The 243,793-nt window shown below is 41.5% G+C and overlaps 5 protein-coding genes and 1 long non-coding RNA gene across 11 annotated transcripts; 4 read left to right on the forward strand and 2 right to left on the reverse strand.

Moving 5' to 3' along the window:
* Window positions 1–8,704: 8,704 nt before the first annotated feature.
* LOC306823021 (guanylate cyclase activator 2B-like) lies at window positions 8,705–9,861 on the forward strand. Its single transcript, XM_079342387.1, has 3 exons — window positions 8,705–8,838; window positions 9,068–9,260; window positions 9,400–9,861. The coding sequence occupies exons 1-3, from the start codon at window positions 8,764–8,766 to the stop codon at window positions 9,456–9,458; spliced, it is 327 nt and encodes a 108-aa protein (XP_079198513.1). The 5' UTR covers window positions 8,705–8,763; the 3' UTR covers window positions 9,459–9,861.
* A 4,676-nt stretch (window positions 9,862–14,537) lies between these two features.
* Window positions 14,538–17,200, forward strand: LOC306823143 (guanylin-like). Its single transcript, XM_079342518.1, has 3 exons — window positions 14,538–14,657; window positions 15,001–15,190; window positions 17,015–17,200. Exons 1-3 carry the CDS (start codon window positions 14,589–14,591, stop codon window positions 17,083–17,085), a joined length of 330 nt encoding a protein of 109 aa, XP_079198644.1. The 5' UTR covers window positions 14,538–14,588; the 3' UTR covers window positions 17,086–17,200.
* Window positions 17,201–19,274: 2,074 nt separating this feature from the next.
* Window positions 19,275–27,476, forward strand: nmur3 (neuromedin U receptor 3). The gene is made up of 3 exons (XM_079341592.1): window positions 19,275–19,506; window positions 21,974–22,891; window positions 26,943–27,476. The coding sequence occupies exons 2-3, from the start codon at window positions 22,048–22,050 to the stop codon at window positions 27,374–27,376; spliced, it is 1,278 nt and encodes a 425-aa protein (XP_079197718.1). The 5' UTR covers window positions 19,275–19,506; window positions 21,974–22,047; the 3' UTR covers window positions 27,377–27,476.
* A 1,943-nt stretch (window positions 27,477–29,419) lies between these two features.
* On the reverse strand, window positions 29,420–57,789 carry lactbl1b (lactamase, beta-like 1b). 2 transcript variants are annotated; one of them, XM_079341974.1, is made up of 8 exons: window positions 57,686–57,789; window positions 50,121–50,196; window positions 47,300–47,474; window positions 43,954–44,057; window positions 40,203–40,360; window positions 35,698–35,945; window positions 33,512–33,617; window positions 29,420–31,956 (listed from the first exon to the last, which is right to left on the reverse strand). In XM_079341974.1, the coding sequence occupies exons 2-8, from the start codon at window positions 50,178–50,180 to the stop codon at window positions 30,978–30,980; spliced, it is 1,830 nt and encodes a 609-aa protein (XP_079198100.1). In that variant the 5' UTR covers window positions 50,181–50,196; window positions 57,686–57,789; the 3' UTR covers window positions 29,420–30,977. The 2 variants fall into 2 exon arrangements, with proteins under 2 accessions (XP_079198100.1, XP_079198101.1); XM_079341975.1 differs by lacking the exons at window positions 50,121–50,196; window positions 57,686–57,789 and adding an exon at window positions 47,677–47,893.
* A 23,413-nt stretch (window positions 57,790–81,202) lies between these two features.
* Window positions 81,203–89,008, reverse strand: LOC306822791. Its single transcript, XR_013778952.1, has 2 exons — window positions 88,720–89,008; window positions 81,203–81,773 (listed from the first exon to the last, which is right to left on the reverse strand). It is a non-coding gene; the product is annotated as an uncharacterized lncRNA (long non-coding RNA).
* Window positions 89,009–89,170: 162 nt separating this feature from the next.
* On the forward strand, window positions 89,171–241,377 carry ephb2b (eph receptor B2b). 5 transcript variants are annotated; one of them, XM_079341947.1, is made up of 17 exons: window positions 89,171–89,362; window positions 143,467–143,546; window positions 157,293–157,977; window positions 193,096–193,251; window positions 196,418–196,753; window positions 215,700–215,824; window positions 217,388–217,550; window positions 220,438–220,546; window positions 221,615–221,713; window positions 222,326–222,393; window positions 224,650–224,772; window positions 224,933–225,180; window positions 232,165–232,380; window positions 233,479–233,628; window positions 235,248–235,441; window positions 236,258–236,413; window positions 238,886–241,377. In XM_079341947.1, exons 1-17 carry the CDS (start codon window positions 89,311–89,313, stop codon window positions 238,992–238,994), a joined length of 3,069 nt encoding a protein of 1,022 aa, XP_079198073.1. In that variant the 5' UTR covers window positions 89,171–89,310; the 3' UTR covers window positions 238,995–241,377. The 5 variants fall into 5 exon arrangements, with proteins under 5 accessions (XP_079198073.1, XP_079198074.1, XP_079198075.1 ...); XM_079341948.1 differs by having other exon boundaries at window positions 224,659–224,772; XM_079341949.1 differs by lacking the exon at window positions 221,615–221,713 and having other exon boundaries at window positions 89,172–89,362.
* The last annotated feature ends 2,416 nt before the right edge of the window (window positions 241,378–243,793 follow it).

A 243,793-nucleotide genomic window follows, 5' to 3' on the forward strand; every position in this document is an offset into this window, starting at 1 on the left:
GAATGTTCTGCTCCTGCTAAAATTGCAAAAACAATTATCAAACTGTTTAAATTTGACATACATCTAAGTTCTCTATTCTAGAGAAAAGTATGTAAATGATTTTATTTCTATTAAGAAGGAATTTATCAGAAGATGCACCTCTCAGATTTACAGTAATAGCAAGAAGTACCTCCCAGTTTGTCCCATTTGTATGCAAAGTGCATACTTTGAGGATGCAGTGCTGTATGCTCAACTGATTTATGAAATTAGCCCCTGTCTGTATTGATCAGGTTTAAATGTTTTTCAATGTAAGAGGTAGACTAGAAAATGCCCTACACTGTGTCTCGGCTATATATGTTATCAACCTATAATTTATTCACTGCTGTGGAAAGTCTCCACGATCTACAAAGGAGACCCAGATTACTCTTCACATCTTGCACACTCTTCTTGGTTGCTAAATTGGGGCTGAACAGTGATATTTGCATCTACATAACAAATTGTAATATTTAATTTTAAACAAACTGTTTTTTTTAAAGTCAAATAATTTACCATCTTGACCTGAACAAACTACAAACAACAGTTACGGCAATAACGTATTATTCTGCTGTTAAAGCAACAGTTTTTTCCCCCTCATCTTTTACAACTTGTTTGGATCTTTCAGACGAATCAGCTGAGAAACCAACTGATTCACTTTTAGACTGGCTGATAATTAGGGGCAATGAATCTGTCAAGATCTGTAAAACGCTTCCTGATCGGTGGTTATACTACAACGCATGAACAGCTGCATGTGGGTGTTATCACTGTTAAGTTGTTTATGTTTTTTAAATGACGTTGGGGGGGCAATGAAAAATCTCACTCGGGTCCCAAAGGATACGAAGCCTGACCATGGTTATATTATTGCACAGTTTCTGTCAGTTTAGTTCGATGTTACTGGACCCAAAAGTGAAACTCAGACAGAGGGAAGTAGGTTATGTGTTGCTGTGGCACTACATAATTAGAATTCTGATGCAATTTTTTTTTTTTTTTAATCCCTCAAGGCACGTCTATGTGACATGAGAGTTTGAGTAGATATACTACTCAAGCAATAAGGACAATCTGGCAGCTTGCTGGGAGATGAGGAGGAGGAGAATATGAGCCTCTGGTGATGAAGCCAAATGATCCACAGCTGTGTGACTGAAAGCCCCAGTCCTCCAGAAAAGCCCCATTCCTCTGAAGCAACACAGGAGGACAGAGCCACAACACAGAACTACCTGAATAAAAGCCTCAAACGACACACCAGCAATACTTAAAAATAACACCAAAAACTAATTGAGAAAACGTAAAATTCTAATCAAAGAGTACACAATATGGAACATTAGCTTATAACCATACCAAATGAGGTCATTGTGGTATAATAAATATATTAAGAAACAGAATAAAAGCAGCAGCATATGGACACGTCCACACCATGAGCAGTTTTACTTGAGCTTGATTCTTCTAATCTATGAGGCCGAATGTTATGTTCCTTCACTTGATCAAACAAACACTGCTCTAGTTGTTTGATAAAGGCCCCATATAACCTACTGGATATACTCTTTATTAATTATAATTACTGATAAGATATCATAAAAGGAACCAAAGTATGATGAAAACTAGATCTGCCAGTAGTCAGCCTGCCACTGCCCTGTTTCTAACTTCCAGGCAAAGAAAAACATATTTTACTCGTCTCAGGGCAAAATGAGGGCTGGATTCATGACCATTCAACACTACTACCATGTTTCTAATGATACAAAGCTTCATGCAAATGGGTGAAGTATCCCTTTAAGTATTAAGTAAGCAGCTTCTTCTGTGGTTAAGAATTGGAGCCAGCGTCTAAGTTTCCAAAATTGCAGTTTATGTTATAGCCATTTGAGGCTAGCTCAAAAAGTGATTTCCCACTCTATACAGGACTGCAGCATTTTCATCTCCAGTCCCACAAATGGAAATGTTCCTTTCTAAAACCTGCACTTTTTCCAGTGTCTGTGTAGAAGATATCAGATATCAATCAATCAGTCCACATGTGGGGTGAAGGGCTCCCCAACCTGTCGCCATCCCTGTTGCCTAGGTAACAACCCATTGCCACAAAATAAAGAGACTGGATGCTTCTTTTCTGCAGTTTATGATAAAAACTATGTCAAAGAAAGGGACAAAGTCAGTGAGAGTACTTGGCAGGATTCACTCTTGTTGAAAGCCGGTTAGGGGTCAGAGTCTTTATCATTTAATTGTGTGATATTGAACTGACGCACTGTTTGTGAGACTCACAAGAAAGCTCTGACACATTGAGCAACGTTGACCTATGGACACAATCAACCTGAAACCGAAATATGACTGCACAACCGTTTAGGTCACTTCAACAAAAATAACGGTCACGACGCTGCGCAGCACTTACAATCATACAGGTGGATACAGACATCAGAGAGAGTCTTTTTCCAGACTCAGAATTTGTAAAAAAAAAAAAAAAAAAGAAGTAAATTAAAAAAATCCTTTTTGGATGTACCCAAGACGCATCCATAGTGTACATCTCTGAGGAGAAGTGCATAATCTGCATAGTGTGTCACCATATCAACTTGTAGCAACCCATTTAATATGTTTTAGCTAGTGTGTTTATGGTTATTTGGAAATGATATGAATATCTTAACTGTTAGTTGACATGGCTGTAACATGTCCCACATTGTTCCACACAAACATACTCTTTGAACCAGTTGGCCTGTTGTCACCAGCTCACTCTACCTGCAGTTAATTTATTAACAGACCAGGAAGATTGTTCTTAGGCTGAGATGAGATATTAGTGTGACTTTATTTGTATTAGCACTAATAAACAGAGAGCACGTGTACCTGGCTTGTTAGCCTGTTCAGGTTCATACATGAATTTATTTATTGGTGCCAGCTGGCAAATGGTGGACAGGATTATTATTGTCTTCCCTCAACTTGTTTTCTGGCCTACTGGGAAAATGGAAACTACTACAATAAGATCAGTCAAACATAGGGTTAGGGTAAACAGACCTATATTAACTTGTATTATCTTGAATATTACACATCTTTAATATAAACTAACTTAAATGCTGTCAGAATTTATTTGAAAAGAGTTTCTATTTAGCTTCACCATCCATCCATCCAACCAACCAACCAACCAGCCAACTATCCAGCTCATCGACTAAATCATTCATCCAGCTCATCAATTAATTTATCATCTATGCAGCCATCCCATCAACCTACAGCTCATCAATGAATCCATCCATCCAACCAACTAACCATCCATCCATCCATGCATGCGTCAAACAAACCAACAGCTCATCCATTAATCAGTCAAATGATCATCCACACAGTAAAAGAGCATAAATCGAACACCCTCCATAAATGTACAATAATTGGCCGAGCCTTCATGGGTCAATATATGGCTTAGGGATAAAGCTGCCATTGTTGATCCCCCATCTAATAAAAAGTGTCAACTACAGTATTTAAAACGTGAGACTTTTAGTGGTTAAATTAAACTGTATTTGTAAATTGCATTGGCCAGAATTGAAAGTTTTGAGCGTAGGGTTTGGAGTTTGAGAGGCGCAACGTTGGTCTTTTATTAAGCCAAATGTATGCAACAGTAAGAACAGTGTTTTTTCTACGGTGCCTATGATGCTTAATTTTAAATATTGACATTTTTAGATTCCCTGTATATGTAAGCTTCTTCACTTAATTGTTCTGTGGGCCTCATTTTTGAGTTGGATATTAAATGCATTTTTTCCACAATGTGGGGCAGCCCAGCATGTCATGTTCTGACTTTCACTTTATCTGCAGATATCTTTTGTGACCACATTCACATTCATAAGCAAGGTTCCCCAACCGTTACCATTGTTAGTAGGCTCAATTACTTATTGATGATTGATATATTATGGGGTATTTTTCTTTCAAGCTTGTCCCGAAAAATTCTTTTACTTGTTCACTTTTTTTTCCCATTTCTATCATAAACCCAAATTACTAAATGTTCTGCATTGACTTCTCAAGTGGTTTGACATTTCACTCTGTAATTACCTTCTGAGAGTGGTTTATTATATCTTTTTGTGGTGCGCTATGACATAACATGTTTGAGGACGATGATTTGTTGGGTTAACAGCTTTAGATGATATGGTTTAGTGTCTCTTTTACAAAGCATCAGATAAGATAACATATTCCAAAACTATATGACGCCTGGATAACTTCATATATCTCACTTTTATATGTTTGACACTCGATGACTTTACACATCCAGCAGTTGGATTTGAGGAGCATAAAGTTACACAGAGATGACATTTTATAATGTCAGATTTCAGACTGTCAAGGAATAGTTCCACATTATGCAATCAACATGGTTTGTTTGCTTTTCCCCTAAATTAGGTGAGAAGATAAACATTATACTCTTATGTCTACACTGTAAATAAAAAAAAAATGAAGGTAGCTGCTGGTGAGCAAACAGGAGAAAACCGCAACAACGACTTTAACCAAATAAATATTCTATGTTTGTATTTTTTTTTTGCTAAAAAGAAACTGCTAAACAGAAAAATAAGAACGTTTATTTTCTCAAGTTCAGGCTCTATGTTTTATGCTAGGCTGTGGCTTTGTATTTTTTTTTTACCCAGATATTGGATTTGTGTTGGTAGTCTTACCTTTACAAGAATGTAGACATTACTAACATTTCTTCAGCCTATTTTTTCAGCCTTTTACCTTTGATAAAGGTCTGCAAAATATGAGAACAATTTGCAATGTGTTTGCTTTGTTTGATGTTGCAATGAACTTTGATGTGTGGTTAACAAATATTTCAGTGTACATACATTTTTTAGTCTCTGTGCTGTTACTAGTCTAGATAGACTCGAAAAGAAATCATTTTTATCATCCGTTTTATTTAACACATATTCTTCTTTCGCTCAAGCCATCTTGATTGCTATCCCTAAAGCCTGTGAGTGGTGTGAATACTTTCCCAACTTATCCTGAGTATATTCTGATATGTCACGTTTAAACATAATGAGCATGTGCAGCATTCAAAAAGAAAAGGATTTCTTGTTTTTGCCTTTGACACCCTCTTTTATTGTTGTCATTGAGACCCTTATTGGCCAAATTATCCATTCGATAGGACAGTGGATAGATCAGGAAACCAGGGCGAGCGTGTGGGGAAAGACGTGGGAAAGGAGCCAGCCAAGGAGGCCGGACTCAAACCAGCGCCTCTATCTTAGAACTGCGACAGCCTCAGCACATAGGGAACGACCAAGCCGCCAGGCCATCTGCACCCCATGTACAAGGTTTTTAAATAATGAAGTTTTAGTTATTGTCATGGTTGAACCAAGTCCCAAAAATCCCCAAATGAATTTGAAGGTCTCCAAAGTGATTTAAATGAACAATGTATTAACGGCAAATATCCAGACATAAACCATGAACTATCTTATCAGAGCATATTTACGCATGTGGCAGTGCACAAAAGACTAGCCTTTTCCTGGTGAAGAAACTGCAACTAATGACAAAGTGTGCAGTCTCACAATTTATCTAATCAGCTACTTAATTACTGGAAGCAGGTTATTATTGTTCAGACAGCTTTGGCCTTTGAACAGGAGAAAACAACCGCAGTCTGAGTGTTTGTAATAAACTTTTTTGAGAGAAGAGTTTGGTACAATTTAAAAAAAAAGAATGTGTCAAAAAAATACCAGCTGTACTCTTGAAGCTTTATTTTGCTTTAGAGGTAAATATCTGTCTCTTAAGATCTAATAAATCCTCCAAACCTTTCAACAGCTTGGCGATTACTTTTCTGGCATTCATATTTACTTCAAGAGTTGTTAGTTTGCATCCAGTTTGTTTTTCTGCTCCATGGCTGAAAAAAAATCCTATGCTTGAAAAGGTCAAAGGTTCATGTTTAGACAAACAGAGCTTTATGAAGAGTCCATAATGAGCAACTATGCTTGCTAAGCTTGAATGTAAGTGTTGAGAGGGGGTCAGTTAAATACTTCAAGGTATTTTGTTCACACTCAGGCTGAGGAGTTACCTTTCTTCAGTCTAAAATAATACTCATCACTCTTCCCTGTCTGAATAATTGGCCTGCAGACTATTTTTCATGTCTTGGCTCAACAGAGAAATGTGGACAAGCACCAATTGTTGACTTCAAATCAATCACTAATGAATACACAGCTACTGAGCAGGGCAAACGGTTTTTATTTAAGGTGAGCTGAGCGAGGTTACTGAGTGCAGTCAAATGCTCGGCTGAGTCTGTAAGTTTCAGTTATAAAATTTGTCACTATTGAATAATTCAACAAATTCAATTATCTAAGGGCATCACCTCTCCTAAACCTTTTTCCATCTCTGCCGTATACGTTGTACCCCGGCCCACACACGTCTGCCGGAGAGCCCCTCTGCTTTTGTGGCAGCCTGTTAGCGTGATTCAAAAACACACGATTACAGCCTTACCTGCCTGGAGTGAGGGTTATTAATTAACAATTCATTATCAGCCTTTTCTAACACTCCCACCCGTCTGCGTGGACTGCATGATGCATACTGTGCAACTGTGATGAGTAATAAAGGATAGCACAGGCTTTTTTTTTTTGTTTCGTCTTTTCATTTTTTATCCAGCCATTCCTTTTCCCTGCTTATCCTGTGTGTAGTCACTGGTGACTGGAGCCTATCCCATCATACACTGAACCCAGGGTGGGGTTGACCTGGGTGTTTTAGGCACAACTGTTCACACCTAATATGGACATCTCTGGACTCTGAGCAGAAACCAGAGCGAGAACTAGAAACAAAGGATGTAGGCTAAAAATGAAACCACATGGAGCCAAAGGGGGGAAATTAGATCACGATGGGTTGTTTATTTACCCGTTAATGATTGGTAATTAGTTTATGGTCAATTAATCCACCAAGCAGGTCAGGACAATTTTTACATGGCCTATTTATGAGCAGAGTTGTGCAATTTCATACTGAAAAAGAGCTTAATTTTTTAAGCTTAATAAAGCTACTTTCTGTCTTTTGAGCTTTCATGATTAACATTTACTGCGGTTTGGTTTCACCTTCAGACTACAGTGCTTAGCATTGTTGCCTCAGTGCAATAAGGTAATTGTCCCAGACACAGCCTTTCTGCGTGTAGATTGCGTGTTCATCCGGTCGAGCGTGGGTTGTTTCAAAGTACTCCGACTTCCTCCCTCAGTCCAAATACAGGCTTGTGTGAATGTGAGTGTGGCTCATTGTCTGTGATTGACTGGCAGAGTCAAGGGTGAAACCCCACCTCTCACTGACAGCTGGAATTGGTAACAAGTACCAACAGCTCTTCCTGCTCTTTATCATTAAAAATTGATTAATTGCACCATCCTTTATTGGCTGAATTCACCTCATAAATCCCATGGATAGAAATTACTAATTAAATAATAGGCAGAGAGAATAGAGCCTACGCAAATTAAAGTTAGATGACAGCAGCGCTGTTCAGATGCAAAGTGCCACTCTGGGTCAGTGGCATTGATAGATCCTTCATTTCCTGCGTAAAGAATTGAGTTTAATAAGCTCATTAAAAATCTCATTGATGTTTTGCTGGCCTGCCACCTTTGCACCGCAATGTGTGTGTGTGTGTGTGTGTGTGTGTGTGTGTGTGTGTGTGTGTGTGTGCATGTTTGGTGCCACTTTCAAGTGAAAGTAATTGATTTCAGGTGTGGTGATTGGGGTTGCTATGCCATTACGTCAAGGTCACAGGTTTGATTCCTACTCCTACTGCAGCCAATATCTCTATCTGTGTTTTTGACCTCATTACTGAATTTGCCAGTCGGAACCTTTTTTATGCCTTAAGGGCAATGCATCTGTAGGTCGTCATGTTATTTGCAGCACCTACACGATCTCAGAACTCTTTTATGAGTGTTGTAATTCGACCCGCATCTTCCTTCTCTAAGCCCTTTACAAATATGGCGCTACACACCGAGTGTCTAATGTCAAGTTTTCTCACATATCGTATTTGTTACACATGATTAATTCACATCTGTCTCGGCTGAGGGGCTAAGTAAATAAACTAAACATCATGATTTCTGCAACAGAAGCAGAAGTATGCTCAATTTGCACTGCTATTCAGTAAAAATCAACTAATTATTCCACAGCAGGAGGTAATGAGAACTCTGCAGGAAACTCACATGGGATAAAACAAACATATTTGCATACAGATTTAATTTTTTTTCAGCCTCATTACATGCAGTTGGAAGTGTGGGAAGGATTGATGAAATCCAAGGCAATGGCAGTTCTCGACATGAACTAAGCATCTGACTGCAGTATGCAAAAAAGTACATAGAAATGAAGCATTAATAGATGAAAAAGGAGTTCCTTGTTTTCTTTAATATGACACACAAGCATGAGAAATCAAGTTACATTATTTGCACAGGTGTGAGTACCTGTCTTTCTAACAAAAGGGTTGCTGGGGTTTCATTGTCATCAGTCGAGCTGATAGTAACTGTTTAACTCAGCAGAGGTGGGATCAATGCTGACAGACAGCGAAGCCAAGTTAGCCGGGGAACACAATCAGACAGGTGATGAGGTCAGAGTAGGATTTATGAATTCCCGTTTTACACGCCTGTGAAACACCCATCACTACTCATTAACCCGTGAGAAATACTTTGCTCACATTCGTAGCACCTTTGGTCACATGGGCGCGGGGCTGCAGGTCTGAACTGTTTAAAAGGAGACGTGTGGACAGAGGGAAAGCACACAGCGAGCTGAGCACCTGCTGAGCACATCGACAACAAGAGACAAAAGACACTGCAAGACAAAAAAAACCTGTCAACTCTAACCATGAAGGCCACACTCGCAACCATCGCTGTGATCGTCCTGGCTCTCAGCTGGACCTCTGAAGCTGTGCAGATTGAAGTAAGTCGCATTATTTCTGTACTGCTGGAACAACGGTGTGCTCTTTAGAATAAGTAGTCAGAATATTTTTTCTACATATTTTTTTTTTTTTATGGGTTTGAGATTGAGTGCAAAAAGAAACTGGAGACCTCAAACAAGTATTTTTGCATTTTCCATTTTCCAAGCTGAGCGAACAAAGCCTTTGTTTATGTTGCATTTCTTAGCCCCCAACATCTTCATTTTCTTCCAGGAGAATGGATTGTCTTTCTCCCTCGAAGCCGTCAAGAGGCTTCAGGAGCTTTCAGGTGAAAGCGCTGCAATTGAGCTGCAAAACCCACGCCTCAGAGCGAGCAGCCTGTCCCTGTGTGCCGACCCCATGCTCCCTCAGGAGTTCCTGCCTCTTTGCAGGCAGAAAGGAGCGTCTGCATCCCTCACCAGGCTAGGTGAGAGCAATCACACAATACAGATTCAACCACGAGGTTGTGATGGATTGAAAGGGCACATGTGAGGTCACAAATGTTATAATGTATGATTCATGAGTATAGCTAACGCCTATTCTTCAATTTCATGTGTCTCCATCAGCTGCAGTTCCCATGGACGTCTGTGAGATCTGCGCCTTTGCCGCCTGCACTGGCTGCTAATCAAACAAAGCCAGTAACATCTCGCCCAGCTTAAGACTTGTGATTTTTCTTCCTTCCCCTCAAAACAGTTTCAGGGAACTTCGAAAACAACAGTACTGCCAGTAATGATAAGGGCATGACTTTTGTTCCCTGAATACAGAGGTTCTGACTCAGGCCCGTAAGACAAAAACTAAACCCAAAATGAAAAAAACAAACAAACAAAAACAACCCAGAGAAATCTGTTACTTTGTAGACTATTAACCACTTTGACGATTCCTTATCATTCTTTTTTTTGTTTTTTTGGAATTGACATTCTTTGTTACATTTCTGTCTGACCAAGCTTTGTATATGTATTTAAAAAAACCGTTTCTTTTTCATTTTCCTTTTATATTTGCATTGTTTAAATAAAAAGCTTTCATTGAGAGATCATGCGTGCGTTGTGCTCTTTTCCTTAAATCAAAACGCTTTATTTTTTAACCCCTGGTTGAGGCCTGAATTGGTTTCCAAGTATTAAATTTTTTTTTTCTGCTTTCAAGTAGATGCTAAATTAAGTTGAGAACATTTAATTGAAAACAACACATAAATAGATTACATAAAATAGCACATACATAGCACATCAATCGGATGTTGTTCAGTCTCCGACTGGCCCTATAACAAACTAATGCTTGCAAAAGGTTCCTAGGTTTGTATTGACAGTGCATCAACTGGCAGTGGAGGAATACAGACCTTATTTTGGCTGCATTTGGAGCGGAAGTGGTTTGATGCAAATTTGCGACAACAGGCGTCAAAGGGTTAATGACTTTATCAAAGTAGCTTTCCAGCTTGTAGCAAATGACTATGTGTCAGTGTGTGGTGACAATATGATTATTGAACTGCTCCTGGTGGCACTGGAGTCTTCCTGATCTCAAATCGTAAATATCACCAACCACCAGCTTCGACAGGGAAGCATCACCTACCACATGTTGCGCACCTTTACAACTCACCTCCAGCTCGCACTGCAGAATGCATCATGTCCTCCATATTTGCTTTTCTTCTGAGGCCTCGGTCAATTAGTCGAGTTGATAGTGACTGTTCGGTTCAGCTGAGATGGGATCAACACTGACAGCTAAGCCAAGTGAGCCAGGGATCCATAAACATAATTATACAGGTGATGAGGTCAGAGTTCTGGAGTCTCAGTGTCTGTAGGTATAATTTGCTTCCATGTCTGGGAGATATTTTCTGTCTTTTTGTGCTTTTTGGTCTCCTCATGTAAAGCCCATGAATGTCATTAGGAGCGAGTTTGCTCTATTTGTTTTACGAGTTACACATGTCTCTCTGTAACTTTTTGCGAGGCACCTGGGGTCTTATGTGAGCTTGAGTTCCTGAAATAGTTCCCTAATGTGTTTTAAACTAAATATTGACGTGTTCATTTAAAGCAACAAGCTAAAACTAATTTAAAATTCAACAACATTATGCTTCAGCGTTAATTCCAAACACTGTAATGTCCCTGTTGGGAGCCACGTGCATTGCTATCCCCAGCGCTTTGTTTGACAACATCAACTTCATTACAAATAGTTGAATTTGTTATCAGTGCAAATGTTCTGCATTCTCAGCGATGATCATTTCCCTCATTACACAGCAAAGATAAAAGGAGTGCAGTGACTTTAACGTTATCACCTCTTTTAAATGCCAAGATATTAGTGAAAAGTTTGTGTTTTAGAACCGTATATCTGTTCAGTTCTTCTCCACCTTCGGTTTGGTTTCAGATCTACAGTTTGTATATAAAGCACATCACATTCACAGTTGTGAATTATTTAATCCATGCATTTAATCTGAGTCAGCTAAAGAACGTCATTAAACAGATATACATTCAATCCATGTACTCAGTGCATATCCCCTCTGACACCTGCAATACACTCACAACCTAGACGCCTGAAGGCAAAGAATTAACATAATGATGAATGTGTATGACTGATGGTTTCCATAGATGCTACATGATGTACAGGATGGGTTTTTTTTGTTGATCCCCATAGATGTTTAAGGTTAAATCCTGATGTGCTCAAAGCCAGGACCTACCGTACTTACTCATACAGTGCAACAAAAAAACATCCATTTAAAAAAAACTTTTCTAATTCTGGTAGATTTTAGTTTATGTCGCTTTCAAAGGGAAAATAAAATCACCATTTCTTTTTTATTGTGTTTGACTATAAACAGTGACAACATACAGTATTTCTTTTTGATCAGTTATAGGCTAACCTGTAGGCGATAAAGTAGAGTACATGAGAGGATGTCAAATAGATTTCAACAAGCAACATGTTTATTTATGATTAGCTGGGGGAAAAACAAGATCAAAATCTTTTTCACCTAACAATTCACACACTGAGCAGAGGCTGCTGTGTAATGAGATTCATGAGATTCATCATAACTAATCCTGTTCACACACATTCATACACCGCTAACGAAGCAGCAGAAGCAACTTGGGGTTAAGCGTCTTGCCAAAGGACACGTCATGTCGTTGCAGGAGCTGGGGATTGAACCCTCGACCTTTCGATTGAGAGGTGTGACCCGTAGTGTAAAAATCACTGAGTAGTCAGAGGACGATAAAAAGTGCTTTACAAGCTCAAATCTTGATGTTAATAAAAATAAATCTTGGTGTTATGGAATAAAAATAATGAACACAGATAATAAAAACAATATCAAACAAACCATAAAAGTCGTGATCGCTATGTCAAAAAAAAAAAGTCAAGCTTAACACAGAGGATTGTTGATTTGGTTTCCTCTCAGTTCTTTATGGAGATTTCATACATCACTATGGCTGAATCTGGTCTGATGATCACGCTCAGGTTTCATTACGGTATAAGTGTCACCACACACTATTCTTTTTAAAGCCGGTCGACCTTTGTGAGTAACACAAAAAACAATGGGTACTATTTGAGTTAAATTACACATGTGATTTGTGATAATTGGCCCTTATTTAACAATGCTGGATTGATGCTCTAAGAGCCCCAATGACGACTGATCTAGGAATAAGGGACTTTGGTTTGTTTTTTTCAGTGGTCACTTAAAGTTTAAAACCCAGACACTTCTTTTGATGGTTTCAAATACATCTTTATCTCTGTCAATTTCTCTGGTATTAGCTTTCTGCCTGAGCTTTTGTTACTTTCATTGCATTTTTCTTCTTAAGGATTCTGTTTAAAGCTTGTACTGAAAAAGAATAATGTTAATCTCTTTGTGAGCTGCAAGGGCAAACAAGACCGGATTGATTATTTCCATAAAGATATTTTGAAGGCCTTTGACAGCATTAAAAGATTCACGGTGATGTTTGAGTTTGTCTCTTTAAAACTACAGTGATGAGCTTTGATCCTGTTGTTGTTCCCACTGACCTTAAAAAGGTTTCATTATTTCTATAGCACCTGAGACGACGGCTGTGGCAGAGGCGTGAGAGGAAGAGGAAGTGACAAAGAGTATTGATGACTGCATTAACCTTGAAAAATGTTGTTTATCTCTGTGCAAATCTGACACAAAGAAAGATGTATTCAATCTATTTGAAGATCTCTCGCATTGTGTCATCAGAAAAAGCATCTGTTTTTTTAAAACAAGTCTTTGGATTTTTTGCTGTATTAAAATGGATTTGCGTCTGCCCTCTGTGGTCGAGTTTGATGCAGCTGCACTTGCTCTGCACGTAAACAGTTTAATATTGACAAACCCAAATTATTACTTAATTGATTATGCAAAAAGCCACAGTGCTCCTTTTCACGAACTCAATGATGTTGTTTGTGTCAACGTCCTGCTGAACATCTGTATTCTTTTAAAGAGTTACACAATGCACGCCAAAGGAAAATCAATGACAAGCTTATTGATCTTACGAACAATGGTGTCTAGTTAGTGTGCGATTTTTATTAACATATTTGTTTTTATTAACAGCTATTTGTGTGTGCACGTGTGTTTTCATGTATTAAAAAAAAAGATTTAAAAAAACCCAACAGAAATTGGAGCATTGATGTTTTTGAACAGGGGTGTCAAACTCCAGTCCTCGAGGGCCGGCTTCCTCAGACTGTTAGATGTCTCCCTGCTCGGACGCAGCTGGATCCAATGAGTGACTCGTTATCAGGTTTAATGACAACACATTGGTTTAAAGCAGGTGTGTTAGAGCAGGGAGACATCTAAAAGTCTGAGGAAGCCGGCCCTCGAGGACTGGAGTTTGACACCTGTGATTTAGAAAATGTAACTTGGAAAAAAGTGAAATGTGAAAAGTCACACATATTTCTGGGCTCATTTGTATTTTCTTGGTCAACCATGAAACTCTGCATGAACAAAATCCTCTTGGGGCTGAAATAGTTCCTTATTATCTCAGGCATCTTTGCACGCAGTGGGCCAGACAAAGTCTTTCTGAAGAGTTTGAAAATAAAGAAATAAACACGTCGGTTGAGTCTTGATTTTGTTTTTCATCTCAGCAGCAAAGAAACCAGCCAAAGTAGGTCGATTTATTTGTGTCTTTGATCTGACTTTGAAAAAAAATGTCTGTGAATTCACAAAGGTTGAAATATAATTGACGGTGGAGATCCAGACTGTGAGTCACAATGAGACCAGAGGCTGACACTTTTCTGAGGTCAAACTAAAGGAAAAAGGGGCCCCTTATCTTTCAAAGCTCCAACTTACCACTTCCATCTGGTTTGAACACATTAATTCTAGAGCAAGAAGTGTTCAAACTTAGTTTCCTTTCAATTAGTTTAGCATTTAGAGTTTACAGAAGAAAAAAGTTTGCATCTAAGTTGAAAAAAGGCAAATATAACAGACAGCTAAATCTAGTGATTGCTGCTTTATCAAACAGCTTGGTGATGCACATCTGTGGGAAAGAGACAAGAGATTAGATTTATTAGATGCCACTGAGGCTTAGGATGTGTTTGCACGAACCTCAAAGTAAATAAAGCATCCTGCAGATGAGGGACACAACAGAGATAGAGGCAGATTTACAGGGTCAGGGTTATAAACTAAAAAAAATGAGGATCCAATGCTTTTTCATTACGCCGGTTTTTTGAAAGGTCAGGATGCTCCTACTTTTGCTCTCACTGTCATTGTGTGATCGCTCACTAAACTATCCAGACACCTTATAAGAGGCAGAGCAGGTACCCAGTGGCCTCATACGAAGAACTCCAGTTTACCTGCGGCGCAATGGGAGGGCTCAGTGTGGCTCTTGTTCTGGTGTGTGTGTGCTGGGGAGCCATAGGTGTGCAGGTTAAGGTGAGTTTGAATTCTTCTCAGAACATGTGATTGACATTTATCAAGTAGGTTTTTTTTTTTTTAATTATTATTTTCTTGAAAAATCTCCTTTAAGAAGATTAATTTCGAGAGGTTTTGTCTTATCATTATGTGAAATAACATACAGTATCAAAGCCAGCTTCTCAGTCCAGTCATGTCCTTTCGTGAAGAGCTTAGTCTTAAGTGGCTATCCAGTCCTCTTAAGATTGTGAATACATGAAGCTAATTTTAGCCCTTGCACATACTTACTTACCATGCAACAGAGAGCTTAATTATGTTAGGTTTTTTTCCCCCTCAAAGCACCCTGTTGTTCTTTCCCCACCAGGCTGGGGACAGAGTCTTTCCTTTAGAGTCAGCGAAGCAGCTGAAGGAGCTGATGGATTTGGAGGACGAAAACGTCGGCCTGAACCTGCCTGAGACGACCGTTGAAGCCGCATGCGCCAACCCTCTTCTTCCGCAAATTTTCCGTTCAGTGTGTCGAGGGAGGAGAACGGGGATTGTTTTCTCCACACTGGGTAAAACTGGATAAAGGAGGAAACAACAAACAAATAGATTCATGCATAGAACAGTCGAGGAATATAGAACTGATTAGATTGCCCAAACACCATTTACAAGTGTTCTTCTTCAAATGTGTTTCCTGATCTGTATATGAACACAATTCATTTTTTGAAAAGCACCCCACAGACAGCACTGCATGAGAGGAATTCGTGCCGCTGAGAAATTTGCTATCTGCTACATCTCAACGAGTAAATTACACATCCAAAGTAATCTTTAGAAGCTAGATATGATACTAAAATGAAAAGGTTATGTTTTTACGTCTGAAGGAAGACATTGTCCATTAAAGGATAAATGTGGAAATATTACACATGTTATTGCCAACAGATTCGGTGAGAATAGCAGCCATCCTTCATGTTTTCCTGCTTTCAAATCCTGTTTTATTTTATTGTGCTACAGGACTGACTGCAGCTTCCCTTGTTATCGTATATTTTTTATGCAGAATGTAAAGAATTGGACTGTGATACTTGAACTGTGGGAATCTTAACTGCAGCACTAACCCATCAGTTGGGCTTTTGGGTACCAATTATGCAACAAATCCTCCCATAGAGATCTTCAAAAGGGAGAACTGTTTTCATTTTCTAACAAAAGTCTGCAAATGTAGTTTTTTAAATTTTTTATAAAATACTCAACCAGGATTTAAATAGACATTTCTCGGCTTTTGATTTGTTACAATCTCTACACAATTGAATATTTCTTTACTTTTGTATTACAATGCTAATTTTTTTTTAAATTCAATTCCAGCTATTAATAAACAGAAAATAGTAATGATCCATCAGTTTCTTGTTACCAAAGATACCACTTATTTAATAGATATAGAAAAGGTAAAACTTATTTGAAAGTGAACCAAATCTTGTATGAAATTAGACTTGAAATATATGATGAATTTGTGACAGCAAGTCAACATTAGTGTAATTGATCTAATTGGTTGTTTAGTAAGTTTATGGTCATGTTAATGAGTTTATTGCTGTGTTATATAATAGGCTGAGTTATGATCTATCCAGTGGTGTAGTGGTGGCTGAAGAAGTGGGTATATCCTTAGCAGAAGACAAATGGCCACTAGTCACACAGGAGAGAGGGTCATCACTTTACCATGGGTTAGGGTTAGTTTTTTTTTTTTTTTCGCTATATCTTGGTGTTGGTTACAACAACATCAATTACATTGTATTTTTGGTATATTGATGGATTTGTTAAATCTGCCTCCAGCCCGTATAAATGTTACTCAGTCAGCTAAATCTCAGTTGTTAGAGTCTTAAAAAAACAATTTGGACATCTGGATTGGATAATGAGTTTATACATACCTTTAGTTATTCCTGGTATTTTGAAATGTAGCCTAATTGGCAATAAAAGCTAATCCTGGTAAGCAGAAGGCATCCCCCAAATTCTTAAATTTCATGGTATTCTTTTTTGTTTGTTTTCATAATTTACACAGGAAACAATCACACAGGCGGTGAGAAAAACTGTTTAATCAGCAGTTTCATTACTCAGGCACAAACTCTCTCTCAGACCGGACACACAGACAATAACAACAGGCTTCAGTTTGTTGACACAAAATGGACAACCGCTCACTGTTTACACATCTTATAATCCACATCCTGCTACTGCTGCTCCATAAAGTGTCTCTGAAAAGCTGAGCAAACAGTCTTTAGAGACCATTACAGTTCATGAGACACAGACTGCTTATTGCAGGCAGATACGGACACAGATCCCATTATCAATATTAGTACTAAAATGTTTTTGAGGTCAGATGAATATTCATGTTTCATTTTTCTTGCACTCTACAGTGAAAATCATCACACCTTTGGATCCTTGTGAAATATGCGCCAACCCTGCCTGTTACGGGTGTTTGGACTGAGGCGGCCATCTGTCAAATACAGACACACCTGGCGACCTGGCAACCATGAGAGTCAAGGCGAGGAGGTCAACAGATTGATTTTAACAGACACGTTAAAAATGTTAGGGTATTTCATTTTCTTTGTTACCAACTCTGTGTGTACACTGTCAAAATAGAAATATTGCAGAGTTTTAATAACATCTCCGTCTCTCGAATGAATCTGAGTTTGACCTTTTTATTTTATCGGATCAAATTAAGCTTCTCAGTAAATAAAGTTTTGGGTCCTCTCTTCACAAATAATTCCAGTTTAATTTCTTTTGGAAACAGGTCTCTGTCTTTATTCAGTTGTTGTTTGTTGCCTTTGTCTGATTCAGGCGTTTATATATATCTTTAGGTGACATTCCCCAAGGTGGCGTCGTCAGTTCATGAGTTCATGAGTTTCATATAGCACCTTTCAGACACCAGGTAATTTAAAGTGCTTTAGACTTAACAGTAGATAAAAATAAGATTTAAGTACAAATAAGTTTAATGAAGAGAAATTGATCAAAAGAAGACAGAAAAAAATTATTGTAAATACACACACATAAATCTGTCGGTAAAATGATGTAAAATGTCGGCAATAAGCAACAAGGTGGTTTACATATAGAAAAAAGAAAAAAAAGAAAGCAGCAATGCAATAAGTTTAAGATGAGGTAGTGCTGCAGACTATAGTCTCTATTAAACAGAATATATTTTCTTTAACTTATTTTCAATTTTTTCTTTTTTTTTTCTTCAAACAACACCCTCTACCTGCTTCCAAGAACGTCACATAAGTTTATTAAAACAACATCACGAATGTTAAAAAACATAAGACTTACTTTACAGAGTAAACCTTGTGACAGTTTCAAATGCATCCAAATAGTGAAGCATCACTGCTATTAACCTGTTCATGATCGTAGTGCTTGTTTAAACAGATCTTGTTCTAAAACACATGTGGGCCTGTTATTAAAGGAGGCCTGAGCTATGAGTTGATTTACCCTCACGTGTAAAACTGAGTAGGTTTACTCAGAGTTCAGCATTCAGCACATTAATGGAGCCCTGATATTATGATTCATCGTTGCAAAAGGTGACAAAACGGTCCACGTACTCGACACCTCTCAAATCAGAAATCCTCATGCAGACACATATGGTGTTTTTAAAAAGAACACTGCTGCAGCAGCAGCAAAGGAGACAGGTGCTTGTTGTAGTCTATTCATTTAATGTTTAATCACACCTATAACATCACAGGTAAAAACTGGTTTGCACACAATTTATTTAATTTTAGATGAAATTTCAGAGGAAGAAAAGCAGACTCAGAATCAGCAAATAAGAATTTAACAACATAGTTCAGACTTCTAAAGAGTAGGTGTAAAGCAGGAAAGACCTTATGCAATTTTATCTAAAAACCTAATTTTATTACAGGTTACATGTGCTTAACAAGCTATACTCCCTCTGGTGGCGCAAACGAGTAACTACGGCGGAAGAAACAAAAGCCCAAATCATCCCAAACACAATATTTAACATAATATGACTTCAGTTTAACAGTTGTGACTACACATTTGTGGGTGTCACATATAGGTATCTGTTCAATATTTTACATTCACATTTTAATGAGGCAAACTTTTTCACAGGACTAATTTATCTGATTTTATTTCAGGTTTGGGGTAGGCTAATCCATTTATATGAATGCGGCTAAAAAAACACAAGCTATGAACAGGAACACAAACCATCTTTTTTGAAGCACTTCATTAACACTGCAGTAGAAAAGCCAAAACGGCCTTACAATAGTTTAAGGATTCAATTTGTAAACTCCTCAATAAGTGTGGCTCCAGCTGTGTTGAAGCACAGAGGAATCGCTGCTCAAACTGTTCCAAACAATTGTCTGATATTTAGGACAGCCTGTGTTGCATCAGTGCATTTCCCAGCTGTATGCACATCAGATTATAGCAGAGGGCAGTGTGTAACGGAGGAGCATCCAAGAGGGCACTTTGAGTCGTTTTTCAAATCCAATAGGGAGGACAAATTGAATAAACTGCAACCTATGAGATTGATAATGATTTTTTTTCTGTACTTTGTTATTGAATGACACGATTTGAGCGCGCACATGTCTCTCTCTCTCTCTCTCTCTCTCTCTCTCTCTCTCTCTCTCCATCTTCACATGTCAGCGGTTTGTGAAGGGGGGGGGACGTGGCTGCAGCTCAGTTCTCCTCTTTCCTCCTCAATAACCTCATCATCTTATGCGAAGCCCACAGTCCTTTATTCCTCTGCAGCGACCAGAAGCACATGCAGCAACTTTTGCAATCGACGTATTTTTTTTATTTTTTTATTTTTGCTTTTGTTCTCGCATTTTTGTGTGCTCGTTCTTAATCATGAGCACCCACAGGGAGAGGAGTTAGCAGCGGGTTGCACCCCACCAATGTCAAGGTGAGGTTATTGTTTATATTCTTAACGCAAAAGTTTAGTCATCTTTCTGATTGTTGTAAAGTTTGACATATTTAGCATATGATAGATTGTATTCGGGATACTTACTTTCAGTGCAATGCAGTGCTTAATTCAACTAACCTTATTAAATAAAACATGTTGACATGTATCATTTTACAAAGATCACATTCATTTTCATGATAAAGCATCTACAAATCCTAATTATAATAGTAAAGATCAATAAAAGGGATATCATTTTGATTTCAGGTTAGGCTACTGAACAATGCAGCTCATGCTTATAATAATCACCTATAGCCTTGAGTTGGCAGTGTGAACAATAATTAACCTTTTAGACAAAGTCATTAGCATCCATTAATGTGTGTGTGTGTGTGTGAGTGTTTGTATGTGTGTGTGTGTGTGCGCGTCCATGTGTGATGTCAATTATTCTCTACAGGCACCAGTTGATGAGGATTATTTGAAGCGCATTAATGGGGCATTAATGGCAATAATGCATCAACCCACAGGGGGAATATAATGCTATCTCAGTGCATGACAAACGTGTTTTTTCATCCATGATGACCATATTTTGCCACCACGAATCTGAGAATCTCTCAGGCAAAACAACATCACTTAGACACAATCAAGAGTCATTTCTTGGCGCAGGGAGAAGTTAATAAGTCAATGATAAAGTTGAAGCGTAATGAATATAATACAATGTTATAGTCAATTTATTTTCTAATCAAAAATGTGTCCAAATGAACCTGTATTTATAGATACTACATCATTAATAAAAACACATTTGATTGAAGTGATAATTTGTGTCTTTCTGCACCAGCTGGTCCTGTCATAATCAGATCCTTATAAAGCTTGAGTGGCCACAACAAAAGGGAAACACAACAACTACAATAAGTCTCTGATCCGATGGAATTAACCTAATAAAACAACACTGAAGTGCCACGTCTTATCTCTCATCAAGGGAATCATTGGTGCGTGGTGTGAAATAATGTAGAAAGTTCAATCCAACCAGGATTTAAAGCGCCTTCACAGAGGAGCAAAGGGGGAATGGTTACTGCAGCCCTTATATGTAATGGTTATACATTGAGCTGTAGTTACACAGTTTTAGTCCTCATCATCCCCTCCTTTTTTCTTTTGCAAAGTTGAACCTGCCTCCACATGACTTCATCCACAGCAGCCAGCCCATTTGAAATCAGAGGTGTCAAATAAAGATGCTTTGTCAAAGCTCTTGGCAACCAGACCAATCATGCAGTCTCTAGCGTTTCCTTGAGCCCCTTCAGGCTTTCAAATAAAAGAGATGTAAGCCTCTCGACTGCAACATACCGTAACTCTAATCAACGAAGGAGGAATACCTTTAGAATCCACTGGTGGTATAGAGTGCAGTGGACGGTCAAAACAACCCACCGCCATCACCCAGGAAACCTTGACAACTAAATGTGTTGCCTAACTCCCAGTCTCCACATACGCCGTAGTTCGCTTCGACTGTTAGTCAGTCATTGTGTTTTTACAGTGAAGGTCTAGGGTTCGATTCTCAGCTGAGCAGCAACATCTCCAATGTGTCCTTGGGCAAGACTTTGAACCGCAAAATTGCTCCCGCTGTGTACGAATGTGTATGGATGGAATTAGTTCTGATGGTCTTACTACACAGTAACAGTGTGTGAATGTGTCACATGCTGTGTGAAAGAGCTTTGAGTAGTCTGAAGACAAAAAAAGTGCTATAAAGGATCCATTTACCACCAGCGCCACCACGCTCTGCTCCATTTCAAACACGCTGCCGGTCTATTTTTCGACAGAGTACGCTGCAGGCAAGCATCAAGCTGGACAGAATATAACATCCCGGACAGGAAGTCACATAGAGAAACGCACAGATCGTTCAAAACAATGTACAGACTCAAAATCCTGTTTTGTGTGTGTGTTCCCTGAAAATGCTTGGTGTTAATAATTCCTGAGGGTGTCTACCCATCTCATTAAGTCACAGTTGATGTCATTTAGGATGTCAACTATAAGCTGCATTTTAAAATGTAGAGTGAGAGGAAAATGTTCAGTCAGTCAACTCTGAAGTCTGCAGGTTAATTAATCCCGGAGTAGATTTATTTATTTACGTCTGATTAAATGTTCGAATGATTTTGAAGAAAGAACAACTTTTTAAATAAGAAGTTTAGCTGACTGTCGGACTCATATGTAAAGATCATATGCTGCGATGATGAGCGATGGTTGGATTAAATCAGTGTAAATGGGGAAGACATTTCTCATGAGTTCTGCCATGTAGAATCTGTTTAAATATAACACTGATTTAATTTATAGAACCCCCTCCATGTTTAAGAGCGTCTAAATAAAAATGTGATTTCTGTGTGATCTTTAATGAAGACATAATGAGGATTTTAGTTTTGGGAATATGTTCAACACTGAGTCTCTGAAAGCACTTTTTAATTCCTCTCTGTTTCTCTCTTCCTAGCTGGCCTCCACTGTTGAACAAACCAACCATGTGTTGACATCTCCTGTGGTTCCTTTAGTTTCCACCTCTCGGAAATGGAGCTCTATGTGCAGGGCTCCACTTTAAACATATCAAATCAGACCCACAACACAAGCTTTCCATTGAACGCCACCTGGAATTACACCAGCGACCAACTGGCTGATGTAAACCTCTTTGAGATCTTGGGTCCAAAACGATCCCCCTTCTGCCTCCCTGTGACCACCGTTTACTTCTTCATCTTCCTCGTTGGCTTGTCCGGAAATCTGCTGACATGTGCGGTGATCATGAAGCACAAAAAGATGCGAACACCTACCAACCTCTACCTGTTGAGCCTTGCTATGTCAGACCTTCTGGTGCTTTTGTTCGGGATGCCCCTGGAGATTTACGATCTTTGGCAGAACTACCCGTTCCCGTTTGGCGAGGGCGGCTGCTATTTCAAGACTTTCCTGTTCGAGACGGTCTGCTTTGCCTCCATCCTGAACGTCACCGCTTTGAGCGTGGAGAGGTACATCGCTGTGGTGCATCCGCTCAAAACTCGCTACCTGTCCACCAACCAGCGTGCAAAGCGGGTCATCTCTATCTTGTGGTTGGTGTCGATGATCTGCGCCGTCCCAAACACCTCGTTGCACGGCGTGTTCTACCTGCCGGAGAAGATGAAGGAGTCAGCCATTTGCACCGTCTTGAAACCCCTGTGGATCTATAACATTGTCATGCAGATCACCACCGTGTGCTTCTTTTTCGTGCCCATGATGGTGATTAGCATCCTGTACCTAGTGATGGGTATACATTTGGGCCGAGAAAGGCGTCAACCAAGCGAGAGCCTCGGTAAAAACCGTGGCAGCTTCACCCGAAATAAGAGCAGCGTGATCGGACGAAGAAGACAAGTCAACAAAATGCTCAGTGAGTTTTTCTCTTTCATTGTCCGTCTTCAGAAAATAAAAGGCTTTTCCTTGAAAGGCTGCTATGATTTGAAAGCAGATCCTCTCTAATCTGTGATATCAATGCTAAGACATGTTCGCAGAGACAAAATGTTAGAAAAGCACACAGCAGATAATGACAGAAGACCAGGCGTCTCTTGTATGGATTATTTGTATCCTGAAGGGTGTCTATTGTAACAAATCTTCTGAGCGTCAGGTTCCGATGAGATGTTTGCACACATCTCTTTGGCCTGCTGTCAGAACGCTCTGTATGAGGCGTTTCGGTCTTGGCGGACACATCCATCAGAGCACATGTCCCTTTATGGAGTAAAATAAAAGAAAGTTTTTTCAGTTCCAGTCGGAGAAGATATTCATTCAATATGCAAAATGTATTCACAAACCATTTTCTCTGTGAAAAGGTTGAAATTGCACAGAGAGGTAACATCAAGATGTCAGGTGTCTTGAAAGACACGATAAAACTTTGCCTTAAAACATTCATAAATCTTCGTTTTCTATCATGACGAAATAATGAAGACCTTGATTAATGAGTGAACGATCTCAATGACTTAGTTAAGGTTCAAACTTAAAGAGTCAAATAACAACCCAGTGCTGGTTTTCAGTTCTTGTTGGTATCACTGTCTTCCTTTCAAGACTAAAAGCAAAAAAAAAAACAGAACAGTTGCCACTACTTTTTGTAAAGGTCATCCATGTTTAGTTAGGGCTGTTGTGAACTACTGACCTTTCCCCTAATTAATCAGTAAGTCGATCTTTATTTGTGTAGGAAATACTTGTTTTAATGATCTTTGCAGGAAACCCAACACAACACTGCATTCAGCAACAATAAGCAAAGTTACAGTGGCAACAAAAAAACGTCCTTTAAAGAGGCAGAAATCTGGGGCAAAAATTACACTCATGATGAACAGCCAAAAGTGTGCTGGTCTTAAAAAATGGGTTAGGGGGAGACCGGATTCAGGAAGAAGGATTGGGAGGGACCGCTCAGATGTTACCCCTGGGAAATCCTGTGGTTAGTAACTAAGATTAACAGACGGTGACATGCAGTAATATGATGTGCGTGCACAGAGAGGGAGAGAGAGAGAGAGGGAGAGAGAGAGCGAGTAGCTCAAGGTGCCTGTTCTGCTGGTGGTCTCAGTCTGAAGCAGCATGACTAAGACGATACCTGTTTCACAAAGGTGTTGGCACAAGAGCATGTCTCCACCGGCAGCGCTCGCTTTCTCTTCAAACCAACGCCGTGCAGCCTTTTTAGTGCTCAGCATGTATATCGGGAAAGAATAATATTGCAATGTCTATTTTAGAATACCTTTCAGCTTGAACAAAGATGGATGAAGTCCACTTGGGCTGGCACTCGTGGTCTATGGAAAGTAATCTATCAACACACCGGATTTATACTCAAAGAGGTCCGAGTGTTGGCAAGATAAAGCAAAGAAGTGGTGCAGAAGTGGTGTTTTCACTTTGTATCAGTTTGAGGCTGGATCCAGGGATAGTGAAAGTCACATGACTGGCAAAAAATCTGTTTGATAGACTGGTACATAAAACTAAAGAGGTCTGAGCTGAGGGGGGGGGGGGGGGGGGGGGGGGGGGAGTGTTTTAAATTTTGTAAACGATAATTGTAATCCATAGTTGGGCAGGTAGCTGACATGACTGACAGGTGGGCGCGATGTAACGGTTCATTAGGAGGCTTAAAAGCCGCTCCAGCTCTGAGCCGGTCATTAGATTGACTGTAAATAAGGTGGAGACATGATTTCCAGCGTGGTTGCTGCTGCTGATGAGCCTCCTGCAGTCAGATTCACTCCATCATGTTTTTGCTAAAGATGGCCGTATATTTTTTTTGCCTTTTTGCCTGTGCAGAAATATGAGTCATTGCTCCTTAACCTACCCAAACAGATTCAGGGAAGGAAGAAAAAATCAGCTAAGGGAAATGGTAAAAAAAAAAAAAGAGAAGGAATAGAAACATCATTAAAGTCCTGGGGATGATTGCATGTTGCTCATTCATATGCTGAAGGATACTTTGTGTGTCTGAAGGAGAAGCAGAGGAGCGAGGAGGATTATATGGGATACACATGAGTTATGTTGCAAAACTTTTCAAAGAGTTCACAGTGAACGAGAATGGTCAGCAAAGAGAGTTCCCACATAAAACTTTGTACAGTATATATTAGTGAGTGAGTTTGTGGCATCTTTAGGGATTTTAACCATGTGATGATAATATACCACCATGTTTACTGAACTAAAAAATGCATGAAGGGTGCATCATGGGAGCAGTTGGGGCTTTCTTTTATTTCATTCACATCTTGGACGATCGGGGTTTGGGAATAATGTGTTTTTGTTTAGCAGGCTCTAGCAGGCTGCTGAACAAATAAGCTTTCGGTCCGTTGACTTTGTTTCAGCCTTTTGGGATTTAGAAATAATGGCCTGTTGGAACAATGGTGTGGCTCTGTGACTAGATGATGGAGAATATAAATGTAACGGGGTTTAACAGTGTGGAATAAGACATAGGAACCATACGAAGAGAGAGAGATAATGAAATAACTGTTTGTCAAGCGCCTCAAATGGAGGCTTTGATTTGGAAATCAGAGAGACTACATCTCAGACATTCTCCACCCTCTCCATACGCGCATCTTTTTCTTTCTTTTTTTCAGTTGGAGTAAGACCAAGCTTTCAACAAAGCGACCTCGTCTAGTTTGATGCAATATGTCCACATATTCAACAGCCAAACTGCGTCTACCATGTCCTTCACATGCAGACCCTGAAGGCACTAAGTGTTGTTTATTAGGAGAAAAATACGTTCTTGTGAAGGGATGTTGAGTAACGTCTGTGCATGGATGGATGGATGGATGGATGGATGGATGGATGGATGGATGGATGGATGGATGGATGGATGGATGGATGGATGGATGGATGGATGGATGGATGGATGGATGGATGGATGGATGGATGGATGGATGGATGGATGGATGGATGGATGGATGGATGGATAGATAGATAGATAGATAGATAGATAGATAGATAGATAGATAGATAGATAGATAGATAGATAGATAGATAGATAGATAGATAGAAAAGTCCTGGGCGGAGAGTGACACAAAACAATGTTGGCTTCTTTTCTTCATTCAATATGCTCGATAGTCTATCTGCTTGTTTGTTTGTTTTTGATTGTTTGATTCGTAGTTCTGTCACAACATATGTTACGTTGAAGTTCCCCACATTCAAAGAAGACTTATCTGGTGATAACACCGTTATATTTAGTTTATTTTCAGATGCAACAAAGTATCAAATCCTCACATTTGACAGCTTGGAACCAACACATCCATTGTGTTTTTTCTTCTATAAGATGTGAATTGTATATCAGAGTTCAGATGAATGTAATCATTGGTACAGCTCTACAGAGAACAGACTTAGTAATGTCGTAAAAGCCAAATAAACATTGAGTATACTGGAGATACTGAACAATGCTTTGTTTTGTAAGCTTCTAACTTTTCAGCTTTATTTTCTCTTTATGCATTCATTATAGGGAAATCACGCCGGATACAGTTGCAAATCAGGGACAGAGAGACAGAGTGGTGAATGACTCACGGTAAAAGAGCCAAATGTTGGGTTCGAGGCTGCCCCTTTGAGGGCTGGAGCCTCTGTGGATGGGGCGCACGCACTGACCACTGCGCTACCGGCGACCCCCCCCCCCCTTTAATCCTTCTAAATTATTCCAACTCACTTTTATATGACTAACAAAGACAATTAATCCTCTGTCTTGTTGTCATTATTTACTGTAGCTTGAGCTGATACATTGGCTATTGAGTACAGATTTGTTTTATACTGTATCTATTTTGTGTTGTGAAGTTTGGTGAGCTTAAGTTGTTAACATTGTCATTTATGCTCTACTCTTTGTTTAAATGTGTGTACATTTTTACTTCTTTTGAAAAAGTAAGATTTTCATTACACTGTGTTTATTTTCAAAGTAAGTTATAATGGAAAAAACATGGACAAAGGGAAATAAACTGTTTTTTCTCTGTCTAATTCTCCAGCCATTGTGGTGGCTGTGTTTGGGATCTGCTGGGCGCCCTTCCACATCGAGCGGCTCCTGTGGAGTTCAATCAGCCAGTGGACCGACTTGATGCACAACATATATCAGTATGTCCACATCCTGTCCGGGGTCTTCTTCTACCTCAGCTCAGCAGTCAACCCCATCATCTACAGCCTGCTCTCCACTCGCTTCAGGGAGTGTTTCAGAGAACTCGTGTGCTCCCCCACGGAGGACACGAGTTCTGTCAGGGACTCGCCGCCCTTCCCTAAGATATTAATGGATCCCTCTGTGTCATCAGGCTCGAGATGTCAGTCGGAGGGTAAACACTCGAATGCTGCCATCCCTCTGCTGTCTCCTGACATGACACTGAGCATGGACTCTGCAATCCTCACATGTGCATATAAAACGACGACCTGCCGAACCTCTGTGTTCTGAGATTTGATGAATCTGACAGACATCTGATGCATAAAACTGTTTGAGGGAATAATTATGGCATTTGGGGAAATATGCTTGTTAGAGCCCGAAATTTAACAATTACCCAAAATGTAACAACAACCCGAGAAATATATTTTTCCTGCATAATAATGTACTAACTAACCCAAAAAGTATCAACTTGTTACATTTTCGACCAGTTATTACATTTTGGGTTTTGTTGCATTTTTTATTAATCACATTTTGGCTCGTTGTTACATTTTGAGTAGTTGTTACATTTTGGGCTCTAAAAATGCTCTTTCGTTTTTTTTCGTGGAGCATGATGATAATAGGACAGGTACCTTCATGAAACTATTGCAGAGTGTCTGCCTAAGTCGTGTAAGTATATAACAGATGACAAACCGGAGCAAGCTGCAGCACAGCTGTAACTGGTTACAGAGCTGCTGACTCAGATCTTATGATTGTGTAAATAGAAAATCTACATGTAGGTGTCTGTGCTCCTATGGGCATATTGGTAACTAAATGAGGTAAGATTATTGTTGGAGCATTGCTACCTTGAGTCAGCTTAAAGTTATTGCACCTTGAAACAGAAGATTGTTTTGCTCTCTCTTGGGCCAAAACTGTACATCTAATGTTTCTGCTGATTTTGTCCTGTACATTTGTAAGTATTGATTTAAACAAAAAAAATCTCATTCTGTCATTTATACAAATGATTAATTGCTGCTGGTCTTGTTTACCTTTATAGGTTACATAGATACATCAGCTTAAAGCTACTTACATCAGGTTTTAATGGCGCGTTATTCAAAGGTAGGCTGCATCATCAGGGGGCTGACCCATGATCCACATGCACCTGTGCAGCAGTGCTGTGGGTTAGGTGTTGCCATCATTGTGAGTTGCAAGTTAGAATTAAGTTCTTTTTTTTTTTTTTTTTTTTTCAGAAAACACACACGCAGGGACAAAGTCAGAAAGACGACATTTTGTCCTCCCACTTTGTCCGAAATCGAGGAATCCCGAAAGTTCCTCACGGGAGCTTTAGAGAGAATGAGAGCTGCCTCTTTGATTGAATTGATCCATTCTACACACAAAATGTACCAACAACACACGAAGGCATTACATAAAACTACTTAGCATCTTGAATTCCTTCAAGAGTTTAAACCTCCTAACCATCAGAAGTGTGCCACTGCTTTTGAAAGAAGCACGCGAGACATTGTGCTATCAATCATATAAATGGGGTCCTTCATGTTGTCTGTTTATTAGGGACACACATTACATTCCCCAAAGAAATAAAAATGTGCCACATACTTTGAACCACTGCACTGCCACAGATGCATTTCAAATGCATGAATTTATATCCATGAAGCATGGAACATCCCATAACGGTTTGAACTCCTCCTGCAGGAAGAGAGCGACTTCCAGCCGGTCCGACTTTCCGCCTGAACAATCCCAACTATTTAAGATGCCTTCACAGTCTTATACCAATATGAATGCCACCCACATAAAGTGACATTAATATTTGATGAGTGTCTCATTTCGAGGAGGAAAAAAAAAATCAGATAGCATCAGATAGCACTGTAATTGCTCACTCAATTATCCTAGTGTTGGCAATAAACGATAAAGACCAGACATTTCTCATCCTAATCTCAGAGACATAGATATTGCGCCAATTTACCTTTACTTTTGTTTGTGAATATGATGCACTTTTTTAAAGTTTATTCCCTAAAAAACAGCTGTGATAACAGACTTGAAGATTTTACTGGAGAGCTTCAACTAAAGAAGAGAAGGTGAAGAAGGCTTTTTTTCAAACCCATTTCATCATTTGGACTTTTCACATGCCATCAAGGAGCTTTGATTTAAACTTGATTCAGATGTTGTGGTTTATTTGTTTCTATAGCGTACATTGTTCAACAGTGCCTGCATATTCCACCTGCTGTCTTACTTTGCTGCTGAATGCCTTAGAGGGGAACCCAGAGAGAAAGTTGGACAATTTGATCTACGATTTAACTTGTTGTGCTTCATGTTCTCGATGTTATTTGGGGGGAGTTCATGTGATGCTGTGGAGCAAAAAAAAAAAAAAACACACGTCAAACTGTTCTCTTTGTTTCAGTGGAATTGTGAAATGAGAATGTGATGCTTTACTGCAAGCTTTTTTTTTTTGGTCTTGTTTTCGTGGCCAGCAATCGTCCTGTCTATGATTTGACTGATTGTTGACACTTGTAGAAAGACTGATAACGGTGATTGTGTCTGTTTGGGGAAAAAAAAGCAACACAAATAAATGTTGAAGCTGTCAATATGTAAGGCTTTTAAATGTTGGTGTCGATCGTGTCAAGGATTTTATCGTGTAAAGCTGAGAAGTTCAGTACTTTGCTTTGCTGCTGTAACACTGTACATTTCCCTGTTGTGGGATGAATAAAGGAGTATCTTATTCATGACTCCATAAGTTGCTGTATGAGTGTCAGCTGACATTTTATTCAATAACAACCCTTAAAGAAAAGACAATATATAATTTCCATTTTTTCTCAGTTCAATCAAACACAAGCCAAATGATTCTTTCTTCCCATCATCCACCAGATTGAGCGTGTATCCCTTAGGTGTAACAACAACAAATTGCTAGCTTGACTGGCTGCCTCGGTTAAATAAATAGTCTTTTGAAGCAGATAGATTGTTTTTTCCAGAAGATAACCTCCTTCACTCGTCACACTTGATGCTTCAAGACAAAACCATTTTCTGTCTCAATCACACCCTCAGAAGGCCAATCTCACATCAGGGGTAATCCTCGTTCTCATGGAAGTTATTTTTGCGCTCTTGGATTTGTTGTTTTCCTGCAGCTGTCTGGGCAGTGCATTAGTCGCATTGGTGTGAGAGTTCACGGCATTTGGTGTCCATTTTTAGGGATTACCCTGCAGAGAGTCACAGAGGCAGCCGAAAGCCTCTCTGTCCTTAATCGCTTCTTACTGGGAAGCCAAAATATTTGGCCTTGGTTTCAGGATTGTTGACGTTTAAGTAGTCCAGTACCTGTGTAAACGGAAGTGTTTTAGGGATGCATATTCATGTTCAGCATGAAAATGTCCTTATTTGTGGCCATTATCGTCATTTATTTCAACACAAACATTTTAAACAAGTCGTTCTTTCACCAGAGGAGGATAAATATGGATGAGGCGCTGAATTATACAATGCTCGTCCAGAGAACCCCAAATAAAAAGAATGTAAATAATCACATCCAAGACCACAAGATGAGTTTGCTCTGAGCCAGTGTTCAGCAGTTCCTGCCGTCATGAACACTCAAGGACACAAGAGACCGAGACAATGTGAGAGTGGTTGAAAGGAAGGCAGGAAAAACACAAGCACTGGTATCACCATAATGTGAGCATTCAATTAGGAGGCGGGATGAAGGAGTGCAGTGACAACCGTTATGAGACATTAAATCAAGCTGTGAATGACAAATCTTTTTTCTCTCTCTCTGTAAATCCAGAGCCCAATCTAATTTTTGACAACTTAGATAACCACACTTTTCAATTTTGTCGCTCAACATCCACAAGTTTGATTACAGATTCTCTGACAGCCCAAGGAGACAACATTTGTCTTTAGGCTTCTGCACAGCTGCAGATCAGCTGGAGAAAGTTGGCTTGCGGGCTATTCTGACAACATTATACGTGTTCAGTCCTGGTGCATCAAAACCAGTGGACCGTCCTCGCTTGTCAAATGTGTAGAAGTTGAACAACTGTCCGTCTTGTGCTTCCAGAGACACAGAGGCAGTGCCGACTCTCAAAACACACGGGTACTCCTTTTCAAAAACCACTCTGAACACCCGATCAACCAGGTAGTTGAGCTTTATTGTCCTGAACTTCTCTGGGATCAGCTCTTCAATCTGAGGTCCAAACTGCTGCATGATAAGAACCCCGTCCTGCCCGGCTTTGATCTCATAGAAGGTGATGTTGCTGTAGGTGTAAAAGCCAATGTAAGGTTCAGGGTTTGGCGGGGGAAAGACGACCTTCCTTGCCTCCCTGAAGGCTTTTTCTACAGCCGGGATGATGTAGCTGTAGGCCTTTGCAACCACATCTTGGTTCTGGGTCCTGCTGCCGGCCATTAGCACCACCAAACCCAGCTTCAGTCTGGGCACGAGGGAGAAAGTAGCGGAGTAGCCGTCTAGATCGCCATCTTTACGCACCATTTCATACCCTAACAGCTCGTTAACCTCCCACGGCGTCCCAGTACGGTTAGCAAAATAGTCCTTTTCACACTTGAAGACTGGTGTTAGCATTATCTTCAGCGAGTCTGGTTCCAGCAGCTTACGATGGTATGCGCCCAGAAGCATCATGGCGAGCTTGGCGAGGTCTGCAGCCGTGGAGAACATCTGACCCGAAGGACGGTACCAGCCCAGGTCATACAGAGGAGCTGGTTTTCCATTGGAGTAAACTCCCACGGCCATCTGGGCCTGAAGTCCCGGTGTGATGTCAAAGCTGGTGTCCTCCATCCCCAGTCGGTCCAGGATGTTGTCTGTGATCCATCGCTGATAGTCCACAGAGGCCACTCGCTCGGCCATCACATGAGCCAGCAGAGAGAACGCCAGGTTACTGTAGTGGCATCTGGATGGAAGAAAGTTAAAGCAAAGGAGAGAGTGTTTAAAATCTGGTCGGTGAAGCAGAAAGCTTCAGAATTATTTGTTAAGAATTGAAACATGACAAAAACTATGTAAGAAGAAATCAATCAATATCTCTCGAGCTTCCTTGCTGAGGGTTAAATGAAAAGGTGAATACCACTTTCATAGACGTATGATATGGTATTTTGTTTTCCAGGTGAGCTCTACCTAACTCTCCCCTCACGAGAGTGTCCAGGCACAGGACATTCACCAAGGGGACATCTGTTTGTGTCCAACGCAAACATCCAATTGGACTTGATATTTTAACCCAAAATCAGGATCTTCCCCTGAATTTAACTAAGCATATACAGAACTCTTAATATAATGTATACCGTGGGTAACATGGTGAATCAATGAACTTTAACCCAAGTAACTAGATTAACATTGGGTAACAATGTGAAACAGTCACACAGGGGTTAAATCTAGGCCCCATTTGTTTTCCAGTTGGAAAAGGTCCAACTAGCACAAGCAATTAGGTAACATGGACTTGTGTACACAGGAGACACAGAGCTATCTTTAAGCCTTTGGGTGATGAGTAAGTGACAACAACAACAAGCATGGTCCATTACGACGGATTAGAGCCAGCTCTTTCATGAAAAATTTAAAAGGGAATACAATTTGATTGTATTAATGATTTCTAAAACACCGGGCATCAGGGCCAACACTGAGTTCCCCTGAATGATATAAAAAGCTTGAATCCTCAAGATACCAACATTTTATTTCTACATTTCTTTTATTAAATCAACTATCTTCCAGTCAGAGAAATATGTGCAATCATGCTGTTTGCTTTGAAAGATTTCTCCCTATTAGACTTGACATTCAGTCTGAAAAAATATTGAAGGTAGTTTGAAATGAGTAAACATACGATATATTAAGCCAATCAAACTGGTGCTGAAGGCAATAGTGCACATCAGCGCCTCCATATGTTAATCAATCGGCTGACTAACAGAGAAAGAATTAAAGGAATAATGGGCGACATGTTACACATAAATACAGCAGAAATCAAGTCTGTCCTCTGTGAATGTATCAGAGTGAGTGTCTTCAATGAGAGTCATGCTGGCTGTGTTGTTCTTTCATATTTACTCCTGTTTGAAGCTGTTTCAAGGACATGAGAAAGGAAGTATGTATGTGAAATGTAAAGCTTTGAGTTAGCTTAAGTGTGCTAACATTAGTCTGCTAAGACAACAATACAGATTATGCTGGTGCTCAAGTGCGGATTGAAAAGGTTGCACATTCTTCCTTTAAGACTTTATACAGTCTGTTATTGAACTCCATCACAGAGAGAAACAAGTATAAACGTAACAATTAGTTTTATCACTGTGGTTTTTTCATCTTTCATCTGTATATTTGCAGGTTACACAGTCATTCTTGCTGTTTGAAATCTGGGTGAATAAACAAGCAAAGATAAATGAAGACAAAATGAATTTTCACAAATGTAACTGTGTATCCTCCGGCTGCAAGAAAATGATGAATGTCTAAGTACTGAAATAAGCAGATCCTACTTTGTGCCTGGGTCTGCCACGAGGACATCATCCTGCAGCAGGTTGATTGCAGTTTGTGTTTTTCCTTTCCACAGCAGATTCGTGGCCCTCAGTCTTCTTGGTAAGCCTGGACCAACACCCAGAAAAAAACAAATCAGAAAAACATTAAAGCTTCAAAATTAAACCCAAACTTTAACAAGCAGGTTCAATAGACACACACAACGCACTTCCTGCTTTTCCGGCGAAAGGACAAATTCATTAACTATTAATGGTAGCCTGATGGTTATGATGTTTTATTTTATTGGTTCGTGACATTTTCTCTGAACATGATCACTATGATCATTCTTTGCCTCAATGATGACAGAGGGGAATTAAAGATTAATAACTGATCTCGCCTCAGGCATTTCTCTCATCGGTTGTATTAATTCTCCCTGTATGAAACATTGAAAGCCTCATTCAGATAAACAGGTGCTATGCATGACCAGCTCTTTTGCGTCTTTAATATTTGAATGTGACTTCGGCATAATGTCTTTTTGAAATGTGCTCAGGTATTAAATGTTTGATAGAAGTATCCATTTCAATCTCTAAGATTATATTTTCCTCTTTTGCCATCATCATCAAACCTCAGTGGATCTTCTGATCACAGACGATAAGGAGGATATCTTCCGAACCTTTCACAAACTGAGGTTCATTTTCACATCAAAAAGATTGATGCATTCATTTAATTCAAATACGTACACTATAGCAATTTTCAAGTCTTTTATTAATGTGTCAGATCTTTTAAGGACAAGTCCTTTTAACAGCGGAAAAATCAGGTTCTATTTAAAGTACTTATAAAAGAAATTCTTCACTTTGTCCTCTAGAGCCGTTTTTACAAACAGTGGAAAATATTCAGACCCCTTTACATTTTTCATGTCTTTGTTTCGTTGCAGCCATTTTCTATATTTTATTTCTCATGAATGTACATTCAGCGCCCCATCTTGACAGAAAAAAAAAAACGAAATGTAGATTTTTTATTTTTTTTCCTGAGCTCTGAGCAGTTCCTTTGGTCTCATGATTCTCATTTGCTCTGACATGCACTTTGAGCTGTAAGGTCTTATATAGACAGGTGTCCTAATCAAGTCCATTCAGTCTAATTAAACAGCTGGACTCCAATTAAGGCGCAGAACCATCTCAAGGAGGATCAGAAGAAATGGACAGCAAAGGGTCTGAATACTTATGACCATGTGAGATTTCAGTTTTTCTTTTTTAATAAATTTACAGAAAATTCTGCATTTCTGTTTTTTTTTCTGTCAAGATGAGGTGCTGAGTTTACATTAATGAGAAATAAAATGAACTTTTTTGATTTTAGCAAATGGCTGCAATGAAACAAAGGGGTCTTAAAGGGGTCTCTATACTTTCTGTACTCACTGCTGAAATGCACTGATGAAAATGTCATACAGGAGATTCTGCTGATCTGGCTGTTCACATATTATGGAGACTCAAAGCTGGAGACTATCCCTGTCAGATGGGAGGGGGCGGGGGGGTCTCCTGAGGTAAGATGTGAAAAGTAGCGGACTAAGCAACCGAGTCTGCTGATGCTCTAATGAGTGAGAATATTCGCCTTTACATCAATGTTACTGTAAACATCACTGCCCCCTCCCATTGGCTGGAGGTGAATTATCCGGAGAATATCGCAATGCGTTCTCACATCAGCTCATAGTGAAGAGGACAGAGGCAGAGACATCTTTCACTTAACCACAGAAACAGGAACTTGTACTGGATGGAAAATGACATAAAAGTGAACGGTAAATAAGTGAAATGTTTGACGTCACGACATGGATATTTCTTTTTTTGGGGAGTTTTTCAAGTTTTATTTAAAAAACGTGTAAAGTCGTTGCTACTTTTTCTGACCATATACAGTACATTGTGTCTAGAGACCAATCTCTCTCTCTTTTAAAAAAACAATTCTGTTAGTTTTTTAGGCAGTTTATGTCCATAAGCAGCAAACCAAAAACAGAAGTGAAAAAAAACACAATTTCCGTTATGTAAACCCAGCCCTACTTTTGATTTGGTCAAATTGATTTTTACCCAAACAATTGACCGAAGATGTTCTGTAGACATCTGTACACCTAAGGGAACCTGTGTCGGATTAAATCTTAAATCCTTGGATCACATCACAGCCGCTGAATTAAAAAGTTGCCCCGGGTAATCCTCTGTTTGTTTACCTGAGAGCTGGCTGGCCATCCTTCGCAGGGTGACTGACGAGGAGCGGATCTGAACCTCCCCGCTGTCCAGAAATATCAGCCCATCTGTCACATATTTCAGCTCGGAGTCTCTCGTCTTCCCCAGAGGGTTTTTGATGGTGAAGTTCTCCACATATTTCTCGAGAGGGTCGTCGAGCGAGCCGATCTTTCCATCCTCCCAGAGTTTGTAGAGCATCAGCGTCGGGAAGATTTTGGACAGGCTGGCAATCCTGAAAAACAAACAGCAGAGCGTGATCGTCTTATAATCTGCAGTTTTATTTACTGCAAAATCAAACGCACACGTGTCTTCCTTTCCTGTTTTTATTTCAACTTGATATCAATTGGTCACGATACATCTCCCTTCTGTCTGACTGTTGCCTCATGAGAATAGCTTGAAGGGGAATTGTCTCCGAAAATCGAGCAGTGACATCAACACATTGAATAAAAAATCCAATAACTGCACCCAAAGCTCCACTAACACCCATGCTCAATTTCTACCTCAGCATTAAACAGCTTTTCAGCCTGGTATAGAAATCAGCTTTGATCTGACTGGCTCATTTCTTTATTCTACTAACAGTGAACTGGTGAGCGAGAGCTTCACGTACACAAAGTGTGTCATGCACAAACACACAGAGCACTGTTTTCTCCTGCTGGCTCTGCCAATCACATCTTGCCTATGTCTTGCCTCTGTTACTACCTCTTAAGCCGGCACCAATTACGCCTCTGTGGCATTTATATTGAACGCAAAAAGGGGGGGCTTGTACATCACGCCTTGTAACGTAAGTCTGAAGAAGGCTTACAACATAAAAGAACTCAACAGTTTGAAAGAGCACAGAGGAAAAATCAACATTTTATCTTCTGATTTGATCCTGTTTTAGTTTTTCCCAACGAGCTGTTTGATGACTCCACCGCTCAGATGCACTCTGAGGTCTGTGGGCTGTTACCTGAAGCTCAGCTGAGGTCATAAGCAGCCCTGAGCTTCTTACAATGCCATAATAAGCTTTTCTTTTTTGTACATCTTAGGAGGGAAGTTTACACAGCACACAATGGAGCGCAGTGTGACCAAGTCTCAACCATTCAAATGTATCGCCAACAATAACATGTACGCTCTGAAACAGCACTGAAAGAGTGATTCTCCAAGCTCCTCTGTGATTTTAAGCCGTAAACATCAATTTCAAACATGGCTGGTCATGTTGAAAGCTCATGCATGTTACTTTGACTGTGACCTAAGTTCTGTTGAAAATGATCAACGGGGGAAAAGAAGAGCAGTATTAGTCCCTTCAGGAGCAGCTGTGAATAAATCAGACCTTTAGTTCCTTCTTTTAAATGCCACAATTACAAATGTTAATGTGCTGCAGATGCACCAAATCCCGATAATCGTGGCTGTTCAGACGCAGATTGAATGGAGCCGATTGCTGCTCAACACGTGTGGTCATACTGATGAGGACGCCAGGTTTCTTTTCACGTCCGCTGCCTTATCAATCAATCTTGTACGGCATCAATTCAGTGCTGTCTCAAGACACTTTACAAAAAGCAGTAAAGGACCTTACTCTTTGTCTGTTAACGTTACAAAAGAGCAGGTAAAAAGACCACGCTCATCACTGTTTACAAAAAGCAGGTTAAAAACTTTACTTATTACTAATCATTGTTAAAGGTGATAACTTAAAGAAGCATTCCAACCGGGTTTTTTTCACACAGCATTTGTTGTCTTCCAGGCGTCTAAAGGAGCGTTCTGAAAATAGTTTGCATTTTGCAATCACAGTTTTCCTTGTTGTAGGGCTCAGACAGAGGAAGCTTTAACTGACCGTCTACTCTGTGAAAGGTGGCGCGAACATCTTGTTTCTTCTTTTGAATGCCACAATTACAAATGTTCATGTGCTGCAGATGCACCACATCCAAATAATCGTGGCTGTTGAGATGCAGGTTGATTGGAGGCTGATTGCTGCTCAACGCGTGTGTTCATACATTTACATTGTTAGGTGGCATTTACCTAACAAGGGTGGCATTTATGAGGATGCCATGGTAATTTGTGTGTTTCTATTCACGTCTGCTGACGTAATAATCAGTCTTTCTTTGTATAGCGTCCATAAATAACAAGCGTTATCCCAAGACACTTTACAAAAAGCATTAAAGGACCTTACTCTTTGTCTGCTAACATTACAGAAGAGCAGGTAAAAAGACCACGCTCATCGCTGTTTCCGAAAAGCAGGTTAAAAACTTTACTTTTTGCTAATCATTGTTAAAGGTGATAACTTAAAGAGGCATTCCATTTCTTTTTATACAGCATTTTGTATCTTCTGCGAGTCTAAAGGAGCTTTCTATACGCTGAAAATAGCTTGGATTATGTAATCACCATTTTCCTTGTTGTAGGGCTCAGACAGGAGAAGCTTTAACTGTCTGCTCCGTGAAAGGTGGAGTGGACATCTTGACCTCTCCTGCATGTTTTCTGTTCAAACTAAAATGTCAGGACGTGGGGGTGTCGGCTGTGTAGTGGTTAAGGCCCAGGACTGAATCCCACCTGTGGCTCCTTCCTGCATATCGTTCCCCACTCTCTCCCTGATTTCTTTTTTTTTTTTGTGATCAAGTGTTTTATTGAACAATGGAGGCATAACATCATAAATCATAGAAAACCATTAAGTCTTTTCCCTCCTTTCTCAGACCCCTCCCCTTGGACCCCACCCCGTATCGAACCTTGGTCCAATGAGTAAACGTGTATACATACATACACAATTACATTTATATGCACACACACTCAATAACAACAAACAAAACTAAATGAAAAACGTCAAGTAAATAAATAAAAAATAAAAAATAATAAATAAATAAAATAATGATCATTCGACAGAAAGATCGCAGTTGTGAATCAAATTTGAACAGAATGTTTGGTATAATAAAAATTAATTTTCTCCAGAGCACTGGACAAAGTGTGCTTACAGCTGTCCATTACTTCACGCTATGGAAAGCTCCAGGGCAATTACTTCACGCAGCAAAAGAATGCAATGCTTTATCCCCAGCTTGTATATGTGTCACAGTCTGCTCTGCTCCTCCCCCGCTCTGCTGCTCAGTCACACACCTCATCAGTCTAACAGCTCTCACCTGCTGCTCAGCCACACACCTCAACAGTCAAACTGCTCTCACCTGCTCGTCATCTCCAATCAAGCCAGTATATATGCAGCTTCACTTCACTCACTCTTTGCCAGATTGTCTTCGCTCCCATGCCAACTCTCCAGCACTTATTCCTGGATTGCCTACCTGTTATCGACCCGACCTGCCTCCGACCATCGTCTCTTGTCTCAGCCCCGGTAAACCTACTAGCCTTCTGTTTACGACCACGAGTATTGCCTGCCTGTTCCCTGTTCCTTGTCTACCTGTGGCTGGTTGGCGATTGGACTGTTCCTGCTCAACCAGACAGACTCAACAGATCAGCTTCACCTCTCCAGCTCACTTCTTCTGGTCTGTTGTCTACATACGTGAACCTGATAAATAAAGACTGTTTTAAAAAGAAAACACTGGTTCATTTGTGCTGCAATTGGGTTCACTCCATACCCGTTACCGTATGGGCTTCCATCTTAGCACTAACATTTTTTTAGCGACTGTCAGCCCTAAAAGTAGTAGTCTACGCTGAGATTTTGAAGGAGAAGGATGATGGGTGAAAAGGGAATAATTGTTCCTGTAACATCCGACCACACATGCAATACTTCTAACCAAAATAGCTGTACCTCTGGGCAATCCCACATCGCATGTAGGTAAGTTCTCTCCCTGATTTCTGACTCTATCCACCATCCTATCTCTACAGTGAATTCAGTAAGTAAATCCTTTGTGAATCAGTACCTCAAACTGTTATCTGTGGAGATTAGCACACTGTAGTTCAGCTGAGTTGTTTTTTTTATTAAAAATGTTTCTTTTAAAAAGTAAAAACATCCATAAGCTCAAAGCTTGTTTCGTATATGTCGCGTTTCCATGGATACACCCACAGTGTTACACACTCCCAGCTGTCACTTTTGTCTTTTTCACGTACATGTAGTCATCAGACATCCAGGGGAAACACGATCCCCCATCAGACTACAACATCAATTACACATCAAAGTCAGGAGCGTCTGTGCAGATACAAGTACACGGGCTGTGTAATATTCACAATCGCAGCCTATGTCCCCATAACAAGGACTGAAGATGATGCAATGAAGCTCATCATCTGATTGAAACACAGTTCAGACTCAGCAGCACATGAAAACATGTTCCACTGGGCCGATGCAAATTAGTTTGAAAGAAAAACAAGCAAAAATGAAGAGGAAGCTCAATATTATTAAATTGATTAAATTTTTTTCATTTTCTTGTATCTTTCTTTGCAGAAGCAAGTTATGTGGAGTCACTCGTTGAAAAATTGCAGAGGAGATACCCATAGACTCCACTGGACTAAAAAGCCTAAAAAAAAAAGTCCACAGGCTGAGTTCCGAGAAAAGATAGTTTGAGTCCAGAAGCTGACTCACCTGTAGATCGTGTACTCGTTTGGAGCTCCTGAGAGTGGATCACTGATGTTCCTCTTCCCAAAGTTCCCGGTCCACAAAATGGTGTCGTTTAGGATAACGATGGCTGACAGAGAGGGAAGGCTGATGGGGTTTATGTTCTGTCGGAGTAAAACATCCACCTGAAAGATACACAGCAGACAGTGAGACTTGTTGCTATTATTCAATAGGACAGTTGAAAGAGTCAGAAACCAATAGCGGAGAGTGGGAATTGACAGGCGCGGAAAGGAGCCAAAGGCCGGATTTGAACCCGGGACACCCGCTTGAAGGACTGTAGCCTTCTGTGGGCCATCTGTGCCCCAGAAAGTTAGAAGTTAAATCTGATAAGATTAAAGTAAAATCTCACAGAGTTGTTTTTTTTAAACTCATCCCTCACAGCGGGACATCATTCCTGTCAGACAGGAGGGGGTGCAGCCTCTGGCCCGATCTTAATGTCCACCCTAAAGCCTGAGCACTGGACCCTCTCTGACTTCAGTGGCGGCAGGTGTGCACTGCATGAGTGAGTGTGAGACCGCCAGGCTTTGGGACGGTATAAAAAATGAGCAATAGGACACACTCATCAAATCTTCACCTGTTGCCAGGAAACGAGATGCCCCATTAAATAGAATAGATGAAGGCCTGACTCCAGTTTGTGCCTTAACGTCTTTCATCACAGTGTCTATATTTTACAGCACACTAAGTATGAAGACTTGTTGAATATTTGTGTGAAAAAAACAAACAACTCTTCAATGGTGCTCTAAATAACACAGTGTGTCTGGTTGCTGAGAACTGACTTGCTGACGGTTTAATTGATGCTCTGTGATTTGTTTTATTGTGTTTTGTGTCTTGTATTTTATTTTAAATGTCACTTTTATGTTTTCATGCTGCCTTCTTGGCCAGGATATATACATGTATATATTTTTTATCTCAATGAAAATATTCCTGGTAAAATAAAGCTTATTGAAATAACCACAGGAGTAATAAACTCGGCTGCATTTCCCCATCACGTTCATGAATGTTGTGATTTAATGTCAGGTTTTTGATTTCAAACCTAAATGAATTCTGCTTTAACAGACGTATATTTGTTGTCGCCGAGTTTGCAATGAGCTCTGAAACAGATTAATGGAAAGTGCGTCATCTGAAATGTCTGCATCAGAGCCGTCAGGCACTGAAAAAGATCCCAATGGGGCAGTTCTAAATACTCTTAAAGAACATGCCTCAGAGTCTATGGTGCTTTAATATCAATGCTACTTCAAGGTCAACATATTCTAAATGAGCGGAGAAGAACTTTCTGGATAATAAAAAACACCATGAAGCAATTTCATAAAATGTATGAAGATTGCATCGCTATAAAAAACACATCACAGACGTCAAGCTCTGCTCTACCTCGTATGAGTCAGCTTGCACATATAATCAAAATAATAATAGTAAGAGACTTTATTTTTCCATGTCAGATGAAAAACTTGGGCATTATGTTGAACTTGCATACTCTCGATGCAGTCAGCTCAATAACAGCTACGCTTTTATTTTGGATTCAGTTGACACATGGCATAAAACTTCAAATAGAAGCTTCACATTAAAAACGTCATAGCAAATATATGTATTCTATTTGTATTTATTACACTTCAAATCGAAGTTTTAAACGTTACCTCACACTCTATATTGTTTTCAAATTATGCAAGTACTCAACTCACTTAAAGCAAAAGTCTCATAACGTTCAACAATAAAGCGGACAAGTATTTAGCATTTTTAAAATATATACAAACAAAGACTTAGAAGTATTTCTATGTGGGTTGGACTTCAAGCTTGATGTAATGGAGCTTTTTAAACCATCAGATGAAAAGGTGACACATCTTAAAATGAGTTCAAAATAAAAGCGCCGTGGAGAAGCTTGTACTTTTATTTAGAAATAAATGTTATTTTCTTATTTGAAGTTAAATCCCATTCGTTACGTTAGCATAGCCACAATGTGTTGTTCTGTTTTAGACTTCTGACCCCCCGTGTTCTCCTCCTGTTTGGCTCTAATTAGTCACAACATGACCTTTCCAAGTTCCTCACACCATCATCGCGTGAGCTGCTTCAGGAACTTAAATAACGACTTTAACCTTGACCTGCAGCAGTTATGTCGACATGAAGAGCTTTCTGTCATTGTGTCTTTGCTGGTGGCTGTAAAGCTGTTTAAATCTGTATTCGCAGGAGGAAAGGTTTAATTCTAACAACGTGTGACAATTAAAGAGTCAAGCTGTGTTAACAACTCTCTGTTTACACCGACACATGAATAAAACTCTGCCTACTTAACCTTGAAAATGATCATGATGCAAAATGTCGCTGAGAATAATCCCTCCTTCGGATGTTTTGGAATTGAGAAGAAAAACAATGATGATGAAGATCCTGATGATGATGATAGTGAGAATAAGGAGGACGAGGACAATGATATGGATGATGAGAACAAAGATGATCATGATGATGAGGACAAGGACGATGATGACGGGGATGATTATGATGAGGATGAAGATGGTGATGATGACGAGGATGAGGATCCAATAAAACTGACGTCCAATTTTACGGGACAGTCAATCGATGATCAATCGTCAGTTTCTCTAAACCTAAAGTCATATTGATGCTGTCGGTTCTGGTTTGTGCTTGATGAAATGTAATTTTTACCTTGATGTTGAAGATATTTTCTCACCCAGTGGGCAGAAATAAATGAAATGAGATGTATACTCTCACTAACGTTTCTGAAGTGAAGTTATTGAAAGCCATGCAAACACAGCTTGTGAATAGCTCCCAACTGACCTCGATGTGTGAAAGGGTTCATAAGGGTTTCTTTAAGTGCTGGACTATATTGAAGTTTCTTTTTGTATTGTAACTCACATTTTTAATGCCTACCTTTGTGTTCCCTCTGTGTGATTGCATTCAACGCTCTGATTGTTCAAACCCTCGCCTGAGGTCTGATTACTTTCAACTTTTTTGATTTCCTTCATTTAAGCACATTGTCCGTGATATACAAGCTCTCCAGCTGCTTAACTTGTCTGAACCTTTGTTCTCTTTTTGCACTTTTGATTTTCTGCCTGAGTCTTTGATTAGTTTGCGACTATTGTTTGTTTTCCTGACTGAGCCTTTGAACACATGCCTGGGGTTAAAGACTTGATTTCCTGTATTAAACTTTGTGCTGCACTTATTCTGCTTCGACTGCTTTTTGCAGCTGTTTATGAACTTAAAACAAAAGTGATACTGGTCTCTTTATTTACAGCACTGTCAAACTGTATTCTCATTATTTTGATAACCTTGCAATGTCTACAAACTGTATTCTCATTATTTAGTTTAAAGGATGCATGCTGCTTGTGAAGAAAAATCTGCAGGAGAGATCTGAGAGAATCGCGAGATCTCTCCTTTTTTCAAAGGTACACACAGGAAAGACATTTGAATAAAATGGATATTTTCACTTAAATGTATGAGTCGTTTTGATGCTCATGGTTTTTTTTTTCTAATGTGCACTCACTACCTCTAACTCTGCCTCATGTGCACAGAAGCTTGACCTTTTCCTCTTACAGACTCGGTTATTCATCTGACATATCTTTAATCTCCTTCTGTCGAGTGCAGCGGCATTTGGTGTGAAGGATTATTGTGCTGGGCCTATAAATGTTCTCAGACTCAAGTGTGGGCTGGACGGACGTATTCTGCACGACCACAGGATTTAAATCTTCCTGCACGATGATGAACGACTCCCTCTCACCTTTTCCAGAGCCTCTTTCAGACTGGGGATGGGATGCTCCAGCGGAAGCGGCTCGGGGAAACGGGGACACATCATCTCTGCTTTGGCGTTGCGACCGTTCTCCTCTTCAGGGCCACATGGGGAAATGAGCAACGAGGGAAAAGAACAGTGAAAGGAAGCACAGGCTGCTGTAATACCCTCTTGGCATTTGCTATAATAATGTATAGCTGCTACAAGACCAACATAATGTGGTTTCAATGGCAGGCTTAGAGCTTCATTAATTTTCTAATGAACCCCATTGTTAATACACGATATAATTCAACAGAATGTATGAAACATGAAAATGGGATGAAAAGAGAGGCATCATGGTCTCGCTGTGAAATCTGCATGAACTCGGACATTTCAATAATTACCCTGGAGCTTCAGGCCACCATTTGCCCGTTCATTGTAAAGGACGACTATAAGAGAAAAATTTGATTTGGGAACATAAAGGATCATTGAATTGTCTGGAATATGAATACGAGCCTGCAGCTTTTTACTTTTTCAGCATCAATACTGTCACCTGATGTTCCTCTACTCTCATCATGAATCAGATAATACACCTGCAGTGATGTGGGGAGTAAAGTGTCTCCCTCTTTGTGCTCTGATCAAAAGAAAATGACACCAAAGAGTGTCCTTCGATAATGAACTTTGGAGTTAACAAATTAATACCAGACTCATAATACCCGAATGAAGAGGAACAGCAGGTAGACTGATGTATTTTAGCTGTGTCTGATGTTTACGCTTCTGGATCGTGTTGAAATCCAGACAGCTAACCGAGACCAAGTAATACAAGAGACCAGAGTGCTCAGAGATCAAAACCAGACCAAGACATTTAGGGACAGAGATTCAATAAAGGCCATGGCGAAACCGAGACAAAAGAACAAGACCACTGATTTCCCCAAAGAATCCTCCTCTTCTCCAAAGTTTTGAATTTGGACTGCAGTACCCATTTAAACGCTACGTGAGTTACATTCAGTGTTTCGATCAACCAATTTAGAATTAAGAAACTTTAGAAAGTTTGCAGACTTCAGGAGCTTAAGTTATTATTTAGTTATTATCTAGAAGCTTCTTAAACTTGAGTGAGTGGATATGACGCTCCCAGCAAGTACAACTACTGTTGTGCTTTCTATCATTGTAGGGAGCGGACGCCTTGTGGTATCACCTGATAAGATCACATAATTAAGTGATTATTTTATGTCTTAATTAGTGTCTTATAATTATAAGATTATAATAATCTAGTGGTAATCAAAGCTGTACAAATTATATGTTTCAGATAAGGAACAGCATCAAGTGTTACTTACGTGTTGTTTTATTATCCCACACAGAAGCGAAACGTCTCATGTTCACAAACTCAGAGACACTTTGAATTTTTTTTGGGTTTTTTTTCTGATAAGATTATACTGTAGATAATAAATAGTTTCCTGGGGGTGGAGATGTTCACTCGACTAGATTGCGTGCGTGTTGACAGAACTGATTAAAGTGTTGAGGAGACGGACAGCCCTCAACACAAGTCAAACTCATCTCTAACTTTTCACCTCGGTGTTTAAAAGATTGGAGTCAAGTGTCTGAAACACGAGCGCCCTGAGTGGACACTCATCCTTGGATTTTGTTCACACTGTTTTCCTGTGATAGCGAGTACTTTTTTGGTAGTTTTTCTCAAGATCTCAACTTATTTAACTCGTATCCCTGGAGTAGCACACGCACAAAACAAACTGAGCTATATGTTAAGCTCTGTGGGCAGCCTGGCATGTCTCCATCTGTTGTTTGTGTGTAAATATATGCCTGGTCTGGTCCCACTGTGGAACCGTATTTCCCTCCAAAATAAAAGTTTTCTAAGTCTAAGTCTAAGATACTGTCTCACAACCTGAACGTTTGGCTTTTTTAACAAACGAGCACAAATAATAAAAGGAGCAAAAACTTTTCCTGTGATCGTCATTTTTTCACATTGTTATGATGACACTTATTGTTAAATTTGATGTCATGCTGCACAATTGAAGAAGAGCAGATTTGGTGCATTTGCCGTAAAGCAGCTCCTAAAATGATTAAATTGTCAACATACATTAGATTATAAACAGGACTACCACACCGTCCATCCAAGTCTTACGATCTCAGCTGTTCAGAGAGATAATCAATGTCATAGTTTAAAAGGAGAGGTGACAAAACTCCACCCTGTCAGACCCTGTTAGTTACTGAGAAGCATGCTTACATCCCTTGCTTTTGTAGTTTTTTTTTTAACAATTCATTATCCGTAATTATATCTAAATCTGTTATTATATCCAGAGAGCACATTATGTTATGTTTCATTTACTCGCTTTCAACTCCAACATGATGTTGCTGACCGCAGAAGGCAGCAGCCAGCTGGTCCGTGAAGAAGTCTGAGTGCAATCAAAGATCCCAGATATGCCAGTTTCAATTTCCAGACTGGAAGTCTCAGATATTTCCCCCCACAAATATCCATATAGGTGACATCGCTCTATTACAGCTGATGAAAAAAAGGAGCATCTGACTCTGTCAAACTAAATATGTTTCAAGCGCTAGGCCGACGATTACTTCAAGTTCCTCTGGAATAGCTTTAATGCTGTGTAATGTTTAGTTACTGTGATCTTGGCTGCAATCAGATGATTAGTTTTAACACTTTTTGGACATTTTCAAGCCACTACAATCGGCTTGTGCTGTAGTCCTCCTTGCTTGATATCAGCTTGTGTGATCAGTTTTTTTTTGCTACACCATGAGCTAGCAATCCAGAGAAACGCAAAACAAGCAAGACTGCAACTTTAAGATTAGCACGCTCCAGATGTTCTGCTGTGATTTAGTCAAGACCACATGCTTTGATTACTGCCAGTTTCCCAATGGCATAGCACACTTCATCCAGTGGAAACACCAACGTCATACTCATCACTCTTAACACTGTTAAAGTATCATCTGAGGACAATGAGATGAAGCAGTCGATAGCTCAAGAAAATCATCCAGGGAGTACAGGTTATAATGGAAGATGGAGTTAATCGAGGTATTGATGCAGGTCTGCATTGAAACACACAGCTGCACACATGTTTTTATCCACAGAGAGATTGGAGGTCAAAGGGAAACATAATGGCCTTTTATAAAGTGTCAAAATATGGCTTGTGTAAAGTGCAGAATTATGGCATTCAATTTTCCTCCTCAGTAAAAATATGCTCTGAAAAAATGTGAGGAAGTTGTGTTACAAAAGATTCCACATCGAAAAAGATAACAAGAGCGTTCATCGCATTCGGAGAAAACCTTTCCCTCTTCTTCTCACTCAAATATACTGCGCTACATCCAATGTTGTCACTGCGTTTGTTCTCACCTGTCGGAAGTTTTGGGAGCTGATATTGCCAGATGAAACATCCTGTCATCACCAGAGAGAGAACCAGGAAGAACACAAATCCCAGCTGGCTCCATTTCACCTTCATCTTGTTGTTTTTTGTGATTCCTTCAAATTTGACGGTGGGAGCAGCAGGAGCAGCCTCGGCAGGAGCCGGCTTCCAAACGGAACAAGGAGGAAAAAAACACACACAAAGCAGGTTAGCAGGAAATGTGTAAAACAGTCGAGTTATACTCCATTAAATCTTCCACTATCCATCTTCTCTCTGTCCAGATAGTCTCCTTCATGTTATCTGTTGCAGAAAAGCAGAAATCCCTATCACACTTACAAGTGATCCTGCTGCACTTAACAGTACTCACCACCTGATGCTTCACACACAGAGCTGGGAGAAATGGATTACCAGTAAAACCAGAAATCTTCTTATGACTCAGGCGTCATCCTGCACATTCACAAATAGTGAGATCTACTACCGAAGGGATATGTGCATCCCAAATCGGGTAAATGGTGTCCTGTGGAGTTTTTTCCAAATCAGGAGAAAGGCACAGGCACGGAGTCCCATCTCTGATTTCTCACAGACTGTGCCGTAATCCCAGGCCCATCAGCGATCCCGTCTCTCACAATTCAATTTCCTCTCCTGCAGCCACAGGCCGTTGACATCATAATCCCCAGATTTACTCCACCAAAGCGGTCGGGGGGGTGGGGGGGAGTCTTAATCCCTAATCCCCGAGAATCAATTCACTCCAGTCCAGCCTCTCCTGCTGAAGCCCACCAGAGAGCCGCACGAGCTCGCTCAGATGGCACACAATCAGCAGAGGCGGGCGAGGGGAAACAGGGCGATCTGGTGCTCCTTGTAGCCTCAGCATGACCTGAAAAAGTGCAGTCACTCGGGCGCAGAGAATTTGGATCAACTGGACGAGGGAATGAAGGATGATTCGGGATGTTGAGGGAAATTCAGATAATGATCAAGGAAATGTACGAACATCTACAAGACTGTCAGTCTGACTGCTGCAGGCTTACACACAGACTGCACGCAAATACTCGAGTCTCAGAAGATCACAGCCTTGTATTTGTATCCTTATAGCCCCACAACCCACCGCAAACTGCTTGCTTCTCCATGTAGCAAAGACTTGAACATTATTGTATAGCATACTTAAAGTAGAGTTGATAAAGCATTAAAATAGGTGAATGTGTTAGCAGTCTTTGTTGCTCTTATTGGGGCACCTTTGAAAATATTAATACAAACTCTCTAAAGCATGAGGTAATTTATAGTTTACCAGACTTTTTTTTTTTCTGAAGAAGCCCCACACCAGGAAAGAATGATTATACTACACACACATTAGGGATGCAAGGATTCTCAACGTAATACGATGGCATCCACAGTTCATACTCGCGACATTGTATTTCAATGTATCTTCGATTTGACTCTTTTTGTGTGTGCCTTTTAGACCATGCGCTGGGATAAGAAACCCCACCTCCCACGACTTCATGTTCAATCACTGTGCGCTAAAGTTGAGGAAAGCCGACAACACTGGAGTCAGAATTCACACATGACTTTGACTTGGCGAGCTCTGAGGAGAGGCTGCGGGATGAGAAATGGTGATGGTGGTGTGGGGGACATGTCAGTTCAGCGTCGAGTAAAGAGACAAGGGAGAGAAAAAGGTAAAGAAAAAAAAAAAGACTTTCTGCATACATTAACACGTGTCGCCTGCTCAGATGGAAACACTCGCAGAGTTCGGCCAAGTTTACTGCAGCAGATTGCGTCACGCTGAAACGTTACAAACGGGAAGCTGCGGATTGTTGTCGCACGTTGACAGACTGAGCTTCGACTCTAGAGAGGAGGGGGGCAGACAACTCTAACCAATGTTTTAAATTTGGTCTGCAGTACCCATTTTAAACACTAGGTGGAACAGTTACATATTGCTCCTTTAAGGTGAGCTCAGGTGAGATAAAAGTGACTAACATTGGGCAACATTTATACATATTTTTGGGCATTTGAGATGCTATAAACCCATGAGCCCGAAACTTTTGGAAATAACTGAATTTAATGGACTTTTCCACATTTTACAAATACCTTCAGACAGGTGACGTGACAGGTATTTAATTCACTGTGTTAGTCAAAACATCCAGAGTCCCCTAAGTCCTGAAAAATGTGATTCCTTTCTGACACATCATTATAAAATACCCCCTTTCAGGCCTTCAGGGATGCCGCTTTAAACAAAGCAGATTGGAATCTGTCGTTTCTATAAATAACTTTTTGATTGAGTTTTCAGAAAGTTATCTATCCTAATATCTCTGAATATTTAATCCAGCCACGTCTACTGGTGAGTCTCTGTAAAGAAAACACTCTGTGGATGACTGTTAGACTTTGTACCACCGAGAACATCCAGTGACCGTCAATCCGTCACTCGGCTTAATCACAAGATATTAACTGTGGGTCCAGAGGTCACTCATGTATTCTGATGATGATACTGGAGGTTTGATGTTGCCATGTGGGAAAATAAAGTGTGAAAGCATGCTGCAGCTGATCCTGGTTGCATAACCTGTTATAGCTGGAGGGCACAGCTGTCCCATTGCACCAGACACATACAGACACACACACAACCACCTACACACACACACACACACACACACAGTCCTCCAGAGCACAAGGTATCATAGAAATGTATACTAATTTCTTTTGGTGTAGTTTGTGGTTCATTTTGTGCTTCTCTCTGTGCGTTTCTGTGTGTTTGAACGTGTGTGTTTGTGTGTGTGCGTGTGTGTGTGTGTGTGTGAAGGCAAGTTTTTTTGTGAGCAGTTTTACCTGTGCCTGAACCCCGTCCACTGAGGCCTCCACGAGGACTTTACTCCCGGCCTTGCCCATTGTTTCTCTGCTCCAGCTGTTGAATGATAAATTAAAAAAAGTAGTTAAAGATTCTGCACAAAGTCTGATTGGGTTTTATTTATTTTTCTTGTACCGCAGAGCAACCTAGCACATCTTTTTTCATTTACACTTTGCAAGTTACAACACCTTAGGAACTTTGCTTGTTAGTAGTGAATAGACAAACACTGAAGAACCATCCCTCGCTGTGCCTAAAGGCCTCGGCTTACATGAAATCGAATGAAAAACAATTTTCTGCCACAATGTAAAGATGTATAGAACACCACAACAAGATCAACATTTTAGAGGGAGGACTTGAAAACTAATGAGCAAAACAACTCAACTTGTAGGCATCAGACAACTTTTATGGTACAATATTCAGTGAAAACAATGCTGGACATTTTATTTCCTGAATGTTGTCTTCCAGCGGTGTGTAGGTACATGATGATTAATGTCTTCTTCCAACAAATAACCACACGAAGCTGCTTCTGTTTCCAACTGCTGTCTCTGCAGCAGTTCTTATTTTGATGCTGTATAAATTAAATGTTTAAAGGGCAGGTATAATTAGCCTCGGCTTCATCCTCCACCTTTTTGACCATTTTTTATTTATTATTATTGTTGATGAATAGGCTATGTTTTTTGTTTTGTGGTCATGGACCAAAATAGATATTTACTTCTACTACTATGGCTACTTTGTCTGAAATGTAATGCAACAGTATGTTGTTGTACATTTCCCCATGTTTTACCTTCTAATGCATTTATTCACAAATGACGCTGTAAATCTCAAGCTGTCTCAAAGTGTAACCTACCTACCTCGAGAGACACTTTCTGATGCTCATTGTGAGGTTTTATAATCAACATTTATGACTCTTGCCTCATCGCTCTTATCTCCTCATATTTATTTTTCATTTTCACATTTTTCTGTGTAATTTTCCCTCGAAAACTCAAAGCGAAAAGCCTCATTCGGCATGTTGAAACCTACTTGGCATTAGACCTGAGAAACATCACTCTCTGGAGAAGGTGAGAGCAATTTTAAAAAAAAACGTACAGTGTGGTTGTCTTTTTTTTTTTTTTTTTTTGTAAAATCAGGGTAAACTTTGTACACACATTCAAGCTCAGATATACTGATAAGCGCAGAGGTAAAAAAGGTAGTTCAGAAATAAAGTGCAATAACATGCAATGTAAAGAATAGAGAAACAAACAACACAAAAAACCCACCCGACTCTTAACCCAGACAACCCTGAGAGACCTTCACTTTATAGGGACAAAGTAAAAACAGTTTCCAGCATACACTAAAGAGTCACAAAAGGTTCTTTATCATGTCTGACTCTGTGTACCTCTACATAGTTAACCATCCTAAACCCACACTCCTACAAACTAAGTATAATGAATGTCTTTTTTTCTCACAGCTCACTGTGTGACTGCAAAGTGAAACCTGCCGGGTGAAGGTCGCTGCTCTTGAAAGAAAAGTTGCATTATATGTACTATGAAGTGTGCATTAGTCACAGAGTCGTGCTGCCGGGTACGTCATGTCTTTAAAAGTTCTACTTGAAGTTGAAGAATGTTTCAAAGTTGTCCAATCAAATGTGGCAGCTGCTTCAAGTGTACACAGGAAATGATTCAGAGCTATTAATTTGGTAAAACCTTACCACATTCCTATCAGATGACTCCAATGATCAGAAGACCTTTTCAAACAGGAAGAAGAAAAGCTCAGTGTACCTATAATGGTATGCTTAAATTCTCACTGTTAAAGACCTTGGAGGGTTTTCTTTGAAGAGCTCTGTTTTATTTCAGACATTAGAAAGTGGGTAATTAAGGGTTAGGGTCATAACTCCACACTTGTCCAGTGTTTCACAGGCTCAGTCATTGTAACTGCTATAAATGGCCGACTTTCAACGCAGCGTTTCAAAGACGATTAAATAATCGCCATGAACCTAGTTTGTTCTTATATATATACAAATGTCCGCTTTTTTTTCTTTTTTTCTCATTGATGCTCCTTATGTAGTCGCGTGTGGTGCACACGCTGAACTCCGAGGGAATCTCAGAGTTTATTAAATAAACTCAATTCAACTGTTCTGAAATCAGTGAGTTTCCCACCTGAGGGTTAAATTGAACTCAGCACTCGGGGTTAGGCTGAGTTCAACTATCTCTCTCACGGAGGTGACTGTTTTTATCATGGAAAATTCATTCTTATTCAGTGCAAAGATAGAGTCTCCATGAAGAGTCTTTGTTCTGAGGCAGAGAGTTAATGAAAAAGAAATCTCTAAAATCTCAGAGCAGTGAAGCTGTCTGCTTCAAAACATCCAAATGAAATTTCTTGCATGCTGAGTCCCACAAAAATAATAATTATAATTTATACTTTATTAATCCCACGAGGGGAAATTTGGTTTAAACTCTGTTTAATGAACACACACATGGGCCGAAATACCTATCATGCACAAACAGGATTCTAGTGACATGTGTTAATGGAGAGGTCTCAGAGTGAAGGGGCTGCCCAAAGCGAGCGCTCCAGAGCAGTATTTTGGGGTTTGGTGCCTTGCTCAAGGGCATCTCGACAGTGCTCAGGAAGTGGACTGACACCTCTCCAGCTACCAAAACCAATTTTTGGGTCCATGCCCAAATTTGAACTGGCGACCCTCCAGTTCCCAATCAAGTCCCAACAGACTGAGCTACTGCCGCTACTGCCTAAGGACAGAAGACTGCACCATTCACGCTTTCTTTTTCTTTTTTTTTTTACAACAAGTTCATTTGGTGGCTCTTACTGTATGACTGGGAGTCATGACTGTAAAGTGGGTTTGTAATTGGATCTGCCGAAGTACGCCCGTTGTGCTGCTCTGCAGGTGCCCGTTGGTTGGACTTGTGCTGTAAAATTTGTTGTAGATCATCTTTGGGGATGAGGTAGCAGAGGGTCCTTTTTATGCTAGGGCTGGTTTCCCAGACGCAGCATAAAAAAATGCAAAGTAGTGACGTCTTGGTACAACTGGAAAAAAGACGGCAGTGGTACATTAATATGTTTTTGGCACCATTTACAGTTCTACTCAAATGCAGGTGCCAGATTATGAATAACATCTTGCCTCCCTTCATTAGCTTCCAGTAAAATTCAGACTACATGACCTCGCCCCCAGCTACATTTCTGACCTCGTCGTTCCTTATCCCATCCCTCGTCCACTCAGATCAGCTCATCTCATCCTTCTTTTTCATCCCATGCTTTAATTATAAAACAAAGGGTGGTCATGCTTTCGCTGTTTAAGCCCGCAATCTCTGGAATCTCTTGAATCGACTCCCACAAACCATCACATCTGCAGAATCTTTGGACAGCTTCGAGTGTACAGATGAGCCTTCATGTAACTCCCAGAGTCGTCCTGACCTTAGCTCTGCCATGCAAATTATGATCTATTTAAATGTTAATGTTCTCTCCATATGAATGGTTTGCATGCTTTGATTTGTGAAGCACTTTGAAAACCTGTTTTATAAGTGCCATATAATTAAAGGTTTATTTGCTTACTAATACTATATATATATATATATTTGATCAAGTCATTTGATGGACGTTTCATTTTTCATATGACTACTGGCATTCTCTGGTTTTGTGCTTTTTTGCCAAAGGATGAGGCCATGTCGACTGCGTATGAATATCTGATATCCATAAGTGCAAATAAGGGTCAGCTAGTTAAAGTACTGTGTAAGTGACAGATAATAATGCATGTTTACTTTTCATTCTGCTGTTGCTGCTGCTGCTGAAAAAATCATGCTCAAAAAAAAAAATGTTGACATTTCGAGGCCTTTTCGAACCAATTAATTTTCCATTGGATATTCATCACGTTGTTTAAAACCTGACCTGGCATTTCACTTTTCACTTTCACTTTTCCAGAGCACAGGAGCCAGTGAGCTTAAGTAAGTTCCTGCTTACAGAGCAGCTCCTGATGCGCCGACGCTTCATCTGCACTGTCACCAAGGTTATTAGGGGTTATGTTGTGCAGCAGAAAACTGGCTGTTTGCAGCTACATTGTGTTGTGACTGAGTCTGACAGAGATCATGGTGCACAAAGAGAACATTGTCCTGCGTCATTTATTGTCTAGTCTGGAGACTAAGGCACGATATTAATGCTAAAAAAAATGTTGTCACTAGCTTAGATTAGCCCAGAGCCTCCTGCAGATGGCTCAATATGAAAACGAGCTGTGTTTAAATTTAGATTTTTGTCTCAAGAAGCTGTAGAAGAGATTAATGTTATAATGTTGTGATACTTCTTTACTTTTTGATTCCAAGTGTTTTTAAAGGATAACATCTACGTTAATTAAATATATAGAGAGAGCACTGTATGAATCACAGAGATGTCTAAAGTGTACAGAAGTTTACTTGCAATTTATGCTGATTAAAAAACAAAAGAATACAGATAATTGTGTATCTATTTTGCTGTTGATTAAAAACAGGTTTCCGTACTGTTTGAAACCACAAGAGACAGTTCAGAAAGTTGATTAGACTTGTTGGTCTAGTCCACATGTAAGTGGGTTTTTTTTTTCTTCACAGAGGTCTTTCTCTGCTGTTTGAAAAAATAACATACATTTTCAAAAATACCCTTCCACCGAGGCTTTTGTGTGAGCGAGATCACACAGGTCACTCACTGAGTGTCTGGAGGCAATCATCTCAGCGCCATGTCAGGTGTGAGTGAGACTGATTGGTCCAGGTTTGAGAAGCTGATATATTCCTTTCTGTGCTGATCCAGTGTCTCACTGTCAGAAATCAGAGCTTGTGTGTGTAATTCTGCATTAGAACTGCTTGATATGCTTACAGCTCTACGAGGGCAGTTCGTTAGTATTGGAATTAGTTAGTTAGTTAGTTTCTTTTTTTTATTTGACAAACAACAACAACACAGCCCAAACAAAACAAACAAGCAAAACCAATCTGACAGTTCGACAGAACAAACAAATTAAAATAAATTCAATTATCAGGATCCCTTTAGTATTCATAAATTCAACAAAACATTTCCAGTCCCAGTACATTTTAAACACAAATCTACGTGACATGCTGAGCTCGCACCCAGCAGAGGTGGCTCCGCCCACACAAGACCCGTCAGCCTTCTAGTCAACCAACCACCAAGTCCTCGGTCACAGGATCTCCCTCTCCCTCTTTAGCTGGATGACAGACCTGTGCATGAACACCTGGCTTTGTCCCACCCAGGACACCGGCCAGGACCCAAGTGTGCCGGACCCTCCCTGCTGGCCTTGCTCTTTATTTATTTATTTATTTTAAGTATCTTATGACTGCGTGTGTTTCTTTAGGGCTGGTGGTCCTCATGTCTGAGTCTTTTTCCTTCTGTTAGTCTTTTTTCTTCTCAGCTGCAGCAAGTTGTGGGTGTTACGACTGGGCACTAACTCACAGCCTAACACTTTGAGTCAATTACTTATCCAAATTTACATGGGTTTTAACAACCTGTACGTTAGAAATAAATAGTTCAATTGTAAATTCAACCATTTTAAATTAGTCAACATTTTGTGGACTATCATTTTGAATCCCCAAGTTTGGCCCTCGGCCCTCCCTGTCTGGGTCGAAAACACATTAGCGTGACTTCACAGTATCTAAACTTTCTGGAGGAGTTCACCATAGCTGATTTAAAATGCTGACTGGCCTCTGTGAAAGGAAGCACATCAGCCCTGTTCTAGCTTCTCTTCACTGGCTTCCAATTCATTACAGAATTGATTTTAACATTGCGTTGTTTGTTTTTAAAGCACTAAAGGGCCTGGCACCCTCATGAACTACAGATCTCTTGAACTCCTACACAACAGCCAGGCCTATCAGATCCTCAGACATGGGCTGTACCTCACTCTCGCTATAAACATCAAGGTGACCGAGTCTTCGCAGTCAAGGCCCATCGCTTGATAAACAGCCTTCCTTCCTCCCTCAGTCAGGTCTGCACCCTCTGAGGAATCTTTTATGTCACACCTCAAAACATTCACAACCTTCACACGTTGACTTGTGAGTCCTAGCTCGGTTCCTCGTAGTTCTTTCTGATGTACTTTCAAGATTCATTTATTTGTCATTATTCTGCACATTAAAAAGATGAAATGCGGTTCTCCCGCAGTAAATGTCAGAACAGACTCGAAGAAAACGTATTTCAGGTTAGTGACTATTTTAGGTAGAAATGTGATATGTAGAATGTACACATACAAAAATGAATAATTAAACTGCAACAATCACATTTTCATTTTGGTATTGATGTCTTAATAATGTGATGAGCGCCCTTGACCTTTGCTGTTCGTTGTGTGTTGTTGTTTGATTGGTCTGTTCATGTTATAGATTAGTGCTCACAGGATGACATCAATGTCATCATTCTTGCAGTTTCAAGTCGATCATTTTCCACAAAAACTCAGTTATAGCACGAGACATTCTTGGTTTTTTTTTTAGATGCACATAGTTTGGATTATTCTCATAAATGATGTACCATGTGCTATTTTCTTTGCTATATTTGTTACTATGAAATGCTTTAATTACCCTGTTTTCATATTCTATGTGTTCTGTGTTGTCGGCTGCTTTGACCCCAATTCTGTCAACGATTATGAAAGCTGAATTCAAGCAATCTAAAATTATAGTCAGCCATTTTCTTCCTTTTTTCATATTCATGCAACGCGTGATAATACTGGAAACATTATTTTGTCTTTGCATGCTGCAGACAATACCTCACTGATATTGATTATAAAAGACTGATCCTGAGATGAGTTTATCAGCCTTTAATGAGCATTCACGATCAAATACTTTTGACAACGTAATTTGATGAAAACAAATGTTTAAGTACTTTCAGCGGTGTGCACGTTGCATTGAACTGAATAATACATGAGTTCATTAACCAGTGTGTTGCTTATCTTAATGTCAGATATTCAGTGATGTCATGAAATCAGACGTCGACTTAATGAGACGTTAATGGAGCATGTGTCCACTGATAAGATGCAGGCTTAGAAACAAGTGATCTTATTAGTCTCTCACCCCAAGTAACCTCCAGTCAGTCAATCGGTTACAAGAAATGATACATTATTATTTGAAAAATGCTTATTTATCAGAAATGTGATTCCATCATTAGGACGTCATTTCATCATAGCAATGAAAAAGAAGCTGAAACTATTTCTCGCTATATGAAAATAATAGATGAAGATTTGGTAAAACTTCCTTCTAACCCCTAGTCTAACTACAAACTGACCAACCTGTTGTTGTTTTATTTTATTTTATGCTCCAATGACACTACAGAAACAGTAATTTGCAGCTAAAATGATGCTGTTTTCTCTGCAGTGTATCCAATCCTTAAATATGCAAACAAATCCCCTCTGACAATGACCTATTTAGAGTAAAAAAAAATTGCATCATTCTTTCAGGTCAATGCAGGGTGTTTGTAAATGCATGCAAACTCAGCGTCAAATATCAAGCCTGTGGACAAAAAACTGTTATATAAGCTGATGAATCTTGAACCACTTTTCTCGGCCGTGAAACATCCTACGTAGATGAAGTCCTTGAACACCTACCTCAGGTCCTGAACCTATATGCCGCTTTTCCGTTTCCTGTTCATCCGAAGGACACGACTAACAAATATTCCCCTTTTGTTCCGTGTGGGTTTGGGAGCTCGTCGCAGGATCCTGACAGATGTTGGAATCATGGTTATGACTAAATCCTGCTTGTATCAAACCCAGCATTCTGGATTAACCATCGCAGCCAATGGCCACATCTGCCATGGGACAAAAATGGGTGCCCTCTTGGTGTGTGCGGTGCAGGGTTTTGTGTGCGTTTGAGCTTCTTTTTTGTGTGTTGGTGTGTGTGTGTGTGTGTGTGTGTGTGTGTGTGTGTATTTGCATGGCATGTGGTTTTAAGAGGACAAGTGGTTTTATAAGGACAAGTTCATTCTACAAAACTGAATCCAACGGGTGTTTTGTGCTGAAAGGAGTGCCAACCACTGGGCGAAACGCTAATGAGGTAAAGGGTTTGAAGTTGGGTTTATCCAGAGACTTAATATTTATACATCACAAATGCCACATATTGATTAATTATGGTGTTTCTAATAGAGTTCTGGTTTGTTTAAACTTCCTGTTCTGGGAGAACAACACGACTTCCTTGGACATGCAACAAAAGAACAAATACAAAACTTGCCAAGCTTGATTCCTGAGGCGTCCAAACTCGCTCTCTTCCTCCTGACTCCAGCTGTGTTTTTGGATTCACAGAAGACGTCCGACCCATTTATCTGCATCGTCCTCAATAAGTGCTGAATAGTAAAGTGGAAAATCTTCTCGTGGGTCGGATGCATTTTAATTCAAACCAATAGATATCACACGGCTCAGATTGGATTCTTGTGGGTGTCAACAGTGAAGCAGATAGAGGTCGACTATGATGCTGTAATGCTGCAGTACAGATATGTTGTTTTGAAAGCCTGCAAGCATTGAGGAGCCTGACACTGCAGATCTGTTCATCTTTGAAATAATGAGATAGTCAGGGCACAAACAGAGGAGGTGAAGGTGAGGGAATAATTATGAAGATGGTTCACTTTAGTTTAGTGTGCATGTTTTATTGCATGGAGGCGCAGGCTTATTGCAAGCAGCAGCTGCTTCATGAAAAAGTCTGCTGTATTAGATCTTCTTCACAGGTAAATATTAGTGGCACAGCTGCGTCACATGTATCTGTTATCTTGTGTTACACAAGGACAATAAAGACTCAAGTCCTTTGACCCATCTAACACAAGATGCCTGTTAAAGACAAAACTTTTTTTTACTGTTATTCCATCCAACTGGTCCTATAAGAGGGAGGGAGAGGGGGTTTCTGATGTTTGAAGGTGCAGCATGATACAAGAATGTAGCTACCACACAGTTTGACACAAATATGGAGGGAAGAATGACAAGCAAGCTGTAGTCCCTATACTGCAGGGACAAGTCTTCATGCAGAGTAGGTATGAATATGGCGCAGCCAGAAACAGGGGTTTGAAATTCTACCAGAATAAATTGCATGCATTTTTTTAAAAAATTTTAATAGGAAACATATTCATCGCATGCATCTCTGTTTCATCAGTGATTAAAAAAAGCAGCAGCTCCTGTCCTGGTTGAATAAAAATAAAATAAAAGAGTCTGGGGTAGATTATAACAGGGGGAAACAGGAGCGAGACCCCAGGTATTTCCCATATCCTTCATTTTGCTTTTTAATCATTACCATTAATCCTCTCCGTCCAACAGCTGCACTTTTAACCTTTCCTGTTCCTGATATCCAGTTTTTTCTCAGCTGCCCATGAATCCTTTTTTACTATTTCACAATCACTGAACAGTCTTCTTTGAGGTCCACTTCCCTGCTGCGTCATACATAAATCAACAACGACTTACTTAAAAACAAGTTAAACCTGGATAGATGTCATGCGGGCAAGTCCAAGTATCTATTTTTAAAAGTTAGACAATAAAACAATGTCCTTACTCAACTTTGATAGAAAGCTTTTGTCTTTCCCTTGGCTGCATTTTTCCTGAGGTGCATTTGCATATTCATCACATCCAGCTGATCTTCTCTCCATTTAATTAATTCTCTATTCATTAAATCTATATATATATATATATATATATATATATATATATATATATATATATAATGTATGATTACCATCCACTCTCTCCCTCTGTGCTGTCACTGACTTCAGTAAGCCTCAGACTATAGCATTAACAGACGGATGTGACTGGAAATGGAAATCCAATCCTTTGTTTTTCCATCAACAATCAGAGACACTGCTGGTCCATTAGTTAAAGGCTTCATTGACCTGTTGTAGGGGAATCAAACAAACTATATATAAAATGTGGGATAGTATGTAGAAGAATAAGGTTTCTGCTAGATTCACAAAAACAAACATTACCTTTGGAAACAAAGCAAACCCTCCTCTTTTTACAGATTGTGTGAATAAATCTGGATCTGTAGCTGTGGTCAGATTGAGTCAGATTCAGTTTTTTAGTCAGAGGAATTCTGTGTGGTCTAACAACTCTTTGCACTGGCATTGGTCCTTGTGGAGAGCAATCTGCCATCGAACCCCGTTGAGCTTTCATCACTCACTTTAAACGGATTTGTGCATGAAGGTGCAGCTCCAATCTATTCTTTGCTGTTTTTTCTCAACCAAAAAAACATTTTTGCTTCACAAGTTCCTGTTATAAGTGTAAACAAAGGCAAATAGCTATTAAAAAAAGTCTTGGCTGGAAGTCCTTGGTCACTGTCCAATGGCTGCACCTGAATCCTGAAGATTTGGCTGTTTCCCCCTGTGGCTTTGTCTCTTTACATCTAATCTTGTTCCCAGATTGGTCTGAAAATAACGACTTCAACACAGTTTGTGATGGAGCGTCACTTTCTCCCTCAACAATCAGGGCAAAACTCCAGTATTCATCTCTTTTATTCCACCTCTGCTAGACGCCACGTGAATCATTCCAAGAAGTTCTTAAAGCTGTTGTTTCGTCCTCACCATCTTTTGGTCAGTCGGCTGTAAATCCTTTTCTGAACTGTAGCTGACATCCTGATTTACAGACTTTTGCTCCACACCTGAACACAGCTTAGCACTTAAACCATCATGAACTCATTTCATGGCCTACTCCTGTACTGTCAAAGCTCAGGAACATGAACATTGTTTTGTCTCTCTTCAATAGTCAGGTTTTTAGTGTCGTGTGTGAAACAATTAAACAGACCTTTAATTCAGAAAAGATCAGCAGAATTAGAGCTAGAATAAATAGCAAATAGATGTCAAAGGTTCATCAATAACTATAAATGGATAACAGAGTAAAAGTAAGAATCAACACAGATATATAAAAACAGAAGCCACACATATTGTTATGATTCAGTGATATGTAATAACTCGTGTGACAGGCGTCTATAGCAGAGGTTCCCAACCACTGGGTCTTGGAGCAGTACCGTACTGCTTTACGTTTGGTTGTTGACTTCCCTGTAAATGGTCAATCTTTTTGTTACATCACAGGGGAAGTTATATTTAGGTTGTAATTGTACTTTTAGTAACATGCCATTAATCGAGTGTTGCCAAGAGGTGTGTAATAATCCGGTCTGACAGACGTACGACAGCTGCCGTCGTGTAGATAAAAAGGTTGGGACCGCCTGATCGATTGTGCAAAGTCTGCTGGTGCAAGAATGATGATCAGCTCAGTTTGTCAGTGACTGTCCGGGTGGGAGGGGCATGAACAGGTGGGAGCTCCTGCAGCTCTTTGCTTCACTGAACCTGTATCATGTCAGACATGTGATGAGCTTGTGATGTGATTGGTCACTGAAGATGCTGCGTGATGTGTGCGGGCAGCAGGAGGCGTGGATGGTGGCGATGTGCGATGGATGGGTCCCAGTGATTTTCCCTGTAGTTTTTTTTATGACTTGATCTATTTCAAATATACAACACTGATGATTCATTCATCTGATTTGAGAAGAAAATCCTAAAAAGACCAGACATGTTTGTACAGAGGCTCTTAAAGAGATCACGTTATTGGGCTTATCCGGCTTTGCAGAGTGCTTCATGCAGGTCACACTGCTCTCTAGTGGACGATATAAAAACTACATCTTTATCTTGGTGGCGTCCCACCTCTCGTCAGAGTTTGAAATGATTAATTATGATCAAATGTCCGTCTTGCTGGGTGGGCCACCTTTAATATGACAATGTTTCTGTGAAAGGTTTTTGATGTGGATGACCGTGTGGTCTGATATCTTTGCATTTATATTTATTTTCCGCACCAAAAGGTTTCTGAAGATGAGTGAGGCTAACTTAAGACATGCTTTAATGACCACGCTTCATGTGATAACTTTGATGAACTTCAAAATAAATGTCAGATCCAGTGAAGCTTCATCCGTTTGAAATTAATGACTTCCTTTAAAGCTTTGCACACACTAATTGATCTGTGGATCTGTTTGTGCTTCACTGATCATCCCCCTGATCTCGGTGACACATTAGTGCCATCAAAGGTTTCACTTGAAGCACATTAATTCACATTTTGATCCTCACCTTAAGCTCGTCGTCAAACATGTTGATCTTAAGGTAGAAATGACAAACCTATGAAAAAACATCTCTAGATTTTGTATGGAAATCAAACAGCAATCGTCTTCAGATTTCAGTATTTATGAAATGCAGGGTGCCGGTGGTTGAACGTCAAACATGTACAGAGGTTGTGGTCCTCCAAGCAGGTGGCGAGGGTTCGAATCCCACCTGTGACTCCTTTCCCGCATGTCATTCCACATTCTCTCTCTCCCTGATTTAATGCACACTTCTTATCTCTAATAAAGATCCAAATAAAACTCTAAAAATGATTCATTCAAATCTTTATGTAACTGTTACTGTTTTTTTGGGAAAGCTTCAGTCATGCTCAGGACGACCTTTCAGATCAGACTGTTATGACTGTGAGTCCTAAGTGTATTCAAACGTTATTTTTCGGACTTTTTTGGTTTGTGTCTGTATTCGTGCGGCGTTGCAGGGGTCCACCCTTTATTGGGGAAACGCTGACGGTGCACGCCGGCCTCTGATTGGAGGGTAGCTGCATCTCAGGATCCCTGAGGGTGCATGATTTAGAAAAGAGAGCTGAAGAAAGCTAAGCGCTGCCCTCCTTCTTCTTCAACTCCAACGAGAGAGGTTTGCGAAATAGTTAACTGGGTGTTTGTTGAATTGAGATGATTGTTTATGTCGTGCAGTCCTGATTATGGAGGGGAGAGGAGCCCTCTTGTTTTGATCATCCTTTTCTCCTGTTTTTCTGTTCGGGAGAAAGGAAAGATGCCTGTTTCTTTTCTTTATTTGAGCTAAGGCAGTTTGAGTTGGACAACGATTTTCTGTTTATTATTTCGCCGGCGCTCTCCCTGAAGTTAAATTTATTGCGTTTATTTCTGAATAAATAGCGTATTGGACTGAAGATTTGGTATATTTGTGATTTTTCATTGGGAATGAGGAAGGAGAGGGTCATGTTCTTGCTACAGCTGGTTTCCCCATAGGCTGGTCATAACAAGACCAAATTAAAAAATATTCCTTTTTTTAAATGTCTTGATGAAGTCAATGAATCCAAGGTCATCATCATCACATAAGATAAACACACACAGATTGATGAGTGACATGTTTAGACAGACATACTGTACACGTCCTTAGGGGTAACAAAGCGCTGACGTTAAACAGCCTTTGAGTGCTGATTTAATGAAACACTGACGACAGAAACAGCAGCAGCCTGAAGATACTCAAATCTATCTGGACGACTTCACGGTTAGTTAACGGAAGGTCTGTTCTAACTGAAGACACCCTGACATCGTAGTTTCTTTCTTCAGGCTTGTAAATGTAAATAAAGACATCAGTGGAGCTTTAATCAGCTAAGAGCATTAGCCGCATGAAATCAGTTTAATCTTATTACAACCTGGAAACACTTAATCTTGATCGTATCACCTCTTGGCTTCGCTACTGGAACTCCTTACAGTCATGATAACAATAATCACAATAAGATTTATAACGTAGAGAACTTTCTAAAAACCCAAGTTTCAAATTGCTTCACAACGAGAGCAACAACATAGAACAAAAGATATCTTCAGATGGGTTCAAAAAGTCAAGAGAAGGGAAATCAAAATCATTCCAGAGATTAAACATGGTGCTCCACTGTCCCTCACTCAGACCTTTAAAGTATCGATGTCTTTGCCCAAACTCTGGCGTTCACAACAATGTCGCTATTTCTTCTTTTTTTTCCATCATTACCAAAATTCTTTTTGAGATGACCCCCCATTCAACCTTTCTTACTTTGCATACCCACTTGCATATAAGTATCTGCTTCTTATTTTTATTTCGATTTGATTCACAATTTAATTTTATACGATTTAGTGCTAATGAGCATCAGCATAATCACACATTTTATATATGTACACACACACACACACACATCCTCATGCATAAACATCCATATGCATATACTTCACCTACACATTTAAATACTTGAACTACACCCCCGATTTGTCTCAGCTTCTGTCATTCATTAACAACCTTTTACATTTATATAAGTCATAAATACAACATGACTAAACAAGCGTGTAGCCTGCCCTCTCTTGCATTTCACCTCCCTCACAACCTGTTGTTGAAAAAGGATCCAGATGTTGCTAAAAAACCCGGAAATGAATAGTTTAGCTAAAGGTTTTGGTTTCCCATGGAGATTAAAGATGAAGCTACGATAAAATTATCAAAGTATAATAAAAAAAATAAAAAATAAAAAATCTCTCTAAAACCAATTAATAGCCTATTGTAAAAAAAAAAAAAAAAAAGTTTATATCAAAATTCGAGGTTTGTTCTTAACATACCAAGTGGAAATTTCAGGGTTTTTTGTTTTTTTTTTGACAGAGAAAAAATAACTTCTTTTAAACGTTTTGTGGAGCAAATCAACAGACAAGTAAGCGACACGACACACAATAGACAGCACAAGGGGCTCGCCACTCAAATCTGCAGGGGCACCAGCAGAGGGCGCGCATGTCACATTTAAAGGAACAGTCCCAGTGAAACGTAACATGAAAACATCATAATACAGGGATGGGAAACTTTGGTTACAAATAACACACATCACATTGGTTTCATTCTCACTGTCACAAGACCTAAATACAAAGGATAATGCTTAATTTAAAGAGCTAAAAATATGGAATTAAAGCCAATTTTCACTAGCCTACTTTTTCTATGAGTTATTTCAAGCTATTAAACCTTTTTTTCCCCCAAATGTATTTAGTAATGCTAAAAGAGTGTTTAAGAAATGGGGTGCAGATGGCCTGGTGGTTAGCTCCCATGTAAAGGGGCTGTAGATAAAGGATTTCAAGTTGCTGATGTTCTTGGTTATATTAAGGATATTAAAGGATAGACAGTCTTGGGCTTCAGCCTATTCCTTTTTTGCTCATTGATTTTTTGAATGTTATTGTGTGAAATGTTTTCTTTTTTGTAATTGGAGTATTTACCCAAATGTTTTTGACTCTACTTATTTTTTAATTAATGACCAAAATAAGATACATTCATCCATTCCTTCGTTTTCTCATCGATACTTCAGTGTCTTGTATTTATGGTTATTGTGGTTGCAGTAAAGGTTATTAGTCAGACATGCTTAGTGGTAATACGCAGTGACAAGTACTCACCACTTGATGGCGTTATTGCTACACTTAGTTTTTCATTCTCTGCATTAACTTTGATTTAGGAGTCTGTTAACCAGCAGAAATGAACAGCTTCACATGTGAAGTATTTTGAGTGACTAAATACCTTGGAACTTGCTCTTGTTCAATCTAAGAGTGTTCAGTGTGACAAAAACGTGATGAATTATCATGGGACTGTGATATAAACATGTTGGTAATCCTCGATTGTCTACTGTTTACCGTCATGTGTTTCCATGCAGAGAAGAAACTCTGTTAAAATAAATAGCTCTGGTGGCTTGTGTTGCTTCTTGGCCTCCCAGCTTCTTATTTATTCCTTTTATTTGATATTTGTGTGCCAAGTCTCTGCAGGCTTGCCAACAGTTGCCACCAACTCAAAACCCTCAAGAGTTTCCATCAATGATACAAAAAAAAATGCAATCAAGTCCAGTCCCTGGGGAAAAACCAGGGTGCATGAAGTGTCCTGGTTGGAGATGTTCACTATCATGTTGTGCAGCCTGCCAGCATGTCATGCCAAGAAGGAAAAGTGGAAATTTAACTGCTGTGTGCTGCCAAAATGGGCCACGAATATTTCTGCAAATGTACTGACATGTGACATTTAATTCCAGTATCAAGTCATCCATTTTTTTTTTTTTTTTTTGCCTTGACCATTTTTGAAACTATCCACTCAGCAAACTGAAGGTTTAAAAAGACGATTAGAAAAAAAAAACAGTGAGTTTGAAGGCTGTTCCTACGAAGGGCAAACCCCTTGAACATCTAAAAACTATTTGTCTTCGCAACATTTAAGGACAAATGAAAAAGCCTCGACAGAGGAGCCGAAGAAAACCAGTTTTCCTAAAACAGCCGAAGCCTCGTTAGACCATGCATCGAGTTTATCTTTTATTTATTTACACAGTCAACCCTACTATCTCACTCTTACCACTTTAACTATCTCTAATGAACATCTCCGAAGCAGGAAAAAAAACAGGGGGACTGCATTTTACTTATATGCATATTTTTTATTTAATTCTAATTACTTAAACATCTTTTTAAGTGCTATTGGGTCGTCAAACAGAAGCACACATCACCCTTTTGCCCCTTCATGAGACACACTAGGCCATACAACAGAGATCGAAGCTATTCTAACATTAATTAAGTTTCAGGAGAGAAGAATGCACCAATGGACGAAGGCGTCAGTCCTCAAAGCTAACCGCACAGGTTCTTTATTCCCCTCTCTCTTTCTCTCTCTTTCTCTCTCTCTCTCTCTCTCTCTTTCTCTCTCTTTCTCTCTCTCTCTCTCTCTCTCTCTCTCTCTCTCTCTCTCTCTCTCTCTCTCTATAGTTTCTACTAGTTTACCTGTCCACTGTGCTATTTACAGAAATTTTAAAATCATACATCTCTCTAAGTTTCAAAAAGAAATTTGGACACCCCCCCTCTTTTCTTATTTAACACAAGTACCTCCAATTGATCACTCACAGACTTAAGATGTAAAAATTCTCATTCATTTATTTGATCATGTGTGTGAGTCTTCTCTTGTCATCGTTTCTGCTGCTTCATATCATAGCGTTGGACATCGGTCCTCATCTGCCTGCGTTGCACTTTCTTCTTACAATAAACAGAGACACAAACAACAATCCTTTCTCCCACTTATCTAAACCTCTTATTATTTCTGCTTTACTTACTGAATGAAAAGTCTGAGAAGAATCTTTTGATCAATGGTTTTGTGTTATTTTCTCCATTTTGCAGTGCAAACCAAAAGATTAAAGAGAACACAGTTCAGAACTTTGCAAGAGAAACTAATTCACATGAAATACATGCTCAGTGCTCAAGTGAGCACTAAAGGTCATCTTTCATGATAAAAGAGCATCACTCCTAACATCTGCTGTATCATATTAAAACTGTTTCTGCATCTGTAAAATGTGTTGCATTAAGTCGTGTTTATTTTACCTCATTACAGAGCAATCAAACCACACTTAAAAGAAATAATGTTGGGCTAATGTAAAGCCGAGTACATAGTGACATGTCATCACAATGTTTGCTCAATGACTCTGCTATCCTGCTTTGCTGCTGTAACACTGTAAATTTCTCCGCTCGTGAGATGAATAAAGGATTATCTTATCTTATCTTAGTTCTCGTTCTTATACCTGACTAAAGTGGCCTTGTTCATATCTGTTCTGCCATCTAATATTGCTTTAACTCATCACCAGTCATAATAATAAGATAACTGAGTCTATAGGACGCTCTTCAAGGACTCCATGTCAGATCCTCATATTTGACCCCATTTAACGATTTCACGCCTGTGGTGTTCAGTGTGTGGCCACAAACACCGCAGAGCACTGCAAACACGGTATGAACGACCAGCTTGGCCTTTTTGTTCTCCTGTTTGCAGCCCGTTGATGAATGTGTGAATCCTCCTCTTTTTATTGGTCTGCTCCTGACCTCTGACCTATTTTCTCTCCGGGCCGAGGGAAGGGCATCTGGATGCAGCGTTCCCACTGAACGCAGAGGTCTATGTAGGTCAGCAAACTGCCCTTAGTGTCACTCACAAACAGATCGAGAATGCACATGAGTGTGTGCTTTATTGGTGTGTGTGCGTGCGTGTGGTTTAAGATGACAACTAACTGCAGGGTTGATGTGCATTTCATGGGATGTCACCACACTGAAGGAAAATCCATCTGTTGTCAATGCTTCCTCATGCGTCATGCTTGTTCAGCCACTCATAAGGTTCATGTAATTATTCCATTTTGACATGCAAGGCAACTCGATCAAACAAACAAAAAAAAGTCTTTAACTGTTGTAACCGTCCTTTAAGGTCCTCATTTTTATGATTCTAAAACAAAGCTGTTTGTTATGTTTATATATTACTGAAAAACACGAGGACAATGTCGGAAACATTTGGTTGGAGTTGGAGGTTGATATAGCAGAGTTGACCAGTCGGTGGAGGACAGAGCCTATAACAAAACACATTTGCATTAAAAGTTTTACTCAACCTTACATTTATCCGCTCATCAATTAAAAGCAGACTTTAAAAAGACATCAAACTAAAAATAGAAACCTATGACACTGTAAATACTCGTTTATCTTGCAGCTGTTTCTTGTGACCATCGAGTGGGCATGACAACGAGGTCGGACTGATCCAAGCTCCATAAACTGATACCTCAAGATGATTCAATTCAAATGACTTTTTTTTAAAACAAGCTCTTCCTCTGAGTATACTGCTCATATGTCAGATATCATGTCTCCACTGTAACACCACTGTCCCTCTTCTGCACTGTATGTGAACTATGATGCAGGAGGTGAACTCACCTGTGTTGTGACTAACATTAAAGTGTGTATTCTGTCAACACTTCTAATCGTGTCTGCTTCTGACTGTTAACTATGTTGGCCCTGAAGATTCACCTGCTGCAAAATAAATCTTACAAACTCTAAAGCCTGTACTACTTGTTTATGATATAACACTACTACTACCACACTACTGACCGCACTCCAAGTTCTCAAGGCTACACACACTTTTCCAAAAACTACTGTAGTGTAATTTAAAACATCATTTTACTGTTTAGGGCCTTTGTCCTGTTGCTACAAGGTGAGCATCCCACAATGCATTGCTAACTAAAGTTCTTTACTGTTTAAAATCAGAACATTAGTGTTGAAAATGGTAATTTGCCGTAAATTAACAGCAATTGCTGACAGTATAGTTTAAAACGGTTTTGACTCCAGGGAGGAGCTTAGCGAGGGGCCGGGCTTGGCCCCAGGTCTGCGCTGACTGAATCTCCACTGAGGCCTCTACAGATGGACGCTCACAGATAAAGGAGGACGAGGAAGTGGATTTATCATCACACAGACTAACACCACACGGAGCATGTCCCGCTGTCTGTTGTGCACAAACACGACTTCATAACATATTGAGAAAAAAAAAAAAAAACACACAACTTTAAGAAAAGAGGTCTGATTGACAGGTAGCTGCATGTTTCTAATTGAAGTGTTGTATTGCTCCTTAACCCGAGCAAAGAGTCTAAAGACTTCCTCCGACGCTGCAGGGTAATAATGTTTATTTCATGTCCTGTATCCATCATTCTTTTAAGTTAAAAAGATGAAGATCATGTTAAATATTAAAATAGGAAGCGCTGCGTACTGAAGCTTAAAGGTCATTCAGAGTGCATTGTCATGCCGCGCAGCCCTGCGGTTTCACACTGATCAGATTGTGTCGAATGTCATTTACACAGACTAATAACTGCGGTTGACCCGTTGATCACTTTCCAACATCACAAGCGGAACAACCGATGTCTCTCGTTGTTTTGTCCTGCAGAGGAGAGGTGGCGGGTTCATGTAGTTTGACACAGATTTAGCGGGAAGCGGAGGCCTCCGGGGGGAGGGGGTGGGGGGGGGGCCGTTTGCATCGATGCATCCATGCTTCAGCTAACATCGCAGAGTTCAGGCAACCAAACTCTTCATGACCCCTGAGTGACTCTCCTCACACAGCCCGGGCTTATGGTGAGACTCTGAACATGAACACGCCAGCGCCCAGGGTCTGCTGTCAACACATCAAGACGCCGCCCATCCGCACATACACACAGACCCACAGCTAAACCTGCTCCTCCTCCGTATTCAGCCATTTTATCAACATGTAAACATTAGTTTAGAATTGTTTGTTATTATTGCTGTTTTATTTATACACTGTTCATTAATATATGAACATAATTTACTCAGTCCCTATGACCTGCGATTTGTTCTCTTAGCACATTTGTTCTGGGTCTGAGCAGGAGAGTGCATGAAAACCAGCACGCTCAGCTGCCGTCTCCTCGTGCACGCACAGATCTGAGCGTCCTCGTCTGCAGGTCTCACACCAGCCTGTCAACATTCTCGCCGTTATCCGAAATGGCATTGTGTTGACAGCGATCGATTGCAATGTCAGCAGCTTCGCAGCATCCTCCTGAGAGAGGAAAAAGACATCATTGGAGGAGGAACACCGGCTGAGGAGCCACTTAGTGAAGACAGAAACGTGTAATCCCTCAAATCCCATTGTGCTTGTTCAACTTAGGTCGTGTAGCAGCTCACGATTAAACGGTGAGGAGACAAAGTTACAACAATTAATCTCGATGCATTTTGTCTTGTTTGGACAACATTTTTTAAATGTTTAAATTTTTGGCCAAAGCATGACCAACAGAAGCAGCGATTGTTATACTGTATAACAAGTCCAGTCAATGCAGTGAGATGCATGTTGCATGCATCCTGATCATCCTTCAAAGCCAAGAGTATTAATAAACCAGTGTTCATCATGTCTGTCAGTGTCCTGACACTTACTCCTCTTTTTAGCCCCCCTCCTGGTCTGGGGCCCCAAGCAGTTGCCTGACCTGACCTCTGTTCATAAAATAATAAACGTATCTGATTTCTACGTGGGATTAATTGTTAGATACAAAAATAAAACCTGCCCATGTCTTCTCCACATCGAAGTTAATGCTCATACTCAAAGGGATACAATTGTTGCAAACGAAAGAATTTCAAAATAAGAGACTTGTTATAAATGTTTAAAAATTGGCATCACAGCCACATCCTGTAGAGGTTTAAAGTCCCCGGAAAAATGGAAAGGGTTAACTCTGAAATTCAAATCTTCATATCGTCCTTGTCCCGGCTTGAAGTATTTAGGGTCTGAAATAGACAGAACAGAACAGAACAGTTGAAGAGGGACAGGAAGTGTTGGGAGGAGAGCTTGGGAACGTGCAGCAAGGGGCCAAGATGAGATTTAAACCCACAGTCACTGCTACGAGGGCTGTACTATACATAACATTAAAGGATGAGGGGGAAAGCAAAACGCTCACAAAGCTTGAGCTGGATTTTATTTTGGGGAGGGGGAAATTTACAAAAACCAGAATTTAATCCAAATGACCTATTAGGGACAGCTTGAGCTTTGTAGACATTTCAAAACAATCAAAAACACAACAACACAGCAGAAGACAGACAACATGTCAAATATGAACCGTTAATAAAGACTGTGAAGTAAACATTCAGTAAAAGTATTCAGAGTGCTCAACGAGTGAGGTGGAGAGATGTTGATTATTATAGATAATAATAAATAAACTGATCACTCATAAATGTGGCTTCGCAGAGGCTCTGAAACCAGCCTTCAAGTAGTTTTAATCCCTTTTTGATTGTGTCTGTGACATAAAAAAAATGATTTTGACATGTTGAGAAATCCAAAGTTTGACAGGCCTGCTGTGCCCCATTGTTCATATCTGTGGACGACTGTTACCTCGGGTTTATCAGACGGTCACTTGTGTTTACATACTCGGTTAATCTAAAGGCGGCGACACTCTCATTGTGTTGGATCTGCCAAATGTGACCGAGCAGATTTGTAATTTATGAAGTGAATTCAGTTGACACAACACAGCTGTCATGTTTGCTGAAAGAAAATAAAATGAAAGACAAGCTGTAAGAATAATGAAACTCAATGGAAACATTACAGCTGGTGGAAACATCTCAACAACCGCTCTTAAACACTTTCACTCTCTTGTTGTGCTTTCCCTTTCTTTAGATGCTGCTCTATAGTTTCAGTATACTGCATTTTGCCTGTGAAATAAGATGAAGGCACAGTGCATTTGAAGGATGAATGAAGGTATATCACAGATTTTTGTGCGAGGGTTGTGTCATTTTGTGTATTTGTGGTGTTTATTTGATCATTTTTCAGACTTTTTGTCTTCTCAGTGTCTGGCCCCCGTCTGTGGGGTCGATAACGTCCCCTCATCAGAGGCGCTAACTCGTTAAGAATCTTTCAAAGCGCAGCTCACAACACACCGTGGCCTTCCCTGGCCTTTGAAATAAATCCAATAGTTGATTAGAAATGGTCTTTCTTTTCTTTGTTGTTGTGTCTGTTTTGTGATATCAATTTGCGTCTATGATCCATGAAGCCTCGTCTGTGAAGCATAATGCTCATCTGAGGCTGTTTGAAATCTGCTATAAAAAATAAACCTGACTTTTAAAAGATATTTTCACCGTCAAAAAGTCTGCCTATATTTTCAAAGTTTCAGCTGTAATCAGCATCTCTTTTTTGTGACTTCCCTCGTTTGTTCACTTATGTGACATTTCTTTAAGCAGGTTACTTCCTTACTTCAGTTATTTTGCTTTTGAAAAAAAAAAAAGAACAAACAATTGGAGCGGATTTTTTCATTTCCAAATCTTTCAGAATTAAAGAATTTGATTCCAACAGTAAGTGTCATGAACTAACGGAATAATGTTCTCTTTCTGCTAAATGTGCACTTTCATTTGAAATATTTAATTTTTTACACTTTTTAAATAAAGAATGATGACAGGAGTGCTCTCTGGTCCTTACACCTCTACTCACTGGTCTGCTCTGTTTCCTACCAAGAGTGTCACAATGCTAAAAGGGTATCGTGCCTAAAGAGCTGCAATGGCATCATTCCAGATTTGATGAACTGTACAAACAGTTACTCACAGCTGACTGACGGTCCTGTTTGGATACATGAATATCTGCTCCGAACACGGGATCGACATGTTCCCTCGATGCGTCTGTGAGCTCCACAACTCTCAATAATTCAATAACACATGAGCTGAAGCTTGTGTGTGTGTGTGTGTAAAAGAAAAGCCAGATATGATGCTGCAGGTTTTGATCTCATGTGAACCTTCTAAACACCTTCAATGTGCCGTTCGGTTTTTCCACTCACGTTGGGGAGCAAAGGTTTGAATGTTTCTCTTCTTTCAGTGGACCGTCTGTTTACTGCTCGTTAAGACAAACCGCTACAGATCCACAACAGCTGCTTCGGAGTACTGTTGACTTTGTCATGTGGATATAATTTGTGCTTAAGGTTAATCATACATGAATCAAGATGTTAGTATGTTTAGTTTGAGATAGACCCACTTTTGAACCATACAGCAGCCGTGATGAGTAACTTCATGTGGAGATGAATTATGTATGCTGATATAGTCACTTCCACTAAGGGGCCTGTAGCAGTGTGCTCAGTGATAAGACAGAGTTTTTAAAGGTAGTGGTAAACTTAATCACCCCTGAGCAGCCTTGGAGTCAATTTGATGTCGAGCATTAACTGCTCATTGGTCTGCCCTTTTGCCTTTGTCTTCCTCCTTCCTCCCAGATCACTGTCTTTATCCCGGCCGGCATCCTGAGTGGAGCGCGCTCCCCTGTTCCAGATATTAAATTACTCATGAAATATTTGCTTGGCCTCCAGGGTCTGCTGCAGCTTGCTCACAAACCTCCACTTAGCCCCTGAATGGTCTCTGAGTGCGGGCTTGTGTCACCTCTCGGAGGAAGGTCAATTTTTCCAATTTAGAAACGAGACATTACAGGACCAATCAGATCAAATTATCTGTACGTTTCTGCTCTTCCTTCAGTCAGTCGTTTCATTTTTCTTATCTTTGCCGACGTCCTTTCCTACCTTGCGCTCAAACTGTCCTAAAAAAAAGAAAAAAAGAAAAAAGTAGCAGACTGAGAGGTTGAACATTGCATGATTCAGTAACAGGAAAAGCCCTGATCGCTCACGCTGTGTGCACTTGACTGTACCAGAAAGTTCCATCATGCTCGGTGAACCTCGAAGGCTTTTTAAAGACACAGCCGCAGAGTTCAGAAGGACAACATGAGCGAGTGTCGGCCGACGTGTTGTGACCAAACCTGATGGCTTCTTGTGAAAAAGGTCAGGCCATAACACATGACACATAACTCTTTTTTTATTTTATTAACTCATATTTAGGATCGAATCCATGTCAAACATCAGTCTAATCTGCCACTAAATAAACTCAAAGATGATCATACCAGGACACAAAATACAGGTTTGAGATATTTTCTGAAGGATTGTTCTTTTAATAAATAAATTGTAACATACACTGTACAACCATGCATTGTTGTGTGTGTAAATAAAAAAAAAAGATTGTGTGACTTAAATTTTCAAAGTAGTGTAGTTTAGATTATTACAGCTGAATTGTGCCAATGAGGAGTTTATCAATTTAATATTAAAAAAAAACAACATTTATACAAGAAAAAAAAAAAAAAAAAAAAAAAAAAAAATATATATATATATATATATATATATATATATATATATATATATATATATATAGTGTTGCAATAATTTGCAGAAAATTCTCATGCGAAAATTAAAACAAGGAAAAACACATTTTCTGGAAAATATGAATAAATAAGTGAGAAGGTAACACAACTTTTTAGCACACGTACAACTAATCTTGTTTTTAATCTACAATAAACATAAAATCCTCGCTTTATGTGGATATCAAGTTTTAGTCTAAAGAAACCAGCAATGTTCATGAATATGTCATTAAATTAAATATTTAAGGAGGCCATTCTCAAAAATGTAAGGAATAATCAGAAATACTGGCGGACATTCAGTAGTTAGTTTCCCTTATAAACAACTTTCCAGTTAGAAATGAGAATAAATAAGAAGCACATGTAATTGTACCAAAGTGCAGAGTATTAGCAAAGTTCAATAAAATACTTCATTTGTTTCCTCTCCTGAAAACGATTGATTTCATTCTGTCGTCTTTGTGTTGTCATGATGTCGGTTTTCTTGTTTCCTGTGTTGCTCTGTTGTTGTTGGTTTCTTATGCTTCTTTATATTCTCCTGATTTATGCTCCTTCATGTGTCAAAGCACTTTGTTTAAAAACATTATCATGATTGCGTGATCATTTCTTTCATTTATCCTGAAGTCTTAAATCCGAGAAGAAGAACATCTGAATATAATTTATTCAAAGATGTTTAAATAATTTGAAAGCATCAGGGAAATAACAAAAAGATTAAAAGATAAACAACATTTACTTGAGGTGAAATAAGTGAGATAGTTCGCTTTCATTTTTCTGCGTGTGAGTGTGTGTGTGTGTGTGTGTGTGTGTGTGTGTGTGTGTGTGCACAGCGTGAGGCAGACAGAACGGCCTGTGAGGTGAGTAGCTACTGTCTCTTTAGGGACAGACCTGCATAAAAAAAAGCCTCATGAAGAAATGTTGAACTCCAGATTGCAGATGTTGAATCATTTTATTAAAACCTGCAAGAACTTTTCATTAAATATTTCAAGATGTATTAAATGCTCTCAGGTTATAAATGCTTCTTCTCTGGCAACATGTTTCTAAGTGATCCCTCAAACATCACGACTATCTGCTAACTGGATTTCACTACGACAATAAGTCACGTTCACATTTTTGTAATAATTGCATCAATTCTTCCAGATGTGCACCTCTTTATTTCTCTAACTTGGAAGAATATCAAAAGCAGATAAGTCAACGAGAAGCAGATGTAAAGATTCCTCCGACTTCAGACCTCGAGTGTTCCCATATGGGCAAAAAAGTGTAGCCGCGCCGTCGCTTATAGATCCCAGCAGAAAGGTGAGAACCCAGTCACCCGTGATTATTACCAGCTCATTCATGAAATCAGCGACCACGGGGCAGCGACGAGGCGCCGAGAGGCGGCCGGAGATCAGGAGCTGCTTCTTAGGAGACACAGGCTGAAGGACGACACGGACAGCAAACAAACAAGGAAAAATATACAGAACGTTTGATCTCAAAATGTAAATGTTGGAGAGGAGAAAAATCTTCCGTCGCCCACCAAAAACACTTTATATTCACACACATTAAATATTTATATTCCACAGAGGAGCTTCTCTTTTTCCTCCAGCATTGTGTTTATTGCATCCAGTGTTTTTTTATCAGCCTGCAGGAGTTCATGTTAAAGTGGAATCTGTGTGTGAAGAACGTGTAAATCAGAAAATGAATGCTCCTCCTCATACAAACCAGGCTTTTATTAATGCATAACTGAGTGTAAAGAATTTAGATGATCCCGACACGAAGCTGACTTGACCTAAAATAGGATTTAACAGCTCTCTGAACCTGAAGAAAGTGGGAGTTTTTATAACGCTGACACATTTCTGTGTGTGTGTGTGTGTGTGTGTGTGTGTGTGTGTGTGTGTGGAAACCCTTTATAAAAGCACATCACATTAACAGGGTCTCTCAAAGGTCGACTGTCCGCGTCTCAATACTCTACAATCATGAGGTATGAATAATTTAAAATCTGTGTTTCTGCAGAATCTCCCTTCCTCACACTCTCAGAGTTTCTCACACAGGATACTCAGGCAGTAAGGTTTCAGTCTTGATAAAAGTTATGGTACATGTATAAATGTATTTTCTTCTGACATGAAGGACCACTAAAGTCAGACTCTTGCTTCATTCACTTTATGAAAACATTGAAACTTCACACAAGAACTACAAAGTGGCAAATCCATTTAGGAGCTTCTAGATTTCTTTGAATTGTTTGACTTATGACATCCCCCTTTAATGACATTTTAGGAGGCTATAAAAATCATTTTTTTTCAAAACAATGATGTGATATAAATCCATTAATATGTAAACGTTCTATATCTTTGATTTGCTTTGATTGAAATTTCCATGCAGCGTTGCCTCTCTGGAATCCCAAATAATCTTGATTGATGTTGCTCATCTACTGGAAACCGTGTCTCTGGGGTCTAATTTGCACCTAATAATCAATGACTTCATGTGAAATTAGCTCGCTATAACAATTTTACTCGTTGCTCCCTCTGTTTCCTCTCACTTTCATTCGTCATTGGACAGCCAGGAGAAGAAAAACACATCACTGCAGGCCTTTAAGTGAACAGATGATTAAGTTGTTACCGATGACACAGCCGTGAGCATCTGATGAGTTACTTTTGATCTTACATTTGGGGAAATTCAAGTGATATTTATATGAATTGTATGACATATAAAGCTTTAATGTTTAAGTATGAGAACAAATTAGAAGAGAAACATTTTGTTTGAGCGCTCATATCTTCACGTCCATCTCTCCGCCGTACAAACGTTATGTGACGGCAGCTCTAAACTCAGCAGGTTATCACACACTCCTGATCTGCTGTTGCTCCTTGCTACAAGGCAAAACATACATTTGTTGACATGTATATTTAATGGGTCACTTAATCATCTCGTCATAAACACGACCATTACATACAGAGAGTCTGCTGCTGCGCTAAGCCGCAGTGTAAACCAGCTCTCCAGTACAATTTATGACCCACAAGTCAAGCCAGATTAGGCCTGATTGGATCGCTGGTGCCATATGTGACCTACAATCTGTGCTCTGCTTGTACCGCGGGGCGGGAGGGTCAACCATCTCGCTGAGCAAAGGTTGCCATGGGAACGACCTCTGGATGCTGGGCTCCTGCGTTGCTCTTTGCAGCCCTCGCACTTCTCAAGGCGGAATTATCCAGGATTTCTTTATATTCTTCTGCTCTATTTCCTCACTCCGCTCCGCTGTTCCAGCTCCCTCTGTTTCCTCTCTGCACACACACACACACACACACACACACACAAGCACACGTGTTTACTGTACATGCAGTGGCATTCAAACACTTTGCATGCAATCTTTCAGAGTGTGCACACATCGACAAACTCACAGGACAAACACATCACACTTTGCATCCAGTTTCTCCACATCAATCCAGAATGTTGAATCATTTCATGTGGTCCAAGTAATGTCCTCCAACGTAATCTTCATCTCTTCATATAACTAAGCTCAATCAAGGAATAGTTTGACTTTAAGTTTCTTTACATATACAATACAAAAACAATATCTACTGTAGTGGAAAAAACAATTGCTATAAAAAAAGAAGCCCATCATTTTCTGCACGTATGAACCATGGATGCAAAGGTGCAGAGAAATGGAAGAGTTTGGTACACTTGGGCCCTGGCCCGTATTTGTGCACACAACCTTCATCCAGCAGAAGAGGGAGAGCGGGGTCCTGTGACCGAGGTCTCGGCTGTGGGTTGACCGGGGAGGCGGGGGGACTCGGGTGGAGCGTTTTCCGCTGGGGGCAAACTCTGCATGTCATGTAGATTTATATGTAAGCTGGACTGAGATTGAAAATGTTTGGATGAATTCATGAATAAGAATCCTAATAATTATTCCCCCCCCTTTACTTTCAGATTGATTCTCTTTTGTTTTTTTGTTGTTTGTCAAATTGTATACCGTCATGTGGATGTTGCATGCCTCTATTTAATAAATAAATACAACATCTTTATCTTTTCACGCTAGTTTGAATACCTAAATACCAGATTAATAAAATGGTATTCTCTTCTTGTTCTGGAGAAGTCAACTCTGCTGAATGTCATCCGAGGATCCTGAAGCCCTCCAGACACATTTCTGGTCCGTGGTGACAAAATTTGTGCTAGACTACAAAGAAAGATTGTAGCCACAAGCTATTGGCTGCCGAAAGTTACCATGTCTGCTCAGGCTGAAACTTCATGGTTGAATTCAACGTGAACTGCAGGGAAAAAGCTTACAAGTGAATTTAAAAAAGTGCCTCAGAGACTCAAAAGACAACAACCTATTGTTTGTCGTTTCAGCGCTTTGAATAGAAGGACTTTCCGCAAGGATCTTACTGCCGGAATTGACTTCTTAGCTCCATATTGGTTTAACCGAGATTCAAAGTGTGAGACGATCGAGTCCAGGAGGAAAGGGAGAAGGTCTGTCAAAGGTTTCCAAATTAAAGTCAAGCTCTTTAATTAAGTCCTGAGATCAAATCTGAAGCAATAAAAAACAATAAAGCTGAACCCGATCGTGTTGCAAAGCCATTATCTTGCAGCAAACACGGGAGAAAATATAATTGGATCCCTCGAGAGTCCCGGCTCCTCCTTTCCGTCCTTTCAGGGTCGAGGTTAAACACAAAGGAAATAAAATAAAGAGGTAATATCCTTCAGAGCAGGGCACAGGCTAAATCGAGCGTTTATATTCTTTACATCAGTAAAAACATCGACGGCACAGATTTCATGAAGTCATTACACGACTGCACAGTTTTTATTAGATCTTTATTGAACCGTGCATGTGTGAAATACCTGTACAGCGCACTTTCAAAATCACTTACACAACATGGACATAAATATCCAACTAATGCTACAATGAGAGAGTTTGAAGTATGACCTCACAAAATAACCAGGAAATCGCGACAGCACGACTCCTGTAATCATCTGAACTGCTCGACTACTCTGAGTTAACTGTACGAGTCGTTTTATTGACACCGTAAATCAAAACTAGCATCAGCTGCTAACTAAGAAGGTGTGATGGATAAATGCTCATAAAATACATTTAATAGAGAAAAACCCCACAAGTTCAAAACAGAAATATATTGCCTGCAGCCATCCTCCTGTGCAAAAGGTACGCTCTCACGCTAATGCACAGATTTAATAAACTATTGTACCGTCACAGTGCTGCAAAGGACTGGATGGGGAAAATAAATAAAAAGATGGACGACAGCACCTGGAGTCCTTCAAAGAAAGCACTGTGCCGTGCAAAATCATTTCAGAGGATTTATCCTTTGCATAAAATACATGAATGAACATAACTCTGAACCTTCATGTATAAACTCGAAACCAGACTGCCTCCACCATTTATTGACAGTGTGTGTGTGTGTGTGTGTGTGTGTGTGAGAGAGAGAGAGACAGAGAGAGAGAGAGAGAGAGAGAGAGAGAGAGACAGAGAGAGAGAGAGAGATTGAGTGAGCGCGGGGAGAAAAGCATCTCCTCTTTCAGGAATTTCCTGGAGATAGCAGAAAAGTCACAACGTCAGGGTGCTTTGTGTGATGAAGGAGGAAGGATCGGCACTACATCGGTTTTTTTACAGGCATCAAGTTGCAGCTTTTTTTCCCCCCCCAAAGTTTGAATGCTAACTTCTTTCTGTTACAGAAAACGTTACTTGCACAGTTATAAGATGCCGAATGCTCTCAAAAGAAGATGAACATTTTTTAACCTGTGAAAGATTACGGCTTTTATTGAAAAATCTTTCTCTTTGTTTTTTCAGGCTTTGCAAATGTGAGGACGCGTTAGTTTGTAATTTAGAGTGTAACCACAGCCAAATATTCAGAAAATAACATGTGTACTGTCTCCACTGGACCTCTATGTCGATCTCTCTTTTGTTCACTGCAGCCAACGGTTGGAAGTCTGATTGTAAATGTGTGAATGTTTAAAACTGTAAAACTTCTTTAGAGCATTAAAGTAGTTTTCTAAAACCTTTTCCTTACATCAAGCTGTTGTTGATATGAACATTGAAGTCATATTTCTGAAACAATAAAACAATGAAACACTTGTTCTTCTAAATCATAGAGTAACAGAAATCTGCCTGTTATGAAATCTAATTAAATCATGTTTTAGTTAGACGCACTCGAAAGCCTTCGCTCTTTCTGGAGAGGCTAAACCAATCTCTGTTCTTCATTTTAGCTTCGACAGATTCTACCTCGATGACCGGTGACATGCAGAAATAATTACCATTAGACGCAGTCCTCTGGTGAGCTTCTGTATTTCAAATAAAGACATCAACTTTAATTTGTGGTCATTCACAACTGGATGGAAAGTCCTCACAGTCGCGAGAAATGACACACGTTACATTGAAAACATGGATTTAGGTACTTTTAGTGTGATCGTTTGGCTTGTTTTAGCAGGTTTTTTTTTAATATAAAGTTTTGATCCTTTATTGGATAGACCGCTAAAGAGAGACACGTTGAGAGGAGAGAGAGGGGGGCAACGCGCAGCAACGATCCGAGGTCGGATGCCAACCCACGGGTGCTGCGATGAGGACTCTGGGGACGTTGGGCAGACAAAATAACCGGCAGGTTATTCAGCGCTCCTTCAGCCAGGCTCTAAAGCACCTCCATTTATTCAATTGGGACACACTGCTATAACTCCTAAAATTACTTTGGTGTTACACCGGCTTTGACAATAAATACTGTGTCAGAAAGATTAGTTTAGCTTGTAATAAATGTACTGAACTGAATAATCTCATCACTCCTGTAACACTGTGGTTTATTCTTTGTAAAAGTAATATTCTGAAACGATGAGAGATTGTGTCCCAATCTGTGACTGGGACGTACCTTTAAACTCCAAACACAAAGAAATCCAACGCTCCCTCAACAACAGAGGACATGCTTTATTTATTATGATTTCATGCTAATCAGGTTTACAGAAGATTCAGCACTTTTCAGATTTCTCGATTTGTAAAGTTTTGGATGTCGTTCTTCTAGTTTTATAACACGCATGAGCTCCCATGTTGAAGTTTACACACTGCCTCTTGTGTTAGCGTGTCTCTTGACAGGTGAGTGAAGTTGACACCTCGCCACACACGGAGCCGGCACATACCCTCTTGAGTTCTGATCAAAAGGTTGTTCTGTCAGAGATTCAAGACACAGGGGGGAACTTTCTAATCCCACCTGGTTGTTACTTCTTTAAATGTAAGTCACGGCGGGCATCGATTGAGGATTTCTGTTAGCTAAGCAGGTCAACACTAGTAGTGACGGGTTTCAGAAAGCTTAACAGACGACTCGACACCCGTTCCAGTAAGCCAGAGGAGCTGGGTCATGATGAAAGAGTCTGTTCTCACAAAAAAAAACAAAAAAAAACGTCCACAGTGACGGGCAAAGGAGGACGAATCCTCTTATCGGGAGTATCCTGTTGTGCTGCTCCATCTGTTGCTCTGTGATGGACGACTGACAAGAAGGAGAGAGGAGAGGATGGAAAAAGATCAGAAGGAGAAACAATAACTGTCTCGTTTTCAGCAAGAGGCAAACGGTTCAGCAACATCCAGGATCCTGTTTGAATTATTCAAATCTTAATTCTTAAATAGTATTTTCTCTCAATTCAAACAGATTTTACTCTTTTGAAGACTTAAGAATATTTTGTGCAATTATTTCTTGTTCCTTTTTTCTAAAACCATGAAGTTATCTTTTCACAAGCTACTCTATAAAGTTTTATTTGTTAATATTTTTTTTAATAAACTATATCCCTGCTAAAGTAAAGGTTTGCATTACATCAACAAAAAATGAGTGTCCTCTTGGAATAACACATTATCATACTGTTTAAGGTGAACGCATTTTCCTGATGATTACCGCCAAATTTGCTTTTTTAACCACTCGCATTTAAAATACAGATTTTAAAGGTCAACAAGTATAGTGGCGAATTTCAACGGGATGTGGGGAAAGACAATATTGTTTATATCAATCTCGTGTTTGTTGCATTAAAATAACGGGCCGTCTGTAGAGCCAATTTAGTTCACCAATTTATTTTATAGTCAGGTCTTTGTTCATGTCCATCTTGACATCGACTATTATTAAAAACAAATTTAGCATTTGGCCCATATAGTTTTGTCCAAGAATATATGTTATATACTTTGATTTTTTTTAATTGAAAAAAAATCTTGATAAATATGTTGAATTTCGCCATTCGGGTATAAACATGGTGATACGAGTTTTGGTCCACATCGCCCAGCCCTACGTCCTGCTCTAAAGATGGAAACAGAAAGCTCAAGCCACAACAACGTTGACCTGAGCTGGATCATCAAACAATCTACGAGGGAAACAAAGAAATGTGTCAAGGAAAACATTTTAAACTAAACTTTGGTCACAAATCCTGCGTTACGTCTCGCTGATTTAAACAGGATAATACACAAATACTAGTTTTTGACTGTCCAAAAATCTAAGAAATAGAACGACTTTGTAAACCGTCACACATAAAGGATTTTGATAAATTCGGTTTCCATTCTTTAGACTTTTTCTGCTCTCATCAATGTGGCCATAAATGATTTATCTAAATAGTTGATTCATCTGTTTAATTTATTTATTTATTATCAGCAGATAAAATATTCAAACAAAGCCCAAAGTGTTGTCTTTAAATGTCTTATTTTATTTGAAACTCTAAGATATTTAGCTAAGCTTTTCCGTGAATAAATAAGAAGAAAATAATAACAGAATAATCACATTTAAGGAAAAAATCCTGAATTTTAACTTTTTATTGGGGGGAATATTCTCAAAGTTGAGAACTACTGGGTTAAAGGCAGCAGCTCAGGTTGAAACACAAAAATGATCCACATCACACACATGCAGAATGACACATGTGCTCTTTTGTACGTAAGATGGGGAAGTGTATATCTGTGGTTGTGCAGACCACAGCGACAACGACACCCAGCATCTCCACACGGCGGCTGATTTATGTCCACGGTTCTTATCAATTAGTAGAGAGCTTAGACGGGACGTTAACATCCAAAACCGACGCCATGATTGATGACTGCCATTTCATCAAGGCATTCATTTCTTCATGACTGTCAGCTGAATCACGGTTTTACTGGGCCTCTGTTTTATGGTGCTGAGATTTATTATGATGATAAAAAGTCTTGTCTGCCCTGCGACAGGCGCGCACCATGCAAACACATTTCTTTTTTAACTGTCACCAAAGTCGCCATAAACCAAAGAAGACAGTGATTTCTGTCTGAGCCCAACTGTATTTGTCAGTGCAAACACAAATTAGTGCTCGGAACTTGTCTGATTTAATTCTAACAGGGGAAAAGTTGAGGCGTTCATCCTTTTAGGTCCCTGCAGTTTGCTAGCAAAAGTTCTACTGTGTCTGTAAAGTTCACTTAACAAGGAAGTAAATTAAATCCTGCCAAGGCTTTTGGTCGATTTAATTAAAGCCCGAGCAACTTAGTGGGATTGAATTAAATTTTTGGCAGGGGTAAACCAATATGCTGGGAAGGTGGTGGCGAGGTCGGGTGCAGCGGACTATTCAGGAAAGATAAGCAGGAAGTCCATCTTTCTTTTTTTTTTTTTCAATCTGCTACATTCTGGATAAATATCTTCTTTTTTATAAAACATTCAAGAATGTCTTTGTGTCTTCAGCAGCAGTGTGACTTAATTAAAGAAAAGTAGGTGACAACAATGTTTAATGCCTTGTCTGGTTGGACAAATACAACAGTGAATGTTTAAAAAAAAATTTTTTTTTTAAAATGAGGTTTGGTTTGTGTGCTTCTTCAACACAGGAGACTCTCCTCCTCCTTGTGACAACAGGCTCTCAGTGAAGGTTAATCCACACGCTAAAGGTCCCTTTAGATTAGTGGAGTCCGTGGCTCTTTCTCAGCGCAGGGTCAGAGATCACACACCAACTTTTATGGAGAGCCGGCCCATTTTATTTCCTCGCCAGTTTGTCCAGCTGCTGATGCCGGGCCGGGCGCAATTCTTCCCCGTAAGCCCACTGAGGCTCAAGGTGAAATCGATTCCAGACCAGGGGGGGCGTTCTGAATGGGTTTAAGTTCAAGCTAAATATGCTAGCGGATAAGAATAGCTTAAAGACCGCAGGAAATCATTTTCACCCTCGTCGACTTCTTTTCATCCTGATGTGACGTAGCGTGTGTTTATCTGCAGATAATGGGGGTCACTGATAGGACGGGCTTCTAAATTAAGTGTTTTTCTGAGCTGTCACAGAGGTCCTCCGACACTTCACCCAAATGGATTTGAACTTTGAAACTTGTTTGACTCTTGTTGATTTAAAAAAATTCTATTCTACAACAATAAACATAGCTGAATGTTTTTGTTTCCTTCTGGCACATTAGGTTTCACTAAAGCCACATCAACTCTATGACACTAAAGTCAAAACTGTATTTCAATGAAGAAACCTTCTTTTGAGAGCGCATTTAAACTTCACTTAAAACAATTTATTCAGCATTATTTTGTGAAATGGGGGGAAATAAACACTTCTCTTGCTTTTAGAGCTGTCAATTATTTTTCCATGATTTCCTTCTTTAATTAAATTTGACTCAATTTAAACTTTGCCAAAACTAAGATTGCATGAATCTCAAAAACAAAAGCTCTATTTCCAAATGAGTATTCATAAAAGAGGTGACCTTGAGCTGGTTCACAGTAAGTGAATAATGTTTGGAGAAGATTTCTTGTGCACTCTCTCCTCAGACAAACATGACTGTTCTTTGTTCAACCTCTAGGTGGCAGTGTTGATGCAATGACACGTCACACAGCTTTGCAGAGGAAGTCCTCACCTCCTCCTCTCATACAGACCAAACATTTCCATACTTTACTTCCTTTTTCAGATGTATTTGTTGTAACACATGCTACTGATTTTAAATATAAAATGTGTTTGTATTCATTTTCATTTTTCTCACCTTTCATACAAACACACTGAAGACTCGCTTCCACTGTTTGATGAATGATAAAAGAAAAAATCAAATTGTGTTAGATGTTTAAACATCATTTTATCCCTTTATAAGCATAATAAAATTGATCAATTAAAAAGGATTTTTTTTTAATGTCACAGATAAAATTATTGTTTAAAGAAACGTAACTATCTCAGAAATAAGATTAATAATAAAAAATAAATATGTGATATTTTAACAAATTTATAAAAGACAGATAAAATAACTAAGAGGCCATCTTTATAAAACTCAAAGAACTTTAATTCAATTATCATATAACTTGCACACAATGGCTGCTATAACAGCGGCTTCTTAAATTTAAAATGATTGTTTCTGGGTGTTTTTAAAGTATTATTATTCCAATACAACCATACATTTTACGATGCTAATTTAAGACAAAAAACAACAATCATTTTATTTGTCTTATATTAAATTAAAATGTGCCTTTTTTGAGACTAATTTATCATTCATAGTATTAAAAAAAATAACCAACGGGTTCTTGTATAATTATATATTTCAAATAAACCTGCACATGCAGCCGTACGTGCAAAATACTTTGAAAAACCTTACAGTTAATTCACTCGCAATATCAGTGCGTTGTGCAGAAATGATTTGCTGAAAACACATAAATACATTAAAATGACGATGCAGCATTTGTAAAGATGCTAAAATGCTAAATGCGTCAACAATAACCAAACAAGCAGCTCTGCACTAGTCCTGCTGCATATTGTTGTTATTATTACCCAGCATGCAGCAGGTCAAAATAACGCCCTCACATCATATAATTTACTGATGAAGTTGATAATTTTTCAAGCATAACTGTGGCGAAACGTATTTCTCCTCGGTGCACCTCGTGAGCATTATTACGAGGTAGTTTAGCAGAGATCTGTGTTGTGCTTATTACAAGGTTTATTTTGTGATTACTGCAGGTTTCTTCAGCCGCTGTTATTCTAATAGAGGCTGTTTTGAATCTGCTGTGTTCAAGGGAGCATTATAGGAACAGTATGTTAGTGTATGTTTTTTTTTGGTTGCATTAAGGAGCCTCAGAAGAACAGGAGAGGATTTATTCCACATTCAGACATCTCTGCTTTGCATTACACAGGTTTTATTACCCTGCCGCCTTTATAACATAGTGTGGCAGAAAGATCTCTGTGGGCAATATTGGAGGCGTATTAATATCATTTCTTCAACATCTTTCACTTCTCTTCGGGCTGCACTCAATACTGACTCTGTATGGAACTCATTATAGGAGAGGAAAGCTGTTCTCTCGGTGCCCCGCCGTTTTGTTCCATCTGTGTTGAAGTCACCTGAACACGATCTGAAGTCAGCCAGTCAAGTGACCTGGAATCAATACAGTCAAACCCAGCGGAGGCAAATAAATCAGGCCGGCTCGTTTAACCCATGAGAGTCCTGCTGCTTAGCTTCAACGTGGCACGTAACAAGAAAGGCATGTTTGATGACAAATAATTTATTCTGAATTCTTCTTTCTCTTGCAGCTCTCCATACTTATAAATGCACCCATGAGGCATCTCTCATACTGTAAATCCTCCAGAGTGCATCCGAAGGCCAGTCTGAGTTTATGTCCACCACTGTCTTTGTGCAAAAACACATTTTGTGTACATTGGAATTTTTCAGCATATTTTTCTCTCTGGGTATCTCTGTATCTCAAACAAAGCAGAAATGTTTTGGCATATCTATCACTGCAGTCTGCTGCAGCTGCTTCACTGTATCCCTATGGCATCTGTCTCTGAGGCCTGTCATATAAAAACCAGGCTGTGTTTTATTCTTTACCCGTCATAAGCCTGTGCTGAAAGATACCGAAAAGCTTCTTGAGCAGGAAATCTGTTTAAGAGACTCTAAGAAAAAAAAAAAAAAAAAAAGTGGCTCAGGCTTAAAAGATGCACAAAACATGGATGTGCAGTTCAGTGCTGATTTTGACCATCAATCTATTACATTACAAGAGAAGAAGAAATGTTGAAAAGTTAAAGGTCTTATGGCTCCTACTGTGCATATTTATTGATTGTTGGAAAATGATTGCTAATAAAGTTGCTGCCAGAATTCATCGTGCCAACTGTGCAAACACAGCTCCAATTTAAACAATTTCTGAAGATTAATTATGACATGACTCAAAGTACTTTGAGCCAAAATCACATCAACTAATTATTATGATTCATGCACAGGACGGTAGGGTTTTTTTTTTTCTTGCATCCTAGGGGAAGTCACATTTCATTTCGGCTTTACTTCTTTGGCTCGTCATTGAAAACTATTTCTGCTTTTCAAGTCAACCTCACTGACAACGAGGTGAGTTTAATCACATGACACCGTCCTCAGTGACGCATGAGTGATGGTCAGCTCCTCGGAGATATGCTTGAAGTTAACTGAATGTGGTCCTAAAGTTTCCTCAGCTTCACTCGACTGTTTCAGATGCAGTTCATCATGTAGTAGTTTATTTGTATTCAAATGACGGCAATGGAAGAATAAATGCAGCGAGGAGCGATTACTGTAAATGCCAAGTCACCGTTAAATTTAAATGTAATTTCCTGTTATGAATAGACATCATCAGATCCAAACCTATGTACCCTGCATGTAGAGCTTGTTATTGTGTCTCACAGTCATTAAATTGACCTTTCAATCCTTTTTAATCTCAATCAATGCTTTTGAAGTGTGTGGAGCCAAACTCATCGACACAGACTTTTATTATCAATCATGGAATGAATTGTAAATCCTACTCATATTTTTCTGACCTTACTTAAATAGCAGACTGCACTCTTTAATCATACTGCAGGAAAAGAGCGTCACAGCCATGATCAAGTAATGGCCTTTATGAAATGTTGTTTTATATATTAGTAGGCCACTTCAAGCTGTATGACTTCTTCTAAATGTTTGAAAAGAAAGAAGAAAAGTTTTGATTTCTGAATGAAGGCTTAAATTAACTTTTAGCCTTTCTAAAAAGTTTCTTTATTTGGCTAGTGTTTTTTTTATTCATTGGGCATGCTGTTTGCATACACACAGCTGGCAGACAAGGGACATAATATACATTGCCATGCTCATATACCATTGCCTAATTTTGAATATTGTATTTACTTTAATTAGGAGTCAAGGACTTAAAAAAAAAACTCAATGAGTTTAAGTTTAGTTTAATTAACCTCAAATATGCCACGAGATAAAAATGTAAATATGGAAAAACACATCATCACAATGTTATTAACCAAATAGGAATATAAAGGCCCAATTAGCAACATAAAGAAAAATAATTTAAAAAAAACCCCCAAACATTGTCATATAAATGGATTTATGAAAGTTTACTGTCTTTTTATGCAGTTTTGCATCGCTTAAAAAAGAAAAAAAGAAAACAAGATCCCACGGGTTCATGAAAGCCATTGTGGGAAAAAAGGTGATATGGAAACTCATGAAACTAGAAATACAAAAGGCAAAACGGGAAAAGAAAATGTTTGACTTACTTTAATGGTTCTCTCGAGTTCGTCACCTGTTACTGCGCTCACACAGCGCACGTGCTATCATTCCCCTGATATAAGAAAAAAACTCCGTATTTCCTTTTGAACGGTGTGAGTGTGAGAATTAGTCGCTCCATCTTTTATAAATGCTGCACAAAGTCCCCAAACACTTAATTATCGCTAGGTAAGGTAGCGTGGACTGTCCTCTTCTGTGTGATTGACAGCGGGGTGAATGGAAGTAGCTTCGGAGGGGGCGACGGATCCTTTTAATGAGCGGCTGCGTTTATAATTCAAATCTGTTATACATTATGACATACATTACAACTACATCAATATGTGTGCTTTCTTATAAAGTACTGACTGGATATTTTTTTCCCGCTATAATACGCAGCTGTGTCTATGTGTTGCTCGGTGCTCCCCTCTGTCTGTTGTTTTTTTGGTTTCGCCCAAACTTGGTTGAGATTTGAGTTGCTTTTCTCTGCTATCTGGGATCGCTCTGTTGGAGGTGAAGGACCGCCTGTCCCCACTCTGTATTTGCTGTCAATGGCTTTCGGGACTTATTTTATTTGAATGTCTGGACAATTCAAGTGACCAATAATGGATATTCTATGGATATTATGGACCATACCGGCCGTAATAGCTGTTGAAGGTAAGGCAAATGTTTTTCATCACAGCGGTGTAGAGCCGCATCATTTTGCCGGCTTGGAGTTTGAGACAAAGCGCGTGCGTGTGCGTCACTATATCCCATCCACAGGAGACTGACGCAAAAAAACGAAATGCATTTAATCTCTTTTAATATCAGTTTTTGCTTTTTAATTATGGCGTTAACAATGGTTGAAATGCTCAAACCGCGTCAAACCCAGCGAACAAGGGTTTGACGCGGGGACACAAAAACGCGCACCCGCATCTTCCGCAGGTACACTGGATGCTATTCAGAGTTAATAGCCTTGATTGCGGGATAAAAAAAAAAAAAAAAAAGCGTGGTATTCAACGACGCCAGGTTGGACACGTTACACCTTGTCACATCATGTGTGTCCGCGGAGGTGTGTCACCGGTGTCCTCTCAGTTGGTGGTACAAATGTGAAAGACAGGAGCACGTCTCCTAAATCCCCTTTCAGTATTTCAGAGAGTGCAATGCTGATCATTAGTTTGCTGTTTTTATTTTTCTTTTAAAGCCTCTGTTTTTTTCCCCCCTCAAAAAGGCAATTATACGCAAAGCTGGCTGAGCAGTAAACAGCCAGCAGCGTGGCCAAAGCAACAAGAACAGACTGAATGGTGACAATAATCTCTTTTTTATGTGTTCACTATTAGCCCATGTCTGTGCTGCTCCAAAGTAGGCCCAACTGTATAGCTGTTTAACTATAGGCTGCTCATACAGTCATTCAAAAATATCCCATCTGACACTGGAAGTACATTTTACTCATAATCTTTGCAGAGTATAACAACTATCCATACTTTATTTTAATTTAGGCTTTGCCATCCTGTAGGCTGCGTAAATGATTAATTTGGACTCTGTTTACCCCTGTTGACAGGATAGTGAACATAGGCCACTGACCAATGGAAAGTATAATCCCAGTCATACATTATTCTGGCTATTTTGAGGATGTTGTCAGAAAACAAACATGTCTTCTTCCCCTGGTCAGTTTAACTAAACCTCATAATTACAGGTGGAGCTAAGGAAATATGTTCGAAGCTCAACCGAATCTAACCACATGGATAAAACACCAACAAAAAGGAAAACAAGGGAAAAAAGCTTAAGCTGCCTGCTTGTTGTAAAATTTGCAGACGTGTAAGTACTATCACTTTATCTTTGTAAAGTGGGAACAAACAGGACGAGCGTGTTTGTGCAGACGTCGGCTGAATATTCCTGTTTTTAATTCAGAAAAAGTCACAGAGAAAAGCTTACCGTTCATTTAAAAATGACTGCTTTAAAATATGTGTTAAATGAAACGTTCATCCTCACTAAACGTTATATTACTACTGTTACTTTATTAAAATATTTGATAGCGCTAAAATCTCAGATTGAACAATTTTTAAACATTCACGCCCCCCCAATTTAAAAAAAATAAAAAATTTCACGTCCCGAAGCTTTATAAAAGCATATAAAACCAAACATTTTTAAATGAATTAAACCCTTTAAATTTTTGCCATCGTATGTCACAAGGCTTTTTTATTAAAATAATAAATATGCATATAACCCATAAATATGAAATTTTTTTTTTGCCATTAAAATATACCAACAATTGGTCACTTTTTATTGTTGTGTATGTGCGTAATATTTAGTATCTCAGATTTATTTTCTCTTCATCACTCATATTATGCGTTTCGTTTAAATCTATTATAATGGTTGTTTACTTTTTGATTTTATCCCTGCTGTTTGACCGAGAGCAGAGGAACCACATGGAGGTGAAAACAAGCCAACGATAATAACAGATCCACACCGCACACAGCGCTCCCCTCCCCGTTGTTTATCTATTTTCTCTCGAAAATGCAAACTTGGCCATTGTTTGTGTTTCTCTACATTTACTATGAAGACATATGTGTGAGCAGAGCGCACACAGGGCCTCAAACACTGATCGGCATGTTTTCTTCAGTGTTATTTTGAAGAACAAGTCTCACTCGATTAGGAAGGTGGGCTTGTATTTAGTGTTGACAGTATGCATGTCACAGTGCTTCACCTTTCGGGCCTTTCGCTTTCTTTCCTTTTTGGATTCGGGAAAAAAAAAAAACCGAGCGAGTCCCATCGCCAACCGAGAACAGCCCCCCCTCCATTTTACCCTGTGAATCACCCTAGTCGCCCATCCAATGAAGTTGCGAGGATGGCTTACGTATGAGAAATAAAGGGTTGAAAAAGAGGTCACTGCAGCTCTAATCCAACGGCAAAAAAACCCCGTCCCAGCATGCATCAGAAAAGAACCCTCCAGTGGATCGTTTTGACACGTTTAGTACTGGGACTCCACATTTCCTCCATTGTTGTTTTGGTTTAATACAAAGTGACATCTTCGCATAGCTTTGTTTTTCATTAGAGCCACGAAAAGCTACTTCTGAAATATGAATTTAATCATTCTCTACTATCGTGTTGTATTAACCGTTGAGTCGCCGGAGTATTTTCGGGAACGGTTCGGTAAAAGAACATGTTATTATGAACCTTACTACTGTTGAGCCAACACATCTGAGGGCTACAAATAATCAATGAATCAGGCAGGGACCTTACTTGAGAGGATTAGAGGATTAAAACTTGGGCCAAAGGTAAGAAAATCCTTGCGTTGTCACACGCATCCATTTAGCCAATATAGTGGTAACACAATGCAAAGCCTGAAACACGGTTATGGAGGCCAAACGTTTGCATTTCCCTCTTCATTTTATCTCTCCTGAAACAACTGTGTTCCCCCTCTCCAGAAATATCCGAATTGCGTTCATTAATCAGTGGCATTATTTACGCTGTGGAATGTGAAACAAGTCTGAATCGTTGATTAGCGTTAGCGTAAGCTGCCATTGATGCCACGTCTTATTGGTTCAGTTAACAGGAACAGGCAGGCCCTTATTCGAAAATTAATGGAGGTACTACTGCCAGGGAAATTAGCTTAGCTATGTCAAACATGTCTATGAAAACACAGTGTGGATTTATCCCTTCATTAGTCCACCCATTCATTGTCATCAGCACTCAGTTGACAGCCATGCTAAGAACTGCGCTCATCTAATTCTGTTGAGTGGAAATTTTTCCAATTCATCTCCGGCCATAAAAGTGAAGTAGCCTGTATTGTTCGTGGGAGATGAAATTTACGAGACGGATCATTTGGCTTTTCCCTATTCCCTCCCGTCCCCGCTCTTCTGTTGTGGCGCTGCAGTTTGTGCTCGGCTAACGTCTTCTAGGCGATCCTCTCATTCAATAACGACCTCCTCCAGACTTGTGGACTAGTTGTTGTTGTTAGTAAGATGATAAATCACTTTGATGCAACATTTGTTCCTCTTTTTCGGAAGCATAATGGAACAAAACCCACGGCCGAGGATGGTGAAGTGGGGTGGAATGAGATCACAGCATGCAGTCTTTAAAAAATGTCCAGCAGATTTGATTGCATTTCAATATGACTGCATTCCTTCAGCGCTATGTACAGCACTGGAGCCCATTCAGTTTGAAGTTGGCAAACACCGGCCATGCTGACGTTCTTAATTTGACATTTTGCTATTTTTATTCAATTTAATCAATGACATATTTCTTTTGTATTCTGCATAACCCTTTCTGGTTTTTTTTTTTAAAAACCTTTTCAAGCAATATAAGGAAGTCTGACAATTCAGGACATACCATCAATGTTTTGAAAATCCTGCCAAGTTTGGTAAAGTTGCTTTTCATATGTAAATCCAGTTGCTGTTTTTGACCGGAATTTGTTTTGTAAGGAATGGACGTATCGAGCGTAACATGGAAGCATTCTGTTTTGTGGAAGAGTAACAAAAGGCAGACGGAGGCGGGCTCTGAAATGGGATTAGATAAAGGTAAAACGAGCGAGCGTATACTATCCAGTGTTTTCTCAGTCCATCCAATGAGCAGATGCAGGGAGCTGGCCTGCACGCCAACCGCCACAGTAGGCTTTCACAAAGAATCTGTCTCTATTCAAGCCTTAATCCATGCTGCACAGGGCCCGGGCATTGTCACTTTGCATGCACAATTTCAATTAGTGCTGGTACCAGTTGTTTCACTTGAAGGGGGGGTGTCGCATATCAGAGATATCTCCGGCTACCTTTAGGCTCAGATTGAGGCAGAAGTGTCACCGCTACGTTTTAAGAAAACTTTGCATTGCATAAGGTTACTGTCAGCGAGCCGCAGTGCTTCATCCAGCCACTGAAACGCTCCAGACACTGACTGAGGTCGACATACGTAGACGTTATCTCAAAGTGAAGATGGACTCAAAATCAAGGTGCATGCTTAAGGTGCCTTTAAATGGACTGTGTCGAACCCTTTAGATGTCCGATAGGATTTCACTGATCTACGTTTTTGTCTCATTTGCTGTGCAAGCAAAATAGTTTGTGTTTCTGCTGAAGCCAGTTCATTTTACACTTCTCTAAAGTCAGGAGGCCAGGGTACTTCTCAAGGATATTTATTGGCAGCCAAAAGCACGTCGTTTGAAAACATTCAAAGAAAAACAAAAATGATGACGCCTGACTGCTAGCTAACTCAGACGTCCTGGAGGAGTAAATTAAAGGGGAGCGACAGAAGATAACAACACTTTCCCCTGGACAAAGAATGAGTGCTTTATGTCAATGCAATTTCTTCTATTGTTCATTGAGAATTACAGAGAGAGAGAGAGAGAGAGAGAGAGAGAGAGTGGGGAATGACACGCAGCAAAGGAGCGACAGGCTGGACTCGAACCCAGGCCACCCGCCTCTAAGAACCACAGCCTCTACACAGGGGCCGTACAAACTAACCACAGTATCCCATCGTAGTGGGTCTGTTCAGTGATGACCAAGTGACAGTCAGCCTAACAACTATAAAAACAGCAGCTTTAAATAAAGAAGTGTCTCTCTCTCCTGACAAACTCATGTGTGGAGTCTGTTTATTTTCACAACAGATCTGGAGTGAAAGGGTCAGTGAGGTCAGATTACTGCAGTCCTGGTCTTCACTGCACTCAGGGAAGTATACTGGTATATATCTTTCATTGCTTATTGACTAATTCAAACACACAATCTCACAGGTGGCTCACTGAAGACTTAGTTAAGATAACTGCAGACCATGAACTCTGCATTGTGTTGTATTAGCTTCACGTCTTCTCTCTTCATCTCCCGCAGGTGGTTTGACTCGCTCTCACTTTTATTTTTTCTGATAGCTTATTATCACAACGACAGGTGTTTAATCTTCGCTCTCTCTGCTCTGTAATCAGTCCTGCTGAGGCACGCTGGACAGATACGGCTGCAGCTTGATGCTATCACAAAGTCCAAATATTTCCAGAGTCAACAGGTGTTTCAAGTCTTTCAGAAGCGACGTGAAGCTGCTCGAGCCCCGATGAATCAGCATCTGAAAACAGTGAAAGTAATGCTGGTGTGCTGCAGGGGTTTTTTCTGGTCCTTGATTTAAAGCACACGTCGTCGAACAGACATATTTGACTCTTCATTCATTTAAGGTTTGTGAAAAAATGACACTTCAAATACGAGTCCTATTTTCCTCAGCGTGATGGATAAACAACGTTCACGTTTAGAAACGGTGTTTGTTTACGTGTTGGAACAAAAAGGGTCACGTTGTGTTTGTGCTGTTCAACCACATTTTATTTGAAGCAATTTTCAGAATTAAAAAACAAATATCAGAGTGAGCGCCATCACCTGTGACATTGCCTCAAACGTGCTGCCGTTGTGCAAATTATTTAAACAGCAAAAGAAAAAAAAAACAAAGAAAGCTGTTTTTACCTTATCACACAGATATTTTTATGGATGCAGAACTATAACAAAAAAAATCTCCCAAGTGCGAACACGTCTCACTCTGCAAAGAGAGTCTGAGTGGATATCTTTATCTGTAATCTAAAACACACAGATTAAGGAGTCAATCCACCTACTTTCCCTTAATATGAGGTTTGCTCATTTCAGACTAAAGCCTGTGTGACTTCAGTGATAGCTGCTCATTTCTTTTAGCCTTTGATGTCGCTCTCTTTCCGTGTCCACTGGGGGGCTTTTTACCTTCTGTGGAATCATCTCACCTGGAACCCAAACACTGTAGGTTCATGCTTCACAAGCGTGACAGTAAGTTCAGGCAGAGGTTTGATTTAATCATCATGTTACTACAATGTTTGCACAATCAAAGATCCGTACAGATATGAACTTTTGTTTTTTTCACACACAACCCAATCTGTGATCACACAAGAGTGTATTCATTCTTCCTTCTGAGTTAACACTGTTGCTGCTGTGGGCAATGAATGGTGAAACGATGGATCAGGTTGAATTAGTGAGGATCAGGTGAATTAGGGGTTCTGGAGTTCTGTGTTTTTCTTGCAGTGCTTTAATGATGGGTGTGCTGTTTGATTTCAGGGCGGTCATTGTTTCAGTCTGGAGTTGGGAAAAGCTCATGATCCAAAAAAGTGGAGGAGTTGGAATAAAAGTATAAAAGAATAAAAGTATTAGAACAGCATTATACTTTTTTTTTTTAATGTGTTTTGGGCTTTTGATGTCAGAGAGAGAGAGAGAGAGGGGGGGGGGGGGGGGTTATCACATGCAGGACATTCAGTCCGAGCACTTCAGCCTCCGTACTTGGTGCGCTCGCACTAACCACTATACGCCACCTGCGCCGCATGAAAATGTATTTTTAACTCGATACAAAGACATGATTAAACGTAATTAAAAAAAAAAAATAATGGAGACTGTTTACTTCCTTTTCACATTATTACATTTTGTTTATAATCCAATCAAGTGTGCCGGCTGATGTTATAAATGAATTCAGGGAGCGTAATTCTGCAATTAAATGAAGTTCCTGACCAATGGGCTCGTTTCAGCCCCGTGGGATGAAGTTTGCATCTGCTGTTTTCTTGCTGACTCGCAAGCGAGTCGTCAGGATAAATAGACCCCCGATGAAAAGAAGCCGGCTTTACCTCCACGTAACCTCGCTGATATTTCACACAGGAATCTAGATCAAGGATGTTCTTATATCCTGCTATCTTAATTAGCACATGTTAATTGGGAATGTGCAGTCTCTCGGTAAGTCATATTTATCAGGAAGAGCCGGATTCATCCTAAGCTGCTGGGAATAGAAATCCTGAGGGGACAGAGCGGTGTGTATTTCAAGACTTAATTCATAACAGAAAACGTGCAAGAACTCACAATCCGAGTGGTAACATCACGATGTGCAATCCTAAAATCTTTCTGCAGTCTTTACAGGAGGACCTCCATCCTTTGTTATAGTTGTCTTTATTGTCTTTGTATGTTTCTGTCCAATCAGGATTGGGCATTTACTATCTCCCAATGGCCTTTCTCAGACGGCCTGTGGCAACCAAAACAATGAATCACAACAGCGACATGTAGATATTAGAGTTCTAACTGCGAGTCTTCGTCAACCGACCGTCAGGGTTCTTCAGATATCCCTTAAGACAACTCGCGTTACGTGTATGGCACAAGATCGCTGACGTCAATACTCCATACTGACCGAGGTTTGAAAGCAGTGTGAGACGTTGGAGCTGCTTAATTATGGCAAAATTAAAAAATGACGATGCATGTGATGTAAACTGAGAACATGATATGACATTAAGACGCAATGGGGGGACGCTGGTCTCATGATATGAAATTGAGACACGATGGGGGGCGCTGGTCTCACAGTGGCTAGTGCGCGCGTCCCCATGTATGGAGGCGACAGTGGCCCAGGTTGGAGTCCGGCCTGTGTCTCCTCTCCCGCAGGTCGATCCCCGCTCTCTCTCTCTCCCTGATTTACGTCTCCGTCTTTTGTCCTATGGCTCCAATAAAGGCCCCAAAAACGTGAAACCTGAAAAAAAATCTTAAAATAAAAAGAAAATAAAAAATTGAAATGCGATGAATTTCCCTGTTGTGAAATGCACCTTTTATCAAGCTATCATGCTAGCATTAGCGAACGCAGATGACCTGACACATGTATCGTACACTGTTATCGGACTCTGCGTTCCTTGCGCTCTGCTAGTTGGTGAAAAAGGATCCATTAAACAAACCATAATCAGCCTCAGCTTCACTCTTCCACCTCGATAGTCTCACCTAACATGATGAAGTTTTTATTGGAGAATCACATTATCAAATACGTCAGCTTACATTTAAAACATTTGTTTTAGTATGAATGTTGTTAAGAGAGGGTCAGGAGGGATTACGATCAGTCTGTTCGTGCTGGTGGAGACGTTGCTGTCCTCAGGTCTGTCAAAGATAACTGAGCCTTCTTGAGTAATGGACATCAGCTGATCAGCGTGTCACATCCTTCAGGTGAAGATTGAGTCACACGCATTAACAACATGGCGCTTACAATATTCCACCCAGCAACGGAGGGACGTCCACAGTGAGAGGGAGACAGGAGGAGGAGGAGGAGGAGGAGGAGGGAGCGTTTACCCTGAGAGAGGTCAGACCTCGTTTCAGAGACCCCCGTCCACACACACCCCAGGTACTGTGACACTGCCTTTATGAGCGTGCCTGCAAAACACAAACCCTCCGGATTAGTGTCTGGCTCTCAATGTCCCCGGGAGCGGAGCCCATCGGGCGAGACAAAGCCCGGCTGATTGCGTTGTCATCTGCATCACAAAGGGAAGCCTTTTTCTACCTGGACCTCTGCGTGCACGCCGCGCCGCCGCACATCACATCTATCAGCGACTCTGCATCCACGTGACATCTGCCTTTTGTTTTCTTTTAGTCCATCTCTGCCCCCCCCCCCCACCCCCCCGCCTCTTCTATTCTTCTTCTCTCTCGCCACAACCGTCTGTCCACTCATATCTACTGCAGACCCCCCCCCCCCCCCTCCCCTTTTCCCTCTTCAGTGGAAACTAGCTTCTCAGTCTGCACCAGCGCTGACGGTTTTATTCTTGATTTTTAGCCAGCAGTTATGTGCTCAGCGCCGTGTGCATCATCTCCCCTCGCTACAAAAGCCTCGAACACATTTGTTGACTCTCCTCTTCTCCCCCCTCTGGCTCTGGCTGGCCCGCTGTATGCCAGTTCAGCCAACGAGCAGCCACATCAGACAAAAAGCCCGGTCCCCCCGCTGTCAGAGCCTAACATGTCTATCGGCCTGGCTCGGACAGAGAGGTGCTGCCACTGAGCAGACATGTTTTTATCTGATTAGTGTACAGGGCAGGCGCCCTCTGCTCCTCTATGACTGATGATCACTGTTGTGTCATCGTAGCAGGCTCGTCCAGCAGCCAGAGCCGAGATACAGCAGGATTATCTTTAAATGCTTTTGTATATGCGACTTTATCATAAGCCGTATGTTGGCTTTTAACCCTTCGTGCTCTGCGACAGAAACACTCGGCCTGTGCACACATCATGTATGTTCAAATGCTTCTTATGCTAACAGTCAATAAAACTGAGGTACATGTAAGTCAGTAAAATACAATTGTTGATGTCAGTATCAAACTAAAAAGAACACAGCTGATTTTTCTCACTAGATTTTACTTTAAGAATCTGCTAAACATATCAAGCATGATTATTATTGTCACGATCTCTGACTGAAGAGTCGAGATCCAGGGGAGAGAGAGTAGGGAGTGACGTGGTGGAAGAAGAGGCTCAGGCCGGACTCAAACCTGGGACCCAAACATGAGGCCATATGTGGCTCCAAGTTTTTAATACTCTTCCAGCAGAGAACATGTGAGTTTGAACAGTTTTATCTGCAAAATAAATCCACTATTTTCATCCGTATTGTTGCAAAATGTGAAGTCTAAGTTGGAGTGCTTCCTCACATGAAATGTGTTTTAGGGTATGGTCTGCTTTATTAAGAATCAATTCAGGCTAGCATCTCCTGCAACATGAACTTAAGTGACCTCCTCCTGCCTGTGCGTCTTACACACCAGTCGTAAAGTGCAGCATGATGATGCAAAGAAACGCCGTCTTTTGGTGCTGCAAAAAGGAGGCTCTCAAAATCGACTTTTTCTCCGTTGATCTCGACGGGATCTTGTAAGAAGGTTCCCCTGGTGCAGACAGACGCTGTGTTTTAATGGGCTTATTCGCCTTGAAATACATCAGCATCAAAGACTTCATTTTTTTGAAATGTCCCATCTTTCTTTAACATTTTCTCCCAGAAGTTCAATAATCCTCATCGAGTGAGAATAATTGTAATTTGAGGGTGGAAACATAGATGTTGAAACGATCTGAGGCGTGATAACGAAGGCTGAAGGGTTCATATTTTAATATCCCATTAAAGACGCTTAATGAATAGCTTCAATAGATTTAAACAGGGCGTGACATTTAAAAAGCAGAGGGGGGAGAGAAGGACTTTTTGTGTCCTAAAGTCTGATAGTTGGCTTCTTTCTTCACACGTAATTGCATTAGCTTGGAGAATAGGGAATTAACACGAGGCAATTAACTGATTTGGCCTTTGGCTGTGACTCTTCTGCTTTTAGCGAGCTGGAGCTCATGCGGTGTTTTTTTGACTTTTTTTCCCACAGATTAATTTAGAAATCACATTCAGTCTGACGCATAACCTTGTAACCCAGACGATCGGAGGGCGAGGAACTTGAACTGTCTCCGTGAAATGAGTGAATAACTTTAGCGTAGGTGGGTCGAACGCCGTTAAAAACAGCCCTCGCTGTGAGATTTGACCGTTGTTTATTCTAATGAAACTGTCAAGAAAAGAGGTCAGGCATCTCAAAGACTGGTGTCAACACTGTGACAGTGTAAACACAATTCTTCAGGCTTAGTCGCCCAATTGTAGTCCAATTACAGAGTACTGCTAAGCTACGTTAGCCCATTGTCAACAGCAAGGGGGCAATTTTCGGTTCAGCTTCGGGGGCGAGATCTACTGGGAACTGCTGAAGACACTACAATTATCTCCTTCATCTTAGAGAGCGCTGTTTGCTTAATGGGATTCTATCCATGTGTGTCATACGACGCTCGTCGTATTCATAACACCCCACCACTTAACGGCGCACTCTGATCCTGAACAGTGAATTGAAAAAGAGCCAGTCGAGACTGGAAGGCGGTGTTTTTGCGGTCTGCTGAAGGTTGAATTGAGGACTTCATGAATTCAGAAAAATGTTTCTGGTGAAGGCGGATCTCGAAGAACTTAAAAGATTTAGTTCTGAGGACATTTTGAGGTAAAAATACAGGATGTCTGCCGGCCGCATGTAAGGAACACAAGATGAGATGAAGGAACAACTCTGAGTTACTGAAGCACTGGAAAGATTGTGAGCGATACGCCAAGGGATTTTATCTGCTCTGATAACACTGTGCCTTTCCCTCTGTTAGAGAGATGCTTCCACGATCAGTAAAACATCTGACATGAGATCTGAAAAAAGGAGCCAAAGAGTCCCTGTTGCACCTCAGAGACTGTGATACCTCTCGTAATCGATGACGTCAAACATCCAAAACGACGTGCCATTTCCAGTTCAGCTTCATGACGAGCTGCTCAATTATTGATAAAACAATGATCACAATAGTCTTGGTTTCTGTTTCGATCATGACTTTTTGATACAGTTACAAATGTTACCTTCAGAGAGAGAGAGAGAGACCTCATGGCTGTGTGCAACAAAACAAAACACCTGTCATCACAAATGTAACGTCATTTATTGTATTTTAATTTACTTATGCACTTCAGGTCGGGGACTACAGCTGGAAATTAGCCGCAAAGGCTAAAGCTGCTCTTTTTAATGTAAAAGTTGATTGTCCACGAAATAATAAACTAATAAAACTAAATTAAACTGAATAAAAAAGATTGTTCCCCTGCGGAGAGGAAGACCCATTAAAACCAAGGGAGCAGAATCACACCAGCAGAGAGAGAGAGAGAGAGACATGAGGTCCACTGTCCCTACGTCCCTCTCTGTGTCTCGCTTCAACTCCATCTTAGTTGAGCGTCACACATGAAAAAGGGGGACAGCGATTGAAAGCGGGAGATAGATTTCACAGGGCGAGTGGAGAGCTGGCTGAATCTTGCCGTTATGTTTCCTTTCAAACAGAAGAGTGATTCAGGTTGATGAAAGGCCGGGGGGGGGGGGGGGGTTTGCATCCTGAGACCTCCCCTCTCCGTCACAATCAGTCCACCTCAGCTTTACGCTCCACAATCAATACCCTCGACTCAGCACAGATTATACCCTCATGATTGTGTTTATGCTGCCCCCTCAATTGACACACATTGTAGTGGCTTTATATGCAGTACAGCCGGTGATAAACGCAGCGTTTGGGCTGAGGAAGCTTACCTGAATTTACATAATCACTCGTCTGGAAGTGGATGGAGTGTGGGGAGCAATCAGCTGCATCTGCCACACTCACACTTGTGAGAGCTCTTGATAACACCATCAAATCTTGTCCCCCTCGTGTCCCGTCTAACAATTCATTGTTGTTTTATTCTAATTTGAAACCTGTTTAAGATCTCAGAGAGGAAACCGTATCTCTAAAACACATGCACATAAAAAAGAAAGGCCAACACGTTTCCTCTCGGGTCGATAAAACAATATCTGGGATAACAATACAGCTCGTGAGGTAACGTGGCTTACAAAACAGGAGCCAGGTTTATTAGGAGATGGTTAAAATGATGACTCTTTTCCGTGCTTTTCCCCCGAGCATCTCCGAGGATGGTTTCAGGAGGGCAGCTGGAAAATCCATAGAGATCCACAGGAGACCTGCTGCGCCTGTGAAATCAATGCCGAGGTCCAGCTGAGACCATGACATGAAAAAAAACACCCTGTTATATGATAGGGTTAAACGTCTACAATATTATTCATACAGTACCCACTATGGCAATAAACTAAACCTGCAAGATGTCAGGTGAAAAGCACAACAATCACAGATTCAAGTTTTATCAGTAACAGCCCCCGAATGGTAACTTAGGGGAACAAATCCATTTGTGGCATGGGTGGCCTCAGCAGGGAGGGAGCCCCAAACCCGGGTACAGTTACCCACATGCTCAGCTCCCTGCTGCGCCGGCCCAGCGTGATCACACTCCTTCAGAGCAGCTTTCAATCTGCTTTCTTTTAGAACTGGTTTTGACACTTTGTCGTGGTGGGCCAGGCACACTACATGCATGTAGCGCCAGGGGCCGGCTGATGGGGCTGCTGTCAGGAGCCCGGCCTGCTGGAGTGATTGAAAAAGCATGTTAGGGATTAGCCGTCTGTCCTCGTCTGTGTGGCGCTCCGGCTCTGGGTGAGTGGGTGTGTGTGAGTGTGTGTGTGTGTGTGTGTGTGTGTGTGTGTGTGTATCCGGGGGGGCTCTAGCGTGGTGCTGAGTGATAGAAAAAGGTAGAGCCGGACCCTCAGTTCTCACACTCTCGCCGACACAAAGCCCCTCACACCCGCACACATGCTCATAAACAGATTTGGTCACATGACCCACACATGCTAGCAGGCACACATGCCCCCAACTCGGTGGCTCAACCTTTTTTTTTTTTTTTTTTGCTGGTGCCAGCTAAGAGGAACAAATGAAAGATCATTTAAATCCTTGCTCCACATGTCCCCTGGGCATACTGAATTCAACACGTTCGACAAAAAAGAAAAAGCCGTTGTTGTTTGGACTGAGCTTCTTTTTGCCTCACTGAGCAAAAAGAAGCAGCTTTGGGTCATTTCATTGTGCGACTTTACTTTTCTTCGCACCACGAGAGCCGGGGAAAAAAAAAACGCATTTTATGCAAAAAATCCTTCTCCTTTGATCTCAGTGCCTACAGTAATATGTCCTTCTTTTTACAAAATAGAAATTGAGACCCATAATAGTGTTTAGTGCTTTTCCTTTCTCCAGACAGATTTCTGGCATGAACACGTACTAATCTCTATTTCACAGACACTGGCATGCTCATTTTCTGTCCCTCCTATCCTGTCAGTCTGTCTCAGACTCACATAGCATGAAGACTTCTGTCTCCACGACTTCAAACTGCAGCACCTGCAGCGCTGGCTGTCAGGCTTTTTTTTGGAGTTATGGCATTAACATGGAAACCAGAGGGCTGAAGCTGGATTAGTGGAGAGGAGGTGCGAACACAAGGTCAGGGCAAAGATGGCCTTTCAGCCAACATTTTGGCGGCGCACTTTCACCCTTACATGTCTCCGCACCGTACTTACACGGAAAGTCAAACGTGCCTTCACCGAAGAATAAAAGGATGATGTTTCTTGCTGTTGACGTTTTGTGGCCGCGATTTCTCTCATTCCCGCTTTTAAATTCACACTTGTCGGATTGTCGAACAGGTTCGAGCCTGAGGCAGGCGTTATGAGGAGCCTTAACTTCTCTCTCGGTTTGAGGAAAGATTACGGCGACTGGCAGCTTCATAAGCAGCTTCTCACTGGAAATAAGGTTGAAGGTTGGAATTGCTGTTAACATAATTCCTGTAAGCTGTGTGCCGAGGACTGCACCGAACCTCGACAGGGATTGTTTACCACAGCACAGGTTGGATTTGTTTTGACTGTTCGAGATTAAAACTGTAAGCTGTCAGTGGGGGGAAAAAAAAAAAAGCATTTTAGATTTATTGCGTTTTGGGTATTTTAAGCTGATTCTCCCAACTTTCTGCACATCTCAGAAAGATCACAAAGCATCTAGTGGCACATATGTGATATTGCAAATGTCAGTGATGTGTTCAACGTGGATTCAAAACTCATATAGTCTGAATATCCCCCCTTCTCGTTCAGTCCCCTCTCGTGTTCTTTGCTTTTGAGACACTTGCAGGAAGCTGCAGGACTGAAATCAGGCCATCTCTAAAAGCCGAGCTGGAGGGACTTTGTCTTGTCTCGACACACGACGAAAAAGATGGCCGTCCCTGAAATCATGGCATTGGAAAACCAAATCTACATTCTAACAGCATGTTGAACGCCATGTGGAGCCAGCAGTCTGCTCGGGCAGCCTCACTCACTTGACAGATGCTTGACAATGTGTTTTGGAGCTGCTTCCATTTCTCAATTTGTCCTTTGGGAAACGTGTGTTGTGACACTCATTACATTTAAATTTTTATGAGACAAAACCCTTTTGAGCCGTCGTTTGGGCAAACAACACTTTCGTTAATTCGAAGTATATGCCAAACAGGCCGTTTTTTTTTTTTTATTGAATATAAATGGATGGGCTTGACTGTTTATGGCGATCTACTCTGAGGAAGTGGTCCCTTCATAAGTTCTCTCACACGTTCTCGCCTAAACAAGGAGGGAGAAAGGTCAAACACTGAAAAGAGGTTACTTCAGCTCTCTACTTCCCAGGGCTAAAAACTCCCAGCACCTAATCCTTCAGCCAAGAGAAGACTTGTTTTTTTAGATTCTCACCATATCTAGATGAAGGGTGCTTCTCTTTTGCTCAACTGCAAAACCCTCACATACCGGATTTTTGCCCCTTTTGTCTTTTGTCTGCTTCAGACCTGTACCATTTAAAAAAACAAAAAAAAAACAAAACAAAAAAACAGCTTCTCCCCTTTTTCTGTCTCAGACAATCCGCCAACTGTCGTCCTTAACGCTAATGGGGAACGGTCACAAACCTGAGAGCCTGAATGGAAACGTAACACTTGGTAAAACACATTACCTGTCACTCCGTCTCTGAATTAGGACTTCACTGGAGCCAGATGATTTAAGGTTTTTTTTTTTTTTTTTTTGCCGGCTTGTCAGCAGAGACATGATTGTGCCTGCGGCCATAAAGAAACACATGTGCTGTTTCTTTTTGTCAAGGCGTCAGGCAGGCAGGACCAGATGTGTTTCTGTGAACGGTGGTGTTTTTTTTCTCTCTCTCTCTCTCTCTCTCTCTCACTTAAGCCTGTGTCAGACACTGCGTACAGCTGCACAGAGGAAGTCCGTTTCACAGCGAGGGAGGGAGGAGGGAGGAGGAGGTGAGAAGCAGCAGGTCTAATTGAGGCGGTTAATGGGCTGTCTGAAACCCTCATTCTACCCGACATGGAGGAGCTCTTCATCACTGGATTAAATGTGATACAACAATCGTCTTTAAAGATGTAAACACTGATGAATGCACTTTGTCATACTCGGAGTATTTGTTGAACTCTTCACTCTTTGTTTTGTAGCTTTCCTCTTTGTTCAGCTGCTTTCTTTCCAGGCGAGAATGGACAACTTAAACATCAATTTCTTCATAAAACGTGTGTTTTTTTTTCCTCAAAGAAAAGTCTTCAAGAGACTAATTTAATCAGCTTTCAGAAAAGTTTTGTTTAAAGTCTTCCTAATCTAGCTGTATTATCCTGGCAAAATCAATGTTTTCCCCCCGTTTTGTCTCGATGTGGAAGTCACAAAAGTAGAAAAACTACATTATCTCTGTCACACTGGGCATTTTCTCAGATGTTTTCACTAAAAAATGTGCTAAATACATGGATGAATAACTTGAGTATATTAGTTTTTTTTGCTTTTCTCCCAGCCTCAGTCAGCCTCGACCCTGTCTTAACCACATCTCTGCCTTCAGAGCCCAGGCTCCATTCCTCTCTGGCTGCACGGCTCCAGTCCTGAGGGCTCTATCCAAGGCTCTATCACTCCTCCCTCTGCAGCCACAGCCCAAAAACATGCTCCACGGAAAGACTTAATGCTCTGTGCACACACTCCAACATTTCAGTTCAGGCTGTTTTTCCAGGAGCCTTCATGTGCCGGTAGCCGTTTAGCAGCTCCTGCTAGAGCAGCAGGGGATCAGTGTCTTGCTCAAGGGCATCCCAACGGAAATAGCAGACAAAGCGCTCCTTGTGCATTCAACCCAACTGGTTTCTCGAGCACTGTGGCTACCTTTGACTTGTCTGAGTGTAGGAGTGTGAGTGTAGCAGAGGTAGAGGAGATGTAGTCTGGGTGGGTGGAAGGAGGGGGGGGGGGGGGGGGGGGGGGGGAGAGGTGGGTTATCCGACATCATTGACACAGTGAATGGCTCCTCTGGGAAACACTCTGGAGAAGGTGCAAGGTTGTGTCAGAAGCGGAGTGTGGTGGGGTTTAGTGAACAGTCATCCATTATATCGAAGCTTTGCAGCTGCATCACATATTTCAGAGCAACTGTGTCTGAGGCTGTCATGGAGATGCATCGGGGGGATTGACTGTGTGCAAATCATGTCCAAACATAAATCTAACACGCTCAGAAAAAAGAGAGATACCTGCATGATACTGCTATTGGAAATATTCCAGTCATTTCAGTTGTGTTGGATGACAAAAGAATAAAGTTAATTTACAAGATACTAAAATATTAAGGTGCAGTCGAGGTGGGCGATAAAATCTCTCTATAACTACAAGAAATCATTTTTTGAAAAAGAAAAGGTTGCGATTCAAAATACATAAAACAATAACTCATACACTTGAAACATTGACACAAAGCAGTGTTGTGTTAGAAGTCGGTGTGTGACGCTCGACATCCAGCCCTTCATGTCCAGAGGTCTGGAGCTGAGCTGACGCTAACATTACATGTAGCCTTGATTATTTCTGGGAGTTTAGCTTGTTTGTTTGCCAGGATTCCTTTATCTGTTCACAAGTGTTTAAAAGGGAGTCAAATTACCAGATGTATCTTCCTCTTCAAAACAGACACCCAAAGAATTTGGTAGAAAAGCTTTTGGGAGCAAATTCAGGTTAAAGTTTTGTTTCTCTCCCAAGCTCTTTGGCAGATATGCGTGCTGTTCGATAAGGGGGCTGCTAGCCGAGCTGCTATGAGGATGAGGCTAGTTCACTGTCTCCATTGCTTTATCCTTGCCGCCTTCTTTTATTTCCCTGCAGATCAAAAAATGCTTTGTTAATTAAATGACTGAGGTTGCTTATTCAGCTGTGTGATAGGCATGATGAACTTTCCATTTGGAGTAAGGATGTCCAAGGTCAACGTACATTTAGTCGCATTAATGAGCCAAAGTCATTTATCTAGGTTTGAACGACCAAACTTCTCGCTCTAAATAAGCAGCGCATATAAAACAGTTCATCTTTGGAGCTTCTACTTGATATACACATTTTAAAATTCATATTTTTAATTGCCCTAGAAGCACTTGAGTCTAAAATGTCACGAAGACCTTTTTTAACAAACACCACGCACAGTAGGTGGGGAAAAAAGCAAATGATGATTAAACACTTAGAAAGTGTCGATGGCATTAATCAAGATTTGCATTAAACCTTAATCTCACCCAGTTGCATTTAAAACACTTCCCACTTTACGTCGATGGAGATCAAATTTTCAGTGTCCAGCTCTCTGGTTGTGCTGAAGAGGGTTCGAGTTCTCGTTGAAAGATAACAGGCTTTTATTTTAGTTTTTTTTTTTTTTTTTTTTTGCGCTATAATCAGTTTCAAATGGGAGCCAGGCTTTTGGCAGACTTCTAATGGAAGCGGGTTTGATTCAGCCAAAAAGCCTCTTGTGAAGTGGATGAATCAGTGAGGGCTGATTCATACAATCTCAACAGCGAGAGCCACATAACAGCACAGTACATGAGCCCTGCTTGAATGATCTTTTTTTTTCTTCTGGGCTTTCTTGTTTCTGCGTGCAGAAAAAGGGATCTTACCTCCGTTCATGCCAAATTAGCTGGATCTATCTGCTAATATAACAAGAGAGCACAGCAGCAGTAATGGAGCCTATTTGAATGATTGTTCTTTGCTTCTTTCTTTGTCATGTTTATGCTGTTAGCAAGTCTCCTCTCGCAAAGAAGCTGCCTTCACACCAGAGAGACTGTTTGCCATTCTTTGTTTTTTTAACATCCAGAAAAAGTTCCTATGTTGTTTAAAAAGAAAATTGCACCCCAACCAAACCATATAGATTTTCCATCTTTGACTGCCCTCGCTCGTCAGTACTTCTTTTTACTGATTGACTGATTCAGTCCAAGTTCCTGTTTTCACCAGCCCTCCCTTCGATACAGCATGTTAAATCAGTTGATGAAAGACAGACCAAACACAACCTGGGTGGATTGCAGTGGGCAAGACGTTCCTTTCTAAGGTGAGAAAAAGGGCAAGATGTTACTTTAGTGAAAACAAAAGCCATAAGATTTTTTGGGTTATGAAACATAGAGAAGAATAGTGATGTCTTTTTATGTCCTGTACGAGCAAACCAGACCATCAATGGAAAGATGGTATCGTTGTTTCAGGCATGTGGTGCCTGAAGTCATTGTTATTATAATGTCCCTCAAACAACGGTTTCGCTCGAAGCAGCTACGAGGAACTTACGTGAAGTGTGAATTTGCGCGGCCCCCTCTGGACATAGCAGTGATTCTTATCTCTTTGCTGATCCTGTCCTGTGCATGCGTGCAAAGTGCTCTTAGTAAACAGAGACTTCCCATCCACGTGCGGCTGATCGCTTTATCCAAACACAGCCCAGGTGCAGCTGTTCGAAGCGTTAGACACTGCGTTTCGCTCTTCTTGGTTATTGGTAATGTTGCTTCTGAAGGTTCTCCTGAGGCATCATTATTTAATGGAGATTCATCAGAAATGGTAAAAAGTCCAACAGTAGCTTTGTTTTGGCTAACAGCCAGACACTCATAGATTTCCTCTCCATGTCTTCATTCAGACAAACCAAAAAGCAGCACTGCGCTCGTTCTTTTCTGTCCTGGACTTTACTTGGCTTTAGAGACCCTCAGCCAACGGCAACAGGAGCTGACATGGCTGAGTAGGAGTCGGATGTGATTTTCATCGAAGACCATCTGCACACAGGATCGGTCGCTCGTGCAAGCAGCATATGCTTGAGTATGTAGATAGCAGTCGGTAAACACGCTCGTTCTCTGAGAGAATTAACCTGCAGTGACACGCACCCTGTTGTCTTCCATCTTGGTCGGGTTGTATGCGACAGTGAGGGGTTAAATCTTAAAGCCCCTTCCCTGTCCTGCTTGAAACACACACCCTCGCATACACGCAGAGCAGATCCATCAGTCGAGCATGAGTCATTAGTTCCTTTTCAGCTCTCTGGCCAGCGGACTCGAGCAGATCGCAAACACTAGAATCGAGTGTGGGACTGCCGAGGGACTCTCTGCACACAATAATCACATATTTTTGTTGGACGGATCCAGAATAGACCTCAACCAACTGCCTTTCCCTTGTCAGCGGCAGTATTTTAATGTGCTGATTATTGAAGCCCTGCTTGGCAGGATGGAGTCTGAGCAATACATTATACAGAAAGAAAAAAAAAAAAAAAAAACGTAAGGAAGGAAAATCAAATCCAATCCAATCTGCTCATTAAACATGCAGACGTCAGCTTGTAATTTTCTGCTGGTCCGAATGGTGCTTCCTTTATTAAGTGAAGGGGCCACAATTACAGACAGGCTCAGCTGGGCTGGATGAAGCCATGTGGTCTATATGTGCCGACACAGATGTGGGTGTGCATCTCTTTAGGTTCATCTCACTTAATCCTACTCAGCATATCAGCTCCACCTTTCTACAATTAGTGCAGAGAGGTAAGCAGATAATCTACATGTATCACACGGCTGAGCGAGTTTAAAACAGCATCAGCATCTTCAATGGAGGACATGTGAGACATGAGCAGAAACTGTGCTAACACTCGGCCCAAAAGTTGCCTTAAAGCAGGCCACAAGTATAAATAGGTCAGCAAGAGTTCAAGTAAAGTTGATCTTGATAGAGAATCACATTTTGGATATTTTGTTCTTGATATGGATCGCTGACAAGACTGTCACACAGCGGAATTAAAAACGACAAAACCCAATCAGTCTGCAGGTTTTTGGCTCACACAGAGGACATTAAACCCTTTCCAGCTGAGCACTTTCTTACTTTTTAAGTCAAATAATTGTCATTTTAGATCATTGTTATTATTAACTATGAAATTCAACCAGATTAAAGATATGAAGTATTTCGTCCTCAGACATCTGGAGGATATCAGTGAAACGAGAGCAGCTCAACATTTGACGCAGTTTGGCTCGCAGCTTCTAAACCAGGCCAGGAAGTGTTGGAGAGAAACTTTTCATATCTCATACTGAATAGCTTTATTCATTGTTTTTATTCACCGAACGAACACATTCATTAGCTGATGAGAGAAGATCATTTGACATCCCATTAAAAACGATCTTTCTAATGTTACCACATAAAGAAGTCTTTATCTGAAAAGTTAGCTAACATTTTAATCTCAGCGTGCAGCCTCTCCTGACATCATGGACCCAAACACATCTGAGAAACAGTCCGTCGGGTTAGTTTGGAAAGGAGAAGACTTTTCCTTAAAATAAGACATTTAGTAGAAACCTTGGGAATGATTAATTGGGAAGTCTTCTTTTCCTAAAACAGAAGAACATTATAATGACAGCTCGGCTCACAGCCCCTCCAGATGTCTCGGGGAAACGTGGTGTAATAAGTTCAGTGTTTTTAAAAGTGAGTTATGTGAAGTTCAATGATCTATCCTTGAAAAAAAAAAGTTTTACAGCATTCAAATAGAGAACTCTGGCGCAGGTATATAAAGTTTATTTTAGTATTTCGTTCCTCCAGGCTCTTGTCAATGAAATAATTACATTATGTTTTTAGGTGAGTAGTCGGGTCGGAAACTACTTGTTTTGTCCCTTTGAGGACTTTATCTTGCAAAATGATGTGTGCTAGACTTGTGCTCCAGTTTTTGCTGGTCGCAGATAGATGGAGATAAAAGGAAGGATACAGTTGAAATAGACGGGTGGGGGGGGGGGGGGGCATAGCATTCAAAGGGTTGTAATATCCCTCGGCAATAGCACATAAAACCACAGGGGAAGATGTGGCCCTATAATTGTTCCTCAGCGTGTTCTAGCTTTTCTCTGCGTTCTTTTTTTTTTTTTTCTTCTTTCTTCTAAATTCAGTAAGTGACATTTCGGCTTGGGTTGACATGAGGAACTCTGGCCTTGTTTTCCACTGCAGAGCTTCTTTTATGTCAACTACAAGCAGATCGGCGGCAGATTTGGCCAGCTCTACTTAATCACTGCCTCTCATCGTGCACATCTTGGAACAGCTAAGCCCACTTTAGACTGACACGTTTATGACTCTGTAAAGGAATTCTGCAGATTACTGCGGAGATTTGATCTGTAAACTCGAGTATCAGCCGATCGGCCCGATATTTCACCCAGTAAAGGCAGCGATGGCAGCTTTGTAGTGCTGATCTCCATACTGTTCAGGGGTGGGGGGCATCTGTCGTGGCTGCACTCAAGAGACCAACAGCTTAAACTGCCAAGTTAGTTACACTTGGATATATCGTCTGTAAACTCCTCCTCAGGTTGGTCTGAGCCTGTTCGTCTTTACGATGTCAACGCGGCGTTCGTTTTCACCGGGTCGACGTCCTCTTTTGGTATTGTAGTATTCCGCTGGTGGCAGAATCTACATGTTGTATTTGTCTTCTTCTATTGAAGGAAGAATGTACTAGTAACATGTACATGATTTGTATAGAATGTGAACATGTACATGTACTTTTATAATGTTAATAAAAACAGCTTGATTTGCAGTTGGCTGTGTCTCAGTCTTTGCAGCATCCAACGCCATGGCACTACTTGAGAGATGCTAACCTTTACCCAATCAGGCTTGTATGGAGTCATTTCTCATTCTGCATGGATCAGCAACTGATAGGTTCAGTGTGATGATTTCATTTTGTCTTTATTGAGGTAACCACAGAGAATAGGAAGTAAAGGTCCAGAGCCCACTCAGGTCTGATTATTAACACATTGAAACGCAGACTCTTTATTGGAGCATGATGAAGCTGCTGGATGGATTGATTGGACACTTGATTCGGAGTTCAGACATGAGGGACGGTTATGGCTACAAACACATTGAAGATAATTCATGCATGAAAAAGAAAAGAATACCAAAGTGCATTGGGATCATTTTGTCTGTGCTATTGCTTACTTACTTACTTGATCACTTTATAAAATTAAAACGTTTGGCCATCAGCCTAAACTAAATGCACTTATTCCAACATCAGTAAGACAGCCTATAGATAGAAGAGTGACTGTATGTCAGACACGGCTTGGTCAATACTGTAGTGATTGGTAGTGTCTCCCTTTGTCTCCTCCAGCTAACACTGAAGCTGTTTGAATCAGAATGTCAGTTCCTGCACATTTGCTGCTTTTAGCAAATGAAATACTAATAAACATTGAATGCTTGTCATGAGTTAGTTAGCTGAAATGGTGTTTTGATGACAATGCAGTTATCTGTCAGAAATGTCATGCGAACAAGGCTTTCAGAAGTCGTACACTGTAGAGGTCTCCCAAAAAGCCATCTTCTGGCTAAAGCTGTGGTGTGCATCCCTGCTGCAATAAGCAGATTGCTAAAAATAGCTTCAGTGGTCCAGCCAAGAATCACTGTTTCCCTCCAGTGAGAAAACCTTGGTAGCAACATGCTCTGTCTGTGTCTTTGTTCTTTCTCTTCTCATTTGGAAACACAGCCCGAGTAGCAGGAGAAAGGAGAGGGATGGGGCAGCTGCTTCCAACATTTCTGAAATCTGTTTCGTCTCTAGACAAAATAATCTGGGCGACTAAAATACATTTTTGTATTTTGTCAAGATACATGTTTTAAAAATGCTGTCAGCTTTGAGTATCCCAGTAACTATGAATGGCCTGAGGACAGTTGAACTTTTGGATAAATTAAAGTACTGATCGGATATTTTAGGCACAAAATCAAGAAGTTTCAGTTTGAAAAGAAGCATCCTGCCAGACATAAGATGTCGTGGGGGGGCTGCTAGCTGAGCTGCAACTCTTGGTGATAAGCCAAAATAAGTGACATCAAATTGCTGTTTTTTTGCTTACAAATTCCTCACGTCTGGAGGATATTCAGGGTTTCATGTGAAGGATGCACCCTTTTCTTTTTTTGTTTCTTTTAAAGAGAAAACATCCAATATCTGTCTGATCAGCTTAATCACTGCGGTCCTGAAGGAAACAGATGTGTACTACTTTACATTCAAACAGACCAACAGGCAAAATGACTTTTGGTGTATTTTTTGATTCATGGAAGGCAATTTCATCTTTAAATTTAAAATATAAATGCCTTTAGTTTTTCATCTTTATTGACATAAATATTATTGAACGCCTCTATGAAAAAGGTTTTATTTACCAGTCCTGCTCTGCGTCTCTTTTACGATGATGCTCGGTGTTTGTGTGCTATGCATGGTAAGATTTGTGTTTCTTCTAATAAAGACTCAACTGGATTAACCACAGTGTTAGTACTAAAGGAGAGAACAAGGCGGAGGACATGTACAGGCTTTGATCAGTATCCCCAAGATACCTGCAGCTCGCTAAAAATATGCGTCGTCATGTTTCCAGAGGTTTCCAAAACCTCTGATCTGCTGTACTGCTCTACACATTTAGTCTAATATTGACTTCATCTAAAATGAACATTAGTCGAGTACCTCGCTGTTTCTCAATGATCTCTCCCCCCTTTTACACGCCACTCGGTGTAATAGCCAGTATCCACAGAATGAAAGCATTTAACTCCAATCAATGGGATTTATGGCTCCTTTAAAAGGCAAAGGTGTCATTTCTCTCTTCAAAGTGCTGTTTTGGCCGTCTTCCAGCGTAGATCGCACCAATAGCTATGTATGATGAATTTTTATCATCTTGGCGGCCTGTTTAAGATTCACACTTCTCTCCAAGTTTAAAACAGGCGGCGAGTTCCTTCCTGCATTAGGCGACAGTGAGGCAGATTTAAGCAAAGTTTCACCTGCCAACTGTAAGTCATGCGTGACTCGATGAGGAAGAAAGCAGACAAATATAAACCAAACAAACGCAGCTAGGACTCTGGATTTATTGGACAGCTTACTCACATCCCATCCTTACTTTCCCAAGCCTTTGCTTCCCCTTAATCTATAACAGTGATGTTCAGGAAGCCATTAGACTGTGGGTTTCAACGTCACCCTTTTTTTTTTTTTTTTTTTTTTTTTTTTACAGATTAGCTCTCACGGGCAGAATAAATTGGGAGCAAGTGTCAAGAGGGAGTTCTGTCTGGGTTAACAACATGTTTCTCTCTGGTCCTTCTTCTGTGCAGGAGACAGGGAGGAGTGTGCATCAAGGTTAATGCACAGACGATGGAGGGAGTTGTTTTATCAACTCAAGAAGACGGATAGTTTCTGCAGAATTTGACATTATGGAGTCATGCATGTCTTTGATAAATAGACTATTTTCCACTCATAAAATAAGTCAATATTTCTTATGGGAATGACATAAATAGGAAGGGCTCCATATTTTAAAGCCCATTTTCTCTGTCTGTCCTCTAAGTGTAAACTGTTTGAGTCCTCTTGTATGAAAAGGACACTGTAGTCTCTTTGTTAAACTCTGACACGAGACAGGCCTCAACACAAATACAGAACATGATTTGCTTGATAACTTTAAATCTGTGGAAACATTTTTTACTCTAAGTAAGCTTAGTAAACTCTACCAAGCTCAGTTGGTAGAGTCGGTCGTCTGTCAGCCGGAGGGTTGAGTGTTCGATTCCCAGTTCCTGCATCTACCTGTCTGATGTGTCCTTGGGTAGACACTTAAGACACGTGAGATTGGTGTGAACGTGTCGGTGTAACCTGCTGTGAGTAGTCAGAAAAGTACAAGCTCAAGTCTGTTTACCATTTACAAGCACTCTGTAAAAGCTGAGCAGGAAACCTTCTATTTCAGATACTATTGAACATCCACCTGTTGCTATACTGGATGGTTTTGGTCATGAGACTGCTGCTTACCTCTCTGAACTGTCTCTGACAGGAAGTTGCAGTCAGCTGGATTCACAAGATCATGCCGGAGTAATAAGATCACATTCACACCCCGCCCTGTGATTGAATCAAGTTTGCCAAATCTCAGACTCCTTCTCAGCAAGAAGCTGTGACACTAGTGACACAAATCAGGGGGTATGTAAGGTGGCGGACAGTTGTCTGACACGGGGTCTGCAAGCAGTGGGTAAGCTGTAATCAGTTTCACATCAGTGTGAGGCTCAACACCACACAGTGTCCTCCTGTGACTGTGTCCTCCTGTCACTGTGTCCTCCTGTGACTGTGTCCTCCTGTCACCGTGTTGCATGCTTGTCAGATGGAAAATGCAGCGTGGCTGGGATTTGGTCCAAGCTGGGATACGAGACTCTCGGAATATGAGATTTCATTATCTGATAATAAAAGATTGGACCTTCCCAGCAAATGTATTTATTGTGCTGAGGAAATGGAATGCTCACAGGCGGGGTGAACGAAGTCACATTTGGCACTCTGGATAATCATATCAAAGTCTTTTGTTTGACTGCCGCCGACATTCAACAGTCTGTTGCCATCCGTTTTGGATAATCTTACAGCGTGCTCTTTTTGTTTTGCTTTGAAATATGCAACGACGACAAAAAGAACCGCCTGATTTTTCCATCATTTCTTCCATGCTAGCCTCCGAAGTGACAGAAAAGATGACAAACAACAACTGTGATCTGTTGGTCCATTTGACATAGTTTCAAGGTATTTTCACCACACAGATGTCGAGAGGTTTTCCGTGCACAAACTGCTTTCTCTTTAAGTGTAGCCTTCTTCTTCGCACACATTTGGGAATATATCAACAGAAATAAAACATGTTTGTCCCTCTCTGTAATCTTGCCTTCAAACTGCTCCTTATTTTCTCCTCTACGTGCTGGAGTCCATTGAAGAAGAAGTGAGCGATGATGAATGACTGCGCTCTGCTCTTGAAACGACAGGAAGGGTTTACTGAATTGATGCTGAATTATGTTTGCATTGCATGTGATAAGTTGCGTTGGAGAGCCTTCAGTTTGGGCTCTGTGAAGGGATTTTCTTCACTGCCCAGGAATGTCCTTTTGTTAACAGTAGGAATGCTCATTCTCAATCCATCATGGGGGAATTTAAGATGGAAAATAACAATATTTTAACATCCACTTGTCGTGATGAATTGCGTACATCAAGTCAGGAAACAAAGGACGCTTATTTAAGGAAGTAAAATAGTAGTTATTGAGTGCTTCTTCTTCTTTTTTTGGGTGAATGTCAGAATTGATTTTGAAAAGGGGAGCGGGGTCTGTAGTGCTGTCTATAGACTGAGCTCCGGAGCTCATTTGCCTAATCTTGGGAACTAGAGTGGAAGCTGTGTATAATGAGGACTAAGGCTTGTCTGGGAGGGCGACGTGGGGCTGGGGGCGAGCCTGAAAGACATGAAGGTATTAATCGGACAAAGGCTACCGAGAAGTTTATGCAGACGGAGAACGCCTGTGGAATGGTCAAGCATTTTCTTCTTTTTTTTTTTCTTGCATTTTGACTGCCTTTGTGCAAGTGCAAATCAAAAGACAGGAAAAGAGTGTGAGGCAGGGGAGGAACGAAGGATGCTTTCAAGATTTCTGAAGGCTCCTTTAAGAAACTTTTTGTCCATGCTGGAGAAGCAGGGAACAGCTGCGATGGTGCAGACCAAGAAATGTGCTAATTTTCAGGAAGGATGAATCCTTAAGAGCATGTTTCTGCTTCATTGGACCCTGAAAAGAAGAAACTGTTATAGTCTGTTTAAGAATACATGCTTGGTTATGTTGCTCGAGTTTTAACCAACAGAGTTAAAACTGATGAAGATGATTCTAAACATACAAGTACAAGGATGTATTTCTTTACCAAGCCAGACCAGACAGGTTGGGCAATTTTTTAAACATGTTGACTGTTCTTTTTTAAGCGGGAAATTTTGCAGAGTTCGTTATGAATGTTCAATCAGTGTTTATGGGAAAAACTCTTCTTCTCCTGCAGCCATGCCGTCACTGCATGCCCACATGTTCTCAGAGGCATCGGTTTACAGCAGCCACAGCCTCGGCCTCGCTCTGCTGCATGTCTTTGGCGATATGCTACGACTGGAATTATTAGCCAGTCAGCCCAAAAAAATGTTAGGATGCGATTTTCATTGTTGGAAATATGGCTAATCTGCCAGCAAAGACAACAAAATGGAGACTGGAAATAATTCGTCTGGGCCACCATCTTAAATCAAGTGAGCCCAGTGCTGGAAGGACAATCAGATTTTATATCTGCTCCCAAGTAGGGCTGCCATGATACCAGAATTTAACAACTGTAATCTGATATTAGTAAAAAAATTAAACCATGTCCATACCCGTTTCAGTACCACAGCAAAAATACAAAGAAGTTATACTCACCCAGTATCTGGTAATTTCTTGTTTTTAATGATCCCAAAATGAAGTAAAACTCGGTATTAAAAGACACTATCAATTATTAAAATAACAAAGATTGTATCGTTTAAAAACGGGAATCGAGAAGTATCAAATATCAAGAAACATTTTGACATGCTCACGTCTTTGTTGCACTACAGAAAAGAAGGACAATGTCCCCTGATCAGGATCAGTACTGTAAATAGGATTTGAATCAGAGAAAAGGATGACATTGGGTGAACAGAAAAAACAAGAATCAAGATATGATTTTAATGAAAAATGATTTTAATGTTTGTGTGCCAAAAAAGTTGTGAATTATCAAATCGTTCTTGTCATTCTTTGCAAAGCGTAGAAAATCCTCCTTAATGAGCTACATTAACTCCATTGGATCAGAGCCTCTTTCTTTTTCGTTTGTCATTGAAAACCAAAACTCTCCCAGGACAAGCAATGAGTCACGAGCATCAAGCTGTGTTGTTTCCCTGAGTTATGCAGGCTATTTGCCCATTTGTACATCTGCTTGTGTATAATTAAACACTGTTTCCCACTTAGCGGCGTCTCGAGGGCTATGATAGCCTTCACAAACACACCAACATGCAAAATGCTCATTCTTGTGTGTATTGACACTTGTGCCGCACTATCTACTCCGGGATAACTGCTCAACCTAATTTCGTAATGATACGGGCATTATCCAGTGTAATCTAGCAGTAAATTAATTACTAACCACAATCCCTCAGTCCCCTCTGCACTCCCCGAGGAGATGACCACCGCTGCAGCTCCACTAACCAGGCAACAGCATCAGAAAATGATTCAGTTTCAAGCAGTGTACTGCACATTTAAAACCTTAAGCTTTCTTTGCCCATAGATACAAATGAAAGGAACACAAAAGATTCAGTCGTCAGAAAAGAAAAGAAGAAAAATCTCCAACTATGTAACCTTGGGAAGAAAAAAAAAACCTGATCAAATATTCAGTTTGCCGGTCGTTTGCATAAAACCTGCCAAAGGTGTGAATGCATTACTGTGGCGCGTCCTATCGCCAAGGTCAGCGTACATTTCAAAGTAGACCACAACTATGAGGAAATTAATTCAGCCTCATAAATAACAATTACAGGGAGCCAAGTTTGACTTTGCTGTAATTAGTTCTAAACGACGCCCTAAGAAAATGTGGAGGCTGTTGTTTAAAGATGACTTTGGAAGTCTTATTAGAGCTTAAGGGGGAAAGTGGTTGTTAATTGATGTAAATGTAATCATTGTCAGTTTGTGTGTGAATCAAACTCAGAAGGTGAGCTGGCCAACGTCCATAACCAAGGGTGCAAAAAAATTAGCAACCAATTAATTAAAAGATTCTTTATTTAAAGGACACAATTCAGTTTGATTACATTTCATAAGATTTTGGATTTTAACTTTATCAGTGAAAACACACAAATGGGCCTCTATCATTAGGCGTTTTAAACATGAGCTTTTATTATTCATTGTATTTTTTATAGATGGCCAAAGTTAGCTCGAGGGCTAGTGTATGGTTCAGACTGGTGCATGTTGGAAATGCGTGATCAGGTTAACGCAGCGTTAAATGAACAGTAGGGCTGGGACAAAATATCGTTTCAGCAATATATCTCATCTGAAGTAAGACATGTATTGAATCACTGGTTCCAAAAATTGACATTTTCATTTTGTTTTTTAAAAAGTGCACTCTCCACATTTTGACCACCAGTGTCTCCACTTCATGACTCCTCAGGGGGGAGTTTATGACGTGAATATGGTTGACAGAAAAAGAAGCTAATAGGCCAAAGAAGAAGTTGACACGTGGATAATTTAGGAAAGGGATGAGGCCTGATGAAAGGTCTGTTTATGATCAGCTGACCAGCCAAAGATTTGAATGGCTGGGGAAAGAAAGCCAAATGAGCGACTATGTAGACGGGGATGAAGTGAAAGATTACGGCACCTGAGTTAAAATGCTGTATTCTCTTGCACCTGTAATGTTGTGTGTGAAAGGCAAAGTGACTTCAGAAGCTAAAAAAAACCCACACAAAAAAAACAACAACTCAAAAGCTCATTTTTATTTTTCTGTCGTGACACCGGCAGTGACCATGGTGTCTCCCAAAGTGCAGCTTCAGGCTTCCTGTAGGCTGCACTGTGTCTTCTTTGAAGTAATTTTTCTTCAGACATGCTGACACACAGAGAGAGGAAAAAATACTTGAGCATCATCATTCCTTCTGTTTATGAGATGAAAGTAAAACCTCATTTTAACCAGGTTTTGAGCTGGAATCGTTACTTTGGCGACCCTGATATTTAATGTTTTGAAGAGAATCAACTCATTTTGCTGAAGCTGTTATTTTTTGCTTTCCTTTGTGAACAGGAAGGACGGACAAATCCGTTTAAGTCTCAGTTGAGAGTCGGTGGCGTTGTGCTCGTCGACGCCTCAAGTTGGCTGCAAAAATAGTAGAAATCTCACAGTAGCGATTTTCTCCACAGCTTCAGGGTATTGTTAAGGACTGCCTGCGTGCACCAAGCAGACAGAAACCCCTCATATGAATCAGCAGAGTAATCCAAGATTAAAACGTATATACACCCATTATCGAGAACGAGCGAGAGGAACGAGCGAGAGAATAGGCCAGCCACCCTGAGCGCCGAGTACACACACACACAGCGACACAAGGTCACAACACTGCGGCTGGCAGAATGTGCTCAACGTATGCAGGCACACACCCAGCACGGAGAATACACAGAGAAATTAATGCACACACACACACTCTCTCTAGCAGAGATAAGCTGTGGCAGCATGTCGTCTGGGGAATCTGGCCATCCATATCATGAAAAAAAGGAGGCTCCATTAAATTCTGAAGCCCCTGAAGAGCTCAGACTTATAGACTATGACATTTGATTTGTCATTCCTGGTGTTTATTTTGGAGCCATCTCATAAAAAAAGCAAAGCAGAAAACATTGCATTTGAGTAACTGGCTTTTTGCACAACAAAGACAACACAAGCAGAACAGCTTTAGCTACCTACATCCTGGCACTTTCACTTCAGAGAGCTCCGCGCTTTGCAGACAAGAGCTGTCTGACAGTCTGGCAAAAAAAAAAGGATCTCGAGGAATAATTGACACAGAGAACAGAGCCAGAAGAGGCTGAGGCTGACAGGGCAGGGGGGAAAAAATAAGGCTTTAAAAGTTTACTCTGGATATCACTTTGCGAGTCAGGAACACATTATAAAAGAGAACACCATGATCCCTTTGACTTCAGCGTTTCTTTTGATGTGAAGTTTTTGCATCTCAGACCAGTCAGTAGTTTCAGGTAGAAACTTTAGCAAGGGGGGGGGGCTTTGGAGTGATGAGGTGTTAATTCTCTCTGAAGTCTTCTTCGCGATGAACAGCCGTGATTCTTGTCAAAATACAGCAGAATTAAAAAAGGGAGGAAACATGTAGTCCTTTCAGACAGGCTGACAGTATGACAAGAGAGAGGATGTCTGCAAGTTGTTTGTTCTGACTATGAGGCTCGGCGATGTGGTAAATTATCATGGTATTGTTTTAAATATGCATCCATATTGATTCTTTTAGTGCAGAGTGCATTTTGTAAAAAAAAGCTGCCAGATTTAAAATGCTGCAGCCTGAAGCCTGAAGGAATGATTCATAGGTCAAATTTAAGAACATATTTTATTTGCATGCACTAATGTTGGGTATCACCGATCACCTCCAGTGTGAAAAATAAAGCCAATGCAGAAGTGCAACAAAACTGCAGTTCTTCAAGTGTCCACCAGAGGCTGGATGCAAAATAACCCCATAAGAGCCTGCATGACAGACATGAACACGTTTACAGAAAGAAGTCCCCGAGACTACATCCATGTTTTTTACAGTTTATGATGTTCACATAAGTCTCCTATAAGGGTCAACATAGTTTAAACTTGTAAAAACTAAAAACCAGCGTTTCTCAGGCGCTTTCCTGCAGCGAGGAATTAAGGAGGGGCTGCAAGCTGAGCTGCCAACGTTACACACAACGTAAACTCGGATTTTAAGGAGACTCATTCTTTGCAAAACAAACAAACGCAACAAATGAATCCTATTTCACAGAATGAAGGAGCTTCACACACGAAACTCAGGGTTTCTCTGCAGCTCCTCAGAATATCAGAATTAGCAACATTCGCTGATATTACAAAAGTCTTCAGGTCTGGATTCCTCCAGTGTCCATCTTCAGAGGTTTCTGTGAGTGAAGTTCTGTACTTAAATGTTTTCTCCAAATCAAGTTAGAGGAAGTCAATTAAAAGTTAAAAAATAAATAAAAATACTGAATCCAGCAGTATCATGATCACATCCTGTCTCTGTCACGCTCTAAGGCGATACTCCGGTGGACTGCGAGCTGAGCTGCCGCTAACTTTTGCTCAGCTTGTTCCCTTCATCTGTTTAAAAGTTACAAGACAAAAAAAAAAAAAAACTCCTCGACAGTGATGTAAATAAAAAAAATAAAAAACAGCAGTTTGGAAGAACAGGCGGAATCTTTCCGAAGCTTATCATCCTTATCAATTCCATGTTGACTTTTATTGCTCTGCTCTAGTTCCGATGAAATTGCACATCTGGACACGGCTCCAGTGTTCTGCACTGTTCCAGATACTTTTTTGCAGATGTGGTTAATTACGTACGATTCTGGACAAGTAGTAAATGAGTCTGACAGTAACCTTCACGCATTAATCACAGTAAATTACACAGAGGAAGGCCCAGCACAGAGGTTCAATTAACCTTTTAGCCCTCATCTGAATGTGGCGAACAGGCTGGGTTTTTTTTCTCGATGAAGGCCTAACACTCTCAGGTCACCGGGGAAAAGAGGCACCCGATGCAACAGTCTGTCCCTCCCTCCCTCCCTCCTTCCTTCCACCTCCTAACACTGTCCTCAGCAGGCCCCGTCCCCACCCTGAGGAATCACTGAGCTGTCTGGAAATCAAGGCGACCTTTGTGTCGTGCAGTTTTCTCACAGCTGCGGTGGCATTTATTTCCAAAGGAGTTATGCCAGAATCCCCCCCTCTATTTATTTAGTTTAATTTAGCTGATGGTCGAAGCTGACCTTGTGATAACTGGCAAAAGCAACACGCTAATTCTCCGGAGAAATCAGGAGCCAGTGTTGGGTGTCTTAACTGTTTGGTGATATCTCTTTAAAGCTTGTGGTGGATGAAAATATGAAAGAATTAGCCGTCGTTGGTTTGGCTTGTGTGTCAGATCATTTTGTGGCTTTCGAAATGTTGTAAAAACCGCAGGATACATGTGTCGTAAAGCAAGCCAGTTCTCGAGTTTGGATCTCTGATAGCTCTGCGGCTGAGAGAGTAAATGATCGACATTAATCCTTAACAGCTATCACCTCATCGCCCCTTCAGAGGAAGACTGATTCACTGATTCCTGCACACCGGCACGCTCTTAACTGGAAGGATTTGTAGGTGTTTTTCTTCACCGGCTGCTTTCCTTGCTGCTGGATTTTAAATCAGAGTGTTTTCCTAGTCGGTCTGCTTTGTTAACATTTACTTTAATAACACATATCATAAGGATTTTATGAAACCCTGGACAATATTAAATGTCTTGAAATACGGCTCTCTTGCTTTCTTACACTTTGTCATGGAAGGAATGCAACTGCCGGGCGCAGCACCAGAGATGTAATCGGAGGATATCGAATGAGCACAAGTATCCCTGCCTTTATTATTATTATTTTTTTTTTTTACATGCAATACCTTTTTTAGTTGTTGTGGGATTTACAACCTGCTTTGAGTAAACTGAGAACGGTTGAGAGAGAATAAGAAAGAGAGAGAGAGAGAGAGACATGCTTTTCTTTCTCCTGCTGCCACGAGAAGCAGACAAATGGAGAGCCAGAGACGGACGAGGCACGCAGACAGATAAATGAGGAGGAAACGCTCGGCGCTGCTGTTGAGTCAGGTTCCCAGAGACGAGCCGACACAGAGCGGCCTCTGTCCTTGTTTGTGCTGTTTGTGTGTTGATGCTGATGTTTCAGGATTGATTCGTCCGCTCGCATTCAGCAGAGAGAGGCACCCGGCGCAAACAAAGAAAGAGGCATGTGGCCCTAACACGCTGCCCCCTTGTTTCAGACTGCCCAGTGCCCCTGTGAGAACCAGCGGTCACATGAACCGGCGAGTCTCTGCACGAAGGCGGGGGTCTCCCCTTAAATCCTCTGCTCCCCCCCCCCCCCCCCCCAGGCCTGCACTTCTCTCCCACACACACATGCTGAACCACTATACCCTAACGCCTCTATGTTGTGCCAACACACACACACACGCGCACGCAAAAACTCGACACATGCACGACAGCCAGCGCACACACTCGCACACCTGAATGTGTACACACTTATCGCGGCCACCCACATGAACAACAGGCACGGTCGACAATAAAACACAACGCTGAGCCTCGCAGATGCCTAAAAGAGCACGACCCTTTGTCATCCACACTGTGACCTTTTCCTCTGAGAGGTGGGGGGGGGGGGGGGCGGCATTCAAGGTCGAAGCGGGATTTTAGCCGTTAAACCTCGATCCCCAAACATTCAAGGGCCTCACACAGACACACACGCACACTCACACGAAGCCTTCACTTCCCCTGCTTTTATCCCCGTCACGTCTGTCTGTCCTCCACCCCTCCGAAGACATGAACTCAAACACTTTATTTGACCTAAAAAAAACAACACGAAAACAAACCTGTTTCACCTCCTTGGATTTGACTGGAGATGATAGAAGAACACTTCGACAGGCCCAGCGAGGCCGTGGTCACATGTCTCAGAGTGTTGACACAAATGTTTAACGTATAGCAACATGTGGACTTCGTTCGCTTTTTTTGTGTGTAGCGCTTCAATTTAGACAAAAAACATTGTTTTAAATGATGATCATGTGACAGGGCGGTCTGCAAGAATCTGATGTGTCCAAATGAATTGATAAGGAAGGTAATGCTGATATATGTTGATTGTTCAAATGGAATTAAAAAAAATAAATAAATAAACGTACAGAAATTAACTTTTTTATGAAAAGGTTTCCTTCTTATTTCGGTGGGAACTTTGATGTTTCAATCTGAGCAAACGAGCAAACAGACATGAAGCCTGTTTATGCTGAAAAAACTTCTTTTTTTTTTTGCATGAAGACAAATGAAAAATAAAAACCTTGTTTTTGACAATCATCACAGGATCACAGATACTCGATGTCACTTTCGGCTTCTACAGACTTGTAGAAGTTATAAAAGTGTGTCACAGAAGTTGCACTAGCCGCAGTGTCTTAATGGGCACTTTGTCCCCCCCCCCCCCCCCCACACACACACACACACACACACACACACACACACACACTCTTGTTGCTGCTCGGCTTGAATTCCTCGCGGATCACTGCCCGCGCCCTCTTTATTCTCATTCTGTGCCTCCTCCGACACCTGGCCGTTGCCCCCCCACCCCCCCTGCCTGCTCTCCCCTCTGCCCCTCATTAATCGGTCCTGATATTGATGGGAGCTGAATGCTGGCAAATGACGGCCTGTGAAGCAACCTCTTACACTCCGCTTCTCGCCCGGCCTGCGGCCTCAAACAGGCTTGATTAGCATGCCAACGGTTGATGGCGCCTGTGAATCAGTCTCTGTGTGAGCTTCAGCCGGCTCAGGGCCTCACTCTATCATCTTTCAATCTATCTGTTCATCTAATCCATCCATCACTTTGCTCCTCTCCTTTCCCACGTCTGCTCTCCTTCATCCAAGTTTGAAAGCCTCTCCAGCATTTCACTTTCAGGTCCTCAGTCTTCGTCCCTGCCACCTGTTGATGCCCTTTTATCACGAGGCTTCGGGAGATCTGTTGAAAGAGTTTTCTTGCTGAGAAGAAACAGACGCTTCTCTGATTCTTACAAACACACGTGTCCTTTAAGACTCAAGTCTCTGAATAACACATTTAATTACTCCCAGTCGAGTTGGAACGAGACATATTTTGTATTAGTTCATACAGTCACGTGATATTCCTCCTCCTCTCATCACTAATGGATTTTTAATGGATACATTCACTCACATTCACAGAAGTACGAGGTCACAACGTGCAGGAGTTGGGGTGTGGGGTTTTGTTTTTCGAGTCTGAAGTTTCACTCTTGTTTGGCCTCTCGCTCGGTCACTGTCTTTGTCTCCTCTCGGTCAGCATCTTCTCCAGTCCAACAGATCCACCCTGAGAAAACCAAACCTCCAACAGATAATAATAGGTGTTTGCCTTCCTGGCATTCTGCCAGAAAGCTCTGCTGTGCTTCTCCTGGGAGAAGCTGACCACTCCACAGTTACACAGTGCAGAAACAGGCGAGAGTGCTACCATTCTCTTTATTCCAAACTAAGTATACAGCCAGCTTGTCAAAATGTAATCACATGTTGAATGAAGAAGAAGCCATGACTTCATTCACCTCCAATGGGAAATGTCGTTTTCACACGGTGTGTCTCATATGGGCGAGATAAGATCCTCCTTCATACAGTGTTACAGCAGCGAAGCAGGAGAGCAGGAGAAAATCACACAGTGCAAAATGAAATTAGATTAATAAAATGTATAAAAAAGCTTAAAAAATAGTTAAAAAGAGCCAGTAACTTTAAGTCTGTATAAACTGTATGAAAACTATCACACACACACACAGTGTGTGTAAGGATGGACATGTAGTCATTTCTGTGGGTAGTTACACTTACTCTCTGAACTGTCTATAGATGAGACTTTTAGTGTGAATATTTGTCATTGTTTTCTCCATGTGACTGACTGACAACCATATCAGCCAGGATGGCTCGAGCCACCTGCGAGCGTTTCGATATATGAAGTGGACACGCTTTGATGGTGCTTCACATTACCATATGTAATGTCTAAGACGTACAGGAACACCCTTGCACTTATTTCAACCTTAACCTGATCTCCGGCTCACTCTCTCCTCACTTTGCAGCTTTGCAGAAATCCCCTCTCTCACGAGGCCTGATGTGTAACTTCTCAGGAATGAGAGTGGAACAGAATAACTTCATTGGATAAAGCAGATCAAATGTTTTGCTGGTTACCATCAACAAAACACTCCCGTCCGATGAGATTTAACTAATCTTCATCTTGTTTTTTTTTTTTTTTTTCGTTTTGAACTCCAGAATGATATTTGAGATTTGTTTGAACATCACGGCCAAGAGTGAAGCAGAAGGAACGATCCAGATCATGATCGTGCCTCCGTTGAATGCTACGCAACACAGACGTTATTGTTTGGAGACGATGTCAGAGCTTTCCGTGGCGTTGCGCAGCCTTGAATGCCTGTACGGTGAGATAGCTGCGTCTGTGGCCTTGTAGCTCAACAGGTTTATCTCCTCTCTGATAACCCGCTTCCCCTTCTTGCTCCTACAAGACGCAGCGCTATCTCAACACGCCGGGTAAATGGAGTCATCTCTCGCTCTTACTGTCATGCTGCCCATCACACCTCAGATGCACACGGCTGACCACTTGCCCAAGCTTTCTGTTCCCCGATGTGTCGACAAGGTTTTCAGGTTTCTGCTTACCTAAATGAGAGCTGCGCCCTAAAAAGAGAGTCACATTTCCATCCTTCCTTCCTGCCTATCCTTTTTCTTTTTCTCTCCCTGTTTTGACGCCTCCCTTCCTGCGCTCACCTGTCAGAGTTGGCCCTCGGTGCTACAACGTGTCCTTTGTCTCTTCCCCCCGTTCGAGTGAAACCACGAAGCCACTCGCAGACAGAAGTTTGCCGCCCCCTTTTTAGTTATACGACCACCCGCTCAAAAGCAAACCGTCTTTGATCCGTGTCACGAGCAAACAAGGTTATGGGAGTTAAACCCAAGGTCGACCAGACGCAGCCAACACTTTTTAGCCGTTCAGGAGATAAGGGGAACAGAGTGCTCTGTCAGGCTAAGTGGCTGTAATGGCTACAAAACAAACAGACGGAGGGACTGTGTGTTTCACGGCGGTGAAGGACTTTACATTCCTCGGAGAACCACAAAACATCTCAGGACTTCGCTCGGGCCAGACACGCTTTGTTTACCTTGCAGGTTGTAACACAAACATTTATCTTGGTTTACGGGCAGTTAAAGGATTAAACCCGTCTAGACCTTCCTGTTCAACACATAACGCTACACAAGGCCACTTCTTTGTGCCTCTAACTGCACAGAAACAGTGCAAATCATAACTCCTGAAGCCAAAGATATTTAGTTTAGTCAGAGCTGGTCCAGCACATTTCATGTTGTGCAAGATTAGAAAGTCAAGCATGGTGAGCCAACAACTCTTCTGTTCGCCACTTTCTTTTGAGTGTCATCATGTATTTCTTTGCTCCGTTGCAGACCCGGTTTCTACGAGGGCGCAAACATTTTCAGTGCACCCTCTATTTAAAATTTTGCACATTGAATTTAATGGAAACAAAAACCCCCAGCACATTATGCCTCTGATAACAGGGACTCAGACTGTTATCAGACATGCAGGACACGTAACACTTTTTTTTTCATTGCTGTTTCCGGTCACTGTAGCTGCTGCACCCCCCTTTCATCTCACCTGAAGTGGTTTTGTTGTTGACCGGACTAATGTGACGAGCATCACGGTAATATTACTGATGACACTGTGTACATGATATCTGTAGCTAGCTAGCCGGTGCAACCTGTTAGCGTCTATGGCTGTGTCACGTGTGCATACTTTATGCACTCACTTACTTTCAAGAAGAAAACTGGTTGATCATCATTTATTAGCTGCAGTTCCAGCATGTTCTGCTCTGTCTTATTCACCATTGTTTAAACACAAAGAGGCTGATTCACACGCAAGTGTTCACCTGGCTGCTAAAATCACCGCACGTCTACACCATGCTGTGAGACAAACAAAAGCACCTTCAGTCAACACATTAACCTCGTTACTTTAAAGAAGTAAATCATACTTCACTTTCTCTCAAAGTAAAATGTGCATGACAAATCGAATCAACGTAGAGGAAAAAAAAGTTTTCTTTGGTTGCAGAGTTCCCCACAAATGAAATATTGATGTCTGCTTGAAAAACTGTTCATCATCGTCCTAAAATGTTTTTGTTGTATTCTCAGTTTTTAAAGTCGTTGTCACTTTAATGAATCATTTTGTCCCCAAAGACTCCAGATAAAAACAAAGTCTTAAAACAGTTGATTTTGAGACGAAGGGTTCAGACTGTAACTCAACTTTAAGATGATTTCTTTTTTTATTCTCACAGTCAGTCAGTGAGGAAGTCCCCTCCATATTTCCCTCGTTGCCCTCATTCACTTTCTGTCCTCCACTCATTCACAGCTGACCACCGTGAAACCATTAGCTCTCTGTTTGTGCTCCACTGCTATCCAATATCTCCCAGCGTAGGTTACTTTGACTAACGCAGAGTCCTGTAGGTGCCTTAATGATCGCCCGACACAATTTCCATTGTGCCGTTCAGTCTGTGATTAAGAGGATGTTGATTGCAGAGCTTTAGGGTGCCTGTACTGTAAGTGATATTCGGGTTACTCTCAGGCCTGTTGTTTGCTGCCTGGCTGTGATACTGGATGCTGTAATGGTCCCGTAATGGTCCCAGCAGTGCAGCAGGCAGGCATATGGCCGGGTTAGTGCCTTCCACTCCCTCTCACTCTCTGCTTTATAGACCTCCAGAGGGTCAGGACCCCCCCCCCCCCCCACCACCACCAACATAACTCTTCCAAAGTCAGAGAGGTAGAGGAGCGAGCTCACCAGGCAGGAATGAAACACCAACTCGCTTTACCTCCCGTGCGATTCCCCCCCCCCCCCCCCCCCCCTCGCTTTACCTCCCGTGTGATCCCCCCCCCTTCTCGTTCTTCCGTGAAATGTGTGGTCCCCATCCGGAGAGGCAGGATGGGGACTTAGAGCGGTGCTGATGGTTAAACCGTCACGGCTGTTAGGAGTCACACTCGCCTCCTCCTCGGGTCAAGGAGTTCAGGGGATAAGAGCTGAAAACGGGGTGTTTTTTTTTGTCAGGGTAATAAAGCAATGCAAGTGGGTGGCAGGAAGCAACTGTATATCTGAGTTTTTTTGGCAAAGATGTGAGGAGAGAGGTGAGTGGAAATTAGGCGTGCTCAATGTGAGAAAGAGGAAAAGTGTGATAAAAGTATGCAGTACCAACATCAAGTGGGATAAAAGAAGAAAAATCAAAAAGTGAATATCTCAGTTTGGAAGCAGGTGCTAGTATCCTCGCACGCTGCGTTTCGTCCGCGCCTTGTTTTTTGTCGATCCAGCATGGATTTGCGAGTTCATAAGATCTCGGAGCTCAACTGAAATATCACCTGGAAATGTAGAGAACAATGAACAAACACACCAGCATTGACGATCGCCTTCAGGAAGTGTGGCGCCTGAAACAAGCATACATATTTATAAAAAAAAAAAAGGACGAAATCTGGGCGAAAAAGAAAGGAAAACAGGTTTGTAGGGCGTTAAAAACAAAAAAGGAGAGATGGGCCAGAGGAGGTAGGACGGGGACGGAAGAGTAGGACAGATAAATTAGGAAAAGAGAGAAGGCCAGACATGGTGTCTGCTGTTCTGCTCACTGAGAATAAATCATTACTCCTCTTTTAGCGTTTCTACATGACTGCAGGCATTGTAAAACACACAGAGGTATCCATTAATTCACTTCATTACACACGTACATCTCGCCCTCCCTCCTTCAAATGATAACACTGTATTATCAGGAATGGCATTATTTTATTGCAAGTTGTTCAACCACATATAACACGTTTTTTCCTCTTTTTTTCCTCCACCTGCCTCCAAGCTTTCTTTCTTTTTTTTTTTTTTTTTTTAATGTGCACGCATAATTTAAAGCCTCTTGTCTTAAGTATTATTCTGCCCCTAACGTCAAGTGACAGAGGAGTGAGGAAATATGTTGGCTGAGTACATCTCAGCACTGATTAACTAGCAGGAGGTCGCCGAGGTGGATGAGCTTGTGTGTGCGTGTGCAGTAGGGGGGCTGAGATGTCTGCCCAGACCGAGGGGAAAAAAAAAAAAAAAAAAAACCTCTGATCTGATGACTTTTCTTGGCAGACAGGCGGCATCGACTGGCGAGAGATCAACTCCCCTAGTTTGACCCCTGAGCTGCTCTCACACATCAATAACGCTGTGGAAATTCCTCCGCATGACACACAGGCAGGAAATGTTGTACCTGCAAACAGAAGAGGAAAACAGTCATTAGAAGAGGGCAAAAAAACAGAAAAACAAAGCTCATCTGCAGATACGGTTGAGTGACTGATGTGAATTATTCAGGGACGTCAGGTTCATTGCTCAGGGTGCGTTTGATTTATTTGTTGATTCACAGGTGTTTTTCTCTCGGAGGCATTCGCGTGTTGTTAGTGTCAATCAAATGTTTGGCAAGTTTAATTTAACAGACTGCACGCCAAGTCGACTTTTCTTTAATCACAGCAGCGGTGTAAGAGATGTGCACCAGCGCTGTCAGATCACGCTGCACGTGAGCACACGTGGAATTCTTCACAGCGTGCCAACTTTTCACTTCAGCCCTGTTACAATTAGAAAACAATAAATCTTTAGGATTGCAAATGCAACTTTTTCCCTTCAATAAGAGGATTTGCAAGTTGTATCATGTATTAAAAAAAGAAGCCACCTATTAGTTTAACATAGGGAACAAATCATAGCATTTTGACGAGTATTAGGACGACGATTGATAAGGATTAGTAGATCTATTCATTGAACAAATGCTGATAAAGTCACTTTTGTTCGTGTCTGCAGCAAACCTGTTTTCTTTCTTTCTCGAAAACAACACGTGGGTCGTCTCTGCAGCATCAACCTTCATCGTTGCAAACTTTTGCAATTTGCCCACTTTTTTTTACATCAACATATTATTGGGTGTATTAATCAATCAGTCAGAGTTCTGATGTGTCACTGAAGCTGGGTCAAAGTATCCCGAACGCATCGGCAACTTCTTATCTCAATTCTCCTTCAGCGTTCCAGAAGTCGATGACTTCAGAACTAAACGTCGTTACAATAAGTACGGTGATGGATGCTTGTTTGCTAAGTAAGCCTGGGACAAACGCACACAACAGTGCGGCAGCAAACAGCGCCTCTTTTATTTAGATTTAGTGAAACATTCACAGCTCCGAATGAGTCACATTTATCATTAAAACACAAGGAAAGGCGAAGGACCTTTTCGCTCTCTCCCCGAGTACGTGACCCAGAAACTAAATGTGAAGTGAAAAGAACGAGCGACGGAGTTCATGACAGATTTATCTGATGAAAGCCGACGTGTTCAACAAATTTGGCGAGATCATTGTGCTGTCTTTAGTCGTGATTCACAGCAGCTGTGCGAGAGTAAATCTTTAATAAATTGTTGAAGTGTCTTAAATCGAGCCACGCTGCCTCAGGTAGAGATTAAAAGAGGTTTGTCTTAACATGCTGCCTCACCTTGTTCAGTATCAAAGACCTTAAAGTGGATCTTTCTGGATCTGATTAAGGTTTATTGTTTACAAAAAAGGACTGTTGATATTTCATACAAATGCACTGATCCCTTCTTTTCCCTCCCGTAAAACTTGTGTTTTAGTTTCAGGTTTCATCAGGATGAATAAAAATTCTGGTCTTTCTAGCATGTTTAAAGGTTATCTGACTGTCTGCTGGCTAAATGTTGTTGACAATATAAAATGCTACAACTCCTGTTAAGTCTGTGATCGTGATGAAAGGAATGGACTCGTGAAAATCTTTTAAAATCTTTTTTTTTTTTTTTTTTTTTGGGTAACCATGATCTTAAAATCCTCATCGAGTCATTGACTTGATTCTCAGCTCGAGCTGAAGCTGTGTCTCCGTTCACGGCTATCCACATACAGGATGTATGCAGTCATTACATTTCCTTCACTACTTCGTCCCGTTGAGTGAAAAGGTCGCTGGTGATCTGTTCATAACTTTGAGACATGGAGTTAGTCATAGAAGCGAGTCTTCCCTCTTTGATTAGTATGATACAGGAAACAGCGATGTTGCACTTTCCTGTGATTATTCGAGGTGAGTCAGATGACTGCGGGGCATCGCAGGGTGCTGGGAAATATTGTTTAATTTCTTTTCATCTGAATAATTGACTCCAGTGTAATATATTGGTTCACTGACTTTGTCATGACAGAGAGGGCTTGTACATGTCTCTGTGGAGAATCGCTCGCTGCTGCATTTTTTTTAATCATAAACTGTATCCGTAATTTACCAATTTACAATGAGAAAACAATTTTCCCGTGATTTACCCTTAAAGAGCATGAATGTGGATTTGGGGTTTTGTGGTGGGGAATGTCTACCGTCAAAATGTTTTTGGATTTTCTTTGGAAAATAACAAAAGCACATTTACAAACACGTATCGACATGGTTACATTTCATTCGCGTGTCGAGGTCTCGCACTTCAAATAAATCCCATAAAGTCATCACACAGCCTTGTCCGTACAGTTACAGCCTTTGTTTCTATGGGTGGAGATTTACACAGTCACTCAAACACTTAAACGTCACTGAACATGTTTTCTCTGGACGTCTTACGGCCTCCAATCAAAAGCCTTCTGTGCCAGGGAGCCGCAGCGCTCGCAGGTCAACAGTTCACACTTATCTCCAAACTTCAAATGACAAGAACCGCGGAGCTCAGAGCAGGAATTTACAGCAGGTTTTTAAAGGATCTCTGCCAGGATGAAAGGATCTTTTAAAAGGATGTAGAATAGCTCATAAACTAGATTTGTTTGTCAGACTTTTAATGACTCGACTTGGCGCACATTATCTCCGAGGATGTAGTTTGGCTGGTCATCAAGCGGGGGGGTGAATCCTTTTTATCAGCTGAACAAGGACAGGCCGTCACAATAAAACGAGGAGACTCTCTTTCACACAAATCTACACTGACTCTAATGCTCACACACACACACACACACACACACACACACACACACACAACTAAATATACTGCTCCTTTTACAAGCCAGAGTCAAACTCTTGTGAACGCCAACAGTCTCTACATTATTCCTGTCTAAAAGGGGCAAGATGACGAAAAATCCCACTCTCTAAATGGACGCAGCATATCCTGGGAGGCTGCACATGCTTAAAATGGGTGCAAACAGATTTTCATGGAACCTGAATTGTGAAGTCCTTGTGCAGCTGATTCACCGTTAGAAGTAGTAGCAGAGAGGGAAGACTGTGGTGTAAGTGTAACGCTTCATTACTGGACTATTGCAGAAGTGCCATCCCTTTTGATGGAATTGATGCAGAATGCCAGGAAGGGCTGAGAGCTGAGCTGCTGCTAACATCTGCAGCAGGATTTTATGAGCCTAGCTTGTTTTTGGGTTGGATTATATCAACTGTTGATTGGTCACAAGTTCTTTCATAATAGACTGGATAATTTTAACCAGGAAATACATTACGTTAATAAATCAGTTTCAGCTTCAAAATCAGTCTCTCTCTCTCTCTCTCTCTCTCTCTCTCTCTCTCTACTAAGTCTATCTACTTTCTTTACCAACATGTCTTTGCAGGAGGAAGTACACATGAACTAACATGATTTTTTATTTCTCTGTAAAACAAACACAATTTAATCAAGATCCTTTTTTCATATAGTAGTGCTAAGTGCTTTCTCTTGCATCATTTTTCGGTTGCGTTCATCTCCTCATAAAACCCATAATATGCCAGAGCTGCCAATCAAAATCAGTTGGCATGGAGATCTGCTCCCTTGGCTACCACAGACATCATCTCATGTAGCACAAATTAGGAGGGGAAATGGGTCCCTTCGCTCCCACACTTCCAGTTGAGTGTTTTTTTGAGCTGGGGGGAACATCTTGTCTTTTTGGATAATACAAGCGTATCATGGTCTTACTGCTCCTGCCGGGCCCGTCGCTGTGTTATCACCTGCACGGCCTGATCAAGGAGCGAGGAGAGAAGACGAAGAATGAGAGAGAGAAGGAATTCCCACATGCGATGCTAGGGACAACACATCCGTGAAATAAAGGATTCCTTCATATTCTTGCATGAGCTGTGAACACATTTTAATCATCCACTTTTAACTAACGGCTCGTAGGCAAGGCGTGGGAGGGCCGCTGTGATTATTTCCATCAAGTCAATTAGTAGTGCTATCTGAAAAGCTGTCATGTTGATGTGAAGCGACTCGTACGCCCTGTCGAAACTTAGCTGCAGGTATTTCCACCCCACTCGTATATATGTTAAAAAAAAAACATGGCGCTCACGCTGCACTTGAAACGATTGGACGGTTAGATGAACGTCCTCTGCCTCTGCTTATAAAAATATGGGACCCTGTTTTTACAGAGTTTTCCACTGCAGAGTTGTACGTACTGATGTGTTAAACAGGTCTCGGTGGGTTGTCACGGATTTTCGGGGAATATGGAAAGTGTACATATAAATCCTCCAGCTTGTGTTATTAGCCAGGTTTCTTTCAGACAGCTCAGGATTGGCCAGGTGACCGTTCCCTGCGCTTACATTGATGTTTCTCCGCCATAAAATACGGTGTCACTCAAGACCTGACGCGGGTTTTCATGGTGAAACGACACTAATGATAGACCTTCAGGTGCCCCTAATAGGAAAAACACGCCCAAAGTATGGAAAGAAAAGCTCCACTTTCACATGATTGGCATGACAATGGGATGTTGTAATAATGTGGGACATAAGACAGTGACAGTTACTGAAAAGTCTCAATAATGACTTGCAGCCTGTCTTGGGTGAGAGTGTTTGAGGTAGGATCGTTCATGCTAGCTTATCATGCCAGTTCACTTCTAGTAAGTAGTTTATGAATAGTCGTCATAGCAACTGAACGTGGATATAGAACCCTTCAAAACTAAGTTTACAAACTGCATGTTCCAGTGGCAAGAAAAATGATCGTCTTCGGTATCCAGTATTGGATTAACTTCTTGTTTTTCATTTCTAACAAATTCAGGAAACTCCGTAACAATGTCTAAAACATTATAAAAAGAAATGTTGCAATTTCATATTCCTGTCAAAACTGTACGACACATTGGAAACGTTTTTAAACTGAAACATCTCTCTCTCTCTCTCTCTCTCTCTCTCGCTCTCTGTCTTTCGCTCTTGACAGCTTTTGGTCAAAAAAAAATGTCTGAAGAACTGAAGTGTTTTTTAAAGCTTCTGTACTTTTTTGTAACTATCCATTACAACAGTCGAGAGGAGGAGGAGAAAAGACGGAGAAAAGTTTTGATGATCTGAAAATCATAACTTTGTAAATAACTGGGCCCTTTAGACCATCACTTGTTTCTGTAATGTCTGAAAAGATACCCAACCCTTTCATAGTATTTATGTTTGAAAAGTTTCCCTCTGACACTTTAAGTCAGAACAAAACACAATCCTCATTGTTGCCTTTTCCCATCATGGCCAGGGGACTACAGATGAAAACTATCCTTCTTGCTAATTCTGGCTCTTTTTTTGTGTTTTATGAAATTGCACTGTCGCCTTTTAAATAAACTAATACTATCGAAAACAAACTCTCTACAGGTCCGAGAGATACAGACGTTCAAACAGTTACAAACCACAAGGAGGACTTGACGGTTCTCACTTATACATCACGTTGTAGTTCTTTGTCCTGACATTTGTTTTAGGCTGCTGCCCCCTTGGCCTCGCTGACAACTTAAGTTCTCCTGACTGATAACACAGCTCGGCTGTGTCGGGATTACTGTCGTACATCCTGCCTGAGGCCCCGAGAAACGCCATGCTGGATCATTCTGTCAACAGCCAGTCTGAGAGTGCTCTGCTTTCTGTGTTCCTGTTTGTGTGTGTGGTACTGTATTTCCCCCAATGCACCGTCCTCTGCCAAAGTCAACCGCCCGCTTCCTCCCTCGTCTCTCGTTGCCTTGGAAAGCGCTCGTCTCTGCAGGCTTGATGAGGTGGGGCTGAACTTTGAGCTCCACCTCATTGCTCCAAGAAACACCTACATCATCATCATCATCCTTATAGCTCTCCAAACCTGCCTTTTCAGGTCCCAACAATGGCCTCCACAGCACATAAATCTCCCTGACGGGGCGATGTCTCACCAGTGACACACCAAGCAGCTTCTCAGATACCCAGGGCTGCTCGCCAGTCTGCCGCTGACTCTTCAAAACAGGAAAAAAAAAAAAAAAAAGACACTTCTGGGGTTTGAGCCAGTGCCACATGGTCCACAAAGCCCCTGTTTCATTGTAAAAGTAGGATTAAGAATTCATTTAACACATGGGATATGCTGCTCTCTGACAGTGGTGGGAGCTCCGCCGGACCTTAATGGGCCCAGCTTGTGCTGACAGATAAGTTGAGCTGAGTTTCTCTGGACCAGCAGCTCCTTCCACTCTCTTCCCTCTAAATGAAACAGACTGTTATTCTTTGCAGCAGGCTGTACAGTAGCCCTGTCCATCATTAAAGCTATGAATCATGTTTCTGCGCTTGCAGCAGATCCCTCAGGGGTATATCAATGCCTCGCCCCTTAATCTGGGCAGATTTCCTTGCCGGGGCGTCCATATAGGGTTTTTAGCAAAATGAACAGCTTGCTCATGTTACTCTTCGACTGCACGGCATACCACAATCTTCCCACATTTGCCATCAAATACTTTGATTTAAGGTGTTCAGCGAAACTCAAGTTAATGCACATGCCCCCTTCGGCAGCAGCGCTGCAGCTGATCTAACCCAGCAGCATGGCGTTTTTCTTAGGGGAATGTGTTAGGATATTCTCTTAGCTCCTCTTTTCTGAAATGATCGCAAACCCTTAAAGGCACCATATGTGGTTACATTAAGGGTTTGTTTCAAAGAGGGCAGAATCTGCACTTCTGCACTGAGTTGCTTCACGTTGCTTTGGAGGTCAGTTTCTACTTCCAAATGCACTCATTAAACCGCAGGTCCTTAATGTAGGCAAGTTTGTTAGAGAATTGCCTTTGATTCTGGCTGGATCTGCAATGTCAAAGGAATTTATGCAGGATGTTTTTTTCCTCAGTAATGATGCAAGAAGCTGCTAAGAAAATTGTTGAATCAGATTCTTCCCGCTGAGGAAAAAAAAGAAATGAAATGGGAAATATCTCATCGGGCATTTAACAGGATGATTAAATACGCCTGTACCAGCATGTGTGAACTCATGATGGACCAAAAATGTTTTACAAGCCGCATGTGTTGTGTTCACCCCCCCCGGGGGTAAAGGTGTACGAGTTGGAAGGTGTGTTTGAGAGATTAGTCACGGTGGAAGAGAATATTTCCACTCATCATCAGACTGCAGAAATCTGTCTTTTTGCTCAAAATGATTTTCCATCCGTCTGTCAGACCCCTGAATCATCGCCCTTCCGATAAAGCATGAATGGTCAGTCATCATCGTAACCCAAATGTAAATGTTGAGAAACAGGCTGGCAGGAAAACTGAATAAGGAAACCACAGTCAGATGCCCTGTGCCGAGAAAGAGACACATACACTGCGTGTGCGTCCTCTGGGAGTTTAGCCTGAAAAAACACAGATCCATCATTTGAAGGGCGAGAGTCTCTTTTTCAAACCTGAGTGAAACCACGTGTTCCCACCGTTTAGAAAGCATTGTGAAACTGCTTGACGGCAGACCACGTTTGCTTTGACGTGATCGGCATGGCTGAGCATGAATCAACAGCATCGGTGTGGTGATCAGCGCAGTGCGACATGGAAGTATTTTGACCAAGAAGACAATGATAAACATGCAGTAAGAGACATGTGGCGTTAGAGCCTAGTTTGATGCTGTCCCTGTGGGACAAGAAGAAACCAGCGGAGGCAGACAACAGGCTGTTTCGCATCGTAATTTGCTAGCGCTGTTAGCGCGCGCATGCAAATGAACCTGCTAACAACAACATGAAGTTTAGTGGCAGGAGAGGGCTGATGTGCGCTGACGTGAGCAAAACACAAAGTGGCTCTTAAGATTCGTAGATGGGATGCTAACATGAAGAATGGGGATTTGAGGGCTGCTGAGGCACATGACGGTAAATATAGTGATGCGTCTGGAGGTGCATATCTAAAGACTGTGTTTCATATTCTTAACCAAATATGGTAATATAATGTGCAAATATGGTAAGGCAATGACAGAGTACTGAGAGTTCTGAAAATGTCCATAAGGACAGTCATTGAGTAACTCAACAACACACAGTGGCTTGTAAATAACGTCCAGTCTGAAGTCTCATTGTGTGTGTGTGTGTGTGTGTGTAAACGTGTTTATTTTCACACTCTGTGCTTGTTTGAGCTGAAATGTCTCTCCTGTGAACAGCTTCTTCTCTGTGTCCCTCATTGAAAATGCTGTTGCTTTCTTTAGAGAGCCGAGATGCAGCATTGACCCCTCTTAGAAAAGAAGAGTGTTGTTGTAGTAGCACAGAGCCCCCCCCCCCCCCCCCCTCGTCTCCCTCCGCCTGTCACTTCAGACGGCCCCTCAGTGGAGAGCTCTCTCTCAGATCAGCACTAAACTCTCTCCTTAGTCTCAGGAAGTGTCGGAGGAAGCACTCTCAGCCTCGTCGGCTTTTCTTAGAATCCCGGGTCTCATTGCATATTCATCGCACCCTTCACAGAGTAGGGTATCAGGTTTAAAAAAAAGACAGCTTCAATAATTCACTGCTTTATTGTTAATATTCTCTTTTATTAATAATACAAAATACACTCAAGTATTGCGCATTAGTCTTCCATGTTTCAAAGCATTCCTCTGGATGGTTTTCACGGTGAAGTGTGGCTGTTGCCGTTGACCAGGAGACCGTTTTTCCCATGAGCTCCGAGGTTTAAACACTTTATGCATCACTCTCCAACGCCACACAAATAACACTGAGACACTTCACGCGACAAGTGGGAAATGGAGAGGCTGCAATTTGTCATCACATTTCAAAGCGTTGGATGTCCAAGATCCAGACGGAGACAAAGAGGGACCCACGAGCGCCATCATCTTTTTTAATAAATGATGAAAGACGGGAAGAGTCATTGTTGGATTTGTTTTTGTGGCGTAAACAAAAAAAGCGTCCACATACTTTTGGAACTAGGACACGAGTTACAAATGACTGTCTCTTTAAGAGCAGCTATTGAACCACACCTAACAAGGTTGTGTTGAACATAAATCACACGGGAGGAAATAACAAAAGCAGCTATTTTCACAAGGCTTTTTGATATTTCTATCTTTTTTTTTTGCGCTAGTAAAAATCTCAGTTTCTTTTTTTCTTTTCAATTCAAACACTGAAGCTAGCACATCTTTAGACTTTAGCTATTCTGTTATAAAAAAAAAATAGCTATAAAAAAAGGTGTAAAGACTCACAGTTAGTCAGATGATGCAAAAGACCTTTTATAAGTCCTTGAAAACACACACAAAAAAGCACTCCAGGCTTTTGTAGGCAGAAGGTGCAGGTGGAATGGTTTGAAAAAGCAAAGATAAATGATTTCAACCACAAAATCTTTTTTGGAGGAAATATAAGGAAACACATTAAATACATCTGGCTCTGCAGATTGATAACTACTTTGATAATATAGTTTTATATAGTTGAGTATGTAGCACTTTGCAGAATATGCGATCTTTAAGGCTTCAAGTTATTTACATTTTGGGGGCGTGGCTTATCTGTTTGTCAGGAAGCTAAAGGCTCCGCCTCTTTGCCTCCTGCTGGGTCGATCCAAAATAAGTCTGTGATAGCATTTCTAACATTGTGACTGTAATTGACTTCATGACGCCTCTCTAGAGACATGTGGGTGACATCACTGACATCACGTCTTACAGGTGTGACCTGTTTCCCCTTTTAGAAAGTAGTCGTGTATCCAGGAACATATTTCATGCATATTACTGATTATTGCATCATGAACACCAAACAGATTGTGTTCTAGCTGTCTGCAAGGTGTTTTTTTAAGTTGAGGATAATTAAGATATGGAAACACTAATGCTAAAAAAAACAATCAGGCAGAGCGAGCATCAAGCTCACGTGACTGATGAGTTGACCTCATTCGAGCTTGGATAGCATAAAAAAGCCAATATTTACTGACATGAACAACAAGACTTTCTCGTGTTTGTCCAGTAGAGCGGTGAGGTGGTCAAAGAGTCTTTTGTCCAATGATTAATGCAGGACTAAAATAAAACATAGACCACCATGCTGTGTTGAAAGAAGACTTTGGTAAAAGGTTGTCTGCTTGAAACCAACTGACAGACACTCATGTAATCTAATATATTTTGTGACACTCGGAAAGTTTACTTAACACGCGCTTGTCAATTGAGCCGTGACACAACAACTGCGTTTGCACACTCGAACAACATCCTCGGATGTCCTCGCCCTCAGCCCCATGAGTGACAACATTTAAATGATTGCATCGAAAAACATCCACTTTCCAGAGAAAACAAAAACAAGTCATTTCCTGCGTTTGGATTCAGTGGAGATCCTCCGCACGCTCTCCTCCTCCTCCTCCTGATTAATCGCCGGCGTGTCGTGCCGAGCGGCCCCGCTCTGCCTCGGCTGGAGGTTCACACTGAGAAGCAGGCGGCGTCTGACAGCGGTGAGCTATGTGCCGCTCTGCTCGGCGGGAAGTAATGAATCGGTGTGTCTGCCCAGACTGAAGTGTAGACAGCAGGAGGAACAAAAGTGATCAGTCTTTCAGAGTGAGGGAGTGCTTGTCCGGCTCGGTAGCAGCAGAGAAGACGGAGCATGAAAGGGAAGGGCGAGAAGGAGTCAAACTGGAGGGGAAAGGTGGCGGACGAGTTGTGAAAATAAGGAGCAAAGAGATAAAAGCAGAGAGGAGATGTGTAGCTGTAGACAATAAAAAAAAAGAAAAGAAAAGAGAGACACTGACAGGTGAGACGGCTCGGTGTCACCCAGACAGCGTTCACATTCTTGGGGAAATTCGCTCCCTTTGCCCCCCCTCCAACACTTCTTGAACCTCCACAGAGGGGGTTCATTATTCTCTCTTTACTCCTCTCACTAATTATCGTTATCATTATGAGGGATAATTACCATTTCACTTCCTAACACCCATGTAGGCTGCCGAGCTCTGACTCACACACAAGTTTATCAATAGCTGCTCAATTGCAGCTTCATCTGCCTAATTATACCATTTGGTCTCTGTGATCACTGAATAGGATGTGAAATCTGGTGTTATTGGTGAGAAGCAGACAGTCAGCAGAAAAGCTGTGAAATAAAAACCTGTGTGTGTGTGTGTGTGGGGGGGGGGTTCTTGTTAATTAGAGATGTGGCTTTTGGTTGAGTTGGAAATAAAAGGAACGCAGGGTTATGAAACAACTGGAAGTCTCTTAAATATCCTGCGAGCTGGAACACAGCCGTGCACGCAGTGAGAGTTCATTTTAATCCTGAGAGGAGAAACGTTAGATCCTCGTCCTTTGATTTCCTTCAGTCAGAAACGTTCGACTCGTCTCTGTGTGGAAACTCACATCCATGATTCCCGAATCACTTCAATGACCTTTGATCTAAATGTGACTTTTTGCTGCAAACTTTTATTGAATTGATTTATACCTCTGACTACAAGTGAGTAGCATCTTTGCCAAGCTGCTAAGTGCGTCTGTTTACAGTGACGCACAACAAACACAGTTTGGGACTCTTGTCTGTGAAAGGCTTTCAAACAGATTTGACTCAGTAAGAAGAGCTGATCTGACACGCCCACGCACTTTACAGAGGGAGCTGTGTTTGGATCAAAGTTTCAGCAGCAAGTTTATTTCCACTCACATTTGTAGATGCTCCACTGTTTCAAGGACATTTTGTCAGAGGCTTGAATTTTGCAAGCTCAGACAGAACTGAGCTCATCTCAAAATCCACCATCTTTGATGTGAGCTCTCATTATAACCTGTGATAGTCTCTTTTAAATGATCGTCTGAGTTTAGAGCCTCTGATTCTTTTGTATTCGGGGGAATCAACATTCAAAGAAGCTACACGAGTAAAACCCGTTCACTTAGTTCATATCTCAGCATTAATGAAGAGCTGCCGCTGTGAACAATGCGACTTATGTTAAGCTCAGTTGCTGTGTTTGTCGAGGGGGGTTTCTAAATCCCTCCGTGGCATTTTGGAGTCACAGCTGACGCCTGGAAACCTGACGAACGCTCCCTCCATCTGCTGCAGCTCAACACGAGATAAGCACAGGACTGACAGAGGTCTCGTCAGCAGGAGACATTTATGATACGTGTCCTCTGCATGGAGCATCGCCGAGCCGGAGAGGAGGGCGTGAGCACAGAGGGTGAGAGGACGAGGGACAGAGGGTGACAGTGCGGACGCTTCAGCGAGCGTATGACGGACAGTCAGGTCAGAGGAATGTGCGGCTCGGAGGACCTCATGACAGACAGGAAGCACATTTTTCTTTGACCCCAATTACCAGAGGTGTTCCTCTCCACCGGTTAATCCTGGGGATGTAGGGCGGCCTCTACTCTGCACCATGGAGATTTACTTTTCCAGCTTGTTGTTTTCCCTTCAAGTCAGACGGGTGATGACACACTCCTGCTCACCTCGGGGATGTCTCCAAACCTTAACACACAGATCGTATCAACGCGGGTCACTTTTAAGCAAATAGCTTTAAAAAAAGATATCTAATTATAAGTGTGTGCAGAGAACCTCTAGTGCCAGCTGTTTTTCTTGTTGTGGTGTCAGATAGAAGTCGACCAGTCATGTGTCAGTAGACATTGGTTGATTGATTGATAAAAAAGTATTGAGAGCAAATAGCACGTTTTTTTATTGGATTTTTTTTATAAGCCTTTATAAAAAAAGATGCTTTTAGAGGATTGGTTGTTACAGAGTTTAATCTGCCCTGACACATTCGAGAAACTTTAATGTGTAATAACAGGGTTTGCAGATGATTACATTAGTAGTATTCTTTACTAGCGCTGCTGTTTCACATGATCATTTCCCTCAATTTAAAATCCAATTGCACATGTCAGGTTGCTATAAGTGATGTAAACAAGAACCAGCTCACAAGGAAAATCTTGGTCTGAATATGAGCATCAATGTTAGCCTCCTGCTAATTATTTATTTTGTTTGTTAATATGAAATGTGAGGATACAAATAACACTTATGAAGGGAGTCAAGGTGACATCTCAGCATGACAAGACAAAAAGAATTTCAAAAGAAAACCCACTAGAAACCCAGTTTGTGTTTTTAAACTTTAATTGCTGGTTGGACAAAAAATGTGACGTTTTTTTTTTCTTCAGACTCTGGGAAATTTTCGGTGTTGATTTCACAACTTTCCGACTTTTGCCAGAGCTAACAGTAACCTTCCTCGAAATGTTTGCGTTACTCAAGTGGTTTCCTCTCAGCTGCAGCAACTTTTTTCTTCTTGTCAGGAGATTATCTGACCTCCGTCTCTCCTCTCTCCACAGAGACGCTCATGGACTCGACTACAGCCACAGCGGAGCTCGGCTGGACGGTGTACCCCGTGTCAGGGTCCAGTGACAACAGCGTAAGTGGCATGCTCGTCTATCCCTAAAAATCTACTCCTGATAATTGGAGTTGAACTGAATTATTACTCAAGTGATAGCGTAATTGGAAGTCATTTTCCAACCTTTTTGTTGTTCAGACAAAGTTGAGGTGTGTGGCGACCCTCGCTTTTGTTGGATGTAAAAGTGCAGCTAATGTGTAAATTTGCTCAGCCGCCTGTGAAGCTTTATTTCGCTCTGTGTTTTGGTTTCACACTTTAAGGTCAAGGATCAACTCGCCCCCTTTGGAGTGAGCGAAACCCCCCGCAAAAAAAAAAAGGAAAAAAAACTGTAGAGATAGATGGAAGCAATTAGAGGACAATATAGGGATTGTTCAATATATCCACATCATAAAAAAAGAGGTTTTAAGAAGAAAACTTTTCTTTTGTTTGCAGACCTCGACGGGCAGACAGCTCCACAAAAAGTAGCCGAGTTCCCCCCGGCTCTAATTTTCTTTTTTTAGATTAAATATATGATCATTTTTAAAAATGTTTATCTGCCTCTAAACTCTCTGGTTCAAGGTAAACAGTCACAAAGAAGAATCTAAACACTTAAACCTAAGTGCGATTGTTCACATGCCAGGCGAGATGCTACGTGTTATATGGGCCCTGTCGGTGTTTGATGCACGGTCTTTCCACAGGGTTTGCCAGGGCATCGGTTCCTCCCAGCCACATGTGAGCCAGGCCCACTTAGAGCCAGCCAAAACCAGAGTCTCAGTCTACTCCACTCTTTTTTCCCCCACCACAAGATTTAGGCTCCTTAGAACGAGTCCAAAATAGAGAAAAAATGTTGTAGACTTATTTGCTGGTGCATTTCAAAAACCACTGCCGATTTTATTCAATTATTTATGCTCCTGTGGTTTGTATTAAAGATGGTTTGAATTATACTTTATCATGCTGTGTCTCCTTGCGCTAAAAAGAAGCACACACCAAAAAAAAAAAAAAAAAAGGAATCATAGAGAGCTGTCCTTCAACCGCTCCATGATACGACTTCAAAGATGTTCAGTGATAATTTAGGACAACCTCATCTCTCCCAACCTGAGGGCACGGCGTCTCCTCCCCGCTCACTCCTACAATCAATAGCAACGCTGAAGACGTCTGGTTTCCTTTTTCTCTCGCCAGCTCTGGATCCAATCAGCGCAGACAGAGCTTACGCACACATGCTGACTCCAAAGACAGTTTACATCACGTCTTCCTTTCATCTCTGCAAAAAGTTCGATTCAGCATCCACTCAGCCCATTTTTCAGATCAGATTTAATACTTGTTGGAAACTTCAGAAAAGTTGAACACTAAGGTCAGTGTTGAAAACAGTTTTGTGGAAGGGAATCGCTCATTCCGGCAAAAATAACAAACTGAAGCGAAATAAAAATCTAAACATCAAACTAAGGAGCCCTGAGCTCTTTAAGAATCCTCTTTGTTTCAGTAACATGTGGTGAGCGGCCTGATCCGAAGGCTCTTCTCTCCTCCAAATCAAATTTCTCTTCATTCGATTTGTCCTCGAAGACGACTTTTCTTCTTTGCCCCCGAAGCATCAAAATGGTTCTGTTTCTGGGTAGACGGCCCGCCGTCTTTCATTCTTTTGAATCCTACGTAACTGGCGGATTTCACAGGATCCGGTGCGATCGTGGTTTTGCCTCGTCTGACAGCGTGCACTTTTTACCCGATGGCTCTGATTCTGAAGCGTAAGCACAGGCACGAGCAGCTGGACTCACAGGGAGACTACGAGATCACAGGAAGACCACGAGATCACGTAGAAACGCTGATCACACCGGGTTCCTTTCGCGTTCCCAGGGTCGGTTTTGCCGTTCATTTGGTGCCAAAAGTGAGGGAGTATACGCTCGGTACATTTTGTTTCATTTTGAAATTGATCAGATGCTCGATGCGCTTTCTCGTCTGACTTCCTGTTTGTAGAGAGTTCTGGTGAGAAGTGGTGCTCCTGAATCCTCCTCCAGACTCACACTGAGACTTTCCCACAGTGAGGTACATGTGTAAATGGTAATTCTGGGAAACATAACGTTATCTATAAAGTATCATATGTCAAAAAGGCAGCACAGGATTTGAACCCAGAAAGTCAAAGTTTGACTTCCCTGTCGTATCAGGAAAAATCAGGCAATATTTCCCATCCCATTTTTTTTTTTTGAACACAATATCTCAGGAACATCTGGACTGATTTTTTAAATTGGGCACAAACGTTGGCTTTGATAAAGAGATGACCTGATTAGATTTTGATGGTCAACAGTCAAACGGCGAGGTCACCGGACCTCACATGTTTGAAGCTATTTTGAAAACGACGTCTCTGACTGACTGCAGAGGCTTTCAGTCCGTCTGCTCGTTTATTAATCTGTCTGTGAGAACGACGCCCGCCATCTGCCATCCATCAGCGGACGATCTCTCCACGGCTGGACGCGTGGCGTACCTGTTTGTTCTGTGTACTCCGGCTCTGCAGACAAACAAATCTGACGTTCATAAATCTCACATCTCATCTTGATGAGGTTTGGGTTTGGGCCTATTGATAATATATTGATGCTTTGAGGATTTGGCAAAAATCGCCTTTTTCGCTTATGAAGCCTGATAAATCAAACAGAAGGAGGACAACAATGTGGTTTACAAATGCAGCTTTTTGTCTTGAGGGAAATAAAAAAATCAAATAAATCTCCCCCCCAATTTCCTGTGCTGAACACAACACTTTCTAAATCTTGGGAAATTACACTTTTACTCCTTAAATGCAACTTTCATGACGCTGAACTTTACTCTGGACTTTTCTGAAAACTTCCACTTGCTGTTGTGATATACATCTCTTTCTCAAAGTGCAGTGAAAAGAACCTCCCTAAGCCCCTGGATTTAGTCAGGTATAGGCCGTTCTTATCGGCGTGAAGTTTAAAGACGATACGGCTGAGCTTCTCTCCGCGTCCGCTGGAACGTAAAGAGAGTGAGAGCGGTGCAGATAGTTTGTCCCTCGCGGCCCCCGGGCGACAGGTGTGGAAACAGAGCTCGCTCTCACTCCGGGGTAAAACAGCGAGAGGTGCTTTACAGAAGCTATTGTCTTACACACGTATATATACACGGCTTCGCCGGCTTAGCTGCTGGATCAGTAACATCCAGCAGAGCGCCGCACCAGCAGTCGGCTTTCACTGCTCTCTGTAGATTCATGAAACATATCCTGACCTGACATGTGATACACTGCGACGCAATGGAAACGCAAACAAGGAACAGTGCGATATGAAGCCAGAAATGTTATGGCAGTTGGTGTTTTTGCCCTTTTTTAAATTTTACAGCGTTGTTTAAATCAAATTACAAGATTTTTTTTTAAAGTGCTGCTAAAAAAAAAAAACCTTCTGAAGGTTTCTGGAAATGATTTGCACAGAAGAATTTTCGAGCTTAGCGTTCTGCAAATTAACTTTGATATTCCTCTGCTCTCGCAGACAGACAGTTCTTCCTTTTTAATTATAGGAAATGTCAGTCACGTCGATGTTGTCGCAGCGCCAGACAACCAAAACATCTTCATTGTTCTCAATAGCAGAGCTGGAATCACTGATGTTCAATGTTTTATTTACCCAGCCAGAGCACTTTAGGAAGTTTACCCTCTTCTGACTAATCCTCTTCGGTTCTGGCAATAAAACACAGAGAGCACATGCCCCACTCCACACCCACACAGGGAAAAACAGGCAGTCGTCATGTAGACCTTCGATTGTGAGCAGCTTTGTTAGGACTTGCACAAACACTGAGCGCACACACACACACACACACACACACACACACACACACACACACACACACACACACACACACACACACACACACACACACACACACACACACACACACACACAAACACAATTTAAAAAACAAGGCTTCAATGCTTATAGTTACCAATCTTCAGAAAGAATCCAAGTCAAAATATTACATGGCTTCCTATTAGAACTCAACATTTATGAAGTGACTATTTAAAGGTGCATTACACAACAATCTGAATGTAAGTAAAGAAACATCACGGAGGTACACCTCTGGTTGGAGGGAGCAGGCCTTTCTTCTTCTCCATTATTATATTACAGGCATAAAAACCTTCTCACATCCAAGTTATCTCACTGCTGACTGTGAAACTATGCTCACTTTATGAGGATAGATGAGATGACAGCACGACTTAGGAGAAGGAGGAAGACAAATTCAGGATCCGTTTCTTTCAGCGTTAAACAGACAGGCAGATGGAAACGTCATTAATCCAGAGGGAAAGCCACACATGATATAAAACAACGCTTTTTATATTACTATTATTATTATTATTATTATTATTATTATTATTATTATTATTATTATTATCTAACCAGGAAAAAAAAAAAAACTTGTTGAGATTAAAAATCAATTTTTTTAACAGATTGTTTGTTTTATTTCCTGGCTAAAACTTGCAGCAGCCAAACATTAAAAAAAAAAAAACCGGCCCACATAATTAGACATTATAAGACACAATCAACATATCTAAATGTTTGTGAAGAACATCCACAAACACATCGGGGAGAACGTCTCCAGCCAGATGTGTCTGCCTGCGAGCCATTTAACGTCCTCTTCAAATCAGCCAACGAGAGCGGCTCGTTAAGTTTCCGCTCAACATGGGATGCCTTTCCATAAACCTCCATGGACTCTTAAAATAAACCTACAGAGATCAAAGTCAAACCTGGCAGTATACGGACCAAGTAGTAAAACAATAAAACCTTCAAACTAGTTCATGTCAGAGATTCAGATTAGACCTGTGTTATACGTCTGAGCAGACTACAGCAGCGTCTGTATGGAGTGTGTGTGCAAACTTTACGCTGAATTTGTGCTCATTAATTATTCATATTGTAAAGCGTCCAACGAGAGGCTGTCTCTTTAAAACTGCTGTGCAGCTGAAAATAGTTGAAGTCCACTTCTTCAGTTATTTTATTGCTTTCCAGCCTCCTTTCAACTGCTGCCCACGTCCCACCCTGTGTTTGCTTCTTTTAATTGGCCGAGAAACCATGTATTGCTTCACTTTGCCTGGGAAAGAAGAAAACAAAGGCTGCGATGTCCGCGTGCTCTCATCACTTTGTGGATCCGATGAGGTGGTGAAATAAAATACAGTGTTAGTGCTGTGGGTCCTTTTTATATAGATTTAGACCGCCTCACATTGGGCTCATGCTCCCTTCAGTTTAACACCAGTCTATGGACAAGCTCGCCACTGATTGTCTGCAGTGTGACTTGGAGCTGATGTATAGCCGGCTAGCAAAGCTGGGGTTAAGTGGTCAATGCTTTCCTCTCAAGTGGAGCCGAGAGACGTGTGAACATCAGGTCAGGCCTCCTGACCCGCCCACTCCCACGCTCAAGCACGGACAACAGCGAGCGTTTAGAAACAGACTTTACGGGCCGCAGGGAGCACACAAGGCTGAGCTCTTCTGCATGGACGGAGAACATAATGAGGTGGTTGCGAGCGGGTTAGGTTATCATTACGGACGTGTCATAATGTCCCGGACATGGAGAGATTCAGTGTCACTCGGGGACACTGCAAGAGTTTGCAGGATGGAAATATGCAGCACATGTTTGACGATGTTTTTAAACAATTGAAATCCATGTAATTCATCAAGTATGCTGCACATTACATCGGAATCCCTCTTGAATGAGTCTGAGGTTGTTGGTGTGTAATTGTGGGCATGTCTGGCAGACCAACATGGTCTCCTTTTTTTTTTTTTTTTTTTTCCATCTAGTCTTCTTTTTTCTTTAAGAGTAATTTGCTAAACATTTCTCATTCCGACGCTCTCGATGGGATTTGAAGTAACCGCTAATTTGCGAATGTGACAATTAAATTTTGTGAAATTATATTAAAGGAATCATTCACAGAAATATGCAAACATAGCCCACATGTAACTCTCTGGGGGGGGGGGTAAAAGATGGAATTCTTCTGCTGGTTTCACATGTTGTGCATTAGTAGTGGACAGTGGTAATTGGAGCTGACTGCGGCAGACAGTTCTAGTTAAGTTTGTGTGTGTGTGTGTGAGAGCCTCTCGTCTCTGTGAGCCCGCTCTCCTGCAGGATCTGGCTCCCATGGCCTCTCTCTGGTAGTAATTGAATGCAGAGAGTGGGTGTCATTTGTCCCCCGTCCCTCAAGGGAAGGCACTCTTGCTCTGACAGATTTCCCACAACTGCAAATGGGGCGAGTGTGCCTCAAGAGTTTTCCACAGGGTCTCTTTCTCCCCGCGTCTGCGTGAATAATTTATTTACTTGTGTCAGTGATCGAGCAGTGATATGTTATGAGGCTCTGGATGCTGAAGCTCGAGCAGGTTAACTCCAACCCTGTAATGACAAGACGTGATAAATACGCAATTTGTGTCGCGTCAAAACAATGAAAGCGTTAAATGTTTGAGTGTTCTGACAGCGCCTTCACACTTGACTGATGTTTCACTCAGTCCTGCAGTAACGGGCCTGTTTCTCCACTGCAGCTTTCTTCTGCAGCCTCAAAGATGCAGTGCTGCTTTGTCGTTGTTAATAAAGCAGATGCGATGGAAGTTTAAGTGATTGCATACAGAGGAAATGTCTTTTAGATACTTTAAGTTGTTACTAATAACGTTTTTTTTGTTTATGCCTTCATTTGGAGATTTAAAAAAAAGTGGATAAAGTGAGAAATCGGGGGGGGGGGGGGGAGAAAGTGGGCAACGACATGCAGGAAAGAAACCAGAAGTCTGATTTGAACCCAGGCCGACCACATGGAGGAACACAGCCTCCGTACATGGGGCATACGCAGTCTACTGGTGCCAATAACTTAAGTATTAAAAAGACAGTGTGTATATATATATATATATATATATATATATATATATATATATATATATATTCTGGTAACTTTGCTCTGTGTGAAATGAAGCTGGGAACATTTCTCTTCCTCGTATTATCCAGTGAAGGATCTGTTATGTCGTCTCACTTCGAGTGTTTGATAAGGAAGCCGGTTCTGAGGAGTTAGGAGGATTAAACATTTGTAATCAAATCACAAAAAAATATGTTCATAGTTTTCATCTTTTGAAAGTTCCCCCTTGAAGGGAAACTTTGTAGTTTGTCCTTAATTCAGTGACTCAGACTCCTTCTGAACATCTCAAGATGTTAACATGTTTGGTATTGAATTAAAGGTTCAGTCGCGTTCTATAAAATGAAAACAACTTGTTACTGTCAGTTGCTCTCAGTGTTTGAGAAAGGGAGGTTTGTTTAGATGGAGTTGTAAAAATAAACATGTTCTCGGCTAACTACAGCAACACTGGAGATCTGGAGGGTTGAATTACAGTTTCCCACATTGATGAAAGTTGGACGTGCTTCTTTGTTTTGTGGCTGATTCTTCCTCCAATCTTTTCCAGTAACATAGACATCCATCAGCTTTGACTGTAATGATCATGAACTACTCGTCCACCTACTTCTTCTAGAAAGATCTACGTATCCAAATCTGTGACTGGTGGTCGCTGACTCTCGTCCTTGAGGATAGAAGTGGTAGTCAACGTTCTTGACCGTCCGTCTGTAGTGAAGCTTTTGAGATCGATGCATTCTAAGAGTGTGATTGTCCTAACAGAGAAATGCATTGTGTTATTTGCCTGTTTCGGGACTTTTGACCATGGATGCTGTCCATACTGGCCTTAACCCTTCAACGTGAGGCCAGTTTCAGAGATGGAACTTGTTGTTTTCTTTTTAGATTGTCAGTTTGAGTTGAAGTCAGACTCAGACAGCGGGAGTACGTTTCTCATGTATCCTTAATTCACCCCTCCTGATAGCTGTCTCAGACCTTGGTCAGTACGGATCAAATGATCTGTACTGACCAAGTACGAGTCTTAGACCCCAAGCAGTTTCCTCCCTTGCCTGTTGACGAGCAGCACCTCCCTGTTTTTCATTGCGCTGCTTTTGGACTCATAAGGACTTCTCCATTTATTTCAAACATTCAAACAACATTCAGGATTCCAAATCTGGACGTGATAGAAGAGAGGTCTCTCGGGGACAGATCCTGGTAACACCTAAAAACCTTCTAGTGATAGACGTTAACTAGCACACTGATGACAGATATTAAAGCCACAGTGTGGAGTTATTAGCCAATCAAAATTAATGTAGGATAGATGAGCCTGTGTGACCTCCAAAAGCAAAGACGACCAATGAAAACAAGATTGATCAATGCCTTACAGGTATTTTTAGCATGGTGAGCACTGTCACAGGGAGGTGTTGCTGTACATCGCACTAATGGAGCTGCCTTTATTGACATTTTCCACCGCAGAGTTTCACAATGAATGATGAGATAGATTGTTACAAGAAAAGATGAAGAAGAGCTTTCTTGAAAACAACATGTACAGGACAAGTCAACGATGAGACATGACACAGCTGTAACCATGCGTTTGTTTGGCATCAGATGAAGTGCGTCCTTGGAAGGAGGAGTTTTGCTTGTTTCTGTCTCACACAAAAGTTTCTGAATGTATACAATAGTATTACTGACACAGAGTCATGTTTGATTTAGTGTGTAACCACTCATTGGCCAACACATAAAGTGAAATAGACAGCACATGCATCTCCCCAAACATGATCTCATCCAAAACTTCTTCTTCTTTTTTTTCTTTATCTGGAAAGCATTACGAGAGCAGGTTGAAGTCAGGCTGCATTTTGTTTACATCTGCTTCCCCGTGCGATGACGTGAGCTCCCTGGAGGTCGCTCCCTCTGGCACACGTTATGCTCTTAATATCTGAGAACAGAGAGACGAGCATCTGGGAAGTTTCTTCTTATTTGCGTGATGCGACAACGGTTAGGTAAGCCCGACCCCGGGCTGCAACTGTAATCAACGTCTATTTACAGATGCATGTTTGTGTGTTTTTGGGCGTTGAACACTGGACCTGTCTTTGCTCGCTCACTGCAAACTAATTTCATTTGGGTGTAACAGACGGTGCACTGTGAAAGATGCACTTTATATGTAAAGTATAAAAGTGTTTGGTAGCTCCTGTGTGGAGTGTGGAGTTAAATAATGAGGCGGCTGAATGAGGCAAGAAGAAGTGCACTTATTTTGCGGTGAATGAGGGGAGAGAAATCTGTCTTTGAATCGAATGGTCTCAGCTGTAGAAGTACGTCTACTCTATATTTCAGGCTTGACAGTGCGTTCCGCTCGACTTTACAGATAAAGCCGAGACTCTGTGTCACGGAGACGTATGGATTGCGGGTCAGCTGAACTTTTCTGCCTCCCTCCTGGAGTGGCCGAGCGGATATTGATTCTGAAGCTCCTTCTCAGTGAGCGTCACTGAGCTGTAGCGCCTCGTGTAACACCGGGAGAGGAGGAGAGCAGCTGAAATATAGCGCTCTCTAGCAGCTCTGCCATAGTTCTTCTAACTAGCTCAATCTATTTTCACTTCAGACAGGTTTTTCTGCGCAGGGCGTCTGTCTCTCAGAGCTGCTGCTCCAGCACTTTATAAATTACACGCACTCTAGTTAGTGGCCCTAAGACCGGAGTAGGAGGGTGGTTTATTTAACAAAGAAGAGATGGACTGAAAGGTAGGGAAACGGAGGAACATTAGTTGAACTGTCAGGGTTGGAACAGCTTTGTAAACAGTACGGGGTTCCTGGTGTTAGTGTCTCATAGTGGCTGTACCAGACCTAGACTTTTATCACACAGTGTTTTGAAAGAGGACAATGCGGGTAAAGTAGGAAACAGAAATGACATGCTGATAAGTGTTGAGGGCAAAGTGTTGAGACATATTCAGTCAAATCGACCGCACGCATGTGGGAGGGGGTGATAATGTTTATATCCTGAAATCTGGCGAACAATCAGGGCGATCAAAACTTCACGTCTTAGGACTCTGTTGCTCTTCGCCAACCCACCCCACCCTTACCAGCCCCGCCCCCTCTGCTTGACCAGGAAAGTCTCCCACTGTGAGGTGCATGTGTGAACAAGCAACTCAGGAAGATTTCAGCTGCAGCTCGTCTGATAGAAAGGAGTGGACCTGAAGAGTACCATGTTGAGAAGCGATCACTTCTCTGAGGCTGTTGGCTGAAAATGGAAACATGCATCACTGTCTTTAGGGCCGATACTTTAAATAATCAGCCTTCAGGAAGGGGAGCCCTTAGTGCTGGATTAGTAACACCCAGCCGGTTTAACCAATCACTGGGAAATATTTTCCATCTGGGTTTCTTTCTGCCCCGTGTGATGAGATCCAGTTCTCCAATGAAAGCAATTAATACGTGAAGCAGCATCTTTTTGTTTGGAGCCAGTCTTGCGTGCAGTTTCACACCATCAGAAGAGTATGTTTGTCAGTCTTTTGTTTCTCAGGAGGGCAAACACATCCAGTGTACCATGAAAAGAAAAAAAAAAGGTTTGCTTGTTGTTTCCCATGAATTCATACAGCATATCTGATAAAAAAAAAAAAAAAAAAAAAAGTCCCACATTTTGCAAAAAATGCAAATAAGCTGTTGATAATATCTGGATTGCTGTTGGGTATTATGAAAATGCTTTTGATCATTCTGGTTTTAAACATTTATCGAATGTTCCAGTAATACTCTGCATCATGCACTCAGCCCTGCGGACGTCGGTCTCCACTCAGAACAAGAAAAACAACATCCAGCCAAATGGCAACAAGATCTGTGCAGAATTAAACTGAAGTTTTTGTTTCCGTCATCATCTGAGGCCGACTCGTCCCCCCCGAACTAATCCAACCTGACATCCACCACCACGGTGACCTCCACCTTCTGCACTTAAAAACACATGACCACCCTTTTCCAGCACCCGTTAGCGAAGATGGAGCTGTGAAAATGAAGACGTTTCTTCTAATTTCACACTCGGCGCTTGATCGTTAGGCTCTTATTATGCCCCATTTGCTTCCCTCCACTGGCTATGATGAAAGCGGGGCAAAGAGGCCACGACAGGACAAAAAGGGGCCCTCCATCAAAACACACTTTGTTTGGGGTCTCTTTTAGCCTGGCTCAGCCCCCTCCCCCACACATCACTGCCAACACTTTCCCCTGCAGTTTCCCCTGTCTGCGTACCTCATTAGCAGCTACCCCCACCTGCCTCCGCACTCACATTATCAAACTGCGATTGTCCAACGCTCCGTGCTCGCAAGAAGCGGCCTGTCCACTCTCGTTTAATTGGCCCACATGCTCCCCACCACTCCTCAACAAGTGGGAAGGTCAATGGCGGGTCCTGACCTTGGATGATGATGTCTGCCAGTACGGGCCAAAAGACACATTTATCCTTAAACCACCACTGAGCCTCAGCAGCCTGTTACATCCTGTTAAACTGACTTCATTATGTGGACTCAACTGTACAGCCTCTCTTGTGAGGTTGTATGATGTGATGCAACTGCACATAAATGGATGTTTATGTGTCTCATGGTCGGAGACAGAATTGTATTTATTCTTGTTTATTCTGAACTATAGGAGTCAGTACGCTTTTATGCTTTCTCGAAGAATGTTAATTACACAAATCTGAAGTTCTCACTTATTAATTTGCCATTTCAAAATGTGTTATTAATTTATTATTAGGGTACAAGGGTAGCTTGCATACCAACTGAACCAACCTTGATCTGTGCATAGACAGCAGAGATCATGAATCCGGCTCTCGACATGTTTTATTTTAAAATACTTTATAAATACATTTTCTTAAATTCGGCAAATGAATGAAATGAACTGAGAACTACAGTCCTCAGAGTTTTTCCTTTTTCTAACTGGTTAAAGATTTCTAAATTCAGCAAAAGCAATCCTCTCCGCAGTGGATGCAGAAGAACTCTGTACTTGCTTTAAGTTTTTTAAGATTTAAAGATAATAGATAATTAACCTTCAAAAGTCCAACAAATTGTCAAAGTAAAGAAACTCTGTTCGGCGACTGTGTTGTGTACAAGTTTTATTTCCAATTAAATTCCATCGCAAGTGCCCCATGTTGCTAGTATTCTTTCTTGAAAGGTAAAATGTTGCTAATTGTGCACCTTGGCAACACTTTTGACAAGAGTCTCAAAAAAAGTTCTTGATTTATATTTTTTTTTGTTGAACTGTGTTTTGTTTACCCTCATTATTTTTTATTATTCTTGGCCTCACATCAGTGTTTTCTGTTTTCACGTTGGCTCGTGTGAAGCTCGGAGTTGAGTTCCGCTCAGGCCACAATGTCACACTCGCGTTAATCAGGACATGGGAATACAAACTCCGAACCCTTCTAATTACTCTGAAAGTGTTTGATAGGACACCGTTTTCTAACTAGAAAGGGTGACTTTCTTCTCCCAACCTGTCAAAAACTGTCAAAATCCTCACTAAGGGGGCTCTAATTCCAGAAATTATATCAGCTGTGAAGTGGAGAGTGAAGGGGTCGGAGCTGGAACGGTGGAAGCAGCAGAGGGTGCAGCTAAAGGGGAAGTGGCTCTTGGGGGGTTTGGGAGCGATGTTGTTCCTTGGCTGAGACGCCGAGGTCAAGGTCGTAACCTGCTCGGTGGTTAGAGCGCACGGTGTTTAAAGCTGGTTTGATCCGTCGCCCGGGGGAAGAGAAACCACAGAGGTCGCATCTGGAGTGTGTACAGTCAGAGCGAGGACTCGAATCCGTGTGCAACGTGTGCACGTTGAAGTGGAACAGTGTGTGCCCCTCGATCATTCTCTGTGTGATTACCTGTGTAATGTGATTACGTCACTTCAGTGTGATCGTGGAAAATTCACGTCGCGTTTCCTTCCGTGCTTCACTTTCACTGCGATGTCATTAACCCTTTAAGGGTTGCGCTATGAACACCTTTTAGTAAGACATCATAAAAAAAATAATAAAAAAAAGGAGGACGCACCGTCACACAAAGCAGAACCTCTCCGCTCTGTTTAAAGGACTTAACGTCACGTCTCGGGTTTATCTGTCAGCATTACAGGATGTGAACGGCTTCTTCAAAGAGACGGCAGGAAAGCAGAGACCAGACATCAAAGCTATCTGCGTGTTCAAAGCACGGTTTATACTTTGTAATGTCCCAAAATGCATACATTGGCCTGAATTAAATAAATATATGCATGTACTTGAATAAAAACACAACACATTTAATCATTATCTGCAGCTACATGATTTCAAATTATAATAACTATAAACCTCATCATGCCCCAATAAGGAGTTTCTAACATTAAAAAGCGCGTCCTCCACCTGTTCTGATTGTATTAAACATCTTCATTTTCTTGACTGAACATTTCCACGTCTGACTTGGTAACCTGTGAGAAGCCTTAACACAGAGGTGTCGTCGCCTTTGTCTTTACATTCTGGGCTCGTTGCCTAAAAGTCTGATGTTCTCAACCAGAGCCGTCGCCTATGAGACGAATGTCCTCAACGTACGGTACCATGGAGTCTTTTGGAGACAGCAGGGAGCATGTTGAGTGAAGCCTTTGAGAGGCTGCTTCACATTTATGTTGTTTGGACTCTTCTAATGTGTCATGTAAACTGTGTTATTAGAGATATTTTGTTTCTCTGCACCATGTAATCATTTTAATCAAAGTATTGCCTTAAGCTGATTACTTCCAGTAATCAGAGCGTTATAAAGTGTGCATGAAAACATTCCTGCCACGGCTGCCAAAATAGGCATCAGCGAAGGCTTTACGATAGTTTATATTAAAAGGAAACATGCAGACCATTTACTGCTTTACAGCTCAGCGGCACTTAATTGAATGAATCAGGTTGACTGTGTGCTTCAGTTACCAATCGGAACATTTTGCACTGCTCTTCAGAGTGATGAAGTGTAAAAACTCTTTGTGCATGTCTTTGCTTTTGCCAACAGTGGGAGGAGGTGAGCGGCTACGATGAAAACATGAACACCATCCGGACGTACCAGGTCTGCAATGTTTTCGACAACAATCAGAACAACTGGGTACGGACGAAGTACATCAGGCGTCGTGGCGCTCAGCGGATCCACGTGGAGATGAAGTTCTCGGTGAGGGACTGCAGTAGCATTCCGAATGTGCCGGGCTCCTGCAAGGAGACCTTTAACCTTTATTACTATGAATCCGACGCCGACACGGCCACCAGGAACTCTCCTGCATGGATGGAGAACCCGTGGATTAAAGTGGACACCATCGCAGCAGACGAGAGCTTCTCTCAGGTGGACCTCGGAGGCCGAGTGATGAAGATCAACACGGAGGTTCGGAGTTTCGGCCCCGTCTCACGAAACGGCTTCTACTTGGCCTTCCAGGACTACGGCGGCTGCATGTCGCTCATCGCCGTCCGGGTGTTTTACCGGAAGTGTGCTCGTATCATCACCAACGGAGCGCTGTTCCAGGAGACTCTCTCCGGGGCGGAGAGCACCTCCCTGGTGGCGGCCAGAGGCGTTTGCATCCCGAACGCGGAGGAGGTGGACGTGCCCATTAAGCTGTACTGCAACGGAGACGGAGAGTGGATGGTTCCCATCGGACGCTGCATGTGCAAGGCCGGGAACGAGCCTGTGGAGAACGGCACTGTTTGTCGAGGTACGTGTTCGCTCTAATGATGTTTCCATAAAGCTGCTCCGCCTTTACGAAACACTCCGCTTTGCCATCATAAAAGAGTAATCTAAACAGAGTATAGAATCAATACAGTGTTATTACTGGCAGAGCTCTCTTCATTTTAAGCTGCTCCTCGATTTATTCATTCGGGTTTAATTGATGATACAAACTGACAGTGTATTAGAACCAGGATGAATGCTTTACACTCTGTGCATCGATTACTCACCTGAAGCTATCATCATATTTCCATATAAATGATTATCCTTCCTCGGTGTTTATTTCCCAACATAAATACACAGCCGGATGGGACATGGCGCTCTATAATTCTGCTGAGGCGTTGATCTGAAAAAAATACACTGATGCCAATTGAAAATGGAACAACAAAACATCATCAGTTGGGCTGCCGTAAAAAGACGGGAGATGCTCAAGTGTTAGTTATCTCAATGTTTTAGTCTCGCTGTGGACGGTGAGACATGTCCACAATTAAACGTCCAATCAGCTCCTTTAAGATTCTCCTCTCTTTGGAGGATATTTCAAGAATTGCAAGCAATCTAAGCGTGTCATTTGATTTGGCCGAGCCTGTTGACAGTCTGTCTTTGTTCCACATCATGAATAAAGAGACTGTAAAACCTTCCAGCAGAGACATTTCTATCTGCGTAGGTAACACATCTTCTGCTTAACAGAAATTCTAAGAAAAACACAAACTGCAGTTTTCAATCGGTAAAATAATTTCCCTGACCTTTTGTTGGTCGGAAGCCTCCTTCCATCCACGAGGACAAAGAGGTTATTTTTCAAAATTGCCTGCATTTTCCTATTGAAATCCCTCGCAGGCAAATCGATTTCAGCTTTTCAGAACATCAATGTACCCAACATTTATGTGTGTCGCGCCCGAGCCGCTCTCTGGCAGGTGGTATTTGGTCAACGTGCTCAGAGATCTTGATCACTGGAAACAGCACGACAGCGTGTTCCCCTGCAGGCTGCTGCCGTGCAGCTCCTGCCCAGCACAACAAACCACCCACCTGCGCTTCGGATCAGTTTGTTGCTGCCTCTCTTATGTCTGCCTGTAATTACAACGCATCCCCCCAGTGCGTGCGTGTGTGTGTGTGTGTGTGTGTGTGTGTGTGCTGGGAGGGGAAAACGAGATGGGTGCTGCCTCACAAACATGGCCCGGCCTCGTTCAATGACTACTAATGAGGACAGGCAACCGCTCCTCCTTGAGGAATACAGACCAATAAACTGCATGCAGAAACATAGCAACTCTGAATCCACATCCCAACATAATTACACAAATCTGCTTGTTTTTTTGACCCACATGTAATTCACTGCTCGTGGTGATTGGGACATCTCTCGGGTGTCCTCTGTCATGCTTTTTTTTTTATTTATTTTTTTGGTGCTAAATGGGATTATAGAAATAAATGCTGTCAGTGCAACAGGGAAGGGATGTTGATTCCTTTAAACAAGGACAGTGCTGGGTGTGAGACTCGACCTTTACCTTATCCATCTCATTTCTGACTTCCAAAAGAAGCAGAAGCTTCAGTGCCTGCATGCTCTCTCCTTCATCCTCTCCTCTGCAGCAGTGAATGATATGGATTGGAGCTCCGCAGGCCTCAGAGACAAACCGCTGGGACTCCGACAGAAGCACATCCAGTATCTTTAAAAGACAGATCTCTTTGTCGCTTGGTCTCCTCGGTCACGTGTCTCCCCGGCTGAATATTAAAGCTTTATGAAAAGAATGCATTAACTGAGAGTGCAGCTGTGGAATGCAGCAAAACGCTACGCACGGAGATGGATTTTATGGCTCCATACAATAGTTATGAACCTCAGTGCAAACAACGAGGAAGTGCGGATGATGGAAAAGAAACAAAATAAAACCATTAAGTAAAAGAAGATACTGTTCATGGTTCCTCCATTGTTAGGAAACCAGAGAAAAAGCTGCCACCAGTTGGTCTGCTCTTCATACATCTTTGGAAATGCTGAAAGCTGATATCAGCACTCCAAACTGTGGTCAGTCAGCGCCTTTCAACTGCCAGACGATGGATAATGAATTGATCTGTGAAAGATGCGCCTTTGCCTGCCGATATTATGGGGTAATGAATTGATTTGCGAGAGGTGCCCTCTGAGGGTTTGTAAGATATCTTCTTTCATAGCCGGATTATGGAGCCACAGAGACAGGAGAAAAAGACTCCAAGATGAAAGAGACTATTTGTACTGTAGTATTAATAACACTGGCTAAGCTTTGGTCCAACATCCCTGCAACTAAACGTGTAATTACGCATGTAACAATTAAATCCTTGGCAGGGATCCCGGCGAATAATTACGCTGTCATGAAATCTGTCAAAATATTGACAGCACGAGGGGGTGCTCGCATCGAATTTTCTGAGGGGCCTTTTCTCTGAGCGATTGTCTTACAAGTGAGATTATGTTTCTTTGCTAAGAAGAGCCGGGAGTGAAGAGGACACACCACACAGCTTTTCACCAGAGATGTCCACGAGAAGAAAGATGCGTCTTCCCCCTCGGAGCATCGCGAAGATGGCGCACCACGGAGACGCACTGTTTGCCGTGTTCACGGGTGCGAGCACAAACTCCCCGGACGACGCCCATGTGTGACTCCACACTTTCACCTGAACATCTAACCCCCGCGCTGCTGTGAGTTCGAGGGTCTCCGCTGTTGGAGCTTGACCCCCGATGAGGAGCGGTGAAGAAATGGATGGAGGAAACCTGTAACAGCTTAATTCACGTCATGTTTCTATTCATGAATGTGTTAAGAGAGAAAAGGTGAAAGCAGCAGAAAAACAAGCAGCACAGTTTGTGGGGCCCTGTGACCCAGATATGCTGGGAGAAAAGTCGACACATAACATCTCCCAGCATGACAGTAGACTCTCTCTCCTACTGGTTTATGTACACTAGAAATAATTGTGGGATAAAAAGCTTTTTAATGGCTAAAGAAACTGAGAGACATTGAAACATAGAGCATATCTTTAAGGACTTTCCACCATATTTAACAGCTGATATCCAGATTTCAGGATTTGACTGATGGAGTCATTATAAAGTCAGTCAGAGTCCACATGCACTAAACCATCATGCAGATTGTCCTCCTCTAGAGCCGGTTTATAGGAACTCCTTAAAGCTAGATTCAGTGTTTCTTTTCTAAAAAATAGAATGGGGACTTGTGCAAAAGTAAAGCGATTCAGTCATCTTGTATGATCAGGATTCACATGTGGTGATGTGTGCGTCCTGGGTTTTGGTCGTGTCAGGACGTTTCTGGTTGGATACTGGATGTGGTACCCCTCAGCCAATGACTGCATAGGTGAGTTTAGGATTGGATTGAGTGATTGGATACTGCTTATGTGGACGTAGTGGCAAGTACTCTCATCTGTACATCATTTAAATATAGTCCAAATATATAAGAACTATCTACAGTATATGTCACATAATGAGCTTTTTTCTGTAATTTAACCTTTTTAATCCAGTAGTAGTTCCACTGAGATATAGAAACCCTATTTTACCTATTTTACAAGTAAGTACTGGCCAAGACAGAGACAGAAGAAGTTTCCTTCCAATAACAAACAGCAGCACAACAACAAGCAAAAACTAATCAGACAGTCAAATCAGCAGCATTCAGCGGTATCAATCAAACCCTCCATTTGGTTTGACCCATCCATCCCCATCACCGCCCCATGCACAACGCTGTGCTGTTCAACACTGCATTGAAAACAATGAGGTGTCCACAGTGTTTCTTTGGAAGCTTTAGTCAGAAGTCTGAGCTGTGGAGTGAATCAGCTATTACACAGTGAGTCTGTTCTCCTCACCCACACAGATTTACATGCAAACATACCTCAGCACTCACTCAGGGACTATTCAAGGAATCGGCTAGAGCGTATACGAGTCATAAAAAAGTCTACCTAACATGACCAGCATGTATGATATGATGTGTGTATGGTCACTTCATGGACAATTTAGAGCAACACTAGTTTCCCTTTTCAGTCTTTGTCTCTTTGTGAGGTCTGTGAAAGTTGTTGCTGCTTGGAAGCAGAGTTCCTGCCGGTGCCCCCGGAGCAATTAGATTAAGGAGGAGAGGCTTCAGTAATTCTTCAGCCAAACGCGGTTGTAGATAAAGAGAGTTAGGGGGACCGAGAGCGAAGGTTGGTGCTGGGCAGACGTGATTGGATAGATGCGATTGCATGGAAAAGAGGAGGGGAGGAGGCGAAGGCAGGAAATGAGTCCCTCTAACCCGCTGTCAGAATCCCAATTATTACAGTCTCCTCGTCTGGAGAGGGTTTAAGGGGTGGAAATCAGCGTAGCACAGACAAATCCACGCCGCTGCCTTTATTTCCCTGGCGGCCGCTGTCTTTAATGGCAGCTCTAATTGACTAACAGCGCACGTGGGGAGCAGGCGCGCTGATGACTGGATGACTGTCCTCTGTGCAGGAACAAGACACAAAGAAAAGCAAAACAAACACACCCCCTCAAGGCTTCTGCTGCATTGTGCATTGTGCAGACGACGATGAAGGAAGGTTTGCATTGTGCCGCTGTAAGCGAAAGAGAGAGAGAGAAAATAAGATAAAGAGAGAGGAAGACTAAAGTGTCAACAGTCTGCCTACACTGCAGTCGCACAATATTATGTTCAAGTAAAAGCCACACTTATTCCCTCTGATTGATAGCTGCTCCGGCTGTTGTTAGGAGCTGTTTAGTTCAGCATTAGGAATACAAATTAACAGCTGAACAGATGTTCAACACTGCGCAGTTTGTCTGTTAAATGGCATCATAGACAACAAGAATTAATTTGAGCTTCATATGCAATCTCACTTCATTTCCATGACTGATGTTTTCCTTTAGACACAATAACGGGTGTGTGATGGGCGTTTAATAGACGCTGGCTTTTTTACTCGGTACAAAGCGTCGGATGTTGTCACAGCAGGAGTTCTAAGATGCGCCTCCTTGTTGGCAGAGACCCCAGGGGACAATCAGGAGTCTTTATTCCCTCTTTCAAACTGATGGGATTTCAGTATGACCAGGTGCTTCTTCCCCCACTTCTCTGCCAGACTGTAATGCACTTTGGCTGAGCTAAAGGCAAAATAAAATGACAACTGCATAAATCAAGAGGGCTTAAAAATGTGCACTAACTTCCTTATTTTCCAAGTAAAGAGTATTCAGTCTTATAAAATAAACATTGTAAGTGCTGCTCCAGGTCAAGATTTTAGTGTGTTTTAGTGTTTTTCATAAACAGGATTTGACCGCAATCCAATTATTTGAAGGGATCTCTTCATGAAAAACAGAAAAAAGACTCCAATATTTAAACGCATAAAGAGACATCAAATAGAGCATGACATTGTAAAACAAATAAAACAAACCGCTGACTTTGGCTAACCTTGGAACGGGGAGCTCAACTTGTTTTTTAGGCTAGGATTCTTCTTCCTCCAAAAACATTTACTGTTTGCTCAATATCATGATTGATGATTTGAACCAGCAGAAACACTAAACACTGCTCTTCACTGTACACTGGATGTCCAGTAAGGGGGCTGCTGGACGAGCTGCCAATCAGAAACGTTTTCTATTGCCAAGTGCGTTTGCATATACAAGGAATTCGTCATGGTGTATTGGTGCAAAAAAACAGTGAACATGATGCTAACAGTTTAGACAACAATTAATATTTACAATTCATACTTACTAACCTTCACATCAAGTAAAAATGTTAATAATAAACAGCTTTTAATCTCACAGCCATTTCTACATTCTGAGCAGACGGGCATAAAAACTAACAAACAGAAGAAAAAAAAAAAAGGGATTGAACAACAATGAAAGTGTTTAATTGGACAAAAAAGGCCAAGGTTATGTCACACACATCCCCTCCAGTATGCATTAAATGCTCTGAGGTGAAACCATATTACATCGCATATGCATTATAGTTCAGTAGCCAGTAATGTGCACCCCTTGCAACCTTGTATACCCGCACACATCCACTTGATCATCCTCATTTTCACAGAACATCCATCATATGCGGATGTGCTAACGTGACCTGCGATCCTTGATCTCAGAGATCACGGCCTGTTAAGCCTGCAAACCGTTCCCACATGTTCCTGCACTCGTTGGCCTCTGCTCCAGATGCACCTCTGTCACACTCCTCATTATCCCACCGCATCTATTGAATCTCAAATTCAGACAGTATGACCTCTTATAATCCAGGTACCTCTTTTTTTTTTTTTTTTTTTTCCTCTTACTACATTTGTCTTCTTCTCCACTGTAGACCCTTCCTGTAAGTCTGGTTCATGCCTGTGACACCTTCCCCTGTCTCGCCCTGAGATACCAGACAGACTGATTACCGTGGACAGTTTTCTGGTGTTTCTCCATGTGAGCGAAGCAGGCCGTAAACCCTGAGAACTTATGGTTTTGTTCATGATAAATTCGCCTTGGACATGCCGTCCTGACACTGAGGAAATGAGAGCTGTGCGGTATATATGGAGATCCTTCCATATGTGCCTCTTTTTTCTCATCAGGGGCAAGGCCAGGGCTTTGTCAAAACATCCCCATCAGCCCCTCGCTCAGATGTCATCGACTCGTGTGCTGTGAGAGGATTCAAGCTGCTCTCTCTCAGCTGTAAGGGAGACTGATGGATCAAGCATCTGTCTAGAGATAAAAGATGAGAAACAATCGGGCCCACTGTTTAAGACAGGAATCCCTCTTGAGTATCAGTGACCTTGTTTTCCAATCATGTATAAGAACTCGGTCAACATTGAGAAAAAAAAAAAAACCGGTGGCGTCTTGTGTTGCATGCCATTGACCTACATTACGGCTATTCTAAAAGTAAAAGCAGAGTGAAAGTTTATCCATCCTCTTACATTGGTTGGATGTGCCACGTGTATTCTGCAGCTGTAGTATGTGAGAGATGAGCACAGTTGTTCACACACAGTTAACCCCTTGGTCACCCGCTTAGAAGCTGAAAGGGTTCATTCTATATTCTGCTTCACACCGGATGAGCTTTCCCATGCATCGCACTGCCGCATTGATACTCCACACATAGATTGAACTCCTGTTCCTGAACATGCTCCTTAATGCTGAGCTGAAATTACAAAAACATCTTGTTTTATAATTCACCACCTATTCTTCGCGTCGCTGCATTTGAATCATTTGACGGTGGCGTCCTTTGAGAAGAACTTTGTCGACGACGACTCAATTAAGTTCACTCTGCGATGCCCTACTCCTTGACTTTGTACGGCGTTGCAGTTATAGGCTTCTCATCCCCGGCGAGGAGACTCTTGAGAAGTGTAATGGATTCTAAAATAAGCAACATCACCCTCCAACAAAGATCTCTCACCCGTTAAACTTCAGGTGATTAAAGATTAAACGGCTGCATGGGTGAGGCTGAGAGATGGCTGGGTAGGGTAGCGTGGAAAGGCGAGAGGGGAAGAAAATATTAACAAGGACACATGAAGAGCTTGGATTTCTCTGTTTTTCTTCCACTTCTCTTATCGGTGCTATTTGCCTCACCACCCATCAACATGCTGCACTAATAGCCAAGCGAGATCCTCGCCTTTGAGTTATCTTAAAGGAAGACATCACAGGCAGAGAATACTAATGCTGCAAACTTCCTATCTCCAGTATTTTGTGATTTCTGATGTTCGACTTCAACTGAGGGATTAGTTTCTCCTCTCCGAGAAGATTTCCGCATACAGCTCCTTTTCAAATCGCATCATCTGATTTAAAGAAAAATAAAGTAGGGTTGTCATCTTAAAAATAAGGCTGCTTTCCTCAGTTCATGAAAACAAGATTCACTGTACGTGTCCACATTTTCTGCATTATCTGTGAAAATGTCGCGTTTAAAAAAAAAAAAAAAAAAGACAAATAGGACTTATACTATGGATAAAGGGAAGTCTCCTCTGTATACTTCCAGGTCCACTTTTCCCTCTTCAATGAGTCAGCATTTCCTGTAAATCTCTGGCTTGCCGATATAATTATCTGCCACCTTATTTAGATAAATTCCAGTGTGTTTAATTACTTGGTAATCAAAGTGATTTAGATTCACAAAGTACACCCTGCTCTTCTCAATGGAAAACAAAGACTGGGTTCAATTATCAGGTAATTCCAGTGTCTGAGTGCAAATAAGAAAAACCAACAAACAAAAAGTATCCTTGGATTCAAGGGCAACATCTCTGTTAACCTCAGTGAGTCCATGTGAGGTGATCGTGTCAACACAGGCTTTATCGACCCTCCGGCAGTGTTTGAGCTAAATCAACAACCAAATCAAGCAGTTTATATTGAGATTTATTTAACTTTGGGCTTTATTTCCAAAATGTTTGGAAATCCACTGCCTAATGTCAACTGAAAAGTTGGCTTGGCAGAGCAAAAGTTTCTGTCATCGTCCTCCCTGGGAGCTTTCCGAGTGGTGTTTGATTTGAAATTGAACACACGCCTCTAAGGCTTTTGTCGATGTCAAGTGAAGCTCTCCCCTGTAGAGAACTAACACATCAGGAGTGTTTTCTTTTCCAGGTTACACTACCTGTGTGTTCCCTATACTCCTGAGACAATCCAGGTGAATTGCTTTGTGAAGCAGACATAATGCTCATGGCATTCACTGTATCATGTGTCGAGGCCCGAGAGATATGAATGAAAGATTAACACCTGCACACCGACAAACCACAAGAGTTAGGAACATTGGTGACCTATTTAAGATCTCACTCAGCTCTTATCAGTTTCAAATAATGCAGAATATGATGCAGCTATTTGAAACGACTGGAGTCATGCTAGATGCTCTTTGAGGTTGTGCTGGTGCAAATCCCTGCATGCTAACATGCTCACAACAACAATTTAACTATCTTTTATAGACGCATCAAATCTCTACAATTTAAACCGTCATTGAGAAAGAAACTGTCATTTTGTTTGCAGTATTTAATTAGCACAACCTCCGATTCAGTCTTGTTTTCCACTGTACTCAATTAATACATTATTTATCCAAGATGAGCACACTTGATGCTCAGCAGGAAAATAGTTCTGGCTCCAGTGGCCTGGTTTAATTGTACCAGCCTGGTTGCGGGGTGGGGGTTTGGGTGTTCTGTTGCTGCGGGGGACAGCTCGGCTTTGTAAATGGGCTACTTACAGAATTTTCTGGATGTTCAAACTTTTTACTTCCCCTTGGGCAGCGGCTAAGCAAATAAATTACTCCATTTAATGAGCCATTCTGGTCTCCAGTGGAATTCCCAAGCTCTTCGCTGAAAGGTACAGTTCGACACGCTTTTTCTCAATCCTGTAACTCCTGTAGAGAACCGGGTTCATGTAAAGGATACCGTTTTTTTATAACCACTCTCTAAGAGATGAAAGGCGTAGCACAATCCACAAGCTAATCCTTATCTCGTCTGATGGAGTACTCCTACCAGTTCATTGTTGTATGAACCAGTGGTTTTATGGGAGAGAATAATCTCACTAGGTTCTGTCGTTCCCCTGGTCCTCATCTCCACCTCGAGGTCCCTGCTCCAGGATTTGCACAATTTTCCCACAGTTTATACTGTAAAGCCTTAAGGGATTCCTCTGTTTATATTGGATTTATATGGAGATAGAAGAGGTGAGACTGTAAACAGCAAGCTAATGAGAAGGCTCCTCTGTTTAGCCTGGTGCGGAAAAATAACAGTTGCTTCCTGTGCACCTCACAGCACGAGTTAAAGTACAGTGTCAGGATATCCAAATGTTTTTATTTCCTTATTATCATTGGAAATTGAATAGTTATGAGTTCATAATTTCTTTTTATTAGCTTGAAGTATAGTCTTACAGTTACATGTAACTGTATACCCCAAACGTTTCTGTTAATTTTAGGCACCATAAATTTAAATCTATGTTCTAAAATGAGGCCTTTTCTAGACATTTAGATTAGTCACTTATATATAGTAAACTATATATGCTAGAGGAAAAGATTAATGTGTGCATTGTTGGCCAATTCATCCAAGTCCATAGTTCCCTATAGGGCACTATAGATAGATAGATTGTTGAAGATCACTTCCCTCTAGGTTTCTGTTTTAGTAATTGATGTGAAAAGGAGAGAAATATGAGGAACTTCAGGTTAGGGTTTGATGACCATTTTACTGAACAGTGCTACTGCTAATGCACAGCACAGCAGATGAAATGTACACTACTCAAAGAGGGACTAGGTTTCAGAGACTCAGATACTGTGAGACACAGTCCACAAGCTCAACAGAAAAATCACGTACCCAACTCCTCGGGGCCGGACATTAACCACCCGCTAGTGTTTGCTACAAAGCCTGGATTGGCTTCGCAGCGTATCGATGCCTGGGAAATGCTCAATTCGTGCTGGGACCAGTGTTCTGGTTTATTGTGGTCATCTCAAGGCTGTGTGGTCTCCACAGAGTTGTTGTGGCGGTTTAGGTGGGGGAGATTTCATGTGCGGGGTGTTTTCATTCTACCCCGCCGACCCGCTCAGTATGACATCGTCTCGGCACACACCAGGGCCACTGCTGCCTCCCCTCCCACTACGGGCATCACTTCTCTGTGAAGTAACAGGCTTAAAGAACTGTCTGGAATACATTAGTCACGGTTATTAAGGAGGTTGTTTAGATTCTGTGCCCCCTTGTCTTAGCTTTACTCCCACCCTGTAAAGTCATGACGATGCAGAGAGCTGTGGCATAAGCAAAGCGACAGAACTTGTCTCCACAAAAGGAGACAAATAAAGTAAAAGCGCAGCAAACTGGCGAGACAGAAGGGCTTGAGGCAGTATAAGAGGTAGAAATCACGGAGCAGTGTAGACCTATCCTATGTCTCCTAACCACACTACATGATGTTAAACACTCGGCAAAGGATTAGGGGCAGGACAAGGCTACTATATGATATGAATTGGCTCGGTTTACAGCTGTCAGAGTCATGAGTCGTTTAAGATTATGGATTTTGTTTGTCATTGCAGTTAAAAAAAAAAAAAAATCTTTGACGGCTGTTTCCAATAGATTGAAAAAAAAAAAGGCTCTAACTTTTAAAATTAAGTTCACACTACAAGTGAAGCATTTCACAAGAAGCAAATTAAGTAAATTCAGGTATGTGTTGAATATGTCATCACAAGCCATAAAATCCCAGGTGGAGAAAGAAAGCCTTTTAGTGTTGAATTCTTTTGACATCTTGAGGCAGAAATGTTCAATCTACAAAAAACCTTTTTTAAAGTTGTTGCATTAAGGACAGGCCTCTACAAAGATTGATTTTTTCAATTATGGTGTTTATTTCTTCATCCTTTCAACATGTTTTTTTTGTAATTTCAAGGCAGCCAAAACTGTCTATTTGAGTTCAAACTGTTATTAGGTCAAATTGAATTGATGCTTGGGCTTCCTCTTGCATTTGAGTTGGACTGTGACTCACTGGAGACTGATGTGCAGACTCTCCACAGCGCTGACCAAACACAGGTAATTGTTATTCATCCAAGAAGTTCTGGTACCGAGCCAAGCCAAGTCTAAGCTAGCTAACAGGTCAACAAACTGGGCACTGGTTAGCCTGAGGTGTGTGGAAGCTGGTGTTAAGTTAATCCAGACAGTCACTGGATAAGTGGTACATTTACAGAGTTGGCTGCACCTCTGGGTGATATCATGAACCTTCGTTGCTTTGTTTGGTTGAATCCTTGTCAAAGACAATAGAAATACCTAAAAGATGCGTTCATTCATATATATCTCACATCATTTAGGTTTTTCTAGTTCTTTGCGATCATTGATGCATATCAGTCTGCATGAATCTAGCGTAAAGATGCAAAATAAAAACGTATTCGCCGCTGTGTTAAACCTTTAAACCACACTATTGCTAATTAGCATATCAATGCCTTCCAAAAGATAGTTCAACATTTTCTTCATGCAGCACCTTGAACAGTAGTGTTATGACATTGCCACTGAACAGAATGTGACATTTCAGTCACCATGAGGGATATGTCAACTCTCCACAGAGTGAAACCCTCACCAGAGAAGACATTTCAGAGCCATCTGCATCCAAAAATAAGCAGGGCCCCACTCCAGCACAGAGCTGATTCCATGATGTGTCTCATTCCTTGTTCAGCCTTGATAACTCCTCCTTACGACCTTCTTACTAAATATAGCAATTCATGTATTGATTTGGGGACGCGGTGCATTCACAGCATGCCGCCACCATTGTGACCTATTTCAACAGATTGCTTGTAGTTAAGTCGTTTTCTTTTTGTCTGTGAGTTCTTTGTCTGCAGGGGGAAGAAGTTCGAGCGACTTGTTCTGTGCAGAGGTAGACACAACATGTCTTGGGATGCGTGGCATATAGGCCAAGAAAGCATCGTGTATCCAGAATGGCTGCTTGGCAACAGGAGTAAGCATGTATCCTGCAGGAGCCCTGCATGCATACATATTATAGCACTGTTGTTCAGATGTATTTTTATCACTTTATTAGATGATTATTTGAGCACTCAATGCATCAGAAAATGTTTTAACTCTACATGATGCTAAATTGTGAGATTACGAGAATTAGCTTTGGGGCTGTGAGCGGAGTGATTAAGCGCGGATCATTCACAGTGTTGTACCTCACTGCTATTAAAGTGTGGCTATGGGGAATAGGGCCAATGAAAGCTTGGCAAATGATGGTTTAAATTCCATCTGTGTGTACAGCATGCCAGCAGGCAAACTTCCCATCGCTGAATGACTGTCTATGATTGAAATCATGGCTCTAACGTGCTTATCTGTCGGCATAGTGTTGCAAGAGGGATGGGCATCAACAGGATCATTGTTGTGGTATTCAAGGGAGCAGAGAGCCAGAAATGTTGTCACTGTTTTCCCACAACAGTTGCATGACGTGCCTAAACACCTCAGTATTTATCCCTTACGTGCTTACAAATAATGCAGGTGCCGTGTGAAAGGCATGCTGCAAGCTGTCTGATCTCCTGCTAATGCCTTAAAAGTATGCAAAAGGAAACAATGTCTTAGATGGAAACGTTTAAAATTTTAAAGAACAATCTTCAATGCAATGCTTATTTACAGTATAAGCACTCGCTTCGTTTACGCTCATTGGAGGTAATTCATCCTGAACACTTTCTGCAGGGCCGTTGTCATTCTGCTGGCTGAGATTCTTATCAGACGCATCACAAAACCCACGAGAACATAAGTCCTTCCTCCTCTTTTCACCCATTCACCGACCTTCCAGGCACTGCCACAATCAGGCCTTTGTGGGCTTGGCTTGTCTGTCATCTCTCTGGTTCTGTTGATATGGGCCTCATGCTGAGAGCGTGGTCCCCTCATACACTGCACTAAGTGCTGGCTAATTGAGCTTGTCAAGTCAGAACCTGTTGGTGTGCTGATAAGAAGGTATTTGACCCCTTTGGAGGCTCTTGGTGGTGCCCAGCAGATCGTGTTCTTTATAGATCCACTTTGAAGAGAAAACAGCCAAAAGTAGATCCTAAAAAAAACCCACACCTTTCCACTTGATGATTTTACTGCCTCTTATCAAGCACTCAGTGAGTCAACAGTGTAGAGGAGGGGAAGATCCTTATCTTGAGATTAAATCGGACATTAACAGTCTGATACACTTATCAAAGTCTGTTGATGCATTCTAAGGAGAGAGCCCATAAAAATCTCCACTCAGGACTGCAAGAAGGACTTTCCTTATTCTTTAATCAATTGCTTATGCGTCTGGTTAGGGGAGTTGGCAGGAGTCCACAAAGCGAAGGTCTTGGATGAATGCCCTTCCCATTTCCTTTACAAAACTAACTGCGCCTGTGCCCCTTATTGCCTGTGTTGGACCTGAAGACTGAGCTTTTGCGCATGATTCGACCTCATTTGTTTTCATCTATTTGAGGCAGGAGATGATCAGGGTTAAGGAAACCTGAACCCGTAAGACACATGTTTCACAAATGTACTCTAGCCTGTATTGGCCTTTCTTGCAAAAGAAAACCAATCTGGTCTTACAGTCAGGTTTTGTAAGGATTTTTTTTGCACATGGCATTTCATCCCAGTATGCCACGGATGGGTTTTTATTTTATTCTGAGTGCATCTGACATGACCCCCACGAGCCTCCCTGGGCTAATCCTGCTGCCTCCAGGAACCCAAGACTAATCTGCCAGTCTCCCTTTTGCAGGCGCTCACTCATTTGGAGCTGCCTTGACTTCTGTAATACTATCAAGAACATTTGCCAACAATCAGCGCCACAAAAATGTATTCCTACCATGATTTGCGTGCTTAGAGGGCAAGTGCATTGAAAACGTCCTCTCTTCCTTTGTCTGCTTGTCTGCCTCGGGCACGTACAAATAAAGTTATTATGACTCACATGACTGCCAGCTTTTGAGTAAATACAATACAGTTTATTTTCTTATTAAAAGAGACATCTGATCAACGATTATATATTTACAATGACCTCAGCATTAATATCAAAGATTATACTTCCAGTCTGGAATGTGTATACTGGTGTCAAATGGAAAGCTATACCCTCAAGGCTAGGTTTACTGCATGAAGGTTAAATGTGTGTGACATGTACAGTATGACTCATGAAATGTAGTCACATGCTAATCCTGTCAAACAGAGATTGATTGACTCACAAGCCTCACGAGAGACATGTTAGGTATCTGAAAGCCATCCATGCCAATGTAAGCAGGTAACTCAGACAAAGAGCAGTTTCCAAACACACCAGGAGGCTGAAATAACATCAGGTCTGCTATGGTTAAAACCACGGAGCTGTTAGCGAGGGAGTGACAGAGTAAACAATTAAATCTGTCAAGTCAGTTAACGAAATGAAATTATTCATCCAGGTTTTAACTGTGGAATAACTTTACAGCCCATTCACTCTCATGTTATTATGTTTGTAAGCCGAGCAGAAATAAGATAATCCAAAATATACAGAAAAGAAATTGTCCCTTCCTCCATCCCTCAAATCCCATTTATACGGTCCAGATTTCCCCCACCTGGTAAAGCATGAAGGAGAAACTTAGCCCTCTTTCTTTTGCTCTTGGATGAACCAACTTTCCAAGTTTGGAAGCCTTTCTTCCAAATCCAGCATTTCAGCTTTTAGTCATGAAGTGAAAACAAAATTCTCTGAATCACTCTGAGGAATATTGGTTGTATTCTGCTGCTCACATCTAATCTCCTTTACTCTCGTTGGACAGCAACAAACAATCACCATTGAGCCACCTTTGACTTTTATCTGTCATGTGTGCTGATTGGGCACGTCATGAAATCAAAATTTCTAGGTTACATGCTCAACTTTTGTGAATTTTACAAATCGAAACGTTTTTTTTCTTCCAATTAATCTAATGCCACAGGCATGCAGAGTGATTTTAGGATATTCAATGCCACATAAAGCAGTGATGATCATCTCTGATTTTTACTAATAGACTCAACAAATCCAACATTTATCAGGTCTGTACATAGTACACAACTGAAACTGCAAATTTGGCTGCATCACACACACACACACACACACACGCGCGCGCACACACACACACACACACACACACACACACACACACACACACACACACACACACACACACACACACACACACACACTTTGCCAGTGGCATCCAGCGTGTGGGCAGGAGAAGATGAGGACTTTTTTTTTCTTTCTATATCCTCTTTACTTTCTTCTCTTTTCACCAGTTTAGCACATTGTTAGAAAAGGTATGAACACTCCCTTCCATGCACCTCCAGTTGGCAATCCTACTCGGCATTAGAAACGTTATCATTGTAAAGAAGTATCTTCAGCAACAGAGAATAATTTATTACTTGTGTCAGTGCTACATAGGTCTAAATCAATACTTGGAATTTGTTTTCAAGTAATGTCCTGTGAGAGAAATTACTGTTCTGCACACAAAAGCAATATTCTTTTCGAGCAGCCATTTTACTGCAAACAATCCCAACAAGGAGAAAAGAGTCAAACTGCAGGAAAATATTGGGGAAAACTCACTAGTAGTGGGGTTGCCAAGGTAACCGAGGGCTCGACTGTCTCCCCCCCCCCCCCCCCCTTGCTCCAGTATTGGTCGGATCTCTCTCTGTGTGAGCTGGGTACTTAATTTCCCTGACCCCCTGGGTCTGTGCTGAACAGCCTCCATTGATTAGGACAAATGGAAGGCAGAGCAGCCAGCCAAGCCCCTCCTTTATCAGGGTTAAGGATGTGGTCATATTGGAGGAGAAGACGCAGAGCAGGCAGATGAAAAGCTCAGGGATCCCTTGTTTTAGATGAATCAATGACATATTTAAAGGCTAATTAGTCGATCTATTCACTAAGTGTAAATTTGCAAGGGGGCAGCACCTCACTCTGTAGTCATGATTGGACTATATAATGTATTCCACCTCGAAATAACAGCCATTAAAGCCTTCGAATGAATCTCCTCCCAACAATACCGGCCCCGTCAAGGTGCAGGTGTAATGGTGCAGGGGAGAGGCGTCAGGGATTTTTATGTGAGCGTGTGTGTGTGTGTGTGTGTGTGTGTAGGGTAATTTATGTGTGTGCTGAAGTTTGATTTAAATCCCTCAGGTTGCATCTTTAAGTCAGTGATCGGGTTAAATCCTCTTGTGTTGGTTTAAGTCTTCCTTTTGCGCGTCATGGCTTGGATGAAAATATCCAGTTGACAGGCAAGCCTGATTTAGGACGCATGACCGGATAAATGACTTCACTAAGTGTCCATCTAATTGCTGTTTATTTTTAAATCAAATTGTGAGAAAAATTAGAAATTTGCTCGGTTCATGATACGATAATATGTGCGCTCTTAAATCGAAGTGGAGTTAACTTGCCTTCATACGCTTGTTTGAATGGCTTTGTTGTTGTTTGCTTAAATTCCTGAGGCTGTGTTATACTGACCAAGAGAGAGCGGAGGACTTACTAGTACCAGAATGCATTGCATGTGAGCAGCTCAATCAGCTTTGCACCACTGCATTTTTTTCTGCCATATTCTCTGGCTAGATTGCAGAATATATAAACCAAGAAAAACGTTGTCAAATTCATCGTTGTCCAAAACTAACTCTGCAGGAATATTTTGGGAATCCCATGTTTTTGCTTTTGGAGATATAGTTTGCTATATAAACCGATGCAGAGAGCAGAAATGTCCTGTTGTTCATCTGGGAAAGCAACTGCATCAAACGGCGCTCGTGTTGTAAGAATGACAGAATGATGTCACATACAGAAAAACATAAAGAACATTTACTTCTGAACACCTGCGTCGATAATCAATCATTATAGTATTCTATTGTAGAGTGTCTTAGATTCTTTGGTGCATGCATGCAAACTAGACTTATTACAGCTGTTGTTATTTCTTTCTCATGTAGATCAGATGGATGATAGGATCCACTCAGACTCCCCGCTGCCTCATTAAACGCTTGTGGTCAGAAGAATTGATATAATCTTTCATAAATACACTCCAGGGAGGGACGGCTGCAGATAGAGAATCCGGCCAGTGAACATGATACTCACAGTCCGGCTCAGGGTGTTTATCTTTCCTGCTTTGTTTAAGGTGTGTGTGTGTGTGTGTGTGTGTGTGTGTGTGTGTGTGTGTGTGTGTGTGTGTGTGTGTGTGTGTGTGTGTGTGTGTGTGTGTGTGTGTGTGTGTGTGTGTGTGTGTGTGTGTGTGTGTGTGTGTGTGTGTGTGTGTGTGTGTGTGTGTGTGTGTGTGTGTGTGTGTGTGTGTGTGTGTGTGTGTGTGTGTGTGTGTGTGTGTTCTGGCGTGTGCATTGGAGGGTTACACAGGGACAGTGACAGGATTCAGGACCAGCTGCTCCTTGCAATGCCACCCCTCCTTCCTTGTTCCTTCGCTGGCCCCCCTTTCTTATGACACCCCTCTTGTCCCTTCTGACTGGACAACATGCAGCCCCTTTATGCCACCTGTCCATCAGCTAGACTGCACCTTAGGGAGCCTCTGTCACCAAGCTCTGAGCTGCTGCTTGCTGCCTTTGTTTGGATTCTGGTCGAGCCCCCCCCCCCCTTCTCTCCCCTCGCTCCTCTCTTTCTCTTGCTCTCTCTCGCTCCCTGTGCTGTCCTTTACAAACACAGACACACAGAAAGACACACACATACAGGCTGGTGATTGCCTCTGTCAGCTATTTCCTACATCTGCCTGCAGGCACAAAAGAGCCCCCTCCCACTGCTGCTGTTTCCACCCCCCCCCCCGCCTCTCCCTGCTGCTTCCCTCTCACCTGCAGCCAGGATGTGAGGTAGAAAATGCTGGACCAGATAGGAAAGATTGAAATCAGCATGAATCTGAGGATGTTTTATGAATTCTGGCAAGCTCCAAAACAGTAAGGCAACTTTAGCTGGTTGTTTATTTCACGGTATGGGGCAGCATAATTCATCCTATATTGCTTCTTATCGCTGCCTGAGACAATTACTTGATTCCTGCTCTGATACAGGGAATTTCCTCAGCAGGTCACAGAGGTTATTTCATCTGCCATTCGTCCCGCTTCCCTTCTCTAACACTGCCTCCACCACCCAGTCCCCCTGTCATCAGCAGTCTGAGGCTGTGATCAGGGCTGTGAGGTCCGGGTGCAGCCTGCGGAACGGAGCGGCGAAGCTGCCTTACATGGCAATGGCTCTGGTTGCCCTGGCAACTAGCTGTCCTTGAGAAGAAAAAAAAAAAAAAAGAAGGCACATGAGGGGGTTTGGGCAGCCGAGGCAGTGACAGCCCCAGTCAAAACTCATAAAGAGTTCAGACACATCGATCCATGCGTCAAGAAGAGTTTACTGTAAATACACTCCTCCACAAAAAAAGGCTTAAAAATAAAAGTCAGAGAGCTTTGAGCAGTGTAGAATAGATATGAAAGACTGTCCACAGGGGGTAAATATGATGATACTATACAAGAAGATAACTCATCATTTGAGTCAGTGTACCCTCCTGTCACATAGCCAGAGGTGGAAATAAACCGAATACAGCATCCTTATTAAAGTCCAAATATCTGTACTTTTTTACAGCTCAGATCTTTTAAACAGTCTTGAATTTGAATGTATTACAAAGAGACAATAACATTTACTATAGTTACAATACAGAGCATGAAACTAATGTGTTGCACAGAGTTTTTAGCTTTTGCAAATTTTCAACTCTTGTCTGTCATACAGCGGGAAAAAAAAGTGAAAAATGCCAATTCACCATACTGAAGAGAGGTGAACAAAGCTGATATGTAGACTTGAGGATTTGCCAATAAAGTGCAGTAACTGAAAAAAAATATTTTATTGAATTAAAATCTAGCATTTCTGATAATTTTCCAGCTTGGACTAACTCTCTACATCACTCTTCTGGTTTGTCATTGTAACATAGTATTATACCTGAAACAAGTTTTTATTGGGGGGGTAATACAACAAGCTGTCTTATCGATGCATTGACAAGTGTTTCATGGTGGATGTGCGTCTCCAGAGATACTGCGTTATTCAATGCATCCTGTGCTGCAGCAGGTGATCAGTTCCCATGAGGCCGAGGGTGGGCGGAGGCTGCCCACATTCTTTTGTTTGCCTCAACAATGACAGCTTAACACTCTTGACATTTGATCGTTCCTGAGCCTCTTCACTTCCTACCTGTTTCAAATTCGTAACAGTAATACGCCCTTTCAGGCGCTGCTGTCCGTGAAAAGACAGGTGTATTTTTTTTACTCCCATCTTCCCACCGTGAAGAACACTGTAGGCCTGCGAGCACAATAACTGACGCTTGGTGTCGTATGACAGTCAAAGTTCAGCATCTCAGCTTTCAGCCTGCATGCAATGTTAAGTAAGGCTACAATCCCTTTATTTGGTGGACCAGAACGAAGAGAAAACTCTGTGGCCAAAAAATCTGCAGTTCCTCCATGGGCCACTTGAGGCACTCTCCAACAGTGAGTCAGTCTCATTAGAGCCCCATGTTAAAATATACATGTTAACGACATAAATGAACATGTTAACAGCATAGTACAAGCAGTTGGTTTTTTTTTAATCATTGAACATTTATTTTTATATTGAATTCTAAGATGCCAAACAACATCTGGCAAAGCACTGATGAGGGAAATGAGCCTTTTGGCTAATACAGTACATTTCCATTTTCACGAATGTCGATTAATGTACACTTTAGCATCTTAAAACAATAAGTTGGTGTGTATGCTAACTGCCAGCTAAGTTTGACCTTGATGTTTCTTAGAGATTCTTTCTTTCAAATATTGGACAAGTAATATGACTTTTTTCTGCAGTTCATTTTAGCAACAAATTGTCCATCAGGTGTTTGATCACATGCTGACATTTATTTTCCCCGCACCTACATTGGACTCCTGATTATCTTTGAAAATCCTGACTATTGATTTAAGTTAGAAAACTTAAAAGACTTGCTTTTTTTTAAAGTTGACCACTTAATGCTTTTCTGCAACCACTCACTCTTCTACCAGAGTTTCTGTCACTTCTGTCTCCAAACAACCAACATGGCGACTAATGCCATAATGCAACCTAAAGGCAGGGGAGAAAACCAATGGCTTTGTGCATTATTCATATTAACCATTAAATCAACCTCTAGAAACATAAAAGATATATCCCTGGGATATCGTGGTCGGGTTTGAAACCAAAAACATTTCTGCATTAGTTTAAACCAGTAAGATTCAAATTAATACGAAGTGATATACCGTAAATTCCGGACTATTGAGCGCACCTGGATATAAGCCGCACCGGCAAAAAATAAGTAAATAAATGTATTTGTACATATATAAGCCGCACTTGATTATAAGCCGCAGGTGTCCACGCTATAACAAGAGCTATTTACACAGACGTAGGCTACCGGTAACATCCGCAAATACTGTAGCGTCCGTACGGACGTTAAAGGACGACGAGAGCGTTCAAATAATAACTTTTAATAACCCGATCACTGTCGGCCGTGACCACGCCGTTTACAGCAGAGAGCAACACATAACTTGCTGTAACAATCCAACTCTCTCCCCCAGCGTTCTCTCATACAGCCACTCAACACGTTCTCGCTGGTGCATTCACTGACTCTCCACATAATCGGAATTATGAACACATTATCAACTACTGACTTTACAACATGAACCGTTACAATACGAAGCCTAGCCGACGGTGTCTGTAACACGGCTGATGAAAAAGATGACCGTAATATATTTCACAAGAAAAAGTCCATCCATTCACTGCCTCAGAATGACTTCATTACTCACTTCCTCAGTCTCTGTTGTCGCTGTCAGTGTCATCTTAACGTGCAGCAGCTCTGTTAGCTTCTTTGACAGCCAGGTCGATCGCCTTTAACTTGAAAGCTGCATCATATGTATTTCTCCGTGTGTTTTCCATGATGAGGGTGCGTGCATGAAGCGCAAAATGACTGATATTAAGATCCGACGTGACGAAGTCAAATGTTTTTGCGGCAGAAGCTCATTGTCCCCCATAAAAAATCCATGCATTAGCCGCACCGGAGTAGAAGCCGCAGTGCTCGAAGTGTGAGAAAAAAGTAGCGGCTTATAGTCCGGAATTTACGGTAGTTAAACCGCAATCTTAAATTAAGGTCACTAAGCAATTTATTCCTTATCGTAAAACACAAAGTTATTGAGCTGAATTAATTTGAATTAGGTTATTTTGTAAGTACTGAACACCAAGCATGCATCTGCTAATTCCCATATGTGTGACAGCAGCAGCAGAATTCACTGCATTAATTACCCCCTTCTGAGCACACAAGCTCATTTGGCGGCATATTTACAGAGGACCATCCCATAATTTCACATTATATTCCATAATGTGCATTAAGTGACAGTCAATGGAGCTCTGGTAATGATCTGTCATTACAAATAATGGAATACACTATATCGAGTTCCAACGCCATGTGGATCCAGAAGGTTGACAGTCCATCTTAAATGGAGATTAATGCCGACAAACGGGACCTGCCTCCTGCCACACCCCGGCCATCTGCAACCTAGTGTAGTGGAGAGGGTCTACCAGCAACCCGATTGGACCCCCACACCCTCTTGAGAGCAAGCTGTCAGGTGATCTGCCTGCATGAAATGACCCTTTCCGCTTTACTCCCCGCAGCCGCCCACCCTCTATCCTTGTACATATTCCTGTACCCTGTGAGTATATGTGTTGGCTCAGATGCCTGTAATTTCACCATTCCACATTTTTTCCCCCCTGTGCAGTAAAAAAAAAAAAAAAGAAAGTGGGAAAAGAAGAAGAAAAAAAGAGGGATCCCAGTGAAAATTCCAGACGTTATTACTGTGCTGCATGCATGGCTCCAGTGATACTCGCCTTTCATCTCTGTTTCCTTCCCTTTGACAGATGGTAGTTATCAGACGGCATGGAAATACTGTGGTTAGGGTCGTTTTCACTCTTTTTTTTTTTTAACATCTTTTGGTATTTATGACCTGATGATCATCATGAGAGTGTTGTGGTCTTGAACAGAGGGCCAACGCTGTTTGAATCAAGAAGCTAACATTTGCCACATGCATGACACCATCTCATGAAGTGGGGTTGTGCACTGTGTGTTTTTGTACTTCAGTGTATTATAACAACAAAACACTTGTGCATGACCCAAGTGATCAACTGATTACATCACATTCATTGAATGGTTAGCTGTTAAAGGCAGTTTTCGAGCAACAAGGCTAAACCATTAACAATACCAGTCTTTAAAATTTGATGATTTGTTTATATTTCTGTTTTATTGACTGGAAATTGTCTACTTTGGTTTTTTTGGTTTTTGACTGCAACAAACAGCTTGAAGCAATTCAGTTGAGGTTTTTGAAACCATGATGTCCAGTTTGTTCTTGTTTTCAAACCTTAAAAGCTGTTGCACTATTATTTTTACTTGAGTGAGACTCTGAAAACCAAATTGTGCTTAGTGACTGAACAAACCAGTGTGAAAAAAAAATAAAAAAAATAACACACTCATAAAATAACTGCACTGACTACCTGACTCACCTGAGACAGGTAGTGAGGACTATTCACGTTGTCTGTCCTGTCTCAGCTTGAGCTCTTCGTAAAAACACGGCTTTACTGAAAGAAATAAAACCGACCTCTGAGGCCGTTTTCACACCATGCACGCTTGAACATTTCAAGAAAATTTCAGGACAGCTCCTGCCTTGGGAATCTTCCTAAGTTACATGTGCATTATCCTCAAAGTGTGAAGCTAAGCCTGACGGATACTTAAAACAGAAGTGATCGATTTAGTGAGCTTTCGAGCCATAGACTACATGGACGTTCTTGTTTGTGGTATCAATGAACCAGTTGATCAGATCACAAAAGAGTATGAAGCTGCTTCATGTTGTGCATGATAATCGAATCGGTCGCATCTCCCCTGCCCGCTCACTCGTGGTGTTATTCCTTGAATATTTTCTTCTGCATTCACACATACGCTCACTCCAGCAACACTTACATTCTGCAAAGTTTTTGGTTGTCAGGCTGAACAATTCTGCCATATGAGTTCGATATTACCCTGAACAAAATGTGTGTGTGCCTGTTTGCAAACCTCAGTGTATTGATATACATTTCATATTAAGGAAAAATGTTACCTTATATTTGTGCATGCCGAAAAAGCTCCAGTTAAAATTACTTTACTGTTTTTAATGGTTTTAATTAACTGGTCAGTTTGTTGAGGAGAAGAGAAGAACCAAGTTAAGGATGAACATTAAAGGAACTCTGACCTAAAAATGCTGCTACACATCAAATTTAGCGGCAGCTAGCTTGCAGCTCCTCCAGAGAAGCTTTTTCTATCGAAGAACTGGAGAAAAAAACATTCAGTGTCTGTTGGAGCAACTGCATTATTCAGTGACGCTCCTATTTATGTTCCTCTCCAGCTTTTAAACTATTCGTTTTGGTTGTTATTGCTATCCTCACATTTTAAAGGACCTGTGACCAGTTTTTCTTTGATGTTCTAATACATGACTCACCAGTAGTAGCGACCATACATCGATACTAAGTCAATCGTGATGTGGAGGAATACGAATAATTTAATCAGAATCGTTTTTTAAAGCCAAGTACGTTTACATATACACAGTGTATTGGTGTTAAAAAACAGTAAACATCGGAAATAAGGCTAGAAAAAAATACTTAAAAAAATAAAATATAAGATGCAATTACCAATAAATACAGTATATAAAATAAAATTTAGAAAATGACAAATATAAAGAATAGTAAACACAAAAAACACAAAATGTACAAAGGGTGCATGAAAAAAAAAGGCAAATATACAGTTACAATTCCCGATTTTAAAAGTAAATGTTTTTCCCAGTAATTGTCTTCTATCGGATTACTGTGTAGACCGCATACCTTCCAAAAGATCATATATTTATGGTGGAAACATGGACGTCTGCAACAACAATTTACATGTTAGACTAAAGGCTAAGAAAGGAATCAGGAAGTAATTATCAGATGGATTGATAACTCAATGTGCATGCACTGATCTCACAGTGTTTCTATGCAAAGTTGCTCGCTGCTGCTATTTTTGGAACGCATTAAGGAGATAATGAGAAATAGGGTCAGTTAGTGGGAAAATTAATTTACACCAGTTGTTACATGACTAATATTTCCCTTCCAGAGTATTTTTAGCTGCCGCTGACATTCTGCACAGCGCTCCACACTTCTTTGTGTCCTTGTAAATACCAGGCCTTGTGATGCTGAGCCTCGTATACGTGCCACATATATGAGGTTAAGCCCCAGCTGAAATTGTCCTCTGGGCAGTGGCCAGATGGACTTTATTAGCAGCTTTCTTCTTTTACGGTCTCTTTCTTTTATTTATGTGTGCATGTATATGTATAGGTATGGGAAGACGGAATTAAATAAGTTATGTCTTTATGTGTGTTTGACACGTGGCACAATGTCCTGTGTGTTTGTGAGTTTCCTGGGAGTTTGCACACATCATGTCTTGTGTGTGTGTGTGTGTGTGTGTGTGTGTGTGTGTGTATTTGTGTGTGTGTTTATGTGTGCACGTTTTGAACCCTCCTGAGGGTGCCTGCACCCTCAGAGCTCATTTCCCAGGTGTCCCACATTTCCAGCTAATCTGCTGCTCACTTTGGCTCCTAATCTGTCTCACAGAAGCCTGCTGTGTGTGTGTGTGTGTGTGTGTGTGCGTGCGGGGGGGGGGATGTATGTGAGCTCTGTGACAACTGCGGAGGAGATGCAGCTTAGAGCAAAATGCTAAAGGGAGAAGTCACAACACAATCATCCGCCTATCTTCCCACATGATGCACAAGTCCAGTACTGTATAGACAAAGCACGCCACAACAGAAATGCTTGCATGACTGCAAAAACAAGTTTTTTGTTTTAAGATCAAGATACCTGTCAATATTTGATACAAACATATTTTTCTGCTCTGACAGCTTTGCCAACAAACATTTGCACACAAGCTTTCAAACAAACATTGAAAAGATTCAAACTGTACGAGTCTTAGCCCTATTTCTCAAGAACAGTGCATATTATTGACAGTGCTATAAACGAAGCAAAACTAGCATAAAGGTTACTTCACAGATGTAAACATTTCGGATGTTTAGTTAATGTTTTCTGCACAGTTTGCTGCCTCTTGATTGGTGCGTTCAGCGCTGCGGTTTGTACACAAACAAGGGAAACAACAGTTTGCATCGCTGGGGTTAATTGGACTGTAGACGGCTGCATGTCAACAGAAGAATCTGTGGGGTATCCACTGTCACTAGCTATGTAATTACCTTTTTGTGCATGCAAACAGTCATTTTAATATTACTGCTGAACAATTTTGTTTCAAGCGGAAAGCAATGTGTTGCCACACGGGTGATTTCGAGAAAGCGGGAGCATTTTCCAGTTCAGCTGAATCTGCTGTTGTTCCTGTCTCATGCAGCAATCGTGCTGTGAAATTAAAGGTACAGCAGCAGGTAATCAGGAAGCTACATCGTGTTGGCTTTTGAGATGTTTCTTTCTTCTGAAGTATCAGGAGAGTCGTGAATCTTGCCTGTGTTTTTAAAGATTATTATTGGAAGCTTATTTTGATTGATTTATTAAATTAAAATTGGAAAACAAGACTCCTAAAGTCTTCAGTGTGAGTCTTTGACTGAGAGTCATTTTTCCAAAGCTTGAATGTTAGGGATTTACTGCTTAAGTTAATGGAGTTAAAAGTGGAACGTAATCGTTAAATAATGGGCTTCCATGTTTTTCTTACTTTGGGTAAACCTATAAAAGTGTCTTGCTCTTTCTTTCCAGTTTACATTCGGGAGTTGGAGTTTCTGCTGCTCAAAGTCAAACATGTCATAAATGTCAACTACCAGACAGGAGTTTTATTTTTCCAAAAAAAACGTGACAGTAACCTCTTGACGTGACCCTGAGCTCTCCTTGACTTTGACTCGGTAGCCTGATTTACACCTTGTAGGTCGTCGGTGGTCACCCCTCGCGCGCTGGCACCGTCCCGGCCTGTGCAGTGTGAAGGATCCACGCAGAGTCCCAGACCTGTTAATTGCAGCAGACATGGAAACCTAGAGGGAGAAATGAATATCTCATTTGTGTGCCAGTGTGTGTGTGTGTGTGTGTGGGGTGAAGCGAATGCCAGTTGTCTAATAGCTCTCACACAAGCCTGATTGAATTAGACGGCGAGGAGGACCACGTTCCTAATTGAATTGAGGAGACCCTGTGTTGCAAACAGTGCAGGCTAGTGTTCCCTGTGGAAGAGCCGAGGCAGTGGAGGGTGCTGGGGAGGGGGTCGGCGGTGAAGCTTTAGTCCTCGTTACAAGGAACAAAAACTTGTGTTGCTGCTCTCCTCCGGTTGGTCCGAGACACTTCGTGACGTTTTCACGAGGTCACTCTCTGCTTCTTATCGACCGGCTCAAAGGCTGAGCGTCTGGAGTTGTGGTTGCAGGATAAAAGATGCAAATAATGAGACTGGTAAATAGTTTGATTCAATATTTTTCACTGCAGTATGGTATCTGTAGACCGATGCCAGGAATCAATACTGTTGTTGGTTGATATCATATTTTTCATTCAGTGATGGATAATAAGCAGTTTTCTTTTGTACTTGTGTCTGTGAGTCTTTTTTTTTTTTACTTCCTTTTCAGCACATTAAGGTTCACATTTAAGGGAAAGGTCAGAAAATCTTGGCTGTAGATTTGAAGGGTTTAAGGCTTTCATGCCTTTTGTTTGAGAGGAAGGGACAGTGGATAGAGTCGGACATAGACGAGGTGAAAGTGGGAATGACGTGGGAAAGGGTCAGAGGGGCCGAAGTCAAGCCCAGGCGTCTACTCTGAGGACTACAGCCTCTCTAATAGCTAAACCAGCTAGTATAAAAAAACTAAAAAAACCCAGTGCTTTTCATTCAGCAAAATGTGAGTAAAGTTAAAATGTATTTAATGTCAGACTCTGTGCATCACTGTTTACTGCCTCTCTGCGCCTGTGTCTGAGTTTGAACAAAAGCATCAGTGGATCTGGGCAGTCAGTCTTTCTGCCTGAAAATATTTTTTTTTCTTTATTTAATGATAAAATTGATTAAAGTGAGATAAAGATGCTGAAAAACGTGTGTTGACAGAACAGTTCTTGGGTAAGTGATTTGCAGTGACCTTCATGTCGTGTTGATCACAGCTCCCCCTGTGGTCAAAGCTCGACATGCCATCTTTTCGCTGATCTTGTCCTGTACATTTTTGAAGAAGTGTTTTCTGGGATTAAGCCTCTCCCGGCTTCCTTTTAGCAGCCGAACGTATCGCTGGCGGCTCATCTCTGCTGGGACAATGTAAACACTCTGCTAAGTGTTGTTAATTGCCTCGGCTCGCCCCAACACGGTCGCAGGTGTGACAGCCATTAAAAGAAGTTTAGAGAAATGACCAGTGTTATTCCTGATGGTCTTGTTTGCTTTTCCGAAGTCATGTAGAGGGATTTGTATTTATTTCAGCCTGTTTTATAACCAGCTAAAAACTCCTCGAGGGAGCTTTAAAAAAAAGGAATCAGGTATCAGACTACGAAGCATATCGCAAAAGCTCACAGTTGCTTAAATATGGTTTTGTGACTCTAAAGTATCGGAGTATTATTGTATCTTCAGGCCTCTGGTGAATCCCAATATGCTGCTAAATTACTGCTAAAGCTAACAGGTAGTCTTAATGTTATAGCCTCCTGTTGTCCTTCTTGTAAAAAGAGAAACTCGTCTCTTTACGACAGCTCCCTGCAGAGCTTCTTATAAATAGTTTTTACAGGCAGCACCAAAGCAAGCAGCGCTCCAAACTTGTGCATCGCTCACTGTAGCGGCCTCTTTGGTCATAGTTGAATACAGGGAAACACCCAGCATCCACGCACACACACACAGAAAACCTCTGACGCTCGCCGTTTTCACCGCTTTCAGCACTTTTTCCTGCTGTGCACACAAAACGCTCGCACCTCTGTTTTTTTTTTTTTTTTTTTTTTTTCTCGTCTACCCCTCCAGCCTTTTCTCTTTCACACCCTGAACACCACACTAACCCACAGAACACACACACTCACACACGCGCACACACACACACACACACACACCTTGCCTGCCTTTGTCTCGTCTTTAATGGTGTGTTCATTAAATAAAGCAGTTTTTTTTTTGGGGGGGGGGGGGGGGGGGACTGGACTCTGAAAAGGGGGAACAGGGTCGGAAAAGGGGAGCTGGATGGGTGTGCTGTTGTTGCTGGCGGACAAAGAGTTTCTCTGTCGGGTGGTGTAGATGAAGGATAGTGGCTGAAAGAGACTGGATGGGTGTTGAGGCTGTTTTTTGTTTTTTTGTATTTCCCTGGATGGGTGTGGCCTCGGGCTGGATTACCTGGAATCAGACAGCTGACTGTTTGCCTACAGCGTACAGGACAGCACAAGCCGACATGATGGAAATGTCAAATTCCTGGATATTTGTTCCCTGTCTATGTTCACACACAGACTGTTTTCCTGTACGAGCACTAGTACATAAAAAAAGGTTTTCTTGTTAGCAAATTAACACTCCCAAGGTGTGTGAGTGTGAGTGTGAGTGAGTGTGTGTGTGTGTGTGTGTGTGTGTGAGTGAGTGAGTGTATGTGACTCCCGATGTGCTCAGAGAAGTTAGTCAAGCCTTCCTGCTCCCTTCTCTTTGTGCCTCTCCTCCGTCTCTCTCAAACACAGAGAGTAAAAGCTGCACATAAACCGGCACACTTTGTAGCACTCAGATGGTTTTTAGCTGCAGGTCTCCTCTTCAACCTGCTATAAATCTCCACAGCTGTAACGTTCAGGAAACCTTTGAAACAACCAGCAAATTACCTGCTGTAAAAACTGACTAGCACCCTGGCGCAGCGTCGGACCCCTCGCAGCTCTCGCGGCACTATTTTTATTCAGCGAGTCTCGCAAAAGCCCCCCTAATTAAAGCTTTTATGTCACTGTATGTTATTAAAGTCATAAACACAGACAGACACACACAGCTGGGGGTTTGGGATGTGTGTGTGTGTGTGTGTGTACGGGGGATACTGTTTTGAAGGCTCAGTCTTGGATTAAAGTTTGTATACTGAGTTTTTAAATGTTTCACCATTACAGGAAACAAAAGAGTTTTTGTCCATTTCCCAAAAATATGACTGAAGAGCGAATATGCTTGTGACTCTGGAAACAATTTGAGTTGATCTGGACCTTTCAACGGGGCCTTTGCTAAATGAAGTCTGAAGTGTTTATAAACTCTCATAAAGCTTTTGTTCATGGCCTTTTTTCTTGACTTATTGCCACGTGTTTTTTTTTTCTTTCTTTCTTTTTCTGTCTGTCCCACTTCCAGAATCCACTTTCCACATCCCTTAAAGATCTAATGGAGAAAAAAGCGTGTCATGTTTGCTTGATGAAATTAAAAATATTAATGGCAGCCTGTTTTATTAAAGTGAAGGAAGCAGGAACAAGAGAGCAGCGATTGTCAATGAATATTCTTGCAATAATGAGATTTTTTCTTGCCAGAAGGAGATCTGAACTCAGAGAAAAACATCCTAAAAAAAGACGACAGCCTTTAGCTCTCGCATGTTGAGCACGTCTGCCAGGACGGTGATCAAACAGCTCAACAGCAGCAGTCTGGGCAGGCAGGGAGGTGGGGAATTAAAGCTCTGATCTGTTTTTTTTTTTTTTTTTTTTTTAATCACAGCTCTGCTCGTCTCTGCTTCTCTACATCTGACACCAGACAACTTAGCAACTCTTAAAATCTGTCATCCTGGTATGAAGTGGAAATTCCCCAAATATTTCCCCGTAAATAAAGGCTGTGCCAAGGCAGAGTGGCGTGCCATGACTCATGAGCCTGTGTGCTCCTCGACCGGATACGACACTTTCTAAACAAAAAAACAACTTTTTCCAGGTGCTGTGATAACTCAAGTACAAGATAAGGAAGCTTTACATTCGTGCGAGTCATTTAACATTAACTGTGTGAGGAGTGCTCGGCCAGTTTAAGTTAAACAAAATGATCGAGCTTGAAGATGATTGGAAGACGTTGATTTGACATTAAAACAAAGAACTGTTTGATATTTGACAGCTTTAGAAAAATCTCAAAACTAGGATCTGGTTTTATGTTAGCAGACATTAATTGACGTATTGTTAAACACACTATTGATCATGCACATATAAAACTATATAAACAGCATACGTACTGAAAAAAACCCCAAAAAGGTCCAATAAAAGATTAATGCCATGCTTTGATCAAATAATGTAAAGACACTGGACATCAGACTTTAATATTACTCGGGATGAAATGTGCAAAATGCACTGTGATGTACTTTCCATAAATTCAGAGTGTGTGCATTTAATCAAAAATAAATTCATCTGTTTACAAAGACAGAGTAACAGTTAAAAAGTTGATTCAGTGAATAATAAAGTGACATTAATGTTAACATCAGCCTTGTCCTTGTCAAAAGATTTGAGTTGTGAAGAAGCTATGAACACTAAGAAACACTTAGTCTTCATAGCCTTTGGACATTTTTTGGACATTAACGGAAATGAACTGCGAGTCAAATATTTCAACTTTTGTTTTTCAAATTAATGTCACATAAGAATAAGTGACGCACAGTACTTTTTTTTTTAATAGGCTAGACACACGCAGGCTCTTTAAGCTTAAAAATGTCTTTCATCTTTTATGAAACTTTGATTGCAAAGTGAAATCAATCTTTTTACCTTTTCTAATTTGTCTGATAAAAAGTGTCAAACTCATAAATAACATTTAAACTATTTGATGTTGTATGTTTTTGTTCAGGCAGAAAGTCAGCTCACTGTGTCCCAGGCTCTTCTGAAAAACATTATTCCTCTACGCACTTTGACATTTTCGAAGGATTTTTCCAAGCGTGCAAGAAGTTAAACTTCGAATTGATCTCACAGTGAAGTTAAAGTTGTCGAGATTTTTCTAAATTGAGCAAGATAAGAGTCATAATTAAATCAACTTTTTGATTCAGATAAAGACATTCAATACCAAAGCAAACATCTTGCTATCGTTTAATATCCAAACATCCGATAGCTTTGACTGATTATGTAAATATGGCAACTGTGTTGGAAAGGCCTCATGGGGCTTTATAGGCCATAATCAGTTGTATTCTTTCATTTCCCTCCACATGCAGATTTGAAAGTCATTGTTCTGATTGTTCTGCACAGTGTGCACACGGTTGCAGCTCATACATTCCCCGTGTGCACAGAAACACACTGAATTCCTTTGCATATAAAACTCCTGCACACAGTCGCCCCCTCCTCTCCCCTCCTCCCTCCTCTCTTTGTTCTCATCTTTGCACTTCCCCTCTCTCTCTCTCCCCTCCTTCACAACCTCTTTATGCAGTTCCCTTTGGTGTTTCTCAGCTCTCACATATAGACCTGACTGGTGCCGTCGAGGTTCGATCCCAATCCCCCTCCTCGCTGTTGCCTGGGCCTCATTCACAGACGCTGTCGACTGGCAGTGTGAATGTCCAGGCCTCATGTTTCGCTGCGTGCCCAAAACCTTTCCTCCATCAATCATAGACGGAGAAAAACATGTCAGAGCTCATGCTTGGAGAGGAGAGAGGAGAACGTTCAGATATGAATGAACCCAGCTTCTTGTTTTACACAAACTGTATCAATGAAGCTGTTTCACAATGAGCAACCCAACACGGTGTAGCCGATCATACTTAAACAATACAACTCTCTCCATGAATGTAATATACAGATTGTTTCAGTTCAGACCTTTATTTATTAACATTTGATTTATAGCAGTGGACAAGAAACATGACAGATAAAAAAAGGACAGTGGTGATGGAACAAAACCAAGAAAAGTGAAATGATAATATAATGCTGCTTCTCAAAGTGCAGTCGTGGTTTAAAGAAGATTAAGAGCATTATTGCACGAGGAACATACGGACGCTTGTGTCTGTTGCTCTGTGGCCTACCATATCAATCATTCATGATTGCTAAAATAGTAATACTATCATAAGTCATGAAGCAAAATGTAAGCCAGAAAAAACGCGATCATCTTTAAGATATTTTATTGCGATATAATGAACTCCTATAAAACATCTGTAAATGTTGCACTAAACTTCATAGAGGAGAAAAAAAATGGAAAACAAAAACAGTTTGTGTTGGAAACCCGAGAAAACTGGAGCAAATGTTACGATGGTTCGTTTTATTAGTTATGTAATTATTAGGTGTCTATGTTTGGTCTCTGTGTATTAACAATAGTGTCTCATACTGTTAAATTCCAGTGAACCTGTTTGGTTCAGTGCTGTTTTGTATGTCCTTCTTCGAGACTTTATTTTAGTTTGGGGATGATCAGGGGTTACCTGGCTGGAAATATAATTACGAGGTGGTTTATGATTGCCACGAAAAGAGCTGTAGAAGCACTATGGGTTTACAAAACTGCAGAAATCAACACGTATGAAATGAAGTGCCACAGTCACATTTCAATCCACAGTTTAATACGGCAAAGAATAAAGGTACATTTATTATGAAAGAACATTTTTTTTAACTTCGACCACAACCCTTCTCCATCTTTCACCATTTTTGAATCACTAGAATAACCGTATTCAGACGGCCATGGTGCTGACTGAGTAATGTTCTCTTGAGTTACAAGAGGGGGAAAGAGAGCATTAATCCTCGGCCTATAGGGGCTGTGAGTGCAGCGATTTGTCCGTCTAATACAAACATTGGGATTGGACTAGGGACTAATTCCGCCCTGTGATTTGAAATGCTTTAAATGGAAGTTACAGCTGCAGATGTTTCCATATTCCAGATGCTACAGTTTAGCTGTAATTGCAAGTGTAGCCTCAGAATGAAATACTGGTTGTAGTTTTATTGCTTAAAAATTGCAGCCATGTTATTGTAAGCTTTTAGAAACACGTCAAAAATTGGGGGGGAAACTGTCACCGTGATGAGTAACACAAAAAGTTGTAAATCTGTCGTCCTAACCACCGCCTGACGCCGATCCACCACCATCGGACTCTGTCGTCCCCACAACCGCCGCCCGGCGCCGTAACACCCCCAGTGGACGGTGTCGCGCTCACAACCTCTATCATTGAACTGTGTCGCCCCGACGACCACCGCCCAACGACCGGCCACCACCATCGGACTGTGTCTCCCAGCTCGATCTCAGCGTCAAAGAAGTGTGGACAACAGGAAGGAGAGGAATACAAAGGAGGAATCCTTCCTGCATATTATCCTATAAGATCTTTTGTCATGTCTCGAGATAACACCGATGATTTGGTGCCATACAAATAATAATTGATAAATATGGGAGCAACAAGATAATGATTCAGTTTCCATGGAGAATTAAAAAGTATATCTCAATGAAAGACGCATTTTAAAAAAAACAGCAGGATTTTATATTTAAAGGCAGCTTGATTGTGTTTCCTTTTATCAGACACTATGAATTATTTTGCTTTTTGCACAGTTTCTCGAGAAGAACTGCAGCACTGACAGGCCTGAGGGGTTTCAACTTTCGACATGCGGCGTATCCCATGTGTGAATTTTTCACGTTACTGTGCTTCCCACACGTCTGTCTCCACACCTCAGCGTTTCCTTCTTTATCTGAGAGGCAGGTGGGAGTTGCTGGAATACCTGAAGCAAAACCGGAGCTGGTTTGGCCCAAGATAGGAAAAAAAAAAAAAAATCTCTTGACATGGTGCAGGTGCAAACGTTTAAAAAAAACAAAAACATTTTCTTTCGTGAGGAAGGTTTAGACAGAACGTTACTCAAGAGAGGCTAAGTTAGTTTTTTTTTCTATCTCCACACTCACGGACGCTTATGGCAACCTACAAACACACTAACCTCGTACATAGCCTGTGATTCTCCCACACACAGACAGATACACAATCCCAGAGTTTGAATGGGAGCTGAAGTGTGCAGGTCTGTCACCATCTCGATCAAGAACACAACCTTCCTCCCAGGTTCCTGCAGAGAGGCCTCTAAAAGGGCTCTCAACAGAAAGCAGGGCACTTCAGAGATGTCTCAGGCAACTAGAGCACAGTGAATAATTCAGAGCAAACTTCCAACATGTTGCTATGTTGCCATATGTGCAGAGAGTTGCCTCACATGCAAGGCTTCACTGGGGTGTATTAATAAATCAGTTGTGCTGATGTATATTTATATATTTGACTCGCTGTGTGCGATTCCTGGGTTGTTTTGAGTTCCGGTCACTTAACACCATCTGACATGATGCAAGATGTTACAAAATAACCATTAAATGAGCTGCAACTTGAAATATGGGAAACGCATGAATAAGCTAAAGCTTAGCTTGAATAAAACAATCAGGTATATTAAGTGTAAAAGAGAAATTAAATACATGTTATCAGTGTATTTGTAATAGTTTGATGGTAATGCAACAATCTTTACTTTTGGAAGTGATTTATTCCTTGAGCTACTTTTATGAAAACTACTGCTCAAACAGTGGAAAGGAATCATTATTTTATGACTATTGCTCTGTTAAGGAAAACAAATTTGCAAAAGAAAGGGACATAAAGGGAAGCTGGCCATAAAATGTCAGAACGTTGTTAGCATGGTGCAGATCCCCCAAGTTCCTGGGAGTTAACATGTGAACAGACTGAATGCGGCTCCCTTTATTGTATTCTCCTTTCGTACAGTTTGTGTGTGTGGGTGTGTGTGTGTGTGTGTGTGGTTTCACAACAGGTGACTCAGAGAGGTGACCTCGGGTTCTGAAAATGTGACACTTTCCAACAATAAGATCTTTAAAAAAAAAAAAAACCCAGTCTGCTCGGGAATGTGATTTACTTTCATGCTGCTTTTGAACAACAGCGGTTGTACTTGCTTTGTTCTTTATGCTCATACGTGTCCTCTTCTGTCTTTCAGCCTGTCCCTCTGGCTTTTTCAAACCGACTCAAGGAGATGAAGCCTGCATGCAGTGTCCCATCAACAGTCGCACCACCAGCGAAGGCGCCATCAACTGTGTGTGCCGCAATGGATACTATCGCACCGACTCCGATCCTCTCCAGATGCCGTGCACAAGTATGTATAGTACTGAAGTGGTTAGATTTGAACCCTAACTTGACACTCCGCACAAACACTTACACTGCACATACCCACAAAGCCTTTGATGTCAAATATGAACTCTTTGCCGCACGCACATTTCGCACCCGCGAGCAGAAGAGCCCCGGGATCAAAGGACAGTGGTAGTCTGTGTAACTGCAAACAGAGAAACCCTGTCAGTGGCGTCGCTCACACGAACATGATGCTGACATGCTCATAGTGTGGCTGTCCACAGATCTGACCCTCCTCTACATCACACAGGAAGGGCCCGGGGGTTACTGGGCCAGGGCGCGACGCCTTGTGAAGGGCCAGCCCCGTAGAAAGAGCCCGGGCGAGACTCTCTCTTGTCATGCCAATGAAGCTGTTTGAATTTGAATTTGAATTTGATGCTGACACTGAGGTTGAGAAAGAGAGAGTGGAAAGGACAGAGCAAAGTGAGAGAGCGGCAGGGGAGGGGAGGGAGTGGGGGGGGGGGATTGAGCACGAGGGCGAGACTCGTCGAAAGAAATGAAGAAGGAGAGGGAATTTGAGAGCGCTCAGAGGGGTTCGGTGCATGTGAGAAAGACGGAGAATCGGCGCTTAGAGTGTGGTCGATCTAAAACAAAACAGGGGTGCTGGAGAAGAAAAAAAGGCCCTTTCAACATTAGGGTAGTGTTTTTTTCCCTCACTCCTTCCCTCTCCGCCTGTTGAAAGGGAGCGAGGAGGGAAGAGATTTGATGGCCTCCAACAAAGGAGATTTGCATAAGCCTGGCTCTGGGAGTCGAGCAGCTGTTGTGAATGAGAAAGCAGCAGCGTCACGTCACCCGTATTAGGCGCAGCAGGGCTCGGCCTGATTAAAGCCAAGGGAATGGGCCCATCAGAGCCGCCCCGCCAGCTAATGGGGGGGATATTAGTCCTCCTCCCCGGGGAAGGAGATGCCAAGGAGGAGTTATGTTTCCATGTATGAGAGACACCAAGAAGTGCACTCCATTCGGGCTTCCTTCCAGAGCCGGAGATCTGTTAATTGCCGCCAATTAAAAGGAGGTTAAATACGAAGTGATCGATTCAGATTTAGGATGTAGTGGGCGGAGTGGAATTGTTTATCTCATTAGTCCCCGAAGGATTCGTCTCCCATAATTAGGTGCACATGTCTGGAGAAGATAAACACTTCTCATTGTTTGTTTGTTTGGCCTGTCACTCAACGTGCAGCGCCGTGCCGAAAAGTTTCCACCCCGAAAAAAAAAAAAAAGCTGCTGAGAACGTCTCAACAGGGGAAACAGTCGGTTTCTCTCCGCTGCAGTAACCCGAGACGCCGCTCCATGAGAAAACTGTCAGGAGGAGATGTTGAGAAAACACTTGACAAAGTGGACAGCAGCATGAAAAATGAGAGATGTAAACGGGCATCCCAGGGGGAAAGACGTGCCAGCTTCGAGTTGGCTCAGACCTTGAAGACGATAAAGTATCTCTGAGAGTTCGTCTTCTCCTGTGAAGGGGTTATTTAAGCAGAGATGGTTATTATTATGCCCTCCATGTTAACACCACACAACGTCCAATGTAAAATTAGAACAGTAAAAGTCCTGGCTTGTTTGACAGACACCTCTTTCCTGTAAGCTTCTAGAGATTTTCTTCACATCTTCCTGGTGCAGAAATCCCTCCGAATGAGAAACACTGCCAAAGGAATGTGCACAAAACAAGAGTTTCAACTCTTAACTGGGTTCCTTCAATTTTCCATGTTATGGGATGTATTAGAGCAGCTTTAGTCAGGGATTATGCAGTAACAATGGAGAACACAACTTTAAACGTGAAAGTGGTTGAAATTTAGTAGAAAATCTAAAGACAACAATCCCACCACTCTGTAATCCCAATTAGACCCCTGGAGTGTCTGAGCTCCTCCTCGCCCAGTGTTTGGGAGGGAGGGTTTTTTTTTTTTTTATTGTAGCCCACATCTTTACTGTTTTCATTCATTCTCTGGCCTCTCCTCCGCCTCTTTGTCAGCAGCAACAGGCAGCTGTTTCCAGTAAAAAGAAAAACGACTGTACGGTACCTGCTCACAAACCAGATGGCAGACAGACACAGTTGGCAACATGTGAACACGATGGAGCGTTTAGAAAGGAAGGCCAAAAGGAGTCGTAAATATCCCCTCTGAGTTAAGACAAAGCAGAGCTCAAAGGAAGGACTTATATCACAAACAGGACAGTCGGCATTAACGTTTATCGGGATTCTGTTCAGGTCAAAAAATGAATGCGTTCTTCTTTAAATTGTATTTATGGCTTTCTATTTAGTTCCTGTAGGCAGACTGCTGACCGCAGTGTCTCCCTGTAGCCAAGTTGACAGTAAAGGGTAATACCTCTCCTCCTTAGAATTATTTCATAACTCCGAAATAGGTCAGTTGAGAAATCAAAAGTAATATCAACTCTGGAACATCAAACTTTTTAACTTTCCTTTCGGCCTTATTTTTTCCACATTTCTATCCGTAACATGTTTCTTTTTCCTCGGTTAACTGAAAGTCTTAACCGTGAATCTACTGGAGATCCCTTTTTCTTTCAAAATAAAAGCATGTTTACACCCAAAAGTACAGTGAGCTTTAGACGATCCAAACAAATAAAAGCCTTACATAACTTACAAACATGCAATTACAATGTGAATATTGAAATTCAGCTATTATTATTATAAAGATTAAATGCACCGAATGACAAGTTTTGTTTAATCATAAAGTTTTGTGTATTTGCTTGATTTCAATCTAGGTAACTGAAATACTCACCAATGTTTATAGCTTAATTGTTTTCGTGTCTGTCAAACTATAAACGCTTGTTTTAGAAATTGATCCGAGTTTGATCATTTTTTTAAAGAGCAGCAGCTTACCCGGTTAAATGCTTATAATTGTCTTGTGCAAAAACATGCAGCAAAGTGCTGAGGTCGGATTCAAACCCACTGCCATAAGGACCGTACCCTCCTTTGAGCATGGGTTGGGCGACATAACTGCTTGACTATCTGGCGCTCCTTTTCAAGTCTTTCTTGCAAAACTTTCATTCTATTTAACTTTGTTTTTTGTCTGAAATAAAGACCCCCGAAGAGAACTTGACAAAGCAGACTTTTCTACTCAAAAGGATTGTTTTGGTTTTATCGCTCAAGCTTTAACTTGGAATCATCTCTTGTATTTTTCCAGCCGTCCCTTCAGCTCCTCAGGCCGTCATCTCCAGCGTAAACGAAACCTCCGTCATGCTGGAGTGGATGCCTCCTCGCGACTCGGGCAGCCGGGAGGACGTGGTCTTCAACATCATCTGTAAGAGCTGCGGTGGAGGTCGTGGAGGCTGCACCCGCTGCGGGGACAACGTTCAGTTTCTGCCCCGTCAGCTGGGTCTGACAGAAAACCGGGTCTACATCAGCGACCTGCTGGCCCACACGCAGTACACGTTCGAGGTGCAGGCTGTCAACGGGGTGTCAGATCAGAGCCCGTACTCCCCTCAGTACTCCTCAGTCAACATTACCACTAACCAGGCTGGTAAGTGGGCCCATCTGTCTTTTTCTACACTTAATATTCCCCATGTGGTTTCCTCTTCTGTTCCCTCCGTCTCTCCCTTCTTTTTCCACGTCTATTTCTGTATCGCTCCTCTGTCGCTGTATTGTACCTCTTCATCACACTCTTCTTCAACAAGCACATAATGCACAGAGCGCTAACCTGCACTAAGTCAGCTCCTTCCCTCTCCTGCGTGGGGATGCATGCAGATGAAGAGCTCTGAAATGGAGAGGAAAGTGCTGTTGATGATGTGACAGACAGGATGTGATGGCCTGCTGGTCTTTACTCTGTGACCTCATCATCATGTCTCTCAGTCTGTGAGTGTAGTGCAGCAGTAGCTCACTGATTTTATCTCTATTTTCGTGCACATGCTTGATTGTAGTATTTCCTTTGAAGCCGCTGGAAACCGACATTCACATAATGCTATATGGAAAAGGATATTATGAACGCACTGAAAGGTAAACAAAATTGTTTCCAATCCCAGATATTCTCGTTTAAAGCTGGAGAAGGAGGACGATTTTCATAAAAAGTTACAGCTTACACATGCACAGGGCAAAATCAGCAGAGATAGGAGGGAGCACGTTTTCCACAGAGGGCGCCAAAATCAAAACAAACTGAAAGTTTCCTTACAGGAGCTTTAAAGGTAAAGCCAGAGGTCAATGTTCGTTGTAGCTTGTAAATACAAGATTCCATCTAGGTGTCTGCAGGGTTAGCATGTAGATGTCCTACTTGTTCCTCCAATGCAAGCTACCTGAGAATGTCCCATTTGTTGTGATGGAAAAGCCGATAATGAAGCCAAGTAGCGCAAGCTAACTGCCCTGTTTGGAACCCACCTGTCCAACACAAAGGAGGAAAAACTTCCTTTTGGGTCAACCTCATTTCCCACAGAGCTGTGGCGTTTAGTCTCACTATGCTCGTCATGTTCGATCCACAATATTCCTCTATTTGAATTGTGTCCAATCACTGAATTGAATCCACTCTTAAACTCACCTCAATGGGGACACATGTATGCACACATGTATGGAGGCCCATGAGGGTTTAGTAAATGGCATTACTTTGTTTAGGAAAAATCTACTGACTCTGTCTTTAAATATCTGTAAACTGAGGTTCAGCTTGAATATAAATTATATTACAACTCATTAGAAAAGCAACACAGCAGCTTTTCTACAAGCTGAGACCTGTATTAATCTCTTCCCAGCTCTGAGTACATGTGGCCAGTTGGAAAAGTTGAGTTGAGACTGTTGATGATCCATTTGTGACTGGGGTTTTGAGCTTTACGGGAGGTAGTTTAAAGAAGCCAGGATGCCAATATTACCAGCTGAGGGTCTACAGGTGTCTGCTTGATGTTTTTGATCCATAGGCTCTAACTCCCAGTGTCCTCCAGCTTCTCTCCTGTAAGTATAGGAGCTGTGCACGTTCTCCCCTATGTGGCTGCAGTGGAAGTCGCCAGCGTCTCTAATTATTTCACAGAGGCAGCAGCATTGATTTGCTCTTTAATTGTCTCTATGAAACGCGTCATTTGGCGTGCGAAGCTTTTCTCCCCCGAGCGCTGACGAGCAGCGGGGGGAGTCCAGGGCGGGCTTTATCTTTGCACTGGCTTTGCATCCCATTAGCAACGTACATAAGTGCCTGTCATCCCTCATCATCTATCCCCCTGCACTGAGGGCAGTCTTCTGTGACTGAGCCTTCTACAGCACAGTAACACAGTGCTTTTATTACAGCGGACATATTGGGTTTTGTTTAACTACACTCTCACTCTCTCATTACTTTCCTCTGGAATTCCCAGATGTCGGCATGCCTACACGGAAGCAGTCAAACAGAAAGGGTATACAAGGGTATATAACTTGGATGAACACATTTAAAGAGGAGATTCCTGCACGTAAATTGACCCTTTGTAGCAAAACGTCAGTGTTTACAGAAATCTGTTAGTGTAAAAGCTCAATAAAGCATCCAGTTACAAAGCTCCAGCTCTAAGTCAACGTAAAATGGAGGCCTTTATTCAAACGCCGACCTCTTTTTATTGTCTGTTTTGATTTGAGTCACTGGTGTTGTGGGTTAATGAGGGCCTGTGAGTGCAGTTAAGCGTTGTAATGAGGCCCCTGCCCCGCTCTTTCTCACTAGGCCACAATAAGTCTGCCACCCCAACCCTTGGCTTCTCTGCTTCCCCCTGCCGTGGGGTCCTGGCGGAAATTGGGGGGCTCCGCGCCCTCTCCACTGAAGTGCCCGTCACTTTGGATTACGCCGCGAGAGCTCCCGTCCGAGGGAGCTGTGAAAAGAACTCAACTCTTTCTTGGCTCCCCAACTCCAGACCCCCCCCCCCCCTTCCTTCACCCTGCAGAACCAGCCTCACCCCTGGGACATGGGAGTTTTCGCAGTGCTCCACTACAGGGCTAGGGTCAGCAGCACCAGGAGCCCATAATTGCATCTGGTTTGTGAGGCTTGGAGGTTACATAAACATCGTGTCACCCCTAATTACCTCAGGCGGGTCTCTGCCTCCCTTCTTCCACACAGAATTAGAGCGTTAGCTGGAGGAAAACACAAACCAGAGAGAGAGAGAGAGTTTGAAATCTTGTGTTCGTGTAAGTGCGTGATTCAGTCAATCAGTTAACACCCATTAGCCCCCGAGGCTTGAGCGCTCTCGAAAGCGACAAACAAAATAAGTAAATCAAAAGCGAGTGGCGTGAAAACGTCTCATTTCTCCTGTTGGATGGCTGCTGTCTTCGGCTTCGACTCGTTGGTTTGAAGGCTTTTTTCGGGGGGAGGATGGCTGTGACACGAGACGTGAGCTAAAACTTCTCTACCCAATCAGGCACCCACCACCCTCTATCACCCACGGGGCTTATCCTCCCACTCTGTAGGTGGTTGGCGACAGTTCCTCTGCGATAACGGGACGTGATTGCCCTGGAAAGTGCGGCGCTTGATTACACACTGTAATGCCACACAAAGGGAGATGGCGTGCTGAACGGCAGTCAAGCCTCTTTTATAAGCATATGACTAATTCCTTCCCACTTGCTTTGTGTTGGAAGTGCCTCCAGGCCATTTTATGATAATTAGTATTATAGCATTCGCTCTGTCAATACAATGCTTCTCTTTGCAGGACTGTATACGAGCAGAGTGAGAGAGACAGAGACTCAGATCTGATGCTCTCTGTCCGTGACTGAGGGGTAAAACTATACTGTGACAAGGTGTGACATTGATTTCTCAGGATCTGACAGGTGAGAGAGTGGAGGCAGGATTTGTCTAAAAAACAGGCGACAGGTAACTTTGAGACGTTGAGAAAGAAACTCTGTGGTGATTCTTTAGGACTTACTCTAATTACAGTGATCACAAAGTTTACAACTGCAGTTTTAATAGATGTTAAACTTTCCGTGGAGTTGAATCAAATTGATCTCAACTTACAGGCTGAACCTCTTTTAAGGTCAAGAGCTTATACTTTAACAGACAAAAATGTACTGTATTTACATTCCAACTTGTTAAAGAGCTGCTTTAAAATCTTTTCCACAGGATCTGTTACCCAGCACGAGCAGGAATTTTCTCTCAGATTATTATTTGAGTCCAGTGTTTCAGTTAAAATGTTGACCTTTTGAAATGGACACTTTTCTGGTGGGTAATTGTCACCAGTTTGACAAACGCAAATGGAAACGCTTTTAAGAGAAGTTCGTCAGGTTCTAATCGTGTGTATGTGTCTTCGTTTGAGTGGGAACATCGACAAGAATTTCAAATGTTTAACATGGACAAACCACAGAAACAAGCAACTGGAACCGCTGAGACAAACAAACGAGTGTTTTCGTCCCACTTCATAAGTCACAAGAAATTATCAATATCCAAGCTTGAGCTCCATTTAGGGCAGTGTGTCTCAACTGGTTGGACAGGAGTGAAAAAATGGTGGGAAAAAAGGTTGGTGAAGCGCTTTCTAAACCTGTGTGTTTAGTTTTGTTTCTTCATAATACCACGTTTTGTACCATCAGAAGTCCAGACTGCACGATTGTTTAATGAATCTGGTTGAGCTCAGAGATTTGGGCGGTGATTGGTCATGAAGGTTTTGGTGGATTGGTCCTGACGCTATACTAGTTAAGAACCGCAGACGTCGACGCCTGATACTGTACATGCTTTAAACCAGAACTTCTTAATCCACCAATCAAAATGTGTCAATATGGGAATCACGATTCTGGATCTCTCGGCTGAATGAATAAGAATGAGGAAGTTTTGAGTTGTTAAACGATGTCACTCATATCCCCCAAAATGCCAAATTCTATGGCTACTTCTCCATTTGAGTTTCCCATCTGCAAAGCCTTATGCATCCTGGACGCCCAAAGAAATAAGACGGTGTTTAATGATCCGATTTAAAAATGCAAAAAACCCAGGCGTGTTTTAAAGTGGTCAGTGTTGAGAGGTCTTAAACAAACAGTTGATCTGTTTTTTTGTCTGTTTTTTGTAAGGAGATGTAGATGTTGCTCACAAAGAGTATAAATGGACTACACAGGTTTGGGTTTGATCACCATCTGCAGGACTGATATTGTATGTTTCTTTATGACTGAAATTCATGTTTTGTTTGTGATTGTATATTCATGAAAAGTTTGGCCCGGCTCGCCCCATGCTAACCTGAGCAGATGGTAGGTTTCAGCCTCTTGCAAGGTGCTCGATGGCGGCTTGCTGTGAAGCTTCCAGGTTTATCTTTTAAACCTTTTCCCCTTGAGTTTTACGTTGTTTTTAATCCATTAACCTTTTCTTGATAACCTTCATCTCTGATATGGAAGTTTGCTTTTGACTTAGCTCTTTTCTTCTAACTCTAAACTGTGAAACAACCCCTGTTTGTGCATTATAATATTACATTTGTGCAGCTGAGAAGTCACTGGCAAGGGCGTAGGATAAATAAGCAGTTATGGTCCGTTTAAAGAGGCCTCATTTAAAGAGGCTGGAGTGCTCTTTGCAGCAACTGTAGGTTTGAATCTGACCATGGCCCTTTGCTGCATGTCGTCCTCTGCTTTCTCCTCCCAACACATCCTGTCTCTCTTCACCTGGCATATCCACGAAAGGCAAAAAGGCCCAAAAATATCTTTAAAAAGTCCCTGGAAATGTCACCTACTGATTTTATCTTCCTATAGAATAAGACGATGTCAGGTTCAAGTCCAACCGCCGACTCCTTTACTGCATGTCAACTTTCACTGTTTATTCCTACTCTACCCACTGTATTATTGAAGAAAAAAAAAGATCTTAATCATCTGTCAGAAATTGTGCAATGCAGAAATCCTGCAGACAGTAGAAGGAACGCTGACACAATCACGGGTCATCGCGTCAGCATGTACCTGGACAGACATTCTTCAATCATGCACTCCAACACACAATGTTTTAGTGGATTTACTGCATACAGGTATCAGCACCTTCTTTTTTTTCAGGTTTGTATCGACTGCTATAGTTTGGCTCAATATGTCGATATGTGGCGATCTTGTATGTGAATGCAACATCTGTTCTTCTGTTGCTCAGCTGGTTTTTAATTCAGCCATGCATGAAATCCATTCAGTAAACCCTTAGCTTCAGTTTGAACGTCCTTATGTGGTGCTCTGCTCTCGGTTCACGTTCCCAACGCTGTGTTTAAGCTGTCAATGATGTTTAGATGGTACGCTTAATGTGTGATTAAGTCTGTTTTTATTGAGTGCAAAACATATAATATATGTTTGTGTACACAGACGGTTCTAGATAATAGATCCCTTAAAATGGAACTGCCAGTTATTTGCCAGCGCCTAACAGAGCAGCTGGATCATCATTTTCAGTGCCGAGAAGAGAGATTATCTCCTACCTGAATGCAAACTATCTTTATGCCGTGAAGGATTTCTGCATCGCACATTTTCTGACAGATGAAAAAGATCTCCATATAGCCTGTGCATATTGCATTCTGTGGTGTTTGGTTGCGTTAGTGTGCAGAGGACGTATTTGTTTGGGCGTTTCATTAACTCAAGGTGAATCGAAGCGTCGGCTGCTAATGCTATCAACAGGCAGAGAGACTGAATTGGTTTCTTATCAGGTGAACTGGTTGATTGTTGAAGTGAGCCACATTGCTAAGTGGGTTACGTGGGTAGGTGGGTGGGCAGTGTAATTGGGTGCAGCCTTTTCATACGGTGAGGGGAAGATTTATGGCTTAATTATTGTCCAGATTGCCCCGGTCCAGTGTAACCAGGCTACCAGGGACTTTTGCTGCTCCGCTGGGCCGTGGTGTGAAAAGCACTGGTGCAGAGCCAGGCGGGGATTGCCAGAATGTGTCAGTGCAGCAGGCAGCCGAGTGTAGCCACTACACTGTTGACTTAAAGACAGTTTGAAAAAAAACAGAAGACCTCAGATTCTGTGTTCATGGCGGTGACGGGTCTTTCTGGTCGATTACCTGGCTTTATCGCATGCAGGGTCATTTTGATTTGATTATGATGGTTTGTATAATCAAGATGAGGAAGTACCCATATACTTAAACCACAGTGTTTTTTTATCCTCTTAAAAGAAGACTATAGAGACTAATGTAGAGAATTGTCTGGTAAATTAACAAAGAAAGTGAAGCAAACAATTCAGTTACTTTAAATCATTCAATTACACATTACTCAACTCAACTCAACTCAACTCAACTTTATTTATAAAGCGCTTTAAACAGCCGTAGCTGTGACAAAGTGCTGTACATCCATGAAGAGCACAAACGTAAAACATAAGTAAAACACTAACAGGGTTAAAACAATAAAAACAATAAAACACTAAAACAAGAACAGAGTCTCATGCTGGGTTAAAAGCCAAAGAATAAGAATGTGTTTTAAGATGAGTTTTAAAAATGGACAGTGAGGGGGCGTGTCTTATGTGCAATGGGAGATCATTCCAGAGTTTGGGACCGGCAGTAGAAAAAGCCCTATCCCCTCTGAGCTTCCGCTTAGACCTCATCCTACTGAGTATATTTGTCAAATTTCAAATCAAAAACATCTCATTAAACTTAATATCAGCCAGATTCATCTGACAAGCACAGACACTCGTTCCATTTGAAATATAATAAGGCATCAATGAGTAAAAAGAGATGCAATGATTGCAAGGAAAATTTACCACTCAGGTTAGTAATTTATAGGTTTCTTTCTTTTCTTAACAAGAATTGCTTTAAAGCTTTGGTTGGACATTGTTCTACAGACAAAGTCGTTAATAAGAAGGACAGTTAGTCAAACTTCTGATCAGTTTAGTGACTGTAACAGGCTGCACAGTTAAAAACAGTAGATTTACAGTAGCATGCTTACAAAACATCAACATACTTTGTGCTTGAGTGTAAACAAGAGAGAAAGGTTGTAAAAGCAGCAAAAAGAAATACACGCTGCTCAAAGTGAAAAGGGCTTAAAACGGTGTGTAAAGCTAGCTTTGTAATGAGTGTAATGCATGTTGAAATGTAATCAAGGAAGACATATGTAGTACTTGATAAAGGAAGTACCCCCTCCCTGTTTAATGTTACAGCTACAATAGAAAGGGTCTCGGCACTTTAATCAGAAAAAATCTTCTCTAAATAGACGACAGTGATTGATGAAAGCGGGTGACAAAGAGCTCGTGAGACAGACAATCAGACGGGGACCACTAGTAAACATGGCTCGCAGTGTGACAGCGACAGAAGGTGTTAAGAAGGAGGCATATGGTGAGTGTCAGTGTGGGTCAGACAGGAGGCAGCGGCGTGCACCTGGAGCTCACTGACACAACGACGAGACGTACACACACCGTTCATGGAATACAGTCCGTGGAGAACAACCTGTTCACAACAACTGCTTTCAGACCGGGGCTGCAGCAAAGAGCATGCCGTTAGCTTAGCACTAGAGCAGCCTGGAGAGGTATATAGATAGTCAAAATAACTTAACTAATTGATCTTATTCATGAGTGTTTCAGTATATCCGTGTGGATTTCAGCTGGTTGTAATGATTTATGCTCTACTATACAGATAGGGTTTTCTTTCTGTGTGAGGTCTGCAGGTTTAAGTCCGTGCAGAGAGGAGAAGAATGCGGTATGCACATCGCTTGCGTTACAAATCTAGGTTAAAAGGCCAGGATCTTTTGGCCCAGTGGGCTGTAAAAGCGAACATAATGTGAATCTGCAATTAAATCTTGTCGGGTGCATTAGCTGTATGGTTAAATGACTGAATAATTAAACAGTGCAAAGCAGACATTTATTTACTCTTCATAGGCAAGAGAATAAAGAGTATAAAAAAGATCATAAATAAAGGGGATGAAGCAAAAAGGGGCCATGACACAATCAGCACTTTTTTTTTTAATTGATTAACCTTTATTTAAACTTTATGGAGTTAACTTAAGCAATTAGTAAAATGGTTCCATGATAAACACAATGGCGGTGTCTCTTTTAGCCTCTCACTCTTTTTCTCTTTCTCTCCGTTTCTCTGCCAAAACACTCTCGACTTCAAGTTCCTCTGCCGACATTTAGATTAAGTGGTCCTTTTAAGGTGGATGCAAAACAGAGTCGTCAAAGTCTGAGCGACTTTCCTGCCAACACTCATGAGAATCTGCTTAAAAGTCGACATGCAGCCTCCCCCCTCCTGCTCCTACTCAGATGTCACTAATGCCTCTCATTTTTTAATGTAGCTTCCATTTGTTCCAGAGATCCCGCTGATCATGCGATCCGCGTCCTCCATCATCCTCTCCGAGGTTTTACGTGTAAATTGGGGTCGTGAACTTTATAAGCAGAGATGATCTTTTATAATCCTTTTGTGTTGTGTGCCACACATGGCACCGGATCGGCGTCCTGTGTAAGCATGACTTCAAGCCAAAAGTCCTCGCTGTGCGCTGACATAGGGACAGAGTTCATGTGATCCATGTTGTATCCAGGTCTTGTTAATTTTACTTTGGAGCTGCTTAGTGGAAACAACAGAAGGTGGGACCGAACATGAAGGGAGGGGATTTTTTTTCTGTAGGAAGATCATGAGTCACGACATTGATAATCAAATGATGTGCGTGTACATCCCTCCACATTTCTACAAACGTTTTTCTTTCAGGTCACACTAAGTTTTCTTACACAGAGATTACATTTGTGCAATGTTTTTACACTACATTATAAACAGGGAAATATACATCTGGTGCAATTTGTCAATAAGCGTACAATTATATGTGGCTTTAAACTTCTGAAATAAGGGCTGTTTAGCAGTTTTGCTACATCTCATTTGATACTTTATTTTTTATGGTCATGTGGCATGAATATTTCAAAAATTCCTGTGCAGTAAATTTTGTGATAAACCGAACAATTGTTCTTTCTTCATTCACTCACAACAGTTAAATACATCTAGAAATTACATCAGATCAGACAAGAAGGATAAAACTTATTGGTTCTCATGTTTTATTGTTATATTCTGAAGCGTCCGCTCTCCTCCAGCAGCACACCTCCAAACCTCTCCTCTCGCTCGAAGGACTTATCAACTGGAACGCGCCACAATTGAGCCCCATTAAGTACACGCCTTGGACAAAAGTGTCCTTTGCACGAGCTGCCTGTGGCTAGCATTGTTGTGTTAGCCAGCTAATGTTAGCACACTTTAGTTAGCTCGTAGCTTCATATTGTACAGAAATTGACACTGGTATCTAAAGATACTGAATGACATCCAGATCAGCAGTGAGTATGTTCTTCATCTTTTCTTTACTCCTTGACTCAATTAGATCTGTACACAAGCTCAATGTAAACATGATGTAAACGTGATGTAGACATGGCCCTGACAACAGTACGGCTGGCAGGACTCACACTTCTCACTCACTGTAGACACTCATGACTCAGAGAGAGATTTTGCTCAACTTTAACTTTGAACTTTTGCCACAGAGAAGCAAAAAAAGATTCAAAGCATTCAAGAGTTTGTTTTAAAATTTCTCATTCAGTACTTTATTTATATCAACCAACAGTCTCTGTGATTTACTGTAACACGACATTAAGCTCAGTTCCTGCAGCGGGATAAGCTCCCCTTTCCTCCACAGTTTTGTCTCCTCGCATCCTTATCTGAGTTGCATCTCCTCCGTCTGCAGATTCTGCGGCTCGGCTGAGATTGAAACCCTAGCCCCTGCGAGTATCTGAAAACTCTTCAAGTCAATGAAGAGCCTATTTTTGTATTAGCTTATGGTGTGTATATGAGTGTATTATAGCCCCCAATCTCCTCCAGTGCAGATGGTTTAAAGCTTGATGAACTGAAATCTCACTTTTGTAGCTTTACTGCTCTGGAAAATCTTTATAGATCTAAAACCCACAATCCTTTGCAGCTGGGAAAGACGGGGCAGGCTGCCAGCTTTGAAAACGTGGGCCTCTCCCTTTAAGATGGCCCGACAAGAAGCTCATAAATGGACAGCAATGGGAGAGAGTGGAGCAGTGGCAGCCTGTTTGGGAGGCTGCCGGGTAGAAGACCAGCTGTTTCAGGCCCTCTGGGAGAGTCTGCGTTGTGGGGAAACTGATTTTTACAATGAAAAGGAAAAGGGATTTACAAGCCCTGACCTGTTCTCGCTGCCTCCCCCGTCTTCGCCAAATCATAGCGTTGCTCCCTTCTCCACAACGTCTAATCATATCAGAGCCACATGGCTGCAGACACACAAGGATGTTTGAAAGTTGAAGATAAAAGGCCTCTCAGAAGCATTTGATTCATGTGCTAGAAAAGATTGAAAGATGTCTTTTTTTTTTTTTTTTTAAGTTGCCTTGAACCAAAGCAAAAACTATCAAACCAAGAGGTGGCACTGTCTGTCACAGAGAGGAAGTTGGCTACAGGAAATAAAAGTCATTCTTTTTTATTGTAAGATACTGTGCACAGTTAGTTCCTTTCTGACATGGAGAATGAGTCTTTTATTAGCTAGTATTCTTAAATAACTAATAATAAAAAGATGAAGAAATCAACTTGAGAACATAAACATGTCTGTACAAGAGACAGTTTTTGTAACATATACTGGTTTTACCAAGGGGTATTTAATGGGTTTCTTACTATTGGGGTTTTCATTGAAGAGGACTGGACTCTTCTTTATTTTAGCTAATTTTAATATCTTTGTTATCGATGAACACAGATGGAACCTTAACCTTTAAACAACAGCTCGCTTTATTTTCACATAAATCACATGTGTTAGTCCCACATGGCCAACATTGTCTTTTATATTTTACTATGAGGAATACACTCATGTACACACTGGTTGCCCTCTTGTGTCACTCCAAATTATATCCAACAGGTAAAAAAAAAAAAAAAACCTCTTCTGTGAATTAGCAGTTAGACATACTAGCTTGAAAGCTTTACACTGATGTGACAGAACGGATACACATCGCCTCCTGACAGCTTTACATAACTCAATAAAAGGTGATGCAAGCTTCGAAACAAGCTAAGCTAACATTAGCTACAGCTTGGCTCACAGCACTTAAGATTTCCTGTTTAGAGAAAAACAGATTTTTAACATGAATCTGATGTATTGCCTGTAGGCACTGTGGCTGTGATAAAAGTAGATTGGTTGCAGCTGTAGTGCAGCTGGAGAGTAGGTTGTTTTATAATCGTTATATTGGCGGTTTGATCCCTGCTCGACATGTCAAAGTGTCCTCGGGTGAGAGACTGAATGCCAAGTTGATATATTTATGTATTGCAAAGCGCGTTGAGTGGCTAAAAGACTAGAAAGCATGCTGAAGTCCAGTCCAGTTCAGTCAGTTTACTTATTTAGTCTCCATTAGCACCACAATACGCTTTAAAATAACTTCACTTTACACGAAAGACACCATGAGATATCCACACATACCGGAAATCCACAGCTCAAGTGAAAAAGAAAGAAGTAATAAAACCACACTGAGCCAGAGGCATGAAACATCATCAACATCAAACTAACAACGACGTTAAGAACCCAACAGCAAGAACCAGCATAAGATCAACCATGTGAACCCAAGTTTTCTTTAAATAAACAGTACATTCTAATGGTTTCATAAACTGTCAAACTCTCTCCATCTGCAGTCCAGTGTGTCTAACTGTCAAGACTATTTTTATGAAGCTGGAAAGAAAATGTGATTTCTTGTCAAACAGCTCAAAGCTGCAGTCGTTTCTTTGATAATTTCTAGCGTTTTTTTTAGTTTGTCCCATTCAGAGAAGAGATCTTGTTTAAGAGGAAACCAAACCAACAAGAGACACAATACAATAAAACAGACAAAAAAACAAATTAATGAAGGTTTAGGTTTAGGTAGATTTAGGGCTGAAAAATAAAGCTCACCAATACTTCATGCTGTATCAGAGACGACTGAAAAACAAAGCAACGTCAATTTAAATTGTTTTGGTGGCGAAAGCAGTGTTTTTCACTGGTTACAGTAACTGTGGGTGTCTTCAGGTACCGGTGCACCTGAAGACCTCTCCAACCTGAGAGCCACACGGGCACCCTTGACTGAGCTCCCTCTCCTGCCTTTCCATCACAATGGTCTCACTTCACCGGCCTAGCTTAATGAAGATGCCCATCATGTTCAGTGCTCAGTAATGAGGCTGAACAGAAGGAATCCAGCGGTCCCAAACAAGAAAACAGTCAAAGAGAGAGTGGTAAAGCCCACCAAAAGAGTTTGGTATAATAAAAGATCACAGAGACATAGATTAATGGGATGGATGAAAGCCTCTCGTCTGTGCTTGTTTGCGAAAGAATGCCCCATTAAATCAGCTCGGATTTAAAGGAGGGGAAATATCCTGGTAAACTCCATCTTTAATTGATTAGGGAAGTCACTAGGTGTTCAGTTATTACACGAACACGACTATTAGAGATGTGGAACAAAACAGAGGCTCTGTGTTCTCTGCTTTTGGGCCAAGGCCAGAGCGTCATGCTACAAAACACTCCAAAGACAGCGTCTTTCATATCAAGTCCCGTCCCTAAGTAATGATGTCTGCTCTGAAACCTAATTCTCTGACAGCAGCTGGGGCCTCCCATCCTCTCACAATTAAGCAACGTGATATTCAACCTTGAATGTCTTAAATGGATTCCCCCCATAAAAGCCCCAGCCTATCCACTCTTTATTGTCACTTATTATCATTGAGGTATTTGCAGACAAGGATATATTAGAGATGAAAACATTGAACACAATCCATCCGTATTTTGACCTAAGAGGTTAAGTGATCAGGGACAAATACTTAGTTACTGTATTGTCAAAGAGCTTTTAGGTGTCTGTTCTTTGTTTGAGGATTTCAACAGCATTTTATTTGTACTAAATGACTAAACCTTTAAGCACAGGTTTTTACACTTTCAACACTTTTAAAAGTTTTGTTTTTTTTAAAGCTTTATGCATTTAATTTAAATTACTGGCAATTTAATTGTATATCATTATGGGCCAGAATTTCCAACATCGATGCTGATTTCATTGTAAGTGGGGAGGATTAAAAAAAAACAACAACATAGAAAGAGAATTACTTGGGGAATCCGTCACTGAAAATTGTCCAAAATATACTGTATATTACATGATGCAGAAAATATCTCAACAAAACAACAGACACCGGAGCTCCTGTGAGGAAAACCAAAAGACTCAATGTCCCTGTTGTAATTAATATAAGAGCCCTTAGGTTGCTTCTTTTGCACATTTGTATATATACCTGCATGTTGCACTTTAATAACTTGGTAAAAGTTCCCATTTTGGTCGAAGCTCTTGACTGATTTTATTCCGATGTTTTATATTGTTTAAAGACATGGTTGGGGATTTTCTCCACTTTTTAGGATTTTGATCGAAATTGTCTTTAGCTTGTGGCAGAAAAGTATAACTCATGTGCTCTGAAAAATGAACAAAGAAAATCTGTCATCGAACCAATGTCTGCCACGAGGTACCAATCTGATAACCCAAACACGCCTCCCTGTGTCCCTGCTCGTCCTTTACCTCTTGCGTGCTCTAGCCCACACTCAAAGCACGTCATCGATGGCAGAGTTTATACTGTCAGTTTACTTACCGCTGACCGCGATGAGCTGCCCGCTTCTGGAGGAATGACACTTGTGAAAGTGAGGGGCGTGGCTTTTGAGGGAGCACAGAGGAGAGGGAGTCATAAACTCATGTTCCAAACTTGTTTGTATTAGAATAACTTGTTTTCTTTCATTAGTTTACTTGAATAGAGGTAGCACAAGGAGTTATATATTTTTTTTTTTACTGTTAAACTGTATTTCAGTTTCTAACTTTTCTTCTTTAAAAACATTCAATCAGGACTTTTATTTCACCAATCCTTTTTTTCTGCACAGTGATCTGTATTTCTACTTTAGTAAAGAATGTTTTCCGTGACTCAATGACAGCGTTCGACCAACCAATCAATCAGTTTGAATTTCTTCAGGGCAACATTGCATCAAAAAAAAAGAAATGCAGGTCCAGACTGTGCTCTTTGTTGTTTAACTTACAGAGACCCCTCTTTCATCCACCATGAAGAGTGATTGGCCACAGTGGCAAAAAAAAAACAACAACATCCTTTTTATTGGCAGAAACATTGAGGAAAGCCAGACATATTGGAGAGCAACCATCGGCTGTGACTGGATTGGTGGAGGAAGTGGGATTGAGGGGGAGACAGCTCGTGTTAAACACACACTTAAAGGTTTATCGCTGTGTCTCTGAGCAGCAGGGAAAATCCAAGAGCCGGTGTTCAGCATTAATAATCATCAGTGTTGCATTTGGACATGGTGATGTCCGTGAGACAGACTAGCTTGTTTCGTGTCTGCTGTCTCATTGTGGTGTACAGAAAACAGGCAGAAATCCCCTTCTAGAGACCTATCCATCAATGCTGTTTGTCTTTCCAATTGAGCCGTATCATTTAATTACATGAACATACAATCCCTGTCTTTGTCATAATAACCGCTTCATTAGTTCAGAGGAAATTCATCGAGGAAACCTTGAAATAAAGCAACCAGTGAAAGTGGAGCTCACCCCCTTTGAAGACGTAGATCGGACTTGACAACGTTTATGAAGGGTTGGCTTTCACTCCACAGACGAGTGGGAAACATTCTTCCATATTTGTTTTTAATTTCTAATCGCCTTCAATGGGATGCAATCCAACCGGCTTCAAGGTAATTACCATGAATACCAAGAAATGGGCTTATAACAACTAAAACGTGTATTTAGCGGCATAACTCTGTGAACGATGTTGACACAGTGAAAACCGTTTGTTTTCTCGACCCTTTTCAATTATGGATGCCAATAGAAGTAGAGAAAGGTTGTTGGTAGTTTTGGAGTTTTGGACTACAATGGCGACTTGTAGATTTGGAGTACGTAAATTAGATGAAGGAAAATGGCTTTCATATGTGAGTCATTGCTGTAGGCCTTGGCATACCGCTACATTCCTCAGCCGATTGGTGGAATGTCAGCTTAGCTTGAAATGCATGTACCAAATTGACTTCAAATACACAACACAGCTGGATTGCTGCTTTATCCACGACCTCAATGTTTCAACACTTTAGGTTTTTTTTTTTTTACACACTAATGTCCTCGCTTTAAATTCCTTCCTCTAATTTAATCTCAGTTTGTTTTTCTGTAACACCAAACCCCTCGTCGTTTTCTCGCGCTCAGACATGGCGACGGCCACCCCGCTGTCTGGAAGTCGTCCTTTAGCAGAAGAAAAACCGCAAGAGTTCTCCTCCAACAGCTTTTCATGTTGGCATGCGTCCATCCTTTGTACATGAATACATGAGCTGCCTTTGTTTCCGCGGCCCCGGATCAGGTTACTGGGCATGGCTGTGCCGTGTTTTAATGGAAATGCTATGCAGGAAAAGGCCATGTGGCAGTCTTGAATATATGTACATCCGTAATGGGATACTCGTGAGCTCCCTTTACAGGAACTGTTTGCCTTATTAGGCTGTCGTCTTGTGACTGCAAACAAACTAGAGAGTACAGAGAGATGGAGGAGATTCCTGTGACTGCTGCCTGTACATTACACGTACCTCCGGCTGCAGGAAGGAGGCATGATGTATGTACACGGCAGAGTCACAGGCCATCATGGTGTAAGTGCTTCGCTGAGATGAAATACAGAACCTCTATTTATTATCTCCTGGCAGCAGCGCATGAGGACATACTCGGCCCCGCCGCTATAGCACAGATTATACGAGACATCGTAATTTGTTGCCTCAGATGGATGCTTCTGTTGGGGTCGGAGGGCACGGAGGGATGGCTGATTAGCTGATGAGAATGAGTAAGGGGATTAAAGGGAGTTTTTTTATCAGCGGCTCTGACTCACTGTGGTCACTTGCAGACAATATTTTATTCCTGCTCCAGGATGGATTTAGCAAAGGCAGAAAAAAAACAACTTGAGTAGAATAAATGGTCGGAGTGAAGGGGGGGCAAATGAGAATTTTTAGACCTGAGAAATAAACCATAATCATATTACCATAGTCATACCTTTTGGTTTACAAAGAGGGAAAATGTTTTCATGCATAACCATAGAAGAGTGGAAAACATATGTTCTCTATCTTAAATGTTTTTATGGGGGGAAAAAAACTGATATCAAATGTACAACTCTCAATTATCTGGATAATAGGAGTTTTATATTGTGTAATGAAATGTGTCAGAAATGTAATAAAAGCATAAAACAATTCCCTCTTCGCTGTTTTCTATTATTGTGAGGACAGTGAAGTTTACTGTCAGTAATAATCATAAGAGCTTGGTTAATGCTAAGATGGACATGGAATTATTGTTGTTTTTTTTTTTTTTTTTGATCTTAGTACATGCACAGACTTTGATAATTAGCAGTGAGTTCATGAAGATATTCCAACACATGATTTGGAAATGCTCAGCCTTTCACTAAATGAGAAGCTGTTGTTTCGTGACTCAAATGTGTGATATTATTGTTCCATTTGGACATACTCGTGATTTACATGCAGTCTTTTATTCTTAGATCATGGAGGCGTGTCAGTTGTAGTTTCCCAGCCGGTGGATTTTTCGGTGGAGAACGCGTGCCGCTGCAGAGACTTCCCTCTTTATTGCAGGGACTCAGGGGAGCCACTGTGCTGCTGGCTGAGCGCTGCGTGTGTGTGCCGCACGGGCCTGCAGGGGATGAGCGTGGGGCCTCGGTGTCCATAAATCTCGCCCCGCACCCCTCCCTCTCTCTTACTCCCAAAGCAGCCAACCCTTTCACACATACAGAGAGGCCTGCAGGCCCTGCTGGGATCCCCAGACGGAGCTTTGTATCTTCAGCCCTCTTAGCTTTACGCTGACCCGCGGCACCCTGAACTAATCTTAATGGTTGTTGGAGGACTCAGGGTGATCACGCCCCCCTGCCCTCTTGGTTGTGCTAAAAAGAATGAGCAAAGTTTTCAATCACCAGGAAATGCAAGACTATAGTGGGCCACCCAGGATGTACAAGTCATTAAATACTGATTCTGAACATTTTCTTTGCCTGAGAATATCTGAATAAAATTAGGCAATGGGCTGAAATTTATTTCACTTCCTTAGGTGAAAAAAGGAAAAAAAGAAATAACATTAAAAACAACTTTCCACAGAAAACGTGTCTATTTGCCAAATATCTCAAACAAATCTTCTCAATCGGCTTTAAATCATCCCTCACAGTTTGCATCATCTTTAAGTGGTTTTCATTTAGGAGAGTATGCGTTTGTACTTTCTGCTGCCAAATCCTTCTAAAATACAGCTGGCAAAAAGTGTAGTACTGTTGAGCCCCTTATTAAGAAAGTCAAAGGCAAAGAGGCAAACAGCTGTGTTGTTAAATGTTTACTGTTGCTTTTGAAAGGTTACTTTCACCAGTTGCCTTTGAAGGGCATGGCGTACTTAACCGAGTTTTTCAAGTCTGTAAAAAGGTTGACTTGACAATTACAAAGAGGTGTTGAAGTCATCTTTGTTTCCCTGCCCAGGACTCTCCAATTTTAAATGATTTTCTTAAAGTCACGTAATCTTAAGCCTTGTTCACACCTTCTGAAAAAACGCGTGCTGCGTGTGTGAACACAAGCAGCCAAAGTTTTCACGTCACCTGGACTTTCTTCCGCCAGCCTCCTTCATCTGAAGTCTGATCGAGCTGAGAACACAGCAGGAGAATTCACCTTGAGCTCGTGGGAGGCGGCAGTGTGGTTTTTTCACCGCGATGGATGCACGTCCATCATATGTGTGCACGCGATAGCTTGGATCTCTGCGCGTAATAAAACAGCTGGAGTGTGTTTTCTGTTTACCAGTTTGTTCTTCTCCACTCTTAAGTTGATTGTATGATTGGGTCAAACTTCCCACAGCATTGATATAAAGGCAAGTTTTCTCATCATATCTTCATGAAGCCGCTCTGTTGCTTCATCCTCTCTTTTTTTACGTCATGTCTTGCCTCAGGAAACTCCATGGCTCCCCCCCCCCCCTTCCCCTCCAATAGGCTGAGTTTCCCACTGTGAGATGCATGTACGAACAACCCGATCAGAAAGTTTCCAAGGGCGATCCCTCAGGAGTGCATGTGTGAAAACGGCTTTAAACTTTGAATTGAACAAGTGTCTGGAAAAAGTAAATAAATGTGCAATTGGTTGTGCAGAAAAAAAAACAAAAAAGTTTTACATATGCATTGATATCTAAAAAAATCAAGAAAAGAAATTCGGCTCTGGGATACAAAAAAACGTGTTTTTAACAGCCAGATCAGGATTTTTGTATTTTATAGTGTAACTGGATTTTGTCATGTAATACAGGGTTAAATGTTGTTTGTAAGACTCATTCGAAGAAGGTGGGCTGTTATGAGCAGCACGACAAGCCCGAATTAATCACTACTACATCACAGTGGATACCGGGAAGTCCCCAGGGGCCGCTCTTGTGGTTAAGCCCAGTGTTGTAACTTGCCAACTTGTGATGCATGACTCTCTAAAAGCAGTCTGCAGTATATTACATAGATTTTATAGCATCACACCTTTGCAGAACCTGCTGTCTGGCTGAGAGATTAAAGATGCTGTAAAAAGCCCGCGTGCGTGACTGTGAAGTGGGGAGTGATTGATTTTAGCCTCATCCTTAACACACTGTCTTTGTCTCCTCACAGCTCCATCGACTGTTTCCATAATGCACCAGGTCAGCCGCACTGTGGACAGCATCACCCTCTCCTGGTCCCAGCCCGACCAGCCTAATGGAGTCATACTGGACTATGAGCTGCAGTATTATGAGAAGGTATAAACGCATTAATCCTCCAAACCCGCACTGATGCACGCTCACATCGGCTCCATTTCTCTTCCTTCATGTACATCTGAGTCAATTCAGTGCAGTATATACTATAACCTGACTCTTGTGCACAGTCTTACATTACAATTCAGAATATCTCCTCACGCTCCTTTGCATAACAGCACATCCTAGGAGGCATGCAGACCGAGCTTCTGAACACTGCTCAGAACTTCTGCTCATTCTCTTCCAATTATAATCACGGTCAGTCACTGGGAAAGGAAACCGCGCTCAGCCCTGCAGCAGGCCCGCTGGGGATTGATGCACACAGACTTGTGGTTGCAACAATTGAGCGCCGGCTGCTGTAAAAATAGTTATTCAGGGGTCGAGCTTCACCGGATCAGCATAGTTTCTCACAAGAACACATGCAGACACATATTCAAACACAATAATCACTTACATGCACATACCCATTCTCAGAATTCAATGTCACAATCAAACGGATGTAAACGTGTGCACGTACATAATAAAAAAAAAAAAAACACACAGCATTTGTCAGCGTTCGTCAACATGCAGAGCAGCTCCGCTTTAGAGTATAATTCCCATCTCTGACACCGCTGCAGAGAGCTGTCATAACAATAGTACGGGCCCCTGCTGCGGCTCAGAAGTGAGCGCCGAGCAGCGGGTGGAAGGGAGCAGCTAAAAGAGTCCCAGTCTCTCCGCTCTCAGAGCTGTCAGCGTGCCGAAGAGGAGCAGAGAATGGCAGCTCTGATCATCAGAAGGCTCAGAGAAGCCGCCTGACCCCAAACTGCCACCATATCTACCTTCTGAACCGCAGCTGCCGGAGGTTGGCCTCTTTCAAGTCCTGTAGCTCAATCAAACATTCTGATGTCTTCTGGAAGGGAACATCATTCGGATTTGTTGTATTGTTGTTGTGTGTTCTTGTGCGTGTTTGCATAATAACAGCAGGGATTAGTGTCACTGCTGCTTTCCTGGGCCAAAAAGACAAGGTTTTGAGATGCACGTTTGGTACATTTTGTGCATAGTCACGAGACATTTAGTGCAAATATTTCATGTTCTTTTATTGTGTTGAAATTATTCACTGAAATGAGCAAATCAAATCAAATCTGAACTGAAAATGTATAATCTTGTTGACCTATAGAAAACTGTGCGTCATAGTGCAGTTACTGTTCAAAGAGCAGAAAAGGATGAGCCTGATTGTGTCCCCATGTGACCTGGGGACAAGGCCTCCTGGGCCTCTAAAAACTTCTAATAATGATATGTTAATACCAGACCATAAGAACACACTGCGTGATAGTCTGTGCACAAAAATAACATGTCAACATGTCCACAGAGAGAATTTGCACGATACTGTCGATGTCATTGATTTAATCAAATCACTTCAAATCAAACTGTGAACATCATTTAAAATCATCATTTAAAAATGGAGGGTCCTGGACAGGGAAACAAAAGAAATAATTCACATTTCATTCCTTAATAGTTAGGATTTCTATTTTGATATAAATACATTACTTGTTTGTCACAATTTGAACATGTTTTTTTCTCTTCTCCCAGGACCAGCCCGAAATGAACGCCACCGTCATCAGGAGCCAGACCAACACGGTGGTCATCCGTGGCCTCAAATCAGGCAGCATCTACGTGTTCCAGGTCCGGGCCCGCACCGTCGCCGGCTTTGGACGCTACAGCGGCAAACTGTACTTCCAGACCATGACTGAGGGTGAGAATTCAGCCAATGCTCAGCAAAGCACGCAGGCCTGTAATCCCCCCCCCCCCCCCCCCCCATGCAGCAGCACACCATGTAGTGTAATATACATTCAGACAGCTGCAGGAGTGAAAGGGAATCATGTTGTGAAGTAAACAGACCAAGTACTTCCAAAGCAGATTAGTGTGGCTTGAAATGATATTTGTCCTGCCATAATGTCTGAGGAAAACATCCCGAACATTTACACTCCTATAATTATCTCATTATTCTTATTTCCAAACCCAATATTTCTCTTCTTTATGTGGTTTATACCTCTCATCCTCTTAAAGTAAACACACTCCAACACAACATTTGCCATTTACCACCGTGCAGTAAGACTTGCAGGATGAGGTCAAAGTTGTTCCCTGAGACGACTGGGAGAAGGAGGAACGTTCAGTAAACATCAGTCATGAAGGTTAAATCCTGGTGTTTTCCCCTCTGAACATCTCATTTCCTTCAGCCTGCTCTGCCCCGGGGCCGTCATTAGTCTGAACTCTGGAGCAAACATCCATGAGTCTGCCACACGCACAGGTCGCAGCACCAGAGATATATCAAAGCTGACGTAGAAAAGTAAATATTCGGTAAACTGAGCGTGCACCAGGCCCGGTGCGTCCAGGTTTTATCAGGGAAATATTTATTTTTTTGAAAGAACAGGAGATCCGTTTAAAATGATTTTCAGAAATGTACCAATGCAGCCACAGCGTTGTTTTTCCCTGAAAGATGACACTGATTACCACAGTTTAAACAATCGGCAGAGTAAATCACAAAAGAGACACTGAAGAAAAGGAAAATGATTCCCCCCTCAGGAAGTGAAAGAAATCGCTTCAATGTTATCACTTTGAATCATTCTCCGATTTTTTGACATCTGGATTGTTTGTTGTCTTTTTTTTTCATGTTTACATCCACTTTCCTCTGGTATCAATATAAAAAACGTGTACTGCACTGAGTTCTCCTTTTTCCCTTTTGGAAGCTTTATGACTGTAAACTCAATATTCCTGGATGCTGTGCCTCAGGGCTCGAAACCAAACAAAGACACATCCATGCAGTAAACCAGCAGAGCACAATCAAGGCCCCGTAGTCCAGCTGATGTCAGAAAATAAGTCCATACTGTAGACACATTGTAGTGCTGGGAATCTTTGGGTGTCTCTTAATTCAATTTAGATTCTTGATTGTGAATCTATTTTCGAAAAGAAATCAAGATTCATGACTCATGGCTGCTCTGTTTGGATCTCTACTGAGTTAAAGAGTTAGCCTTAGCACTTAGCAGGGAGTGACTGCACCTCAAACACATAGTATAAGAAGTGAGCACATTTGTTTGTGGATTTTTAGTTTTGAAGCTTTTGGTTTTTTGGAGTCAGAAGTGGCGATATTGAGACAGACAGCGGACACCTCCGAGGTTGAATCTTCCTCACATTATTTATTTATTTAACCTAACTGTAGCAGGAAAGTTCCCTTTGGGAGACAACATTTATTTTTTAAAGACAGTATCATAAAGTTCCACACAGGTAGCAGACCACAGACCACAAATATCATGCATTAATCAATACATCCTTTGGTTATAAAACACAAGCACACACTGGTCTAATAATCTTTAATCCTGGTTCTAAAATCCTCCAAGCCAATAAAGTAAATCAACCAATCAGCTGAGGGACACGTAGAAGAAACCGAATGGCAACCATCTGTCATTTAAAGCAGCCGCACACAGACCCTTATAAGCCTAAATAAAATGTAAGCAGATGAGTAAGATAATGACTGAGCCCCAAACATTCATTTGTATAATCCTGCAAACATCTCACCTTTAGAGAGAGTGTCTTTTTTGGACACTTGAGGTACTAAAATCTCTTTCTCATTGGCTACATTCCTCAACCACAGAGAGCTGCTGATTGGTGACATTATTGTGTTTAGGTCCACTCCTCTTGTAAAGTTCACGTCTGTCAGTCATCCTCTTTTTTTTTTTCTTTTTTCATCTCTCCTGACTCCTTCTGTCTCACTCTAATATTTGTAGTATTTCTCATTATCTCGTTTCCCACGAGCACCTCCTCCTCCCTCCTACCGAGCAGATATGACACACAAAAAGCCTCGACCTGCATGTCGTGTCCTTTGTGCTTGCTTCGCCCTCCCTTGTTACCGTACCTTGGTATTTTGTTGAACTCTCAATGCCCATATTTGGCATTGATAAGTACTTTATTAACATTTCATGAAGCATAAGTGTACATGAGTAAAAGTGAAAGCTTTTTTTACAGATGCTAAAACACCAAACATGGTTGATTTTTTTGGTCTGGTCTTCAGTTGTTAAGGACACGACATGAATAAATACTCGTAAATGCTTTCTATTGGCAGGATCAAACTCAAATGAAACCTTAAATGGACTCTTCTATGTAGAACAACACATCAGTGATCTCCAGAAGCACAGAGTTCTGTGAGGAAGCTAATAATGTGTCTACTGTATCAACAAAACGAAATCGGTAGATTGTGTGTAATTTGCAGCGCTCGAGCGAAGGATCTGGCTCGGCCTCTTTGTGCCCATTCAGTCGCTGGATTCTTGCTCTTGGCTGCCTCATCAGTCTGGGTCTCACCCAAAAAACATGCTCTCTGTGCTCACTTCACACGCTTTCTGCCAGATGATTTGTCCGTATCTGCGGCATCTGAGCGGCACATTCAGTGTTGCTTTGGAAAATGGTCCGTGCAGCCCGTCACGATGCCAAGCTCGTCATTGGTTCACCCGGCCGTATGTCCGTGTGTCTGTCACCCACTGCTCCCTCCATATGCAGGGGCTCAGATGCTAACCCATATGTTTCTCTGCATGTGTGACTGTATGCATGTGTGTGTGCCATGTTTATGAATGTCTTTCCTCCTTCTATAGAGGAATACAACACCAGCATTCAGGAGAAGCTTCCTCTTATTATTGGCTCGGCGGCTGCTGGCTTGGTCTTCCTCATCGCTGTGGTCGTCATCATCATCGTCTGTAACCGGTGAGTCAGTCCTGTCTCGTTCTTTAATTAAAGTCTGAGAGCCTGTCGGGTAGATGTATACCCTCCTCCCTCGTGCATTAGTTCTGAGAAGAGGCATACAACTTTTTTCTTTTTCTTTCTTTATAATTTTCAAAAACAATAGATGCTTTGTCTATTTTTCCTCCAATAAGAAGATAACAGCTGAATATCTGGAATTGCCAGTTTCTACACAGCTCTCATGTTGTTGTTTGTATTTCATCTCTCTTCTCTCTTCTCTTTTGCGTGTTAAACCTACCTGGCCTCGACTCAGTCATTTTGATTAAAACTATAAATATGTGTTGTGGAGATAAACCATATGGGTTTAAAGATATTCATTCTTAATACATTCCAGTCTGTCAGCAGCAGAGTTCATTCTTTAAAGTCAGCACTGCAATCATGAAAGTTCTGCAGGTGTTCCCTCTCAGTCAGACTGAAATGTTTGTAACTTTGCCAACATTATAAACTTTCGTTTCCCACTGAGCCCACGCATATTAAAATCTGAAGCTCAGCTCCTGAATCCTTTTTTTTTTTTTTTTTTTTTTAAACAGAAGAATGTGTAAGATGGATTTCTGAGTATGGATTCTTTGGGTAGATTCCTAAAGTTTATATCTCTATGTCTTTGATGGTATACCAACTGTTTGCATTCATCTGGATACTGCCATGATAATGACAGAGGTTGTGCAGTGCATTGTGGGATCGTTCGGGAACATCTGCAGAACAAAATGAAGAAGTGTATGATTCAGAGTTTTCTCTATGAAATAAAAAGTTTTAAATACTCTTTGAAAACCACATTAATACACTTTTAAAAATATATATGTGTGAATGTATCTTTGCCAAGTTATTTACAAGAAGCCACTGAGCTAACATCAACTCAAGCTAGCTGGTAACTAACCTAGCTAATGCTCTAAGACAGGGGTTCCCAAACTTTTCAGGTCGCGACCCCTAATATAACAGTGTAATTTACTGTAACAAAATACTTTTTTGTAAGTTTGTTCACAATAATGAGTCAAAGCTGTAATTTTAATTTTAATTTTTACATGTTTTTGGAAGGAATCTCACAACCCCCATAACAGTGTCTCATGGCTCACCAGGGGGTCACGACCCCCACTTTGGGAACCACAGCTCTAAAAGAGTAATCCATCAGAAAAAGTATGTAATTTATAACTGTATTGATATTTAGTTTGTTTTGGTTTTTTTCAGTTATCCTAGTTTATTCTTTTTTTAATTTAAATCACTGACACCTTAAGAAACTGTATCCCCAAATATGGAAATTTGAATCTAATATTTTATGGTTTATTTTCTCAAATGACAAAAAACTTTTTTTTCAGCTTGACAATGACAAAGAAGGTCTGTTCAAAATGAATTGCTCACACCTCGGTGTATGTGATAAAGTCAATATCAGCCCTAACATTGATTCAGCAGAAGCCAAAGCCCACACCAGCTGGAAAATCATTGAAATGTACGCACCCACCTTGTCCTACTTATCTTAGGGATTTAAAATGACCCTCCTCTCTGGCGTATAAAAAGTGAAAATAGAGATTTTTTTCGATATACTCATCCTTTTGAAACCTCAATGCAGCTGCCAAATAAAAAAAGGAGACAGGGTTTCTGTAGCTAGAAATACGAAGAATTCTTTTTCTATAAAATGTTGGCACTCGGTTGGTGTGTCTGGGTAGACCTGGGGGGTGTTTGATGTGTGATTCTGCCCCTCCCTGCTCCCTCTCTTTGAACCAGAGCTAGAGTTCTTTGTCTTTCCCCCAGGAGGCGGGGCTTCGATAGGGCGGACTCAGAATACACCGACAAACTGCAGCACTACACCAGCGGCCACAGTGAGTACCCCAGCACCCCACCACCGTGCACCCTCCTCCAGCACCACCATGCACACACCTGTCTCCATGACGACCGTCTCACACCGGCATCTCCACAGCTTTCATTCATGCCTCACACACCTGTCTCCATGGCTACCACCTTGCACACTGGTGTCCTTGGCTGCGGCCCAGCTTCAGCACCGCTTCATCCCCCCCCCCCCCCCCCCGCTTTCAAATAATCCCCTTCTCTGTTGTTGACTTAGATTTTACCCCCATCAGAACCGCTGCTCCAGTGTGCATTCTGAGCATCATCACACTTCATCGTTAACCACATTCATTGTGGTGGAAATAGGTCATCCTTTACTCACGTTAACGCCATTAACATGCTAATGCCACGTGAGCCATTTGTCATTGTTGAAAAATTCAAAGACCTGGTGAATGAATGAAAAACTCTCAATGATTTTTTTTCTCTTCATAAAGTAGAGTAGCATAGAGCTTAAATTACAATACTGCAATAAATCTGCGAGAGCGAGCTGGCTCCTTCTAAGATATTAGAGCTAATCCATCTTTCTCTGAATCACTTGAAAGATGCAGATCTTGAGTTTTGATTCCATCCTAATGTGTTTATTTGATGGTGTAATTACCGTCCTGCACCGTCCTTTTCATCTTCATTCCACTCATACAGTGAAAGCTTTGCCTATTCATTCTGATTATGCCAAGCGCAGTCTAGCTTGTGATTTCAAGTGGAATTGTTATTATTTGATAGTAAAATCACAATTTACATTTCATACAGAAACAGATGTTTTGTGCTGAGAGGTTAGGGCTTTTGATAATTGTGAATTTCAGTCTTTAGTTGGGCCTTTGCATGTACGGTATCATTAGTATCATAAAATATTACACAACAGGTATGCATGTAAATAAAATATGCACACTAACATACACTGTATGTACTTGTAATGTTAAGTACAGTCTTTAAGTTGGGTCTAAAATATTAATATTTCAACGCAGTGAAACAGCTTAGGTTCAGATGTAAAAATTGCCAACATGAAGTGCACACAGATATAAATCCCAGTATGTCTGGGATTTCACATTCCTGCATAAAGGTCTTTTTGATTAAAAAAGTATAGAGTTGCAATGTATAAATGATCGATGTTTATTCCTAAAAGTCTGAAAAGGAAGATGATTCTCCAAAAGCCAAAGGTAAAAATACCCCAAAAAACCAAATGTGAGGCATTAAAATGTTATCAAATCTGCTTTCAGACTGTTTTTTTTGCATCACAGCCAAACAACTTGGTTTAATCCCAGCACTGATCAGGAAGACTGGGGTTTCATAGTTTATGGGGTAGCAGCTAGGGTGGCCAAGCATCATCCCAGGGGGGCTCTTGTTATCTCAGACCAACTTCTGGAACTGCTTCTGGATTTGGGGTAAAATGTGAAAGTCGGTGTTTCAAAGCTTTTAGAAGCAGAAGTCAAAGTGTCCTGAATGCATCCTGTCCTCACACCAGTCACAGTCCAGACGTCTCCCCCTGTTTTTTGTTAGTTTTTGCCATGACAGCAGGGTGATCTGTCTTACAGCACTCCGGCCTTGGAAGAAATTGTAGGATTTTGGTAATGGTGGCGTTTTGCCCGGTCAGATTCTCTCCATCTGTTCCTCTCTGAATCTTGTCTCTTCAGCGTACTGCTCCAGGTTATTTGAGACTTTCTGCATGCACGTCTTGCTCTGCAGCAGCCCAGACATGATTTTACTATCCGTTAAAACAGCCTGAGGCCTGATGTGGAGGTGAGAGAAGAATAATCGGATTTCAAACTCAGGACACTTAAGTCTCTGGACACTTAAAGGCCACCTTAAGCCAATTTACCTGGCATCAGGGCTTAGGAGTGCCAATTTATTTCTTGGAGTGGAGCTAGGCGATGCTGATATAGGGTCTGGGTTTCACTGCTGAGTGTTAATGGCACTATGACTCAGTGGAGATGATATATGTATTACCCTGCCTTTATCACAGCTAAGAAGACTAGGAGTACCTTTTTCCTCTCAGGCCGAACTGCCACGCACATTATCAATGAGGCACGAGGCATTACCAGCATTCGTAACCACACCCCCTCCTCCATCTCTCGACCTTCATCCCTTGAATGTCACACATGCATTAAAAGCACACAGGAATGCGTGAATGCAGAGAGAGTTGATCTTTGATGTGCTTGTGACTGTGAAGCCCTCACACGAGTGTGAGTGTGAGCACAAGAGTTAAATATTATAGCCTCTCCTTCCTTTTTTCCAAGTGACTCCAGGAATGAAGATTTATATTGATCCGTTCACATATGAGGACCCCAACGAGGCCGTGAGGGAGTTCGCCAAGGAGATTGATATATCCTGTGTGAAGATTGAGCAGGTCATTGGTGCAGGTAATGGAGAAAGCTTGCAAAAACGTGCCTGCAATATATTACCATAAACCCCATTAAATATACAAGTTGATTTTAAGAACATGCACAAACTCTGCTTACTTGTCCTCTTTAATAACCTTGCATTAATATTTTTTTTTCCTGCTGTGTAACGCCTTCACAGGAGAGTTTGGAGAGGTGTGCAGCGGTAACCTGAAGCTCCCCGGTAAGAGGGAGATGTTTGTGGCCATTAAAACTCTAAAGTCCGGCTACACGGAAAAGCAAAGGCGGGACTTTCTCAGCGAGGCGAGCATCATGGGTCAGTTTGACCATCCTAATGTCATCCGTCTGGAGGGCGTGGTCACCAAGAGCAGCCCGGTCATGATCGTCACTGAGTTCATGGAGAACGGATCGCTGGACTCCTTCCTCAGAGTAAGAAATCTGATGTAGTTTACATTGTGTCCGTGTCTCATTTAGCAAAAAAAATAATTTAAGGTAAATATTTGATTTGAAAGGAATAAATTTAAAAAAAATGTTTTGAAGGTAAATGTCATAAATTAAATGATTATAGCTTAAATTTCATCGGTACCAACCAAAAAAGCTGAGTTGTCGATACGTCTGTGCCTACATGTACCATCATGCATTGCAGGAGATTAGCAGCAGCCCTAACTCTGCTGTTTATGTTTTTTTTCTGCTTTATACTGTCAAATGTCCCCTCTTCAAAAATTAATGGCCACAATTTTTCTGTCTGAAAGAAAAGTTTAGTTTCTGTAACTACTAAGCGACAAATTTTAGACTGAATCTTCTTGTAGTTCCTCCACAAAAAAGGCAGCAACAGTCATCAAACAACAGAAACACTTAGGGTTCAAACGTTAAAGAGTTAAAGCATAAACGTTTTTTAAAAGAGAAAAATGCTCAATTATTTCCAGAAGAATAACTGCTTGTAAATCACTCCCACATGTTTCCACATTAAGTTCCTTGTTGACAAGATAGAGATCTGAAATATTTGACTTTCATGAAGTTACACTCATCAATTCAGTCTTTGCATATTAAGAGAGAAGCTGTGATTTTTGCCAAGCATCATCAACATGGATTCAGTTTCTCTGGCAGAAAACACAGAAAACTCACATCTTAAACTCTGAATTAAGGATCTGATACACGACAGGTTCATTTGGAATCATTCATATTGAATGATCTGGAAACATTTTGCATGATTAGTCGTATCGTAAGTTGATAAAAAAAACAGACTTCTGCTGAATCACATCAGACGACATTTTGAAACATTGAACTGTTTACACTTTGAGTTTTTGTTGGCAGCGCCGCACCGAAGCTGCGTGCGCTACGTGTTAGCTTAACAAGTCGACATGTTGATCCACCTCACTGCTTGAAGCAGCTCGCTGCTCTGTTACTGTGATAAGCTGAAAGCAAAGACTCGATGATCTTCAAAGTTTAATTGCAGTTTTGGACTCGTCTATCTTCTCAGTGTCTGTTAAACTCCACAAACTGACAGAGCTGCTGGTTACCTGTCACAATCTGAAGAGAAGCTTTCATCCAAACAGCATTTTAGTTAAAACTGCAAAGACTTTTTTTTCCTGCCATCTCAGAGAGTAACATTAATTAAAACTACAGCTGACACTTGGTTGCTGTTATAGATGGTGATACAACAGTTTGCACCCCCTGCTGCTGCTGCTCTGTGTAGGTGCATTCACACTCCGGTGATGTTTATGTAGAAAGGATTAATCCTGCAGGCGTAGGTAACTTCAGTGTTTAAAACACCTGACAAACACGGATTTAAATCCTTGTTGCACACACAAAATCTTAGCTGTACACACATATTTGTCCCGAAAATTGCCACGGTGTATAAACTCCTGCGCAGTAATCCTGCTCCAGATAAACAGGAATAAAAAACACACGGTGCCTCCTGTGTCGCTGCTTTAATGCCAAGTGTGACTTCCTTAAAGGTGTTCTCACCTTGTGCAATCCTGCCTGAAACACTGACTGAGATTTCTTCACCACGACTTACTTTTTTTATACCGCCAATTCAGAATAAGTGTTATCTCGAGACGCTTGACAAAGAGCAGGTAAAAGACCTTACCTATTTAAAGTTTAACGGCTATAAAAGTTTACTCTACGTTTCATATTTTTTACATCTTCAGTCTTATGGTGACGGTGTTGGGCCCTCATGCCGCTGATGTTTCTCTTGTTGGTACTTTGCATTCACTGCACATGTTCTCCTCTGCTGATGAGGCGCTACTGTATGTTGATGCATTTACTGTACGAACCAAACACTTCTATACCCCCCCCCCCCCCCCCCCCCCACACACACACACACACACACACACACACACACACACACACACACACACACACACTCCAACCCCCCCCGACTCCCTGACAAGAAATATGCAGCGCTCACAAGTTCACTGGATTTTTAATTTTCATAATCTAAGCAGAGGAGGACATTACAGAGAACCGGTCGTGCTCTCCCATTTACAACCCGCCATAAATAATTCAGATACTTTGCAGGACTTTAAATGAGATGTCAGATGTTAAAAAATGAGGCTGGGTATGAGATGAGATGTCACACGGCCCTTTACCATCTGTCTGGGGATGTTGGTGAACCTAAAAACAAACTTTTTTCCTGATACGACTATTTAGTAAGCTTTTATCATCGCTAATGGCTCATTAGCATTTATGGGATGAATGAAAAGAGCCTTTGATTTCTGGGAATTGGAGATGTATGAGCCTTTGCCAAAGAGGGTTTATATTTAGTTTCCATTCGGTAGATGTGAAATTAACTATTTATTTAATGAGACTTAAAGATAATGGCTGTTATGTGTAGAGGAATGCTACATGTATTTATGCCTATTATTTAGCTATGGGCTTGCCGAAAGTAAAAAAGGATGTGCATCACAGAAATGGTTCTCAAACTTCTCTCAATAATGCAAATCCTTTAAACTTCACGTTAACTATTGCCAAATAGTTTTTTATAGCATATAATGCCTCATATGACTGATGACTGATCAGAGCCTGAAAATTGGAAAATATAAAATACAGAAGGTGTTCTGGCTTCACTTAGCTTTTGGATAATTTCTCCAGCCAAAAAAAAGGACAAACATGTAGGAGGTTTTCAAATTCTTTTGCGATGCCGAAAGAGTTTTCGCGACTCTTCTTTCGCTTGTCACTTCTGTTGTATTGTTTCCTGTATGTCTTCGGCGTTAAACTACAAATCCTTTAACTTGATATCCGTCCATCATGAAGTCCTGACACTCGCCTCTCCGTGAAGGAAAACCAAACAAACAACAACGCCTGAATCAGCTGACTGTTTGACTGACGTCCATTACAATGAACTGATGTTCTTATAGTATGAAATGTGGTTGCTCTATAGCTTTATAAACTATTAAGTGTTCCAGTATTTTTTATGAAGAATGCAGAACTAAACTTAAGTACCTCCATGCAGTTCTCAAAAGAACCCCTCGGCGTACAAGACCCCCGTTTAAGAAACAATATATTATGACAATGTGGTATTAAATATTAAGTTGTGATTGTTGGTGTGAAAACTGTAAATGTTTGCACCAACAAGTACAAATCACAGAATAATTGAATGTGTGTCAATTCATGTGATTATTGATGTTTATTTCCCAATATTTGATCAGTCTTAAAACTGTGTATTACCCACACTGACAGCTTAGATGTTCAAGCTAACACCGAGCTTCAGTCTGCGCTCTGCTCACACAGGTCCTGAGCTTTTATCTTCATCCCACCTGCACCACCACACACCCGCCTCCATCGCCCTCTGAGACACAGAGCATCAGCTCTTTTTGAAATCTGATCTCATAGTGAAGCTGGTTCTGTGTATGTGGATGTTTGTTAAACACATTTGACAGCACGCCGTGTCCAAAACAACAGTGGAGCTCTGCGGCCCCTCGTGGAAACGACCGCTGATGTGTCAGAGTCTCTGAACGTGGTTGCTGTCTCTCTGAGGTGATCGCTGTGGATGGTTCACGCTGCAGTGTGAACTGTGTGCTGCCTCCTGGAGAAAGGGCGGCTGAATGTTTAAGGAAGGAGAAGTTCTTCCACGCACCGACTCTGACTCAGACGTCTCCGTGTCTCTGATCGTGAGACACCTGTCTGATTCCACTCTGAAAAATAACGATGAATTACAGTCTATTACAGTGCCACAAATCAATGGCATTTCTATTATACAACCCAGACTGCAGCACCGCACTGCTGCTGATCACATTATTGAACTCAAACCAGATCTCTTAAGATAATATTTTTATTGATTTACATTTGAAAATCCACGCATTGATTACAATTATTAAACCATTTCCTTTTAGTTTTTTTGCCCTCATTGTTCACTGACCTGGTCTCTACTGTAAATGTGCTCATCTATTACAGCTGTGACATGTATTCTAATGAAAGAGTGGAGATCTGATTAACTATTCTGTGGTTAATTAATGATTATTTCAAACTGAAATCAAAGGATCGCTTGAAATTAAAACCACAAATTTTAGTTTTAAAGAAAAACACAACTTTGCTAAAATAGTAAGATTTGAAATCGGTGTCGTCTTCCCTAAAGACAAAATGCGTCCAAACAACCGGCATTGCTTCCCTGTCGTGGATTGGACGTGTTGTCACGTGACTGTGTTCTGAAAATAATCAACCTGGGCAAGATCACGTCAGTTAGCGGTTCTGACTGTCAGTTTGGATTAATTTCCTTATCCCACATGTCATTTCAGATTATATTGAAGGTTTTAATTAATACTGGCATCAGTAGCAACAATGCAATGTAAGGAACCTATCCATAGCCTGTGTATAAACCTGGACGTCACACACTTGTTTCTGAAGCAGACTTCTGAAGCCCTTCTTTGGCGGTTGCCATATTGGAACGAAAACTCAACATTTGTTGTTCATCATCAGAGGTCAGGTTAGCTTTCAGGAGTTTAGTACACAGGCTGGAGATTGGGATTCATCCAAGAAAAGATTGAGAGAGTATTTGTCAATCAGAGCTAAACAGGCGTCTGGAACATTATTTTAATACAAACGAATAAAGCTAGGTCTTTATTCACACAGTTTCTTTTCCACTTTTGGATATTTTTTCTACTTAACTGACCATTAAGACTTTGGAGGAGTCCTCCCAATTAAAGTTTATGCAAACACCGCACAGATTAGATGTCGATGTGTAATTCGGAGAAAGGTTTTCATGAATTATGCATTCTGCTTAATTGCTGCAGTACACGAGGAGAAGCAGCTTGAGTCGAGGAGAAGCATCCGCTGGGCTAATGAGCAGCAAAGTGTTTGAGAGAGAAATAGGCTGGTGGAGCGATCATGCAGACTGTTAATATGGCTGTGTCCTTCCAGCCACCCCCCCCCCCCCCCCCCCCCCCCCCCCTCTCCGGGTCTGTCTGTCCGTCTGCCCACCCCCGTCCTCGTGCTCCTTTCTCTCTGGAATCTTCTGTTCTCCGGACGACGTTGTGGGTGGTGGGGAGAGAGTGCAGGTGTGCACAGTTGGAGGCACAGCTGCGGCACTGCTCCAGACGCTCTGCATGCATGTGGTAAAGCCCTCACCAAACTGAGGAGGGGAACAGCTGTAGACAGGCAGCCAGACCCCGGCTTAGCCCCCCACCCGGCCCTGCAGAGGCCACTTCAGCCCAAGCAGAACCTCCCTGGTAGTGTCCTTCAGGGCCTCTGCAGAGAAACTTAAACCACAAAGTAACTTCCCGACGTCAGACACATGAGGGTTTGGTTACAGGTAGACATGTCTAAATTAAATTATTATAATTAGAGTCAAAGAGTTATGTGGGCATTTGTGTTAACGCCACATTTCTTTAATGCAGGAGGAGTTTTAGGAGAATGTAAGAATTTTTACAGTATAGAAAATCACTTCAAATCCTATTTAGTGATTGCAAAAAGCTCAATTTGTCTCATGAAGCCAGTGTGTAAAGAGTTTGTAAAGTCATGTCATGAATTCCTTTAGTCTGTTAGACACAAACGATCTTCACCATCGCTGATTCCCTCCATGTTTCTTTAAGAAGCGGTCACTGTCTTTAGGTACCATTGCCTACAAATAGAATATTAAAATTCATGATACTTCCTTGGCCTGAAATGATGTAAATATTGACGGCAGATTTCACCGTGAGGCACCCTGTGCAATTTTTGGAAAGCCCATTAAATATTGAAACGGTGTTGGAGAAGCAGGAGCACCGGTTACGCTCAGTGGTTGGAGCATGCTCAGATGTGCACACGTTACAGTCCTCGTAGCAACGGCCGGATCTCGGCTTTTTACTGCATCTCCCACTCCTTCCTGTCTCTCTTCAGCTGGCCCGTCCAATAAAACGTTCCAAAAATAATGCAGAGAAATTGTAGATTTCAACAATTGCCTTTTGGAAATAAGTAATCTGGAACTACCATTTTCTATCATGTCCTCATTTCATCTTGTCTGTTGGAGGCACACATTAATGGAACAACTACTACTTAACCTTCTTAAGAAAAAAACAAACCCGTCATGTACTGATACATGTCTGTGTTATCTGTTTACGCTTCTGCCTCATCCTGTGTTTTACACTGATGTCTGTTGCTGCTTGTGTAGCCAATGTGTCCATCTTCTGTGTAAAACTGTGTGTCAGATCTTTCGTGTGCTGTCCTGTGTGGTTTTCTGCTTTTTAGGACTACAGATGAAATGTAGATTTACAGTATCTACATTTCTGTGTTATCAGATTTGTGGATTAATTTTGAACCAGTTCACTGAATCCAATAAATAAAAACCTAAATAATTGAATAAGTTAAAAACTAAAACAAAACTGCAGCTCTCCTTTAGGCATACTGTAGGACTTCTGCTGAATTAAAATGTCTTTATTCAACAAAATCTATATAAAGAAGTAGCTTTATATATATATATATATATATATATATATATATTCTCACTTGCAAAATATTTTAAAAGTTAATATCAACAATTATTTTTTCAATTGTCAAGATTCTCCTTTTAAATATTTGAAAATGGATTCAAACTCATCGTTTTGACTTGATTTGTTAGAAATGGAAGTCAAACTGAATATGATGTCATTTTGACTGCAGAGAGAACTAAGTTATTATTTTGCAGCTCAAATCGAACTCTTTAAATCATACAAATATTTATTTCTCACCAGTGGAGTCTTTTTGTATTTTTTAATAATTAAAGGGGATACACAACGTCAAAACGTGTAAATTTGAAAACATTTTGCATGATGTGAAAAATAACTGACAGATAAATAAACAGCTGAACATGTCGAAGTACATTTCCACATTATAAATTGTGGATATTTTTCCCACTAGTGTAAACATTCTGCTTCCATTCATCCCTGCGGATCAAATGTCCAAAGAGTGTGCCATATGTTTGAAGTTACTGTAACATGACTTCTGTCTGTTTCGCAGCAAAACGACGGGCAGTTCACCGTCATCCAGCTGGTGGGTATGCTGCGCGGCATCGCCTCAGGCATGAAATACCTGGCCGACATGAACTACGTGCACCGCGACCTGGCTGCTCGGAACATCCTGGTCAACAGCAACCTGGTGTGCAAGGTGTCCGACTTCGGCCTCTCGCGCTTCCTGGAGGATGATACTTCAGACCCGACATACACCAGCGCTCTGGTAAGAAAAAACATTCCAGTATTAGACGCCTTGCAGGGGGCCGCAACTCTCTGGAAAAATATGGGTTTAGACTTTAAAAACACAACTAAAGTCAGTAAATACTAGGACTGTATTAATGTAAAAAGAAAAGTATGGAAAATGTGTTTTTATCCAAAGTGCCCTCTTTTGTTTTCAAAGCCTTTAAAGTGCATTTAAACAGAGTATTACTAACCAGATATGAAGCTTTTAATAATAAATATTTTGAGATGAAGTCTTTCTTTCTGAATGTTGGTGCTTGTAGGTGTTTTAATTGAAACAATAAATTTTATGCAGAAACTCTTTATTTTAATTCAGTTTAATCAACTTTTTTGTAGCTACATTTTAGATCTTATTAATGAAAAAAAATACACAATTATTTCAAGGGGTTTTTTTGTGACTAGTTTTAAGGTCCCAGGTGTTAGATTAAGAATCAACTCAATACTTTCTGAACAGAGAGAAAAGGGAACATCAAGTGTCCAATCCCAATTTGCCGTTATTTCCCATGTTAACTGTTTTTGCACCAATACACAAAGACAAACTCCTTGTTTATGTAAATGTACTTTACGACCACAAATCTACCATAATTCTCCGGCAACACGATGGCAGACATCGTCAGAATGTAACCTACATGTTTACGTCCCTGAAGTATTTCGAACATAAGAATCTTAAGGCGACCTTGTCTTCATGACAGAATGAAGGTCAAACTGTCTTCTGAAATAAATGTCATATGTTTTCATTATAAAGGCGAGTTTGTCTGATACTATCTGACATGACCAGAGTGATCACATTCATCCTGTGCTACCAGTTGATTTTATATAACCTTGAAGTGAAGTGCACTTTCAATCTGATTCTCTATCCGGACAAACTTCGCTCCTTCACCTGTTCCTCCTCCTCCTCCTCCTCCTGTATTTCATGTTCCACACGTTGCTCCCAGGGGTTTTGTTTTATCCACTTCCCAGTTTGGGTTACTGTCTGACATTGTTGCTGTGAACGCCGTCTCTCTCTGGAGTCAGGACACTGTGACGGTCAGGTTTCCGTCTCGCTTCCACTCGCTGAGGTTGTGCCCTTTGTGTTTCACAGGGAGGGAAGATTCCTATCCGATGGACTGCACCCGAAGCCATCCAGTACAGGAAGTTCACCTCGGCCAGTGATGTGTGGAGCTACGGCATCGTCATGTGGGAAGTCATGTCCTACGGAGAGCGGCCGTACTGGGACATGACCAATCAGGATGTATGTATTTAATCTCCACTTTAGTTACTTTTTAAAATCTCACATGAATCCTCTGTAAAAAAATAAAAAAATTAAAATCCCCCTAAACTATTTTTAAAACAAAGCCTCACTGCACACGTAGCTTTTCTTTCGTCTCCTGGGTTTCATTCCAGCCTCAGACTCCTCAGAGTTACATTTTGTCATCGTATCTGCTTTCTTTTAGCTTAACAGCAGCTTTCACTCCGGGCTTTTTTTATATGAAAAATTCTCCCGCAGTCACCGCAGAGACATAATCAGATCATTTGAAATGCACCGAAGAGCTCGGTGGACAGTCTCTGCTCTTGACTGGAGCCTCCATTTCCTCTCTCCCTCTGGGTGAGCCGAGGACTGAGCAAATTATGGAGAGCGAGATAATGAAAATAGTTTCAAATTGAAAGTGAGAACACTAATGTGCTAAGAGGGAGCGAGGAGCTCACCGGTTATCTTATTAGCAGCTCCAGATAGTGTTTCTGCTCCATCGGGGTGCTCGTTCAGAGGCCTCATGAATGAGATTAATCTGGCTTTGAATGGAGCTCCTTTAATGGCCCCCCGATAATGAGCAGTGGTGGTGGGGGGTGGTGGGGGGAAGGGGGGGGGGGGGGGGGGGTTTGCTGTGCGTCCTCGTCACAAGTGTCCTCCAGGTTGTCTCACTTCTGTGTGCCCTCCTGGCCAACAACATCCCGGGCCTGAGTCAGACGCAGCTTTAATGTGGTGTGACAGAGAGAGAGAGCATTAAATACTTTGTAAAGGCCACAGATGAGGTCACTGCTGGCACACAGGACAAGTTCCTGGAATAAGGTTTACGCTTGTAACGACCAAACTGCTGTTTAACAACTCTGCACATCTTGAACTCATGTGCTGATTTGTGCACAGATATATGTGTCCGTACACTTATTGTATGAATGATAATGTAGACGGCTCGAGGAGCGGAGCAGCTGCGTGCACGCTGAGACGAACAGATGCTCTTATTGTATGTTCATCAAGAGGGGTCGCATTTCTGCCAATAATTACTTCATATTGGACATTGTTTGTGCATGTGGATTATATTAAGAGAGTCATCCAGAAGCTTTTTTATGTACTCATGACATCTTTATAACCTGAGAGGAGGTTTTAAAAAGTGGAGTGGATCCGTCCTGGAAAGTAACTCAGTGCGTTTGTTCAAATGTAAAATCAGGTTAAGGAATATAACTGGGTGTATTTATTTGACACAAGAGTACACGTCTGCACCACTTTAGTCAAGGTTTAATAAGAGCATTACTTTCCTTTTTCCTTTTTTCCTTTTTTTCTTTTCTTTAGAAAAGTGTGACACTTGGTTCACTTTTTTTGTGGCACAGTTTTGTGACCTTTAACCTTTCAAAAATGGAGCCTGGTGCAAAATTACCTTGAGGCATTGATTTCCCTCGCTGGAGTTTTTGTCACCTTAACCAAACGATGATAACAAAGTGAAGGTGATGTTGAACCTTGTGTTCTGCATGAATTCATACATGATCATATTAATGCAGTACTTGAGTTCTTTCCTTTCCTTTCTCCTGTCCATCGATCGATCTTCCTCTCTGTAGAGCCTCAAAGCAACCCTTAGAGATCTGTGTCTCCCCCTGCAGGTCATCAACGCCATCGAGCAGGACTACCGGCTGCCCCCGCCCATGGACTGCCCCAGCGCGCTGCACCAGCTCATGCTGGACTGCTGGCAGAAGGACCGCAACAACCGGCCCAAGTTCAGCCAGATCGTCAACAACCTGGACAAGATGATCCGCAATCCCAACACGCTGAAGGCCATGACCCCGCTGTCGTCAGGGTGAGTCGGAGGGGGGGGAGATTAATGGAGGAATTTGTTTTTAAATGTTTTGACTCGCATTCCCTTTGTCTGCTGGTATTACTTGCAGTCATAACATTTGGTATAAATAGTTTAAGATGTGGGTTCGTCTCTAAAGGCGACCCACAACACACATCTTTGGGTTCGAGCATCATTTGACGTGGATAACATCTCGAAAAATACTGTGCAACTTATTCTCTTAATGTAAACCCTTTCCTCTTTCTAAAAAGGAAATTCCTGCTCCCGCTGCAGTGCCATCCGTAGCACAGTTGACTTTTCTTTCAAACACAAGTGTCTCTTGTTTCTCCTGGCGCCGGGCGGTTATGTAAATGAAAGCCTTTTGGTTTGATAGATCAAAACCTTCCCAAGGAACGCTCCGGGCGAGACCTGGTTTGTAGCAGATTTTTGCAAGTTTCAAAACAAAACAATTGAAAGCGTTGCTGCACTGGGTGTTAGTTTCCTTTGAGTGACTGGGTTGACTGATTTCCATTATCCACTGTCTGTACTTTCATTTGCGGTGTGTGGAGGATCGAGGGCCAGATTTTCCACCGACACTGAGTGGGTATATTGGCTCCCTGAAGCCCATCACTTCATTTGGAAAATTCACTTTACGAGGAATCCGTTTGGAAAGTATTGGTTCATGAATAAGGCCAGGGGGATTCTCTAAAGTTCTGTTTGAATGTAATGTAATCATTCATATTTGAATCAAACACAGGTGGTCCGCTGCTGTCAGGGATGTCGGAGCTGCCAGTTTGTATCATCATTACTCTTAACGTCCCCTGCTTGTGTCTCCCTCAGTGTTCACCTCCCCCTCCTGGACCGCAGCATCCCCGACTTCTCCAGCTTCAGCACCGTGGACGAGTGGCTGGACGCCATCAAGATGGGCCAGTACAAAGACAACTTCGCCAACGCTGACTTTTCTACATTCGACGTGGTGTCCCAGATGACCATGGAGTAAGTGCCGATGAGTCCTGTCATTATGGTCGACGAAACATCACATCGAGCAGCGTTATGGTCTCGTGTATCGCTCAGGACTTTGAGCAGCAGTTTGAGCTGAAATAGATAAAATAATGGTTTGGGAACTTTGCTGGAAAACCTTACTTTAAAAAAGAAAAGTATCGTCCCCATGTATCGAGGCTTTAGTCCTCACGCGAGTGGCCCGGGTTTGTGTCCAGCCTGTGGCTCCTCTCCCGCATGTCTCTGCCTGATTTCCGCCTCTGTCCACTTTCCTCCCTATATAATAAAGGCAAAAAGGCCAAAATAAATGTTAAAGCTCCTGTGAGGAGTTTTTAGGTGGTTATGAAACAGACGGACATTTATTCTGATTCCTTTCTACGTCCTACAAAAGCAAACGAGACCATCAGGACAGCGATTGAGTGTATCTACCTTGTTTTTATCAATGCCTCAAAGCGCTGCAGCCGGGTAGGTGTCACACAAAGTGAGTGACAACGTGCTGCTGAAGAAAACTTTATGTACAGTTTCCATGCAGAGATTCACAGTCAAGCAGATTTGTGATTGCTTAAAGGTGCAGATGGCCCGGTGGTCAGTCCACGCCAAGTGTACGGAGGCTTAAGTCCACACCGCGGCTCCTTATGTCGTATGTCAATCCCTACTTATTCTCTCAGATGTCCCTCTCCATCCACTGTCCTGAAGGCATAAAGCCCATCTAATAAATCTGAAATGAAAAATAAATCACTAGCTACACATGTACAGGACAGAATCAGCAGCAAGTTCAGTTCCTCACAGAAGCTTTAAAATCAACAATGACTTCCCTAACCCTAACGCCTACTCCTCCATCATGAAGTCTTACTTCCTGCGTGCTGATGGGAGTCTCATCCTCGAGCATTTAGCTCAGAGAGTACAACGATTGGAAAGAAAAGCAAGAAACCAAACACTTAAAGACATCCGAATCACCTAAAGGGGATTCAATAGAATATGAAACTAAAAAAATCGATACAGAAGTTTTTCACCTTTTTGTTAAGGGGATTAATTGACGCTCCCTCTTAATCTTTAAACCTGGACAAATACGAGACTCTGCCTCTGGCCCTCAATGAAAGCAGTTCGGTGCACCGCATGTAATGAGATGACGGTAATGTTGCAGTTATAAGACTGAATAGTACGCACAATAGCTCCCAGCCCCAACGGCGCTCTTTATTCTTCGCCATGTGTTTATCAGGCCTCTGTTTGACCTCACTTTAAGGATCGTCACGAACATTGTAGCATTAGGTGGCTGAGCCGGTCTATGCAGAGAGAGGAGTCTCACAACTTCAGATCTAATCGTGTTAAGAACGTCCTCTGTGGAGAAAACAGAAAGACAGTCATTTCCTGTCTCTGAACAGATTAACCCACGGAGAAGTGGAGCTTCAATTCTTTGAACAATACAGATGGTGATGTGTAATCCAATAAACCTGATTACTGCTGGGATTCAGAAGAATTTCTCCGTCTATTCAACAAACTGAGCCAAACTGAATTATGTAAAGCGCCACAGTGGGTCAGAGAACAGCAAGTGCTGCTCATATTACTGTAAGAAAACTGTTTTTTTTTTTGAGGGGTCGGCCATTTATTTTTGTCCGAATTTGACACACGGTAAAAGAGAAATACGATCTCATGTTGTGTCAGTCATGTTTTTGCGCTCTGACTCTGAAAATGTTGCCTGCCATTATCGAAGCAGGTTTGATGCACTTTTTCACATTCATCCATGTTTGTGTGTGTGTGGTTGTCTTCTGCGTCCGTACCTCAAAGGTACAGTCAGCCGCTGTTCACGATCAGCTGCTTCGCAGGATGGTGTTCTTTGTAAAGTGCGCTTCTATTATAAATGCAGCGTATCAAACTGGCAAACACTGACATCCTGAAATACACCAGGAAGTGACTGGGATTATTCTGCAGATCTTTTATTGACAAATGAAACTCTTCCTGTCATGTAGTCGGACCTTGTTGTTGTTGTCTTTTTAAAAGGAATGAAAGAAACACAAAGCCAACTTTAGATAGATAGATATATAGATACTTTATTGATCCCGAGGGAAATTCACTTTACTGTTTGATCACACTGCGTGATGAGAATGAGACATTTTATAATTTGACAACTGATCAAAAAATAAATGCTGCGGACCGAGTGTGCAAGGCGTCAAAGACGTTTTTAAACATAAGACAATGAGAATCAAAGAAAAAAAGAGGGTTGTTGTTATACACACATCACATGGCTGCAAAACACTTAAAAAAAACGGACACAGCTTTTGATTGGTTGAGCGACGATGTTCTACGCCTCTTTAATCAATTTACATTAACAGTCACTGTTTCCTGCCAATCATCATCGTCTTCTTTTTCTGCTTCCACGTGTGATTCTGATGTCTATGACGTAAACGTGTTCCTGATGAAAACGATCGATGTTCTAACGTTAGCGTGACATCCGCTTCCCTCTCTCCGCAGTGACATCCTGAGGGTGGGAGTGACGTTAGCGGGTCATCAAAAGAAGATCCTGAACAGCGTCCAGATGATGCGGGCACAGATGAACCAGATCACGTCTGTGGAGGTCTGACCCTCCGAGCACAGCAGAGGGGGGAGATATATATATATATATATAAAAATGGCTGTTGGGGATGCAGGGCTCTGGGTGCGGATGATGGAGTGGATGTTTTTTTCGCAGTTACAGTGTGTCTGGTCTTCCCTCCAGACTACCAGTCATCCCCCGCTCCCCCTCCCCACCTCCCTCTCTTCTCCTCCTCCTCCTCTCATCCCTCCATGACTCTCCCTCCATCCTCGGGATCAGCTGTGGGGAGTCGTGGAAGCAGAAGTCCACAAAGCGGGGACCCCACAGCCGACCCACCTCTGGAGCTAGAAACACGGGAGGTTAGAAGTGACCAGCAACACATTCTTCAATCTTCCACCGGTTTTTCATTTGATGTTGGATTTTCATTTTCATTTTTTTGGGTTTTGTTTGTTCTGATAATTTTGTAAAGAATTTTCTAAAGACATAAAAAAAAGAAAAACTGAGTAAAAGGCGAGGAGTTTATCTAAATTTATAGATGATTATAAGGTTGTAAACTAGACGGACTGAGTAGGAAAGCTACCCTTTAAAAGGGCAAAAAAAAAGAAACAAGGAAGTGAAGGCCATCCTCGACGCGATGTGGGTATCGTCTCTGCCAGGTCTAATTTTGGACGTCCGGAGGAAACAGCAGTGAGTGTTGAAGAGGCCGATGGACACTACACGCACTCCGATCTGTTCCCCCCCCCCCCCCCCCCCCCGGAGAGAAAATAAATTAAAAACCCTACAATGGACGATTTCATTTGACATGGACTGATGTCAAAAATCATTCAGTGACAATTCACACGGTGAAATCCCGAAAAAGACAAAAAAAAAAAGTTTTTTCATCATTGCAAGTAATTTTCTATATTGTGTGAATTTTTGTGATGAAGATTCCGTCTCACCATGCTTCCTCTCACTGCAAAACAAAACCACACGTTTGTTCTGATTTTGACCTTTACGCGCTCACATCTTGCCAAATAGAAGTCTCTGTTTTTTGCATCCGGATCATGATCCTGTAATGTACATATCAGTCGCACTTGACCTGCCACAACGCAAAAGACTCAAAACAAAAAAAAAACAAAAACAAAAAAAAAAGATTCAAACACGAGAAGAAGTGACTGCAGAGAGGATCACGCTGTTGGTACCTTCAGTTTCTTCCCTTACTCTGTGAAACTACAAATAAACAACGAGCTCCGTCGTAGATTCACACTAAAAGAAACAGGTTCTACTGTTTACATCGCGTCCATACAGTTCATCTCTGTGCACACGTGCACTCTGCACCCGACGCGTTGGGACGCGTGTTTGATAGCATGCTGAGTGAGTGCTTCATTTCACAGTGCTTTGATTTGCTGCAATTTACTGCAACTCTGTTTGGTGAGAGCTTGAGTTTGACACTCTTTACAGAGTATAATGTGGCTGCATTATATTCACCCTTTCTGCTTCTTCTTCTTCTTCTTCCAGTTTTTTTTTTTTTCCTTTTGAAGATTTTACGTTGAAAGTATTAAAGTTTTGATACCACACACATTTACACAAACACACCGTCATGAATAGACTTTACAATCAGGCATTTGTTCACGAAAAACAAGAATGCTATGTGTTATATTTTTGCAATGTCTGTATGGATGTTATTGAAATGTTATTATTACCACTTTTATTTTCCTGCACTGAGTCTACTGTATGACTCCAAAAAACAAAAAAAAAACACTCTGGATCTTCCATCAATGCTTAGAAAGTTTATTTTTAAAACATGATACATGTTGGTGCACTCAACCATGTAGATAATCCAAGCAGGCTTTGTTTTCCTTTTGCAGACAGTATATGCATTTTCTGTCTGGGTGTCTTTGAACAGGAGCTGTCCATCATGGTGTAATGGTTGTGGGGGAAACATGGAGTTTGTAGCATTGCAGTGATTCCCTGTAGATGGTGGGTTTATGCACACAGCCATTAAATGATAGCAGTGGCGCAGAGCTCCAGACCTGACAGGCAGACACGGACGTCCAGCTGTGAGCCATCGGTAAGAAGCGTCCGGTCACAGCGGGGCGGCTGCACCCCGATCACAGCCGCTCTGTCCGAAGCACTGATTCCCTCTCACTCCCCTTGATCACAAACACACACACACACACACACGTCTGCCCACCACCTGTCTGCCGCTCTCACTGATCTCACCACTGTCGGACTTCTGCAGTTGTCTCGCTCCGTCTCGGCGAGTTTCAAAGCATCTGCAGCAGCAGGCGAGCTGACATTCATCAGTGCAGCAGTTGTGTGTTGTCTTGTCTTTAAAAAGATTCCTGCAGACCGGACAATGCTTCCATTTTTGAACCAAATCCTCAGAGTTTTTGTGGCTTCAGTTCCAAAAAAACCTGGTAAAAAAAAAAAAGAGAAAGAAAGCAAGAAACCTCAGTTACTGCAGTCTTGTCATCCTACTTTTGATTATCCCTGCCTGTCCAGAGAATTCAAAGCCGGAGATGGAGAGATTTTTCTTCTTTTTTTCTGCTCCATAATCCCCTCCTCGGTTATTTTCATCTGCACTGACACATCAGAAAGAATTTTTGTAACATATGAGGCTTGAGGAGGAGAATCATGAGCTGTTAGTCATAGCTGAGAGACGAACGAGCAGTGACTCTGTGACCTAAATGCCACTGATGCCAACATGCAGTTTGCTTTTTCAACTAAGCTCAACACTGTCTTCCCTTTTCCATTTCTTAATACTTAACAGCTCATCAGTTTTATGTCTTATGCGAGGCTGAGGCTGTACCTCTCGTCACGACGCTGGGAATACTCCTTCGTCAGGAAAAACACTTAAAGAAATTAATCTCAAGTATACACAGGGATTGTGAGTTTCTGCTCCAGCCCCATTAAAGCTCGTTCAGACGCTTGTCCACGAATGCTGCCAAGAGTTTGAGTTATTAATCGAGCAATTATCCTTGAACCCAGATACAAGGAAGTACCTCGAACTGGGTGGGCAGACACTGTTGGACATAAAATCCTGCAGAAGTTCACTTAATGCTGCATCCAGTCAGCTCTCACACAGTGAGGAGAATTCTTGTTGTGAGTTTGTTGTTTTTTTTTTTTTATTTCATCTGAAGGACTTTGAAAAGGGTTTGAAGCACCGCATGAAGTATTTATTTATCTCGTGATTTTCTCGGCACAGAAAGAGGGTGTATTGTTGAAGCTCAAGCTGAGCAGTTACATCAGGAGAAGAAATCGACGCACTTATGTCGAGTGTCTCAAGTGGTTCTGGATCACTTTATAACAGAAGTCTGGCTGCTTTCTTCAAACCAAACAGAGCCCTGTTGTCCAACATTTTTACTACAAAAACATGTATTGAAATACAGTTTTTAATTTGGGCGTATTTTAAAAAGATCCGCTGAGATAGTTTTTATAAACTCTCTGAAATGAGTCTCAAATGTTTCATTTAAGCAAATCCCCATGACCATAACTGTCAATGGTTTCCGCAGGACATTAGTGCAGTTGGACATACTGTACAGTGTATTAATATTAGATCTCTGGGAAATTAAAATTCACTGTAACTTAAGATTTGTATTTATAGAAAGTTATTTGTCCCCTTTTTATTTCACTTCCCCTTTCAGAGCAGCTTTCATTCATTTCCCAGAGAGAAGAAGTATTATTGAACTTTTTTTCAGATGCAGTTTTAATAGGAAGTTTTACGGCACCAAAACTATGCCATCCACACACTCCAGCCTCTTGAGTAGAATAACTTTTTTACAGCTTTCCTCTGGAAATTGTAGTAGATGCATTGCGGTTTGTGACAGTCCTATCGGTTTCACACAACATTTGACGACTCCAACTATGAGCAAAACACTCTGTACTTTCTCCTCTTACATCAGTGAAGCAAAGAAAACAAAAAATACATACTCTCAGCCCTGCCCTCACCGTGTGCCAACTTTTGAAGGACGGAGGAAAATGGTTAAGTCTCAGTGTTACTGTTACATGAGAGTGTGCATAAACACAAGCCGTGCCAGTGTGCACAGTGCCCACCGGGCTGCGATTGAACGCTGCCCAGCCACAGCATGGCCAGAGCTAGAGGTCTGCCTCCTGATGTGGAAGACAGAAAATGGCTCCTGTTTAAGTGAGGCACAGTCGGCAGTGCCAGAGCGCCCTCTACTGCTGTGGTGGTCAAATGTAGCATGTTGGAGGGACTATCTTTTCAGTGAAGGCTGCAGCAGGCAGAGGCTGATGATGGACACATGTTGGCTGCTGCTGCTTAAAACAAACCTGTGTCTCTCCGTATGTTGGACAAACTTTAGTACCACTGAATTTCCCAAAATGACCCAGTGTTCCCCTCTGTTACCCCCTGAAGCCCTCCTCTGTCGTCTCCCACTACCACTCTGCCTGTTGGCTAAAGTACAGACAGGGACTCTTCAAGTTCCCCCTCCTCTTCCCTTAAAGCCCACATTACAGTGCAGTGCCGGTTCAGACCACTGTGACTGATGTGGGAGATCCTGTAATTCTGTATAAATGTATATTGACTGTAACCCTGTGAATGATGTAACAATTTCATTATTTGTAATATTGTCATTGGTTTATTTTCTAAAAATGGAAAGCCCAACTTGACTCTCCTCAATAAAAAATATGATCTGTTATATAGCTGTGAGCTGTGGTTTCATGGTTTTGGTGTTTACAGCAACAATTTTGTCTTCTTACACTTAGAAATATACAGGTGTTAATGTTTTTATTTTCAAATGTTTGAGTTAAAAATAATAAAAATGGAACAAAAGTTAGTCTTTATAAATATAAGTGAAAACTGTATGACTAAAATATAGCCTATCTGGTTTGTTTTATTAACTTGA

The sequence above is a fragment of the Symphodus melops genome, assembly GCF_947650265.1.
Source record: "Symphodus melops genome assembly, chromosome: 4".
NCBI classification, from domain to species: Eukaryota; Metazoa; Chordata; class Actinopteri; order Labriformes; family Labridae; genus Symphodus; species Symphodus melops.

Coding starts and splice junctions, on each gene's coding strand:
- LOC306823021 (XM_079342387.1), top strand. CDS start 8,764: ATGAAGGCCACACTCGCAACCATCGCTGTGATCGTCCTGGCTCTCAGC. Junction 8,839..9,067: donor CTGAAGCTGTGCAGATTGAA/GTAAGTCGCATT, acceptor ATTTTCTTCCAG/GAGAATGGATTGTCTTTCTC. Junction 9,261..9,399: donor TGCATCCCTCACCAGGCTAG/GTGAGAGCAATC, acceptor TGTCTCCATCAG/CTGCAGTTCCCATGGACGTC.
- LOC306823143 (XM_079342518.1), top strand. CDS start 14,589: ATGGGAGGGCTCAGTGTGGCTCTTGTTCTGGTGTGTGTGTGCTGGGGA. Junction 14,658..15,000: donor CCATAGGTGTGCAGGTTAAG/GTGAGTTTGAAT, acceptor TTTCCCCACCAG/GCTGGGGACAGAGTCTTTCC. Junction 15,191..17,014: donor GATTGTTTTCTCCACACTGG/GTAAAACTGGAT, acceptor TGCACTCTACAG/TGAAAATCATCACACCTTTG.
- nmur3 (XM_079341592.1), top strand. CDS start 22,048: ATGGAGCTCTATGTGCAGGGCTCCACTTTAAACATATCAAATCAGACC. Junction 22,892..26,942: donor ACAAGTCAACAAAATGCTCA/GTGAGTTTTTCT, acceptor CTAATTCTCCAG/CCATTGTGGTGGCTGTGTTT.
- lactbl1b (XM_079341974.1), bottom strand. CDS start 50,180: ATGGGCAAGGCCGGGAGTAAAGTCCTCGTGGAGGCCTCAGTGGACGGG. Junction 33,618..35,697: donor GATGGCCAGCCAGCTCTCAG/GTAAACAAACAG, acceptor GTGTTGGTCCAG/GCTTACCAAGAAGACTGAGG. Junction 31,957..33,511: donor GTGGCAGACCCAGGCACAAA/GTAGGATCTGCT, acceptor TCTTCCATCCAG/ATGCCACTACAGTAACCTGG.
- ephb2b (XM_079341947.1), top strand. CDS start 89,311: ATGGATATTCTATGGATATTATGGACCATACCGGCCGTAATAGCTGTT. Junction 221,714..222,325: donor AGAGTAATCCATCAGAAAAA/GTATGTAATTTA, acceptor TCTTTCCCCCAG/GAGGCGGGGCTTCGATAGGG. Junction 235,442..236,257: donor ATGACCCCGCTGTCGTCAGG/GTGAGTCGGAGG, acceptor TGTCTCCCTCAG/TGTTCACCTCCCCCTCCTGG.